This window comes from Uloborus diversus, chromosome 3 (assembly GCF_026930045.1).
Source record: "Uloborus diversus isolate 005 chromosome 3, Udiv.v.3.1, whole genome shotgun sequence".
In the NCBI taxonomy this organism is placed as follows: domain Eukaryota; kingdom Metazoa; phylum Arthropoda; class Arachnida; order Araneae; family Uloboridae; genus Uloborus; species Uloborus diversus.
In genome coordinates, this window is record NC_072733.1 from 98749593 (window position 1) to 99037950 (window position 288358).

At 32.6% G+C, this 288358-nt stretch overlaps 1 protein-coding gene across 1 annotated transcript; it reads right to left on the reverse strand.

Annotated features, from left to right (window-relative positions):
- Positions 1-31861: 31861 nt before the first annotated feature.
- On the reverse strand, positions 31862-223570 carry LOC129218867 (uncharacterized). Its single transcript, XM_054853188.1, has 21 exons — positions 223507-223570; positions 202111-202274; positions 177445-177647; positions 174376-174505; positions 162572-162688; positions 152547-152606; positions 151361-151429; positions 140436-140540; positions 135427-135541; positions 118824-119429; positions 117152-117321; positions 115238-115275; positions 113659-113746; positions 113542-113584; positions 100320-100480; positions 64556-64632; positions 53288-53356; positions 47514-47614; positions 38594-40900; positions 32061-32102; positions 31862-31986 (listed from the first exon to the last, which is right to left on the reverse strand). The coding sequence occupies exons 1-21, from the start codon at positions 223562-223564 to the stop codon at positions 31862-31864; spliced, it is 4848 nt and encodes a 1615-aa protein (XP_054709163.1). The 5' UTR covers positions 223565-223570.
- Positions 223571-288358: the final 64788 nt, after the last annotated feature.

Here is a 288358-nt window from a genome sequence, read left to right on the forward strand (position 1 = left end):
AATATAATGAGAAATGTTAATGCATGTTGTATATGAATTGTTAAATATTCCATGATATTGTTTAAAAACTCCATATTTATACCATCAATATCAGAAGCCAAAACAGGATAACCATAGGTTTCTCTTTTTTTGGCAAAAAGTAAGACAGCTTTTTCACCTTTTCACTGCTACAGTAGCTCATAGGCGGAGAGCGCTTTGAGTGAATCTTGCAACAGCAGATTTGGGACAGTGGAAGTCAAGCACAAGCAATGATAGTCACAATGCTCACTAATGAATATCTAAGTAGTGAAAAGGTTTAGCTGTTATGCTTGAAATACACTTTAAATAACCAATCAATCATGGATACAGAAGGAGGAGTCTTATACGAACTTCCCTACCTTCAGCATCCAAATACAGTCTAAAGCTGCATTTTGGGGACTCTCATTTGAAAAAATTCACCATTGACCCATTATTTGTGCCCAAAATTTGCACTTTGACTCCCTTTCCAATAATCAACCACTCTAGAACCAAAAGATCTGTAGTAACCAATTGAAAATTTCATATTATGACCCTGCTTCTCTTTGCTGAAAGAAGTATACACATATATTATCAAAATATATTTTACATTTTTACTAACAGTTCAAGCGATTGTCAAAAGTTCATATAAAAGATAAAAAGTTGCAAATATGATAGTCATTGTTTACAAATATATTCACTAATTACCTGGGGAAATTTCTCAGAAAATGTCTCAAAGTTTTATTAAAAAAAATACATTGAACATTCAATTTTGAACTTTATAAGCTCTTGGGAAAATCCCACTAATTTTTCTTATAATGAATTTTAAACAGTGAGGTTAACATAGGTTTAAAATTCATTTTTTATTGGACATTATTAGCATCATGGTGAGAAAGGCTTTCAATGAAAGAAACAGTTAGCAATTTAATAATCATATATATTTCATATGAGGCAGTGAGAAGCAAAGGGATGTATGTGGACATTTTCAAGTTTTGAATAAAACGCGTATAAAGATAACTAACTTCCTAGGTAGGCGTCCATTGATTTTTTTTTCTAAATCATGCTGTACAGTAGCACCTACCAGGGCTACTAGGACTATCTCTTGCCTCAAGACAGAGGAGAGGTTCACCTACCATTTGTATTGGTTATCTCTAAATGTTTAATGTTGCCACTAACATCCCTTTGCTCCTCACTGCCTCATATGACCATACCTTTCGATCAATAGAAGTAATGTTATGAATCAGTTTATAGAAAGAAATATAGATAGATTTTATAAATAATTTAAACTTTACAGTACATCCTGGAAACCATTACAAATACCAGTATTAAAGTGTATACAAATATGCAATAACTTAGCTCTTAGCTTATACTTTTTATAGCTTTATCTTAGTTTTGATAAAAAATACATTAAGACAATTCATAATCATAATGCATATTGATATTTTCTTCTCTGTACTTTGCTTATAAAATTTCCAAAAACACATTACAAAAAGAATGTATCATATGATATGATGAAATAATCTCAAACATTAAATATTAGATTAAGAACACTTTGGTGTTACACTGTTTCTTAATGTATTGTTTTCCTGATTAGAAGTTTAAAAATCAAGGGAAAAGGAACTCTATTTGGGATTCAACCCATCAATGAAAATTTTGTCACACAGTTGAGACTTCATTTTGATTGAAGATTTTCTTTTAATGTAACTGAATACTTAGAATCATGTATGTTAAAATGACTTTTAATGTAAGGTAGCTAAGCCATGCAGGATTAAAAATCATCAGTAAAATAAATTATCGTCCAATGATTGTACTTATTCTATAATTATTAACTGATTTCTTCGTATCTCAAAACAAATAATTAACCAAAAAAAAGTGACTTTAACATATTATTTAAACATGTGCATTAAAAGTTATTTCCACTTTACTTAAAGCTGTTTTAAAGATCAAGTAGATTCCCTCTCAACTGGTCTAATTTAGACTACGGCTGAGCAGGTTAAGGTGGAAAAATAGAGATAAAGAGGAGAACAAGTAAGACAGATTAAGTGTGTTTTTGTAAATTTTTTAAAATTTACACAAAAATGTATTAGATTAGTTATTTAAATGAGAAAGCATTATATTTACATTCCTTGAAGATTACATAAGTACACCATTGAGCAAATTAATGTGAGCAAGAGGGAAAGCTGATTTTTTTTTCTTTTTTTAGTTGGTAATGGCATAGCTTTTTGGCTTTTCTGTTGATTCTATTATCATTGTGCAGAATCTGTTGCTTGTGTTTCTTTCAGTGGCACAGCAGGGGGGGGGGGGGGTGAAAACACCACTCAGAGCCATTGGCTTTAACATAAGTGCAAATTCTAATACAAAAATTTTTGCATATAAAAAAGCTGTTTTGATCAAAAAAAAAAAAAAAAAACCCTTCAAAGAAGGTATTTTTAATCAAAAAATGAACTTCAGAAAGTATTTTTCATCAAAACAAATCCCTCCAAAAGGTATTTTTATGTAAAGAAAATTTCTCGAGGAGATATGTCATCAAAAAACCTCCCCCAGAAGGTATTTTTGATCAGAAACCCCCTCCAGAAGGTATTTTTGATCAAAATCCACCTCAAGGTATTTCTGGCTGCGCTAGTGATTTCTTCAATGCTACGAAGTTTTTCATCCTATGAGTGTTTGTTATTATTATGTTTAGTATATTAAACTTAACTGCTTGTTTTTGAGCAATTTTAAACAAGGATTTAAAACAAGAAGAGTGTACTCAGGCTGGTTTATAGATTTTTAACACTGAGTGGGTGTGATAGTGCCCCCAAGAGAGTTCAAGATTGTTTTCTTCATTCTGATATAAATTGATACATTTCTTGTGTCTCTAGTGCAAATAGTATCAAATAAGGAGGAGTGTTCATTTATTAATTTTAAAGATTTTGCCATCTATGCATCAGTATTTTTTTTTTTTTTTAAGTATAAGAACATTTCACTACATAGTATAACTGTAAATCACATTGAGCATAAAAAAGTAAAATAAAAAAATGATTGAAAAAATTATTTGCTTTACTTTTACAAACATATTGAAAGAGAGATTAACTCTTCAAATGCATGAATTATATTATTTATAGAGTACTAACAAAATGGCAGTTAAAAGATTTCTAAATTCATTTCTAGAAGCAGTTTCAGAGCTTTAATGAAATTGAGTAAAAAATACTTGAAAAATTAAAGAAAGCAAAAAGAAATTAACTTAAAAAGAAAAACTTGGTACTGGCATTCTTATTTCGTTTATCATAAATTTATTCAGTTCAGTTCATTATTTATGATGTTAAAACATGAAAGGTGAAAGCAAAATGCATCACACCTAGCAGTTCCATAGATTTTACATTTTAACAAAATAGGAATAATTGGCTTCAAAGCTACTGATAAAAAGAATGATGAAAACATACATCACTCAGAAGTAAAGAAACATAATTTGTACACTATTCTCAAATTGCAAAGAATCAAATTAAAAATATGTTAACTCATTAAGAAATAAACACTACAGCTAATAAAACAAAATACACATACTTAAGTTTTAAGAAATTTTATATATTATAAACTTTGATCAGGTAAAGTGTCACACTGACTTTAAACTATACTTTTTGCATCCAAAAAAATCGATGATTACTTTCAAACATTGTAATTTTTCCATTGTATGAATACAAGCAGTTTTGTATATAGATGCTCACATATGAAAGAGGTTCCAGTAACCCTCTTCCTTCTTAGCATAAAAAATATATCATTCTAAAAATAGAGATTTTAATGAGAGCTTTTTCCATTCATATAAATTATACAAATTCTAAATGACTTTGAATAAGAAAGCTTCATTACACAATTCCACACATGTTTCAAACTTAAAAAAATGTATTTTTTCTAAGAAACTAGTAAACAGACGACGTAGAAATGGCTGGATAAAAACACTTCTCACTTTCAGTCTACATTAAATTTTAAAAATCTACGTTCTGTCACATGCAATTCTCACTATCTGCTTCAGGATTCAGTTTTTAACTGTGGTAACAAAAGGAAAAGTTTGGGATTTGAAACATTCATGCAATTTATGAATCTAAACACTTTTAAAATAACTTGTGAAGAGAAAATTACAGATATTTTAATAATTGCTTTTTCTTACATGGCAATTTTTTACCTCAGTATCTCAGAAGGGTTTTATTATTATTATTATAATGGGATAGAATAGTATTACTGTTATTATTTAAATCTCTAGTTATAAATTATTTTTCATTCATTTATTTATTCATTTACTTATTGATAATATTATATTTATTTCTTATTACTGAGCTATATAACAACCTGCAGCACAATCAGTCTGATCTGTTTTCAGCTGCTACAACCATTTAACAGCCAGAGATGAAACTGCACTAAGTAAAGAATCCCATGTTTTTATTGTTTTAAGCCCTCTTACATGCATAAATTGAAACATTATGAAGATTAAAAAGCTTTTCATGCATATTTCTCATAGTACATTCATAGCTCAAATAGCAAGTTTTGAAGATTTTGACAGAAAAATAGAGATATTTAATTCAGTCATATAAAATGTTCTCCTTAAGAAATTGCAATTTGTTGACCTGTGATCCATAGTTTACACAACCACATTAACACTAGAACGACTGACATTTTCTGTATACCTAGAAAGACTGAAGGGGCCAGTGTGGCCCCTACCCGTTTTTAGATTGAATTCTTTTAAAAATTCTTCCCGAGGGAGTCCACATGCCTGATACACCTTCTTTCATGACTAAATAAAAACTTAGTACTTAATTATTTTTAGTTTTTCTCTCTATACTGGGCAAAAGGTTGAATTAGTTTTCCTTTCTAAGAGCAATGGCCACCGTTAGGATGGTAAGCAGTCGGTACTGTTTATAGCATTTGGATATCCAACCGGCTGCATAAAGAGGAAGTTACAGGTTAAACTAGAGTGAATGGCATTTTTTTATGCTACAACAATTAGGAGAAAGGAAAAAAATTAATTTTTTAATTGTCAAAATGCTTAGGGGACACTGTGGCCCCTCCCATCTTTCTAGGTATAAGGATCAATATTAACAGTACTATGAGACGAATGATTAAATGATTAAACAAGCATTCAAATAGTGTCATATAATGAAAAGTCAGAAAATTCCTTTAAGTTCCGTTAGATATTATCCGAGTTAATAAACAACAAACTACGCGAGGGGCCACATAGGCCCTTACGTCTTTCTAGTGTTAAGTTTCAACAAACAAAAATAACCATTTAATTTTACTTTAATTACAGCCAAGGAGAGGAGGGAACAATGTCTTTCTGACACAATCTGAATATAAAGTCTATGGTAGTATATAGCTCAGTGTTTCTTCTGCATGCTTGATGAAGGCACAATTTTATTTAGATTTTTAAGGATTTCTGAGTGTATTCTAATGGATAATTTTAGGAACTTTAATTTAATTTAGGAATTGCTGTTCTTTTGACAAAGAACCTTAATATTAATAGGAATTTCCAGCAACGTCATTACTACAATACAGATTTTTAAGGACTGTTATCTTTACTTACAGAAATTTTTAAGTACTGTTGAATTCATTTAGAAACTGTTGTACTTAATAATGTATGTGCATATAAATGTACAGTTAAACACCTGCTGTAGTGAACCCAGGACATAACTATCCCTCAGTTGCAGTGAACCTATTTAATAATCCCAACTGAAGTCTTATGTAAACGCATTTTCAAACTCTTGTAATGATCACCAAACGCCACAGAATCGGCTATAGAGTTCCCAAAATTTCAGCTTTTCAAAACACTTGTCCCAGCTACATTCCTTATCAATTTTAACGATTTCTAACATTATCTTCTGCACTATTTACCCCTTTTTTTACCAGATTACCACAGTGCAAACCACATTTCTCCCCTATTATTGTTCTTCTGATAATATTGTTAACCTAACAATGACCTTCGCTAAGTTAGGCGTTTTAAGTTTTTTATCTTTAGGCATTTCTTCTGGCAACATTTTTTTCTTTAGGGGATTAAGTTAACTTTATTCTGAAATTGAAACACAGAAAAGGCCTATTCTTAATTTGCAAGGAAGTTTTCTACCTTAAATTTATTGCAGCCACCATTATCTGGCAGAGCTGTAATTCTAAGGTAGCTGTCAGTGTTTTAACCAAATGTTTTACAACAGAAACTAGATAAACAAGTTGTAAATTTGTTTACAATAGTTGGTTGAAAAATGAAAAAAATGTACATAAAATGCAAAAGCTCATAACTAAAAATAACATCTTTCTTCCTATACCATGGATAAATAAAGTATACATTTCCATAGCTAGTATTACAATAATTAACACTAATAATTTACTTAACTTTATCCTAATCACTAATAGAAATATTGTGTAATAAAGACATTGTACAAGTATCTCAGCAAGTATGCACTTTATATGATGTAGCGAACACTTGGTTATAGCAATTTCCTAAGCCAGCTTGCTGAGGGTTCATTACAGCAGGGTCTGATCAGGGTCGGACTGTGTCCTCAAAAAGGCGCATACCCCAATTTTTCTGAAGGCGCATGCCAGTGGGGGTGGGGGGGTGGGATCGCGGAAAGGATATAGACGATCATTTTAGAGGAGCGATCAGTGGCGGATCCAGACGATCCTGTTGAGAGGGGCGATTGCTTAATTCATTAAGGGGGAGGGGAAGGGTGGACTAATGAAAATAAATTTTTTTAAAAAGTTAAAAATTTGTAGCATGTTTTTTTCCCCGAATAATGTGTAATGTGCTTCATTCAAAGAGTTTGAATGAAAGTTATAAGTGTTTCGAGTATCACACACAAGAATAAAAAAACTGAAAAAAGAGTTTCTACTAATATTTTGGATCTATTATCTAAATTAAACCCTATAACTTTTGATTCGTTTGAAAACTCGTGAAGTTTTTTCAGTTGTTCTTCAGGTCCTCAATTGTTTTTTTTTTTCCTTATAAAAGAAAGGTTGCAGCAACAAAATGGCATCTCTTTTCACCAGTTTACGTACCGAACATAATGAAATACTAAAATTGCATTTGTAAATAAAATTTGAAGATAGTTTTGGATTTGTTTGTTAAATGAGTTTTGTTTAATATTCGCGCAAAGGAAGGAGTGTTTGCAGGCTTTCTCCCGAAAATTTTTGTTCGGAACGCATTTTTAGACTATTTGGACATTTGGAGGTTAACAAGTAAAAGGGAGGTTTGGGGGTCCCGTTCCGGAATTTTTTTAAATTTAAGGGTATATTTTCGAAAACACAATTATTTGCTATCTTTGTGTTCTTGAAGGAAAAGATGAGAGACATGAGTTCTCCCCAGTTGTTTTATGATAGCTTCAAAAACGCAATTTTAGTGTTGCTAAAAACCAGGGGATTCGGGGACTTACCTCCGGAAATTTTTTTTGTAATTGAACCCTAAAAACGCAATTGTAGACCATCTTTGATGACCTAGCAGAAGACATGGGGTTCAGAACTTTTCAACAGAAACTTTTCGATGTTAGGAGTTCCAAAATCGCTGTTTTAGACAATCTTTGAATGATGAAAGATGAGGAAAGAAAGACATGGGGGCTATTCTCCGGAAATTTTTTGAAATTCAAGTCTCAAAAACGCAGTTTTAAGCCAATTTTTATGACGTAGGGGGAAGGAACGGGGTTTGGAACTTTCCATCGGAAATTGTTGGAAATTGGAGCTTTGAAATACGATGGTTAGCCATCTTTGGTAGCGTAAAGGGAAGGGATTGAGTCCGGAGTAAACCCTCAAATTTTCAATATTGAAACGTCAAAAACATAAGTTAGTGGGTCTTCATTCACGTTAAGAGAAGGACTCGAGATTGAGGGCTCTCGGGATGTTTTCGGAACTGAAGTTCTAAAAACGTAATTGAAAGCCCTCATTAACGACGATTTCGAAAAAGTTTTCGATTCCGGCAATTTTTTCGAAATTGAAGCTCCCAAAATTCAAAAGTTTTGACAATCTTCGATGGCATTGGAGAGAGGGGGTTGAGGAACTTTCCCCTGCAAAATTTTCGGAATTAAAGTCATAAAAATACAGTTGTAGATGATTTTTTGTGATGTGTTGGGGGGTGGAGAGAGAAAGAGAGTTTGGTGACCTTTTCCCGGAATTTTTTTAACTCAATTTTAGACGATTTTTGTTTATTTGGGAGAGGAGAGATTTTGCGGACTTCCCATTGAAATTGTAAAAACTTAACTGTAGGCCATCTTTGTTAACTTTTAGGGGAAAGCACGTTTCACTAGTTTTTTCAATCAAGTGCCAAAAACGGCAATTTAGAAAAAATAATGAATAAGTTCATTCCAAATTTCTGAAGTCGCCCAGTGGTTTGATTTCGCATCTTCTGAGAGAGATTTTTTTTTCACTAGGCGACATTGATGTCAAGTGGTCATTATGTTATAAAATGCACTGCTACATATCTGTACGAAATTCAACTTTTCCACTATGAAATTCCTTAAAACCAGTGGTTGGAAGTAGCGCACTACAAGCAGCGATGCTACTGTAGTAGCTACATTTTTTTAGTAGTTTGTAGTGTAGCGCACTACTTTTAAAAAAAAAGTAGAGTAGTGAGTAGTTCGCTGCAAAAAAAAGTAGTTTGTAGCGATTTCTAGAAACTACTTTTGAATAAAGTTAAAAAAAAAAAAAAAACGCGTTTTCAGACGAATTTCACTAGTGCAAGTCTTGCGCGAGTAAAACTTGCACCTATCAGATTCGCTAGACTGAAAAATACGAGCTGACCTCTGACATATTATTTTGACGCCATACGTTGTATCTGTTTGACGCCATTTGTTTGTTTGGCATAGAAACTTTCACATTTTCCCAAAATTCGCCTTGAATAGAGCATGGCTTAGAAAGAAAGAAAGGATTTTTTTCCGTTTCATGCAAACTTTGCCCGTTAAGCAAGAAGCTTTCGGTATCAATACTATTTGCACATGCAGTCGAACCTCAACTTACGCGAGGGATGCGTTTCAAACTTTAGATAAACATTATGTGAAGTTATATTTCATCAACTTCATATTTAGAAAGAAAAAAATTCGGAGCGGCGATTTGTACGTTAACAATCTGATGTTTCGACTAATACGGTGCGGGAAACTTTGGCTTTCAGTGATGCTAAAGGGGAATTCCATTCACGAAACTAATATTTAGTACCCAAGAAAGAAGATGATATAAGCCCTGCGCTTCCGCTCCGAAAATTTTCGTGTTGCGGGAGAGGAATTCGCGTCAGCTGCAGAATGCGTTTCTCGAGTAAAACTCGCTATATAGACATTTCGCGTCAGTCGAATTGCATTGTAGCCAGAGTCCACTGTTGTTAAAAATTGCACATTGAAGTAAAGTAAGCATTTTTAGTTATGTTTCATGTTTCGGATAATTAGTAGCACCGTTTGGGATATTTTTCCTTTTTTTTCTTTTTCACTGATCGAGTGTTGATATATTAACAACATATTAAAAGTCAATTATTAAATGTTGTGAGTTTTTAAGGTTATTTGTTAAAATTGAAAATGCTTTTATTTCATTTTATAATGGGCGTAAGAAAAGAGATGATGTCCAGGTCCGGAACCCTAGCTTGAAGCTCAAAAGCAATTAATTCCTACGAAATATAAGTTCCTTTAAAATTAACTCATATAATGAAAATTAAAGTTTTTCTCTTTTTTTTGAAAGATGCTTTTCATCATCTAAATCAATTTCATGCGTATGTATGTCTATGTAAAATTTAAACCAAATTATGACTAGATTTATCTCAATTTCAAGTAGCCGAGTTACACTTCTTGAATGAAATACTATTTACTGTCAGGAAAGGATTAAAAATTTGAAGGTTGAATTCCTTCCACTTTTAAACAGGGTTGGCCGGATTGGACCCAATTGGGTTGGACCTAATGGGTTTTTTTGAAAAAACCCATTATTTAACCCCCACTTTTGGGTTTTTTAAATTTTCTGAGAAGTATTTAAAAAAATAATTTAAATACATTCACAATTTAAACTTCTTTTTTATTTGTTCTTCACCACAGACAATGGACATAAAAAAATGAATTTTGAACTTTAATAGTATTTCTCAACTCTTAATGGCATTAAAAAATACTTCAAAGGTTTTATATAAATAAATAACACAAATTATCTTGAATAAGTCCTGTCACGTCTGATTTTCTCAATATTTGTAGATTGTACAGAGGAAACTACTCTAGCTAAAAGGCTTTCATTTGAATTATTTTCTGCAAACCAACACGTCACAAATCTCGAATAAACAAGGTAAAATTTTTAGAAATTAACACGTGTTACAAAAGGTCGGACAGAAAACAGAATAGGATGTACAGTATTTTTTTTCATTATCTTACAAAAAATTTTAATATTTCTTACTCTGTACACAGAAGTAGAAAAAGAGACAACATAAAATTCAAGGAAATGTCTTGATTAAGCTGGAATTCAGTAAAAAGGGTTTTAAACTACTTGAGGTTCTACAGTAGCTTGCATAACAAAATGAAATACAATTACGTAAAATTTAAAAAAAAATGTAGTAATTAAAAACGAACAAACAATAGATTTTATCGCTCGAAAAGTAACTTTGCCTTAACTGTTGATAATCATGGAAACTAAAAAATCTGAAACTTCACCATTCGTGGGTTTTGTCGTCTTTTATACTTTTCTTCAGAAAACGATGAATTTTACAGCTTTTTTACTCCAAGACATTTTTTGTGCTTTGTCCATATACTTACGCTCCAACATGCTACAAGTACCCACATTTTCCCTTAAAAAAGACAAAAAAAAAAAAAAAAAAACTACATTTCTTTTAAAAAACCCAGCTTTGGTTGGTTTTTTGGGGGTTTTATTTAAAAAAAAAACCTGGGTCCATGGGCTAAAAAAAAACCCCGGGTTTTTGCCATCCCTGCTTTTAAATCCTTTCTTGTAGGGAATATTCGTGCAAATGGTAAAAAAATGTTTGGATTGAAGAATCGTTTCAGTAAAGGAAAAAAAGAATAAATAATTTATAGCAATATTCCATGTTCAAGTGAGCCAATATATCAATCTGAACAATTTTTAAATTTTTTTCATTCAATCCTCAAATGGCGTGTATGTGTATGTTATTTATTTATTTATTTTTTAAAAAGTAGCGAAGTAGTGACTACATTTCAAAAGTAGTTTGTAGTTGCTACATTATGAAAAAAGTAGTTGTAGTTGTAGTTAACTACATTTGAGCTAAAGTAGTTGTAGTTGTAGTTCGCTACAAAAAAAAAAATGTAGTTTTTCCAACCACTGATTAAAACTAAGTGTAGAAAAACTCACTGACAAACGCCTAGACAACTGCATTCAAACGGCAACCCCTACCGACTCTACCAACAATAATAAACTTGTTCATGTAATTCAAAAATGCAGTTTCAGACTAACTTCGATGATGTTAGAAGATAAAGAGATAAAGTCTAGTGGCCTTATCTCCAGAAATTAAACGCTATTGCGGTCCATCTTTAATGACGTTAGGGAAAAAAATGCGATTCGAAACTTTCTTCCAGAACGTTTTCGAAATCGAAGTTCCAGAATAGACAGTCTTTTTGATTGAAGATTTGAAGGTCTCTCCCTTTTCTTTTTTTTGAAATAAGAGTCTTAAAAACGCTCTTGTTGGTCATCTTTGGAAAAATTACGGAAAGGGAGGGGAGATGGGATAGAAGGAACTTTTCCCGGCAATTTTTCGAAATTGAAACTCACAAGACGGAAAATTTTAGACGATAACATTAGGGAAACCGGGCTCGGAGGAAAATTTTCGAAACTTCGAAAATGAGGGGAAGGTATGGGAGCTTTCGAATCAATTAGAAAACTTCGTTCTGAATTTGCAAGACAAGTTTTTTTTTTTTCAGCGAAGGCGTTTGTATTGCATTTCATCTTAAAAAGTAGGAAGGGCGCACCTGCCCTCGGGCAGGTTGGCAGGCGGGCCAGTCCGAGCCTGGGTCTGATTGTATATATCTTTAAAATTTCCTTAAAATGGAAACAAAATGCAACTGCATTAGCATGTCATTAATGAATTTTTCAATACAAAGTTCTTGCAATAGCTGGAACTTTCTTCTATATATGATGGAATGGATTAAAAGATAAAATTACTAAGCAAACATACAAGCATTTAAAGTAGTTTAAAAAGTTTCTCCACATTTAAAAACACAGAAACTCACATCAGTAAGAAATAGACAGTTAAAAAGTTTAATTATTAATTATTTTTAAAAATTCACACTAAGTAATGACAAAAAAAAAAAAAAAAAACTAAAATACATAAAAAAAGGGGAAAAGGGGCACATGTATGAACACTTCTTTTCAATTCCTAATATCTCAAAAAATATCATCAATTTTTCAGAGCTAAAGCGTTTTCCAGATTAAATAGTGTTGTGCCCTGGATTTTTTTCAGATTTTTTAAAAAAATATATTGTTACTTTATGGAATTAAAAATATATATATATCCAATTGTTCACATATGTCCCTATTAGGGGACACATATGAACGAGCATGGGGCACATATGAACCCGATTGAAAAATACAGGACAGACATCATATTTCAACGAAAAAACTCTTTAATATGAAAGGTATATGTATATACCAATTACAATGAAGGGTTTGCAACCAAGTATCAGTTGTTTGTGTCAGTTTAAATTGTACAGTAACTGTCAATAAAAAAAAAATTTCTTCCAAATTATATAACTCTGCTTACTATCAAATTTTTAAAGTTTCGTAGCATGTTCTAATCACAGAATCGATAGGGAAAAAACTTATAAGACTAAACAATGCAAAGAATAATTTATTATGTAAAGTTCATTCTCATTATACAGCATGTTTAAGCTTCATACAGACTATGATGATGAGATTTAAAATTATTTTACAATTCAGTTTTTAGTTAAAGAAAAATGTTTTTTCTTTTTTTTTCTTGAATATATTATGTAACACTAAATTGTTGGCCAACTATTTAGGAACAAAGGAATTAAAAACATAATAAAATATTTAATTAATTAATAATAATGTAATAATAATTAACAATAAATTTAAAAACTGATTGTAGCAAAATAAAATTATAAATCTTTACACCATTTTTAACACTTATAACTCTACACTAATATTTATATTGTGCAGAGGATTAGGAAAGTGTTCACATGTGCCCCTACATGTTGTGTTCGCAGGTGCATCGTCTTCTACCTTAGAAATATTTTTTTTAAAATAAAAAATCTTAATTTAAGTTAAAATTTTAAACATTCTCATAAATTTACTTGAATGTTTGTATAATGGTTTGCGATAATTAAGGTTATCTTATTACTTTAAAATGATTTCACTTGAAGAAGACGGCAATAAAATTATATATAACACCAGCTAACACAAAGAAGTTGTCACACCAGAAACATAAACTGGCTCATTGCTCCATAAGTTTGGCCAAGAAGTAGAACTGGTACTGCCATTACTTGAGAATTTTTCAAGATATTTTGGCTTGACGTTATCCTAGTAAAACAATCCATGTTCCCATGTTCCCCCTTTCCCCCTATATTATGCTCTATGTACATGGTAAATTAGGAAAGCTCTAATCCATAGAAACTGTAAAATTAGGTCCTACTGACCAGATCCCAAAATGAACTGCCATATAATGTTAGAGATTTGCTTCACTGTAACGAGAAGGTTATGTAGCTGCTTAAAGATTATTGTGGATCCATTGCTAATAAATTACTTGTTATATACATAACTTGTTCGACACATAAATAATTCAAATTTTCTATTCCCACCATTACTGTACATGTCTTTATGCAATGTGCATTTTCTCACAACACAGCAAAATAAGCATAACTTCAGCTCTAAATTCAATCTTAAAGATTTTTGTAAGTTGTTTTAATAAAAATCAGAAACTTAGGGCTACTTAAACACTTGTAAATGCCTGTTGAATCTAATGGTTCAAACAAAAGAATAGCTGACTCGAATAAAAACAAAATTTAGTTTTAAAAATTACTAAAATACATATTGCATTCAAAACTATACAATATCACTGCATTTCTTGCTGTTCAATCACATTTTGAAAATGAAGAAAAGTAACAAGAGTAATAAATAAATGGATTTAACAAACTATATTGGCATTTTAAATAGTTCAGTAATTTTCTTAGTACAGTAAACTTCCAATTATCCGCAGCATTGGGTAGCACAAATGCTGCGGATAATAAAAATTGCAGATAAACCGCAAAAAGGCTAAAATGAGGGACAAATAAGGTAAACATTGTTCTTCCACAAAAACTTGGCTGTATTGAGGCATAATACTTTCTACAAACAGTAAAAATATATTCATAAAGTAAAATATTTTGTATTTTTGCACAACAGAGCTTAACATCTATAAAGAACAAGTGTAGGTACGATGAAAGAAGCACAAAAAATTAATTAAAAAGCAAAAAAATAATCTAAACAAAATAACAGAGTTTAAATTTACAATTTTTGAAAAGAAATAACCATTGTTTTGGTTTTTTTTTGCTGTGAAAATACATGTTCCTGATTGTGCATTGACTTGCAGATTATCCGCCCTGCCAATCATCAGGAGTTTACTGTATGTTGGATAAAAAAAGAATTTTTTACATAAAATGAGCAAAAAGATATTTTGTGTAACATATATTCTAGTTTTGCATCATTTACTTAATAAGTGTCAAGTGTACAAAAGCATCTTTATATAAAACTAAGTCTGACATTATTTCTCACCCCTAAGGTTTCATTTATGCTTCACAGAATATTATATCTCAACAAATGCCTTTCCCTTGTAATAGTTTTTTTACGATAGTACACATTGTAAGAAAAGTGGTTCCACAAATCTATTTTTATGTAACATATATATATATATATATATATTAGGGTGGTCCTTATTTATATGGGGAAAAAAAATCGGAATTCAACAAGTGACGCCCCCTAGTTTTGTGATACTATCATAAAAAGTAACGTGTGCAAAATTTGAACTCGATCAGTCAATAATAACACATGCCCCTAGGCTGTTAACTTTTAACATTTTTGATAATTTTCTCACAAATCTTCCGAGTTTTTATTTCAGATCCAGTATATCGTTTCTCCTAGGTTTGCAAAATATTTTTACAGTGAGATAGCACTAAAATTAATCTTTTTAATTACTTTATATCATCTAAAGATTTTACGTTGAATAAGGATGAAATAATGCTTTAGAAACTTTTCTTAATCGTACGTTTTTCTCAATGTATCTCGATAGTGTGTATTTTTTTCCGATAGCCTTGGACGGTCTGTAAAGTTAATTGTTTTTGTGACTCATATTTGGTAGATTAGTTGTGAAATTCTTCGATTAAGTATGCTCCTTTTTCAGTTGTATCATTCACAATTTTCAGTATTTTAACGATCTCTCTTCTCTTTAAATAACTTCCTTCATTTTGCTGTGAATCAGGATCAAATAGGAAAAAATCTTTTAGTATTTGTAACTTATCAAATAGTTTTATTGTCTCATGATTGATTCTATAAAGAGGAAGATCTTTACTAAGAAAGTATTCCAAAATATCTACTGTTCTCTGAAATTTCTTAAACAATCATCAGACATGTCTTCCTTATCACAAGCATTTTTTAGACTAGTTTTTTCCTATCTTCAAAGTTAATTCCTTCATCCAATACGGACAAAGAAACTAGTTTATCCCCTAAATACCATAAGTGATTTATGAATTTTCCAATAACTGCTTCTGCTGCATGTTTGTCGTCATTTTGTACGTTGCTAGATTTTCAGACATACTATATTATTCAAAGGAACCTCAATTGGGCTGCTGTGAAAAACCATATCTTCATACAGCATTTAATTGTAAAACAGCATTAAAGGGTTTTCTTTTCATGTAAGGTCAATTTAAATTTTTTCCTAAACATAAAATTTTCAAACCAAAATTCCTTTTGCCACCCATGTGGCTCAGGGATAAGCTCCAGGTTGCCAAAAACATATCCTTCTAGGAGGGGCTTCACCAGGAAATATTATTACAAGTTATGAGAATTCTCTGTAATCTTTCTCAATTCAGCTTTTTACAAACAATAATATGTCATCAACCTCGTTTTTTAGAATTTAAGTGGTATGTGTACTTGATTCAAATGTTATACGTTCTGAATGATAGAGATCTTTCCACAAAATTTTGAAGCATTTAAATAATTGAATATCTGATCTAGAACTAAGAAAGGCAAGAACTTCTTTAAGTACACACTCATTCATGATGATAGCAATCCAAATGTAAGATATCACGGTTCAGTTTTTGCTCTAAAAAAATGCATGCACAATTTATACGGTTGGTATTGCAAGTCGTTGTATCAAACACTACTGCTAGAACAGTTAGCAATAAAGAACTATCATCTAAGATATCATATACAACTGAAGAAATATCTAAGGAATTCCGAGTAGCTGTCCAATATTAGGATCTGAAGCTATCACGGTAATCCTGTCGGCGTTCTTTTTCCAGTTACATCTGGATATAGCTTTGTATCCGAGTGAATAACTACAAAATCTAAATTTAAATTCATGAAATTTAATTTTACCTCTCAAAGATTTTCTCTTGCTCTCTTAAGGGATGTACGATTGATCACAAGGTCATTTGGACTTAAATTTACTGTATCTACATAGTCTGTAAATAAATGAACAACATCTTTATCCTTAATATGGCATTTGTCTAACAATGATGAAAGGCGAGCAGATATCAATAATTGTCAAGTTTTTTTGCATTGTGGTAGACCAGCTGTAGAAAACAAAAGTTCAACAGGTTATTTCTAAGTCTTGTGAATCGCAAGAATTTGATGATAATAAAGGACTATGTACTGAAATAGAAGAAAATTAATTTAAAGTACAGATTTATACATTGTTCTGATCTGGATATTTTTTTAAATTTATATTTTAGCTATGGAAAATACAGTATATTTTTATGTTAAGGGTAATCGAGGATTTTTCAAAATTTATATTTTAAAAATTAAAAATTGCATAAGCATTTAGGTATGTTTATAACTAAAGTACAGCGAATTAAAATATAATTGCAATTACTTATACTTATAACATTGAAACCTTGCAACTATATTTGCCACACCTTTTACATGCACAGGGAATTTTGTAAATCAACACCCCCAAAGCCTGGAGGAGGCAATTTGTAGTTGCTAAAGATCATTCATTAATGGCCTAGGCCATTCATTAATGGCCTATAGAATCCCTTGTGTCCATCTTGGTGGGAAGAAACGTTTCCCTGCCGCTTGGTTGGAACAAGTGCAGAAGAGCGGTATGCTTGACCCAAGGCCACTGGTGTATATGTACCCTCTGTAACATGTTAAATTTTACAAAATGAAAGTGAGAGAATGGTCAGTCTGGAAGTAGCAGCACCTATTGAGGTTCAAAATTACTTTAAATATAAAACGTTAGAATATTTGTACATAAAAATGAGAAAATCCGCAATTTTTTCTTCGAAACTCAAAGAAGGGGGCCCTAGGGGTACGTGTTAATATTTATGGATTGACTTAAAATTTTTCAAGGATCATTTATTATTATTTGTATAATGGAATAAATTGAGGGGGCGTCGCGTAAAATATCTGCAACTTCAAAAATAAGGACCACCCATATATATATATATATATATATATATATATATATATAGTAGAGCCTGTAAAGTTGAATACTAGTCTAACTTAACTATTAAAGTACAACACCACAAGTAATCAGCTTATATATGTATACAATGCTAACAAAAAACTTTTAAGACCACTGAACTTTTAGAGAAATTCGATATATCTTAATCTGAAGATCAAAAAATCATTTGAGTTCCAATTATCCTCAAATACAAGTAAAAAAGAGAAAAAAAAATCATTTGTAAGTATTTCATTATCAGAAAATATTACAGATCAATATTTTAGCCTGAGTAAAATCTTAAAGGCAAACATAGAAAAAAGCACATGAAGGAAAAAAAGAAATATAAATAGAAGCTTGTGAAGGAGCCATTTCTTTGAATTATTTCAAATACTCTGGTTTTCATGGATGAAGGATGAAACAAGTTTTCGACAACGCTCGGGAACTGTTTTATACCATTGATCTTCAAATGTAGATTTCAGCTCAATTGATGAAATAAAATGTCTTCCAATTGCATGAATTTTTCTTGCTGAAACATCCCATAAGTTATTGTTTGATTTGACATCATCCATTTCAAAGTTTCAGCATTGTCGATTTGGAACCAACTTTTTTTTACTGATACTCGAATGAATAGGTGCATTGTCTTGCTGATATTTCCAATGTTTACTAGAGATAAATTCCGAAAGTAGTAAAAGATTACTTCAGAGGACATTTTGGAATGCTTGTCAATTCATTTTACCTGAAACAAACATAACTAGGCCCACACCATTGTAACTAGAGCACCCTCAAGTCATGACAGAGCCTCCACCTAATTTGTGCTCGGAGAATATTTTTTAATTTTTATAAATCATGCCAATAGTACTTTTATCCCTCTGGTCTATCCAAATTCCACTTCTTTTCATCAGAAAAAAAAATATTTGTATCCATTGGTTATTCCAGGTCTTGATTTCCCAGCTACAATTCAAATGCTCTATTTTGTTCCTATTTAGTAACTGAGGCGTAGACAATTTTGAGGCATAAATAAATCTTCCACAACTTCTAACTGTGTTATATATCGTTTTTCGAAAAACATTTAAACCTGTCATCTGAATAAATTTTTGGATGAGCACTTCCAGTTGATGTAAGTTTGCAATCTCTTCTTTCATGGCGCGAGGACAATGCTCTTTTTACTATAATTGTCTTTCAGTTTTTAAAAATTGTTGACTACAGACTTCTATCTTTCTATTTTATTTGCAATAGTATGGCTTTTCATCCTTGTTTAAGAAAAAGTTCTATTCTGCTCTCTTTTGTGATCAGTTAACTTCTTACTTTTCCAACATCTTTACAAAGAGTACCAAAACTTAGATGAAATTAATGACAAAACTGTATGCTAAAGGGTTTTCACAACTTATTAACTACAGTGGCATTTATTCCAGTATATGCACATTTAGTTTCTAAAAAATACTGGTCACTTCAAAGTTTTTACTCAGGCTGAAATACTCTATCTTTGAATATACCACTCACTTTTTTAAATTGCATACTTTATGAATCCTACCTGCTGTGTTATTTCTTAACAATGAATATTAATAATTAAAAATACATAATCACATTAAAATCTCTTTAATTCCATTTTCCTTTTTTCTCAAAACATTTTATTGGCTTTTAAGGCTTTTACTCAGGCTGTATAATGTTTTAAAAGCCTTTGTAAATACTTAAGGAGGTGCTATAAAAGCTCATACCCTATCTTTTCTTCAGTTCTTCTCAAGTTATTGGTGGGCAAGCAAAAAATGCCTAAATCTTTAAGAAGTCACTAGTCAAGCTATAATCCAGATTATCACTTCATTTATCCAAATCCTTCTACCACTCAGCTTGAATGGTCAAGCATTCCTCATATTTTTAGAAGAGAAGATTCAGTTATTGAAACATGTTTCATGACCATTAAAACTCATATGAGATACAAACAAGACAAAGCGTAGCAGTCACGTCTTGATGAATCCATACAAAATATCTGATCTATGAGGGCCCTATCGACTGTGAACAGTACCTTGTAGCAAATGCTGTTGTTACTGCCATTGTCTAAGAAATACTGGGTGTTTTGATAACGAGGAGGGAATTCTGTCATTTAGAATTGAAGTCAGCTGTAAAACAAAGGTCAGGGTCAAACTAAACTAAATAGCACTTGCAATGTTACAGGAGTTTGGAAAAATAAAGAATTTCATAATTTGTACTGCAAAAAAGGCTAGAGCCTGGGCGGTCATTCCAAGCTCGTTAGCTTGCGAGATCGAGATTTTCGCTCACACGATCGGTTGTGACGTAGAAATGTCAAAGTAATACTCTAATCTACTTGAACTTAGCTTGCGGCTAGGTTTGAGTAGATTAGAATGCTACTTTGTGACATTTCTACGTCACCACTGATCATGCGAGCGAGAATCTCGATCTCGCAGGCTGACGAGCTTGGAATGACCGCCCTGACTCCTTCCCATTATTTTAAGCATTATTTTTAATATTTGTACTCATGTGAGGGTAATACATAGATAATTCATAAACAGGAAAAATAACCACATTATAAAGTCATAAAGCTTCACTACAATCAGTTATTATTCAAGTCAATCAGTCAATAATTCAAACAATTATTATTAGAATTACCAAACAAACAACTAAAGGGGTCACATAGGCTTCTGTCTTTCTACTGTTTACTTGGATAATGAAAAAAAAAAAAACAAAGATGCTTAAATACACCAGAACCATTAATTGAAAACTGAAACTTGGAGAGCCACATTGTTTTGATATAATTACTAAATTTTTATAAACTACAAAAACTGAGCATTTCATTTTTAAATTATTAAATTCATATATTTCCCAGCCATAGAAGTCTGTTGAAATGTTTAAGCTTGAATGGTTTTTTGTTCAATATTTAAGTTAGTTAAAATTTATTAAGTGTAAAAGGAAACAAACTGCTTAATGTTTCAGTAATTCTTTCCTATGACATCATTTATAAGGTTCAACTAACAGAGCAAGAAGAACTGTTATCCATTACTCTACACACAATATAGTTTGTCATAATCCATAAAATTTTTGTGAATAATGAAGCATCAAATGTTCAAACAATTAATACTCTTATTAAAAAAGGGGGGATAGAACATGATGTTAACTATACAGCTTTTAAAACAATGACAGTAGTTTTTATTTTTTACTTTTATGAACAAGAATAGCAATGATTTTCCGCATCCTATTGTTGTATTTCATCTAAATCATCATTTTACATTTCATTTCAATCCTAATGCTAGATGTCATTTAAATAACGGAAAAGTGGAAAGCAACAAAATTTAACATAATATGCACAAAAAAGGAAGAAAAATAAAGTAATATGTACATCACACAAAACAGATAACATTTATCCAATAATATAAGCTCTTTTCACACACATTTATACACAAACATTCACCAGTACAATAACAATCTAGATAACAAGTCACTTATGAAAGCAAGTATGGATGTGTAGACAACCAGTCTTGTAGAATTTCATGAGTGATAACAGGCTCTTTCAATAGTTCATTCATTCCTTCAAGCTCAAGCTCTTTAATCTAGAAATAATGCAAATGCATATTAACTGTGTTGCACTTCATCCAAAAATAAGGTTAGAAATATTTGTGTAAAACTATAACGTAACAAATACATTAAAAACTCATATTATAAAAACATATGTGCATCAACTCAAAAAGTTAGTTACACTTCTATGTTAAAGCATTTTGTAAAATAATTACTTCTTGAAACTTACTGACGATATTTCAAGACTTTTGTTTGTAACATGTGCCACAGTGGCTGTGGCAAGGGAGCCTTAGTTTCCTTGCTAATCAGTCATGAACATGTTTCAGCAGCAACAGCAACCTCTAAAATTGGAAGTGCTTGCGTTCACGTTTAAGCTGACTAGGACAAGCATAGCTGGCCCTAGGCTGATGTTATCGTTTATATTTGTACAGTCAGATCCCGACTTACGTGAGGGATAAGTTCCAAAACTTCTCGCATAAGTCAAAATGTGGAAAAGGGTTATGTATTTGAATTTTTTATTAAAATACTCAATCATTTAACCGTTTAACCGCCGAACTATTGACGGAAGATCAAATTTGAGTACTTTTTTGAAATTATGTCTATTTATGTCTAGTAAATACAGAAATAAAATAAAATTTCTAGAAAAAAATTTTTTACTATGTTTTTCACTGTGTTCCATTTTTGGAACATTGGCGCTTTGCATGAAGTTTTTTTTTTCAGAGAATTTTTTTAAACTAAGAGGTTTTGAATGCGGTTTTTATCTTAGCATACTTTATTACGGAAAAAATATTTTAAATTGCATTTATGTACAAACCAGAATTCAGAAAATCCAATACAGAAATATCTAATGCCCATGATATGAAAGGAAGCATTGCTGGTGAAGTCGTTTGTTGCAATGAAAACATTTCTTAGTCGAATTTTTTTTGCACACCGCACAACGTCCTTGGGATGTAGATACAATATAATGTCCGTCAGACATTCTTGATTGTTTATGTAAATGACAACGAGGCCCTGGATGACTTTCCACTCGTACTTTTCTTCTTAGGAGGTGAGTTGTTATTTCTCTTTGAAACTCTAAATGCTTCATCTTGACTTCGTGTAACTCACAATGAAGTAACCAACTAGCTACAACTGAAATATTCAGAGCATTACTAAAAAGGTTCCACCACCATTTTTTACTTCTCAAATGAGGTCTGTAGCTCCCTAAAAGTTTATCCAAGACGTCCACATCCTCCATTCCTTCATTGTATCTTTTGATAAGATGAGGTTGTGGCACATCTTGCATTTCTGCTCATTTGAGTAACGTTTTACAGATGCAAGTGGCTCATGTGTATAACAATTAGATGCTGCTGTAACCACTGCATTATCATTCCAGCTGCACATGTTCACTGATACATCAGATCGATAGACAAAATTTCCTCGATCTTCTTTAGAAAGGGCTTTTGTAGATTTCAGTGGACAATGGCCAGATCGGTTTTCACGAATTGTTCCTGTTACTCGTACACCTTTTTTTGATAGCTGAGAAATTAAGTCATATGATGTAAAAAAAATTATCAAAGTATACTTCATGCTCAGATGTGTCAGTCAAAACTGATAATGGATCATTTACAACTCTGGATCCTAATTGCAGATCAGGGGATCCTTCTTTTTTGCCTGAATAAATCTCCATAGAATATGGGTATCCACTTGAAGAGCACAGCATCCAAATTTTGGAGCCGAATCTTATTGGTTTTCCTCTAATAAACATTTTACATGAATGCTGACCGTAGTAGGGAACCATAGATTCATCTATGCTCAATTTTTCATGAAATACACCAAATTGTTGAAGGTTTTTACACAATTCTTCGTAAATAGGGTAAACTTTTCCAAGTTTGTCATTTTGTTTTAATTCATGGTTGTCCATCAAATGAAAGTTGTGTTTTATTTTTCGAAAACGATTTCGAGGCATTACTGTTGGTACAATTGGCACAGATGTATCTTCTGCACTGCTCCAATACATATCTTCAGAAGGAACGGAATGGTACCCACTCAATAGCAGCAAACGAAAAAATTGTACGATTTCATCTCTGTCAACATCTATTGATTCTCCTTTCTGCAATGGATACAAGTTTGTCGTATTTGCTAAGTGTTCAACATACTGCAAAGGTAAAATTTAAAAAAATAAATCAATTGGAGATAAATCCACTATATTTGGAAATGCGTGTCGAAGAGGTTCAATACTTTCTGACGAAATCAATTTCTGAAAATTAGCTTTCTTCTCCCAAGTAAAATCCATTTTCATTCTTTTTCTACTTTTACTTCCTGATAATTCCAATTTTATCTTTTTTTCCATTTTCATTTGCTTTTAACTTTGATTATCTAATGATTTCAGACTTTGTTCTTTCTCAGATTTTTTTGTTAAATTTTCACGAGAGTTGGCGGAAAAAATGTCCACCTGTCCACATACATCAATTGGTATAATAGATTGTAACTCGTCTTCTAGAATGTCTTCTTCCTCAGTGATATTGCCTGGTTTATCAGGGGGGTAATTGGCATATATCTACATCTGACAAATCCGAATCTGACAATGTCTCTGAATAAGCCACAGCTTGTTCTACAGTAAGAAATCTTGTAGACATTTTTCAACATTTATGAACAGTTGGTATACGTCAAACAGAATTTTGTTTCGCTCGAAAACAAAGCTAGCGAATTATTGAACTGCATTTAAAATATGAAGAATAAAACGCTGAATAATATTATTTTTTATTATCACGTCACAATGTAGCTGTCCGAGCAGGTGTGGATTCGGAGCCATACAGTCCGTCAAACAGTAGACTGCTATTATTTTCTTTGCTAACGAAACGTCATATCCTTTCAAAATATAAACTTACTTGGTTTTGCCAACATCTACATCAGAGTACATTCAAAATGAGAAGAAAAAAGAAACATATATAACGAAAAATGAAATTTCCCCTTTGAAGTCGAACGATTTACTTCTTGGAAATTTGACTCCCTAAAAGCGCCAATGTTCCAAAATTGGAACATGCTATTTTTAAGGGGTACACCTTTTGGAAATATCATTGTACATTTCTACAAGCATTTTAAAATCATACATGGAAGTATTTTTCACAACTATAATAAATATCATCACATTTTCTGAAAAAGCCAATTTTTGGTAAATTTTATAAGAAAAAGTTGCAAAAAGCTAAAAAAACACGCATCTTTGAAAAATCACAATAAATAATTGAAAATATATAAACAATCAAGCAGGGAATCAAAAAATACTTTGAAATAAGACTAAACTGTGTTAAAAAAAACTTGTTTATTTTAACGTTATTTCTTGGGAAAATTTTCAGTTAAATATGATGTTCCATTTTTGGAACATTGGCGGGTAAACGGTTAAGACATTTTTCAACATCTTTTGAACTTTTTATTCAATTTTTGAACTATATATTACCATTTCTTACATAAAGAGCTGAATTTTTACCGTATTAAAAAAAAACTGCATTATTCAACATAAAATACTGTTACAATGAACAAAATCCATGCTCAATGTGAGAGAGAGAGACCTAAAGTATAAAACAGTATTGTAAGTATAGTATGTAGTAATAATAGAACACTGCTCTGTAATAGTACTATATTGCCAACCTAAGCACGAAAGTGGTATCTGCAGCTGAGTTCAAAATTTGAAATTGCTATTTAAAGCTTTGCGCCTCCATGTATTTGATCCAGATGAAACTTTTCCAAATTTTTTAAAAAATATTTCCCATTGACAAAGGACAATAAAACATTGTATTTAGGTAAAATATGTCACAAAGAACCACCTGGTGACCGTAATTCAATTTTGATAAAAAGTGCAGCCATCACTTTAGTGCTTAGCACAGCAGTATACAGTAGGTACAAGTTACAATTATAACTTAAAAATTGAAGATGATTTATGCTGTACAATCTCTAATTGTTATTCTAATATATTTTTATATACAGTAGTTTCGTATACATTTTTATAATGTTTCCATCTATGGTAACAAACGTCTCTCTTTCAGGATCTCTATAATTCACAATCAAACAGCAGATTCAATTTCATACTGTTTGCATTTTGCTTAAACACTACTCTGCAAGCTATTAAAACTAAGTTCTGACCTTATACAGATTCCCTTCTCTTGACTTTAATTGTGCATATGAAAGATTCACTGATACCTAATTGTCATGCTACCTTAGATCCATGGGCGGATTTATGGGGGGGCAGAAGGGGCAATGCCCCCCCCCCAGTTTTGGGAGGACTTTATGTAGTAACAACACATCTTCCAAAAACTAAAAAAAATATTTTTTTTCTTTTTTGAATATTTCAGAAGGTTATGGGTGGATTTATAAGGGAGGGGGGCATAGGGGAGAATTCCCCCCTATTTTGAGAGGACTTTATATAGTAACAACATATCTTCCAATATCTTAAAACAAAAAAATCATGACTTTTTCTTTTTTGAATAGTTTAATGAAAATGAAGAGAAAAGCGAATGTCCTTTTCTGATGGGAGAAAAGAAAAGGAAAAAAAAACGAACATTAAATACAAATAAAACAGCTCTCACTGGGGTGCTAAAAACGTGTCTAAATTCACCATTTTGGACTGAAAACCATTTGGGCAAGTATATGAATAAAAATATAGGCTAAATGAGCTTTACATTAAGCTGCAACACTTATAATATTTAACGATTATTTTGACAAATTAGAACCTAAAGCAAAGGGGGGAAACCTCCCCCCGCCCCCATTCTCGCTAACAGAACGATCTACTCGTTATGATTTGTGTCCACATTTCAAGTATATTTGTGCATAATATTTATGTTCTTAGTAGATTAATTGGCCCTTTAAGAAATTCTAAAAAGCATAGTTTTTTCCTTCTCTCTCTCTTCTTTGAGAGAGAGAATAAATAGTATCGCAAACTGAATAAATTTCAGTTATCTGAGTGTTCTGATTAAATGAATCTTTTTACTTGGACAATTTTACTTACTTTATAAATACTGTTTAAAAAGTAAAGTTAGTCATAATCATCTAAGTCTAAGTGAGTCAGTCCTTGCCATTATTGAAATCTAAATAATTGAGTCATCAAAAGTTTTGGAAAATTTTGCTGAAATTTTATAAAAGTCTATAAAAACCTAACCAAGATTGGTAAAATCGTAAAAATCCTTTAACCATAAAAACTGACAAATTTTCTTAAAAATTACAAAAAAACAAGCAAAAATTTGCAGGTAAGAGTGAATTACAAACAGGGCCAAATTTGCCTATAAGATAAACAAGCTATTGCTTAGGGCCCCTGCTTTGAAGTGGGTCCCTAACTCCCAAAAAAATTCATGATTCGTTCCTTAAAAATTAGAAATTGCTTGAAAAAACTAATTTCATTTTTAAGTGCTTGAAAACCTTGAATATTTCAAAACGTGTGACTACAAACCTTAAATTTTAAAATGTCTAACAAATGGTAGAGGGGGAGGAATGCCAAAATATGTCAAATTCAGCTCCTTTGCCACATTCTGTATTAAAAATGCAAAAATCATGGTTCTCACGTTTATAACATTATTTGAAATAAATTTTTGTGACTCATATGTTTCATATCTTGCTAGTTATTCAATCTCAAATGCAGTAATTTGGAAATTCTTTTGTATTGATTGCTTTTATCTTACTTCTTCTGCATATTCTCTAACTGTTTAGCACGGAAAAAAATACCAATACACTACTTCTATTTCTTTTCGTTTTCTGCCCCACTTGCAACTGAAGAAAAGTTGCTGTCATGAGAAATCTATGGTTACTTTTCTCTTTTAAATTTAAAATAGCTATTTCTCAAAGTTAGAACAGGACTGTAAAAATTTACAATCAAGTACTAAAACAGGGTGGCGACAGGAACTGAAAAAAAGGTTCCCTGACTTTTCCCTGATTCCCTTGATTAAGTTCACCAAATTTCCCTGATTTACGTTACCAATGATAATGGTTTTCTTTCTTTGCTCTAGTTGAAATCCATTTTATGTTAGTATAAAATACAATATTTTAAATGTTTTAAGTTGTGTAAAGTGGTAAAATAAAAGATATATTTTAAAAAGATGCTACTTTTTTTTAATAAAATGGTTAAAAAAAACATATCAAATCAGTTTTTTGGGAAAAAAACCCTATAAAACAGTATATTAAATTTTTCTACATGGAAAGAATATAGAAAATTAACAAAAAAAAAATACTTGACTTCCAGAAACCACTTACATAAGAATTTTAAGAAACTATTAAAATTACTCTTAAAAACATATGCGTATTTATGATAAAACTAAAAAGTAATTGAAATTATTTTGAACTAAGTTTTCAAACAGTATAATAATTGTTGCTAAAATAACAAGTAATAGTGAAAGAATGGAAGTAATGTAGTTATTCTTATATAACTAATTGACAAATTTATTCAAAACAGATGAAACCATTTGACATCTATTCATAGAGAGCTTTTCTCTAATCAAGAACATAGGTTTTTATGAATGAATACAGCATTTTAACAATAAAAAAATAAAGATATTTACTTAAGTACACAAGTTAACTCTATTTCAAATGATTTCAGTATGTAACAAAAAAAATCGTTGATTGCTTTTGTAACAAACAACTTTGAAATGCAAGGAAAAAAAAAATAAATAAAAGCAATTAGTTAATTTCAAAATATATAAAAGAAGAATATAACTTGGTTATAAAATTAAAGAATTAGTTAAGTCTGAAGAAAAGAAAACATTTATAATCTGCGGTGACAACAAATAGTATAACAGCAAAAAACAAAGTTTGTTTTATTGAAAGTTCAATTTTAGCAATTAAATTAAAAATGCGAGGAAGTAATAACTTTTAAGCTTTTATAGTATTAACTCAAAAATAAATTAAAAATGCGAAGAAGTAATAACTTTTAAGCTTTTATAGTATTAACTCAAAAATCAAAGATTTCTTGAAATCGTGATTACAGTACGCTAATTACTTCGAGACCATGGAATAAAGGCATAGGATCTAAGGCATTAATGAAGGCTTCCTGTTTGCCTGTATGGTTGTTTATTTTACCTAGCATTGAAAGCATAAAAGGAAATTTCAAGCTAGGTAAAATAAACAACCTAACAGACACAGAAGCAATCTTAGGAAGTTCATCCTGTGGTTAATAAGTAAGATACGATACTTTGACGTTGAGGAAAAAAGATGCACAAATATGTGGCAGTGTATAATTGCACCTCATTAATTATATTTTTTTTTGAACAGATAATTGGCAGAAAATGCGTAGGGAATTAGAGTACTTAATTTTGTAAAGCAAAAAAAAATTTTTTTTTCTTCATAAAATCAATTTTCCCTGATTTTTTGTTATTTTTTCAAAATTCCCTGATATTTCCCTGATTTTTCTCTGATTAATAAAGTTCCCTGACTTTTGGCTGATCTCCCTGATTTCCCTGATCTGTCCCCACCCTGTAAAATATCAGAGACTGGAAAGTACAAATGAAGTGCGTTAAATAATTTTATTTATTTCATTTATTCTAGAGTCCTTGAAAATAATTAGATAAAACTTTGAAAATCCTAAGCAAAATGGGCTCCAATTACTTCTACTGCATATTGTTTATCTTTTTAGCCAGGAAAAAAAATGATACACTACCTCTATTCCTTTTCGTTTTCTGCATTCTTCTTATAATTAAAAAAAGGTTGTTGTAATGAGAAATCTATAGTTTATTTTTTCTTTTAAACTTAAAATGGCTGTTTCTTACAAAGTTTGAACTAAACTGTACAACTGTATAATCTAGTTATCAATTTCTATGTCTATCCAATTAACCTCTATAAGGCTTCAAAATGCAGAAATTTATCTCCATTTTACAAAATTTCCTGCGGAGGAGAAACCCCCAGCCCCCTAAAATTGGAGATATTCTATTTCTCACTTAAAAGGGAGCCCTGCATCACTCTCTTGATACCAGCTCCCTCTCTTAAGGTCAATTCAAAAAGGACAGCATGAAAACACACATTAATCAAAATGACACACAAAAAAGTAAAGCATGGACTTATGCATCACAGGAAAAAGTCAAAAACATGAGAGTGGGGGGGGGGGGCAATAAAAATGTTGCTAAAAAAAATCCTGCCCCCCCCCCCCCCCAAGAACTCAGTCCTAAATCCGCCTATGCTTAGATCCACTTTCTTGGTTGCTCAAGCATATCAAGAATCTTCACCATTCCTTAAATTGTCAAACTTTCGGTTTTTGTTTCCATCTTAACAAACTTGAGATAAAACAGTGTGCCTAGGTGCCACAATATTTCGTCAAGTTTCATATTTAAAAAAAAAATGAAAAATGAGGAGTGGTTATATATAAAATAATAAATTATATATATATATTTATATCTAGTTTATTGTTTTAGCTTAGCAAGTGGTGCGTTTGCCCATTGTTACTCTATATTACATGTACTGGAGCTTAAACATTCTCTTCTAGTTTATAGTTAAAATTTTGGTCTTTTGACCATAATTAATGAATCCTCCACGGCTGATGAGCTCTGGATTCACTCTTTATCTATTCCTACTTAATAGCTGTTTGCATTTTTCCTTTCTATCATCTTTTGTTATTTATAATTTGTTTAATATTTGTAATTCTGTTTGCTTAATTTTTTTACTTCGCTTTTTAGTTTTGCTGCGTTGCGCATCTATGGGCTCTTGGTGTGGTCTTTTCAATATTTTTTTCACTTTTATTATATATATATATATATATATATATATATATATATATATATATATATATATATATATATATTAGGGTGTCCCAAAAAATGAAAGTTGTTTTTTTTAACACATAACCTGTTATGTTTTTCCTTTTGTATCAAAACCGTTGCAAAAAAAAAAGTTTCATGCAATTTGAAGCATGGTAACATGTGCTGACTTGCGCCTAAATGTGTAAATAGCACGTGTATTCCTATACAAGCAAATGCGGGTGACGCAATACTTTGCGAAGCTCAAAACAGCTACAAATGGTGCACAGAAAACAAACCAAAACAGAAAAACTTATGTTGGGGGCTTATTGGTGGCAATGTGCAAACCGTCAAATGTGTCAGTACAAATACACTCTGGTTAGCGAGCGCAGTATAGTTCTTTCACAGTGAACGAAACATGGAGTGGAATTGCGTAGTTTGAAAAAAAAAGATATTTTTAACAGCAGTCGTAAAACATTAACTTGCTCAAAACTTCCCTCTGACGGACAAGTTTTTGTTTTATAACATTCGAGAAATAAATTTAACCATCAGTGAAAGTGCAAATCTGGCTATTTGGGAATGTATCATCTTTTAGGAAAAGGCACGCGTTCCCACCGAATCGTTCCCAAATTGTGTGAATAAACTTAAAAACCTGTATAAATTTGGAGAGACTAACAAAACAATGCCAAGAAACTGCAAGAAGTATTCAGGCAACGCCAACAAGAATTAGTGAGTAGGGGAGAGGAGGGAGGATTGGGACACTTTTCACATAAATTATTCTTATTCATAATCCTCTACTTATTCATTTAATGCAAAAGCTCACCCAATAAACTTGCATATTATAACTGCATTTTAAAAATATACACAATGTTTAAACATTTTATTATTTTCACACTTGACTAATTACAAATTTCAAGAATTTTGTCCCATTCCTCCCTCCTGGGTGGGAGGAGTGGGACACATTTGAAAATTACAGAAAAATTAGCGAATGTCATAATTAGAAAGGTCCACATTAAAAGAAAAACAAGACTGTGCTCTACTAGTCCCACCAGCCAATTGTGGTGGCGGTAATTTCATAATGATATCTGTTTTATCTATAATGCTACAGTCATCTTGTTGAGGAAAATTAAAATTTCATGTCCTTTTCCATAAATTTTGCATTGTAGCTTTCAGTATCATAAATGCTCTCCACCCTTGCGGCATAGTTAGGGGGGGGGGGGGGTTAGCAATTTGCTTATTTTTGCTGACAACGGAAGGGGAGATGTTTGAGTGATGCTTACGTAAAACATTTTCAAAAATCTTAAATTGTAAAAAAAAAAAAAAAACTAGAAAAAAATTTCAAATGGCTTAGTGTTTTTAAAATTGTGATCTAAGAATTTTTCTTAAATAAGGAAATTAAACAAGCATTTTTTTTAAAAATTAAGTCTCAATTTTTTTAAATTGAATTTTTACTGTTAAGAAAAGTGGGGGGGGGGTTGCTATTAGCTTATGTTATTATTAAGGAGGGTTTGCAATTTGCATATTTCTACTGACAAGGGGGAGGAGAGGTCAAAAATTGATAAAAACATGCTTACGTAATATTTGAACAGCCCCTTTACAGAAGGGACATATTATGTGGCATGTCCCATTCCTCCCTCTTCGGAGTGTCCCATTCCTCCCTCTACACATTGCTTCTAAAAAATAACTTGTCACATAAACCATGCTGGTTTTTAGGCTTAATTAAATTGCAGATAAGCATACATTATATACTTAAGATTACAATGATAATATATTACGTTAGTTTTACAAATTACATAAATAATGAAATAAAACTAAAAATAGATTAGAAACTTACTTTGGAAGTGAGAAATTTAACTTTTTCCAACGATTAACTGAAACTTCCTGCTGGATAAAATGCAAGTATAAAACAAAAAGAAGCTATAAACAGGCCTTCTAGTGGTCAAACTGACAATAAAATAAAGTGATTTATTTTGCCATAATTTTAGCTGTCCCACTCCTCCTACTGTCCCACTCCTCCCTCCTCTCCCCTAATTTCAACAATATATTCGATACTGCACATGGCGATGCACTTCAGTTAATCAAAATGGAGGAAGATAGGATTTTCTTGCAACTGAAAAGAGACGCGGTCACTTAGGTCACTATATTTAGGTGGAGTGGATGAAAAACTGGCCGACAAAGAGGAAGGGGCTTGAATTCGAGCTGTCAAAGAAGAAAATAGGCGCATGAAATACGATTCCACTTCAACATATTCGGAATTGTATGAATCAGTGCACCTGGAACAAGCATATCAGAACCTGGAAGAAGTAAACCAGAACCTGAAACAAGTATATGGGTCATTCTTCAAAATGCGTAACTTTTCGGTCACACGCCTTTTGATACTTTTTATTTTAGTATATTTTTGGTTCACAACATGTGAATTCTCACCTCTGTGGCATGTCACACACCTTGTGTGACTGTTTATGTTGCTTAATAACATGTTTAATTAAAAGTACATACTTTTTTATTTATTATTCCTTTCACAAGTGTCTCAAATACTAATTCTTTAAGTATATTTTATTTTTTAATATTGGGTTTTAGTTCGTTTTGGTAGGACAAGTAGTCATGTCACACAAAAAATTCTCACCTAAGGTACCTAAACACAAAATGACATTCCTCATTAACACGTGGCAGTAATGACATCAAATTTTATTTTCCATGATACAAGGGAGCCCCCTTGTTTATTTTCAGCCATAGTTGAAGTTGTGAGATTTTGTCGAAAAACAGGAAGATATATTTTGCTTAAAATTTTGCAATAACAACGAGTTTATGCTTAGTTTTCACCAACTAAAGAAAACTGCTTTAACCATTATTTTTTGACTAATATCAATCACATGATCATTATTATCATTTTATAGTGAAAAAATTCACGTAGATCTGAAACTACTCAAGTTGTTGACTAAGATAAAACATAAGCTACCTGCTTTTTACGTGAAAAATTTAGGAAGATACTTTATTTTTTAAACAAATCATCAAAAACTACTCATTTGTTTAAAATTAAGTATTTCCGCAAAAATAAACGCCGTATTTCTTACATATTACCAGTTAAAAAAGCAAAATGAATGAGGTAAGGATTATCTGTGCTTTTTTATTTTCTGGATGCTGACGCATTGAAACTCAATTTAGAGCAGGTTCTACCAATAGAGACCATTCCGTAGTCTGTAAAGTTGTTTATTTTACATAGCTTCAATTTTCTTCTTACACGATTCAGGCTTTGTAAAATATGGCCATTTGCAACTGTTTGCTCCTTTGTCTTGAGCCTTTGTCTTTAAGTAATTAGCGTACTATATTCACGATTTCAAGAAGAAATCATTATTTTTCAGATTTATTTTGCACAAGAAAAAAGCAAAGAAGACAGGGCAAGAATGGCTGACAGGGAAATATTCGAAAGAAACAGAAATAAACTATGGGATTTTTATTATATTTCCCTTTTTTTGAAAATTATTGTTAGTAGTTTTAAAATATTTTCTGCAGAGACAAAACTTCTCCTTTAGTGCGTTTTTCTATTTTATGCAAGACTGGAGAGCAGCCCAGTAAGGTTACTTCACCAGACATTGTGTAAATTGCTTCTTACAGAGTCCAATTTTGAAAATTTTCAAAAGTAAATCACCAAAGTCATCCTCTTCTAACTTGCCCAAAGATAGCCCATAATTGTGTTTAAATTCAATTGAAGTGTATATAGATCTTAAAAATGTTTGCGATAAAGTATTAGTATTCTAACTTGTTCGGGAGAAGGATGAGAGACCACCGCTTGAAGAGAAAATTTTACATTGTTTAAACAGGGGTGTTTTTAACTTTAAAAGCAATGCTCCTCACCCCCCCCCCCCCAAGAATAAAAGTCCCCACAAAAACAAAGAAAAAGACCCTCTAAAACTAAAACAATAACTCCCCTCTTAAACCTAGGTCGCTAAGACTTGAGATCTGCCACCGCCAGCAATCAAGCCCACTAGATCTTTTGTTGCAACATTATCATAGGAGCGATGCTAATAATCCAGTTACAAGTCTATGAACTAAACTTTGAAAAAAAGTTAATTTTAACTAAGTTACAAAAGATCCCAATTGATATACACATCTTGTAAATGCTTACATTTGAGTTTTAAAATTTCCAAGTCATTCATACTGAAATGAATGCAGATTTTTATGATACTTTTTTAAAAACTTGTGTTAGCTACTTTTCCTCAACTGATCTCACTATAAGATATGAGATTATAGAAACATGAAATAAAAGTTTTGAGGCATCTTAATATATTTCACAATCGGTCTTTGCATTTAGATATGAAATTGGTGTTATGCCATAGGCAGCAAAAGGAAATAACTGTTCACAACTGTTTAAACATTCAGCTGCAAAAAATCGTATCTTAACAATAAACTAATAAAAAAAGTATATTGGTATCAGATAAACTTTTTAATTTTTACTTGAAATTTTAACAAAAAAAAGGGATGTATGCAGGGGTGGGCACGGGGGGGGGGGGAGAGAAGGGACACCAGTTGGCCCGGGCCCGAGCCTGAAGGTGCCCCAATATTTTTAAAACTAGGGGTGACATTTTGGGGCAAACAATATGGAGGGGGGTATGGAAAAGTCATTTGTGACAGACCCCAAAATTTCTGTGCAGGCCCCTGGATGTATGCATCATATTTTTTAAAAGAAATCTAAAGATTACAAAAAATCTAATTTTTTTTCACTACTGAATAACAAGCAAAATTTCACTATTAAACTGCATAGCTATCATGTAAAATTGTTATTGTACTGCACCTTTGAAAGGGAAAAAAATAAGCAAAGTTACATTTCACAGTTTAAGAAGCATTAATCAGCACTTACATGGAAGTTTTGTTCATATGCAGCAGAAATAGTCTCTTTAAATACCCAATATTATGAGAGGAGTTTAAAATTAAACGTTTTGGATTCCTCGCTAAAATGTTCTCAGAATGATGAGCTAATGAAACAATAATAGTTTTAAATTTCTTGCTTTAGAGGGAACATGAAACTGTAAGTGCATCAAAATCATTTAATAAATAAGTCATGTAATAAAATATATTTTTTTAAGTTGTACCATTAAAAACTCAATTTAAACCTCAATAAATCACAATGAACTAGCTAGTGCTTTGCTCACTAGTCTCCATATGCTAATAACAAGTACCTAACATCCACTAGCGACAATTTTGTTCTTAGCCAGAGATACTACAGCCCTTTGTAGAACTGGGTTCTACTTTGTTTCAGAAGGTGTCTAGTTTAGGAGGCTATGCTTTGAAACACATGTGTGTGAGTTTAACAAGAAGGAAAAGCCAGGATAGATGGTTCAAATGGATTACAATCTACCTTTTTTCCACCCCTACTCTCAGGGAAGTGAAGGAAAACCAGAATCAAAAAAGTATGTTCTTTCGCTTAAACACACAAAAATAAAATTTATGAGAAAAATATATATCTTAACAAAAACATTAAAAAAAAATGTACAAAAATAATGAAATAATTCATTAAGATATGGCTTCCAAAATTACATTTCTGTTAAAAGGTTTTTAATAAAGTTTTACTATTCAAAAAAAAAAAAAAACGTGAGGTGAAAAACTCCGAAAAAGTTCATTCTAATGTCAAAGTCATAATTAAGTTTTACAGGAAGCCTTTGATGTTTGAATTACCTTTAAAGTACGATTGAAAGCTTGCAAACTCATATACAAATGCATTCTTTCATTGTCTGGAGGTATAGATAATGACCTGGATCTTCTGGCAGCAAGATCAATTCCATCAAGAGAGACATCAGCACGACGAAGAGATTCCAAAACTTTCAACATTTCATCATCAGCTGTAAAATAAAAACATCAAACTTTTAAAGCGTTCCTCCTCTAAGAAAAACTTCAACTTTTAATCTGTGAAGCAGAAGGTAGTTACATTTTTACTACTTTGGTTTCAATGGACAAGAATAGGAAAATACAATTCCCTTACTTCCCTGAACACGTTCAACACATTTCCCTGACTTACATTACAATAGAAAGCAGCAGAAGAATAAAAATTTACCATCAGAACTTCTCTTTAAATAACGAGAAATCCCTAAACAACCTTTCTGAGATGGGTAGAAAGTTTAGCAATCAAGCGAAGAAAAAAAAATTGTAGAGTAGGGTGGTTCAAAAAAACTTTTTTTCAGCTAGAGTCGAGGACACCCCCCCCTTTTTTTACACTTACTAATAGTAGTATACTGTAAAAGTTTTAGCTTCTTACTCAAATTTTAAGACGGTGCTCAATGATCCCATTCATTTAACATTAGCTGCATCATAGAAAATGCCACAAATTGAGAAATATATAATTTCCTCAGCTGCTGTTTTTTTTTTTTTTTTTTGCAAATAATTGTGTTATTGCAATGTATATGCATATTTCTGGTGTATATTATAATATGCAGCATTCAGAAATATTTTTAACCCCCCCTCCCCATACTATTGAAGTCTGAGGGAGGGGTGGAGCACCCTCTTTCAGTTGAAATAGGAAGCTAAAATCCCTCCAGCATACTGCTATCCACAAGTCTAAAAATATTAAGGAGTGTCCTGGTATCTAGGATAAACTTCTTTTTACATGTATTTTTGAACCACCTTATTGTAGAGGCTATGACAGAAACATAAATGGGAAAATATAATGTGTACTTGTGCTACTTAGGAAAAATATTAATGTTTGAGCAAAGTTATCACATTTTGTTAAGACACACATTTGTAAAAATACTGGTTCAGAAGGTGTCAAATCATATACAATTCCCTGAAAGTTTTTGTAAATATACTTTCATTTAGTTATTTCTAATTTTAATAAATTTTAGTACTATTAATTGGAAATCAGTTATTTCAATCATCAAAGAATTTCAAATACTCAACAATTAATTATTAATGATTTAATATTTTTCAACTTTGCTTTCAAAAAGCCTAAAACACCTCATTTGTGCAATGCCACTAACCACATCAGAAAGAAATGGGCAACCAAGGGCGGATACAAGGGAGGGGCGATGGGGGCGATCGCCCCTCCTTGAGCCAAAAAACTAGTACTTTCTTCAAGTATATTTTCGACATTAAAATTTCAAAAACGCAATTTTACATAATCTTCGATGGTGTTAGAAGAAAGGGAGCTATTCCCTGAAATTCTTCCGGAATCGAAGTTTTGAAAACGCAATCGTAGCCCATCTCTTATTACTCTGGGGATAGGGACTAGAACTTTCAATAGGATTTTTTTTTGAAATTGAAGTTATAAAATCTCAATTTTAGACGATCTTAGATGGTAATTAGGGATAGGTTCAAAGGCTCACCCTGGATATGTTTTGAAAGAAACACAACTATAGGACGCCTTTGTTTACATAAGGGTAAGCGATGGGGTTCAGTACACTCTTTCGAAAGTTTAAAGAGATAAAAGTTCCAAAAAGTGAACAGTAAAAAAAAAATCGCCCCCCTCCTTGAACATTTTCTGGATCCGCCCTTGTGGGCAACTAACCGAAGGTTAAGTAAAAAACTGTTTGTCCAGATGCAACATGTCTCAATGTGAATGTAAAGCAGCTTACTGTTTCCTTTTCTTATTTTGTTCTCCAAGCTGAATTTTAAATTATGTGGGCAAATTGTTTCAAACTTTGAAAGACTATGTAATAATTTTTAACAACAGAAAATAGCACCGGCTTTTTTCTTTGATAGTGTCCCTTTAATAAAGTCCTTAAAAGTACAGTCTTGAGGATTCTTGTTAGAAGTGGCACTGATAGTCTTTCGCCAAACGAAGAACTTTTTTCATTCTAGTTTAGTCAAATATTCATACTAATCTTTATTAATTATATTTTATAACCATACTCTGCTAATATATTTTGTTAGCAGAGAAGGGAGTAAAAGTTCGCAGAAATTTACTCATGAATAACTGAGGGCATCTGCAGTTTCTTGACTTGAAACTTAGTTACAAAACCTTCTTAAATTAGAAAACAATTCTCTTCCACAATTTCCAGAGATCATTATAAATTAATTTTTAAATCAAGGGTTTTTAATTATTTTTAATTCATTTTTTAAATTCTTATTTAATGGAAAACATTGATGGACAAGGGTGTGTAATTTTATACCATAGGGTGATGTACTCAAAATAATTTTTTAATACATTGTTGTCTTATTAACGTGGGTGAAACCGTGGGGCACAGCTAAAAATAAATAAAAGAAAGTATAAATTAATATTATTACTGACCCCGGCAACACTGGGTATGTCTGCTAGTACGATATAAAGTGCTTACAGCACATACAGACTTTCAGTAGCAATGCAATGCTCCATAGTAGCAGAGCGGATGAAAGGCCATGTCAGCATAGTCGGTAACTAGGTACATGGTTTGGAAATGGAATAGTGTAATTTTTATCAGTTTTATGAGGAAAGGAGAACCGGGCAAACAAAATGATAATGGGGCTGCTTTGGCTCTCGGCGGCCCTGCATAGTAGGTAACCCACTGGAAGACATGCAGGTCTAATAAGAAGTCCACTGGTGGGTCCTGATGTTGCTGACTTGTTAACCAGAAGGAAAAAGGAAATAAAAATAAATAAAAAAATTTAATAAACAAAATATTTTAGGAAAATCAAAAACTTCTTGAGTGGAAGAGCCTAGATAACAAAATTTCTTATCAAGGGCTAACTCAACAATTAACACAATAGGAGCAGTTAATAAACTACAAAACAAACATAATACACAGAAATAGGTAACAAGAAATGTTTTTAAATAGAAACTTTGTTTTATGCTTGTATAAACCTAAATTTACATAATTGATTCATGATATCTAAAGGTACTTACTGTTGACATCAACAGAAACTTCTGAGCATATTTGTGCTGCTTCTTTAAGTGATCCATCATGAGAACTTTTTGAGGAAATGGATACAGAACTTTCACCACTTATGCTGGGAAGCCTTTTTTTGCTTAGCATAGCAACACCCATTGTAGGTTTTAATGGCGTACGTAGTGTTTCTCCTGGAGAAAATGTGTTTTCATTGCTTTTGTCTGACACCAAAGGAAGACTAATAGTTATCTGAGGCTTTATTCTTGTTTCTACATAATAATGTGAATTAGGAAATGATGGACTGTTCGAAACATTACTGTTAAGACTGCTATTGCTACTACTTTTTGATCCCAAATTACTTTGATTTTGAGATTCTACATAAGGGTTTAGAGTTTGACACAAATCTAAAGCATTAACAAAACTTTCATTGCGATTTAAATCATGAAACTTTTTCTTCTCTTCAGTGTGGGATAAAGCACCAGAAAGGTTATCAGTCTGAACTCCAGATGACACTGTGACTACCTTTTTTGGAGATTTTGGTGATCCAAATATAGCTCTTACTAATCTAGGAGAACCAAAAAACTTTTTCTCATTTTGAACAGATGTTAACTCCTTTTGTTCAGCTTTTTTGTTCTCTTTACCCTGCTTTTTACTCTTAAATATATTTCTCTTATCTAATTTTGGAGATGTAAGCTTTTTCATAAATTTAGGAGAACTAAAAAATTTGAAACTGGAATTCCTTGATGACCCTGATTCAGAAGATACAGCAGAGGGCAAGTTTAAATTGTGTAGACTAGATTGATCTGTAAAACTTGTACTTTCCAAACATTCAGCGCCTTTGTTCCCCAACTCTGAATTTGGAAAAGTAAGTGAAATTTCAGTTTCAATGCTACCAATGCTTCCATGATCAGTGAACGAGAATCCTATATTTTCTATCCCTGCTGATGATTCAAATGTTTTATCATGAAAAGATGAAGACCAATCAGCAGCAACATTTTGATTTGTAGAATGCACTTCATGTGAATGCAAGGGAAGGGGGCTAACATTAGTGTTTCCAGACTGACATTTAATATCAACTACTTCTTTAGGACTATTATACAGTAATTCAGAATTACAAGATCCTTTTTGGTGGTCTGAAGATCTATCAGAAGAAATATTAGTGCCACTATGATTTTGCAATGTTATCTTAGACCGAAGCACTTCACTGCAAGGAAAAAATTTCATTTCACGAATTTGCGAACCACAACTTTTATAAACAAGCTGAGACTGAGATTTCAACTGACACTGGGAAACTTTTTTTCCTTCAAATACTTTATTATATTCCTTATCAAGCAAGCTGACAAATCTCTTAGGCTGTGATTCAGTAGCTCTCTGTTTAGAATACGCTAAGGCACAGTTGGATGATAAATAGGAGGAATAATTCCCTGACTCTGTATTTAAATGCACTTTACCAAAGTGTTTTGACACTTGACTTTCAGATGCACTACGTTTACAAGCAGGATGCTGTTTTAGAGAAACAATTTCTTTTGCAGATAAAGCATGCTGAAATACTTTCTCCCTATTTTCAAGTCTCACAGGCTTGTCAGAAATTGTTTTTGCCATATGATCAAATGAATCAGATATTTTAGCAACATATCCAGGAGCTGGTATGCATTTTCTTGAATTACTTCTCTTTGAATAGCCTGGTTGTACTAAAGCATTTTTTTGGCTTAGATTGCTATATGAAACTGCCATCCGTGCAACAAGACCTGGAGTAATTTCCTTAGCAACAGCTTTCTGTTGTCTACCTAAAGATGATGTTAACATATCACACTCCTCATCAGCAGCATCCCATGTAATACTAATATTTGAGCTTTCAGTCATACTTGGCTGTTCACAAACAGGTTTAATATTGCTCCTAATTGAGCTTTCATGACTCATTTTCCTAATTAACTGATACTGATTGCTATATTTATTACTTGTGGATTCTGTGCAACTGAATGATCTATTGTATGTAACCCTGTGAGTATTTGCATTTAATTTTTTCCCAATTTTTGAATTAGAGTCTGGAGCATAATACACTTCAGATGCAAATTGATCTACTGTATCCCATCTGCTTTCACTTTTATCTGCAAAATAATCAGAACTTGTTTTACTGGATATTTTCTCTTTTTGAAGGGTGCAACTAGCAGTCAGAGTGGAGGATCTATTAGTTTCCTCATTGTTGTATACATTATGTTGGGCTTCAGAGTAAGATTTATTAGATATAATTTTCATATCAAGATTCCTCATTGCTGCTGGACTGCCGCCACAGTCACTGTCTTCACTTTCACTGTAAAAGTTACCTAAAAAGAGGAGATAAACATAAAATTCATAATAAAGCTTTAATTATATGATTCTCCATTAGACTGTATAACACTCATTTTTACTATTGGTTGTCAATAGTTCATAAACAATTTTGTATTGTCTTGAGTAGTTTTTAGTTTTCGGATTTTCTTAGGTTTTAGACATGAATCCAGGGAAAAGAAAGAAGATAGGCGGCCATTCTTACCTCAACTATTTGCCTGAACTTATGGAAAAGGTGATCCAAGAAATCAGGAGCAACCATGTGTTAACAAGGAAAGCAAAAATGATAAAATTTGGTGCTGGCCTCATTCCCCTGATGTCATTTGTTATAAAAAATATATATATATAGCGACAACAAAGAAAACTACCCAATTGGGACAGAATTTGTATCAAGCCATTGTAAAAAAATGATAAACAAAAATACCCTTGTAAAAAAAGTAAATAAACTCCAGGCGTAGGTACCTACCAATTACTTTTCATACTATCTAACGTTCATATTTATATATCTGAATAAAATATTGTATTTTTCACAATTGATTTTATTAAAAAAAACCTGAAATTGCCCCAAAAAGTAAAAATAAATTTATAAATCCGAAAAAGTAAGTGCAAACATTTATTTTTTTAATTTTTGCAGTGTACAGGATTGGAACAGATCCATCTATGCATGGTAACTTTAGACTGGAGCGGTTTAGTGCTGCATATCAAGGAAAATATGAGGTGGTATAATGGTGTCACCACCATTTGCAAACTTTATACCATTATTCAAAAAAATTCCCCTTCTCTTTGTGTGTAATTTAAATTTTTTTTCAAAGCGTCACTCTACAGCTGAGATTTATGGTAGTGTATGGTTAAATTCTCAACCTTTTTTGGCAAAGAATAATGAAAATATGAAGAAAAATACACATAAAGTGGTCTACAGTTGTACAGTTTTACGGTAGGTTTTGCTGTCAAAAGTTTCACAGCATTTTGAAGGACAAGAATGGCTGTATAAAAATGAAAAGAAGATTCTTGCTACCAAACATTGATAATCAAGGATACAAGGCTTGGAACAAATTTTTAGTTTGTCCCTAGGGAGAAAAAGGACCCAAATTCTTTTTCAAAAAGTACTGAAAGCAGATCGCGATCTTAACTCTTAAAGCCTAAAAGTAGGGATGCACTGATTTATCTGTCATAATCAGTAATGAGAAAACTTGAGTTCAAAATTTCAAAATTAAATTTGAGGACAACAGAATACTATGACTGCATTGAAAGGTTTTCTCAATAAATATCAGTAAGCCTTCAATCACTAAGTATTCTTCATCTGAAGAAACTGAAGAAACCAATTTTTTTTAGACCAGTTGTGAATGGAAATATAAACATACTGCAAGTTAGTAGGTACGAAAGAAAAGACTTTTTTCATTAGAGCAAAGTTGCAAAAGAAGTTGTAATGTTGAAATTAAAATCAAAGAAGGCTTTTATTACCAAAAAAGGCAAAACAGTGTAAATAAAACTCTGTTGGGAGGTTTAAGTGGAATTTTCTGTGCAGTCACTTCTTCTTTGGTAAGTTCTGGGCTGTTTAATGTTGGTTTTGAAGGAAAAGTAAAGAGAGAGTTTCACAGTTTTCACATAGCACAGTTCAAATTTTGCAATTTATTAACATTAAATAGTTAATTTATAGCACACGAAGCATCCAAAAAAATGCATTATATGTGACAACTATGATAATTTCAGGAAAATAGAGCAAAAACAATAATTTGAGGTTTTCACAAAATTTATTAAAAGCATTAAAAAAAAAAATAATAAAATTGCCAAATTTTGATGCATTTGTGGCAAAAGAAAGTGCATCACACTCCTGAAACTTTTAGTGGGAAAATAATGTCACCAATGGCACTTTTTCTGCACTATTCATCAGTTAGCAAAAAAAAACTTTTTATTGAATTAGCAAAACATCAAAACAACAATTTGGTGGAAAATAGTGCAACCAATGGCACCTATTCTGCACTACCCATCATCGAAAGCAAAAAAAAAAAAAAAAAAAAACTTTTTACTAAATTTGCTAAGTTATCCAAAAACAATTTGGTCGAAATTTCAACATAATTGTGGCAGATTAAGAAATAGTCCAAAAAGTTTCAAAGTAATTGTAAGCACTTAGCTTCACCAATGGCACCTTTTTACACTACCCATTATCAAAACTCAAAAAGAGATTTTTTTTCAGCCCACCCAAAAATAAAGTGGCAACTCAAAGAATGCCGACGGCCATTCATTATACTTGAGAAACACTGATCTTTTAAATTGCTCCAGAATTACAATAATAACATTAACTTAAATTTCCTTTATAAGGATGAACGAAATATTACTTAAATAAAAATTTTGCATTTTTATTCTGACATGGAGGTTCTATTCAGGTCATACATTGTTAATAATACGGGTTCCTTTTTACTCTACTGTTCATTCAGAATATATTAATCAAAAACTTCACTCAAACCTTATTTTCATTGATTTTTAAGTGACTAATTTGACTTTTTTTTTAAAAAAAAGCAAGTTTTACAGAACTTTGAGTGATTTCCATGGAACTCTGGTTTGTCAGAATACAATGTAAGGCATTCAAGCTAAGAACAAGAAAACATGTTAAATAAATTTATTACAACTACAAACGGTTTCGAATTCAAGCATTGTGCCCCCATTTGATTTAAAAGTTAAAATTTATCATGCTCTAGCTGTGAACAACACATTACCCTTTTTTTTAACTAATAAAATACAAATTTATAAAAATGGTTACCCAGAAAGATTAAAATGAAAATGAAATTTTTAAGGGAAAAGGCAAACTAGGGACGAGATTTGAGAAAAAACCGACTTTTAGGGACTAGAAACTAAAAAATTGGCCTGTTGGGAGCCCTGAGACTAAGCAGAATGGATAAATCTCAGTAAGGTCGACTAAGAGAACTAGAAAGAATAGAAATATTTTGGGAGCCTGAAAAGCAAGAATCCTCAAACATACAGTAGCCAATGATCGAGTAACGCTTCTGATGTCATCAACAATGAAACTCGCCCCACGGCATGATAATTTGATAATATGTTTTGGTGATGTTAAAAATGCAGGGAAAGTCTTTATTTTGACAAAGCTGATCTGGATCTGGTAACATAACTGCTTTACTGGTGTAAGACTCTTTTCAGGGGTATGATGAAACGAAAAAGTGGTCAACAATGAATGCTATCTACTGGAGTTTAGGGTTAATGCATTGGAGTTAGGGTTAAAATTTAAATTATCAGAATATCACCAAAAAGGCAATTGCTTCATTCAAATGTAGAGGCAATTTTCACCCATCATATCTTGAATGGTGATTTTCTAATAAAATTGTAAAAGAGAATCAAACAGAAAATCAGGAATACTTGTTACAGAGGATTAAAACAAGTGCAAATAAAAGGAATAACTTTTTAAACTAATAGAAAATTGAAACAGCATAAAATGTAAACCAGATCTCCTCAGTCTTGCAAGATGAATATGCATTGCAAGTATGAATACAGATAAAACTGAACAAAATATGAACTATAGAAATGTTGAGAGTATGAAATACATCCTGCAGGTGAAATGACTCTTTTTACAGTAAGACAACAATGAATCTTAGTTTTACAGTTAACAACAAATGACAATGTATGGAACTTAAGGGTATTTATAACTTTGGTAAGAATTCTGGGTTTAACCTATAATGATATACACATCAGGACAAACAATGTAATGTCAAAAATAATTGTCCCAAATGTCTTCCGAAGGAGATAGGCGCCATTCAAGTTTAGGGTCAAAATTTTCGAATGATCATAAAAAAACAGAAAAATTTGTTGATTTGTTTGCGGTTTTCACTAAGAGTCTTCTGTTTATCAGTATTTTCTTGAAAACGAATTTTGAAGATTTAGTTTGAAAAATGCCAATAGAGGTCGCTTTAGACTTTGGAGTAACGAACAACTTTTTTTACCACTATTATTGAATCTCATTAAATGCTTTCTATTGCTTAGAAATAAACTTATGTTTTGAGCTTAAAATCTGAATTGTTGGGAGTGATTAAGTCGCAAAAACTGAACTGTCTTCAAAGGCTGAAATGTACTTTGTCACAAAAAAAAGTATGTATCAAGAGTAAATTGAGCTGCAAAGAGGAATGTAGTTTGGTAAGAGATGATTTAAATTTCATCACTAGTCAGTAAAGGGTAAGCCCGCTATAAGCATACAAGATGCACAGATAGGTACGATTGAAAGTGGGAAAGCTTGTGTCAAAGGGCACTTCAAACGAAACTGTCGAGTTGTAATGACGCTATTGGTCTAGGACGACCTTTCAGAAGAGTATGAACAGTTATTAGACTTTTTAAAGAGACGTACAGTAAGTCTCTGAGAAACAGGTTGGTTGTACGAATTTATCTGCCGCCACCTCGGTTGGAGCGATATGGTAGTATCTTAGCGTAGGTGAAAATAAATGAATTACTCCATTGCCGTTGGTTTAAAGCATTATAGAAACAGAAATGAGCGCAAAGATCGTCCATCATAGAGCGGCCACTACCCTATCAACAAGGTCGCTAACATTAGTTCCATGCCTTTAACACCATCCAAGAAACTGACGGTATCAAGAAAACTAATCCCGAGTAGACTGGAAGAAGCTGGTATCTCGAACCGGCGTCCATTGTGATGGATTGGATTTTCCCTACATTTGATTAGTTGGGTTGTGACAGGCAGGAGGCATATTATCTTCAATGATAAATCCCGATTTAGTTTCTGTGGTCATAGGTAACCTATTTCAGTCTATACCATGTAGTATTTTGTCTTGTATAGCTGCTAGAGGAGGTAATACAACTTACGGTTCTTTTTAACCTTTATTGTGTCATAACTTCTTCATAAAACAATCTTTTGTTCTGAACTTGTAATCATTTCCTTATCTTCTCATAGGCCACATGCATTTTAAGTTTCATGAAGATCACTCATTTCCTTCTGGGTGAATACATTTCTTTTGTGACAGAGTGTATTTCAACTTTTGAACAAAATTCACTTTGTGCAACGTAATCACTCCCGATGATTCTGATTTTGTGCTGAAAATTTAAGTTTAAGTCCAAGCATTAGAAAACATTTGATGAGATTCGAAAATAGTGACAAAGAATAGTTGTTTGTTACTCTTAAGTCTAAAGCGCTTTCTATCAGCATTTTTTAAACTGCATGTTCAAAATTTATTTCCAACAAATAATACTGATAATAATACTGATAAATAATGATAAAAAGAATAATCTTATCAAAAATCGCAAATGAATTGACCAATTTTTACGTTTTTAATGATCATTTGAAATTTTGGACCCTAAACTTTAATGGCGCCTATCACCTTCGGAAGACGTATGGGACCCTTATTTTTGACATTATATTGTTTGTCCTGATGTGTACTATCACCCCTTAAAGTTGTGTCCAAGAGTTCAGAAACACCCTGTATATTAATTCAAATAATTAATGGTTTAACTTAAGGTAATCTAGGACTTTGTTGAGACTTCAGTGGGCTTTGATTGGCAGAATGTAGATTGGCAGAATGGTAGATGTCTCAAGAAAAAGCATGTGGCAATATCTAGCAATTCTAAAGATGAAAATAGATGAATTAGAAAGGTTATCATTGCTTAAAAACTGAACAGGAATTTTAATGCCTGAGTTGAAGAATGTAAGTCAGATGAATCAAGTGTCGGAAATTTAAGTTTTGATTTACAAACTAAAAGAGGAAACAGGCCAGTGAAATCATTAGAATGAGTTAAACTTTTTGTGACAAACTCTCTTTCTAAGAAGAAAACAGACTTTGATCAGAGGGATTGGTGAAGTAGAAAGTTCTTTGAGTAACAGAAAACTAGCTATTGAAAACATTGCTACTATAAATGCAATTTTTGTTAACTTCAATATAAGAAGGGACTGTGGGCTTTTAAAATGCAAATTATATCATTTAAGTACATTTAAGTAATCATTTAAGTACAGGGAAAACTTGTTCCATCATTACCTTTGAATGAACTTTGCAAAATAAAAGCCCACAGCCAAATTTCTATATCGATGTTTGTTATACATCTTGAATCAGAAACAGTTGAGTAATAAAAAAACAACAACAATATGCTGGGAACATCAGATTTAAAAAAAAAAAAAGTTTTTATTATCTATTTTGATGACCTTATTTAATGAAAACCATAGAATAAAATTATAATAATTGTGCAAAATAAAAAAAAACTTTAATTAAAAAAATGAACATAAATTAGATTTATTAGGACAACATACTTAAGACACAAATTTAGAGGGATTTTTTCCCCCGTTTCAATCCCCCCCTTGCCTGCGTCTAACATGAGCGAAAGTTAATGGCAAATTTGCACATGCCCATATCTGATGGAATGAAATTGTTTACACATTGTTTGTATTTTTCTTACTATAACTTTTACCCCCCCCCCCATCTGAAATTGTCAAAAATAACTTACACTATACTTATTTATATGTTCATTTTGTGTCAAAAAAAGTATCAGTTTTGACCAGTTTTTTTACTCATGCTTGGGGTTACTTGCACAGCACTAAACAGATAAAAAAAAAAACAAGTGTTGATAAACATATTTAATTAAATATTCTCAATGAGAAGATTTACTTACTGACAACTCCTAAAACTGATTTAGAATTTGATATTCCATTTCTAGAAACATTTAAAGATGCATCATATGCTATGGCAGCCAGCCCCATTTTATTCATCCACCTGACAAAAAAAGATTGAGTAATTACTTCCACATGATGCTACATAAAAGCCTAGTATGCATGAATAATGCTTTAAGTGCATAAGTGTGCATAATAACAATTTAAGAGAATGCCGTAGTTTTGTTCTGGTTAAGTAGCTTTACTTTACAGAATCAAAAATCATTCCTTTGAAAGGAATAAATAGTAGTGATAGGAAAATATTTATGATCCATTTTTTTGATTATTCAAAAAAAAAAAAAAAATAATACTGAAAATAACATATGACAAAAATGAAAAAAGCATGAATTAATTAAATATACAAGCAATACTGATTTCTTAAGCTCTCTCTTACCTCAAAGTATTTACAAACTACCATTCACATTATAAAAAAAATAAATAAATAAAAATAAAAAAACAGTTTAACAACATCTGCAATGCATATAAGTTACAAATATCATTCAAAAAACTGAACTGCAACTGGTGCATTTCAAACCATTAAATTAAGGATCAAGTAGATTTGAAGCAACAGTAAAAAAGAATTGCATTTTTTTGCAATTCTTTTTTACTCCACGATACAAATAATATTTTTGAGCTTTTTAAGAAACTGAACACATACAAAATCAGTTACATTCACAATTGAGGCAGTGAGAAGTAAAGGGATGAATGGCAAAATTAAAAATTTGGAGATAACCAGAACAAATAGTAAGGGAACCTCTCCTCTGTCTTGGGGAAAGCGATAGTACCAGTAGACCTGGTAGGTGCTGCTGTATAGCATGATTTAGAAAAAAAAAATGAATGAAAGCCTACCTAGGGTGTTATCTTTAAAGGCGTTTTAGTCAAAATTTGAAAATATCCACTTACATCACTTTGCTTCCCACTACCTCAATTGTTAAACTTAAAAATTGTTTTCAAAAGTAGTATACTCATGTTTTCAGTACAAATATAAAGCAACATATTTCACGGCATACGGTTGATGCTTTAATGTCAGATATGGGTACTGCTTCTGGCCATCTGGAAAAGCGGTCAATCACAGTGAGAATATATGTTTTACCGTCAGATGGTGGCAAGGGACTCACGATATCGAATGAATGTGCAAGAATCTGGCATCAGGAAGAGAAAATGTACCTAGAGGCATTTTGGAGTGTCTGTGTACTTTTGATTTTTGGCATGATTCACTGCACTGCACCCACTGCTTTATTTAGCACTTTATATTAAGCCATACATATCGTGCACAGATGAGCTTGGTTGAAGCTGCGATTCCTGGATGTGCCATGTTATGAAGATGAACAAATATTAGTTTCGAAAAGAAACAGGAACGAATGGACGTGGAACACCTGTTGAAGTATCACAAAGTAAATTGCAGTCCACAGTTTGGCATGGTTTGAGCTCTAAATTTTAAAGATGACGTATTGTCTTCGAGAAAGTTTGAGTTTCTGGATCAATTTTCTGTGCATTTCCAAATTCTTTAAAATTTAAATTTGCAGCTTTGGTAATCAACTCAACTTCGATTCGCAAGAGTGTATCTGCTACCACGTTTTCTGAGCCTTTCACTTGCCGAATGTCTGTGGAGTACTGCGAAATGAAATCTAAATGGCATAATTGCCTTGGGGAACATGTGTTTGGATTTTGTTTAAAAGCATGAGTAAGTGGCTTTTGATCCATATATATGGGAAAAATTCTGCCCTCTAACATGTGTTTGAATTTTTGAATAGCAGAGTAAATTGCAAACAATTCCCTATCATAGGTTGACCATTTTGTTGACTTTTGTTAAGTTTCATTGAGAAAAAGGCTATTGGTTCCCACGTAGAATTTGATTAGCACGACTTAGTCATAGAACATGAAACATCTTGCCAGACTTTGGCTCTTGCGTGGGCAGATTTTCGTGCTATTTTGCACCTCCGACAAAGCATGTTTTTCTCAATAATTTCTGAAGTGGTGGGGCAAAGTACTGCTAAAGCAATAGCTGCTCCAGCCCTGTCTGATACTTCGTATCTATCACATGTCCATGAGAGCAAATTAAAGTCCACTGTATTGCTTGTAGTAAATTTATCAATATAAGCATTTGGAGTTTGAAGCTTGTAAAGGTCCCTTGAATTCCAGGGGCGTAGCTAAGGGGGGGGGGGTTGGGGATAACCCCCCGAACGTTAGTCTCAAAAAAAAAAGAGAGAGAAAAAGAAAAAGAAAAAAAATCAAATGACTTTTTTCTGAGTAACAAAGGTCAAAAATTCACTTTGCTTCCTCCCCCCCTCAATGCCATTGAAAATCTGCTCCATGTGTAACCCTCAAGCATAAAGACGACTCCCTCTGCTGCGACAATTTTTTCATAATTGAGCGAAATTTAACACTTCACTTTAGAAATGAGATTGATTTGTTAAATTCACGTATATGCAGCCTTTCTTTGTCATAGATTCTGCAAATTGTTAAATATGTTTAATTTTATGAGCCGCGCTTGTGGGAATATTGCATACAATCGAATCTGTATATTTCGAATTTCACATTAAAGAAAAAAATCGAGATAAAGAGGTTTTGAGATACGGGGGCTTTAAGAAACTTTTTATAGAAATTTGAAATATGATGGTGAAAATTTGAAATCGATACTAAAGACAATATGAGCTCTTGATTAAAATTCCTCTTTATTAGTTTTGTTAGGTATTCATTCTATTATTACATTATTAAGTGCTTTATTGCAAGTTTAAGGAATTATTTGACAATAAAAGAAACTTTAAGCATATCTTTTTCAAGAAAAAGTCTTTTATTGCTTTTGGTCCCTGATTTTTTTTTTTTTTTTTGGATTCATTATTTATCCTTTTGAGGTTAGCAATTGCTGCAAATCTAACTTGGCCAGTATTCTACGGTTTTCCTTTTTTCATTATTTGAAAAAACTTACTTTCTTTTCACTCCTATCATTTCAGTTTTCTAAGGAATCACAATTTTAAGAAAGAGAGCAACCAAAGAACAGTACTAATCCAGATAACAGAGGGAAATGGCTTTTAACTTGAATGACCTTCAACCATGATCTTGAAATGTTCATCTTACATGTCAAGCCTGTGAATTTCACCCCTTTACTCTTCTTCCAAGAAAGTGCACGAAACAACTGTCCTTTGGTTAATCTTCCTGGAAAGCCTATTCAAGGAACACATTTCTCCCTTTTTTCCACTGCCTCCTCAACTCTTGAAGACAATTCCTCTGTTTCTGAGTTGAAGAAAATGTTTTTGTTTGCTGCTTTAAAGATCATTGGGCTTCGAATCCGAAAATGATAGCATAATCGGAATTCGAGACGATAGAGGTTTTTGTTGGTCTGGTCTCGTGTGTGTAATAGGTCATAGTCAAAACGACCTTTGCTAACCAGAGTATCCATTGCAATCACATTGATTTTTCAGCCAGTATTTACTGCATATTCTTTTGGGATTGTGCAGTCTGTTTAAAATAGTACATTCTAAGTGAAAGTTGTTGCATAATGAAGCGAGCAAAACCGATAACAAGCTTTTTTAACCCAAACAAAAAAATTAAAATGATGAAAAGGATAGCTCTAAAAGGAGAAAGTTAACGTCGTCTGAAGATAACGAAGAACAGTCTGCAAAGCAGCATTAGTCCCATCGGACCCTTCTGAAGGTAATTTTATTTTAATTCAAAAGAAAAACTGCATAGCATTACATGAATAAAATGTTTAAAAACGAAATGAATCTAGATTATTTCTGTTATCATGGTTTGCATTAAAAAGTAGAAAATAAAAAAGACTTCTGTTTATAATACTCGAAAATTGCTGTTGCTCTCTCAAATAGATATTTATGAAAATTCTAAAGCAGCTAATAAAATTAAAAATAAAGACTTGTGAGGAGAACAGATGGTATGCATTTGAGCAAATAACTTTCTACTACCTATATTTCTTCCCTAACTTTTTTTATTCAAATTTTATTAACTGCTTTAGAATTAGCATAAATATAAATACATAAAAAGGAACATATAAATATAACGATATGAAAAGCAATTTTATTTTTTGCGGGTTATAATTCAAGAAGTCTTTATTTTATTTCATACTTTTAGTGCAAACCAAGTTGGTAAAAATAGTCTTTATATTCTGACCACCGATGAGATTGAAAGTCAAACATCCAGTTTACAGGCGGAAATGGAAGTATCTATTAACTTTCAGGGATGCCAGCTTTTGTAGATGTGTGTTAGCCTCTAAATTAAGCAGTCACACTGAAATGAACGGAACACGCTCATCAGATATGTGATTTCCCCCTGATTTGGATAGACTGGTTTTGACAAGACGTTGCTAGAAAATTTCACTTTAAATTAAATGGAGGGAAAAGAAAAAAAGTTGATTTTTCCATAACATTAAAAAAAAAATTCTTTGCTTTTGTTTTGTTTGACTCGTTTGACTCGTCGTTTGTATCGGAATTGGGGCACCCAATTCCAAAGTATGTAAGATTCACCTCCCTCTATTTTTTTTTAATACAAAAAAAAATTTACACACACACACGTTCACACTCACACACACACATATATATATATATATATATATATATATATATATATATATATGTATACACATATATATATACACATATATATATATAAAAGAAGTCACCCCCCCCCCCCCCGAAAGTCGGGTCTAGCGACGCCTCTGTTGAATTCATCCTCACTGTCCGTATCCGATAGACGAGTTGCAATGAAGTAATGATACTAAAACTGCCTTCACTTTTTTCTTGAGGCTTGAAGCTACAATTTCTCTCCCTCTCTTATGGTTTTCTTTCCCCGGACAAAAGTAGTTGTTAATATCTTTGCATTTGAAAGATGAAGTGTCAAATAGCAATTTACTAGCTTGGTAAAATGATTCTGATTATTTACTTAATTATTTTCGGATAGGATTTCAAAAGATTGCTGCTGCATTTCAAGAGGTAGACTTTTAGCATTTCTCACTCATTTACATTGAACGGTAGGTAGGGAGCATTTGACCTAATTCACACATTTCAGCCAATTCTAATACCTAAAATGGAAAGTGTGAATTTAAACCAGGTGCAAATTGAAAGTTTCATCACTTGTTTCTGTAAACAAAGCAACATTTATTAAAAATTTATTAAAAATTTCCTGCCATTTTAGCAGGGTGGTGGAACCTTGGAACAGTTTACCAGAAGAGGTGGTAATGAGCAAAGGAGTGGATAGTTTTAAGAGGGCCATTGATCTTCACTGGGGATTGTAAATTGACTAGGACCAGTCTAGCTGGGCCCAGAGCCTGTTGCTGGTCGTCACTTTTGTATTTGTATATTGCAATCTTATATGGAACATATCCTATTTGGGTAAAGAAATCCAAACTTCAAACTCAATCTGGAGGCAAAAAGACTTATCAGAATGGAATAAAATTTCACACATGCTAGTTTGAGACCATTAATACACCTTTTTAATCCCCTGCCTCTTAAAATTTCAAAAAAAAAAAAAAAAAATTTTTTTTTGACTCACCCTAATGGTCATACAAGATCATGTAAAACACGAATTAAGTTACAATAGATTGCTTATTATGTTTACTTCAATAACTTAAAAGAAAAGATTAGAATTTATCTGGAAGAATATTGTTAATATCAATACAAAAATAAGTTTTATTTCCTGTTTCGCTCCGGGAAATGGGGCAGAATTGACCAAACAATAAAGGAAATGCCAATCAAAAATTAATAATTGTAAATATAAAAATACTTACTTCTTTAAATCCACAAGGGTTTCAGTGGCAAAATAAAAAGTGGTTTTCGGTTGGCATATCTTAAATGAGCTAGGAAAAATATTTATGCTATAATAAACTTTATAAATAATAAAAAATGAAAGCATAACATATTAGACAAAAATAATAATATAATTATTCATAAAATACATAGAAGTTCTATTTCAAACTAAATGAGTCTTATCTGACCCTATGCCAACATCGATTTTCTAACATGACATAAAGATTCACTCAACTGGCTTTGGATACAAATTATTTCAAATATAACTTCTTAAAATTTGAAAAAGAAGCACAATTTTTATGCAAATAATTTGGCAGCTTTTTGTATGAAAACTAATTAAATCTTTTCCAAAAGAAAACGTAGAATAAAAAAGAAATAACATTTAAAAAATAATTTATGCATTGAAAAAAGTTGGTAGTAGATTTTTTATTGATGAAAAAAATTTGCCTCCAATTTCATCTTTTTTTCATTGCAAAACATGAAAAAATAACAGTAAAACAAAGGAATGAAAGTATATATATATATATATATATATATATATATATATATATATATATATATATATATATATATATATATATATATATATATACACACAGGTATAGGACAAACACCCAGTTAAAATAGAGTCTTTTTTCGACCGCCTGATAAACGACCGAAACGTGTTGAAACAGTTTGCCACCAAGTGGCAGTGGTAGGGAATGTATCAACCAAGCATTTGGCAGTGTGAGGGTTGAATAGAAAAATTCTGTATGTAGCAAAGCGTGATTATGTCCGACCTCTCTGAGGTCCAAAAAGGCATGGTAATTGGATCTCACTTGAGTGTTAGTGTCCAGAACAGTCTTCTGGATGTTTCAACGACCATTTTATCAAGGGCTATGACAGCCTAAACAGATTTGGGGAAGATGACTTCTGCGAGGCACAACAGTGGGCAAAAGTCGAAGTTGAAAGATCGTGATCGACGAGTGTTGAAGAGGAGTGTCCCCCCCCCCCCCAAAACGCAAGACTACACTGCCGCAGATAACGTCTGAAATGAATACAAACATTCAGAGCCTCGTATCAATGAAAATTATTCAACATGTTTGCTGTCCATTTTCATGGCAGAGTAGCCATTTTAAAACCGTTAGCTTTGACGCAAAATGCTATGAAGAGACTACAGTGGTACAGAGATCACCTAAACTGGAGACAACTGCATTAGGAACAAGTCGTAGGGTCTGACGAGTCATCATTTACACTATTCTAAAATACCGGACGTGGGTTCCTCTGGGAACACCAGCAGAAGCATATCATACTGACAGCTTGCTTCCTACCGTGAAGCATGCATGGAAGGGGTTCTATGATGGTGTGAGGAGCAATATCTTCTATTGGGGTCTCTTGTTATCCTGAGGGGGAGAATCACATGTGAACATTATCGCATCATTCTTGCCGATTGTCTGCCCCCTATGCTTCAGACTCTTTTCGGAAGAACGTCTACCCTTACGAAAATGGTTGATAGAGCTTAATAGAATTCCGTAGAAAATTATATAGAAGTCTATAAGAAAGTTCCTATAGAAACTATTTCTATATAATTCTATAGATATCCATATAGAACTTGAGAATGAAGTTTCTATAGAGAATCTCATCTATAAAGTTCTATAGAAACTGCTATAGAATTTGTCCATAAGGTTTCTATAGATAATAAATTCTATAAAATTCTATAGAATTTGAACAGAAAACTTCCCTTACTGTAGAATTTTGTAAAAAGTAGAGAATTCATTCATTTTGTTTACAATTATAGTTTTCATTAGCGTTTATATAATACTTCTAGTTTGGAAAGGTTAAAAACCCCTAATTAATTAGGAAGTTTAATCCCTAAAATGAAATGGTTTAATTCCTAATTAATCTATTTAATTTTACGAATAATTATTTTAACAATTATTTGTTAAGGTCATATTTTTTATTACAATAGCGGATTGTAGTATGGCCTTTAATAATACTGTTGCATTTTGTCATAGTTCAATGAAAAAAAAAACTTAATTAAATAAAAAAAATATACTCATAAAAGATGAAAATTATTTATTATTTACAATGTTTAAGTTATTTTATAGTAAAAATAAAACTTCTAAACATTGAAATTAATTCTAAGTGTGTGAGAAATTGTACAAATCTTTGTCATTGTTTAGTAAATAAAATAATAAAAATTCCAAGATGCAACTCCGTATTTTGTCACAAGAGTTTGCCAGCAATATTTCTCTCAATCTCTTTGCGCATGCGCCAGTCTGTTTTCCTTTTCTGCCCCGAACGGCGATAATCGTCCATCTTGCACGTGCAATCGTCTATGCGTTGCGATGAAAATAGCTGAACCTTGCCGAATTCGTTAGAAAGTATGCATTATTTTTGTGTTGTTTTGTTATATTTATATTTTTATTGTTTTTTAAACAAATTGGGAATGAAAAAACTTATAAATAGTAATTATAAAACAAAACTTGAATTTTAAATCCAGAATGAACTTCATTATGCATCGGAAATAGCATTTGATTTTACTAAATAAATAAAGCTCATGACTGAGTAATGACATTAATTTACTAGTGATTTTTGCATTAAAAATTTATATGTAAGTAACAATAACTGAAAGTCTGGATGTGTTAACATTGTTTTTAATACTGATAGGGGTTTAAATATTTATTTAGCACCCCCAAATGGTACCACTGTCCAGTGTTATAAAGTGTCTTTATCTAACAATAATGTGTAATCGTTGTAATAAATTGCTGCACCTAATATTTTTAGGCATAATTTGGTTTTGTCAAACGTATATTAATTATGTAAAGCATTGTCATTGTGTTTTATGAGACTCTTAATAGGATCTAGAGGCTGTGTAGGAATTTCTATAGTGGCTCTATAAAAAGATCTATAGAAGTTCTATAAGAAGATCTATAGAGGTTCTATAAGAAATACCTGTATAGAGTTTTATAGAATTATGGCCCAATTTTCTATAGGACATTTCTATAGGATTCTACAAAAATAACCCTATAGAATTCTATAGAGCTAATTTTATAGAAACCTATAGAATTTTTCTCTATGGAATTCTATATAAAACGTCCAATAGAAAATTGGGCCATAATTCTATAAGACTCTATATAGGTATTTCTAAAGAATTTTCTTATAAAATTTTATAGACCATTTTCATAAGGGTGGTGTTCCAAGATGACAACACCCCAATTCACAAGCACCACTGTGCTTAAACATGGTTACATGAATATGACAATGAAGAAGACAAACAAGAACACCTAATGTGGCGTCCCCAGGTCCCTGATCTAAACATCATTGAGCCTTTGGGGGGTTTTTAGAGAACAAAGTCCATGCGTGGTTTCCTCCTTCACCCACTCTATCTGAACTCGAGGCGGTCTTCCATGAGAAATGGGTGTGAATTCTAATGAACTATATTCAAGACCTTTATTTGTTGTAACACAAGCTGTCATTCAGGAAAATGGTGGCCCAACCCCTTATTAATTAGAGATTTTAATTTTTTTCACAGGTGTTCCTATTATTTTGTCCTATACCTGTATATATACATTACTAGCCAGAATGGATGACTCACCACAACAAACTGTGATGTTTATGAATGCAAAAGAATAATAGCATTTAATTAAGTATTTATTTTATGGGCATTATTAATTTTAGTTATATAAGCACAGTACACAATAATTGAGAAAGGGTTCAATATTTGGTGTGGAAACCTTTTTTTATATATATACAGCTTGGATACGAGCAGTCATGGAAATGCCTAATTATTGCAATAGTCTGGTGTAATTTCTGTAATTCACACTTGTTTTATAGTTTCTCTTAAGTTCAAAAGTGAAATTGGGTTACGCTCAGCAACTTTGTGCTTTAAAATTACCCAACAGTTCTCGATTGTGTTTAGATCCGCGGAATTTCCGGGCCACTGCTCAAGGATCTGAAACCCCTTCCTTGCAATCCATGTCTTAACAGATTTAGTCTGGTGGCAAGGTGCTCCATCATGTTGGAAGTGTGTGCTCTGGTTTATACTTATAAACAATGGTAACTTCCCTTTTCCCACATCAAGATAAACAGTTCCATTGATTGATGTGCTTTCAGGCATGAATCACAATCCACATCTTCCTTTTGCTCAGATCATGAGCTTTACAGCATTCTTTATGGTAGAAATATTGTAGCGTTAACAGTCTCTTTTTTTTTTTTTGAGGTCGTATGTTTCTACAAAATACATAAAACTATGATACTTGAGTCTCATCTGACCATACCATATGTTTCCATTGCTCTGCAGTCCACCCCTGATACGTTTTACAAAATGTCAGTCGGTCAGCAATGTTTTTTGGGAGACAATTTAAGCTTGTGCTCTTCTGAAGACCTTTTGGCTTTGAATATCCATAATTTCCGGTTGTTTTAAAATTAATTACAGACCTGGAATATGTCTTTTGTGCTAATTGTAATCTGGCAGCAATTTCCCGAGTACTATAACCATCTTAGTTCAGAATCTTTATTTGTGCACGTATTTCGCATAAAATTCTTTTACCAGGCATTTGGATATTATTTCACCCTTCTGAAAAAATTTGTACATCAATACACGGCAAACACATTTAATTAATTAACCAAATACTAATCAAGAACACCTTCAATTTGGCAGACAGCTAAAACAAACATCTGGTGCTAACAGTGGCGGATCCAGCCGATTGTTTTGGGAGTGGCCATCCGAAATTTTTAAACAAACTCCCCAGAGCCAAATTTAGCTCCATGCCGCTCCTAAGGCAAATTTGAAATCTGCCGCCCCCTCCGGCCCTAAAAGAAGCAAAATATCCTCGACTCAAAAAAACGTAAAAAAGTGTTCCCCAGATTCAAACTGTCAAACGTATGAAGAAAGGATGGCGTTTCACATTCTGAGGCGCCCTGATGAAATGATCACAGTGATCTCCCAAAAAATTTTTTATTCAGCAAATTTTGCTGACGATTCGGCAAATACCATGATTGAAAAACATTTGACTTTCATAAGATGAGTGAAAGTAAACATTATTAAATTATAAGAAAAAATTGTCTCTGGAAAATGAAAGAATGCTAATATTTTACTTTCAAGAATAACAAGTTAATTCAAAAAATGTGTATTATAATAGCAAATTTGCCACCCCTTAAGGGTTCACCGCCCTAGGCAGCTGCCTACTCTGCCTATTGGGAAATTGGGCCCTGATAACTCCCCAGAAATTTTATTAAAATTAAGTTTTAAAAACTTGATTTTCGGGGTATCGAGATATTAGGTGAGGCGGTGGATTTAGAAATTTCCTTCAAAAGTGTTTCAAAATTTAAATTTCCGAGTAATTTTTGAAAATTAGGAAACTAAAAACGCATTTTGTCTATTTTTGATGTACGGAGAAAGGTCATTTTTCGGGCGCTGGCCCCAAAATACTTTTTGAAAATAAAGCTTAGAAACCAAAATATTCTGTCATTATACATTGAGAAGTTGGAAGAGGTAAAGTGCTCTTCTAGCTCTTCAGCTGTCCAGCCTAAAAATGCACCTTTAGGTAATGTTTGCTTGCATTAAAGGAAGTGTGAAGGTGCTTAGAATCCTTCCTTCCTGGAAATATTTTGCCTTTGAGGCTCTAAAAATTCGATTTTTAACAATATTTATACATATTTTAGAAAAGGATGGAAGAATCGTGAACTCTTCCAAAAAACCTCCTTTTAAAGCTATCATCACGATATAAACTAGGGAGGAAGGGGGTCCTACCAAAACTCGTTTGTGATTGAAGTCCTAAAAAAAATCATTTAAGTTGCTTTTAAGCAAGTTAAGTGATAAGAGCTGGATAAGTTAATTTCCGTTGACATTTTTTTCCAAATAAAAGACTTAAAATGCAATTTTTTGCTACATATCAAGGCATTTGTGAAAGGGCATGGGAAAAGGGGGTTCTCCTCCTAGTTCCAAAATTAAAGCCATAAAAACAAAAATTTAGGCTCTCTTTGGTCTTGCGAATAATAGGAGAACAACTCTGAGAACCGCAGCATTTAGAGATCGTCCAAGTGTCTGTAGTTGGAATCAAGAAATGATGTAAAAGATGGAGAAAAATTTTGGAAATAAAAGTTTTGTTTTGAGGATAGGGATATAATTTATCTCCTAATTAAGGCCTATACTTCTTTTTCAGTAAAATACATGTGTTAAATTTTGTTATGTTCTCATATTTTTTTTTCTTTTTTTTCCTTAAAAGAATTCCTACAATCACAAAACTTTGGGAGGGGCCATGGCCCCCATGGCCCCCCTCTAGATCCGCTCCTGGGTGCTAATACGTCATGTCACGATGATAGGAATAAACAAGTGAGTCATCCATTCTGGCCAGTACTGTACATGTGTATATATAAATATATATTAAACACATAAAAATATACAAAGAAACAAAAATATCAGAACTGAAGCTTAAATATGCTCAAAGGCAGCAATCAGTTAAGGCAGGTAAATAGCTTATGAAAGATTTTAAGGTTAAAATAAAATATGTTACATAGCACAATTTTTTTTTAAAGAACAGAAAATTAATAAATGGAACCAGTACTCGTCAGCCGAGGAAACTCCATCTAAGGTTGAAAAACCAAAAATATTTTAAAATAAGATAAGAGAGGAATGTATAAGCTCCAAGTATTTACAGAGCATCACAGTACTGGGCTACATGCACCACATGCTTGTATTGCGTATATATATATATATATATATATATATATATATATATATACATATGCTAACACATGCTAAACATGCACGTGCTAAACATGCACGTGTCATCAATGATTTATCCCATTGTCCAGAGTATCACTTGTCATTTACAAGAAAAGGGGTGGGAATCACCTTGTCGGAGGGTGTAAAAAACAGGTGGCTGGAGACCTCCTGGAGACAGATGGTCTAAACTCCTTTTCCCCCTTTTATCCCCGCGCTGTTTCCTAGAACCCAGATAAGAATACCCTCCCCCCACCCCTTTCTCTTCCTCACGGAATTTACCATGGTAGCTAAAAATAACCCGGCCACCTTTCAAAAACTGCATTGAAACTACATTTTGTTCTTTTCTAAAGGAAAAAAACTTCGAATTAAAGAAGTTGGACTTCGAAATAACCAAGATTTTGTAGCATTAATTTGAATACAAGTTTCAAGGGACCGACAAAAAAATTCGAATTATTCACGAATTCGAATTAAAGACGTTCGAATTATTCAAGTTCGACTGTACATATACATTCAGCATCGTTACAATTTTCTTGCATGTACAGAAAAATCTATGAGCTGTCACTTCTTTGTACTGTGACCAATGATCATCTTCAACAACTGCTAATTGTATAAAGTAACAATTGTTTCCCCGGTCGACTAGATTGTAGAAATCCTTTGGGAGAAACCAGGAAACCATTTGTTAGTGACTGGACTTATAATTTTATCTACTTTTTAACCGACTTCAAAAAGGAGGCGGTTATCAATTCATACCGTATGTATGTTTTTTTTTTTGTTTGTCCACTCATAGCGTCTCACCTAGTAAACCAATTTTGATGATTCTTTTTTTAATGGATAGGGGATGGCTCAACTTAGGTCCCATTACTTTGTTTGACCATATTTGTTCTTTAGAAAAAAAGTTATGGGCAGAAAACAGTAAATTTTATGCTATTTCCCTATTAAATGATTAAAATGATATTGTAGCGAAGTTCGCACTTTTCATCCGTGGATAACGGTCGCTCAGTGGTAGAATTCTCGCCTCTCACAGGAGCGACCCGGGTTCAAATCCCGACTAGGACAAAGTGAATTTTACTAAAATTTCGTTTCTACTGTTTCCCGTATTTTCTCGAATCTTATTTTAATTTCTGTATCTTTCCAAGTCTGGAAAGTTCCAGCACTTTCTCAAGTTGTATATAAGGAGATGTAACGTTCATTCGTGGTTCTGAATAAAGATCTCGAGTTGAGACTAACGAGTATTCGCTTCATTTGGCTTTCACATTGTCTTCGCTATCTTCATCTACGCGACAATATGAAACTCATTGTTATAAAAGTTTGGTGCCACATAACAGTAACATTAATTTTAATTGTAATAATAATTTTGAGTGAAGGCTTCTCTGAAGCAAGCATCAAATTTCTTCAAGGGATATTTCGATAATGGGGAATCTGGCGCTGTCGTCTCATTTTTGGCGTAAATAATTTTATTTTAGTAACCCTGCTGATTTATAGTAACCCTATGTGAATTATCAAAATCTTCCTTTCTTCATTGCTATGGCTCCATAGTAGGGGTAAACCTAACCTGGAAGCGAGGTGATGCAGTGATTAGGATCTGCTTAGCCTTCACAATGCTCCCATTAGGTTTGACTCAACTACTCTGTTAGTATTTTTATCGTTATCATCTATGCCGATAACAGATGATCGGGGCTAAGTAAGAAAATACAGGATTGCATCATGAGCAACTTAGATGCTGTGGAATGTACATTAGTTAGGAAAAACGTAATACTTAAATGGTTGTAATTAAATTGACTACGCATGATTTCCAGAGAGGAACAAAGATAAGTTTTTAGTGCCAATCGCTTAAAGTTTAACGCGTGTCAATAGTTTTTTTTTTTTTTTAGTATGGAGCATTTTTAAGAAAAAAATGTGAAGTTTCGTTGTGGTAACTTCTTATTATTTCTGAAATACCTACATTTACACTAAAAAGAATGAAATAAAAAAAATTTGAAAAAAAATAGAACCGACTTCAAAATTGCTCTAAAAAGTGAAAAATAATTTTATTCTTTAAACACCATCGATAATGCTTTTAAACATAATTTTTGAAGTTGGCGCAAAAACGATAGATAAAATCATTCACAGCCATAACTCAAATACAACTATAAATTTAACCAGGACCAGTTTCTTCACTATCACATACATTATGCATTGATGACAGCATATTTGAATAGCGATATAAATGTTTCGTTCGTAACTTTGGATGCTTTTCTGAAAAAAAATATGAACGAAGCATGGTTACACTGGATTTTACGTTTTGTTTTTGCGCCAACTTCAAAAATTATGTTTAAAAGCATTATCAATGGTGTTTAAAGAATAAAATTATTTATCACTTTTTAGAGCAATTTTGAAGTCGGTTCTATTTTTTTTCAAAATTTTTTCTTTTTACTTTTTTCCTATATGTATATTAACCAATGCAGTTCTTTTTTACAAATAAAGATTATGAATAGAACATTTTATGTCTTTCTGACAACGATAGGGTAAAAGAGAGAATAAAGTCATTCAGCAGATAACTTTTTGATCTTAGCCCATGACTCCTCACATACACACAAGTAAACTTAAATGTACATGAACTTCATCATGTCAATTTCAGAGAGTAGGAAAGACATTAATAAAGATGCCCTTTTTTTGGAATTAAAAAAGAAATTACTAAAACGGGTATGTTTGAGAGAATAGGAAGAGAAAAAAAAAAGAATCATGAATCTCGTCATACTTAAAAGAAGTTCAAGTAATTTTCTTTCTAAAATGCATAACTGTTCTTATAGACAAAGCACATTAACAATTTTTTTAAGTATTGTTCAATAATAATAGTAAAATAAATTAAGATGCTGAAGCAACACAAGAATTGACACTTTTCTGAGTGATTGCCTCTCGTAATGACCTTTTTTTCAGGAATATTGGGTGGTGTTTCACTGTATTTCACCTTAAAATAAATCTTTCAAATCAAATTCAGATAGTTAATGTATCCTTTAAATAACTATTTAGTCACTACAATGAATAAATAATTTATTCAGAATGGTTATTGCTAGATGAAGCAGCAAGTTGTAGTTGACTTTTTCACATTATAATAACTTTTGACACTTACATTCTTTTTTTTTTTAATGTGTTCCAGTGATTGGAAACAGCATGTAACAAAACTTAATGAAAACAAAAATTGAATGTAGCAAGCAAGTCAGCGTATAATTGTATGACATTTGAAAACTCGCAGTCAGTATTTCAATTTTATAGCTTGGGGTTTTCATGAAAATCAACATATTTTATTTACTATTCTTTGGATGAAGCTAAATAGGTATCGACAAGAAAAAAAAACTTTAATTTTCTTAATAAATGCAAAATGATACATATTGCTAAATGCAGACATCAGAAGGGCAAAAAAAAAAAAAAAAAAATGGTAACTATAAAAACTTTTTAAAGAAAAATTGCATTTAAATAAAGCAAAAACAGACAATATTATAAAATGAATACTGACATATTCATCACTTTAGTATAAATGAATATATTTATTTTATTTATTTATTAATTAATTTATTTTTTTGGGGGAGGGGAGAGGTATACAAATGTGAGATAATCATACTTAAGCAGAAAATTAAGAAACAGCCCAAAAAAAAAAAAAAAAACAGCCAAAAAAAGTGAGACGTTCTCCACATAACATATTAAAAATTAAAAACCTGGTATATTTTTAAAGTAAGTTAAATTCTTTTGTTTTTTTTTCAACTTTAAAAGTTTATTTTGATGACGACTTGAAGAAAATTTTTATAAGTTACAGCACATTTAGCTTTTAGAAATAATTTCACTATTCAAACTGTCTAAAGTATCACACAGGGGTGATTGTGACTCCATGAAAAAATACCTGAACTTTCCATTAGGCCATCTTGGTGAATAGCTACAGCAAGGATTTTCATGTGTTTGTGTCGGGGGGGGGGGGGGTCATGAGGCAGATTATACCACAGAAACTTTTGGAGAAATTAATTTAGAAGAATTTAAGTCTTTTTAATAGTGGATGGGGCGATTTTGGAGGGAAAAGGGGGCTTGGTAAAATTGAGGGGTGCCATCACAGTCGGGGGGACTGGGCAACCCTAGTTACATCATCTGCATATTAAGATATGCAACAGAGAAACGCTATTAGTCACCTTGAAAAGAAAATATTAAGGGGGAGTATCAAGTAACCCTCCTTCCTCTTCTTGTCTAGCCTTTATTCCATCTCCCACCCCAGCTGTTCTTCAATAATTACCATAGAGATTGCAAAACATGACAGTAGCTTACGCTTTATACCAAACGAAACGTCTTCAATTTGGACTTTCAGCGTTTCATTAAACATCAACCAAAATTTTACAAAAGTGGGTTTCGCTGAAAATATAGGAGTTCCGGTATTTTCGAAGATGAAGATACCGGAAATCAAGATGAAAATACCGGAAATCCGGTAAAATACCGGAACACAATCACCCCTGATCACATAAAAATAAAAATGTTAAAAGGAAGCATAAAAAATTTGAAACAAATTTTTAAAAAATATTACTATTTCTTTGTCTTGCATTCTAAAGCAGGAGAAACTGTAGATCCAGGCAAAGAAATGAGACATTCAGCTTTGTGATCCTATAAAGTAAAGAATTATTTGAATGCCAGAATTTAAATATTAATTACACTGGATAACAGTAAAATTGCTTCTGACACTATTGATACCCCTTGTGATATGTCAAACGTATGTTCTCGATCCGTGTGCAAGAAATACAATAATTAGAGATTGCAATTCCAGATCGAAACTGCAATGCCGGTATTTGGTATTTTTTGAAAAGATGATACCGGAATACCGGTATTAAGACTGCCGTTAGAAGGAATTTCTCAAATAATGATCAGGAAAATATTGTTTCATTGCCACATTTTTTAAGTTTTGTGAAAAATGGCATGATTAAAGAAAATTTGTTGTGAAGAAATATGAAGTGAAGATTCAAATGTTATAATAGAAAAACAAATCATAGTAAGAAACCTAATGCATCTTTTGAATTTTCAGTAAGCCTGGAATACACATTTTGTGCACAACTTTCTGCAGTTAAAAATACTTTCAGAATTCACACAGGTCGGTGGTACTCAGATTGCCTCAAAGTCCTTTATCTTCAAACTAGCAGTACCCACACGGCGATGCCCATGGTAAGAAGTTAAAGGAAGTCCGTTGAACAAAAAAAAATCCATGCCCCCCCCCCTCCCCGCCGCCTTTTGATGTTAAATGATCATTTTTCTTTAACTAAAATGCGTACACACCTTTTCAAAAGACCTATTAAAGTCTCTGTGGAAGTTAAAACTATTCGCCAAAACACATTAAAAAAATTAACAGTAGCTTTAAAACTCAAAATAATCATTCAACTACATAGTTCATTGCTGAACACGCCAAGCAAGAACGCTACCATAACCCTGCACTTTAGCGAGGGAAGAAGTTTTTTCCCTCCTGCATTTTAAAATGCTTTGTATTTCAGTCAATCTGGTTTTTAAAAAAAAGCCTAAAGCCTTCCTCAATAAATGGACTATTCAACACAAAAATAATTTTTCAATTCGTACCAGTAGTTCCTGAGATAAGCACGTTCAAATAAACTCTTCAGCTTTATAATATTAGTATAGAAATAAATTTTCCCGTTTACATAACATTTTTTATTGCTACTGCACTCTTATTAGTCATAGCGTGATGTTATATGGCTTATAGCCTTCCTCAATAAATGAACTATTCAACACAAAAGTAATTTTTCAATTCGAACCAGTAGTTCCTGAGATTAGCATGCTCAAACAAACTCTACTGCTTTATATTTTTAGTATATATAATTAAGTCTCTGGCCTGCTGGTTTTGGACATTTTTGTGTGTGTGTGTGTGTTTGTAAGTTACTTTTGTATTGTGTGTGGTATTAGCACGTAGCTACTTGTAATTTCTCTTCAAGAGACAACTCTTTTCCAGCATAAACATCATTTTCAACAATTTCCTCTTGATCAGACAATTGTGTGTTTGCCCTTTATTATTGCTATTAACCCTTTGGTATGAAATTTACTATGAAATTAAATCAACTTGATATTTTTTTTAGGTTCTTTTATTCATTTTCTTTTCTAACTTATTGACGTTTGGAAAAAAAATTTTCATAGCACAAATATATTCATAACTACACTTGAAATTAACTTTTACAAAAGGACAAGTGAGTGGTCAATGACTTTAATAAAAACGAGCTGATGTGTGCCTCACATGACTTCCTTTTACTCCAATTTAATGTCATTTCCCCATTACTGGCAATTTTAATGTGATTTAATAGTTTACTCTCTAAATATCACCAACAGTGGCCAAATTGAAATCAGATTTAAAAAAAAAACGCCAAATTTGTCGCCAAGTTGGCGAAAAAACTTGGCGACCAAAAGACTGCTGATATATTGCCAAGTGTCTGCCAAATTATAACACCATTTGAGTTTGCATTGAAATTAACATTTATTTCCCCTCAAAAAGGTGTAAAAGACCTCCTTTGGAACATCTGAATGCAACCAAAAAAAGGAGGTGTACAACTAGACCCCACTAGGAGTCTACGTACTAAATTTCAACTTTCTAGGACATACCATTCTTGAGTTATGCGACATACATACGCACATAAGCACATACATACGTACATACAGACGTCACGAGAATAGTCATTGTAATTAACTGGAGGAATGTCAAAATGGATATTTCGGGTGTCTATACGTTCTTAGGCACGTATCTGCGTGTGGTTGGGTTGAAAAAAAACTCAACATTAATTCAGGGGTGAGCAAAATGGAAATTAAGGCCGAATTTTGAGTGAAATTTTTTTCGCAAATACAATACTTTGTAATAATAATGGTAGTAATAATAATAGTGCTTATTTAAGGCATGAAAATGCACTTCATCACACTATCTAGTAGCAAAAATCATTTTGTAATCTTTCTGTTACTTTCATTCATTGATATTCTATTAATTCATACTTTTGTGAAGCAAAATTTACCAAAACAATAATTTGATTTTGGTACTGTCTCAGCAAAAAAATAGCATTAGCATTTAAAATAGCAGCACAGTCGAGTCCCGATTTACGTGAGGGATGCGTTCCAAGATCCCTCGCATAAGTCGAAATTTCGCGTTGTGGAAATGGTTGTGTATATGATATTTTTATTAACAAACCCGATAATTTTAGACAATTTAAAATTCGCTTCAAACTGTTTTAGACCATTTCTTAACTGTATATTACTGCTTCTTATGTAAAGAGCATAATTTTGACTATATTTTTTAAACAGTTGCATTATTCAACATAAAATACTGTTACGATGCACAAAATGAATGGGAGAAAGAGACATAAAATAAAACTGTGGTACTTACAGTATGTAGAAATAATAAAATATAAGAGTACTGTACATCATATGAAATAGTTATATTTAGTATAACTTAAAATTGAAGGTTATGATTTAAATGAAGGTTAATCAGATTGGTATTCTAATATGCTTCTAAAAGTTGTTTGGCCTTTATTTTTATAACTTTTAACAGGTAACACCCCTCTTCCAGTGTCTCTATAATCCACAATACAAGAGCAATTTCAAGAACAAGATCCAATTTCATATTGTTTGCGTTTTGTTTAGCCACCACTCTACGAGCTTCACTTTAAAACTAAGTACTGAACTTTAACGGATAGCATTTTAGTGACTTTTAATTTTACGTATGGAAGATGAACTCATATCTAATTGTTATGCTACCTTCGATGCACATTTTAGTTGTTCAAGCGCATCAAGAATCTTTACCTTTTCTTAAATTGGCAAAAACTTTCGCTTTTTCTTTCTCCCTTCACAAACTTTAAATGAAATAACATCCTATGATCCACAATACTTCATCATTTTTCATATTTAGACTTTCAAAAAGAAAATGAATAATGTGGAGTGATTATTTATACACACAAACAAAACAATGTTTAGAACAGTGCGGTGTGGGAACTTACGCAGTCAGTGGCGCTAAAAGGAAGAAAGTACATTCACAAAACCAATATTTAGTAGTCAATAACGCAGCCGACATTTTGTGCCATGATTCCTTTCGAAACATTTTCATGTTGCGGGCGAGGAATTCGCATTAGTTCAAAAATTCATTACTCGTGAAAAACTCGCGTTACAGCCATTTCGTGTAAGTCAAATCGCGTTGTAGAGGGAGTCGACTGTAGATATCTAATAAGTTAAATTGATAACATTTAAATTAAAAGATATTTAATATTTTCGGTTTATACCGAAAATACTAGTATTTTACATTTGCAAGTACTATTATTACAAAATTATAAACTAGCTCGAGATACCAGAATTCCCTACGCCTTTATGCAGATATTTTTATTCATCTCAATATCATCTTCAATGAAAATGCTTTCCAATAGTGGTACTTATTGATAGTGGCATTATTATTAAGAAATTGTGAGATTTTCGTTGAAAAACTAGAACATAAATTTTATTTTAAAAATCAAGTGTAGTTATTTGGAATTTTCACTCCGTGAACTTGAATTTCAGGTATGTAAATTGATGTAAAAAAAAAAGAAGTTTCGAGAAAAGGGGGCACATGTGAACAATATATTTAATTTCTTAATTTCTCAAGAAATATTATCAATTTTTCAGACCAAATGTGTCCTCATAATTGAACAGTCTTTACTTTGTGCCCTGGAATATTTTCAGATTTTTTTCTATAATTTCAGGAATTTTCAAAAAATGTCTTCAATTGTTTACCCTATGTACCCCTATAGGGAGGTACATGTGAAAAAGCCTGGGGCACATATGAACACGATTGAAAAATGCAGGACAAGCAATGAAAAACTCTTTAATATAAAACATAAAGGTATATACCATTAACATTGAAGGGTTGGTAACATAATGCTGCACCAGTTTAAATTGTACTGTTAATTGTTACTGTCAGTAAGAAAATATTTTTTCGAACTGTATAACCCTGCTCACTGTCAAACTGCAAAGTTTTGTAGCACGTTCCAATTACTGGATGGAAAACAAAAAACTTATTGTTTTATTATATAAATTTATTCTTGTTATAGACTGTGTTAAAGCTTCATACATAACATAATGATGAATTTTTTTAAAAATTTTAACTTCAGTTTTCAGTTAAAGGAAAATATTTTGTCTTTTTTCTCCTTTTAAATATTACATAATTTTAAATTGTTGTCCAACCATTGTTGGCCAGCAAAAGAATTTAAAACTTAAAAAGTAATAAAGTAAATAAATAAATAATGTAATAATAATTAACAATAAATTTATAACTTAGTGTAGCAAAATAATAATTATAAATCTATACACCTTCTTTTAGGACTTATAATAATCCTACACTAATATTTATATAACGGAGAGGACATGGGAACTGTTCACATGTGCCCCTACATCTTGTGTTCACAAGTGCCCCGCTATCTACCTAAGAACTAATTTTTAAAACTAAAGAATTCTTAATTTAATTTAAAAAATCAAACATTCTCATAAATTTACTTGAATGTTTGTATAATGGTTTGTAATAATTACGTTTGGATTAGTAGTTAAGTTTTAAAAATGTTTTTACGTGAAGAAGACAGTGCTAAAAATACAATCAGCACCTGTTAAAACAATGAAGCTGCTACCACAGGAGCATAAACTGGTTCCTTGCTCTAAAATTTTTTCCAAGAAGTAAGATTGGTTCTGCCATTATTTGAGAATTTTTGCTTAATGTTATCCTGGTAAAACATACCATGTTCACATCTGCCTGCCCCCCTTTCCCTACATGTTTTCATATGCTTCACATGTGCAGATTGTAACAAAGAATAGAAAAATTCTTTCCTTGAAAAATGCATATATTAGGCCTTTATTAATGGAAAATTCCTCACCTCCGTGATAGCCCTTGTTGATGTCATTATTTTGGAGGCGAGAACAAATGATGGAAGAGAAATACATCAATCTTAGACAGTCAGCCAAAATTATAAATTGTCAGTTTCTTCTCAAATTCGCTAATTCGGAAACATATTAATACTATATTGTTTTTTAAAACATATTTGAACTAAAAGGACAACTTAAATTTAAGCTGTACTTTAGTTAAGAGAGTTTGATATTATATTCACACTGATCATTAAAATAGCTCATTGTTTGCACAATTAACAAAATTACTTCTTTTGACATTAAATTGGGCTCTATTTTCAAACACTTAAAAGTTTTTTTTTTTCTTTTTTTTAAAACTTGTTCACTGAAATTTATTTATTTATGAGTAAAATAATTGGAATAAAGCTGGGCCATTGTTTATGGTTATTTCTAGTAGGTAAAACTTTCATGTAAGAATTAAAAAAAAAAAAAAAAAAAAAAAAGAGAACAAGGTTTTGATATTGAAGCATATTTTCGTTCAAAAGTTTAGAGAATGATCCTTATGGATGCAAGTGAGATTCATTACTTCAAAAGATTTTGTTGTTTACAACAGGTATTTGCATTAGTATTTGCTTTAGTGATCCAAGTTTTCCTATAACTTTTCCTTCAAATTTTACAATTTAAAATTTAATGCAATTTAAAAATTCTAGCTGCCGATTAAAAGAATTCAATGTACAATTTTTTTTTAATTTCAAAAATAATTCTATTTTTTAAAAATATTTGAGAATTCAAATGGAATTCTTAAGTTATTATTTAGTTTTTTCACTAACATTAATTTTATGTAGAACATAGAAATTCTAAAATTATCTTTTGTAACATATTTTGAATAATTAAAAAAAAGAAAGGGTGGAAAAAACTGGTGAAAAAATGAGAAATTCCATGGTTTGTTTTTAATTTCAAAGCATTTTTTTGTCTACAAAAGAAATGACAAGGAAATATCTGGAGACTGTTACATTTTAAAAGACAATATAGCTGAAGATGAAGGTTTTTTTTCCCTAATTATAGAAGTACTTTTTTGATCTATATTCAAATGTGTTCTTCAGATTATTCCACAATCAAATTGAGTAAAACAATAAAGTTATGATCATATTTTTGAACCTTTAGAACACCAATGTTTGTATGTAATTTGAAGTAGATTTTTTTTTGTAAGTAAGATGAGTTTGATTAACTATTACGAATCATTCAAATTATTGCTTCTTGCACAAGTTCACTGTAACTATTATTGCTGAATGAGTCATATTTATTCTAAGAATGTGCAATGAAAGAATTTATCAAAACTTGAAATTCTTTTATATAACTCTAATGTATGCTAAAAATGGTTTTATGACATTTAATTTATTGCATATCATAGGTACTGATAATTGAACATGCTAGTAACATTTTTATGTAGCTGGGAGAAAATAATTCTGCACCATGACACGAGAGCACCCAACTAACTCTGTTATGCATATGTGCAAAAGTAATTGAAATAGCCCCATTTGTTTCCACAATTTCCAGCAGTTGTTAGGGCCAGTATAAATCAAGTGTGGTCATGATTGGATGATACAATACGAGACCATAAATAAAGTCCTTTTCCGGACGTTGAGTGCTGCCATCTAGTGATATGTTAACAAGTTAACTTCTACTTTGTTATAGTTGACTGCAAAATTAACGAAAAATTATTGACCGAAATTTTGCTATAACTGTTTTTTGAACATGAAAATTGAGGAAGAAAGCCTTTTTTTTTTCAGAGAAGGGAGGAGGAACTTTGTTTAAATCAATACAATTTGCTAGCTGTACAAGTTATCCAAAAATCACTAAAAAATATGACATAAAATACAGTTATAAAGATCATTTTTCAAACCCGAAAGAGGTGTAAAAGATGAAATAAAGCTTTTGATCCAAATTGTGTTGTGTTCAGCGGAGGGGGGGGGGGATCAACGATATTGAAAAGTGATAAAAATGGAAAATAAAAATGAATGCAAATTTTTCACCTTTTTTTCCCTCCTTTTTACTAATTTTTATATTTAACAATTATAGAAATAAATCGTATGCGAAGAAAACACCTTATACATTAAATGAAAATAATGATATCTTAGATTGTTCATAAACTAGAATAAAAATAAGGACTCTGCGATGAAAAATATCAAACGTTGTAAATGATCAACAAAAATCCATAACAGAATAAGAATTTATTTCTTGATAACTCAAACATTTCTTACTGCGCTACTCAAAAATTGACATTAGTAACACCCCCTTTTTTTTTTTAGGAAAAGATGGTGGAAATATAAATGAATAAATCAGTTTTACTGAAAAGCATAACTTTTAGTAATGTTATGCTTTTATCATGAAAAATAAAAAGTTTGACATTTTTTCCTGAAAGCGAAAATGAATAAACAAATATAAAAAAGATATAAATTTGCAAAAGCTTGTACGGACGTATTTCGGGGTTACAAGGAACCCCATGTGAGCTTGCGGATTTTAAAACTCTACAGTAGAACCTCTCTTATCCGAACCTCTATTAACCGAAACTCTCCGTTAACCGAAGTCTGTTTCAATTCTCTTTTTTTTTTCCTATTATTATCTAAAATTTTCTCTAACCGAACATCCATTTTTAAATTTTTTCTCCCCACATTTCTTTTGCATGTCAGCCGTTTTTTCCAAACTACGAGTGCAGATAAATAGTTTGGAATTCCTTCTCACTAGCTCAATTCTTGGTATGAGTATACTCTCCCCTACTTTCAAGCGTTCCTGTTCTAAACAAAAACACATGTCATTTCGAAATTTGGAAGGTCATACTGCCGAGGCCCAGAACAATCAAATGTTATTGCACCGTCTGATTGTAAGCAAGTGCAAAGAATCACCTCTTTTGTAATCTCAAGAGCAGAGAAGTTTTCTTCGCAGCAGAATTTGAAAAGGGGGAGGTCACTCTGTGTCACTTATCCTTTGTGAACCTATTCCAGGAAAAGGGAAAAGAAGGAAAACCTGTTTGCTGTTCTCTGTCGCGTTGGGCTGGGCAGCTGGCCAGAATTCGAAATTTCCCGGAAATTTCGTGCTAATCTGTGGGTTCTCTTTTTCTGCTCCTACATTTTCGATCAGAATTTTTTTGAGTGCTATGAGTGAAGTTGGTAGTTTTGACCTGCCGGGGGATCTGATAGAACTAACGCATTGTTTTTCTTATTTTTGAAACTCATGTTTTCTTCTTTATGATGGCTTCCATTAAGAGAAAAAGAATCGTATTAACCATACAGGAAAAATATGATATTGTAACGAGACTAGAATCTGGTGAAGCTGTTACAAAACTTGCGAAAGAGTTTCACGTTGGCGTGTCAACCGTGAGCGAAATGAAAAGAAACTCGGAAAAAATTAAAAAGTGTTTTGCTGAGTTTGATATCACGAAAGGTGCTGTTGGTCGCTGGTAGTGGACTGTAAAACTTATTTTAAGAAATAGCTGAGGCTGACACAATTGTAGTTTTGCTTGGTTTTATTGAAGAACCATTATATTGTGTACATCATGCCACCGCAGTCTTACTGTTTCTGGCGCTCGTCCCAGAGACCGCAGTATAAAACTGCAATCCCAGAGGCGTTGCCACAGGAAAAGTATAAATATATAAATTTGCATATGCACAGTAAAATACATACTCCTGGCGTTGAAATTGATAGATTTCAAAAATATTTACCAATAAAATTATCAGTAAAATACCATAAAATGAACAGAAGTAAATTGAACAGATATAAAACTCAATTACAATTAAAACATGTAAACATTAAAATAGGTATAGTTAATTAAAATCACCCACTTTACACTGGAACAGGTAAAATTGCTAACTTAGTTATGGGACGTCTGAATGTACCGCCCTTAGTCTTTACCAAACAGACTCGAATGCATTTATCTCGGCCTTCGAAAACCTTTATTACACGTCCTAAGCTCCACGAAATTACAGGCATATTATCTTCTTTTATCAAAACCACTGCCCCAATGGCAATATTTTCCTTCAAAAAACACCATTTTGACCTTTGTTGTAAATGGCATAAATAGTCTCTCGACCAATTTTTCCATACTTGCTGAATTATTTTTGTTGTTTGCTGCCATCGTTTTAATCTGCTATCAGACAAATCTAACAACTCTGGCTCTACCACTGTGAACATTGTTCTGCCAATTAAAAAATGTGCCGGAGTCAAAACCTTTATTTCTTCTGCATCACTCGGAAGTGGTATTAAAGGCCTCGAATTTAAAATCCCTTCGATTTGATTTGAGATTGTTAAAAATTCTTCGTAAGTAAAAATCAATTTGCCCATTGCGCGTTTTAAATGAAATTTAAATGATTTGACACCACTTTCCCAAATGCCTCCAAAATGAGGAGATTTGGGTGGGATAAACCTCCATTTTATTCTTTCAATAGAAAGAAATTTTGATAAAATCTCATCTGGTTGATTCACTAACTTATGCAAGCGGTCGAGCTCTTTGTGAGCACCGATGTATGTTTTTGCGTCATCACTGAATAAAACAGCACATTTTCCACGACGGGATATAAACCTTTTCAATGATGCAATAAATGAATCAGACGTCAAATCCGACACAATTTCAAAATGAACAGCACGGGTTGATAAACATACAAATATTGCAATAAAGATTTTTTGTAATGCTCCTTTACGTTGATTTTTATTTTTAATATAAAATGGACCTGCGAAGTCAGTGCCAGTATTCAAAAAGGGAAATGTTTGTTGGCAGCGTTCAGGTGGAAGGTCTCCCATTTTCTGTTCTAAAAATCGTGGTTTGTATTTTGAACAAATCACACACTCATGTACAATTTTCCGGGCGAGATCTCTTCCATGAATTATCCAAAATTTTAATCTAGATGCATGCAATAGTGCTTGCGCACCAAGATGGCAATTTTTTAGATGTAAATCTAATAAAATGAGTTTTGATAACTTATGATTTTTAGGCAATGCTATTGGATGCTTTGCATCAAAGGATAATTCGGAATTTGATAAACGACCTCCAAGTCTTTTGATATTTAAATCTTTATCATGAAAAGGTAACAATTTTAATTTACCTGAGATTTTAACCGGGTTTCCCGATTTTAGCTGCTGAAATTCATTAATAAGACATTCATGCTGGACAAACGATAAAAGTTTCAATTCACTGGCAGTGACCTCATCTGCAGTAAAAGGTTCAACCTTCTTCATTTCATTCTTGCAGTTATAATTGAACTTAAGAATATAACTAAATACATTAATTAATTTTCGATAATTATTACTCAAATTCAAGAAATTTACCAAAGGCACATTTTTTGTAACAATTAAAACAGTTTCAAGAGTATCTTTCAGTTTACTGAAATATAACGATTGATTGAGATCATTCAGTTCAAAATAATGTTCACTTAATAGAGTTATTAAAATCTTTGGTCCTTCCCACCTCTCCTGATTTGACAAGAGAACACTTGCATCTTGTCCATGGGAGATAATATCCGCTATATTATCTTTAGAAGAGGTATGTTGATACTGGTAATTTCGATCCATAGGTTGACTTACCTTCATGCCATTGGATACAAACGGCTTCAACTTCTCGGGAGGGGTTTTAATCCAGGTGAGAACAATGGTCGAGCCACTATACAGGTGAATATGGTCCATTAGCAACTGCAACACAGGTAAAATCTTGGATGTAAGTCGCGCTAATAGAAGGAACGCTGACAACTCCAAACGAGAAATTGTTGAGGTCTCTAGAGGAGCTACAGCTAATTTACTGCACAAGAGACTCGTATTTGCGCATCCAAACGCATCTATCGAATTCAAGTAGACGACTGTTCTAAAGGCTTGTTTTGAAGCAACAGCGAATCCGCGTAACTGAATAGTAATTGCGATAGAAAGATGACTGTACCTTGGAATTTGCACTTGATTTATAACTGGATGTTGTTTCAAAAAACTCCACCACTCCTTAGGGGGATAAGGATCCGACCATTTGAGTAACAACACCCAAAGTCTCTGATGGAACATTTTATCCTTCGAAATGAATGGTTGTATTGGACCCTGGGGTTCGAAAATTCTAGAAATCGTAAAAGGAACTTCACCTTTCGTGTTATTTTCCTTGAGATTCACAGTCACCTTAAATGTAAAATAATCCGAACTTGAACGCAACATTTCCAATGTCTTTCCAGTCATTTCTTGAGGCGTTAACGAATGTTCACAGTTTGTGTGTAGTAAGTCGGGATGGTTAGACATCGATTTATTGAGTTCCATTTCTTCTTTATGCAAAACTTGAATGAGATCAGACTGTTGGAACTTTGCCTGATCCAAAATTTCCGAACCTGACAGAACGTCATTGACACAAACGTCCCCGCGTGCAACTTCACATGCATCGGGAAAATCTTGATGTCCTTCATCTATCAAAGTCCCTCGAGTACGAGTGGCAAGAAATGGCGAATATCTCTCTGCGACATCTCTGGAGCTTTTCAAATTGCTTAATGACCTACTCTTTTCCTCTATTGGAAGTTTTACTATATCTCTACCAGAAACATCGCGTTTAGCCGTTTTACTGAAATATTCCTCGCTATACAACTCTTGAATAGAAACATTCTGATTTACCCCACTATTTTCAGGTTTCTGACCTTGAAGCACACTGACGAGTGACGCTTCTTGTTTGTACGAAAATTCTTTTATCGCGGAAAACGAATTATTAACATTTACATTTGAAGGTACTGATTTACTGTCATTTTTGTCTTTTTCATAATGTAGCAATGTATTATGCCTTTTAAAGCATACCGAGCATTTGAATGTTGAACGACACTCAGACTTGTGTTGCCTTAAGCAATTTCTACACAATTTGTGATTCTTTACAAATTCTAAGCGCTGAGAAATATTTAAATTGTTGAATTGGTTACACTTAAATAAAGAATGTTGTTCATTACACATAAAGCAAAGTTTAATGTTCTTATCGGCATTAATAAATAAATTTCTGGGTTTTGACATAGGATTTTGAAACCCTTTTACATTTTTGTTAGAAATACTCGTATTTAATTGATCAAGCACATTAGATGTTATCTATAAATTGTAATAATTCATGTAATGACGGAATTTCTTTAGTAGCTACAGATAATTCGTATGCCTTTCTAGAATCTTTGTCTAGCTTTTGAAGAACAATGTTCGTTATTATCGCATTTGAAAGATCATTACATTCTAAATTAAGCGCTTTTAAGCCTCTTAAATTCTTTTTAACTTTATCAGATAAATTTCTCAATAATTTTGAGTTTTCGAAATTTATTTTTTCTAATCCTAATATTTCCTGAATATGGAGATCCACTATTGTACGTTTATTTTCGTACCTAGCCTCTAATGCACTAAACAAGGATTTAAACGTGTCCTCACTAGTTTCTACCATTTTTGCTTCACCTAGTAAGGCAGCTTTTAAATAGAATAATTTTTGAGTTTCTGAAATGTTTTCATTAGCAGAAATCATGGATTGAAACTGACCCTTAAAGTTAGCAAATTCTTCAATTCTACTGCTAAATTTAGGTAACGGGATAGTAGGCAATTTGGCAGCCAAATCAAACTTTAATGAATTGTTAGCGCTAAAGTCTTCAGTTTTAGACTTATTTATTTTATCAGTAAACCTAGTAAGGAAATATTTAATGTTTACCTCCAGAGTGTCGCAGATCAAATCCAATTCCATGAAGATTTCATCACACTCGAATTCTTCTTTTTCATCCAACTTTAACTCACCGTATAACTCGAAGAGCCTTTTCAATTCTTGTTTTAATTCCGAGATATCACGTAATTTACTTTCGCATTCAACTTTAGTCTTCTCACACAATTCTTTATCTTTCTCATCAAATTTAGTTATAATCGTGAGCTTTGCCTTTACGCGTCCCCTTAATCGGTTCAACTCAGCTTTATTATATGTTTTAGCCATTTTATTATCCGGCTCGACGGACCATATGTTGGTCGCTGGTAGTGGACTGTAAAACTTATTTTGAGAAATAGCTGAGGCTGACACAATTGTAGTTTTGCTTGGTTTTATTGAAGAACCATTATATTGTGTACATCATGCCGCCGCAGTCTTACTGTTTCTGGCACTCGTCCCAGAGACCGCAGTATAAAACTGCAATCCCAGAGGCGTTGCCACAGGAAAAGTATAAATATATAAATTTGCATATGCACAGTAAAATACAGGTGCTAAATTCCGAAAAACAATGAAATTAGCCGATCATACAGATTTAGATGTGACTTTGTACAAATGGTTTGTGCAGAAAAGATGTGAAGGAATACCCCTATCTGGACCAATGATTCAAGAAAAAGCTTTGATTCTCAACTCGAAGCTTGGTGGTTCTGATGACTTCAAAGCCAGTAGTGGCTGGTTAGAGAAATTCAAAATTCGCCATGGTATAAGGCAACTCAATATCGAGGGGGAAAAATTGTCTGGAAATTTCGCAGCAGTTGATTCATTTGTTGCAAAGATTGAAGATTTGATAAGAGATGAGAATTTATCCCCAGATCAAATTTACAACTGCGATGAAACCGGACTGTATTGGAAGGCCCTTCCTGAAAAAACTTTAGCTGCGGTAAATGAAACTTCTGCTCCCGGAAGGAAACGAATGAAAGATAGGGTCACTATTTTAGCCTGCTCCAACGCATCGGGTTCCCACAAGCTTGAACTAGCTGTTGTTGGGAAAAGTAAGAATCCGAGATGTTTTAAGAATGTAAACAGATCTGCTCTTCCTGTACACTATTTAAATCAAAAAAATGCTTGGATGGATTCCAATTTGTTTTCCACGTGGTTTTTTGATATTTTCGTGCCTGCAGTGAAATCTTGGCAAGAAAAAAAACATTTGAATGGAGCGCTTCTGTTATTCGACAACTGTCCAGCTCATCCGGAACATAACTCTTTAAAATCTGGTAACATCCGGTGTTTATTTTTGCCCCCCAATACAACATCTCTGCTGCAGCCTATGGATCAGGGAGTCTTAGAATCTTTAAAACGACGTTACCGAAAGCAGTTTATCAGAAAATTACTTCTTGAAGGAGATTCTGAATCTGGTGCAGTTTCAATAGTTGAGTTTTGGAAAACTATCAACATCAAAGACTGCATTTATATGATCAGTGACGCGTGGGAATCTTTGCCGCAATCGACACAAAGACGAAGTTGGAGAAAACTTTTGCCGAATTTTTCAAGTGGCACAGATGAAAATGCTACTGACATTGCGAAAGATATTGTAACTGAGTTTTCAAGCGTTTTCAGCACAATGAAAGGCTTTGAAAATTGTGGTGATAGAGAAATTACAGATTGGTTGAATTGTGACATGGAAGATGCAGGCTTCTAGTTGCTCAATGATGAGGACTTAATAGCAGAAGTCCGGAATTCTCCAAAAGAAGATGATGATGATGAAGATGAGAATGATTCTGGAACAAATAAGATAAGTAACAATGATGCATTTGAGAGTTTTGCAAAAGGTCTTGCTTGGTTGGTACAACAGGAACAGTGTGATTCCTCTGAACTCATGATTTTAAGAAAACTTCGGGATAGAGCTGCACAGCAAAGGACGGCGAAATTGCACCAGATGAAACTTCCATTTAAACCATTGTAAACTTTGTTCCAGAAATAAATTAATTTTCATTTATAATTCTAATTTCTTTAACAGTAAAAATAGCCATAACAGTTGAACGACGACTCTACATATTAAACTAGATGATTATAGATGAATTCTCGATTATCCGAAGTTTTCGATTATCCAAAGTAGGTTCGGTCCCAATTACTTCGGATAATCGAGGTTCTACTGTACATCAGTCGATTGTCTCCGCTCACATCTTTTCTGCAATGAAATAATAAAAAAAGTATTCCCCGTGAATTCAAAACGCGTGTCAGTGAGTTTTTGCAAATTTCTTCTTGAAAAAAAAAAGAAACAAACTTTTACATGTACACTTTAGTCCTTATTTTCCGCTTAACTATTAGTGAGCTGAAAGTGAATGAAAATGTCTCAGTATCAAAATAAATAATAGAAATAATAACGCATTGAAAAGAAGAAAAATATCTGAAATGTATCTAAACAAATAAATTTTGCTAAAATGCATAACTTTTAGTAATGTGTCATAAAAAATAAAAAGCTTGAAAAGTATAGCCTTAAGCAAAATCGAAAACAAATGAATAAATAAATACAAAATGACAAAACATTGAAAAAACTCATTGGTCATGTGTTTTGGGGTTACAAGGAACTCCTTTTTCCTTTCAAAACAGATGTGAGCTTGAGGATTTAAAAACTTCGCCCCAGTCGATTGTCTGTACATAAACAAGCTAACATCTTTTCTGCATTGAAAAAAGAGCTCCCTATGACTCCAAAACATGTGTCAGCATGATTTTGCAAATTTATACTTGGAAAAAAAACTTCGTACTTTTAAGTCCTTATTTTCCACTAAACTATTAGTGAGCTCAAAGAGAATGAAGGTAGTGCCACAGTATTGAAAATAAGTAAGAGAAATAATAACACACTGAAAAGAAAAAATGCCTGAAATAAAATTAAACAAATAAGTTTTGCTAAAAAGCATTACTTTTGGATATGCAAATATCATAACGAAGCAAAGTTTGAAAATTTTCTGAAAAGAAAAGCAATTAAGCAAAGTAAAAAAAAAAAAAAAAAACTACTAAAACTCTCGGACACGTGTTTCGGGGTGTTACGAGGAACCCCTTTATCCTTGCAAAATAGCTTCAAGTTCCCATCTTTCTTGCAATGAAAAAACGGCTGCTAACTCTAAAACACGGGTTCGATTTCTTTCCTCTTTTTTTTTTTTTTTGAAAACTTGCTTTTTTTTTAAAGTTTTGATTAAAATACTTTAGGTACTCTATTTACCTCCTTTTAATAAATATCTTTAGTTACTTTTTTAACATTAATACATATTTGTATAACATCGCATGTTGAAATTGGTTATGATATCAAACAGAAAACACAAAATGATCGTGCGCTTTTAACACTTGGAAAGATTCTAAAAAAAGAATGAAAAATGATCTGCTGGAGGGGGAAAAAACAGTGGTGGGAATTAGCGCCAATAATTTTACTGGGGATGGGCAAAGTATGAATGCTCCTCATACCTTGGTTCTACAGCGGGATCGGGCAGAATTTCTAGTTCAATGTCAAGTTTATCATCATATGTCGGTTTTGTCAAACTAATTTTTGTAATTTTTCTTTTCTTTTTTGTTGTGAAAAATTTTCTCTGTTTTGTGATGTTTTTGCACGCATGGGGGATTTTTGTTTTACAAGGGATTTGTTGACCCGCTTTTTCTATTTTCAGTAGGGAAACAGCATTATTGATGTGCTCCCTAACGGCAAGCAGTATTACTTTATCATGGCAATTTTTTACAGAATTTTCTAACGATAAGATTTTGGGGCATAAATTCGCTTTCAGTTCTCTCAAATCAGAGCTGCTGCTCTGTTACCATTTCTTTGAACAAAAAGTCGGTATTGCAATCATTCTCAAAGTTGTTTTTAGCAATGTTACTATTACAACCTCCTGGAAGGCTTTCAGGACTTGCATGAGCATCAGAAGAAAAACGTACAATTAAATGTACGTGTTTACAAATGAAAGTTTTCAAAACTGCGTTGGGGCAATTACAAGAATAGGAATGCACACAGATGTTGCAGTACGAGCATTTAATCTGACTGTTCTTCCTGCAATCAGGTTCTTTTGTGACTACATAAATAAGGCTGTCAGCTGCTGTAGTAGCTGAATGTATAGATTTTTCAGATATCACTTCCCACGATACTGAAGAAAGTTCTGTAACTAGTGTTAGTGGGAGTTTTAACGACGTCCTGAGGCGATTATTTATTTCAGTCACTTTCCGTGTAGTTTTGCCTTTTTCTAACTGGGTCAGTCTATCTTTGACAAGTCCCTTAGAGTACTTTAGTAAAATGTTCAAACACTGATCAACTCCTTTTCCTTGTTTTCCTTTCAGATATTTTTCTCCATACTTTAAATTCTTGTGAAATGCCTCCACATCCATGTTGGTATTTATTTCAGAACCAATCCGGTAGCATTTTGCCCATTCTTCTTTAACATTTACCCATTCTGACTGATTCAAAGTATTCTCCGAATCGTCAGGTTTTTCGTTTTCTTTCATTTTATAGAGGCATTTCATCAAAAGTTCATGGAACTCATTTTCTTCCTGTTTATTTAATAATGTACATAGCTCTTTATATAAAACGTCTGATGTTTCCTTGTCACACATTTTTTTCAAATTTGTGAGTCAATCATGGTGAACATGCCAAAGACACAAAAGTTTCTTTGGCTTATTTTGAAAGACATCAGTCCAAGCTCTGTAGTATTGGGGAGCTTTGTCAGACATTATAATTTTAGAATTTATTTCGCCAACTTTTCTTTTGATTAGAGAAAAAAATAAGTTTAATGCAACAGCTGTCTCTCAATTGCATATTAGCCACGCCACTTGAATACTTTCTCTGTACTCATCAATTACTAACACAGTTATGAGGTTAAAATCATTTGACGTGGTGCCATGTGTTGCATCTAAGCAGACTATGTCTGAACCAAATTCTTTCAACATGTTGCATTGAAATTCAGTCTTAGACCAAGTGCAAAATCTTGATTTTCCAGAGTACATCTTTCATCTTTTGGATGATACAATTCATTTTCTTCCTGCCTTTTACATAAAAAAATATTTTTTTCATTTTCAAGATCTTCTTCAAAATATACCTGCACACTAACAGGATCTTCAGGGTGTTTTTCCACTTTGGAAATTCCAAAAGCTTTGGATATGTTGCATAGATCTTGAATTGTTGTTAAATGCTGTCTACTAAGCTCCGTAGTATTGTGTGAAAAAAGATTGTTCATAACTTGGGACCGATCGATGCCCAAAGAAAGTTCTCTTGCAATGGAAAATCTGTCGTTTTTTGAAATTCTCAAAAATGCAAGTCTATTTTCATGTCCATAATGCATCTTATAGAATGTGACATGAACATCGATGACTCTTGATAAATCTTCGCTTTAATTAAAGCGGGACATTTCTTGCCAATTCTTGATAATTCCTGCAGGGCCGATCCTAGGGTGTCGGCCGCCCGCGTGCAAAGACCTGATTTGCCGCCCCTCAAGAGTAATTTGCGTATTTTGACTAATCTTTAACGTCTATATAAATCTTTCTTCAAATTTCTGTACCAAGTTCTAATTTAAATAAAAAATTATTAAATAAAAACAAAAAACCCGACTGCGTAAAAACCAAAAAAACTAAAAAGAAAAATGTATTAGCCCAGTATTCAGAATGTTATTAAGTACTACTGAATAACTACACCGTTGAAATAGTTTTATAACCGTACACAGATAAGACAAATCATAAATTCAAAAGCAAAATAGAAGGATCAACAGTCGGAACTGGGCTTATACATTTTTCTTTTTAGTTTTTTTGGTTTTTACGCAGTCGGGTTTTTTGTTTTATTTAATAATTTTTTATTTGACACTTTTTAGTTAATTTTCATTGACTTGGTAATTATGATTATGATACGGTACATTTCGTAATCTTGTCATTTTATTGAGAGTGTTTGTATCGTGTGGTCTATTAAGTAACTAGCGGTGGTCTAAACTACTGATAATTAGTCCCTCTAGGGACCTAACTCCACTTAAAGCTACATGTGCTTGGCCTTCGGCAAAAATGCGCGAACTTAAGTCAACCACAGCACAGCTATATAAATAGCCTGTATAACTCATGATGACGTGAAATCGGAAACGTCCTCCCCCCCCCCCCCCCCTCTGTCAGGCAAATCTTTCTCGTAAAACCAAAAAAGCCTATCGAGAAAGTACACGCCGCGAAACTCAGTCCCTTGAATCAAGGCAAAAAAAAATGCAACATGTTAGAGATGAAAATCGAATTAGTAGACTTTCTTTTGGTGCTTATTGCACGGGTTTATTTTGATGAGGACTACAATCTGAGTGTCTTGCCTTCGTTACGCATAATATACTTTTTATTACAGTACAGAATACAAATAAAGAACACATGACGGAATTCACATCAGAAAGAGGGGAAAGTACGTCCGGAGCGAGGGTGTTTTGACCCACCGCCTCAAGTGGGAGAAGCAATCGCTTAGACCACTCGGCCACTAAGATCCCAATTAGTAAACTTAGTAAACAAAAAAATTCAGGCAACGAAAACTACCTGCATTTGTCGCACGCAGGTAGCGTGCGACACAGTGTGCAACACCAAACGTGCGCCAATCCCGAACTGTCATATTTTGTCAACTGGCTGCGTATATGGGGAATTTTGATTACTGTCATGTGTTTAGTGACACTCCCAAGGTTAAGACAAATCGATTGACGTAAGAATTACCAAAATTGACCAAGGCATTTAGCCCCTAGAACGTCACGAAGAAACGGACATACATACATAGTAGAGGTGCGACATCGATGGCAAAACATCGATGTTTCAGAATATCGATGTTGGAAATTAAAACATCGATGGTATTGATACATCGACCAAAAAACATCGATGTTTCCGAACATCGATGTTTTAAAACATCAATCTTTTTGTCAATATTTAGCATACATTTTTTAATACACTACACTACAAACTTTCATAGAGGATAATCTCTAACAAATGTTTCTTAATGGATCAGGGAATTCTTTTGGCATTGTGTCTAATTTAAGCAATACAAAAGAATACGAACCCCACGAATATATTGAAACTACTAAACTGCAAATCATAAATACAATTTAATAGGAATAATTTCGAAACATCTGAAAAAGACAAAAAATGATAATAAGACATGCAACAATTAATACAAACAAGTTAAATCTGCGAAAAAATATATCATAGCACTTACAGTCAGTTGTATGAAGAAGAAAGAGTTGTGCAAATTATATTTAAAGTACAAAATTAATTCTGACAATTATTATTAAGAGTAAGAAATATGTTTTGTACTGTTAGTGCTATATAATTAAACATTAAACACAAATTGTGAGTAATTGAGGGTCGGTTTGTTGGGGGTAGACGCAGTGTTGGATACATGTGAGGGAGTCATAACACCCTCCCCCCCCCCAACCCGCAACAGTATTTGAATGTTTACTCGGAAAAATAAACTTGACCGAAACCATAAGAAGTGTATGCAAGGAGGAGGGGGGATCATGGGAGTCATGACCCCCTTCCCATTAAAAATCTGCGACAATACTCTGTAATCTGTTTCAAGGTTCATTGCATTTGAGTAGTGAAAATGACTGCTTGAAAAAAAAAAGAAAAAAAAGCCAGATCGAAACCATAATAAAAAACAGTAAATAGTTCTCGATTTTTTTCAGGGAGGGGGGGATTAATTGTCACTTTTCTATTTATAGCATATGTATTTAAAATATGTAGACAGTAAAAATAGCTTTTCTTGAGACAGTTAGTCTGTGGCGTTGGGTTCAGGAGCCAGTATAATGAAAAGTAACAAAGAAGTGTCTGACACCCGTTTGCTTTTTATAAGCAACAAATTTAATCAACGATAGTTTTTGTAAAACCATATCCAAAGCTTCAGGCATCGCCTCAATCGATAAAACATTTGAGTCCGGAAATGGTTTTCTTTTATGTAAAGTCTCTTTAGATTAGAATTTCTTTCTGTTGTAATTTTTAGATAGTTCAGTTTTTAGTCGTGCTGAATTTATTTTTAAATGTGCTGTAAATAGATTATTAGTTTAAATCAGAGTTTAGGATTTATTATTGTGCAAGAAATGTAAAAATTGAGTGTCGTATTAGCGCAAAACCTCATTATACATAGGTTCTCGCAGGAGTGCCCACCTGGGCAGCGGCGGATACAAGGGGAGGGTCATAGGGGTTATGATCCCCCCCCCCAAAACGTCTACAATATTATCCGTTCGCATTGTATTCAAACACTTTATGGATAAAATGTAAAAGATTTCAGTTTTTGAATTATTTTTAAAAATAAATACTTGAAATACTACTTCTTTTTAATTGTTTATAAAATTTATTCGTGAGGTTTTTGTCCTATTAGGTGCCATATTCCTGACCGATGTAGTATTTTTTAAACACCTAAGCAGTTTCAGAAATATTTCATACCAAAAACCATAAGTTTATTCATGGAGGAGGGGGGAGGGTCACTCTTTAGCATGAACCCCCTAAAATGTTGGTCTGTATCCTCCCCTGGGTAGACGATAAGTAACCCCCAATATTTGGTGTTTAAGCGCATTTTTCTTTTTGCTGACTATTCCACTAGGCAGAGAAAAAACTCTTTCCGATGAAACAAAAGTCGCCATCACTATTAAAGACTTCGACACAACTTTTAACAGTTCTGAATTTTTACAGTTATAATATTCACCGTAGTAATATATAGGATTCTCCTTTAGTTTAAGAATTGGGGCCGTAGAATCAACTGTAAGTTCTGGCAACACACTACCAGTGTCGAGTTCTTCCAATAGTTTTGACCTCTTCCTCACCTTCCAGTTATCTTCTACCATCTTGTAGTGATCCTCCCAAAAACCATCTTTTACACAGAATAATCAATCTTTTTAAATGTGCGCAAATAAATGAAAATTTTGGAGCAATTCCATAAGTAAACTTAATTACCTAGCGACAAAATTGGAGCAAATTAAACTATAACTTTCAATTATAATACAAAAACATCAACATCGAAAAAACATCGAAACCAAAACATCGATGTTCCGAAAACATCAAAATTAAAACATCGATGTTTCCAAAACATCAACATCGATATCGCACCCCTAATACATAGACTGATAAACTCATTACCCTCCTTTGCGTCGCGCACGCGCAGTCGGGAAAAAAGAAAGGGAAAAAAAAAACAGAAGAGTGATGAACGTATAAAAAGGAAGAAAAGTTTTATAATAAGAAACGCCTTAGGTACAATTTATATCTTTGAAGAAAGTAATAGATACCAAAATTTACTAGTCTTAAAAACGCATTTTAGTTTGTCTTAGGTCATCTGAGGAAGGTCGGAGGAGGGGGAAAAGGAAGGGGGGGATTGCTTCAAAAAAATTATCGAAATTGGCGTATGAAAAATAGTTTTAGTTAATCTTTGGTTAAGATTTGGTTGTGTTCAGTTGCAAGGAAAAAAGAGTCGGGTATATTCAGGATGCATGATTGCATGAAAGAAATTTTCGAAATTGACGTCAAATATCGCAATTTTAGGAACTTTTTCGAGACTTCAGGTAATAGTAATGTTGGAGTTATTTCCTAAAATTCTTTCAAAATTGAAATCAGTTTGAAGCTATTTTTGTGACCGTAGCATAGGAAGGATCGGCGCTCTTCCCGAAAATTTTACGAAACTGAAGTTTTAAACACGCAATTTTGGGTTACCTTTGTTGACGTTGCTAGAGGGAGGGAGATTCAATCGTCTCTCATCGAAAGTTTTCGGAATTGAAGTTCGCAAATTTAGGCTGTCTTTGGTGACGGTAGGGGATCTAGCGGCTTTCCTCCGGTAATTTCTCGGCACTATTGTTTCAAAAACCCATTTTTGGCTATATTTGAAAACAATAGGGGAAACGTGAAAATATTCGGAACCGAGATATTTTTCAGAACTAAAATCCATTATAGGCTATTTTTTAGAAGGAAGGGTTTTGGAGCTCCCAAGCGGATGTTTCTAAAAGCAAAATTTTATATACTATCTTTGGTGACGTTAACGAAACTGGGACGCTTCGGCGGATCTTAACGGATGTTTTTCGATATTAATATCGGAAAAATACAATGAGGTGGACTTTTGTCCACCTCACCTCGACGACTGATGGGTATGCCCTAGCGCGGTAGAAAGTTACATAAGCCAACCAGTTCTCCTCTGGAATTTTTTAGAAATTGAAGTCCCAAAAACGTGTTTTAGGCATTGTTTGATAACAATGGGACTAAGAGCAGGCGGGGGTTCGGTGTGCCCTCACGAACTGTTTTTTGAAACTGAATTCAATTTCAGGCTAGTTTAGGCAGGAAGGGTTCTGTGGCTTCACGGAACCGTCTAAAAATGAAATCTTGAGGTATAGTGATTGCATTGGAAAAAAGGGGGATCCGGGGTCCTTCCCCGAAATTTCTTGAAACTGGTGTTTGAAAAAAGCAATTTTAGATTGTTTTTCAATAAATTAATTGAGAGGGGTGGGATTAGGGGCCTCTCTAAAGACGCTTTGAGACTGTCTTTGGTAGTAATCGCAAAAAGTCCTTCGCAAAAATTTCGGAAAAAGAAATCCAAAAAATCTCATTATGCAATTTTTGATGACAGTAGGAAGGGCTGCCCTCTAAAAACATATTTTGGATTTTAAAGTCAACATTTTTAGGCTGTGTTTGATTAAGTTAAGGGGGAAGGGGTGAATCAAAGACTTAATTAATAATTTTAATAGTGAATCAGGGACTTCAGATCAGTGGTTCAACCAGCGAAATTTTCTGAAATTAAAGTCCTAAAAACGCAATTTTAAGCCCTTTTTAGTCTCGTCAAGGAGGTCATGGCATCCTTTTGGATCCTCCTACCTGATCTGAAACCGGGCAGTTCATTCGGGATTATAATAAGAAAAAATTGTCCTAAAATTTAAAAATTACAAAATTTTAGTTCGTAATTCATATGTTTGACTCGCAAAGTTGTCGCAATTTTCCACTCTCTTTCCACGCATCCACGATTGTTGAACACAGAATTTGTTGTTTGAAATGCTTGCGAGAGTATCTAATTAGTATAGCTTTTTTTTTATAAATAAAATATGCCTTCATTGTTTAAGTCTATAAAAGCTTGGGGGGTAAATATTAGTGGCCACCCTCGGTGCTCCTTTTAGAAGGCACCCTTTCATGCTTCAGGAAGGGGGCATTTCCCCTCCTCTGTATCCATGCCTGATTACCGGTTCAGTCTCAAATTTTGCAGCCAATTGAAGCATTTGTGTAAAGAGTAAATATTAATGGATAATGAACCAACACAATGTTCCCAAACATTCTATTTTTCTTAAACTATGCTATGCTGTTGGGAAATCGACACATACTTTGATAATTGAACATTTAAAATTCAGCATATTTATTCGACTTATTTTAAGTTATCTTGTGAGAAATTTTTCTTGCTTATAAGAACTACATGATGCGGCCCGCGACCGCCCCTTGCTTTGGCCGCCCTTGTGCGGTGCTCTGCACACCTGCTAGGATCGGCCCTGAATTCCTGTGACTTAGGGCAGCGTTTTCCTGTAGATTGGGACACATAACATCCTGATCAATTGCATTCAAAGTATTTAACCGTCGTTTTACCCCCACTATTTTTTTTTGTGGAATGAATAGTAAAATTTGCTTTTGTTTCTCTTTCTACTTCGTCTTTCCATTCTTCAAAATCTGAAGGAAAAAAAGAATGGATAAGTAAAAGAATTTCAATAAATTATGCAACAGTAGCAGGTGCGAATAGTGTTATAATTTCTTAGAAGAGTGTTGTGGTGTCTGCTTTCGAGGATATCGGAGTTTCCCGATCTCTGATAGAACTGCGTTCGAGAGACTAGAACGGGGACTCGGGGTAAACGAGACTAGAGGAGTGCAGCAGAGCGTGGATGGATTTGTAAATAGAATGTGTGTTTTTTGCCTAGCGTACATAGTAAGGATAAATAGTGATGTATCCATAATGATATTGTTTGTTGAGCACCCTAACATGAACTCACAACCAAAGCATATACACTACAGCTGGCGACGAGGATGTGTAAGCAGTTTTTTCACAGCTTTAAGTGCAAGTGCGTAACGGTAAAGCAAAACCGAAAGTGTGGATTAGGGGATTTCCCGAAGTCGGCTCAAGGTAAAGCTTATTTAATTTTTATTTTTAAAGGATGGAGAAGCTTGTAGAACAACTCATCAAGCAAAATGAAGCTTTGATGGCTGCATTGCAAGAGAAATCAGACCACAAACAAGATAGAATATTAGTGTCATTTGAGAAATTCGATGAAAACACTGAAAATTTTGATTCGTTCATAGAACGGTTTGAAGTTTTTTTGGACGTTCAAAATGTTCCAGAGGCAAAACGTGGGAAAGTTCTGATTTCTACCTTGAATGCGAGATTGTATAATTTATTAAAAAATTTGCTCTCTCCAGATAATCCTTCGGATAAAAATTTTACTGAACTTAAACAGGTTCTTAAAGATCATTTGAATCCAAAAGCTTTAATAATACCTAGTCGGCATATGTTTATTAATAGAAAACAACAGGAAGGGGAATCAATAAGTAATTACATTGTTCTATTACGCTCGTTAGCAATTCCGTGTGATTATAAGGAAAATATGTTAAACACGATGTTAAGAGATGTTTTTGTTAGCGGTCTATGAGATCGTAACATCTTAGATCGATTATTTCAGGAAGATGATATAGATTTAGAGAAAACATTAAAAATAGCCTTGTCAATGGAAAAAGCTGTTAAGGGTGCAAATGAGATTATTGGGACATCCGCAGAAATGAAAGTACTTAAAACTAGGAAAAAAGGGTTTAAAACGCAGAAACAAAACTTTGTAGCTAAAAATAATAAAAACAAAAATGAAACTTGCTCGCGTTGCCTGGGGACGGATCACAATAAAAATAATTGTAGATTTTCGTCTAGTGAATGCCTTTTTTGCAGAAAAATCGGACACATTGCAAAGGCGTGTTTCGCGGCAAAGAAAAATCGGCAGGTTCAGCAGAAAAAGTAGATGCAAATGTTGATCCTGAGTTACAAAATGTAGTTCCTATTTATGGATTTAGTTCTAAAAATAATGTGTTAAGTGAGGTAGAACCGAAAAGACCGCCAATAATGGTTCAAGTTAAAATTGAGAACAAAACTGTTAACATGGAACTTGACACGGAAGGAACAGTTTCTGTAATGTGCATTAAGGAATTTAGAAAAATTTCAAATAAAGAGATTCTGCCTACAAATTTAGTGTTTAAAACATATAGAGGTGATAAACTAGTACCTTTAGGTTACGTCACAGTCAAAGTGGAATACCAAAGCCAAAAATCGGATTTGAATTTATACATTGTGAAGGAAAATTTGGATACAATTTTCGGCCGGGAATGGCTCTATAAAATCAATCTTGATTGGAGTGCCATTAAAACGTTAAAAACTTCTAACGAATTGAGTTTTAAAAAATTGCTGGAAGAGTATAAGGAAATTTTTGACGGCAAATTAGGTGAAATAAATAATCATGAGGTAAAGCTGAATTTAAAACCTAATACTCAACCTATATTTTGTAGGTCAAGACCCGTACCTTTCGCGTTAAAAAATAGAGTTGAATCGGAAATCGATCGGCTTGAGAAGGAGGGTATCATTGAAAAGGTTGATACTTCAGAATGGGCAACACCAGTTGTACCCATTGTTAAAACAGATGGTTCCATTAGGCTTTGCGCCGACTACTCTGTAACACTTAACCCTAATTTGGAAGTACCACAACACCCGTTGCCAAAACTGGAAGAAATATTTACATGTCTTAATGGGGGTAAACATTTCTCGAAACTGGATTTTAGCCATGCATATTTGCAGATGAGGGTGCATCCGGAGAGCCAACATTTATTAACCCTAAATACCCATAAGGGGTTATACGTTTGGAAACGGTTGATGTATGGGCTAAATTCTGCCCCTGCCATTTGGCAACGTTATGTTGAGGGATTATTTCTTGGTATTGAGGGGATAAAAATATTCATGGACGATGCTAGAGTAACTGGTTTGGATGACCAGTCACATTTAAAAGCATTGGAAACATTCTTTAAGAAATGCAAACAACACGGTTTAAAATTGAACTTAGCTAAAAGCAAGTTTTTTCAAGATGAAATTAAATTCCTTGGCCACAAAATTGATGCCCAAGGACTGCATAAAACCGATGAAAAAATTTTGGCAATTACGAACGCCCCAACTCCAAAAAACGTCCAAGATGTTAAGAGTTTTTTGGGCTTGGTTAATTTTTATGGTAAATTTTGTCCAAATTTGGCAACATTGGCTCATCCCTTAAACAACTTGACAAAAAAGGAGGTCAAATGGAATTGGTCGAAAAATTGCCAAAATGCTTTTGAAAAAATTAAACAGGTAATATGTTCAAATAGAATATTAATGCATTATGATCCCACCTTGCCGTTAACTCTGGCTACAGATGCCTCTCCTGTGGGTCTTGGAGCGGTGCTCTCCCATGTTTTGTCTGATGGAACTGAAAGGCCAATAGCGTTCGCATCGATGACACTTACTGCCACGGAGCAGAAATATGCCCAGATTGACAAGGAAGCTCTCTCAATAGTTTGGGCAGTCAAAAAGTTTTATCTTTATCTAAAAGGAAGACGGTTCACCTTGGTGACAGACCATAAGCCCTTGGTGGCAATATTCAATTCAAAAAGTGGACTTCCTATCCTCACAGCTACTCGACTGTTGCATTATGTGCTGATATTACAGGCATATCAGTTCGATGTAAAGTATAGAAACACTAAAGAACACGGTAATGCCGACTGTCTTTCGCGTCTACCTCTTAAGTCCGAAGATTTGAAAATTATGGATGATGTAGACATCTTCCAACTCACTCAAATAGAAATGTTACCAATCACCGCTAAAGAGATAGCTAAAGAAACACGTGCGGATGAAGAATTAAGTACTCGTCTTTCGAAATTAAAATTGGGTGAAAGTCTAAAAGGTAGGGAAGCCGAATATACCTTACAAGATGACTGTATTCTAAATGGACAGAGGGTAGTTTTCCAAAGAAGTTCAGATCTAAGATTCTTGATGAGTTACATTAAGGCCATTTAGGAATCGTTAAAATGAAGGCCATCGCTAGATCCTATGTCTTTTGGAAGGGAATAGATGACGATATTGAAAACGTCACAAAAAACTGTCCCGATTGTATTAAATTTAAATCAGACCCAGTAAAGGCAAAGGTTCATCATTACGAATATACGAGTGCTCCATGGGAGCGCATTCATGTTGATTTTGCTGGCCCTATTTTTGAACGAATGTTCTTTATAATAGTAGACGCACATTCGAAATGGCTAGAGGTCTTTCCCTTGAAGCAGCAAACTCTTTCAAAACAATTGAATGCCTTAGAGACTTTTTCCAGATACGGCCTGCCTGTCGCTATGGTGAGTGACAATGGTCCTCAATTCACATCTAGCAAATTTGAAATATTTGCGAGGAACAATGGAATTAAGCACAGGACGTGCGCGCCATTTAAGCCTTCAAGTAACGGGCAAGCTGAGCGGTACGTTTATACTGTTAAACAAGCTCTAAGAGCCATGCAGAGTCATCCTGGAAACATTAATCAAAAACTTAGCACATTCCTAATGAATTATAGGAAAGCACCTAATTTGACAACCTTGCAAAGTCCAGCCATGCTTTTCCTAAAGAGAGAAATTAGAACCAGGATTGATCTATAAAGTAAGACAAAACAACGTTAGAAGAAGCACAATTTGTAATTTACAAATTTGTGCTTCTTCTAACGTTGTTTTGTCTTACTTTACTGTTCAGCACAAAGGTATTTATTTATTCTTAGGATTGATCTAGTTCGTCCCAATCTGAAGCAAAGAGTTGAAGATTGTATCCAAAAGGATTCATCCCATTTCAAGGACAGAAGTTTTGAGATAGGGGACAGAGTCGCTATTCGTGATTACCGATCGGCAAATCGCCGATGGAAAATTGGCACACTGATAAACAAGGACGGTGTGCTGCATTACACTATTGATGTGCAAGGAACATTGATACGCCGCCATATTGACCAAATGAGAGCAGTAGGGAGTGAGGTACAGTCTTCTCCAGTGATTTATGAACCGTATGTAGCAGCTACTTCGAAGGATGTGAATCCACAACCGCGGTCTGTGGTCAATGACTTTAGTAAAGAAACTGAAGTTTTGCCGACTACACCTGCTAGACCTGGAACGTTGGTGCTGTCCAGAAACACAATCCCAACACCACCGGTGAATCAGGACTTGGACTCACACCAACCTGAACTGAGGAGATCTACACGAATCCGCAAGACTCCCCAGAGATTAGATCTCTAAATAAGTGGGGAGGGATGTGGTGTCTGCTTTCGAGGATATCGGAGTTTCCCGATCTCTGATAGAACTGCGTTCGAGACTAGAACGGGGACTCGGGGTAAACGAGACTAGAGGAGAGCGGCAGAGCATGGATGGATTTGTAAATAGAATGTGCGTTTTTTGCCTAGTGTACATAGTAAGAATAAATAGTGATGTATCCATAATGATATTGTTTGTTGAGCACCCTAACATGAACCCACAACCAAAGCATATACACTACAAGTGTCTTTGAGACTTTCTAAGTTGGGGCAAAAAAGAATCTCCGAAATACACAAATAATTTTCAATGACTTTGCTGAAACTTAGCACTGCCGTTCAAAGTCGTAACAATTAAAGAAATAGAAAGCAAAGATAAAAACTCACGAAAACAGAAAATTTGGTTAATTTATTTCACGTAAAAGTTTTACTTAAAAATGCAATTAATCTCTTTAATATAAACTTTTCTGAACTAGTTATTTAAATTAGTTACACACAAAATTTTGTTAGAGCCTTACAATTGTTATCTATATACATAAATGGCTACTGCTGTATGTATGTCCGGGGTAAGCTTCAAAACTACTAAGCAAATTTTGACCATTTTTTCACCATAGATAACTGCATTATCAGGAAGCAACATAGGCTATAATTTATTACTAAAAAACTTAGTTCAAAAAAGTTATTATGGAAAACAGTAAATTTCCACACACACACACACTGAATAATATAATATAAAACCCACAAAAATTCGTTGCCTTACAACAGCAATATTAATAGTAAATATAATAAAAATTTTGAATCAAGGCTTCCCTGGACAAAGCATGAAATTTATTTGCTATCATTGCTTTCTTAGGATTTTTAGCATTATCTATGGCAATAATCAGTTACGGGGCTAAATAAAAATGCAATTTTTTTTGTCTCTCTCAGCTCTTGAACTCTCAGCAATAAAAACAGTGATTTTTTTTTTTTTTGCAAAGGCTACTTTTAGCCCACTACGGGGAACATATGAGATTGTTTTTTTTAAATCTTTGTTTTTGTTAGGGAATGGGTGGTTAGGTTAAAATAGAGATGAAATAGAATATTTTGAGACAGATCGTATAAGCAGATAGAAGTCGCCGCAGGCAGCATTCTTGGCATAAAAAGGTGAATGGCTCAAAACAGAACTGGAGATAGATAAAGAGAATATTTTTTTATATTCATGTTGATAAAGATAGATATAGATTGCTTAATACTGCAGCCAACTTTATTTAAACAGACGATAAAGGCCGCAATCTTGGAAAAAAAAGATGAATGACAAGTAAGTCGGTGGCTGCTTGCAATAAAGGGTAAAGGTGTACAAAGGCGAACCTGCTGTTCGCCGCAGGCGGCAAGTATTTGCATAAATTTGTTTGAATAGAGTTAAACTTCTTTACTAATAATAAAGCTGAAAGTCTCTCTGTCTGGATCTCTCTCTGTCTGGATATCTCTCTTTCTGGATATCTCTCTTTCTGGATATCTCTCTTTCTAGATCTCTCTCTTTCTAGACCTCTCTCTGTCTGGATATCTCTCTTTCTAGACCTCTCTCTGTCTGGATATTTTTTCTAGATCTCTCTGACGTGCATAGCGCGTAGACCATTCGGCCGATTTTTATGAAATTTGGCACAGAATTAGTTTGTAGCATAGGGGTATGCACCCCGAAGCGATTTTTCGAGAATTCGATTTTGTTCTTTTTCTGCTCCAATTTTAAGAACATTTTCCCAAGAAAAATTATCATAAGATGAATGAGTAAACTACCAAGTTATAACGTGGAATCGTAACATGGGCAAACCAATTGGCGAGAAATCCATCATCCATTATTTGTAAATATACAGCCGACCTTTAAATTTTCGACTACGGGCAAAGCCGTGCGGGTACCACTAGTTTAAAAATAAAAATGATTTGTCAATGTTTCAATTATAAATCGTTTTATTTATACGCTTCTGTCCATGTCACGACGCATAAACGATGCTTCACTTTATGCCGTACCTATAAAATAGTTAGATCAGGGAATTACTTTTGCGTGTACTTATTTCAAAAAGTTTCCAAGATCTGAAATTAGAGAGCAATACTAAAACTTGAAATTTTGAGAAAATCTGAGTTCTAAAGAGACAAAGATTTTTAAAAAATGTTAAATTTGTTGCTTAAAATTCCTAGAAATAAATAATGATTCCTTTAGAAAATTTCATCTAACACAAAATGTTTACTTACAAATTTTTCACAGCTTTTCAGTTTTTTTCCATCTTAGAAAATCTACGTAACCTGCGGACTTAACCAAAATATTCATGGCTTCCTTAAAAATAAAAGTTGAAAAGAAAAAAAAACACATCTTCAATTTGCTTTTTATTGAAAAAAATTGTAGACTTATCTCTAACCATCAATTTTTCAGATTATGTTTTTCTTGGACGATGAAGACTAATCAATGTGAAATTTGAAGTGATAAAATAAGACAAATGAGATTTTTAATAATGTATATAGAAACTTTTTTTTTTAAGAAGCGCTCTCTACACCTAATATATCAAAACTAATTTTATTGTGCTATTAAATACAATATGTTTTCAAGAGCATGAGAAAAAAAATCTTACCTGTAATGCTGGCAAATACTTTAACTTCTTCATGGCACTCTATATCATGAAGACTTTTCAAATGCGCTAAAAAACTCAGACGAAAACTAGTTTCATAGCTGCAGTTTTGGCACTCATAGAAACTATTAAATTTGCTATGATGTTTCGTTGAGCTTTGAAGATGCAGCAAACACTTTTTTTTATGCTTATAAAAAGCAGGCTTTCTGAGAGATGTCCCACAAGGACATTTGTACAATCTTGACCATGAATTCATCAAGAAGAGACAATCAACGAGAAGATAATGAGTGTAACTTAAAAAAGCTAAGTATAACTATAACCTAAAAACGCGGTGTGGAAAGTTTTTGAGCCAAAATATTCCCGCTAAAGTAAAGTTCAGCAGAAATGCACTGTGCTGATTGGTCAAAGGGCAATGCGTGCCACGAAACCATAAGGGAAAAAAATAGTGCAGATAAAACTAATAATGCAAAGAAAAAGAAAACATCGCAGGTGATTATTCATTTAAGAACAAAAATAGAAGAAAAAACGATTTTCAACAATAAACTTTAGGGAAAGGGGGTGGGTTTGGGATACATAGAAGGGAAAAAATATTTGCATTGAATGATCTCTTCAGGAATTTTTCAATGATTATGTAAGGTGATTGAAGAAAATTATTTAAATGAAAAGGGAAACCTTGAAACATGCGAAAAGAAAATTGTGTTTTTTGGTTTTTGCATGATGCACAGAGAAGGGAACCGGGAGGGGGAATCAGGCAAAAGGAACTTTAGCTAAACTTCTAATATAAAGGAAGGGGGGGAATCCCTTTTTGGCCATGAGTCTTTAAATTCATGGGCTCATATCTATTTTGCAAGGAAAAAGCGGCTCCTTGTAAACCCAAAACACGTGCCCGAGAGTTTTAGTAGATTTATGCTTTTTCTCTTACTTTGCTTAATTATTTTTACTTTTCAGAAAATTTTGAAACTTTGCTTCATTATGATATTTACATGTCTAAAAGTAATACTTATTAGCAAAACTTATTTGTTTAATTATGTTTCAGGCATTTTTTTCATTTCGGTGTGTTATAATTTCTATTATTTATTTTTGATACTGAGGCATTATTTTGTGCTCACTGATGGTTTAGTGGAAAATAAGAACTACTAAAATGTACCAACAAAAGATTTTTTTTTTCAAGTATAATTTGGTAAAAACTCGCTGACACATGTTTTGAAGTCACGGGGAACTCTTTTTTATTATTATTTTACTGCAGAAAAGACGTGAGCAGAGAAAATGGACTAAGGTAGAGTTTTTTAATCTGTAAGCTGACATTTTTCTTGAAAGGAAAAAGGAGTTACTTGTAACCCTGAAACACTTCCGTACGAGTTTAGCAAATTTGCTATTTTATATTTAATTCATCCATTTTCTGTTTTGCTTTCAGGAAAAATATCAAACTTTTTATTTTCTATGATATTTTCATTACTAAAAGTTATGCTTTTTAGTAAAACTTATTTGTTCATTTAAATTTTTGCCATATTTTCCTTATAGGGCTATAAATATTAATTTTTGGATCACTGTAGTGAGAAAATTTTGAATTATCATGAAATTAATTTTTGTTGTGCTATTGATTTTTTTTTTTTTTTTTTTGATCATTTTACAACGTTTGATATTTTTCATACCTGTGTCATTGTTTTAATTCTAGTCCAAGAACAATCTAAAATATAACTGTTTTCATTTTAATGATTTGTTTCAAAAATTTCTAATTGTAAAAGATAAGTGAAAAGGCTAAAAAAAAATTCCTTTATTTTCATTTTAGATTTCTTTTCAATCTTGTTAATCCACCCTCCCACCTCCGCTGAAAACAAAATAACTTGGATTGCAAGCTTTATTTTATCTATTACATCTTTTTAGGGCTCTTCAAATGATCTATACAACTGCATTAAATGTCATATTTTTTACATTACTTTTGTAATGACTTATAAAAATCTCTAACGAACTTGTGCAGTTAGCAAGTTTCATTGATTTAAACAGAATTAATCCTCTCTTCGCTGAAGAAAGGATAAAAAGTTTTCATCCTTAATTAACCACTTTCGTACTCGAAAAATAGTTTTAACAAAATTCCAGTCAATATTTTTTCCGCTAATTTTGCAATCAACTATAATAAATTAGAAGTTAACTTGTTCTATTACTAGATGGCAAAACAAGTATTTGTCGCGGAAATGGACTGCAATTATGGTATAGTGATACAATGAGTTTTGTAGAGTGTTGCCAACCCTTTTTACAAAATAAAAAGGAGAAAACCGATGTTATAAGCTTGCAACAGAGTGCAGCATTGGCTCTTTAAATGTTTATATTGAAGGCAAATATACTAAAAAATATGAAGTGGTACAACGTTAACCCACATGCATGAAACTTTCTCTAAATTACTTTAATGCATTAATTTAATGGACCGGTGTTTGAATGCTTGTCTGCTTGACTTTAAGTAACTATTAGATTAGAAAGAGGGATGAAAGCTGATGACTAAGCAATTTAATTTCACTACAGAAAGTAATATTCTAACATTTCGTAGTTGGCCTTAAAACCATGATTTGATATTAATTTGTTTCCCATAGAAATTTGACTGGGGAACAGAATTTGCAACAGGGAAAAAAAAAAGAAATATTAATTTGAATTTTGTCATCTTGAATTCAAATTATGTTTTTCACAATCACGTGTGTGTGTGTATGTAAGTGTGTGTGTTTGTGTGTGTGTGCAGGCATGAATGTGTGGGTAGTTGTGTGTATGTGTGTGTGTATGTTTTTGTATGTGTGTGTATGTGTTTGTGTATGTCTGTGTTTGTATGAGTTGGTGTATGTATGTGTAGAGGTATGTGTGTGTAGGTGTATGTGTGTATGTGTTTTTGTGTGTGTGTGTGTAGTTGTGTATGTATGCGCGTGTGTGTAGGAAAGGGATGCAACCTGGAGACTGCTTTCGCTATAGGAGCAGCATCATGAGGAGCCGGTCGACGGTGATGCTGCAGAGGGTGACGGTGGGAAAATAAAAGCAGTCAAATGAAAGCAATAAGCAATCGTGATTGCTCAAAAAAAAAAGATAACTACATAGATTATTACAATTGAATTTTGCAACAGATCAGCACCAGTGATGCTCAAAGCCTTTCTCATAGAATTGCATGTCTTCAATTATAATAATAATAATAATAATAACACTATATAAATGATCATTGGATATTCTGAATTCTATCAATAATTAATTGAAGAATTTTGGTTTGACACATATATATCTTATTAAATTATAGCAGCTGTATGTAGTTATCATAGACTGATGATTGCTTGAAAATTAAACCAGAGTGGAATGGAATTACTTTTCCCACAAAAAGATTACAATCAAATGTCTTTAAGGACTATTAGTTCACAGCAACTCTCCTGATATTTTCATTCAGCAGGTATGTTAAACAAAAGGAGTTTACTACCTGAGGAAGAGGGGATAGCTCAGACTCTGTTCCTATTACAATAGAAGAATCTAATCTTGTCTCACTTTCTTTTCACTTTTAGACTGATTACTAATATTTTTTATTTAAAATGGTTTCTTAAACAAATTATGTTAATGAAAATAATAGAAACAATCAAAGAGTGCATTTTCTGTACAATGGATTACCATTTGCAGTCTACAGTAAAGAATGAAACATTTTGTAGAAACTTTGAGGAAAACATAGTAATTGGAGTCTCTCTTAATTGAAAATCAAAAGCAGCATATTGTAACATTTGGTAAAAGCAAAAGAAAGCATCCATCCAGCTATGTAATAATTACATTGCTGATAAAAATGATGTTTGTGTTAAGCATATACAATATGAAAACTTTAAATACAGATTATAGTATATAAACTTTTAAAACAAAAACCAACAAAAGGAAAGAAAGAAAGCTTACATTTACATCTCGATATGAGTACAAGAAATTGTCTTTAAGAACAATCCATCGCTTTACCCACTGATAGCTTGAAGGGAAAAAGCCTCTTTTCTCCTTCTGTTTGTATAGAAAACCTTCACAATCACCTTTGCCTAAATCTTTGCAAGATATACGTCTGCTAGCTAAAGAAGAGAAAAAAATTGAATCACCATAAATATACATATCTTTACGGAATGCTACATCATTTCTTGAAGAATTCATTAATAATTTTTTGACAGACAAAAACTGAAATGTAAAGCAATTAGTCAAAAATCATAAATCCTACTGTAGCAACATGCATGCTACATTACTACTTTGGCATATCATTTAACTTCACACACACAAACAAGACTATGAAAGGGAAAAGGTTTAAACTTTTTTATTAAACTTTTATTTTAAGGAACTCATACATTTTCACTTTCTTGTGATACATGAACTAACAACTGCATCTGTTTAAAATATATGGAGATGCATTGAAACATAATATAACATGCATTGTATGATCTGTTTCATGAGCAATATGGATAGAAATTTTCAAGCATTTCTCAGGAACATCAAGTTTTTTTTCTCTGCATAAATAGGAAATTTATGCATAAACGGTAGCTTATAGCCATTTATTTATTTGTTTGTACTGTAGCAGGTGGTGCGTGTAGCCCAGTGCTGTGATGCTCTGCAAATATTCGGAACTTATACATTCCTCTTTTAGTTTATTTGAAAATATTTTTGGTTCTTTAACCATAGATGGAGTTTCCACTGCTGGTACCATTTTAGGGGGGGGGGGAGCATTGTTGAAGTTTTTTAAATTTCAAATTGAACCCCCCTCCCCCATCTCATTAGAAATGTTTTACTAATCACAAAAATAGTATTCTTTTTTCTGTATCATTAAAACTGAGTAAACTCTAGCTTTTTACTTATTTTGTACGGTATGCCATTACATTGGGCGACGAGCGAATGAAATCAATATTCCTTATTTTTCATTTTATAAATATTTTCTCCTCAAAAATATCTTTAACTGAAGAACCTAATTGGGACCATACAAAATTTATTTTACTTGCTTCAGTCATAAGTAGAAGCACAAAACTTCCTGTTTTAATCCTTTTGTTCTGTTCTGAAGTGCATCAGTTTGTTCAAATCAGTTTTAAAAAAACATCAGCTCTAGTAGTATTAAACATAACTAATCTTTTTAACTCAAACGTAATGAAGGCGTTCCTGATCAAGATTTATGGAGTGGTAGTTTTAAAAGTAAAAAACTGATTACAAAGAATTAAAAGATTGAGTGGAGTAGATAATTGTTTTCATTCAAAGCATTTATTTTGATAAATTTAAGTACTTTTATAGATGTAAACATACTTTCAATACAAATGGCAGTAGATATTAAAGATTTTTGTACACTTTTATAGAGGATATGATGTGTTAGAAAAATTATGTTAACAGCTCCTACCCCCGTACCCAGTAATACATGTAATGTATTTTCTGTTCATTTCACCCCATCTGAATTATTTGGAATATTTTTATCAACAAAGAGTAGAATGCCAATTCTTATAGTTTTCTCTATTTTATAGATAGAATTTCCAATAAATAAGCCTAATATTATATGATTGAAACAGGGGTGTTTATGATCCGAAAAGATTAATTGGGATGCCGTTTCTGAAAATTTTGAGCTGCTGACAACATATTCTAAGACTGAAAAATTATTAAAAAAAAAACTTTTAAAATAGTTTTTATTAATGATTTTTGTATGTATATTTGAAGAGTTTTTCTGGGGAAGGGAGGGGGATGGGGGTCAAACTTCTTCATAGTTTCCAAACTTTTCACTGTCTTCAGAAAATTTTGCTTGAGTCCTCTATCATCCCTGGATTGAAGTCTCAAACAATGCAAACTGAAGATGACGCATTTAGCTTAAATAAATCGCAGTGATCAACTAATGCAGAAGTTTTGCAGTGAGATATATCAAGAACTAAAAAGTGAAAAACTGATAAAATAAAATGCAACTAAGTAATAGAATTAATTGATGTTTGGAATGCCAGTGATTGCTTCCCATCTTCATACCTTACAATAAAAAAGAAATGCGACAAATTGTATAAACATGTGAACAAATGATGGAGAAGAAAAATAAAAACAAATGGCGGACTCTTGGCAAAAAACTTTTTAATATAGTAACACTCCCTCAATATAGAATACGAAATGTATTTGATGAAGAATTTTATATTGATCAAAAAACAAGAAAGTTATCCAAAGTAAATGCTGATCACATTAAGAACCTGGAAAAAGAAGAAAAAAAACAGATTACCAGTGATTCTGGAAGATATGGGTTTGTTGGGGTTTCAGAGAAACTAATAATTGCTTGTTCATATGACTTTGTGTTTCTTGATTAATCAATGGAGGAATAAAAAGTTGAAAAAAATAAAAGAGAAATAGAGAGGAACTTCAAATAATTTCGAACATCTCAAAAACAGTCTTTTAGTGTACACGACACAGACAATGACACCGTGCAGATAATATATAAAAACAAATCGCTTAGCACGAAAATAAATAAAGAATTAAATATGGGTTATTATTCCAACTATTTATGAAGAAATTGAGGAAATTATAAAGCAAATGACACATGATGGTGAACAAGGTCAAGTTCTGAAATTACTGGTAAAAATAGTGAAAAATCTAGCAAAATCTACATGAAACATTTCTCAATCGATTCATTCCGAACTTTCTCAGAGTGAGGTTTTACCTGTTGTACTATGCTGGATTAATTTAGTGCACTTTCTCTGTTTACTAACTATTTGATTCTCTAATCTATTTTTTCCCTGTTATGGATTGCATTGGGACTGGAACTGAGCTACAAAATTTACGTTTCTTAAATTGTAAAGTGAACTGTGCATTATCTGGCATGCCAGAAAACTCGAATTTCAGAGCATGCTAGTCAACCTCACTTATTTCCGGCAAGCTGGCTAATGCAGAGTAATACCGTGCAACCCTGCATACTAGGGAATCACCGATTAATTGGTCATAATTGCACACTTTGTCGATTATTTATAATTGACCAAGTTTTGCCGATTGATTGGAGGAAAAAATATTTTTCAAGAAAAAAATATTATGCATACCTTCAACAAGAAACTGATGAACACATTTATGAACAATAAATGAATGTAATTTGCTGCAAACGTTACTTTAGAACTGCAGTATTGAAGTGTACAGGGCAAAAACAAATAGTTTAGAAAGCGAATAAAACTGAATGAAATATTCAAAAATAATTCTCACAGCTGAAGTTCACACGATACTGCAAAAAATAATTAAATTACGGGACTTTTAAAATGGAATGCAAAAAATATTTATCCCCCTCCTTAGTCCCCCCCCCCCCCCATCTCCTACACTTTTCATATTATATGCCTTGCAGTTGCTTTTAAATTTTATGCTATTAATGTAATTTAAAATAGGCTGAAAGAATTTGCACAAAATTTTGAAATTATTTTTGAAAAATTTAGAAAGAGGAGAAAAATTGTCTCTCAGAAATAAAGTGCTAACTGTTCCTAAAGTCAAAAAAAAAAAGAAAGAAAGAAAAAAGTGACGGAGGTATTGATAGCATAAAAAATAATCATTATGATCATTAATCGACCAGAGCCGATTAATTGGCTGATTATCAACAGCCAATTAATCGGTAATCGGCCAATTTGCTTATTGGTGCACTTCTAGTGCATACATAAATATATACATACACACTAGATTGTCAGCTGCTTTCACTATTTATGCAACAGATATTATATTTTAATTGTCTGCACATTAGTTTCATTGTTGAAAATGTTTCATTGCAACTGCACATCTCCCTCTTTTTGATGTGACCATTTTTTACTATACAGTGCAAATAAAAAGTAAACAAAAAATATGCATGATTTTTTAAGTATTACATTAATAGCAGAGTCAATGAAGGTAAAAAAATAGGCTTTGTCGCAACTAATTTAGGGAAAACTGAATTTTTGCAGGATGTTAGTACATAAAGTATACACTAAAAAATCCCAAAGTCCCGACTCCTACCCCTCTTGCTTTCCCCCACCCCCTCCGAAACTTTGCAATATCAGTACTATGATTATACGCTTTTTCTGTCGCAACTAATTAGGGGAAAGCTAAATTTTGCCAAGATGTTAGTACATAAAGTATTCACTTTAAAAAAACCACAAAGTCCCGAACCCCCCACCTCTCCCCCCCCCCCCCACCTGCTCCGAAACGCTGCAAGAGCAGTGCTATGATTATACTTTTTTCATGTCGCAACTAATTAAGAGAAAGCTGAATTTTGGCAGAACATTAGTAAATAACGAAAACATTAAAAACACAAAAAGTCCAGACCCCTACCCCTCTTGCTTTCCTCCCCAACCTCTCCAAAACACTTAGACCATCAAGAGCAGTACTATGATTATACGCTTTTCTTTTAGCAACTAATTATTCGGATAAAGCTGAATTTTTGCACGATGTTAGTACATAAAGTGTACACTAAAACCTTGACAGTCCCGACCCTAACCTCTCTTGCAGCTCCCTCCCCCCTCCTTCCGAAACATTGCACACTGATCAGTTCAGTACTATGATTATACGCGTACAGCTTGAAAATTTATGATGTTACCGGAATGTTCCTTTTTTTATTTCACTCCTAACAATATTGTAAACCAGTGGTACCCAACCTAAGGCCCAGGTGCCGTATCTATTCCGCGAAGCTGATTCGTGTTGCCCATTCTTTTGTGAAATGTTACAACTCGAAGAGCACGATTAATGACAATGTTACAAATTGTTAGCCAAATATTTATAAATTGGTTTCTGAAAACATTGTTGGGGACCACTGTTATACACAAATTCTGAAACATACATTTTTTATGTAGATAGCTCAGTTTCACCATTTTACCAACATAATCATAAGCAGAAAACTCACAACAAAAACCAAAAAGTAACTTCAACAAATTAATAGCTTTTTATCATTACGTCTTGAAAAGAAATGTTTGAACAAAATTTATAGATAATAATATGATAACAATCATTTTCTTGAAATGGATCAACAATGTAATGATGTTCACTTAAAGTTTTTACTACCATAATGCAATTATTTGTTACAAAAGTTTATAATTTGTTTGCTTCGGCTATAGTCTACAAAATAATGTTAATGCTTGGCTAACTATTTAAGCTTTAAATAAATCAGGAACAATATATTTTAATGGAGATTATTTTCTCGCAGCGGATATTATTAACGTTTAATATTACTTTTGGCTATATTTTTAAGTCTTATATAAGGGGTCATCTTCTAATATTTTGTTGGTTTGGTCCGAAATATTGTTACAGTTTATTCCACTAGAGTGTCCACACATAGACGTGCAATCGAACCTAGCTTTACGAGTGATACAGTTTGAAACACATAATGTTTTCAATTGCAAGATATTAATTGGAGAAGTTCACTTGAAGCAGAGGTAATCTTCATGAACTCAGGAATCAGTCTGTTGCATGAAGTATAATGCCAACCCCACTATTCTGGGGGACGTTTAAAACCTAACCAAGTTTGAATCTGGTGTTGACCCTAAAAACTCTGGTGGAGACCTTAAAAAGATGTTGACGAGTGACATCTGAAGTTGGTGGAAGTTTTGATAAATCACACAACTTTTTTTCAAACTTGGTTAGGTTTAAAATTCCAGCAGAAAAATGGGTTTGGAAATATATTTCAAGCAACAGACTGATTCCTAAGATCATGACAATTACCTCTGCTCCAAGTGAAATTCTCCTACTCATGTCTTGCAAATGTAAAACATTGTGTTACTAACTGTAGCTGTGGTAAAACTGGGTTCGATTTTACGTCTATGTGTGAACACTGTAGTGGAATGCATTGTAACAATATTTCAGACCAAGCCAACACACTGTTAGATGACCCCTTATTAAAGAAAATGTAGTTATAAAAACTTGATGCTTTTTTCTTCTTTTTGAATGCAACCTGTTTTTTAGAAACCAGTTGCAACATAGTCCTCGAGTTGTAACATTTTGCAAAACAACGGTTAACGCTGATCAGTTTCATGGCCCGGATGTGACCCACAGGCCATAAGTTGGGCACCACTGGTTTATAATACTGTAAGAAGTAAAATAAAAAAAAAGGAATACTTCGGTATCATCATTAATTTTCGAGCTGTAAGCGTATAATCATAATGCTGCTTTTGCAATGTTTCGGACGTGGCGGGGGGGGGGAGCAATAGGGGTAGGGACTTAGTGTTTTTTTAGTGCATACTTTGTGTTACATCTCAACTCAAGAAGTAATGCGCATGTGGCGCCATCGCAGTTGTTAAAAGGCTCGCTCATTCTGCTTCGGCAGTCGTTACCTGAAGACTCCGGTGCAGGTACACCGAGATTTGTTTATACAGTATGTTTTAGTTACTTAATAAAAAATGTTCTACCTTCGTTTTATCAATTTACCTTTTTAAAAATACAGTCCACTATATTCAACCAGTGAACCTTACCAAAGTGGTCCGCCTAGCCGGACAGAAATACCGAAAATATGGTAACCGTCATAGAGAAAGTTCCAACTATGATAAACCGTCAAAGAGGAATTCTCAAAGGAAGAGTTACAAGAATTGAAAATTTCCTAAATACTGTTGATTTGGAAGAAGAAACTGAAGTTCAACTGACAGTCAAATTAGAAGCCCTGAAAGAAATTCTAAGAGATTTGAAGACCCTTCAAACAGAGGTACTTGGGCTATCGGATAGCGTTGACATAACGGAAAACCTTCAGGCATTTGAAGAAATTGAAATTTCGGTTGAGAATGCAGAGGTTAAGAATCCGAGCTCTCCTCTCTCAAATTCATAAAAACGCCAATTCTCAGATTAGTACTAATGTATCGGCTACGCAGAATGTACCTATCACTAAAACTAAATATAAACTGCCAGAAATTCCCTTACCCATTTTTACCGGCAAATATGAGGAATTTCAAAATTTCATTACGCAATTCAAAGCCTTAATCCATGAAAACGAGCAATTAAATGACACGCAAAAGCTATTTTACCTTAAATCTGCGTTAAAAGGTCAAGCTCAGTCTTTGCAAACCTCGGAAGACACTTACGATTCTTTAATGAATGCCTTAACTTCCCGTTTTGAAAATAAAAGACTTGTTGTCAATGCCCATATTCAAAATTTATTCAACCTAGAAAAAATAAACAATGAATCTCCAAAAGAATTACGAAATTTAATAGATAATTTCAAAAAAAATCTATGCGCTTTAAAGGTGCTAGAATTTGATCAAAATAACCTATCAGAAATACTTTTGTCTCATTTATTTTTACAAAAGGTTGATAAAGAATCTTCTAAACAGTATCAAATGTCTCTTAAAGGTAAAGATGTTGAAAGCTTCGATCAATTGCTAGACTTTTTTGAAACTAGGGTGTCAATATTAGAAACCGTGAGTAAAAATACACAAATTAAACAACCTCTTAAAAACCTTGGCCCTTCGTCGCAAAAAAGCAAAGCGTTTATAGTTCAAAATAAAAATAATAAACCGAGGGTATGTGTTTTGTGTAAAAACCACACATTGTTTTGGTGCGTTGGATTTCATGACATGAGTGCATCTGAAAAATTGAAATTTGTGGAGCAAAAAGGACTTTGCAAAAATTGCCTTAATGCTCATGTGGGGATCTGTAAATCAAAATATGTGTGCTCTGTTTGCAAAGGCAAACATAATACCTTGTTGCATGATTGTTTAGGTGAAGTTTATCATACCATAATTGTTTCTGACTCAGAAGGTCGCAATTTACGTAACCTTTCGGACTCCTCGCAAGGAAGTTCTACTGTTTCTGTAGGTCAGCAAAGTAAATTTGACAGCAAAACAAGTGCGACTTTAGTATCTCGCACACAACAAATAGGTAATTTGATGACAAAATTAAATGTGTTTGTTTTAGGAAAGGGCAACAGTTGCGTGGAAGTGACTTCGTTAAGTGATTCATGCTCTGATATAAATCTCATGACGTAAAAATTAGCATATTTCTTGGGACTTAAGAAATTGCTAGTCAAGAATTTGTCTTTAAGTGGAATTGGTGACCATTCTGTACCAATAAAGTACAAGGTCATTTGCTGCATTAGCAATGCAGATAGAACTTTTGAAAAACAGATCGAGTGTTTTCTTGTTCCGCAAATCGCGGCAAAAATTCCGCCTAAGTCTCTTACTATAAACGAATGTCAAATTCCTAGTCACATTGTGTTGGCTTGTCCAAATTTTTGTAAGAGTACGGATATAAAATTCTTGTTAAATAGTAGCTTGTTTTTTGAAATTTTGCGACCGGAAAAACTGTATTCTAAGGATAAGAAATTAATATTTCAGGACAGTGTTTTCGGGTACCTGTGTACTAACAGCACATTACAGGAAACAGATTTAATTAACTGTTATCTCACGCAAAATTCTAAGTTAGATATTTCTTTGGAAAATTTCTTTAAAATCAAGTCTTTTCCCGGAGATAATATTGAACCGACTAAAACGGAAGACGAAAAGTTTTGTGAGGAACATTTTGTTAGAACTCACTCTAGAGATAGCACAGGTAGATATATCGTAAAATATCCAATGAGGGAGAACGCGGAATCGTTATTAGGTTTTTCAAAAGTTACTGCAGAAAAACGATTGAATAGTATTTGGGCCAAATTGAATAAAAACCATACTATGGAAAATTTGTACCGTGATTTTTTGGCTGAATATTTATCGTTGGGTCATATGGAAGAAGTGGAGGATGTCGAAGCTGATGAAAAACCGGGTAGGGTATATTATATCCCACATCACCCAATATTTAAACCGGAAAATAAATCTACACCTCTGCGGGTAGTCTTTAATGCTTCCGAAAAAACCTCGTCAGGATATTCTTTGAATTCCATTCTTCTATTCGGGGGAACTATTCAGCAGGATTTGTTTTCGATTGTGCTAAGATTTCGTAAGCATAAAATTGCCTTTTGTGGGGATATTCGTAAAATGTACCGTCAGATACTAGTGCATGAGTCGCAAAGAGATTTGCAAAGAATTCTCTGGAAAGATAGCTGTCAGGCCCCTGTAAAAATATACAGGCTTACTACTGTATCCTACGGTATTTGCTCGGCCCCTTTTCTCGCGACCCGTGTGTTGCAGGCTTTAGCGGATGATGAAAAATCGGATTTTCCTATCACTTCAGATATTTTGCGTAATGACACATATGTTGACATCTTAACAGGTGCAGCGTCTGTAGATGCCACAAAACAGTCATTAATATCATTGCGTAATCTTTTAAACAGAGGAGGGTTCGAATTACATAAAATTATATCAAACTCTACAAGAATTATGGCTGATGAAGAAAATGCTAAATTATTGTTTGACTTTTCTCAACCTGTGAAAACTTTGGGAATGTTATGGAGACGTGATACCTACAACTTCACTTTTGACATCACGTATGAAATTAAGGACATGTTCACCAAACGAGAAGTCTTATCTACTATCTCTAAACTCTTTGATCCCCTTGGACTAGTAGGTCCAGTTCTCACCAAGGTGAAGCTTATAATGCAAAGTCTATGGACACTGAAGTTGAACTGGGATGAGTCGTTGCCGAAGGATGTGATGCAAGAATGGACTTCATTTCTCGCTCAGCTCCGGCAAGTTGATCAACTTAGTGTAAAAAGATCAGTGATTGCCGATAACACCGATGCTTTTGAAATTCATGCATTTTCGGATGCATCTCAACGTGCATATGGGGCAGTTATTTACTTGCGTTGTGCTGATACGTCTGGAAATTTCACAACCAGACTTTTGTGCAGCAAATCTAGAATATGCCCTTTAAAGATGTTAACCTTTCCCAGACTTGAACTTTGTGGAGCTCTGCTGCTGGCGCGACTGGTGAATAAGATTTCTCTTATTCTGGAGCTGCCAATATCAAAAACTTTTTGCTGAACGGATTCTAGTATTGTGTTATGGTGGATCAACACGCCCGTGACAAATCTCAAGACTTACGTCGCCAATCGGGTGGCGGAGATTGTGAACTTAACCGGTAATTACAGTTGGCGGTGGGTGAATTCGAAAAATAACCCGGCTGATTTGATCTCGAGAGGTACCACAGTCAAGGACCTCGTTTCGAATGAACTTTGGTGGAATGGTCCGGAGTTTTTACAAGGTGAACTGCCATCAACTGAGAATTGTGATTTTTCTTGTAATCCTGCTTATGAACTAGAACTTGAGAACTTTAACATTAATACATTTCTTATTTTAGAAAATGATGAATTTTTTGAATATTTGTTAAATGTAACTAATGATTATTTTAAATTATTGAGAATTTTAAGGTTTATTCTCGTATTTTATCGGAAATGTAGAAAGGAAGAAAGAAGTCATTCCACCCTCTCTTTGGATGACTTGCAAAGAGCTCGAGCCATTCTTGTTAATAAGGTGCAAGTAAGGCATTTTGGACCTGAACTTACGGCCTTAAAGAATGGAAAAGGTATTTTGGGCTCAAGTAAAATTTCGTCCCTAAATCCCTTTGTGGATTCAAATGATAATTTAAGAGTAGGAGGACGCCTTACTAAAGCTCAAATAGAGTTTAATGCCAAGCATCAGTTAATCCTTCCTCAACATAGCAAATTAACTTATTTAATTTTTGAAAGTTTTCATAAAAGGTACTTTCATATTGGTGCGCAGGGATTGCTTCATTTTGTGAGGCTGCAATTTTGGCCTATTAATGGCAAAAGCATTGCAAGAAAGATTGTGCATAACTGTAATGTTTGTTTCAAAAATAACCCAAGTTCGCCATTGCAATTAATGGGAGAATTGCCTTCTGAACGAGTAAACCCAGTTGCCCCCTTTGTCAATAGTGGTGTCGATTTTTGTGGACCATTTCAAATTCGCGTAAGTAACCTTTGAAAGGCAAAAATTGTTAATGTATACGTTTCTATTTTTATATGTCTTTCTACAAAGGCCATTCACTTGGAGATTGTTTCCGATTTAACCTCTGAGGCGTTTATTGCTTCTCTGAAGAGGTTTATCTCCAGGCGGGGAAAAATTTCAAGCATTATCAGTGATAACGCAACCAATTTTAAGGGCGCGAATTCTGAAATTAAGAAGTTACTGGCACAAGCAGACACGCCTACCTCAACCTTAAATAACTATTTATTGTCTGAAGAAATTGTTTGGAAAAATATTCCTCCTTGTTCTCCTCATTTTGGAGGGCTATGGGAATCAGGTGTGAAATCCTTTAAGCATCATTTAAAACGGACCGTAGGTAATAATAAATTAAGTTTCGAGGAATTTACCACTGTAATGGTTCAGATAGAAGCAATTCTGAATTCCCGTCCACTTACTCCTTTATCAACCGATGTGAACGAATATGAAGTTTTGACCCCTGGTCATTTTTTAATTGGCCGCCCACTACTTGCACTTCCAGAGCCAAATTTAAAGGACATTCCAGAAAGTAAATTGTCTAAGTGGCAAAAATTAACAAATTATGTTCAAGTAATTTGGAAACGATGGCAGACTGATTATTTGAATCACTTACAGCAGCATAACAAGTGGCCATTTGCTAAGGATAATGTTGAAGTTGGTACGATGGTACTTTTAAAGGAACCCAACGTACCCCCGTTACAGTGGCCACTTGGTCGTATTTTGGAAACTATAAAGGGTTCAGATAACAAAATAAGAGTTGTAAAAATTAGAACTTCTAATGGTATTTTCACTCGATCTATTTCTAAAATTTGCATTTTACCAACTCAGTAAAGGTTATTTTTGGGTATTAAAATTTGCTATTTACAATTTTTTAAACTGCTTTAAATGTTTACCTCTTATATATAATTTTGAAGTAGCTTTGTTATGTCACTATGTTCATATCCTGTGATAAATTTTGATTGTTTTTGAAATGTATGTTATGTATGATTGGTTTTTGAAAGTTGAACCTTTCAACGCGGGCGGCATGTTACATCTCAACTCAAGAAGTAATGCGCATGTGGCGCCATCCCAGTTGTTAAAAGGCTCGCACATTCTGCTTCGGCAGTCGTTACCTTAAGACTCCGGTGCAGGTACACCGAGATTTATTTATACAGTATGTTTTAGTTACTTAATAAAAAATGTTCTACCTACGTTTTATCAATTTACCTTTTTAAAAATACAATCCACTATATTCAACCAGTGAACCTTACCACTTTGTATACTAACATCTTCAAAAAAAAAATCAGCTTTCCCTATTTAGTTGGGACAAGAAAAGTGTATAATAATAGTACTGCTCTTGCAAGGTTTCGGAATGGGTGGGGGAGGGGGAAAGAGGGGGGAAGGAGGGAGAAAGAGGGGGAAGGGGGAGAAAGAGGGGGTCGGCACTTTGTCTTATTTTAGTGTATACGTTTTGTACTAACATCTAGAAAAACATCCACTTTCCCCAAATTAATTGCGACACGAAAAGCGCATAATCATAGTGCTGCTCTTGCAATGTTTCGAAGGGGTGGAGGGGAAGCAAGAGGGGTTCGAGACTTAGTACATTTTTAAAGATTACATTGTGTATTATTATCCTGCCAAAATTCAGCTTTCCCTTAATTAGTTGCGACAAGAAAAGCGTGCAATTATAGTACTGTTTTTGCAGTGCTTCGGAGGGGGTGAGGGGGGAGAAAGAGTGGTGGGGGTCGGGACTTTGTACTTTTTGAAAGAATACATTATGTACTAACATCCTGCCAAAACTCTCTTAAGTAGTTGCAACATGAAAAGCGTATAATCATAGTACTGTTCTTGAGGTGCTTCAGAGGGGGTGAGGGGGGAGAAAGAGTGGTGGGGGTCGGAACTTTGTACTTTTTTCAAGAATACATCATGTACTAACATCCTGCCAAAACCCTGCTTTCTCTTAAGTAGTTGCAACACGAAAAGCGTATAATCAGTACTGCTCTGGCAAAGTTTCGGAGGGGGTGGGGGGAAGCAAGAGGGGTGGGGGTCGGGACTTTGTACTTTTTTCAACAATACATTATGTACTAACATCCTGCCAAAACTCAGCTTTCTCTTAAGTAGTTGCAACAGGAAAAGCGTATAATCATAGTACTGCTCTGGCAATGTTTCGGAGGGGGTGGGGGAGAAAGCAAGAGGGATGGGGGTCGGGACTTTGTATTTTTTTAGTGTATACTTTATGTAATAACAACCAGCAAAAATTTAGCTTTCCCTAAATTAGTTGCGACACGAAATCTTTATTGACTGGGCTATAAGTATTAGATTAACATTAACAAAAAACAACTTACCAAGCTTTTTCCCTTGATTTTCTTTCTTTCTATTGGCATGCACCTAATTTTAAAGAAATTCCTTTAAAAATAAAATTCCAATGAACTCAAAAATATTTGAAATGCAATCACACTTACCATAACCTCTAGTCGTTTAGATTTGTCTCTTTTATCCTTATCAACATGACACATTTGAGGAACTCCTCCAACTACAACAACCTGGTAACTGCAATACAGGGTTAGCATAAAAAAGTATCCCAGTTTTAAAATTTTATATTTCATTAACTATTATACTTAGCACTATAAATGATACACAAAAATAGAGATAAGCATTTCAAGTTTCTTTTTACTCACAAATGTTCGATGTGTGAACCTTTTGTAATGTGTGACACACATCTAACCTGCATTCTAGTTTGTTATATATATTTTGGAGTGTTTCACTGTCAATTTTTCGTAATGCTACACATATGCAATCTTTCAGTTCTTGCAATGTTGCAGACAATGGCGGTGCATAAAGTCTTTGACAAAACCCCATAAAAAAATCACATGGGGTTAGGTCTGGGGATCTAGCTGGCCAATGCATAAAAGGTAAATCACCATCACCTGCACGGCCAATCCAGCATTGTGGAATGTGCACATTTAAGTAATCACATAAATTAAAAAAAAAAAACTTGGAATGTTTATTGTTATTTTTGTGTATCATTTATAGTGGTTAGTGTAATAGATTATGAAATATAAATTTTTAAAACTGAGACATTCTTTTATGCTAACCCTATATTTAAAATCAAATTTTTAATACCAAAATTATGTAAGTACATTTTATTATGCAAACATACTGCAAATGTAGTTCAAATTAGATAATAATAATAATAAAGAAACATTTTCTTGAGTGAAAACTACACTGCAGTGCTAAGCAAAAAAGTTGTATCTGCACCTTTTATAAAAACTGAGTTACAGTCATCAGGTGGTTATTTGTTACATATTTCACCTTAATACAATATTTTAAGGTATTTTGTTAATATGATGTATGTTTGAAAAATTCTGAAAAAGTTGCATCTGAATCAAATACATGGAGGGGCAAAACTTCAAACACTTATTTTTCATTTTGAACTCGGCTGCAGGTACGACTTTTGCACTTAGCATGGAAGTACACTGAGTTAAGAAGAAAAGTTAAGCTTAAAATTATTGTACTATTGACCGAAAAAGCAGAGACTAGTTTCTTAATTGATGGAGTAAACATGTTCTTCAAAAGTAAGTAATTGACAGTATTCAAAAATTATGCAAGAAAATCATGTATTTTGTTTTTAAATAAATCTCTGAGCAGGTAACACTCCTTCAAAGAAGTTAAAATTGTGTAACCTGAAGGATAACAGTAAAAAACTAGCCTACAGGCTAATGTCTATAACTGTCTCACCTATAGAACAGTACTGTTGGTAATGTGTAACCTACAAATATATTGATGTAATATTTAATTGGTAACTTTCTAAAAAACAGATTTCCTTTTAATGACTATACAATATATTCATGCATCATATCAGTTATAATTTTTAGAAAAAATGCTTTTAAATTAGAAACTTTTTACAATTAATCCTAGTTGACACTTAGTATTTTCATGTTTTGATGTTCTTTCTAAAGTAAAAAGTAATACAGACAAATTTTCTTCTTCATAATAATTTTCTTCATTAGCAAAAAAAAAACTTTACAAAAGTAAATTTACCTGCTCATTTCTTCAGTATCCTTCGCAGTTGGAAAACTCTAGAAAAAAAATTTAAATACAATTCAGTTATTAAAACGCAACACACGCACAACTGGTTGAGCAGTACACATTTTATGAAATATTTTTTAATTGAAATGTGATTGGTAAAATCTCTTTTACAGAACATTATGTACAACATTTACCATGTTTTACAACAAAACCTGAAATTTCTCAGTGGAAAACTTTATATATACACATACAGTATATTCTCTGGTCCTGTAAATTTTAGTCTTATTCCATAGCCATAAAATTAACATTTGTAAAATTGTCTTTTGAGTTAATTGCTAATGAATATTGTAAAGTATAATAACACTATGTACTTAAAATCAAAATTCTAACACATATTGCAGTGAGCCTGAATTGAACTAGCAAATATGCTGATTTGCTAACAAAATTAAACTCAGGATACTGTTCGCCAAGACACCCCAAGTTATAACACAGACTCTTATTCAACTGGTTTAAAACATCTATATTAATACTTAAGCTTACTTACATGACTTCAAAGTTTTTGAATGCAAAAAAAAGTTTACATGATTAAGATTTAAGATAAAACTACAAAAAAAAATCATCCCCATACATTTCTTAACTCATTTTGCCATGAGTCTTTCGTTCATATTTTGAAAATTACAACAGTATGCCAAGTGCCTAAATGCATCAAATTTTGGAGCAGATAAAATTTTTTTTTCTTTTTGTATCAGTCAAGGAGAAGGAAAAGAACTTTTTTATCACTCTTGAAGCACAAGAAAGTAACTTCTATATTGCCATAGAGCTGACTCTCTTTCTCTCTCTCTCACCCTGTACCATTTTCATATTTTTAAATCGAAAAAAAATGACATTAAAATATTCATATTTACATAGGTCATACCTAGGAGCAATTTAATATATTTTAAAAAGTAAAGCTCATTCTATATTGTCGGCTCAAGAGTAACAGTAAGACATCTGATCCAAGGAATATAAATAAGCTAGCCTACTGTTGCTTTGAGGCAACCATATAACTCTTTCCATATATTATGGTCATAAAAGACTTGTTCAAAAACTTTTCTCAGCAACCAGATTTTTAAAAAAGGCTTCTTTAAAGTGAAAAGTTGCAGTAGTTGTCAAAGGCTAAAAACTTCCTTGGATTTTATATTTTGTATGAAATTTCTCTTTCCATTTCATATTTTGTAGGGCACATGAAAAAATGGTTCATTTAGTAAAAAAATAAAACTAAAGACCTTGATTTTTAAAAGTAAAAATGGAATTAAATCCTAAAATGTACTTGGTGATATTGCTAAAATCATGATTTATTGTAGAATTTCAAAAGTTAAGCATTTTGTAACAAAATGTAGCAAAAGAATCATTTAGGCACAGTTTGGCTTAGACATAGATGCCCTATTTTTTAAAAAAATTCTAGATAATTTTCACTCCAACTGACCTCTAACCCCCCCCCCCCCATGAATAGTTTTTCAAAATTTAAAAGTTCTTTCTTAATAGTGCCCTGTATTTTGTTTTTAAACCTATCAAAATGACCATAATGAAACCACGAATACCTTTCACAAATTGTTGTAAAAATGAGAAACATTTCTTGATGCTTAGCACAAAACTCAAGAGAAAAAATTTCTTTAAATGACAGGTCAAAAGACTTAATGTAAAAACAAATTACATCTAACACTCAAATTTAGTTTGAACAATGTAGTAACCTTAAAAAGTTCTTTCAAAGAGAAAATTTGTCAAGGAAGTTGATACATACGACAGATCCATGAAAAACAAAATTACTAGCCATGCATCAACAAAGCGATGACGTAAAATAAATTTATAAGTAATATATTTTTATCAGCAAAATTATTCATATTATAAATTAGAAATATCCTTGACTTGAAAAACCATTAAGCTTACTTGTTTACTTGGAGAACTTTCTAACTTTGAAGCTTTTCTTAAGAAGACAGGAGTAATATCAGAAACTCTGATGCCAGCAACTTCATTAGCAATATCTTGTACACTTGGACGTCGGCCACAAAATTCAGTGTCTACGCCATCCCAATTGTACAGGACAGTAGTATGCTTATCTACAACAATGATAATAAAAATATTGCACTAAATTTTGTAAACAACTAAAAATAATAATAAAAATTCATTAACTGTTTCATTAATTTTAAATGCTGTTAGTTCAATAAGCAGGCATGATCCTGCTGAAAAGTGGAAAAAGTGGAAATTCAAGCCAGTTAGAAAACAGAATATATTTAACAGAATTTTCACAAAAAAGACCAAAGATTTAATTGTTTTGGAATCAAATATTGTTTGAAGAAAATAAGTTTTCTGTAGCTGGTGAAAAATAAGAAGTAGTATTCTATAGTATTTCTGTTTTCTCATACTCTTGTTCATAACTCTTCAAAAAGTATTTACCCATTTCTTTACGTGATATTTATAAATGTAAAAATGAAGGTTTTTTAGGGAAAGAGAAAATACCCTTGTTGAGAGCATTGTTTATGGTGTAGTTTGGAAGAAAAACTTTTTTACTTTTGTACCAAAATAAAGCAAGAAATAGATGTTGAAAATAGAAGAGAAAAACTGAAACACTAGAAAATCAAAAACTAATTATCCAAAAATAGTGAGGGAAAAAATAATACAAAAACTGGAGACTAAAAGAGACAAGTAAAAAATAAGGGTGGGGGGATAGGCAAAAAGTGATCAACTCGAAAGACATGTTTATATCCCATGTTTCCTTTTTTCTGGAATCCAGGTCAAATTCATTAAAAAATTTCTTTGAACATCAGCCCGCTATAAAACAAGAACAGCAGTTTCACACACAATAGAGAAAAAAGAAAAAAATGAAATAGAACTTTGGCAGCAATTTTCAATTAGATTTAGAGAAATTTGTTCCAAATTGCTTTGTGTAGTAATAGTAATACACAAAGAAGTATCAAATTATGAAAAAAACTTTTAAAAGTTCATGGATTGAGCTGGTTTTGATACTAAAGGCCTCAATTCAAGTATTTGCTTTAATTTCTCTTAAATGAAAATATTGCTTTTTAAAATCACTTTCATTACCTCCATGCAGGTAATGACTAGATTTCAATCAATTGACTTATTAAAAATATTTTTTATTTTTGTCGAGCAGGACAGTTATTTTTTCTTTTTTTGAAATAATTGACACAATCATTGAAAGCAAGTAAGAGTTGATTTGTGAGAACAAAGTTTTAAAAAATTGATGACGGAAAAAAATCTAAAAAAGTTATTCTTCAAACACATTTGCTAAAAACTTTCGTCTTACAAAGACTAGAACATATTCATCCAATAAACAGTTCAACTGATGCAATGTTTAAGAGGGTTTTGATGCAAGATGAGGTTTTATCTTTGAGGCAACATCTGATTTTGTAAGCAATACCATCTGCTCATCATACATTCTCTCTCTCTCTCCCCCCCCCCCTTTTTTCAACATCTATATTTAAGTTGCTGTGAACATCTACATTGGAATCATAACTAAATACAGCGTGACTTTTTTCTTCCACTCAAATATCCCACAAATTCAAAAAGTATATGTAATAAATTTAAAGTAATTCATATTTACCTGCAATCTGAGAATCAATGCTTGAACAATCTGATAAAGTATCATTTTTGGAGGAACTAGCAAACTCATCTGAAGTTTCTTTTCTTGAAATGCAACTCTCTTCTGTTTTACTTAAACTTTTATTTTCAAACATAGAGCATTCTTCTTCTTGCAGTGGAAGAGTTTCAAAAGCAGCAAGACCAATATCCCCAGAAAGCAAGTCATCTGCATTTGATGTAACAGGAACAAGCAATGCTTTGGCTGAATCTTTCTCTTCTACATTTATCTCAGCTTCATCTTTGCTTTTAAGGTTTTCAAGCTGGTCCTCAGATTTCAGGTTAGGAACGTTTAATTTGTGGCATGCAGGATCATGAGATATACTACGGCCAAAATTTTCACTAGTTTTTATACGAGGAACTCCATTTACAAGATCTTCAATATTTATTGGTGGCTTTAAAACTGTTGGAGAAGCCCCACTAACAGTAGCACGCCTTTGCACAGCAGCTGGAGACATGTATGGAAATAATCTACGATGCAAGGACATTTCAGGAGTTAAAATTAGATGACTTCCAGTAGCATCTGCTGGAAGAAATGCCGAATCGTCATCATCATCATCATTAAAGTCATCTCTGAAATTAAAAAAGATAAAATGAAAACAAACAATCCTTCAAAAGATAAAAATTATGTATCTATAAAATATCCATGAAATTAAAACAGTAATAGGAATAAATTGAAATATATATCGGCACAAAACATTAATTGAAGAGTATAATTATTAAAGTCTGTATTTCAATACATGACACAAAAACATGAAATATTTTCATACTGTGTGAGGAGGGAAAGGTACAGGGAATATACTACATGCCATTATTTATATCTCATATGCAGATTCATGTATAATTTTGGATACAACATTTTTTGTTCTAAAATTAAAACAAAACAAAATCACTCAAAAACAATGTACATAGAAAATAATTTCCAATTTTTCAGGATGTTTCAATGATGTAGCAGATTCTAGAAGAAACAATTCATTACAAAACTAAATTTTCATAACCCTTTTATAACGCAACTTAAATGGAAAAACATGTTTTGGGGATTTGTCTAAATCACATTACATGATAAATTAAATAATAGATAAACCTAAATACAGACAAATATTGTTTCATATATCATGAGTTTGACATTATATAATGTGCTGCAAAGTGTATTTGGCTGTTAACCTTTTTTTTTTTCTTTTTCAAAAACAGATGACATCAAGTCCTTCTTTGCAACTCTTAGAAGCTGGTGTGTTTTTATAAGAAAGAAAACATGAAGGGGTATTAAAAAGAGTGGATTAGAGAGATACTATTTCAGAATTTTCCGAGCCTTCTCAAACAGCAAATTCGGAAGTTTTCCCTCCAACTGTCGCGAAGGATTTTTAAAGTTGACAGGAGATAACTAGTATTTGACTGGATATAATCCTCCAATTTCCACTAGTCTGTAAGTATATTCAAAAATTCTTTTAAAATACTACAACGAAAACACAATTGTTTGATATGCTTTAACAATATATTTTGGATAAAAATCGAAGTATGCTTGTTGTAAAAGTTTAGACACTATTATGAGCTTCTGTGAATTTTTGTTGGCATAAGCAAATTTAAAAGAGATGACATCACAGACCTCTTGTACTTAAGGTCTGCCAATGATAACACTTGGTAGTCCAAATGTTGCTGGCTAAACAGATTCAAGCCGATGAGGTTACTAAGATTTGACAGTTCAAAGCTGAAATTAACCTTGTTCCTAAAATTTCGGCTAGTATTCATTGATCAAATAAATCTATTTATTGAGTTTTATCAAGTGACTGCAAATATAAAGCAAAAAGCAGATCTGGGAAGCCGCATGTGACGAATAAATGTGATGATCATCAGACCCAAAGGCAAGCAAGTACCCAACAAATCATTGTTTGTGAAGTTCACAGGTCCTCGAGACTTTTGGTATTAAAGGATATGATTTGTAGACGAATTTTGAAAACAGGAACAATGGCACTGTTGGCCCCGCTTAATCGAATATTGTCGGTTCCAAGAAATATTATTCTATTGTGCGGGGTATTTGATTAAGCAGGGAAACTTTCTTTCCCTTTCTAAATTGACAATATTTGTCTTAAAACGAGTAATATTAAAAAATCAATAGCTATATAAAGGAATTAATGTCATTGGTGAAAAGTTTTTGAAATAACCTAAGTAAACAACAAAATAATTTAATAAATAGTTTAATAATTAGTATATATATGTTATAAGTACGTATAAAAATTATTTCATTTAATTATCGTCTGTGCATTTCTTTTTTTTTTCTTTTGGAATGTCCATGACAAAAGAAACTGTATAGGATAGTGGAATCGTTTTGATGGAATATGAATCGTGTTTCTCTTGCACGTTGACAGCGAAAAATATTACTTTACATTTTACGTTAATAATTGTTCTTACCTCTTTCCTTCCAGTTATAGCCAAAATAGCCAAAAATATCTACTACTGTCCCTTCCCATAATAGCCCAAATCAGCCCTAATGCATTAGCTTTCCCAAGAAGAGTGAAATCGCTCCGACAGGTTTCAATGCCCCTCCCGTGAAAATGCTACCTGGCTCTTGTCAAAGGCCTGGTGTTACCTGTCAGCGCAGTGAAGAGGTTGGAATGTCTGAGAGGGGGAAAGCATTCGCACATGGATTTAGGCTATCTGCTAGGGAAGGAAAGGACAAATAAGAAAATTTTGCTTGGGAAGAAAAGAGTTAATTTATTCAAAAATTTTCTCAGCAAAAATATTTCCAAAAGCTTATCAATATTGTTCGATTATCCAGGGAAATTATTTGATTAAGCAGAGGGCTTTAACATTGCCTCTATGGGAAATATTTGGTTCCTGGAGGTTTTATTCCTATAAGCGGGAAATTCATTTATCTGTTACCCGATTAAGCAGGGCTGACAGTACGCTGTAAAATGAAGGAAAAAAAACAACTCTAAAGTCAAATCATAAGTCACAAATCCCAAAGCAGAATACTTGACGATGTTCTGCAACGTAAAATCATTTGACCAAAACTGTTCTACAAGCACTTCAAGCATTTTATACACAAGCAACCAATGTGACCTTTTCCACAAATCGGAAGCCCCAACTCAAAATCGTTTCACACAGGAGGGGGAGGCGTGTCAGTTTTTAAAACTTCACCGTTGCTATGTATTTCTATGGAACCTAAACCGATTGAGATTCTCCAAAAATAATTTATTCGCTTTCTTAAATGCATAGAAAGAGCAAAGATACAAAATTTTATAAAAATCCGAACAGAAGAGTCAGACCACTTTTTTTTTTTTTTGGTTAATTTTACATGGCATGAAGGAGCAATTAAAATAATGTTAATAAATAAATTAATAAAATAATAAATAAATGAGTCGAGTTGGGGTAATATAATAAAACACTTGAAAACTTTTGAAATAATTGAAATATTTTCAGGATGCAAAAGAATTGAAATCTCAAACAAGACGCACAATCTTCGGCAATGAATGTGTTTCAATGTCAGCATGTTTCCAAAAAATACGTTTATGGAGGAAATTGTAGCGGATGTAGATCGATTGGGAAAAATAAAGAAAAGGGGAACCAAAAACGCTAGAAAAATCATAACCTTTTCAGATTTAGAACATGATATTCCTGCAGAAACCTGCCAATTTTGCACAAAATCTGCAGACTTTTTTAAGTTTAAAATAAATCTGAAGTTTCTGCGGATGACTTATCAAATTCAACATTTTTCGGGAGTTTTCCTCTGAATTTTCGTAATTTCTGAGAATTTTAGCTTTTCTTCTATTTTAAAGAGACCTACAGAATTTGTGCAAAATTCTATCTTGAGTTGAAAGATGTTTGCAGAAAATCTGCAGTTTCTGCAGAAATTTCACAGAAAACTGGAATTTCTGTAGAAAATTTGAGCTTTCCTCTCACATTTGAACGGAATTGTTCTGCAGTTCAGGCATCTGTTCTGCAACGTATGTCGCAAATTTCGTAGTATTCTGCTTTGAGGGTCACAGAGAATGTTGTAGGCTTGAAACCATGCGTCATATGGACCAAAATGGTTATAAGTAATATTGGGAGATGAAACAAAAAAAGAGGAATCTGGAAGGTCCAGATAGCTGGATATCGTACTGGTATAATTTGGGGAAGAAACCCAGATGTTTTTTTTAGTCTCCAACAAGGTGGTGGCTCGGTGATGGTTTGGGCAGCCTTGTGCTACAATGGACAAGTGTCTTTCACCTTTACCAGTGGTCGCCAAATATCACAGTATCATACTAGGATATTGGAGGATAATCTCCTACCATTTGCTGAGCTTATAAACAACCCTCAGAGGGAATTTCAGCTAGGTAATGCTTCAATTGGCACAGCAAGCAGCACAAAATCCTGGTTAAATTCACATAATACAAAAGTTCTCAATTGGGCAGCATGTAGCCCAGATATCAACCCTATAGAGGATCTTTGGAACATCATGTGTTGCAAAGTTTACAGCAATGGTAGACAATACATTTCTTTACAGGAACTTAAGAGCTCTAGTGAGAAAGCATGGTACGAAATTGAGCCCTAAACCATACAAGCTTTAGTTCCTTTGATGCAAACTCATATTTATGAACTAATAAAGAATGGATGAATAAGCAGGTTTTAAAACTGTTTTATTTAAATTTTATTTTGCTTTTGCCTAAACTTTTGAGACAATGGTAATTTTTTGTTTCCATATAATAACTTACAAAATGCACAAGTCAACTTTTTATTGCTACAAATATTATATAGTATGCATAGCACATTAGACTGAAGAAGTCTTAGGAAAACTGATTAAATGTTTTTTTGAAACCTGTGAGAATTTCCTTGTTGTCTAAATTTTTGTGTTGCACTGTACAAGAGAAGTTATTGAAATATAAAAAACAAAAAAGTGGATTTATGTTTTAAGCTATAATGCAGACCTCTTGAGAACATTGAGATAGGAGCTATCTCCTTTTTGTAGCAATCCCTTCAATTATTATCTGCTGGCTGTTGGATATAGGTTAAGTACAACGAGAGAAAGTTGATTAAAGCATTTGTCCATAGAAATGAATTGAATGTTGAAAGTTAGAAAATTTGATCTTATTTAAAGGAGAAAATACATTATCAAAACCTAACTTTTTCAAAATGTTACCAACTTTATTACTGACTTTTGAGCAAAAAGACAAAACAATAGTACAAGCGAACTTAGAAACAGACATTACCAGAGTAATAGGGTTTAATTAACCTATTATAAATAGAATCAATAATCTTAATGAGCAATCATAATTCGAGAACACAGCTTGAAGGTAAAAATGCTCAGCATTTAAAGAAGTGTATTAGAATAAACTTTCAAAGCAGCAAACATGAATGCTTTAAATGAGGTTTTTGGTTTGCAGGATCAGAAGAGCATATGTGACGAAGTAGTGCAGCAGCAAAAGGTTTATGAAATATCAAAGTCATAATAAAGTTCTTGAAATTGAGTCCAAAATTAAGAAAGAATATCAGTTTCCATTTTAATAGCAAACTGAATGCAAGAATCAATCAAATTTAGACTAGCGAGTAAATGTTCAGTATGAACATGTATTTTTAGTCAAGTGCAATCATTAACACAACAGCTATAAGAAAATTAGTTATGATTTTGAATGGTTAAGCCTCAAAATGGTAAATATTAATGTCACTTAAAACAAGACTCAAATTATTACCCAGTGTTATAACCTCAGATATGCGAAAGAACACATCATTAAATACAAAAGTATTCTGCTAAAAACAAGTATAAATAAGAGAAATAAGTGCTTCAATGTCCAAACCATAAAAATTATGCTCCTGAAGTCTCACTTGGTTAATGGGCCAACATTCTAATGCCCTATTAACAAGCATGTAAGTAAAAAATGGGTTAGCAAAAAAATAGCAATTGCTAAGCTAAAAGGTTTAAAGTAAAATAACTTCTGAACAAAATCAATGGAATTTCCAACAGAGAAAGAATTGCTGCTCAAAAGAGGTAAAAAGTTACATACTAAATGCTGAGCAAAAGTTGGCAATAATATATTGGAGAGGTAGGTCAGGTTTAAGGACTTTTGGTAGAGCATAAAATCTGGCAAAACTTTGAACTGAAGGAATCCAAGACTATTTTAAAGACTAGCTGATAAAAGAAGACAATACAATATTTTAACTGTTTGCTTCTCTAGTGCTAGGGTCTTTGTGAATCATCATATAAAAACCAACCTCAATTAAAATGCATTTTTGATCCTTTTCCATTATAAGCTTAATAATTTTGAAAACACAAGAATTTGTTTTGTCTGCTATTTGCAACACACTACCCAAGCAGCACAAAGGAGTTCAAAGCTCGTTCTATAACACGTTCCGAGCACACCAACCAACACGCTCAAATTACGTTCTCCAAGAACGGTCTAAAAAGCGTCTATGTGTCTCGTCGATCGATGTCGTATAGCACGTCGAAATCTGGTGTTGTACCACCGCTTTTGCACCAATTTTGAACGTGGAATATTACGATATATTAAAGTGGTAGGATGACGTTTCATTTCAGTGTTAACAAAACAATACTGAATATTCTGCTTTCACAAAGAAAAAAATTTGAAAAAATGAAGGGTGTACCCCATAAGGGCGTTTTCCACTTACAAATTCAGTTTTCGCCAGATCTCTGCTGAATTTCGTACTGAAATCTTTCGATGATCGAAAATTCCTCACAGAAAGGCTCCCCCCCCCCCCTCCCTCTACGAACACCACAATGAGGATTTTTCTTTACAAAAAAATCCAGTTTATGTCGGACGTTTGACAAATTTGGCACACTCAATTTTGTCAAGTCATTTGATGATCAAGAAGTCTCGTAGGGGAGTGTTCGCCCCATTTCTATGGTGTGCAGATGCCCACATACAGGACTTTTCCTTTTACAAATTGAGTTTACCAAATCTGACTCGTAGATACTTTGATGCTCAAGAACTACCTTAGGGTTTTTGCCCCTGCCGATGGGGAACAATATATAGAGGATTTTTCCTTGTACACATTCAGTTTACGTCGGATCTTTGCCAAATTTGGTTCATAGGTCTTTTGATGCTCAATAATTCACATAGAGGGTTTTCCTTCTCACAAAAATCTAGTCTACACTGGACCTTTGACAGATTTTGCACATAGCTTTCTTTGATGCTGAAAAATCCACATAGGGGAGTTTTCGCCTCACTATGGAGGTGGAAATTTCCCCAAAGAAGATTTGCCCTTATGCAAAATTCAGTTTATGTTGGATCGTTTGAGAGGTCCTTTGATGTTCAGGAATTCACATAGGGGAATTTTCTTCCCACCCTGAGGGAGGAAAAACCCCATAGAGCGTTTTCCTTTTTACAAATCGAGTTTATGATATTTGCCAAATTTGGCACATAGTTCCTTTGATACGCAAAAATTTACAAAGGGGGAGCGGGAGTTTGACCTCCCGTCATAAAGGGGTTTTCCTCGGACAATTCTAGTTTACGACAGATCTTTTCCAAATTTAGTACAGAAGAGTTCTGATGTTCGAGAACTCAAGTAGAGGAGTTTTTGCTCTTCTAGTAAAATGCAAAAATATCTTATACAAAAATCTAGGAAAAAAAGCTTAGCCATATTTGGAAAATATAAATTAACGTTTTGCAAAATTTGGCATATTGAGAGGGGTCAAGGTCCTTCGACTCCTCCCGTAAATACTACCTTGAATTACAATGTTCAGATTTTGAGCACTTTTTCCTAAACGTAGTTTTTTTTCTAACCTTTTGTTTACAATATCTGTTAAACGTGTACAGTTTTTGTAAATTAGGGTTTTATATTTTCTGTTCTGCAGACTTAAATAATAACACAAAATTTACAAAAATATCGAATAATTTACAGATTTTGATGAAATGAACTCCCTAGAGCAGTTAATAGCAGTACGCCTTGCAGTCACACCACAATTTCAAAGTTCGACTCTTGGGCTTATTCAAGGTGTATTACAACATAACTTCAGAAGTAATTTCCCATGAATACATGAACAGGTTTTGAACAAAAACCGGAGTAATTTAAAAAACCTTAGCTACCCTGGATTTTCTTTTATCAAGTCCACATGCAATTTTAATTCCTGAAACTTAAGAAGTTGTTCAGAACGACAGATGCCAATTTTCGTATACTTGGTATTATTTATTTTAGATCTAATATGTAGTTTGTTTCTGAAATAAATGTTTCAATATGCCGCAAATTTTGAAAAAAAAAAAAATCGACTTTATCGACATAGTCTATTTTTTTCAAGTGGTTGTGTTAACAAACTCACGAGTTTTTTTTCCGTGCTGGGCCTGGTTTGACGAATCCTGTACATTAATAAATTAAAACAGTTTAATAAATAAAATACATATTTTAAGGGGAGTTAGTACCCCCTATACCGTCAATGTTAATTTGCACATGTTCATGTAGCTTTGTCTGAAAATCTATTAAAGATACAATTATGATTTTTTTCTGTACCTAAAGTAGACTTTTTTCTTTATACTAAAGAAAAATTTTACAGAAAGAAAGCTTTTTAAAAAAATTCAAATTAGATGTATGGAATTGGTGGCAAAAATTTCAAAGCCTAACTTAATTCAGGTTCTGAGAAAAAGAAGCATTTAGTTTCAAAAATACCACTTCTCGATATAACCATTTAAAGAAGAAAATTATACCTTATCAAAGTATGTTTACACTTTTTAAAAGTTTATTTTAACTTACTTCTCATATGAGCACGATCAAGAAGTTTGTATCATTAAAAAGGTACTGAAATGGAGAATCAAAATATATAGAAATAAAAAAAAATCGAATTTTTGAAAGTATTTAGGGTACTGACTCCCCTTAAAGTTCTTACAATTTTCAAATGATGCTCTGTAATGGCTAAGATGTGTCTACTACATATATGGAGAAATAAATTTAAAAATAAAATACAGCAACAGTAGTAAAACTATCACAAATGTAAAAATTTGCTAGGGATTTTTTTTTTTTTTCTTGAAGTGCCTGCTTCTTTTTAGTTGGTCTATGATGAATAATTTTTGGATGACAAAAAAAATTTACTTTAGTTGAATCATTTTATGATTCTACTTGAAAAGGGTCTCAAATTTTCCGTGGACTTCCCTAGTAAAGCCATTTTACGGCATTAACTTTTTGATTGATTAAAGAATTTTATGGTTAAAACCCAGAATTTCCTCTACTCTCCCTTTTCTCTCTCTCTCTAAAATGCAAGATGTTTCTTAGCCCTCAGAAAAACTCATGTAAATTATATTCTTATATTCTTTAGTTAATTGCAAAAAGAATCACGTAAGTCACACAAAGAATTAATGAAGTAACGCATACAAGTTAATAAAAAATTTAATTCCAAAATACCCTTCATTTTACATGATAAACTCTTACACATATTTTGATTTTAGGAACAACCAATAAGGAATTAAAAAGAAAGGCGTTGATCGTTTTGTCCCATTAATGACCTTGGCTGCCTGAAATGAAAATACAAATAAAAAGACAAAAATTGCACCTTATAATAAGATTAAGTGCGTAAAAAATTTGAAGTACAGTCAGAAATCATCACCTGACGTAAACATTCTTATTTTTTGAATGATACAAATTAAACTAAATAAGTTGGAAAAAAATGTAACCCGAAGTGTTCAAATCCAATAGTACAATACAACCATTGATCATACCTTGGGAGCCCAGTGGTTCATCATTTTTTAGAAATAGTCATAGAGAGGCAATACATTTTTTTAACATAAGAGACAATTTGACTTAGGATTTTCTTTAATGAAAAAATTACATAATGATGTATGTAAAAAAAAACATAAAATATGATTCTAGTTTTAATCACAGAAAAACCATGCTGCTTTTAAAGGAATTTCAAAATCCAACTCGAGTACCCATGTTTGTGACTTTTGTGCTATATATCGAGCAAGACTCTTAATTTCTCCAAGCGGGAAAAAAAATCACTAAGAAAGTTCTATGCGTTTTCTATGATAGTACTTTTTTTTCCTCCATTTCATACTACAAAAAACATATTTTCATTATTTTAAAAATAAATTGATACTCTTTATTTCTGCATTTATGCATCATTTTTGCGTGTTTATTTGTTGTTTGATATGGAACCTGAATTGGTTAGTATTTTTAGTCTAATTGGGTTATAATTTTAAGTGTCATAACTTGATTCTACTTCTACATAGGAAAACCAGTTTGTACACATATAAAACATGGCCTGCTGCTTTCAGGAGAAGATGCTAGTTGCATTACTGAAATTATATATTTTGTGCACATCTCAGAGTTAATAATAAAGAAAGGTAAGAATCAATGTACCACACATATATTCAGAGATATTACTAGAATTATTTTCAAGATATGAAAATATTCATTGATATTTTTTCAAAATCGCATTTATTAAGACTTATACCAAAGGATGAAATGGAAGTTGTCAGACAAAGAAGAGATGTGCACTAATTTGTTTTTTTCATTGTAAAAAAAAAGCTTGTTTTATTTGTTACTGCTTTAATTTGTTTGTGTTCTGTTTGGTATTGGGTCACTTACATGTTAAATCAACTAGGCACTCAACCAGATCATTTCAGACTAACATGACACTTTCAGAAACTTTGCTCTTTTATATCATTAAGATGCATATGGTTTTAAAAAAAAATTCTTTTATAATTCATCTTACATAATTAAAAACTGAGCGTATGTACCTATCTATCTATGCATTAATCTATCTATCTCTGTCCGAGTTACTTCTCCCGAACGCCAGTAAACTGAACATCTAACCAGGTATCGATGTATTCGTAATTTTCCCGTATTTATGTTTGGCTATTCAAAATACATTCCAGATAATAATTAGCGGAGATATCAACTGAAAACTACTAATTATAATACTTAGATTTTGACACAAAATCCCTATTTTTCGAGGGCTTTCCTCCAGTCAAATTATCAGTGCTTCATCAACTTTCTGTAACAATGCTTTTATTGAAATTTGTAACATGTAGAAAATCATTGAGAAAAAAGATCTGTTGCATTTTTTTTCTCAAACATGAACAAATAAAATTCTGAGTTTTGCTTTGAGGGTTTTCCGGTGATCGAGATACTTAAAATGTTCCCTTTTTGGTTATTTTCCCGGAATCTGCCGCAAAATGTTACTGATATTTTTAGTTTTTTTTGTTCAAGAGTGATTGCTGACAATGGTCACTTGACATAACTTTTATTTTCAAGGTAGACCGTGCAAAGCCAGGCGACGCATCTAATGAGTAATTGATGTTTGTTAATATGACTTCCTGCAGTGCTTTGAAATGATATCTCAAAGCTATGGGAGCATCAGGATTGTGTAATGGCTGACAATTACATGCACTTTAACTTGATCAGTTACTTAAACACTCTTCGAAAAAAAAATTTTCACATAACTCAATATTTAGGAAAAGAAATTCTTTTTTTTTTTTTTTTTTTGAGATAATGTCTTTTAGAGATTTTGAAAAAAAAAAAAAAACTTTCAGAGTGGAAACATTAAGGGATAGCAGCAGGGGTGATGGTGGACTCAAGTACTTTTTTTCTATAGACAGTGAAATCTATGGAAGTTGCCCCCTTTACATTTGAAATCATTTGAAAAGTACCATTTTAAATTTTTTTTAAAAATTCTTTTTAAGTTTTAGATTGCGTCAGCCCAAAATTTTCGGAAATTTGGGATCACAAACACCCCTGATTAGTACTAATTTTTTGAGATGAAAGACACTATTTCAAGTATTTTTGATATTTCATGAGAAACATAGGGTAAAGACCCCAGTAATTGGCACTTTAAGAGTTTGTCCTTAAACTTACCTCTGTTTTCAGTACTTAGAAAAAAATACTCTCTTGCAAATATTTTTGTATCAAAAAGTGCACATCTGTGCATCTATTTGGTTCACTAAAATCAAAAATATTTGAATCGATACTTTTATAAAAATATGCATATAAAAAGTTACCAAAATCACCAGTAATTGGCACCTGATACACCAGTGTATGACACCTTGTGATCCAGTAATTGGCACATGTTAATAGAACTGGAAAATCATTTTATTTTTCACTTTTAGATTACAAACAAATTTTATCATCATAAGAAACATGAGTAATGTTAATGTAAAGTAGGTAATCTTTACTAATAATAAAGCAAAGTCTCTCTGTCGGGATCTCTGTCTGTCAGGATCTCTGTCTCGCGCATAGCGCCTAGACCAATTGGCCGATTTTCATGAAAATTGGCACAAAGTTAGTTTGTAGCATGGGGGTGTGCACCTCGAAGCGATTTTTCAAAAATTCGATGAGGTTCCTTTTCCATTCCAATTTTAAGCCCATTTTTCAAATAAATTTGATAATATGGGGAAGAATGTGTTTTCTTTATCTTTACTAATAATAAACCTGGAAGTTTCTCTGTCTGGATCTCTCTCTGTCCGGATTTCTGTCTGTCTGTCAGTATCTCTATGACGAACATAGCGCCTAGACCGTTTGGGCGATTTTCATGAAATTTGGCACAGAATTAGTTTATAGCATGGGAATGTGCACCTCGAAGCAGTTTTTCGAAAATTCAATTTTGTTCTTCTATTCCAATTTTAAGCCCATTTTTCATATCAATTTGATAATATGGGGAAGAATTTGTTTTTTTTTTATCTTTATCTTTACTAATAATAAAGCTTAAAGTCTCTCCATCTGGATCTCTGTCTGTCTGTCTGGATCTCTGTGACGCGCATAGCGCCTAGACCGCTCCTTCGATTTTCATGAAATTTGGCACAAAATTAGTTTGTAGCATGGAATTGTGCACCTCAAAGCGATTTTTCGAAAATTCGATATAGTTCTTTTTCTATTCCAATTTTAAGAACAAAATTATCATAAGATGGACGAGTAAGTTACGAAATTATCATAACGTGGAACCGTAACATGGGCACAAGCCAATTGGAGAGAAAATTCGCCACACAGGCGAAACAAAAGACCTTTTAATTTTTCTATTACAGGCAAAGCCGTGCGGGAACCACTTGTTTTATATAAATTAATGCTAAATCACTCTTCTTCATGTTGGAAAAGTATTTTAGAGAAATAAAATATAAATTTGGAATGTTCCATGGAAAAGATATTGAAATTAATGCTGTTTCATCCTTCAGTTTACAGTTTTGATTTTACGAATGCTACCAAGTTAGGTTTGCAACAAGTATAGTTAAAAACTCATATAGCATACTTTTTTGCATAAGTTTTCCTCTTTTTTATTTATCAAATGCAACAAGTCGGTTTTCTTTCTCTTGAAAAACCACCCGCTGCAGGCGGCATTGATATACCGTAGGTGGCGAACGGGGGTTAGCGAGAGAATCGAGCAGAGGACGGAGCCCCCAGTGTAAAATTAATTACTGACTAACTTTCATTTGGATTTTTTTCTGGTGAAAGTCACTCCAATCGACAAAAAGCCGCAATTTCAAAAATTGATGATTTTGATGCTTTTTTTGACAATTACTGTACAAAAGCTACCGATTTCAATTTCCGCTGTATCATATTCGTAATCTACGCAAAAACCTGAAGTTAATGACACCTCACTCAGCTTTATCGCGGAAATGACGCTATTTCCCCAGTACTTGGCACACATGCCAATTACTGGGGACTAGCAAAATTGAAGCACCAGTAAATAGCACCCATCATTATTTTAAAATTTCAAATAGGGACGAAAATATACTTCTACACCATTAAAGTAACACCTTTCAACTAAACAAAACTTTTGACAACGAAAATTTAAAATATATTTTAAGTCAGATTTTAATGGATTTATGTGCATGCTTCCCTTAAGCCAGAGAAGAAGCTTTTGCAACAAAAATGGCTGATTTGACACAAGCCACAATTGTTTCTCTTTCCTACGTACTGCTGCCATTTAGTAACATGAATTGAAGTTATAATCTTTAAAATTAATGTACATTCAATTGGTATATAGCCTTCAATTTTAAAAAAATTAGATACGTGTCTTTTTTTAAGACTATATTGTTGGAAGTGCCAATCACTGGTGCCGTGCCAATTACTGGAGCTGTTACTATTTTCAAAAGGTTTTCAATTTACATATCGAATTAAAGATTACGTAATTGTGTTTCAAAAGGAGCTATTTTACAAGACTGAAGTTCTCATAGAAATGCAATTAAATATTTGAAAGCACTGTCGACCAGCAAATGCTTTTTAACGAATTTCAAAATCATAAGTTATGAATGATTTTTTTTTCCCAAAATTATTTACAAATTTAAGAAGTGGAAGAAAAGATTTTTAAAAGTTTCATGAAAATATGAAAAGGTCAGGTTGAGGATTTTTTTGCCCCTTGATTCGACATAAATTCGATCCTATTTAAAAATGGCACAAAACATACTCTACTCATAATTTAATACAATTTAATTCCACTTATAGTATGCCGATTGATGCAAGAGCAAGGCTGGTGTTTCGTCAAAAAGACATTAAAAATTAAAAAGCCGAATCTAAAACTCGAAATAAAGAATTTAAAAAAAAAAATCTATGTTCAAACAATTCGTTACAGGGAGAATATTTTTCTTAATACAAAAAACACTGGGAGATAATTTTAACTCCTTAAGACAACACTTCTATTTAATATTATTTTTCTTTCCCCATCCGTTTTCAATTCAATTAGTTGATTTTTGCCAGTCTTTTTTATTTGTTAAATCTGTGCAGGAATATTAAACGCAGAAAACTTTCAAGCACCAGGTGATGGTAATCAACAGTTGGTAGCAGCTCGCCATTTTGTTTTGCTGCAATAGAATAAACAAGCAATACGCATTTTATTTTTATAAACCGAAAACATAACCTAGCATTTATTTCAACTTGCTTCTGAAAAAAAATAAATGAATAAAAACAAAAAAGTATAGTCAGACATAATATCTTTAACAACAGGAAATATTGCTTTAGAATAGAACAAATTGAATGCGTTATACAACGAATCTTGTTTTTATAATCTTGACCATTTTCAACGCCATAATTTTTTTAGGTACTATTTTGATTGAGACCTTTTCTGCTGATAAAATTGATTCTTTATCATGAATATTTTAAATTGAAAAATTCTTTAAATAATTTAGACTCATTTTCTGTCTCAACATTCAAGAATACTAATTTTCTGATTTCTGTACAGTATGTACCACATTTTACAGCAGCAATACATTTTTCATAAAAATTTTGGAGGTTTATTTTTGCAATAATAGAATCATTATGTGAGCCGTCTACTTTCTTAAAAGTATAAAAACTTTAAAATAAAGCATTTTAAATACATCAAAAACTGAGATTCAGCAAGAACAAAATATATATGTATACTCTATTGCAACTTAAAATTCATAGTCGAAAACAAGAATAACTAAAACAACCACTTTAAGGAAAATAAATGTAGCAATCAATTCGAATTCAGATCAGAAATGAAAATTGTACAAAGAAACGTTAGCGAAAAATATATCCGTGAACTAGCCATTGATATTAAATTATACAAATGGAACAATTAAGTTTTGCAGAATGTTCGAAGCTAAGAAAAAAACCCCAATTAACTCAAAATTTAAATGAAATTCGATTTATAAACAAAATTAACATGTGAAAGATTTAAAAGTAATTATAATTAAATTAATCACTTACTTTTGATAAAAGAATAATCCTTTGCTCGGATTGTTTTTCAGCAGTTGCTCCGAAAGTGGTTGAAGTTGGCAAGCAAAGAAAGTTTCTGTAACTATTCCACGGTAAACAGATATAGAGGGCGTTCGGATGCGGTGACAGCTGAACGTCAAATATTACGTTATTTTAGCACGGGAATAACACCGTGTTATTAGAACGTTTTTTGAACGTCTAATATGACGTCCCCTCAGAACTAGACTGGCACCGTGATAATATGCCTGTTACGTCTAATTTTAAGTGCAAGTAACACTTAACCCCGTCATTCGACCAATAACACGATTTCTGTACCAGATTTGAACAATCTATTGCTACTGGGGTAGCAATTGAATCAGCACACTCACTTTTAATAAGTAAAAGTATATTACTTTTACACAATAAAACTTTAGTGAATTGCTTTAACAAGTGAAGAAAAGTAACTTCTTTTCTCAGCGTTATACTACAAAGAAAACACTTAATAATTCAGCAGACTGTTGATTAACTCAGACTAGATTATAAGGGTTGTGGATTATCCAGGGTGCCACTTCCCCCCCCCCCCCCCAAAAAAAAAGGAAAGCAGCATTCTAGCAGAATACAAGAAAGAAGGACTGTGTAGTGGTGAATCTAGATAGATAAAATTTCTCACTTTTTCTTATTACTCTTTCAAATTATTTAACGTCCTACTACAAAATACAAATGCCTAACTTTTCAAGAAATTTTCATCAAAATTTGCATAAATTGGATTATTTGGGATATTTGCTAATCCAACCAAGGCATTTACCAAGCATCATGATTATATGGGAGCCTACTGTATTACACTTTTATTGCCAAATAATTCAGAGAATCTTAAGAAATCACATTACTCACTTAAAACATTTTTGTACCAACCAGTATATACGAGTATACATTATTTTTATGATATCAAAATTACAAAAGTTAGCAGAAAACAAAAAAATTTAAATTTACTTACCTCATGCATTCACTTTCATTTGATGTTGAACATGTATCTTGTCCTCGTAAATGATTTTCTTCAGACCACTTATGACATTTATTTGCAGTCGTTTTAGAAGGAATACGATATGGTCTTAAAATGATAACCTAAAAACAAAATGGGATAAATCCACAAAGTTAAGACAATTTCTCTTTGCCAGCAGTATTAAAAGAAGTTCAAAAGCATACCAAGCAATTTTATGAAAAATTCACATGCTTATCTACATCTAGTTCCTCCTATAGCAGCCACATTAATCACTGCTTTTCTAGCTATGCCAACAACAACAAGCACAAAATATTGCTACAAAATGAGCAGCCATGTTTATCTACATGTATGCACTTTAAGGAAAAAGATTATTTATTTTAAGTTATTGAATTGCTCACTATAGTGGAAAAAAAATTCACATAAATGCAAATTTCTTTTCATTCGATCTAGTTTATTCCTTTTTGAAAATCTAGTAGCCAAAGAGAGGGGCAAATGTCACTCCTTAGATAGCATATTAGTTTATCTTGCTGTAGTTGTTTTCCCAAACTCAAAATTTCACTTCTGCTAGAAATGAATTTTCCTCATTTACTCAAGCCCTATTTTCCCAAACTTGCCTTATTTCAACATAGTTTGTGGCAAATAAATGGCAATACGAAAAAAAGAGAAAATATTTGGAAGCATGATTAACAACTTTATATTCTTCAAGTTGATAAAATGCTGTTAGGCTGAATAGAGTAGAAACATAGGAAAACCCAAAAGAAGGTAGGGTTGCATAAAAATATTACGCATATAAAATATTACGCATGAATGCATACTAAAAGTTTCTACATAACGTTATACCAGAGCGCGCAGAAAACTAAAAATCAGACAGCAGTTGCCCTCCCTAGCTTTCTTGCTATGCCCATGCCAGAAGTATAATGTTTTGCAATGCTATGTGACAGACCTTCAACTGATTGAAAAATAACTGCACACTATCTGCATATTTTATGAGTAACATGCTAAACATATAATAAAATGTGACATTATTTGGTGTAATCTTCAAATCAGTGATATTTATTCTATTACCTTTTTTCAAAGAAAGGAAGAAAAAGAGATTTCTTACTCGAACATATTTTTGAATTGATACTGATGTGTTTTGAGGCATTCCGAGTAATCTTCCACAGCAAATGTTTCAAGTTCTATCATGTACATTCCATTTTTCTTGCACATTTTGATGATAGAAACTCGTATTATTGCTGTATCAAGTGCATATCCAACTCAAAATGAAAGGGGAGGCAGGCATTTGGGTAATAAGGGGAGGGGGGATGGGTTTTGTTTGTTCAAAAGGAAAATAAGCAACTATAAAGATAATTTCATCTTTATGTTCATCATTCTTATAGATGAGCTTGACTGTGGCATTGCTACCATCTAAGTAGTTGATAAGATATAGAGCTTTAAACCTAGTGGTAGTAATAAAAGATTCCCTGGGTCTTGCACAAGTATGATCATCATGAGATTTATGATCACCGATACCTAATCCTAAGATTTTACTCCTCTCCTGCTTGTTCCAAGGTTCTTGAATAAGTGCAATGTCAATATCACCTATCACCATCTTCATAACTCAGAAGAGCAGAAGCAGTACAGTTATAGTGAAGACTGATTAGGGCTACTTCTTTTTTTTTAAATGTTTCTGTCCATAAAAAACAAGCACAAAAGTAAGAGGGTGGGAAAGACCCAAAACTGAGTAGAGTCAACCACCACCACTTCCATAGACTTAGACAGACCATCCTTCACCTACCCAACAGAGGGGAGGTAGCAAGAAGAGTCTAATCAGAGTTGAAGTCAATATCTGACCCACCAAGGAACAGTCACTTACATGAGAAGTTTCTTCTTCTTCACAGTAACATTGCTCTTGTGTAGTTGTAGGAGGATTTGCTTGGACTTCTTTGGTCCTGGTGTCAGAATCATTCAGGATTTTGAAGGTTCCTCAATCAAGGTCAGTGTAAGCTCCAAGACAGCATTTTTTATTGCCTCGGCAGCCTCTCAGTCAACCTCGAAGATTCATCTTCTGGTGCTTGGTTCTCCCACCTTGAGGTTAAACCGTTACTTCTCAGAGTTCAGGTCTGAGTTTAACTGGTTGATCTACCTCAGCAATAATATTCAATTGTTTTTGCCATGACATCCTTTGTCTTGAAGCTACCTTGATGAGTTTTGGTTAATTTTTAGCATTCAAAACTTTTAGTGCAGAGCCACCAATAACTTCATCATTACCATTTAATATTGCTTTTAGTCACTCTGGGGTTTCATCACTGGTACAGTAGAAAAGCAGTGTACCTGCATGTGGGGCATTCTTTTGAATTTTTGCATATGATTCCCAAAGGGATCATGTCTGTCCTCAAGATTTTCAGCTGAATATGTTTGATGTCATCAACAGATAACCATCTGTAGAGACACTCACCTCTTCCAGCAAAGTTGCTGGTTTCTTCCTTTGAGCCAGGATCCAGCTTCATAGGAGCTATTTCATAAGCTGGTTCAACAGAAAACCCAACCCTTCCAACCCAACTTAAATACCAATAATTCTTCATTTTCAATGAGCTCTCAAAAAGAGAATATAATATTTTTTCAAAATCCGCCTGAAGTTACTAGAGCCAAACCAATCAATAATTCTAGAAAGTGAAGTAAAGGTTAATTAATCAATCTCTTTTGAAATTTCTTGGTTTTATCTTTTCCTTTTGGTTTATTTTAATTTTTTTCTATTCCAGAAAAGGGGCAGATGCCCGCACTTGCCTCCCTCTGGATATGCTCATGTACTGTACTGCTATTTTCTCCACCAAAGATGGCTTATAACTTACTCTTAAAGCAATTTTACTTTAAACCACTCAGTTTTAAAAACTTTAATTTGTTTAGTTTTTGACAACAAAATTTACAGACAAAAATTTGAAATATAACATAAAATCTTAAACAACTAAGTCTTTAGCATTTTACCAACAGCTTAATAGCTAGGTTTTCCCACTATCACTTTTGTGTGTAGAACTTATGTTCTAACTCAAATTCTGATCAATAGGCTTATTAGTCTATGATTCGAAAAATTTTAACTTCTTTCAGATTTCAACCATAACACCAAAACTTGATAACTAAAGATCATCTTAAAAATTAACATTGCCAGTAATGCAAAGTAAGAAACCTCTCAACATTCTAAACTAGGGTATATCATGTGTTAGTGGGAGAAAAAAATTTTTAAACATGATCTTGTGTATTTGAGACATAATGTATTTGCACTCCAGAAATTCATATCTAGTATTAATAATGAAAATTAATATGTTTTACCCACAGGGAAATGAGTTTAAAAGTTAGAAAAACTGGTAAAAATGGTCAATTTCCAAAAAAATTTATGAAATACAAATATTTAAAATTCTTGTTCTGATACTATTCAAATGCTTCCTTTTAACACTCTTTTCACATGTCTTTAACTACATTCCTTTAGTTTTCAGTTCATGAATAAATGGTGACATTAACCAAAAACTGATTTTTTTACTATTTTTCATGTCTAGCAATATTTCTCTTTTAATAGTCCACAAATATTTCTTCCGCAATAAATGTGCACTATGCATTTATTTGTGGAAAATACAAATATATTTTATTGCCAAGAACCCACCACAAGGAGGTAGCTTCACTTTATGCTCCACTTTGCCCTTCTCTTCCACCCAACCAAGAAGGATAGTCATAACAGGACTTACATTTACACTTACTATAAAGATGGAGGTGGAAAAGAGTTTCCTAAGGAAGCGTTTGAATGGTGTTAAAACAAAAATTTATGCATTTTTATTTCTGTATATCTATTTGGACTTTTTCAAAGAAGACCCAGAATTATATGTAAATTGTATTTTCCTAAAAACTGAAATTGCCCTCGCAAACCTTTTTTTTTTTTTTTTTTTGTACCTATCAATACAAAATTGGTAAATACATAGGAAAATGGACGTTCCTAATAGATAATAAAACATGCATTTTTATGACATACCCTATTGGTCATAGCAGTGGACGAGAGTCAAAATATAAAGGAGTTGAATTAGAAAAAGGCATACGTGGCAAAAGATTAGGACCACGTAAGAAATAGATTTAAAAGAACAACTTTATACTAATGATCATAATGCCAAAACGGAGAAATAACTCCAACTTCAAACCCCGGTCCAAACATTGTAATTCGGTTAAAATCATATAGTGAGTGTAAATGAGTGGAGCATGACGTGCAGCCACCTCAGGAATAAAATATATTTGTATTTCATACAAAGAGATGAATAGTAATTATTTATTGCAGAAAAAAATATGTCCACTATAAAAGGTAAAATATTACAATGTACAAAAATGGTAAAAAAAATCGATTTTGAAAGTACGTTACACGAAAATGTACGGTTTATTTGTGAACAAAAAACTGTAAAGGGAGTTACATAGTGTTTTTATGATAGTTGATCATAAAAACATGTGAAAAGAGGAACATTTGAGGAACAAAAGGAAACGTTTGAATGGTATCAGAACAATAATTTTAAACATTTGTACATTCATAAACATTTAAAGAAATTGACCATTTTTTACCTTTCTTTTTCAAATTTTGAAGCTTGTTTTCCCAGAGGTAAACCTTAATTTTTTTCAAAAATAATACTGGAAATGAATTTTTAGGGTGCAAATACATTCTATCCCAAATGTAATAGAACAATGTTTAAAAAAAAAAGTATGACAGACCTTATTCTAGACTGATAGCTACATTCCACAAAACAAATACATACTCAGAGTCACACTATCACTGACCAATGTCAGTACCCAATTAGGAGATGAGTAAAGATTTAACAACCATATTATCCAACAAGCAAGCAAAATGAGTAAAATATTTATAAAATTTGAAGCTGCGAGAAAGTATCCCTTTTTATTTTTAAGAGTATTTTGAAAATGTTTCATACAAATATAGATGTGCTTTTACAGGAAATATGAAAATCCAAAATACATCTTATGAAATTGTATTAGTATTAAATAAAATGTTCATACTTCTCCAGATATATTTATATGTCTCGGTCTTTTCTTCAATGTTAAATGTAATTCAGTAGAGTGTTCTGTCATGGCAGTTACTAATTTCTTCTGCTGCCAGCCAATCTGAAAATTAAGTTACAATAGTTTAAAATTTGGAAAAACAAACAGCAAGACAGAAAGATACTATTAAAATTATAAACATTTAATATGTTTGAATATATACATACACCTAGTAAAAAAATTTATTTCAGCAGTCTAGGACATGGATAACAGTTACAAAATAGTATAAAAGATAAGCTGACATTACATTAACTGTAAAATCTAAATTGAGGCCAAGAAATATTAATACAAGTTCATGCTACCCAGTGGATTAAATCCAGAAAGTACCTTACAAATCTTCATTTACTGAAATCGAAAATTTTTCTTTCAAAATTTTAGGGTCTTTTTCTTCCATAATGAAGAAATAGTCTGCAGTCTTTCTCAAGAATCTGCAACATACACCATAATAAGTGCCGTAGCCAAGATTTCATTTTTGAGGTGGTCCAACTATATGTAAAGTTTTTAAAAAGAGAGAGAAACCAACCATCACAACAAGTGTCCTCAAATCCGATTCAGCTGAAAATCTAAAAGACTAATAAAATAGGTTTTAAAAATGCTTTACACCAACCCTCTTTTAAAAAAAGGACTCTTAGATCATGCTTTGGTTTTGAAGTTGTTTCTTACCAGGAACTACACTGTAAGTAAATTTTGTCAAAACATCCTTTTTTTTCTAAAATAATTATGTTTTTGGTTATGAAAAAAGGAAAAAAATAAGTTTTCTTTTTTTCTTTTTTTTTTTTTATGTAATTCAAGGAGCAGGAGACATACATAAAAGTATACATACTGAAATTTGAGTTTTCTTGTATTATACAAGCAGGAAAATTATGTGAAACATTTGAAATTTTAATTTTTGAATATTTTAAACTTATTTCATGGAGAGTCCAGGTGTTGGAAAACTAATATTCAAAGACTCACATCACGATTTGTTTATTTTATTTGCCAGAATTTGTTAGAATCATGACTTGTGAAATGCCTTTTCAGCTGTGTAACATATATACAGTCAAACCCTGTTAATATGAACTCGCTTAACACAAAATAAATGCCATTCCCTGTGAGAAAAGGTTAAAAATTAGAGTTAAATCAATTGTTTAAGGCGAAGATGACTTAGATGAAACCCTGCTGAAGATGATTAAAAAAGTTTTAAAGTCATTTAAAAAAAGAAAAAATTGAAAATGCACTGTCATAGAGAAATGGTTCAAAAAGCCATCAACTGTTTTTACAGTAAATGCGAATTCGCTGTCTTTCTGCTAGATACATTTAGCAGTACGAAATTGCTTTCATCATGGAGGGCTTGAAGGATAGAAGAGAAACTGTCAAAAAAGAGCTGGTTGAAAAAACAACTTCTTCAGTTATCAAAGAGGTCGCCTAGTTAGAAAAATCGGTAAAATAGATGGGGAAGCCTTCCTGTCGGATGACGATATAGTTATGGAATTCCAAAACAAGTATAAAAGTAAAATTGAAACAGATCATGAAGATGTTGATCCTGAAGACCAAACTTTAATCACTGTAAAAAAAAGGGGGGGGGATGGCATTACAAACTATGCAATGATTTTTAATGCAGCAGGAAAACGCCTCCTGGGTGTTAAATTGTTTAAAAGAGATAGATATTTTTGTAAACACATGTTACTTCTAAACATTGAAGCAAAACTAAAGATTTTTTTAATTAATGTACACAGGTAGTAAAATTTACTCTTATCTTTTGATAAATTATGTTTAACAAAAGTTTGACTTTAGAAAAGTTTCTTACTTAAACTATAAATGCTATAAATATAACTGCTTGTGTGTGTATTTTTGTAAGAATTGACTTTGGTTCCTCTATTTTCCGAGTATCAAAAATAAAATTTGTTGTGTTTAATCAAAATTTAGTAAATGCAGAAATCAATTGACACAAAAGATTTTGGCGTCCCCATTGAGTTTGTGTTAATTAGGTTTGACGTTATATAATATATAGAGAGAGAGGGAGAGCGAAAAATGTGTGTATAGAAGCCCGTTGGCTTTGTGGTAGCACTTTGATCTTCCGTGGCACAGATCCAAGTTGTACATGATTCCTTCCTTTCATTCCTTCAGTGGATGAAATGAGTACCAAGCGGACTTGGGAACTAAGCCTTGGAGATTTCCTGCTGACTAGCTAATACGGTCTTGCATCCCAGAGCCCATAGTCACAAGAACTGAGTAGGATATAATAGGCTGCAGACTCATGGGTTGTTGTGCCACTGAATTTAGTTTAGTTTCTATTATATATATATATATATATATATATATATATATATATATATATATATATATATATATATATATATATATAATGAAAAGGGACCCTTCACAAAATTCTGATAAACAAAAATGGATCTTTCACAAATTGTTTATTGAAAGAGCAAAATCTCAAATCAAAATAGCGCAGCATATTTCCGCAATTATGTTTGGAACCTTTTTTAAAGTTAAATTAGAGGGATCAACTTATGCAAAATCTGCTAATTTTGCAAAAATAAAATAAAATAAAGAAATCGGTACTCTTGTGATGCTCCTGCAAGCAATAAATAACTACAACAGCCATATAAATATAATGCTTGTTGTTGGTTTCTTTGAAAGAAATTAACAGCTGAAAGTCAGTTTGGTTTATAATTTGCTTGTTTGTTTTATGCAGTGGTGTTGTTGTGTAAGCCCTTTTCTTTAGCTTATGATTTAATAAACAATAATATACAGCGAAATGAACTTATAACTGCAAAGGATAGCAGGGGTGGGGAGAAAATGTGATCGCTTCAAATAGGATTACCAAATTCAAACTTATAGCCACTTAGCGTCTGGCGGTGCAATGTTTAACAGTTATATTGCGAGAAAATTATATGGGTTTTACTTTTCAATGCTGAAAAGGATAATTAACTTTAAATAATCTCTTTTATTTACCGTTTTTATTTATTTAGATGCCTACATTTTGAAAAACACAATATTTTTACATCCGATATAAGAATCATATATTATTCTTTTTTCAAGCTTACTTCGCTTTATTAGGACTTTATTTTTGTAGCAACGCTTATTTCAAGTTTTTAAAGTGGAATTTCATTTTTTTTTTATTATATCAAAAATTAAAATGCTGAATTGATGGTTTATTTTATTTATTTCTTTTTTCTTTGCTTCAACTGTGTCCAGATATTAATGATATGTTTATCATAAGACTCTAAAATGCAATTTTAAAATAATTTTATTAAAAAATTTATTTTACAAGCCATTTTTATACTTTTGATGCTTTCACTTTGAGGATTTTCATCTCTCTGCATCCGCTATGGGAATCTGATTTTTCGAATTTTGGATGTTTAGTACGCTTTTTTAAGATGTAAACAAATAAAATATTTTTATATTTTTGTAAAAATCACAGAGTTTATAAGTTTCCAACGAAATTCTGAGCTCTTTAACAGTGTGTTGGTTCAAAAAGTTAAATGCTGGACCCCTGCCTGAATTTCTTTTTTTGAGTTATTTTAAATACTATACATATAACATTTCTAGTATCATTTAACATAATGTAGAATGGTAAATGAATATTGATACTTGAGGGGTGCCCATCTCTCAGAGAGCGATGCCGTCTCCCCCCCCCCCCCCCCCCGAATACTCGAAAAACACTCAAGAATGATATTCTCAACAGAAAAGAAGGAAAACACTCAACTTTAAGTGTCAATAATGTAGTTTGTGCCACCTCAAAATCATAAAATTTCGTATCTACAATTTTTTTTTTTTTTGCAAAGTTATTTGATTTTTCACAAAATTAATTGATTTTTTACAAAATTATTTGATTTTTCACAAAAAATGGACCCTGTGAAAAATCTGGACAGACCCCTGATATATATGAGTGTAAAATCTACTTTTTCTCTGTATTATTCACTCATTTGTTTTGCGACATAAGTGAAACTAAGTCTAAATTTCTGCATATTGTATGAACTTCCAGGTTTGTTTGTGAAATTAAGAGGGGGTTTTTTGGAGAGGAGGTATTTGGAGGGGGGGTTTAGTATAAAAATTTTATACTAAATTTTATGCTTAAAACTTAAAAGCATAAAAGTTTTAGTCTTTCGACCATAGGATGAAGTTTCCACTGCTTAAGAGTAATGGCTTCTTCTCTGTCATTTATCTATGTTTTAACCTTGTCTGTTTTTTGTTCTATTGATGTTTATATATATATATATATATATATATATATATATATATATATATATATATATATATATATATATATATATATATATATATATATATGTATCAGAGGTGATTTGTTGCTAGAACATACCAGAATTTCATTCGGGTACATTTCTGGAATGAACCTGAAAAGCAGTTCTGGAACAATATTCTGGTACTCCTATTTAAGAAAAATAATTTTCATTTTAACCAGGGAGGGATCCAGAAAATACTCAAGGAGGGGGGCGATTGATTTCACATGATTAAACTTTTTATAAAGGTTATATAACCTTTTAGTCCCAAACCTCTGTCCCCCTTCTTCTAACATCATGGAGGATCATGTCAAATTTAGTTTTTTTTTTTGGGGGGGGGGCTTTTGAGGGGGGGAATTCAATCTACAAAAAAATCCAGAGGAGTGTTCTAATATAATCTAAGATCGTCCAAATTGAAGTTTGGGGAACTTCGAAAAACTTCTTGTACTAATTTCCGATCCCTATTGCTAAAGTATTAAGATATGAGTAAAATACCGCAACGTGGATACCAGTACAAATAAAAGAATTAAAAATTCAGCAAACAGCTGTTTTGATTCTGTCAAAAACAAACCTTTTCATCAGTGCTTAAAAGAAAGAATGGGTCACAAAGTCCGAACTAACGGTCAAGTGAGTTAAGAGATATGCTACAATTGCGTTTTCAAAACTACTACTCTGAAAAAACTTCGAAGGAGAGCTCTCTGTTTTGAAACATTAATGAAGATAGTCTAAAATGATGCTTTTTAACTTCAGTATCAAAAATATACTGAGGGAGAAATCTTGTATCAGGACTCAAGGAGGGGGCAATGGCCCTCATCGCGCCCCTCCCTTGTATTTGTCCTTGCCTTTATCATTAAAATTTCTGCGGCATATGGTGGAATGGTTGCTGCAGATAAGCAAATTCCACAGATAACTTGCAAAATATGTAAAAAAACAATGCTAGTGTATGCAATATATTTAAAAAAATTCATAACAATTGCATACATTAAAACTATCTAAACGAGCTGATGTGTGGACTTCCTTTTACTCCAATTTAATGTGATTTTCTCATTATTGGCAGTTTTAATATGATTCAATAGTTTACTCTCTAAATATTACAAACAGTGGCCAAATTAAAACCAGATTTCAAAAAAAAAAATTTTTTTTAATCGCCAAAACTTGGCGACCAAAAGACTGGTGATATGTCGCCAAGTGTCTGCCAAATTATAACACTACTTGAGTTTACATCGAAATTAACAATGATTTTACCCCAAAAAGATGTAAAAAACCCCTTTGGAACAACTAGATCCCACTAGGAGTCTACGTACCAAATTTCAACTTTCCAGGACATTCCGTTCTTGAGTTATGCGACATACATACACACATACGCACATACATACGTACATACAGACGTCACGAGAAAACTGGTTGTAATTAACTCGGGGATCATCAAAATGGATATTTCGGGTGTCTGTACATTCCTAGGCACATATCCATGTGTGGTCGGGTTGAAAAAAAACTCAACATTCATTTGGGGGGTGAGCAAAATGGAAATTAAGGCTGATTTTTGGGTGAAAATTTTTTCCAAATACAATACTTCCTTTTTTGTAAAAGGAAGTAAAAACGATGACAATGTGTAAAAATTAAACAAAGATTGTTCACTATTGCAAACAGATTACACACATACCCCAGCTGTAGCAAACAGATTAACTGAAACAGATCAAGCAAGGTTACACCAAAAATGGTATAGCGGAAGGGAGAGAACTTTTTCAAACAAAACTTGTCTGATATCTTGTTTATGCGCGCAAGTAGTGTAAATCTAAAAAGTAGAAATCAACTCGTCAGATTTGGCGCCCTTTGTAGGTTTTATGTCACTGGAAGGGGAATATGATTACCTGAAAACAGATTTTTTCTGGTTGAAACAGGTGCTTTTATCTTCATTAAGTTAATCATCGGCGATTTTTTTTAAACTTGAAAGATTGCGGAGAATCAAGAGTTAGTTGTATTTGTATTGATAGATATGCACAATTTATTTATGTACAGTACTGGGGGGGGGCCCTCTTACTCAGTATTAGTTTTTCTAACTATAAACTCAAAGTGCAAGTAACTTGTAAGGAACATCCAAATTTAGCTAGACTATTTCAGCTCTCTTTGTTAGCATAATCGATTGCAAAAATCAAAATTATTTTTTGTTGAGTGAAAATTGCAACATTTTGAAAGTATTCAACAAGAATATTAAATCACAAAAACCTTCAGAATGTTTTAAAGATATCTCAATATTAGTTTTAGTTACAATAGTCAAAAAGCCAGAGGAGATTGAAAGACCATTTGTGAAAAGAGAAGAACAAGTATTGAAGAACAGAAAACCAAAGAAAAAGAGCCTTTTTTCCTTACGGAAAGCTTTTTTACTTCCGCTAAAACATGATGCAAAAGAATTTTAAGCATCCAAATAATGTATTGATACATCAAAAAAGATACAACAATGGACAAAAGAATGTTTATCCAGAACAATTATATGTAAACAAAAGACTGGTAAAGGAATGCATTGAAAAGTACTTTAGCATGATCAAATGATTTTACTTTCTGACACTTCACACTATAGGGTCCCCCATACCTTCCACTATAAGTGGTTTAACTGGTTGGAGGGGGCCCTGAAGACAGTTTTGTTTTTATTTTTTCTTTGTCCAGACTAGAAGTCGAGCAATCTATGGTTCAGCACCCCCCGGAGGTATTTATCGATTTGGAAATGGATTGAGGCTTTTGTGACCATGACACATTTTAACATGCCCAGTCACCTTTAATGAACTTAGAGGATCTTTGATCGGCTGGCATCGAACTCAGACCCTCGGGTTATGAGTTTGATGCCTTATTGATCAGGCCACCTTGGCCTCACTGTCCGATACCAACAACACAGGATAACTTTAAAACTTACTTTTATGGTACAGAAATAAAAGAAATATGTGGTGGAAATGAAAGCAAAATGAGGATCAAAGTATTACTTGCAGTTATTTCTTCTGGAACAGACAAGTTAAAGCCCTTACAGTTCTAAAACTGGAATCAAAGAAATAACTCCAACTGAAACAATAAAATTTTTCTAATGCCTATTGAATTTTTGAAACACTTAAGAAGTATTTAATGTAGCATCATAAAAAGAGGGAATTATTTTTTCATTAGATAAAGAAGAGAAAGAACTTTTGAAAGTCAAGAATTAAAAAAAAAAATAACTAACTTCAGCTACCAAAGTGACTTTGAACAAGTAAATAACTTTCAATTTTCTGAGTTAAAGGATAAAAAGAGTTCTCATTTTCTATAGCGTTCAGAAGCTTTAAAAAGTTTTCAATATAAGGCTGTTAATAGTGATTTTTACAGGTACACCAGACTTAACAAAATAAGTTTTCAGGCCTGATGGACTTGCTAAACTAAAGTCTGTATTAAAGTCAATTGAAAATATATATAATAGTAAATGAGGATGCTATTATAAAACAATGTTTGGTAAGGATGCTGAACTAAATACAAAGTTCAGGTATACCTGAGAAAAAAAAATTTTTTTTTCCTCAGATTGATGGAAAAACACATAAAATTAAAGGTAATGAAAATGACAAACCACTTATGTGAAGTAAAGTATAAACAGCTTAATCAGGGTTCATACCCTTTAGGCAGAAAAAAAATTCAAGCACTTTTCAAGTACTTTTCAAGGTAAAAAATTTTGTTTTCAAGGCAATATCATAAATTTGTACTAAAATATTGTATGCAGATTTCATTTACTACAAACAACATAGAAATAAGACAATAATACAAAAAAGTATAGGAAAACAAAACTGTTTTTTTTCTACAACAAGAGACGCTTTGATGAAAGATCTACTGCGTTGATCTTTCTGAAAATGTTTGAAAAGTTCGGTCATAAAGAGAAGCAGATACCAAGAGGTTTAATTTTGAGGTTTTTCAAAGGTTGCAGCAGTCAGAGGTTTGTATATTTTCTAGAATCAGCAAATTAATACATAAAAAAAAACCCCTTTCATAAGTGCTTTTAACTTTAATGGGAAGAAACTAAAATACCCAAGTTCAATGGCATTGCCAGAGAAGAGTTTTTGATGTCACTCCTCCCCCCCCCCCCGGTTTCAACATTTATTTCCAGTACCATACAGTGGTTTATTGCAATATAAGGGTGGTTAGGACAAAAACACTACCCAGAAAGTTATTTCAGTTTGCACTATTAAGTTCTAAAAATATTAGGTTTGCAAATCATTTATAAGTATGCAAATCAATTATTCGTATGTATTTATTAGCTGTTCAGCCAATAAGGCATTTCAACTGTCCTCGAGTAAATTTAAAAATTAGGAAGTAAGAAAAGTTTATGAAAGTCCACAGTCCAGTCTCTACACCTCAAAATATACAAAAGCAGCTTAAGCAGTGATAAATACTCTGAATGCAAACTTGAGCCTATTCAGCTTTCATTGATTAACTTGCAAAAGACAATAAATGTGCAAGTTCAGATTTATAGAGCCATATTTCGAAATTGAAAAGATTCAAAAGAAATTGACATGTATGATGACAAAAGTAGTTTTATTTTGGGAAAAAATGGGTTATTGTTGAAATTAGAATTTAAATTTAGAAAGGCAATAATATTCAGGTGTAATTGTGATTTGTGAGTTCATAAAAAATTACCTGAAAGTTTCAAAGAGCAAAATGGGGCGGGGGGGGGGGGGGAATAATTTTTAAAACTAAGACCCCTATTACTTGAATATACATATGTACAACAATAACTTTTGCTATGCATACAATTCATAAAATAGTTTATTAAGTCAAAATATTCTGCATAGAAATACCATGCCCAGTGCCTGTTGATAACCAGCAACAGGCACTGGGCCTAGCTAGGCTGGTACTGGTCAATTTATTAGATCCAAATGAAGATGAAAGACCCTCCTTAAGCTATCTACCCTTTGCTGATTAAAGCCTCTTTCAGTAAGCTCCAAGTACCCACAACCTTAATAAAGTAGTAATTTTGAACATTTGAGGAAAAGGGGAAAATTGGAGATATAAGGAGGTAAAAGCATAAAAACGAACACTACTGGATTTCAAGTGAATAATCATAACACAACCACCCCTGTTATACACCTTATTTATTTTAGCAGACATAAAAAAATGATGTACTTATAAATAAAATTATATAAATCAACTTTATATTTAAAATACAAACTTTAAGTTAATTTGTTAGGTGCTCAACTGCTGAAATTTAAATTTAAAAAAAAAAAATCTGTTATGACCAAAAATTAGGTAAAGATAATCATTCAAAATTGCAAAAATAAATAAGCAAATAATTAAACAAGACCAAGGTAATAAATTCTTTAACTCTTTAGTTATTAAAATAAAAAAATAAAATAAGCTAATCTGATGTAGCAGTGTCAAAATAACTACTAATTGCCAAAAATATAAAAATATTTACAAAATGCAAAAGGATTGAAATCTCAAACAAGGGAAGCAAATTTTCGCGAATTAAGTTTAATGTTGTCATGTTTCCCATAAAATAAACTTATATTTTACTGAAATTAAACATAAAATATGCTAATCTACGGTAGCAAATATGAAAATAACATCCGATTAGTGAATATATTTAAATATTTGCAAGATGCAAAAAGATTGAAATTTCAAACACGAGAAGCAATTTTTCGCAAAGTCTGAGTTCGTTCGACGTGGCATGTTTCCCATGAAATAAATTTATTTGTTTTTCATTAAAATTAAACAAAAAATATACTAATCTAAGGTAGCATATGCGAAACTAACATTTGATTAGCCAAAATATTTAAATATTTGCAGGATGCAAAAAGATTGAAATTTCAAACACAAGAGCAATTTTCCGCGAAACCCGAGTAAGTTCAATGTTGTCATGGTTTTGAAATTAATTTCTTTGTTAATTAATGAAATTAAACAAAAAATAAACTAATCTAAGGTACCATATGTCAAAATATCTTTCGGTTGTAAAAAAGATCAAAATATTTACAAGATGCAAAAGGATTGAAATCCCAAACACGAAAGCAATTTTTCGCGATGTTGCATACTGAACACATGTTCAGAAAATTGCATTGGTGAAATACTTTTTTAAAACTTCTAAGCACAATTCGTTGATTTTTGAGAGAATTTAAGCACTAAGAAACTTTTTCAAGGTTTTAAAACTTTTTCAAGGTTTTCAAGCACTTGAAAATGAACTTTCTTTTTTCAAGCACTTTTCAAGGTTTTTCAAGGGCGTACGAACCCTGTTAATTAATTTATGCAAGCTCACATAAAATGTAGTAATGACTTAACCTCACTGATAACAGGACCAAATATCTTCACAACATTGTACAATTATCTTTTTCTTTAATACAGAGTGGATACAATTGAAGTTACCCTGTTGAGAGCTGACTAGAGCTTATTCTAATAACGGCAGATCAATGAAACTTGGTTTATGTGTTAGATAGAATAAGGGGGAAAAAATATGCAATAAGAAAACACTTGTTCAAATTTTTACTCCCAAATTAAAGCATCTTAAATAACTTGAAAAGCCAACATTTTTACATGGAACAAAATCAACAGAAATTTTCCTTTTTTTTTCCTCCATGCTTTATTTACTTTTTAGCTGTACACAAAACATAAACAAAAGTATGCAGGAAAAAAAATTGTGTGCATTTTTTTACTTACAATTGTTTGATAGTTGACTTGTATTATTTCGTCACCTTTTTCAACTTTGTTGCACCGTTTCGCCGGACTCTAAAAGATGCAGTCAATTTTTAAAAATCACTGTAGTTCAGTTTGAAAACTTATCTTTTCAATACATATGCTTCCAAAAGTGTATACTTATACATTAAATCAATTTTGAAAAAACATTCAAAGATCAAATTAAGTTTTTGGTAAAATACACTAATAAAAACAATTAATGGGAGAAAGGTTTAAAAAAGAAAGTAAAATAAAGAGCAAAACAAGTAACAATGGGAGAAAGGTTTAAAAAAGAAAGTAAAATAAAGAGCGAAACAAGCAACTTCCTGCACTCAAATACAGTATCAGATTATTGTGAAGCTTCTAGCAGATACATCTTGCCACGCAGTAGCCTCAGACATTGTAAAAAAAGGATTGGTGCTGTGATTGTGTTTGTGTAAAGGTGTCTTATTTGCTCGATAATGCTAGTAGCATAAACGAGTTTGGATACATCAAAAAGCCTTGACCATTCCCTGTTTTTTTTTTCTCCCTCTCTTTTTTGAATTTATTTTTTTACCATTGTTAGTATGGCTAGTTATCATCATTTAGATGATGCCACAAGATGGAAGATGGTTTGAAGACTTGAAGCAGGCCAGCCACAAGCTAACTGTTATAGGGACCTCTAGATTCCAAGAAATGTGAGGACCCTGGAACTGTCCCTGTGGAAACAGTTCACAGAGACAGGTACAGAGGTTCCCCAACCAGGCTTGCACAATTCTGTCATATGAGATTTCAGCAAGCAGCATTTATAACGCCTCTAAAAAACTGTTAGTTTGAAATAGTTTCTACCCATCTTTGATAAAAATGCATCTTATGTTTTTAAAAATTCTTCTAAGTAGTTATTCCAAAATAATATGCAATTAATATTATTCAATCAATAATATTTATACTTGTAAATTTGGAAATTACACTACAAAAAAATTTATTTAAAATTTGGAAAATACAGTTCAGATGAAATTTCTTATACTTAACATCAAAACAAAGATATGTCAGTAAAGTCTAAAAAAACTCATAATTTTTCATTACATTGACATTTAGTTATCAAAGATTTTGTTGCAGCTCCACGATTAATTTTTTAAAAAATAGCACATAAATCTTCCCAAAAAAAAAAAAAAAAGAGAAATATACGTACTTGATCTTTTATACCTCCAATAATATGCACACCAGAATAAGTTGACTTGATGTGTATACCCTAAATTTTTAAGCAATATAATACATTATTTTGAAACTGATTTAACAAAAATATACAACTTTGTGAACAAATTATATCAAATGTTCTAATTCTTATAAATGTTTATAACACTGAGAGATCTCTTCACTTATTACCAAACAGAAAATACTATAAATCTTATAAGACAACAAAATATGCATTTCCTCAAAACTTACAGAATGCAAGTTACCCTGAATATTATTTTTTGATTAGAAATGCACTAAGCAATATTTTTTTTTAATATATGCTAGTGATGTATCTAGAATTTGAATGGAGGGGAGGATGGGCTGATTTAAATGCTTTGTGCTGACTGATTATAAATTATGTAATGCTTGACTGGGGAATGAGGGCTATTAACAAGGTGAGTAACACTGTTATCGCATCTAAATTTACAGTGGGAAAAGGGATCAAAGAGGTGAGAGGGTGTCAAACATCAATTCCTCACCTCACGAAATTTATGAAGGCTAGAAGATGAGGTAAAATAAGACAGATATAATTTCTAATAATCAATATTAAAAGTATATACTATAAGTGATTTTGATAATAATAACTTTTAAGATTATAGCAAGAATTTTTTTTTTACTAATGGTAATAAAAGGAACAGGAGTAGAAGAACTATTATTTTGTGTAAGTATCTGTAAAGAAAGTGATAAAATGGCATGCTATAAAATGTTTATAAGAAATTATGAAAATTGCAGAATAATTGTGACTTTTAAATCACTTAACACAATTATATAACATTTATTGATCAAAATTTCTTATGCTGGTAAAATGTTCTTATTAACTTTAGAAAAATTAGGATAATAGTGTAATTAATATGCATAATTAACCGTTTACATGTCGAACTATTGATGGAAAATTAGATTTGAGTATTTTTTTGAAATTATGTCTGTGTATTTTCAGTAAGTTACCACCCTATAGCCAGGGCTAAGACAGAAATACATGAAATACACCACCAGCTCAGTCAATTCCAGCCGAGAACTGCAGTTTCATGCTTATTAGCATTCATCAGCCCAGCATAGCAAGTGAATGAGCTGGAGGTAGAAAACCTCTTAAGGGAGCCAAGAGTGCCAAACAAACTGGTAGCTAATATAGAATCAGCACAGACCAGAGGTTTTCCACCTCCAGCTCATTCACTTCCTATGCCGAGCTGATGAGTGCTAATGAGCATGAAACTGCAGTCCTCGGCTGGAATTGACTGAGCTGGCGGTGTATTTTCACGTATGTTTGTGTATGTCTAGTAAACACAAAATTAGCATTAAATTTCCCGAAAAAATTTCTTACTGTGTTCTATTTTTGGAACATTAAGGCTTTGCATGAAGTTTTATAAATAAATATTCTACATTCGGAAATGCATGCCGGACAGTTTCAAGTTTCTGACTGAATTAATTTGTGAAAATTAGCTTCTTTTCACCAACTAAAGTCAGTTTTCATTCCTAACGATCCTTACATCTTTTCAGTTTTTATTTGTTTATTATTTGTATTACCTAATGGTTCTATCTTTTGCTTTTACTCCGATTTTCTCAATAAATTTTAGAGTTTATTGAAAAAATATCTATTCATCCCCATTGTTGTAATCTGCTCTAGACAATTTTCTAAAATATCTTCTAAGTAATACTGACTGTTTTAGCAGGGTGTAATTGCCATATTCTGTGTTGTGTCTTATAAATCTGATTCTGATGATGTTTCTAAATATGACACAGCCTATGCTACTCCAAGAAATCTCTTTGACATAATTTAACATTTATGAACAGGGGCTGTCCATAAAGGATGTCACTTTTTTCCCTATTTTCGACCCCCCTACTCATGTGACAAAAAGTGTAATACTTCAGCTTACTCCTCCCCCCCCCCCCACGTGTAACGCAACTTTTCATAAATATATTCTTATAAAAATGAGTGATGTCACCCTCCTTGTTACTCCCTTACTCTCCATTATCACAAACTGTCAGTTTCTTAGAGCAGATGTGGATTCGGAGCCATTTCCTATGTCCAACTGTTATTGTTATTATTTTCTTTTTTATCGAAACCTTATACAATTTCATAACATAAACTTATTTGGTTTTGCAAACATCTACATGAGAGTACATTCAACACAAAAAGATGAAGTAATCATACATTATGAAACTTGAAACTTATCCCTTGGAGTCGAGTGATTCGCTTTCCGAAAGTTTGACACCCTGAAAGCGGCAATATTCCAAAATTGGAACATGCTATTTTGAAAGGGCATACCTTTTGAAAATAACATTATACATTTTCAGAAGCTTTTTTAAATCATACATTTAAGTATTTTTTACGAATAATAGTATCATCACATTTTCTGTAAAAGCCAATTTTTGGTAAAGTTTATGAGAAAAAGCAGCTGAAAACTAGAAAAACACTCATTTTTAAAAAATTGCAATAAAAAAAATTGTAAATAAATAAACAACCAAATAGCACTTCAAAAAATACTTCAAAACAAGCCTTAAAAGTGTTGATAAAACTTGCTCATTTAAATGTTATTTCTTTGGAAAATTTTTAGTTGAATATCATGTTCCATTTTTGGAACATTGGCAGGTAAACAGTAAAGTAGCTCAGTGTTGAAATAGTACAGCAGATATGGTGACAAGAATTTCCCGAAAAAATTTCTTACTGTGTTCTATTTTTGGAACATTAAGGCTTTGCATGAAGTTTTATAAATAAATATTCTACATTCGGAAATGCATGCCGGACAGTTTCAAGTTTCTGACTGAATTAATTTGTGAAAATTAGCTTCTTTTCACCAATTTTTGGAAAATTTTTAGTTGAATATCATGTTCCATTTTTGGAACATTGGCAGGTAAACAGTTAATAAAGTAGCTCAGTGTTGAAATAGTACAGCAGATATGGTGACAAGAACTCTTAATGCTTTGATTGAAGCATTTCTTATTTGTAAACCAGCTGCAATTCAAATGAGCTAAATAATTAATGAATAGAGAACAAAATGCATACCATATTTTTAAAAACAGAACTTAAGAATCCTATCTTGAGTGAGATTTTGCTTAATTTTAAACTGTGATTAGCTTTAATAACTTAGGATTAATTATTTCTGTAAATACAATTTATTCTTGATGTTCAGAACAAACCATTTTTGTTTGGCAAACAGCTCCAGAGCTGCAAGCACTTTCAGAGCCATTCAGATTGCTTCATGACCCAAGTTCTCACATACTGTATCACTAACAAGCTTTCCAGACAGTGAGCCCTCGGGGGTGATGTAGTCTAACAGGTATAACTTCAACAGTATGTTTGTATACTGTCTTAATTTGCAGGTGTGACTTCATCAGTATGCTTATGTATTGTCTTAATCGTTCTGGCCTTAGTACTCAGCTCACACTGCTGTACTAGTCGCCTCTTACTTTTCATTTACATTTTGCAGAAAAAGAAGCTTGTTCACTTTTCATAAATGAAATTTACTTCTTCAAACAAATAATCAAAGAAAACCATACCCAGTGGAATGGATGACATAATCACTAGTTAAGATTTAAGTTTCATCCAAATTATATTTTCACAAGCATAATTATCAGAATTTTTCTCTTTTGATAATTTTGTTGAACTATAAAACACACAAAAAGAACATTGAACACAAAACATTGATGCTAAAAAGACACTGAATTTAACACATTGAAGAAAAAATCTTTGATGTTTTTACAAAACATCAATACTTATGTTGTATCCTAAGGTTGTATGCAGTGTCAAATAAATACATCCAATTGCAGACTACTAATGTTCTTTTTAACCCTCGACACACAAAGGAAGGGGGTTATAAGTTTGACGTGCTGAGTATCTGTGAATTTGTGTGTATGTGTAGGGGAAAGTGGCCCAAAATGGCTAGGTCGCCAAAAGCGTGTAGGCCTTCGCATGCCCCCCCCCCCTCCCATGGGGTGTTAGCGACAATGCATACGTATGTCGTGTTTACATGAACATCCCTGAGTTATAATCAGTCCCAGCAAAGAAGCAGTGAAGCGACATGAAGCAACCAGGCTTAAAATTAAAAAAAGATACATTTCTAAGTTTTGTAACTTGTGATTAGTTGAAGACCAGCTTATTTTTTTAATTGTCAATGATATTACATTATTCTGACACCATCCACCTACAAACAACAACAGTCTTCTTTCGTTATTTCTTTTTTGAATTTAAGGTTATAATTATTGAAATAAAAAACGTGCCTTCAGGTAAAGCGGATGTAGGATTTAATCATATATTTAATTATAATTTCTTGACTCGTGAGATGACTTAGATTTTCTATTTCAATAGGATAAGTATAACTTCAAAAAGTTATTTTTTAGGATGGAATCAATTTGTCTGTAAATTTAATCAGTTATTTCTTTATGCTTTATAAACAAATATGCTGACTTTCATTTAGATAAGTAGACCTTTTTTATTTTTTTTTATAATGGCAAATAGCTAGTCAATATTTTAATAAATTATAACTTCATATTTGATGGCAAATGTACCAAATTACAATTAGTTAAGCTTACCCACTTTGGGCTCTCTGGTAGGGGAAAGCAGTTTTTTCAAATGTTTGTAAAGTTTGATAATAAATAAATATTGGATTTGAAATAATACAAAAATCACTTTTTATTTTGAAGTTCAAGAACCCTGCCAAGAAATAAAACCAAAATTGTTACAATAATAATCCAAAAGCTACAATTTTTGAGCGTTCTTCGAAAACCTATCCGCTTTGGGCCACTTTCCCCTATCTGTCTGTGGCACTCTAACACCTAAACGGATGGACTGATTTTGAAAAAAAAAATGTTCAAAAGGAGAGTTGATCGAGAGTATTCTTAGCTAAGTTGAGTCTTTGGATGGCTATAATTAATGAAGATATTAATTAAAAACCTCTAAAAGGTTTTTTGCGAATTTTGCAGTGAAAATATATTTAAAAGTTTTAAAATTTAGTACCAAAATAAAGAGTATTTTTCTGCTTCTGACAGAATGTGATTGGAACTTCCATGTTATATAGAATTCGAATTTAACGCTTTTTAAAGCAGATTTTAAATATGTCTAAGCCTTTTTTTCAGATTAGAAACCGAGTTCATTGTTGGCCGACAAGGAAATTAAAAGCAATGACTTAAAATTGTTATCTGTTGCCAGTTTCTATTTGTGAACAAATAAAATACTTGTAATTGATTTATAATAGTATAAGGCTTTTAAAAGGATATTCAATTTTCCCTCTTGATTTTTTTATTGGAATACTCCCAGTAGCAGAAACTTTCTAGCCAGTCTGCGACACTATTTTGGGCAGTTGAAAATAATCTGCAGCATTATTATTAGTTTTATTTTAAGTTTTCATAAAGTGCACTAGTCCCTTGAAAGGTCAAGATTCAGATATGTTCCAACTGGCCAGTGGCCACTAGACCCGAAAAACTTAGTGGCCTCCACCGTCGCCGAGTTTTAAAGTATAAAAAAGGGGGGGGGGAGGGTCACTACTTTCATAAAAATAAATAGAACTCTGCACACTATTGAAAACAATTATTCAATTCGTATTCATTTAAATGTGGAAAATGCAAGTTAAATGGGTTTTTGGATTTTTTTTCAAAAAATGAATAAATAAATAAATTAGTGAATGAGAAGTTGGAAGGAAACTGCATTTTAGATGAATGTTTTAGTTTATAGCAGAGCTTCCAAAGCAATGAGGATCAAACACAATTGTGCAGATAATTCATTTTTCATGAAAATAATTTTAAAAAAAATATGACTTATTGTACATTTTATGTTACTTTCAATAGTTTGTATTGAAGTAAACTGATCAAAACATGATCCAATTCTTTTTTGGGAACTTAGGCAAGTAATAGTCTCGTCTTTTTCCATCTTGCAAATTGCCAAACATGGCGTCTACGCGAAAAATTATATGATTATAAATAGATTTTTTAATTTGTAAAGTAGTAATAGAGAGAGATTCAAAATCCTTGAAATAATCAGTTTTTAGCACATTAGCCTCTAAAACAATGAATATAGGATAATATTGTAAAGATAAAGTTTTGCATTTTTCAAGACAATAATTAAGAATTATCTGAAAAAAATGGCACATTTTGCACAATTTTTAACAGCATGAATTGCAATAAACATCCAATTCCGTTTATGAAAACGTAGGCACTTAAAAAGTCTTGCGTACCAACATCTTGGGAATGACCAAACATGGCGACTATGCCAAAAATTAAGATCTTAATTTCTGAATTTTTTGCTAAAAAATAATTTAAAAATTAAAATACTCATGAGACTACACTTAAGTTGAAAAGTTTTTAGCGCTTTTGCGTCCAAAGCAATGAGGATAATGTGAAATTTTAAATATAAAATTTTTCATTTCTCAAGAAAACTATTTTAAAAAATCCGGAAAAAAAAAGAAAAAAAGCTGCACATTTGAAGTCATTTTTATTAGTTTGCAGTTAAATAAAACATCCAACTCTCCTTTGTTTCGGAAAATGGTAGCCACTAAAGCAACTTATCTACTTCGATCTTATGAATGACCAAATACGGCGACTATGTTTCTAGCTGAAATGCTGTAGCATCCATCGCTTTTCCGGTGAAAAAAACGAACTCCGAACGATCTTTTTGCCAAGTTGTATTTCTTTTTTTTATTAATTTTTTTTTCTTTCTTTTTGTTTTTTGGTAAAATTATCTGCAGGCCGCCGAAAAATCTGCGACGCATGTCTCGCATCTTGCAGTTTCTGCTACCCGGGGAATACTTTAATTGTTCCATGTTCAAACAATGCATCCTTGTATTGATTAACAATTGGTCAATTTTATACTGAAACAAAGTTTAACAATATGTAATAGAATGAGAGAAAATCTGAAGAAAAAATCAAACTAACATTTAATCTTGATTATAGATATGGCCGTATGTGGATGTTTTTATGTTCTTTATACCAATCTTTATGTTGGATCTTTGCCAAATTTGGCACAAAGGCAGGGTTCAATTTCCCAATAGGCAGAGTAGGCAGCTGACTAGGATGGTAAAATTTTCAGGGGTAGCCATTTTTGCTATAACTACTTTTTTTTTAATTATTACTCTTGAAGTCAACTTTATTTTCCATAGTGATATCCTTTTTTTTTGTAATTTAATAACGTTCACTTTCAATCATCTTATGAAAATGAAATATTTTTTAAGCATGGTAATAGATTGCGTTTGACCAGAAGCTCAAACAAGATTGGAGTTTGACTAAGATTTTAGTGTCACAATAAAGTTTATTCAATTACAGTTTCTTCAGTGATTGATGTGTATTTTCTCATGTACATTATTAATATTCAAAAAAATTTCTGTTAATAGTATTAATTCTGGGTAACAAATGAAAATGAGTGACAAGCGAAAAAGGCCGAATGATTTTAAATGAAAAAGACATGTTTAGTTAAAACCAATGAACAAATAGGAGTTTTTAAAAAGTGATACATACTTTTGAAACAGGCAGTTTTCAAAAGCAGAATTTTTGGACTTTTTGGAATGTAATCCAATAACATTTTACAGGTGAAATACCATTGAGCAATGAGGATTGGTAAGAAACGTAAGGTTTTTGAACATAATAACACAGAGGAAATTATTTAAATCGTTGATTCATAGATGAAAACAATTCTCAATTTGCTGAATGATAAAATATGAGCAAGCACGAATATCATACATTCACAAGATCTAATCAGAAGGAACGCTAAGCATCATTTTAAAAAAAATTTTAAAAAGAATCTCAATGTTGCAATTTTGTACCAAATAAGGAATTTTTTAGGAGATCACAGTGAACTCCCATCGGGGCACCCCTGAATAAAAAAAATGCCATTTCTTCATAAGCTTAACAGTTTAAATTTCAGGAACACCATTTTTTGCATGATTTTTTTTTTTTTTTTTTTTAATATAATTTTTAAATCAAGGATATTTTGCGTCTTTTTATTTCTTTTGAGGGATGGGGGCAGATTTCAGATCTGCCTAGGGGCGGCATGGAGCTAAACTCAGCTCTGAGGCAGGGCAGTCCAATTTTTTTTTCACCCCAGAAAAAAAACGCCAAGGACAAAATATTGTTTTGTCCATTTTTCTCGGTAAGTGTAAAAACTCTCGACAAAAAAAAAAAAACTTATCAATATTATTATAATGATTCTTCTCATTGAAAGAACATTTTTACATCAGATAATCACACACTCAGTTGAAAAAACAAAATAGGTGAAATATAGATTAGTTTATTTCAAAGCATATTTTCTTTTTTTATTTTTATTTGTTTTTTTTTATTTTCTTTCTTTTTTTTTTTATTGTTTTGCAATTGCACATTGATAAAACAGATTAATATTAACATTAAGTTTAATGCATTTAGTAGTAATCATAAAAAAAATATTTGTTTAAAAATTTTCAAAAAAATGTAAAATGTATGTGTCTCAAATATGAAATATCATCTAATGAAAAAAGAAATTGTCGTTAATAAACAAAATACTGTATTGAAATAAAATAATTATTTCTATGACATAAAATTAATTTATAGCTCAGCTTTTGGCAGAAAATTATCTGTGTGGTGACCGGAGCAGAATAGTCCCAACGTAGTCCATGCGTGTTGTAAAAGGCGACTAAAATGGATACCCAATCTAAGGTGTGAGGCACTGTGCTGATGGATGGATGGCATATGGGTTGTATGATGTCAAAACGATCCTCTCAAGGAACCAGGCGAAACCTTGTGATAATTTGCCTTGCACTCGTACAGGGTGGCTGTGCAGGTGTTGATTTTTTACCTCTGCCCAGTTCCCAGCTCCAAAGGAGCTGGATACTGGCGTGAAGGAGAGAACCAGCAACTTTACTGCTGGAGGAGGTGAGGGTGCAGGTCTGCAACCCACCAACAGGTGAGGAGGCATTTCTGCAACCCACCGACACTGCAGTAGGGGGGCAGGGGGTACTCATTTATGCACAAAAATGCAACAGGTGCAGGCAGGTGAGGGGAGGCTGTTACAGAAGGCAAAAGCCACTGGGCCAGCCATTCCTCAGAAGGTAGGAGAAACCAAACATCATCGATCGGAGGTTTCAAGTGATTCCCTTGTACAAACTGCTGCATCTTAAAGAGTAAGGACTGGTAAACCACAGTCCTATGCTCAAGCCGAGCGTATGTTTAAGATGGCTGTTGTGAAAGAAAACTTTCCTTCGTAGAGGTTTTCTCACGATGACATTGAACATATTCAGCTTGTCTTTCTAAGGAGGTCAGACCTGATTCTCTCTAAGGATCACATGTCAGAAATGCAATAGACTCCTTAACAAAATTAGTATTAGGAAGGCTTTTGATCTTCTTACTAGACTTTACACCTTAAAGCGGCACCTTGCTATAATGGGTGTCAGTAATGATTCAATTTGTAGAGGTTACCTCTTTAAGGAGGAAACTACTCACCCTGTATGATTGTGAAGTGTTTTCTGCCTATGTGTTTGAACACCTTGGTCTTCATTTGCTTGAACCATGCATGATTCATAATATTCCTATTAGATGTTTGCTAAATTCTGCTTCAGCTACTGGTCTGTCTTAAGACTTCTGTTTGGGGACTAGTACAATAGATCTCTGGTCGCAGTGCTTGGTTCGGTTGGCCCCCCTTTCATCCATTTCATTTCATTTGTTAGAAAATTCATGAAATGGAATGTTTACGGGTTCTAATAACAATGGCTGAATTTTTGGAATTTACTCTTTGGAATCCAAAGAGGTATAAATTTAAATTTTGAGTGAAAAAAAATGCTCTTTTCTTCATGTTGATAGGAAATTTTACACTATTTTATTTTCCTTTTATTTACACCTGATTGTTGAATATGTGTCCCTTTTAAAAATGTCCAACTTTTACTTTCGAGATAGACAGTGCAACGCCAGCCAAAGTAGCTAGTTATGTTGTAAAAATGAAGTCATACACTGTATCATGAGTTAATCTTAATGAAAAAAAAAATCTGCACAAAATATTAAAAATCATGCAAATGATATTCAATACATAATTACCAATTCTTCATCAGGTTTCTTTTTTATCATAGCAATGTCCAACGATGCAGGTTGGAGTATAAGAGAATCTTTTGAATCTTGAACAAATTTGTCACATAGTTCAGCAAGATGTAGTGACTAAAAATATAATTTACAGATATTAAAAAAAAAAAACCGTAAAAATTTTGATACAGTTAAACATGCATGAAATCATTGAAGTAAATTTCTAAAATTCAATAAAACAAATATAAGGAGTTAGCATAAACATAAAGGCTTGGAGAAAAATGTAAAGTAGCAAAAAATGTTAACAAAGGTATTTAAAAAATTAAATAAAAAAAACCTAATGTTGCACATTTTTGGAAATGAATTCAAAAGCATAAACATAAGGTTATGAGCAGTGGCGGATGTAGAACTCGAGCAAGGGGGGGGGGGGGCTAACCTTAACCTCAGTCCAAGTAGCAAGTCACTGTTTTAGGGGGTCTTTGTCATTTTTTAGGGTACTCTCAATCTTGGGGGGGGGGGAGGAACGGCCTGATTACTGAATAAGCTGACTAGGCCTTGGCATTGGGCCCCCACTTTTTAGAGGCCCTCAATCGACTTAAAAATTTTATCCAATGACCAAAATTATATGGTTTAGCTACAGGGGGCCTCCGAAAAACTGTTTAGCCTAGGGCACCCAATACCTTAATCGGCCCGGAGGAGGCATCATTCTTAGAGGGTCAGACACCCCTGTTTAAACAATATGAAATTTTCTCTACAAAGGATCCCTCTCCCAAAAAATTTAGGACTTTAAATATGGCTTTTTACTTGAAATAAATTTATATAGTATACTGAAGAATATATAAATAATTTCGCGAACATTTTTAAAGTCTGAACACACTATAAGCACCTCAGTTGGAAAAAGCTACAAAATACCGCCCCATGACAGAATTGCAAGCAAACACCAGAAAGGTCAGTAACAGCATCCAGAGATTGCAGCTGCGCTCTAGCTTTGAGCTCATGAGTCTGGAGTACCTAAAACCATGCGCAGGCAAAAAACCTCATATAAAGCTGAGTAGATTATCACATGGGTAGATAAAAATACAGTGAAGCACCGTTTATACGTTTCTGAAGGGACTGTATGAAAAAAACGTACAAACGAAAAAATGTATAATAGGTATAAGTTAATGTGTATTAGATTTTGCAGGGACCAATTTTAAAACTGTATAATTGATAAAAACGTATAAAAGAGAAACGTATAAACGGTGCTTCACTGTACTTTCACATAACAGAAAGAGGTGTGAAAACATGGTATGACTCCCTATAGGATAAGTGAAGATAAAAGCGAGAGAATAAACACTATACCCCAGCTATTGCAGGAGAAAGGCAGTAAATAGAAGCAGATGCGTGAAGGGGGACCCTCTCGAAGAAATTTGAAAAATTGATTACAAAGACGTAATTTTCGGAACGTTTTGGAGGTAAAGTTAGGTGAGATGGGGTTGAGGTTCCTTTCCAAGTATTTTTCCTTACTATAGTCAATTTCAAGCATTCACTGGCAATATTAGGGGATTGAATGCTCTTTCCAGAAAGTTGCACAAATAAAAGGTTAAAAACGCATTTTTATGCTATATGTGATAACGTTAAGGTGACGGGGAAGGTCCAGGCGCTCTCTCTGCAAAGTTTTTGCTGTAGAACTCCAGAAGCTCGATTATAGACTATCTTTGGGGAAGTTAGGAGAGGAATTCTTTGGTCATTTACTTTTAAAATTTTTCAAAATTGGAGTCATTGAGAACAGAGTAACAACAGGAACTGTGCAAAAAAAATCCCTGACTTTTCCCTGATTAAGTTCACCAAATTTCCCTGATTTACGCTACCAATGATAATGGTTTTCTTTCTTTGCTCTACTTGAAATCCATTGTATGTTTGTATAAAATGCAGTATTTCAAACGTTTTAATTTGTGTAAAGCTGTTGAACTAAAGATATATTTTAAAAAGATGCTACTTTTTTAATAAAATGGTTAAAAAAACATATCAAGTCAATTTTTTGGGGGGAAAAAACCCTACAAAATAGTATATTAAATTTTTCTACAATGGAAAGATTATATAAAATTAAAAAAAAAAAACTTTACTTCCGGAAACCACTTAGCATAAGAATTTTAAGAAACTATTAAAATCACACTTAAACACATATGCGATTTTATGATAGAACTAAAAAGAAATTGAAATTATTTTGAACTAAATTTTCAAACAGTATAATAATTGTTGCAAGAATAACAAGCAATAGTGAAAGAATGGAAGTAATGTAGTTATTCTTATATAACTAATTGACATATTTATGCAAAAAAGATGAAACCATTTGACATCCATTCATAGGGAGCTTTTCTCTAATCAAGAACATAGATTTTAATGAATAAATACAGCATTTTAACAATAATAAAATTAAGATATTTAAAGTACAGAAGTTAACTCTATTTCAAATGATTTCAGTATGTAACAAAAAAAAATCTTAGATTGCTTTTGTGACAAGCAACTTTGAAATGCAAGAAAAAAAAGAAATAAAAAAGCAATTAGTTAATTTCAAAATATATAAAAGAAGAATACAACTTGGTTATAAAATAAAAGAATTACTTAAGTCTGAAGAAAAAAAAACCTTTATAATCTGCGGTGACAACAAATAGTATAACGGTAAAAAACAAAGTTTTTTTAATTGAAAGTTCAATTTTAGCAATTAAATTAAAAACACGAAGAAGTAATAACTTTTGAGCATTTATAGTATTAATTCAAAAACCAAAGATTTCTTCTTGGAATTGTGATTACAGTATGCTAATTACTTTGAAACAATGGAATAAAGGAAAAGAAGCTAAGGTATTAATGAAAGCTTCTTCTTTGCCTGTATGGTTATTTATTTTACGTAGCATTGAAAGCATAAAAGGAAATTTTAAGCTAGGTAAAATAAACAACCTAACAGACACAAAAGCAATCTTAGGAAGTTTATCCTGTAGGGAATAAGTAAGATTCAATACTTTGACGTTGAGGAAAAAAGATGCACAAATATGCGGCAGTGTATAATCGCATCTCATTAATTTTACTTTTTTTTTTTTGAACAGATAATTGGCGGAAAATGCATAGGGAATTAGAGTACTTAATTTTGTAAAGCAAAAAAATAAAAATTTTTCTTCATAAAATCAATTTTCCCTGATTTTTTGTTATTTTTTCAAAATTCCCTGATATTTCCCTGATTAATAAAGTTCCCTGATTTCTCCCTGATCTGTTGCCACCCTGGAGAAGGAGCTTAACGCAACTTCTGGTGAAATCACGCAACACGGTGGCTCTCCTCCGGAAGTCTTTCGACATTGAACACTCCAATTTAGGCTGTAACTTGTAACCTTGGGTTCAGAGGCGCTTTCTGGAAAAGTTTTGGCAGTGAAGTCTGAAAGACGCAATTTTAGTCGATGCTTGGTTAAGTTTAGAAAATGAGAAGTTTTGGAGGTTTTTATGAAAATATTTTAACAACTAAGAAAGTTGAAATCTTAGAAGCACAAAAAATTTGTCAGTGTTTAAAGATCTTTAGCATGTAGAGAAGAATTTGGGTATCTTCTTTGGCTAAATTTGGAAATTGAAATTTTAAGGCACAATTTCTTCTATCTTTTATAGCAATATTAGGAAAAAAGTGAGTGTTCAGAGATCTTCTTCAGAACTTTTTCAAAATCTATGTTTTTGAAATGCATTTCAGGCTCCCTTGGACGATGCTAGAAGATGCGTTTGGGTTCGAGGCTGTCTTCTGAAATGTTTTGAAATTGAAGTTCTGAAAACATAATTTTGATTTATATTTTGATGGAATAGGTTGTCTCCAAAGGAAATGTTTCAAGCTTGAAGGCCTATAAATGAATCTTTTTTTAGGCACGTTAAGGGAACAGACAGAGTTAGAGGACTTTCCCTACAATATTTTGAAAATAAAGCTAGAAAAGCAATATTAAGCTTTTTTTATGGCGTTATTAGGGGAAGGATATTCGGGATCCTTCCGTCCTAAAAACATATTTTAAAGCTCACTTACGCGACGATAAATATAGATAGGTGTAGTTTCACACCAAAAGTAGTTTAAAAATTAAAACGACAAAATAAAATTTCATTCTATGTTTATCCAAATAAGGAGTGAAGATTATGTTAATTTGGAAAAAAAAAAGCTAGAAAATATTCTCCACAAATATTCGAAAAAAGTGTAATAAAAATGCAATGATAAGTAATCTTTGATGACATTAGGGGGAAGCAGGGGCTCACTCAACAAAATGTTACGAAATTAGAGGCCTAAAAAGTTTTAAGCTCTCTTTGTAAAAGTATTGCAGTATTTAAAATCTTCGAAAATTTGGTTTTATCCAGTGCGAGTTTTGACCACATATGGGGGGGGGGGCTATAGCCCCGTTAGCCTGAGAAAGAAGTAAAATATATGACTGTGTTAATTTGAAACTGATAACTTCACGTTAAAAAAACTTGTTAGCATCAGGACGAAGCTATTTCCTCCCAAGCCTTTCCATTCTATTGCAAATCACATTGTAATCTGTTGTAAGTATTGACCAAAATGGAAGAAGGAGCTACAGTTCCTTTAGCCCCCTCCCCTCCCACTCCACCATTAATAAGCTTCAGTGTATGTATTTATTTAAATATAATGCATATTTAAATTAGGAAAAGCATTGAAGTATTTGAAGTCTTTGAAATTTTGGTTTTGTTTAGAGGTATTTCCGACCTCATGGAAGGAGGGGGGGGGGCTTTAGCCCTCTTAAATAGAAATTAAATATATATGGCTTGTTTAATTTGAAAATTAACACTTTAAGATTTAAAAAAAGATTGCAGAACGAAACTGTTTCCTCCTAGTCTTTCCATTCCATTGCAGATCACAATTTAATCTGTTTTAAGTTTTGACCAAATGGAAGAATGGGAGGGGCTACAGTCTCCTAGCCCTCCCCACCCCCCACCCCACCATCCATTAATATGCCACTATATGTTGTAGTTATATTTAAATGTAATGCATATTTAAATTCGCATATGTATTGCAATATTAAAAGTCTTAAAAATTTCGATTTTATCTAGTGTAAGTTCGGACCTTAAGGGGGGGGGACTATAGCCCCCTTGGCCCCCCCTGGATCCACTACAGGTTATGAGCATTTGTAATATATAATCAAAGCATTAAATTCAATATTGATGTCATGATGGCACTTCGTCTTGCAAGTAAATAAAAGGTACAGGAGTGGCGAATGAAAATACAAGGTCAATATCCTACAACTTCAGTTTTCTGTTTTCTTCCAATAGCTTGTATCAGTTGATCAGTAATCATTGCAGCAAGTCAAGATAAATTTTCTTTTTTTCATTTTCACCCATGAATTCTTGATTGGACTCATGAGTTGCCTTTCTGATTTTTTTGCTGCTGCATGTCCTCAGAAACAGATTGCACAATCAAGTTGAAATTATTTTCAATTGAGTTCGAATCCAAATCTCAGATGCCCAATTAACACTAGAAAGACGGCGTTTTGCGTATACCTAGAAAGACTAGCAGCGGTCACTTTGACCGTCATACTTAAAAGATTAGAAATTTCCTCTTTTCGGGATTTTTAACCATAGGGGATTTATTTCAACATGTCCGAGTTTAATTTAACAATTTATTCGTAATATAGTCTGCAAATAAGTCTTAGATAGCTTTTTTTTTAATTTTATGTTCGATCAAGTGAAATACACATGCTTTATGCAATAGGCATTGAGAAAGAGCAAATTTGTACAAAAAAGAGGAAATTTTCTTAGCATGTAATAACTAACAAGTACTATAATCAACCATGCATGTTTTGGTTTAAAAAATATCTAAGTTTCGCAAGATACCGTGCATTACTCTCTTTTACAGTATTTCGAAATACTTATGTTATGTCACCTGTACATTAGCCATTAACAGTTTTTTTTTTTTTTTGGCAATCAGAACAAATGCCCGTAGAATTATTTTCGCATAGTTTAATTACACACTATTTTAATCTTTTTCCTAAGGTAGATACTTTTTTATATGCAGCAAAATTGATCAGTGGGGGTGACTTGGAGGAAATTGGAGAAATAAGAGTTCTGTTTTTGAAATTTTCCCCTTTTTCTTGCCGTCGGACCCTTTTCCCTTTTTCTTTTCCTGTTTTTTATATTTTGAACATCAGTTTTTTTTAGCGAGGTTTCTTCTGATTCTAACTCAGAAGAAGAATCCTTTTCTGCAAATCTAGGCTTCGAAAAATATTCGCAATAATCTCATGAAAGCCAACTATTATAATCGCTAGGAATATATTTCCCTTCAGATAAGTCAGACTGTTCATTCGAACCATAATCTGTTTTAGATAAATCTGCAACACTTTCAGGAATAATTGTTCCTAAAAGTTCTGCTTGTCAACGGTTCTTCTCGACATCATGAAGATAATTATGTGACTGAGCACTTCATTATCATCGAAGAAAATAAACGTCAATGCTTCAAGCAAAGCACCTGCTTTGGTGCACAAAAGAATACCAGCAAACATTTTTGGAATACACCTGTTTATATTTGCTTCTTTTTCGACCCAAAGTAATTTCACATGTCCAGTCACATGCTTTTCAAATTTACCTTTCTCAACTTTGCCTCCTGTGCAGATAGCAGAAAACTGAAACCATGCAACCAGCAGGTGTTTCGCATTTTCCTAACAGTTCAAAGAATTAAACCTGACCAGCAGGTACTACTCAAGCTCAAAAGAACATTACTCACCCTGACAACTAACAATAGTCCATAGTACACACAACTGATAAGAGAAAAAAGAAAACGGATGCATAAAGAAAGGTTTACTTAGCGGTCAAAATGACCGTAGTCAGTCTTTCTAGGAATAAACATTTATAGCGACTATAATAACAATCCTAGAGAAAAAAAATTTACTGTTGTAAGATCTTAATAAATAGTTAGGAAAAGTCAATGAAGGAAAAAGAGTTTGAAAATTAAACGCAACAAATATGAGCATTTGAAAATCGTTTGCGGTCAAAATGACCGCTTCCGTCTTTCTAGTGTTAAGTGGAAGAGCCTCATTTATTTTCCACCAAAATGTTGTTGAATTAGGAGAATGAATGCTAGCAGTATTGAGCTAAAATGTCCAAACCCCTGGTGTAACAGCCTGGTATTGTGAAAAAAATAGCATTTAGCATAACTTAATACTTTTCTACATTCATCTTGGTATCAATTACTGCAATTGATATATATAATGTGCCATTATTTCGCCTCATACGGAGCATTTTGTGTATCTTAAGCCCTATACACATTTGCATAAACATGCAAAGCTAACAACTTAGACTATGCTATTGAACATGATGCACCCATGATCGCTTTGCAGCCGAAAAAGCAGTCAGAGAATTTTGTGGTGCATGAGAGGAGACGGCGTTTGGACAAGAGCATGTATATTTTGAACTGGTTTCTCGGGGCATGCAAATGTGAACATGGCTGTAGCTTGCAGGGTTCCCCCTCCACTTGCAAATAAAATTCAAGTATTTTTCAAGGACTTTTTAAGGAAATTACAAAATTTCTCAAGGACTTCAACTCTAATGAAGGGTATGCAAAAAAAATCAAGATTCGCTTCAAGAATGAAGTTTATTATCAATGAACCTTTCAGATTTGATGAGCAATACATTTTGTAAGCTTAAAAATTGAAATTTTTTGAAATAAAGATAAAAGTTTTGCATTAGTATGAAAAAGAAAATTCTGGAAGAATGTATATTAGAGTGAAATGTTCAATATTTTGGCTTATTCAAACTTGAATTCAAAATAGTACTGTATAAGAAAACTGGATGGTTGGACTAGATTTTCATTAGAAAATATTGTACCATTGTAACAGAACCAAATCAAAATAGCTAAAAAGAAAATTTGCTGTCCATGGAAGGGACTTATCAATTTAAAAGTTTCATCAATGAAGTAATTAAATAATTTGTAGCCATTATTGATACACGATCAGGGGTGCATACAAGGGGAGGGTCATAACCCCACTAAATCATTCACACTAGTATAAGTCCATAATATAAACAATTCAGTAGCATTTTCAATTCATTAATCATTTTTAACCCCTTCAAAGACCTGGTGTCTGGTATACCGGACAACCACTTTAAACAGCTGCTAATCATTTAATGATTTAATTAGTTGATTTTTTTGTAGTCGACTCTTTACATTCTGCTCATTATAATCTGTGAAATAATTTTTCGTTTTGGGATTGACAACACTGACATATAAGGATTGAGAGATAGAGAGTGGCTCATTTTTCCAACCATGGATTTTCATCTGAACAGAAAGGTTTTTTACCTGATTTTTTTTTTAAACATATAATCTTTAATTAATCATTTCAAACGCTTATATTATGTTTTATAATTGTTTGTAGAACATTTTATAATGAAATTTGTTTGGTATTTTATCGTTTTTGTATATGAAATATTGATTTCAAAAATATAAGTTTGGAATATTGGACGTGCCATAACTCTTTTAATTTTTCTCTTACAAACTCAAAATTTAGATACCCTTTACCATAGTACACTGTGTGACAAATATCAACAGTTTTGGTCAAATATTTCATAATTCCGACTGAAGGGGTTAAAAATAAGTATCCCCCACCCCCGTTTTTTTTTTTTTTTTTTTTTGTAAATTATAATTAGTACAGAATCATTTTTTAAGAGTAAATTATGAACAACAAGATTTTATGAAATAATTGTAGGGCTTTTAGCACTAATTTCACATTCATGAAAAAAAAGGAAAAAAATAGAAATTTACAGATTGCATTTTAAAAGCTACAAAAAGGGAATTTTGAAAAACTTAAGTGAAGATAGGTTTTTATTTATTCATTTGCAAAATAAATAGATAAGCAAATAGATGAGAAGTCGGCAGTAAACTGCATTTTAGATGAAATAGTTTTAGTTAGTCGCAAAACCTCTGAAGTAGAAATGGCTTAAAATTGTGTTTTAGAAATTTTTATATAAAAAAATTCCAGAATAGCTCCTGAATTCTGACTATTCTTCTAACATCCTTAAAGATGTCCAGAAATGCGTTTTTAGGACTTCATTCTCAAAAAGCTTACAAAGAGAGCATCTCAATTTTCATTTCCTTAAGATCACAAATCACCAAAGATAGACTAAAATATTTTTTTTTTAACTGTAATTTGCAAGAGGAAAAGCCTTTGACAACACTGAAGACACCCTGGAGTTGATAACATTTTTGAAAAATAATTGAGGGAGTGAATCGCAACCCCTGTTTCCCTTCATTTTACTAAAATTGCCTAAAAATGCGAATTTTGAAGTGAATTTTGAAAATTTCTCTTTAGCTTAACATTGACTAAAACTGCATTTTTAAGATTTCAATTTGGAAAATGTTTTGTGCTATATTACTCTATCCACTGACCTTTTTCCCCTATCTGCTTCAAAGAGAGCTTAAAACTTGAACTTTCTACTTTTGGTATAGTTTTTGGTTTTTAACTTTTAGAATCTATTTTTCAGTATGAGGAGGCAGCTAAAAATTGCCATCTTTTGGGCCTTAGCTTGACACTCTCTAATGTGAATCCTGGCTGTGCTCATGCTATGAGCGCTTATTCAAAAACAAAAAAAGCTGTGGTGTGTAGGGGAGGAGGAGTTACTACTAACAAAAGCATTTAAACCACTGTTGTTGGATTATTGGTCCGCCTCACTTTAAAAAATTTACAATGTGGCCTTTGAGTATAAAAGGTTGGAGATCACTGTTTTATACAGCATGTTGAAAGCAGATATTTTGAGCATAACACCTTAGGAGCTGAATTTAATACAATAGGAATACTCTCTGCTCAAGAATATTAAAATTTGCTACTCTATATAGAAATTATGCTTTTTACACAGTAAACCTATGACCATTAAAAGACTAAAAGTAACACAATATGTCTTAATAAACGTACATTTTTGAAATAAACATAACTCTCAATCTTTTTTCTCACAAAAAATATAAACAAGCAGTACTTTCACTTAATGATGCACTCCTGAGTTCTTATTGTGTATAACTCACTGATAATTAATGTGAAATAATAGCATTTTTTAATGTTTTGGGTCAAACTTGAGAGTGAACGTATAGTTTAGTCAATAGTGTGTTAACCTTTAACCCAATGATTCAGGGGTGCGAGTCCGTGTGGTATGCCATCGGGTGATTACTAAATATATGTGCTCCTTTTAAGATTACGGTACCTTAAAAACTTCACTTAGGGTTACAGATTTACACTCCTCTCATGTTAACCATCATTAATGAAAGAATAATAGGAAGCTTTCATATTATTTATCGGTAAAACTTCTTAATATTAAAGAGTATACCTTGATATCTTTTTTTTCCTACTATTGTGTGCCTTATGTACATTAAAGTAAGATAATCAGAATCAAATTTTTGATCTTGGTAATGTAAACCTCAACATAAATAAAAGCAGAAGATAATACATAAAATTAACTAATTTTATGCAAATATTTTGGAAAAAGATTTGACTCTCAAAACATTATGTTTGCAATATAGTTGTCCCGAAGAATCATATATGTGGTTTTTTAAGGGTGCTTGGGCAAGCCAAAATTTCCTTAATACTTAAGCAAACATTTTAAGTAAGGCACCATTTTCAAAAAATTTCTTTTCATTGCTAAGAACAATGATAAACTAATAATTCTCATTTTGGCTGTTTTTTGAAAAACAGAACAAAGATGCCATCTAGGTAGGAGCAAAAATGGTAAAAATAATTTTGTTTCATGAAAGCTCATCAATTTTATGTTTATAGAAGTGTAGAATATGCAAATACGTTCACAAAATATAAAAACATTTATTGTATTTATTGAAGTGCTGCAGATATCTAAATACATTCATCAAATGAGATAGTGAGAAGCAAAGGGATGCAAGTAAAACAAAAAATTTGGAGATAACAGTACAAATGGTAGGTAATCCTCTCCTCTGTCTTGGAGCAAGAGATAGTACTAGTAGCCCTAGTAGGTGCTGCTGCACAGCACGATTTAGAAAAAAAAATTCAATGAAAGTCTACCTAGGACGTAATCTTTATACGCGTTTTACTCAAAACTTGAAAATGTCCACTTGCATCCCTTTGCTTCTCACTGCCTCAAATGTTAAAACTCTTATTGTACTTTTTTGTATTTTATGCTGTTTACCACATTTACATAATGATGCTTTGCGTTGGTTAACTAGTATTGCATTAATGCTACAGAGGGTTTTTTTTTTTTTGAAAACACTGCTAAAGGATTTGAAAGTCAATGAAGAAAGTTAGCGAGTCAGTAATAAAAAAGCTGTTAAAGATGAAAGATATATGTTCAAGAAAAAAAATCACGCCAAAAATGATTATACGTCCAAAAAATATTAATTGAATATTTTCAAGAATCCTACAGCTTACAAAACTACTTAAAAATAATACTGACTAAATGCTATGGCCAAGAAAAGAGAGGCCTGGAAGAAAACTCTTGAGAACGGCAGAGGCAACCTTGGTCTGTTGTGCCACTGAAGAAGAATTTAACTAAGGACTCAAAAAGAAAACAAGAACTTTAAATGCAATTCTCAAGCTCATTTTAAGATATGAAACAATAGTCTGGAAAAAAAATTGATTTCCAATTTGTTTCCTTCAGTTTCGATGTCATAACAAAGAAGATTAACTAAATCTAATGTTTACTAAATCAATAACTATAACAATCCCTATAGAAAATGTTTGGGCAGTGTAATTTATCAAATATGTATACAAAACAAATATTTTAGTTGTCCCTTCAAAGTTGGTTTAATCGAGTCTTAAGCAATCTTAGCTTTTTGGACAGTATTTAAATTGAATGAATGTGAGGAAACATACATTTCTTTTTATCAAGGAATGAGGACGTTCAGCAAATTGATCTCGTTGTGTTGTTGATGCAAGTTCTATGCTCAACTTCAGAACTGTTTTCTTCAATTTGATACATAAAGGATCCCTTTGAAATGGAAGTCTAAAAACACATCAATACAATTAAAACTACATAAAGATACATTCATATAAATCAATACAGCAGACCCTCATTTTATGCGGGTTTATTTTACTCTGTTTCGATTATACGCGGTTTAAGATTAGACACCTTTATTTTATTTTATGTGGATGAGTTTTGGTTTTACGGGGATGCAGCAATGCAAAACAGATAAAACTTTCCCGTCTTTCAAAATCCAAACTCCTAAAGATAGCAGATTACATGTAATAAACTGAATTTTGGCGTGATAAAAATCGAGCTTGGGCCACTGGAAACATTTTATGCGATTGGTTCTAGAGTTTTTTCCAGCAGTAAAGTTATAAAACTCACACAGTTAAGAACTCATTGGAAGAAGAGCTTTTAGGAGTGATAAAGGAGGCCAAAAATCCAACAAGGATACCAATGTCGGTGACGCACAACCAAAAACGTTCACACTGAAAATGTTGAGCCATTCCTAGACAATAGAAATGATCTTTCTGATTTGTTAGTGAAGGAAAATTCTATCATGGAAATGACGCAAGTGATCGTGGATGCGTTAATGCTCTGCAAAGAATTACAGAGAAAAATTCTTAATGACTGCCAAAAGACTATCATAGCCAGCTCCTCTTTATAAGCAGAACATGAAATTAATTTATGTTTTCTTTATGCATGTTGTGCATAAAAGTCGATATAAGTACACATTACTTATTATACAATTAGTCATCACTAGAATGAAGTATTGTTATCTACGGAACCAAACCCCTATTTTAACCAGGGGCGGCATTTCAGCATTTCGTTTGGGGGGTCGAGTTTCTTGAACATGAATTTCCTCAGAACGGTATAAAATACATATTGGTTAACAGGAACTGATAATTAAATGGTTTTAATGTTAAGAATAATTAGGTTTGTAAAGAACAATTAAAATTTTTTCGGCCGAAGCTTTAAATTTATTTTGTTATAAGTTATCTCACAAAATATCTCGGTACTAGTTTTTATTTTTTAGTAAAGTTTTAATCTGCTATTTTTGGAGTCAGGAAAAACAGAAAATTTTGTAACTATAGTTAATCAATGTCCAATGACTTAATTTATTGCCAGTATAGCTAAAGAGGAAGGTCTTGCTTTGCCTCATTGTGCTTCGAAGGCAATTCTCTAACCTCCTGAGACATGAAAGTCAAAATTGATTGACGTTCAGTTCTCCTACAACTTTCTGGTTGTGTGCGTAGTTTTTTACACCGATGAAGAGGCTCCATTATTGTAACCTTGAAATAGCTATATGCTGTATTTTCGAGTAAATTTGTGCTTTATTTACGTCGGTTTTTCAATTTAATCACAAAAGTCATCTTTCAAATGACTGACCTGATTAAAACAGTCAAAAAACAATGGAAGCAAGAAAGTTATGTCAAAAAAAGCACATTTCCTTTAGATTCCTCTCTTTAAAATAACCAAGAAAGCTTTTTAAATAGGCTAGTACTTATTTTGTGTCGTTAAAAAGTATAGTCACAATTCACAAAACAATTCCTCTTCCCTCATGCTATTACTTATAAGTGTAATATTTTCTTTTTCGCTTTCTATAACCGACCTACATAATATTGAAGTTAAGACCAATAATAAATATATCTCATTAAATCCTGTCTCAATTTCTTGAGAAACTGAATTGATCAGTTTATTCAAAATATTGATTTAATATTTTGACTAAAACTTCATCTGAGTTTTGTCACCTCTTCCACATTGGCATACATTAAAAACTGTTACGAAAAGTTCTGTCACAAAGTTCCACACCTGGTTCAAGTATGCATTAATGCGAAAATTACTAAGAGTTTCAATTGTCAATCCAAGAATTAAGATTAGCGAATTAAAATTTTTATGATAGAGTGTAGCATTTATCAAAAAAACGCTCCGCAGTATAAATAAAGTAAACAAAAAATTCAGACAAAGGCATACATATTAAAATGACATCAAATTTTTTATCAATGAAAAGGTCGCTTTCCAGTAATTCTTCCAGGGGGCTTTTATAACTCTTGAAGACCATCTTGTGTCACTCAGAGATTGTCAAGTAAAGAGCCTCAAGATACAGTTGTTGATGTGAAAGTATTTTTTGATGTGAGATGTTTTTCAAAAATAGCATATCTTTACAAAAAGTTTCCATGAAAGCATATGATACACCGAGTTGCTAAAATGTGTTTCTAGTACATGGCATCAATAAACACTTACTAGCTGAACATTAAGTTATAATATGAGCATAAAAATTTATGTAAAATGACATGGAATTTACGCGTAAAAATTGCACAGTCTCTATACTGTACGGGTATCTCATACAAGATGCACCATCATAACATAGATTACTCAATTTTGAAATATTTAACCCATATGAAGAGAATACTTCTTTAGTTAAGGCAAACACTTATCCTCCATCAGTTTTTTCTGTTCTGAAAATTCAGGCAAATGATTTTCTAAGTTATCTAAATTGAATTTTACCATTTTATATTATTCTTAGTGAAAAATTTGGGGGTGCAACCGCCCCGTCTCGCACCCCTTATTTGCCGCCCCTGATTTTAACACTAGTATTAGGTCTCAATTTAGGCGGTTTCGATTTACGCAGCATTTCCGTGGAACGTAACCCCACGTAAAACGAGGGTCTACTGTATTTAATCATCTTCAAAATAATATAAATAGAGACTATAAAAAAATAAAAATATAGTAATTGATAACAGCATAAGTTGAAATACATTAAAAAAGTCAGAGCATTACAAAAGAAAAACAAGTCATTTTTAGAATTTATTCTTACTTGAAGCAAAGGAAGAACTGACCATAAAACTAACTTTTAAAGTTAGAATGTTATTTAGTTCACTATTTCTTATAACAGTATTATTTTTTATTTCAAGTCACAAACAATCAAAATAATATTTAAGCATCACTGTAAATGTATAAGGAAATTCTATACTTGCCTATCTAACCATGACACTAAGGCTTTCACTGATGTCAATATCTCTGAGACAGCAGATAATACATTCGTAGACACTCTTTCTTGCCGCACATTTTCTACATGTTCTTGTGGACCATTGAGTTTAAGATCATTATACAGACTACGAGCTTTACATCCTAATTTCACAGCTAATGATTGTAAGGTTTCTGATGTAAGATTGTAATGCTGTAAAAATAATAACATAATTCAAATAAATAGGCACTTTTTCCTCAGAATAAAAACATGACATAATAACAGGTAAATAAATAGCTAGGAGGGAAATGCATTCAAAAAGCAGCTAATAATAATTAGTCAAAAATTATAACACCTTTTAAAGAACAAGAAATTAACATTAAAAATTATGTATTACATAACTGAATGTAATTTTGCTTCACTAAGCCTTAAGCCTAAAACCTACAAAACTTTTAAGCAACAAATTTATGAGCATTAATGAGTAATTATGGAACTCAGCCATCTCACAAATGCACATGCATTTTTCCTCTAGTAGCAAGAAACTTGTTTTTAAATGCCAGGCGGGTCATTTCACGTCAAATGGCCTAATGCCATGTGCCATCAAGTCTCCGATTTTGTCTATTATTTTTTTACGACTAAATGTCCATGAAATGAACCAAAATTAATTTTTTAAGATTTTTTGAAAGAAAATCATGCTTTAGAGAATTTTTTTAAAAATTCAATTTTTGATCATTTTTTGGAGTCATCCTATTGGCATGTGTGAATTTAGAAATATCTCTCTAATTCCACTATTTTAGAACCAATGAAGCTGAAATTGGTGTCAATTGCAAGCTAATAATTTTCTCCTTCAGTGTAAATAAGAGAAAGTATTCTGTGAATAGTTGGGTGCTGCCACTCCAAAGTCAGCTTTTATGCTTTTTGAATTGGAAGATTAAATAAGTCATATCTCCGGAGTACCTACTATGATCTGCATCAAATTTTTTTGTAGCTATATAAAAAAAAAGTTGAAGGATGTGTTTTGTTGTTTTGAAACAAAAAAAAAAGTTTGTTTTGCAGAAAATACAAGTTTGCTATTACTTTAAAGCACTTTTAAGCTTAAAAAAGCCTGTAAACTTTTCGGAACAATTAATATTGAACTGTCAAAGGATAAAAACTGATTTATGTCAATAGTTAATTGCTAAAAACTTCACAAAAAAAGGAATGAAAAAAAAACACTTTTGATTGAAAGTATACTAAATATTAAGAATAACAATTTGAAGAACAGAGCAAAAAAGAATTCTCTAATGGCATTATTTTGAATTTTTTTCGACGTTAAAAAAATTTAAAAAAAAAAATTACTATTGAAGAGTTTTTATAGCATAACTTGTTTGGATTACGTAACACTTGACAATGATCCTCCACACTTACAGTACTCATGCAGCACAACTCTACATTTCTCTGAAGAAGATTGTTTTTACTGATTGAAGTATATTTTGAGTTTTTCTTTGAAACTTATTAAAAAATTAATAAAAATTCTGATTTTTCTATCTTTTGATACAAAGGAAATGTGTTCCATCTGTGGATCTGTGTTTCCATCAAAGGATCTTTTTAAAGAGATTTAACAGAAGACATTGAAGTTTCAAAGAGATTTTAAAATATACTTGTATCAGCAAACAAAATTTTCTTCAGAGAAATATAGTGTTGTTCTGCATGAGTACCGTAAGTGTGGAGGATCATCGTCAGGTGTTACTTAATCCAAACAAGTTTATGTTATAAAAACTTTTCAATAGTAATTGATTTTTTTCTTTTTTATCTTTTATTGTCGAAAAAAATTCAAAATACAGTCGACTCCCGCTATAACGCGATTCGACTTACGCGAAATGGCTACAACGCGATTTTTTTCCGAGTAACGAATTTTAGAGCTAATGCGAAATTTTCATCCACAACACGAATTTTTTTGGAAGGAAGTATCTGCTTCGTTATTGGCTACAAAATATTTATTTCGTAAATGTTTTTACATCCCTTTAAGCATCACTGACAACAAAAGTTCTCACACCAAACTAATCTACGCATCGCGTTGTAAGTGCATCAAAAAACCACTCAGCATCTTTCATTTATTCATTTTTTTCATTCTAAATATTAAAGTGTATGAAATTTCTGGCACCTTTATCTAATGTTTGTGAAGATGGGAAGAAAAAGAAAGTTTCTGATTTAAAAAAAAAGCCTTAGATTCTCGATATGCTTGAACAACAAAACAACAACACCACCAACACAGCTTAACAAAACGTCGACGGTAGCACGACATTAATATGAGTGAATCTTACATACGTACAGTTAAAAGTCAAAACAAAAAGATATCAGTAAATGGTCAGAACTTAGTTTCAATATTGAAGCTTGCAGAGCAGTCTAGCAAAGTAAATATTATTAAAATAGAAGCTGCTCTTGTATTGTGGATTAAAGAGATAAGAAAGTGGGACTGTTGCCCCAAATTGAAACGTTATAAAAGAAAAGGCGAAGCAACCATATTTAAATATGCATAAGATGAGAATAACGATCTGATCATGGAGTATGAATCAACATTATCTTCATTTTTTAACTCATAAATATTATTACTGTATCTACTGTACAGTACTACAGCATTTTATTATTAATACATACTTTGCGTACCGTGTTGTTTTATTTTATTAACCAACTTCAAAAAGGAGGCGGTTATCAGTTCATACCGTATGTATGATTTTTTTTTTGTTTGTCCACTCATAGCGTCTCACCTAGTGAACCGATTTTGATGATTCTTTTTTTAATGGATAGGGGATGGCTCAACTTAGGTCCCATTACTTTGTTTGATTATATTTGTTCTTTAGAAAAAAAGTTATGGGCAAAAAACAGTAAATTTTATGCAATTAAAATGATATTGTAGCGAAGTTCGCACTTTTCATTCGTGGATAACGGTGGCTCAGTGGTAGAATTCTCGCCTCCCACACGAGCGCAGCGGGTTCAAATCCCGACTATGATAAAGTGAATTTTACTAAAATTTTGTTTCTACTGTTTCCCGTATTTTCTCGAATGTTCTATTAATTTCTGTATCTTTCCAAGTCTGGAAAGTTCCAGCACTTTCTCAAGTTGTATATAAGGAGATGTAACGTTCATTCGTGGTTCTGAATAAAGATCTCGAGTTGAGAATAACGAGTATTCGCTTCATTTGGCTTTCACATTGTCTTCGCCGAACTTCTTACTAGGTAACTTCTTACTTTTACTGAAATATCTACATTTACACTAAAAAGAATGAAATAAAAAATTTTTGAAAAAAAAAATAGAACCGACTTCAAAATTGCTCTAAAAAGTGAAAAATAATTTTATTCTTGATAAACATTAAGTTTATCCTAAGCACAATGTTATTATTTAATTATATGTATCTCATCATTTACAAACTAAAGCTATTTAATTGTAAACTTACTATGCATGTTAGCATGTTCGCGTTGTAATATCCTTTTCGCTTTGACAAGCGATTCTTCCCGCGTACTTCAACTTCAAATGAAAACGTAAACAATGAGTGAATCTGCTTTCGCTTCCCGGCGAATTGAAGGTCAGATGACGTCACTCGTTCTCAGACATTCTAGAAGCTTTTTGCACACGTCTTTTCCGCACGTGTCGAACTTGAGATGACGCGTTATGCTAATTGGGAAAGCAGTATTTATACGCTCGTGTGATATGACTCTTTTTCTTTTTCACTTCTCGCATCTACGATAGATGCTTTAGTTTGCCAACTTGCAGGTTGCAGTTGGGGGTTTTCGGCTCTTGGCTTTTCAGCCATCGAGATAGCCATTCACAGTGTTTGGAATGGATTAATAGGAAGTTAGTTTTCTGATCGGTAGTTAGATGTGATCTAATAGATACTACTAGAACCCGCCGAACTTAGTGTTCGTGATGCATTATTGAAATGTTAGTATTAGAGATCTATGAATAGAGATCATGAAAACATCTTCAATGGAACATTCGGTAATATTTAATAGAATTAGTAAATAGATATAATAGGTCTACAAAGTTCATGATTATACTTTAATTTTGCGTATGGCTTTGAGTTATTGATTCTTCAAGTTACTTTATTATTTTCTCATTTTATCTTTTACAATTGTTAATTGTTTAATAAATAGTTGATATTTTTAAAGAATGACTTTTCGTCACTTAATATAAGATTCTTCATGCAGCAGAAGATAAATTTCTATTTGATAGTTTGACTACTCCAATCGCGTATTACACTTTGCTAATTTAATAGCTTTGAATTATCATTATTCTTTGCAAAACTTGGGCTATTCTCTTTCTTGCTTTATGCTGGAGAATTATAGCCCATCAATGGTTATGGTAGCCCAGATTATAGAGTTGGTCAAATACGAGATGAAATATAATGCTGTTGTCTGAAGTCAGATTATCGAAAATTTAATTCCTTTTTCAAGTGTCAAGATTTAAAAGAAGATTAGGAAGAATTTTTCGCAAGATAATTGAACTTTTTATACAGGTTTATTCAAGATTTGATGAATTTTTCCAAATTTGAACTTTTTTTCAAGAGATTACCTTTCTTCAAGTTTTCTATGATAGTTAGTGACGGGGGGGGACCGTTCACTAATTTACAAAATGAATCGATGGATCCAAGAGTCGACATCTTTGACTATTCTAGTTAAAATTTAAGAAAAATTTGAAATTTTTTTTTTTGAAAATGGCAGGTCCTACTTACACCATAGAAAAATTGAATAGCAACAACTACACCGAATGGGCGGTAAATGTCAAATTCCTACTTATGGAAAAAGATTGCTGGGATATTGTCATTGGTTCCGAAGAACTTCCCGTAATTTCAAAAGACTCTGACGTCACTAAGCGAGATATCAAAGATTTTCTCTACCGCAAGAGACTTGCCCTATCGTTAATTTTTCTTAACATCGAACAAGAATTTAAAAAGATAATTGAAAATATAGAAGAACCTACCTTATCTTGGCGAAAGCTCAAAGATCACTTCTTCCCGGAAAACCGCTGCATTCAGATGCAACTGTACGCAGAGTTAAATAATTGCAAAATAGAATCGGGAGAAAAATTAAACCTATACGCAGCCCGCTTAAGACGCATTTACGAGAAGATAAAAATTGTACACAAAGATTTCCCTGAAGATTTTCTAATTTTTCAATTGTTACAAAACTTACCTATAGAATTTGACCATATAATACAAACGATATTAATCAGACCAGATGCTACTTTTAAATTTGAAGAAATTATAGTTGATCTAATAGTAGAAGAAGGACGTCTAGCACTTCGTGAAAATTTAAATACTAAATCAGAAGTTGCTCATGTTGAAACCAGGAAAAAGTTGTGTTACTATTGTAAGCAGCCTCGACACTTCAAAAGAGATTGTCCAAGACTATATCGGAATTCTTCAGCCCAGAACAGGAAAAGTCAAGGATCCCAGGACAGAACCAATAGAAGAGGACGGAGCCCATATAGGAGGAAACAACATTTTTCAAGGGAGAGGAATCGTTCACCTTCAAGCACCCGATGTGAGTACAAGAACTTTTTTATTTGTGAAGCTAACTTAAACCATGTAGAGGAAAAGCCCTCTGTATGGCTTTTTGATACTGCTGCCAGTGATCATTTTTCTGGAAACAGAGACTGGTTTAGAACTTTTACACCTTTAAAAAATAGCAAAATGGCTGTTGCCATCAAAAATCAGACCTTCCCGATTGAAGGGAAAGGAGATATTAAAGTAAGATTTGGAAAAAGGTCTGTAGTTCTAAAAGATGTTCTGTATTCCCCGCAATTAAGGCGGAATTTGTTATCTGGTACAAAATTCGACAAAGGAGGAGCTAAATTTAAAGGGGGGAATGGTTTTGTGGAAGTTTCTGACAAAGAAGGTCTAATTTTAAAAGCAAAACTTAAGAATGGTGTATATATTGTAAATTCTAAAAAGTCAAATCAAATTCCTTTAAATTCTAGTCATTTTAATTCTGAATCTAGTCATGTTGAAGATTTAGAAACTTGGCATAAGCGCTTGGCGCATGTCAATATTGATAGTATTAAGAAAACTAGTAAATTGCAGGGAGCAAGGGGTTTACCAAAGTTTAAAAATTCTAAAGTTCAGTGTGACGACTGTAAAATTGGTAAATTTAAAAGAGTCAGTTTCAAGCCGTTGACTGAAAAACGTAGTAAATACCCATTAGAGCTTTTACATGCTGATGTATGGGGCCCTTGCAATGTACCTGGTAAAAATGGTGAAAAATTTTACTTATCTATCATTGATGACTTTTCTCGACGCGCATCTTTGTATCCCATTAAATCAAAGGGTCAGGTCGCAGAAATTTTCAAAAAGCATATTACTAGAGCTGAAAGATTTTTAGATAAGAAAGTAAAAGCTATTAGGACAGATAATGGTAAGGAATTTGTTAATCATAATTTGGATAATTTTTGTGAAAAGCTTGGTATTAAACATGAACTTACTAATTATTACACGCCAGAACAAAATGGTTCCGCGGAGAATTATAACAGAATTGTCGCTGATTGTACCCGTGTCTTGTTAATAGAAAGTGGTTTGCCAAAAGAAATCTGGCCAGATGCAATGTTGTATTTTGCATACACTTGGAACAGGGTATGTCACTCCAATCAGGACAAAACTCCATTTGAACTATATGGCGGTAATAAACCATCTGTAAAACATCTTAAGCCTTTCGGCACAATTTCATTCGTGGGCACTCCACGACAACGTAGAAACAAATTGGATGCTAAAGCCCAAAAAGGCATTATGATTGGATATGCGTTTAGTACCAAAGGTTATCGTATCTGGATACCTGATACTAACGCGGTAATTGAATCCATTAATGTTTCTTTTAAAGAAGGTCATTTTTACAAAGACCATTTTCATTCTAAGTTGGATAATAATACTTTATCATGGCCTCTAACCTCTCGTCCACTCGATAATGATACGGATGTAGAAACTGAGGAGGAGCAGAGTCAATCTGACGTTGACGTGCCAGAAATCTCTAACAGAGAATCTAACATTCATAGTGATTCAGATTCAAATAGTGATTCAGATACTGAGGGGGATACGTCAGACGATGACAAGTCCAGGATCATGAGGAATCCAACATGGGTCCGAAAAATTGTTCCAAGACCCGATGGGTCAAGAAATGACATATATTATTTTGAAAAGGGTCAATCTAAAAGGTTAAGATCTGTTCATGATGTAAGAAAATATTGTGATAAATTAAATCTTGTTTTTGAACCATCCTTATTTAATTTTCAAGGGAAAGATACCTTTCAGGGGGAAATTGCAAGCCATAATTCTAGTTCAAGTATAACAGAATCTTGACTAGAAAATGATATTAAAATTCCACGCACTTATAAACAGACTCTTAAGTCAACAGAGCGGGAAAAATGGCATGATGCAATGAAGTCTGAGATCCAATGTATGCATGATAGAAATGTTTGGACTTTGGCCAAATTACCAGCAAATACCACTCCAGTTGGGAGTCGCTGGGTTTATTCACTTAAGAAAAACGAACAGGGGGATATTATAAGATTCAAAACACGGCTTTGTGCTCAGGGTTTTGCTCAAATTAAAGGATTAAATTTTGAAGATACCTTTTCCCCAGTAGTTCAATTCGGTATAATTCGGTTTTTCTTTACATTATTAGTAGTATGTTTAAAATGGTCAAATGTTCAATGTGATGTAAAAAATGCCTATCTGTATGCCCCAATTGACGAACAAATATATATGTGTCAACCCCCAGGTTTTGTTGAAAAAGGAAAGGAAAATTTATATTGCAAATTAAATAAGGCAATTTATGGATTACATCAAAGTGGACGTCTGTGGTACAATGAAATTTTCAATGTTTTGTCAAAATTAGGATTTAACAAATTTTCATGTTGCAATTGTGTATTTTATAATTCTAGTGTAATTTTGCTATTATATGTTGATGACATCGTTATTTTTGGTAAAAAGGACTGTGATATTAAAAATTGTTTAAAATTATTAAGTAAACATTTTGACTTAAAAGTATTGGGTAAGACGAGAAAACTACTAGGTGTAGAATTTGAAGAAGGCGAAAAAGGCTTTCACCTACATCAAACTAATTATATTGAAGAAGTATGTAAAAGATTTAGTAAATATAATTTTCCTATCTCGTCATTACCAATTAGTAAAGGTTGTGTCTACTCAACTAAAGATTGTCCGAAAAATGACGATGAAATCAAAGAAATGAGTAAATTACCATATAGAAATCTATTAGGATGCTTAAGTTTTATTGCAAATCGAACTAGACCGGATATATCTTATGCAATTAACATTTTCAGTCAATTTCAAAGCAATCCCGGTATTACCCATTGGAACGGATTATTAAGATTACTTGGTTATGTTTCTAACACAAAGAATTTAAAATTGAAATTAAATTGTAACAAAATCCAAATCATTGCTTATACTGATGCAGATTTCGCTTCAAATAGAGATGACCGAACATCTGTCGGAGGTCAACTTATCTTGCTTGATAATTCGCCCATAGAATGGCGCACTTTTAAAGAAAAATGTGTAAGTCTTTCAACTATGGAGGCAGAACTTGTCGCAATGACCGAAACTGTCAAAGAATTGATATGGTTTGATAGGATTTTGAATGAATGTATTGAAACTAAAACTGTAAAATCTAAAGTAAAATCCTCGCTATTTGTTGATAATCAAGCTGCTATTCAATTTGTAAAATCATCAGTTGAAAATCACAGAAGTAAACACATCGATGTTAAACTGTTTTTCATTAGAGATTTAATATATAAAGATGTTTTTAACATTAAATATGTCAGAAGTAAAGATAATTTATCGGACATATTTACAAAACCAATGACTCGCATTGAATTGTCTAAATTTATTGAAATTTTTTTTACAAGTCATAAATGTATAACTTAACGCATTGTTTTCACGTATTTAAGAAGTCAAAACATAAATTTTTTTTTTCAATGTGTTTATACAACTCAAAATTTATAAGTGCTTATACATCTTGTGCTGATTTGAACAGTTACTTGTTGTATGTTGTAACTATTTTCAGATTGAGTGTGTATCTATGGAAGGACTGTATTTTCTTAGGACATTTCACAGGACTGTCTACCCAATTTTTCAATCAATGATGAATGATGAAGAAAATTTTGTCTACAATTCTTGTGAAAATTTGAAGTTCGATGGGTTACTGTATTTATTCCCAATGAAAAATACTTTTCGTGTTTCTAATTTCTACTAATATTGTTGTAAAAGAATTTATATGTAAAACTTGAAGCCATATGAATTTATTTTTAATTTATTGAATTTATATTTAATTTGTAAGATAATGAGATGGGGGGGACATTGATAAACATTAAGTTTATCCTAAGCACAATGTTATTATTTAATTATATGTATCTCATCATTTACAAACTAAAGCTATTTAATTGTAAACTTACTATGCATGTTAGCATGTTCGCGTTGTAATATCCTTTTCGCTTTGACAAGCGATTCTTCCCGCGTACTTCAACTTCAAATGAAAACGTAAACAATGAGTGAATCTGCTTTCGCTTCCCGGCGAATTGAAGGTCAGATGACGTCACTCGTTCTCAGACATTCTAGAAGCTTTTTGCACACGTCTTTTCCGCACGTGTCGAACTTGAGATGACGCGTTATGCTAATTGGGAAAGCAGTATTTATACGCTCGTGTGATATGACTCTTTTTCTTTTTCACTTCTCGCATCTACGATAGATGCTTTAGTTTGCCAACTTGCAGGTTGCAGTTGGGGTTTTTCGGCTCTTGGCTTTTCAGCCATCGAGATAGCCATTCACAGTGTTTGGAATGGATTAATAGGAAGTTAGTTTTCTGATCGGTAGTTAGATGTGATCTAATAGATACTACTAGAACCCGCCGAACTTAGTGTTCGTGATGCATTATTGAAATGTTAGTATTAGAGATCTATGAATAGAGATCATGAAAACATCTTCAATGGAACATTCGGTAATATTTAATAGAATTAGTAAATAGATATAATAGGTCTACAAAGTTCATGATTATACTTTAATTTTGCGTATGGCTTTGAGTTATTGATTCTTCAAGTTACTTTATTATTTTCTCATTTTATCTTTTACAATTGTTAATTGTTTAATAAATAGTTGATATTTTTAAAGAATGACTTTTCGTCACTTAATATAAGATTCTTCATGCAGCAGAAGATAAATTTCTATTTGATAGTTTGACTACTCCAATCGCGTATTACACTTTGCTAATTTAATAGCTTTGAATTATCATTATTCTTTGCAAAACTTGGGCTATTCTCTTTCTTGCTTTATGCTGGAGAATTATAGCCCATCAATTCTTTAAACACCATCGATAATACTTTTAAACATAATTTTTGAAGTTGGCGCAAAAACAAAAAGTAAAATCCATTGTAACCATGCTTCGTTCATATTTTATCAAAAAATCATCCAAAGTTAGGAACGAAACAGTTATATCGTTACTCAAATATGCTGTCATCAATGCGTAATGCATGTGGTAGTGAAGAAACTGGACCTGGTAAAATTTATACTTGTAGTTGAGTTATGGCTGTGAATGATTTTATCGATCGTTTTTGCGCCAACTTCAAAAATTATGTTTAAAAGTATTATCGATGGTGTTTAAAGAATAAAATTATTTTTCACTTTTTAGAGCAATTTTGAAGTCAGTTCTATTTTTTTTTTTTTTTCAAAAATTTTTGTCTATATTTTCCATTCATTTTGAGCATTTAAAATAGTTCATGTTGAATAAAAGTTTTTTTTTATTTTTTAAATACGGCAAAAGTTCAGTTCTTTGTTTAAGAAATTGTAGTGTGTAGTTAAGGAATTTTTTTAAAGCAGTTTGAGGGGTGTTTATAAGTGTTTAAAAGAATTTGGTATGCTTTAAAAAAATGTTTTACATATATTTTTCCATAACGCGAAATTTCAACTTACGCGAGGAGTCTTGGAACGCATCCTTCGCGTAAGTCGGGACTCGACTGTATTGCTATTAGGAATATTTTTTATAATATTCTTCAAATTATTTATTCTTGATATTAAGTTATACTTTCAATCGAAAGTTGTCTTTTTTCTCTCTCTCTCTCTCTCTCTCTCTTTTTTTTTGTGAAGTCTGAAACGGAGATTTTTGCACAATTCTGTCCCGAAGTGAGCAACTTTTTAGCAATTAATTATTGATGCAAATCATTTTTTATCCTTTGAGAGTCCAATATCAATTGTACTGAAAAGTTAATGGGCTTTTTTAAGCTCGAAAAGGCTTTAAAGTAATAGAAAACTTGTATTTTCTGCAAAACAAACTTGATTTTTTATTTCAAAACAACAAAAAACATCCTTCAACTTTTTTTTTACATAGCTACAAAAAAATTTGATGCAGATCATAGGAGGTACTCCGGAGATATGACTTATTTAATCAGCCAATTGAAAAAGCTAAAAACTGACTTTAGATAAGGAGTGGTAGCACCCAACTATTCACAGAATACTTCTGTTATTTACACTGAAAGAGAAAACTATTAGCTTGAAATTGACACAAAATTCAGCTTAATTGGTTGAAAAAAAAAGAAATAGGGAGATTTATTCTAAATTTTTGCCAATACAATGACCCAAACAATGATCAAAAATCGAATTTTTAAAAAATTCTCCAAAGAGTAGTTTTTATTCAAAACATCTAAAAAAATTAATTTGGGCTAACCTGAAAGATATCTATGCGTAAAAAAAATAACAGACAAAAACGGAGACATGACAGCGCTGCCGACTAATTTAATTTAGGCACTTTGATGTGGAATGATCCAGGCAGCATTTGAAATTACCGATTGTCAGCTACTATCAAATATATTCTTTAATTTTAAAAAGCTTATTACACATAATAATCCAAGGGTCCCCAAAAAGCCGCAGGGAGAGGTGCGGCAAAATGTCCATGAAATGGATATGTTTTCATATGTAAAAGAGATAGAGAATGAAAAAATCCCAATTCGGCAAAGGGCAGTAGCGGATACAAGAGGGGGGTCAGGACCTTTCCCCCAAAACCTCGAAAGCATTTGAATGTATCCTTGATCAAAACTATAAGAAAAATATTTTTTTTACATTCAATATTTTTTGGGCATTACATGAATGAGTGGATATGGGGGGGAGGGGCATCATGTGGATCATTACCACTCCCCGCCCCCAGATCTGTGAAATTTCTCTATAATCGTTTGTGGGTTCATTGTATTTGAGTAGTGAAAAATGACTGCTTGGAAAAAAAAAAAAACCTGAACATAAGAAAAAGTACTAAATAATTTTTGAATTTCTTTCTTTTCTTTTTTGGCATTACATGTCATTTACTATTGATATATAACTTTGCTTGAGACTGTCGTTCTACGGCGCTGACTTGAGGTGCCAGTGAACTGAAAAGTAACAAAGAAGTGTCTGCCGCCCGATTGGTTTTTATGCAACAAATTTAATGGACGATAGTGATACTTCCCGAGCTGTTAGACATTGATTTGAGTGTGTAATTATTTTTTATGTTAAGTCTCTGTTGTGATTTTTAGACAGCTTCGTATTTAAGCTATCAATAAATACCTTTGTGTCAAGCGTCATTTTTGTTCCCGCTGAGTTTGTAAATGTGCAATGAACAGTTAATTACTTTAAATAATTTTTTTTTTTATTTTGTGTCGTGCAAGAAATGTAAAATTTTAGTTCCGTGTTAGTGCGAAACCTCGTTATACAAGGGTTCACGTAAACTAACCCCTTGTATTAGATGAAAACTGTGCTGAAAAAAGCCGCGCTTTGTTAGAAAAGGACTACCTATAACAAAAACAATGAAGTTTTCGGGTGACAAAACTTTGCTGTCTTTTTTGGCAAAGTTAAAAAAAAAAAGATGAACCCAAATCCGATGGAAAAATATCACGAGATCTTGTATCAGACAGAACCCGTTTGGAGTATGCTGTGCCGTTTTGATCGCCTCATCTGAGGAAAGATATTTGTGTATTGGAAAGGGTTCAAAGAAGGGAAACTAGACTAGTAAGGGGACATTCTTTTAAGCTATTCAAATCTCAGGTTAACCTGGAAATAAGGAAAAACTACTACTTTAGTAGGGTTGTGGGCACTTGGAACAGCTTACCGGAAGAGGTGGTAATGAGCAGGGGGGGGGGGGGGGTTAGCTTTAAGAGGGCCATTGATCTTCATTGAGGACTAATAAATTGATTAGGACCAGCCTAGCTGGGCCAAGAGCCTGTTGCTGGTCATCACATTTGTATTTGTAAGCCTTGGTTCAAAATTTTCATAATGATTATTGTATAAACATTACTGTTGCAAGGCAACAAAATTTGTAACAATGGGTTTTATTATTTAAACATTTACTGCAGAAATTACATTAAATTTGCTGTTTTCCATCCTACCCAAAATAATTTTATTTTAAAATTTTAATTTTTTTAGCGTTACGTTGTAGCTTAAGACTAAGCAAATCATTTAGTGAAATCCCAATCTCTAAGGGGTCTATTGCTGAGATACAAGCAAAAACAGGCGTCAGATTTTTCCGTGATTATCAGGCCAAGTATAATAAAAGTGCTTGAGAAGAGCAGTGACCATTGTAAGAAGCTATTATCTTAACGTTTATTTTATTACATTTAATATGCAATACCTTTTTATTTATGTCAGTTAGTTAATACTTAATCACAATTTTTATGGTAAACAATCCTTCACTTCAAGCCCAGATCTATAACTTTCGGGTTTCACTACAAATATCGAGAAACCTTATACGTTTTTCAACTCTTATCTGAGATCCCAAGGTCGCTATGTAAATTTGAACAGGATTAAAATTTTACTCAGAGCCTCAGAAAATTTTACTTGAGTCCATTATCACCCCCCCCCTGGCCATGACCCCCCTCCCCCCTAAAATGAAATCCTGAATCCGCCCCTGGCAAAGGGTACCATGAATTAGATTATATTTAGCTTGGGAACCCATTATAATCAAAAACAGGGTGTCAATAATTTAAATCACATTAAAATCAGTGATTTTAATCAATTGATTTTTTTAAAAAGCTCTTTCTTTTAACCAATTGATTTAAAACCTTTTGTATTCTAAACAACAGAAATTCTCTTGAAAATTCTAAATTTTTCACAATCTGGCTTTTTCATGGTAAATTCCTTGGAAAATGGACCTAGACATTTTTTAAATTTAAACTAAATCAATTTTTTTTCTTTGCCTAGTTCATAAAAAATAGGTTAAATTTTAAGAAAAGAACAAAGTATAAAATAATTGCATAAATAATTATTTAGAACTAATTACTTCAAGACTTACTTAGAAACTGAAAATCTCTTATTTTAACCTCTAGTTTCATATACCTTGATGCATATAAATACAATACAGATTTTTTTAACAAGCATATTTATTTGCAAAATTCGGTTCATTTTCTTCTTCAAAATGCTATCCCCCCCCCCCCCAAACTTGGTATGTCTTCATGTCATGTCTGTCAAAGAAAATATAGATTTGTTTTGTTTTAAACAAAATGTACTTGATAAAAATCAATAATACTTTATTTTCTCTTTCTAAATGCCAAAAGAAACAATTCATAAAAAATTGAAAAATAAATTTGAGATTTGAGCGAAATCTAGAACATTAAACTTTGTCATGTCTGTCACGCCAGTAATGTCTGTTACAATAAGTTTTTCAAGCAACTTTGTCTTAATGCTTTGCTTTTAAAGTTACTATTATTATTATTCAGCTTTGTATTGGTTGTAGAGCTGTATTTTTTACTACTAAACTGAATAAAAAAGCTTTTGAGAATACATGGGATAGACAGCAGATCCTATGTGTGACTGCAACCAAGGGACAGTACCCTAACTGGGCCGTTTTGACCAAGTTTGTTTTAACTGCTTATACACCTGCTTTACTAATAAGAAGGTAGATGATGTTACACCATAAATGAATAGTTATATTTTTAAGCTATGTGAGTTAAACTTTGCTGCTGTAGCAGTTATATGGGCAAAGTTGAATTAGTTTTCAAACTTCGACAAAATATGATTTTATGTATTTGTATTCAGTCTCTGCATCTTCAAACTGTAGCTCCGACAGCTTCCGAAGAATGCAGCTGTTCTGACAGCTGTGGAGGCTCAGAATGTCAGCGCTGCTTTCTTGTGGTTAGTTAAATATAATATAAATAATGAAAAAAGAAAAGAATGAAGAAATCGAAGCTGCTACAGGGGCTGTCCATGGGTGCAAGTTTGGTGATGTGTTCAAGACGGAAAATATTTTGAGCCCCCCCCCCCCTCCTCCCCCCACATGCGTGCTTAAGGAAAATTTTATGAGCATAAATGTTTGTAGATTTTGATACAGGCAGTTTTAAAATCTGTGTTTACTTTGAAATTTTTGCTTTTGACTTTTTCTAACAACATGGACCTAAGATAAATAAATACCTTTGTGCTGAACAGTAAAGTAAAAAAAAAATTAAACGTCAAAAAAGCACAAATTGCAGTGTAACAACTAAACACGTGTCTGCTGTAATCTGCAATTTGTGCTTTTTTGACGTTTTTCCTTACTTGACATGGACCTATTAAAATTGTAATACACAACCGTAGTTTTTAAAAAATAACCTAAAAACCAGCAACGGGGAGTCTGGGGCCTCTCCCTCAGAAATTTTTTCAATTGAAGTTCACAAACGCAATGATAGGCCATTTTGGTAAAGTTCAAGGAAAAGAGGGGTTCAGGGACTGTAATATTCCTATGATAATATCCCTGTTATCCTTTCCTCCACGGTTTATAACCTCGATCCAGGCGTCGAAAGAATAGAACTCTAATGCTCTTAGTTCGAGGCTATCTAGTTAGTGTTGGTTTCGATTTCGATCTCACAGTTCGATGATGTAGCTTTATGTGTACGTTAGTGTGATTGTGTTGTCCGTAGTAAATAAATAACTATGTGTAAATAACATCTCTCTACTCCTCACTAGCAAAATACACTACAGTAATTGGCGACGAGGATTAAAACATTATGGATGCTCAGCAATTTGTGGAATTATTAAAAGTTCTAACCGCTAGTAATGATAGAATCGTGGAACTCATCTTGAAAAAAGACGAAAACAAAGATGTTCCTGAGCATAACGAAAAAGGTACGATTACATTTTTATCAAATTTCGAATGTTTTAATGCATCCGCAGAGACATTTTTACAGTATAAACAGAGATTTGAAAATTATTTTCAAATCAAGAACGTTTTCGAAGATAAACAGTTATGTGTGAAAATATTACTCAATTGCATTGGATCTGAACATTATAATTTATTATGCTCGTTAATCGCTCCTCAACTTCCAAACGAATTGTCATATGATGAAATAATAACTGTTCTTGAAAAACATTTGTGTCCTAAACCTAATATTATTATCAAACAGCACAGATTTCTATGCCGTTTCCAAAACGAAAATGAAACTGTATCTGATTATGTAGCGGCACTACGCAAATTTACTTCGACTTGTGAATTTAATTGTGACTGTAAAATTTCAATTGCTAATTTGTTTTTGCATGCACAATTTATTAGAGGGTTGAGAGATGATGTGATTCGAGAAAAACTGTTAATGGTTCCAGATTTAACTTTCGATGTAGCTGTAGAACAAGCGTTAGCTTTAGAAGCTTCGAAAATAGACAACCGGGAATTATCGAAACACAATTCAACTGCAAAATCAGAAGAAGTTCACAAAATTTCGAGATCACGAAATCAGTCTAAATCGAATCGCTCAAATAGTAAACAGAGAAGTTACTCTGAAAATCGAAATAGATCAAACTCTAGGCGTAGGTTTTCTTCAAATTAAAATTTTCGTGAACTTGGAATACATAATACATGAATACGATGTGGACGTTCAAATCACCTTTCCCGTGAATGTCGTGCTGATGTTTCAAAATTATTTTGCAAACTTTTTCAAAAAAGAGGGCACGTCCAAAAAGTTTGTTTATCAACACTTTTGAAAAATAAAAAAGCAAATGAAGTTCAATGTGTAGACAATGATGAATATGTTACAGATGTAGCTACAGTAAGCAATTTTTCAAGTAATACCCAAATTGTTGATGTTTTTAAATCTAACCTATCGTGCGATTCAGAAAAATTTTGGTGTTAACGTACAGATAGAAGGGAAAATGCAAAAATTTGAAGTCGATTCAGGTGCAGGACTTACACTTTTGACTAAACAAGCTTTCGATTTATTAAATTTAACAAATGAGTTGCAGCCTACAGAGGTGAAATTTCGATCTTACACTCATGGTATTTTTGAACCATTGGGTCTTGTAAAAGTTAGTGTGAAATATAAAAATATCACTAGTATAGAAACTTTGTACATAGTTCCAGATATGTTTACACCAGTCTTAGAAAGAACATGGATTCGACATTTGAAGATAAATTTATCCGATATTGATAAAAGTAATAAAATTGAAGAAATTCCTGTTAATGTGATTGATGTTTCAAATGTAGTAAATAGCATCATAAATCAATTTCCTACAGTGTTTGAACAAAAAATTGGGAAAATTCCAGACTTTACTTGCTCGTTAAAACTTCGAGAAAATTCAAAACCTGTATTTTTAAAAGCCCGCGATGTCCCTTTTGCCTTACGCGAGAAAGTTAACGAGGAACTTAAAAATCTAGAATACGATCACATAATAACGAAAGTGGATTGTAGCGATTGGGGTTCACCACTTGTTGTTATACCCAAGTCCGACGGTGGTGTTCGCTTGTGTGTGGACTATAAAGTGGCCGTAAATCCTCAGTTGAAAGATGCACATTATCCAATACCAAAAATAGAAGAAATAATCAGTAGTCTCAGAAACTCTAAATTTTTTTGTACACTCGATCTCTTCAAAGCTTATTTGCATGTAGCCGTTGACGATCAAGTCTCCAAGTGAATTTCATAGAATTTTGGACCAAATGTTGATGGGTCTTCAGGGAATTGCAACATATTTCGATGATATAATAATCCACGGAGAAACTCTCTCCGAGTGTCGCGATCGGTTGATTGCATGCTTAGAACGTTTACAAAAGTACAATTTACATGTAAATAGCTCAAAATGTCATTTTTTCAAAAATAAGATTTCATATTTAGGATATGTGATCGAGCAAAACAAAATCTCGAAGTGTCCCCTGAAAACTGAAGCAATAATTCACGCACCTCGACCGAAAAATGTGGAAGAATTGAAACGCTTTTTAGGTATGGTTACCTACTATTCCAAATTTTTGCTAAATGCATCATCTATTACTTATCCGCTAAGACATTTACTAAAGAAAAATGTAAAATTCCACTAGTCTGCTAATTGTGACGCAGCGTTCATCAAATTGAAAAATGAAATATCAAGTGACAGAGTTTTAATGCCATACCACCCAAATTTGCCTATCACGGTCGCATGCGATGCAAGTCCAACCGGCATAGCTGGAGTTTTATCGCACATCAACAAATCAAAGTACTTATCACCTCCCATACCAGACCACAGAAACTTAAGCGTGGGAGATCGCGTACAATCACGGTCTTATGCCAACAATAAGCTGTCATGGAGATTTGGAAGCGTTAAACAACGACTTGGTAAACTGCACTACCTGATACAACTCGATGAAGGCCAGATTATAAAAAGACACATCAACCAATTGAGAAAGTGCGAAGTTTCCAGAATTCCAAAAGTAACATTTTCTCCAACTCAAGAAGTAATTTATCCAAGGAGTTCCAGCTCAAGTGGAAATCATTTCGACCCCTTGCCATCAGAAATTCGGATCGAGACGAAACCTCCTGATCCAGTTTCTACTGATTCAAACGGTGCCAGAACTTTCCAAAATCTTCCTATTCGAAGATCAGGAAGAATACGTCAACCACCACCATATCTTGCAGACTATGTAATTTAAGCGTGGGAGATTGTAATATTCCCATGATAATATCCCTGTTATCCTTTCCTCCATGGTTTATAACCTTGATCCAGGTGTCGAAAGAATAGAACTCTAATGCTCTTAGTTCGAGGCTATCTAGTTAGTGTTGGTTTCGATTTTGATCTCACAGTTCGATGATGTAGCTTTATGTGTACGTTAGTGTGATTGTGTTGTCCGTAGTAAATAAATAACTATGTGTAAATAACATCTCTCTACTCCTCACTAGTAAAATACACTACAGGGACTCTCTTATATCAATTTTTTCAAACTGTCCCAAAATCACAATATTGGGCGATCTTCAAAAATATTATAGAAAGAGGGGGGGGGGCGCTGGTTCTCCCCGAAATTGAAGCTTTGGAGATTTTGAAATTGAAGCTTTAAAAATAAAATTGTTTCATTACATTTATACATTTTTTGAATGCATTATCGAAAGGATGGAGTTCAAGAACTCTCTTTCGGTAATATTTCGAAATTGAAGTTCCAAAAACGCAATTTTAGATGATGTTGGATGATGTCAGGGGTAAAAGCATTCAGGGCTCCAAGCTTTTTTGCCGATTGTAAACCGTTTTATTGCAGCAATAAAATCGCTTGGGACATAAGATTTTCACTTTTACAACATAAATCAGCTCTGATCGGAAAGTCTACCCAAGATAACGCGAACAAACCAGAAAAGAAAGAAAGGTGGGGGAAGGGTATGGACGATTAATGAACTGGCAACATTCCCCCCTCCCCTCCTTAGTCTTGATTTGTAAAAAAATTCTTTTATACGATAGCAGGTGGTAAAGTTAGTAATAAAAAAAACAGCTTCAGTGAAGTAGATATATTTTTTAAAAGAGGAACACTGTCCAATATTCATTAATTTAAAAAAAGCAATAGGGGAACTGAATCCTCACTCAAGGGAGGGCCCCCGAATCATGTCCCTCAAATAGGCACTCAAATACAGCCTAAAGTAGCGTTTTAAATATTTCAGGCTGTAAATTTCTCTTCTGAAAAATTTTCGGAAGAGAACTCCCGAACCCCTTCTTCTAAGTTCACTACCAATGTCCTTAATTTGAGTTTTTAAGGCTTCAGTTTCTAAATTTTTCTCAATTAAAAGTACCCCCTTTACCTATATACATGACTTATGAACACCTAAAAGTTTTAATGTACTTTAATTTCAGAAAATTTTTGACAGAAGCTTCCGACTCCCTTTCCATTTAAGTTATCCAAAGATAGCCCAAAACAGAGTTCTTAAAACTTCAGAAACAAAAAATTTTCGGGCTGGCCATCGGAATACCCCCCCCCCCTCTTGTGTGAAGCAGACACACTAAAGGCAGTATAAGTTTGTGTTTAAGATTTATTTTTCCATTGAAAGAGCAACTTCCCTCCACACATCGCCAAAGACAATCCAAAGTTTTAAGACTTCAGTTTCGAAAATGTTTCGAGAAAGACCTTGAATTCCCAGTCTTGACTCACTCAAAAATAGCCAAAATAGCATTTCACTACTTCAGAATAGGGAAATTTTTGGGGGAGAGAGACCTCCCCCCCCCCCCGAACTCCTTTCCCTAAGTTCACTAAATTTGATTTAAATTTGTGTGTTTCCCCTTTTTCACCACCGAAGTTTTGAAAATTTAATTTCAAAAATTTATCGAGAGAGAGCCTTCGAAATCCCTCTTCTTAAGTCCCTCAAAGATTACCTAAAGCAGAGTTCTGAATACTACAGCTTCGAAGGAGGAAAGGGACCCCGAACCCCACCCTCTATGCTCATTAAAGATGGTCTAAAATTGCGCTTTTAAGACTCCAGTTTCGGAATTTCGCCTAAAGAGACCCCCCCCCCCCCCTCTTGACATTGCCAAAGACAGCCTAAAAGCTTTAAGACTTCAATTACAAACTTTTTTCGAGAGAGCGTCCCAAATACACTTTCTCTTAAGTCATTTTAGTATAGCCTCAAACAGTTATTAATGCATCAGCCACAAAACATTCTTAGGTTAGAACACTGAAACCATCTCTCATAAATTCACCAAAGATTGCCTAAATTAGTGTTTTTAAGACTGTAGTTTCCGAATTTTTTTTAAACCTCACTCTCCCCATTTTTACATCATTAAAGACAGTCTAAACATTTTTGACCTTTTTTGTTTAGTTTGCAAAGGAGAAATCCCAAACCACTTCAAAGCTTCAAAAAAGGCTTAAAATTAAGATTTTCGATTTTTTTATTCTGGAGCCCTTGAGTAGCCCCCCCCCCCTCTTAGATTCTCCAAAATATGAATGTGTTAAGACTTCAGTATTGTGGGTTAATTTGTGGACTTACCCTCTTTGCAAGAGCAGCATTTTTTCGCAAACTCGTGCTGCAGCTATTTTTCTCGTTTCCTCCCCCCCCCCCTATTTCCAGTCCAGCGAGTGTTAGATTGAAAGTCATTGTAATTTAGTGATTCTTCAAGTCTTAGAATATTTTACCAGAAACATTTCAAAAATGTAGGAACAGTTGCCCATCAGTGTTTCAAACCAGCTTGAAATTTGCCTCCGATTTTTTCCAGAATTCCCATTCTCATTAAAATCTTCAAAATCGCTGATAATTCCCGTTTTACTTGGTATGTGGACGCAGGGGCGGATACAGACTACCATTTTAGGAGGGGTCACGCAAAATAATGACCCCTCCCGCGCAGTTCCACGACCAAACCTACGGTTTTGGGTTAAAAAAATTCTGAAACTGCTTGGGTGTCATTAAAAGCACCAAATCGGCTAGGAATAAGGCACTTAATAGAGCATAAACATTACTAATTAATTTCATAAGCAATTGAAAGAAGTAATATTTAAATTTTTTACTTTTAAAAATAATTAATAAAATGAAAAGGTAACTGAAATTGTTTACATTTTATTCATTAAGTGTTTGAACACAATGTGAAAGATACTATTGTCGTCGGTTTAGGGGGGGTCATGACCCCCATGACCCTCCCCTTGTATCTGCCACTGTGTGGACGCCCTTTGATGTGGCGTAAACATTTCATCCCGTCAGCAATAACACTCAACCGGTGATTCGGATTCAACTCAAAGACAATTTAAGAGTGCACATAATTTTCATTTACGCGTGTAAAGTTCGCAAAGAAACAAAAACGCAAATGAGAAAAAAAACGAAAGGATGATCGAAAATAGCAAGTGAAAAGTAAAGACGAAAGGCAATCAATTCGAAAAATTAGCTGGCATTGCCAAAGAGGAGTTTTTGAAGTCAACACCCCCACCCCCCACCCCCAGGGTTTCAACATTTATTTCCAATATTAATATGGTGGTTTATTACAATACAATGGTGGTAAGGACAAAAACAAAACCCGGAAAGTAATTTCAGGTTGTACTATTAAGTTCTAAAATATTAGAGGTTCGCAAATCATTCATAAGTACCATGCAAATCAATTATTCGTATGTATGTAATAGCTCTTCAGCAAATAAGGCATTTCAACTGTCCTCGAGTAAATTTAAAAATTAGTAAATAAGAAAAGTGAATGAAAGTCCACAGTTCAGTCTCAACGCCTCAAAATACACAAAAACTGCTTAAGAAGTGATAAATACTTGTAAACTTGAGCCTATTCAGCTTTCACTGAATAACTTGTAATAGTCACTAAATGTGCAAGTTCAGTATCATAGAGCCACATTTTGAAATCGAACGAATGCACAAGAAGTTAACATATATTATGACAGAAGTAATTTTATTTTGGGAACAAATGGGTTATTGTTGAAATTAGAATTTAAATTTAGAAAGGCAATAATATTCAGGTGTGATTGATTTGCGAGTTCATAAAAAATTACCTGGAAGTTTCAAAAAGCAAATCGGGAGGGGGGGAGTAATTTTTAAAACTAAGACCCCTATTATTTGAATATATATATGTACAACAATAACTTTTGATATGCATACAATTCATTTCTTATGATAAAATAGTTTATTAAGTCAAAATATTCTGCATAGAAATGCCGGGCCAAGTGCCTGTTGCTGGTTATCAACACGCACTGGGCCTAGCTAGGCTGGTCCTAGTCAATTTATTAGATCCAAATGAAGATCAATGACCCTCCTTAAGCTATCTACCCCTTTGCTGATTACAGCCTCTTACGGGAAGCTGTTCTAAGTACCCACAACCTTACTAAAATAGCAATTTTGAACATTTGAGATCAAGGGGAAAATTGGAGATGTAGGGAGGTAAAAGCATAAAACGAACACTACTGGATTTCCAGTGAATAATTATAACATAAACACCTTTGTTACACACCTTAATTATTTTATTAGACATAGAGAAAATGTGATGTACTTATAAATTCAACTTTATAAAATTATATAATTAAAATTTTTATTTAAAATAAAAACTTTAAGTTAATTTGTTAGGTGCTCAATTGCATAAATTTAATTTTTTTTTTCAAAAAATCTGTTATGACCGAAAATTAGCTAAAGGTAATTAAATTCAAAATTGCAAAAATAAATAAGCATATAATTAAACAAGACTAAAGCGATTAATTCTTTAATTCTTTAGTTATTAAAATGAAAAATAAAATAAGCTAATCTAATGTAGCATGTGTCAAAATAACTTCTATTTGTCAAAAATATAAAAATATTTACAAGATGCAAAAGGATTGAAATCTTAAACAAGGGAAGCAAATTTTCGCGAATTAAGTTCATTCCCACAAAACAAATGTATATTTTACTAAAATAAAACATAAAATATGCTAATCTAAGGTAGCATATATGAAAATAACATCCGATTTGTCAATATATTTAAATATTTCCAAGATGCAAAAAGATAGAAATTTCAAACACAAGAAGCAATTTTTCGCGAAGTCTGAGTTCGTTCAGCGTTGGCATGTTTCCCATCGAAAAATTTTATTTGTTTTTCCATTAAAATTGAACAAAAAAAAACTAATCTAAGGTAGCATATGCGAAAATAACATCTGATTAGCCAAAACATTTAAATATTTGCAGGATGCAAAAAGATTGAAATTTCAAACACAAGAACAATTTTACGTGAAATCCAAGTAAGTTCAATGTTGTCATGATTTCCAAATTAATTCCTTTGTTAATTAATGAAATTAAACAAAACATAAACTAATCTAAGGTACCATACGTGAAAATATCTTTTGGTTGTAAAAAAACATCAAAATATTTACAAGATGCAAAAGGATTGAAATCCCAAACACGGAAGCAATTTTTTGGAAAGTTGCATATTGAACACATGTTCAGAAACTTGCATTGGTGAAATACTTTTTTAAAACTTTTAAACACAATCCGATGATTTTTGAGACAATTTAAGCACAAAGAAACTTTTTCAAGGTTTTAAAACGTTTTTAAGGCTTTCAAGCACTTGAAAATGAACTTTTTTTTTCAAGCACTTTTCAAGGTTTTTCAAGGGCGTACGAATCCTGATAAAGATCATATAGTAATATTAACATTTTGTTGTCATACGTCGACATTAAGGCAGTGTCAGGCCATATCAGGCAGTGCCTGACACGCATCTCAGTTGCTACATATTTTCTGAGGACTTTAAATGTTGTCTCGAAACTCAATCTTAGGATACTTGTGTGACAATCTCTTTGGTCTCACCAGGAAGGGTTTTTTTTAATGTATCTTAAAGGGTTAAAGATGGATTTTTTATTAAATCACGCTCTAACAAAAATGAAAAAATATTTTTGAAAAATATTATTTTCCGTTTAAAAAAAATAATATTTTTGTTCACAAGAAAACAATGAATAGAGAAGTTAAATTTAAAAATAAAAAAAAAATTAATCAAGCATATTTTCATCTAAAAATTTTAACGTAGAACTGCGAACTAAATAAAAACATTTTTGCTTACCAACTGCTTTAACAGCTCCACTGCTTCCAATATTAACTGCTGATGCCCAACTTTAAAAATATGAAGATCTTCTAAATCATCAGCCGTCAGATTTAAAAGATGACACCCATTTATTTCATTGTTTAAAAAAAAATGAACATATGGTAGTAGTGAATATTCTAAACCTGAAAGACGACGAAATTGTAATTATTCACAGTATGGAACAAATTTTTTTAATAATGCAGTAAAATTTGAATTCAAACAAATAATCTTTAGCGTCTTTTTTTATCTTGAATGTAAGCAAAATATTGTCCAACCAAAATTTCCCATCTCAGATTCTTTTCATAACCAGCTTCAGTAACAAAAATCTACACAAGTAATAGCAAGTAGAGACGTACTGAGTACTCGGTACTCGGCCAAATTTTGATCAGATACTCGGCCAATACTGAGTAGTTGCAAAAAATTGAATATCGTTCAAGAAAGATTTTAAATTTATAAAAAGTGCGAGCATATAATATACTGCAATCATTTGCAATTGTTATATTCATAAAATAAGACTGTATTCTATGTATAAGTTGAAAAAAAAAACACACACATACACACACATAAAATTTAATCATAGTAAAAGTTAAGTACTTTTTCTGTATCACATATTAGTGTAGGACAACTTACCTTTGGTCAGGAACATTCTAAGTGATCCTTAAGATGAATATTTATAAACTCGTAACAAAAAACCCTTTCAATCATATTGCAATGCATTCCTAATCACTTGAAAACTTAGATTGTGAATTTTTAAAACCTTGGTTTTACAGATTCAAATTTTACCATAATTATAACAATGCAGAGAAGTAAAATTAAGTAATTTTTTTAATAGTAAGAAAAAGGTTGTGACTTTGGGTAAAGAAATACTTATGGGGGGAATGCTATTAAAATATTTTAACAATCGGAATTATTGCACAAAATGTGAGATCAAGGATTTAAAGACATCCAACGAAAGTCGGATTTTTTTGTTGAATTTCTTTAAATTCATGAGCTCACATTTTATGCACTGAAAAAGACATTCCTTGTAATGCAGAAACATGTGACTGCAGTGTTCCTGCATATTTGTACTTTTAACGTTGTTTTATTAGCTTTAAAAACATGTAAGCCTGTAGATGTTGTTTACATTGATTTTCAAAAAGCTTTCGATAAGGTACCGCATGTTGCTCTACTAAGCAAATTAGCTGATATAGGAATAGGAGGGAAAACTTTCATTTGGGTAAAAAATTGGCTTACCGGAAGGAAACAAAGAGTAGTTGTAAGGGGAAATTATTCTAATTGGAGTGAGGTCTTAAGCGGGGTTCCTCAAGGATCAGTGTTAGGGCCTGTTTTGTTCATTGTCTTTATGAACGATATTCACAAAAATATTTCTGGGAACATGAATTGTTTTGCTGATGATGTCAAAGTTATGGGGACTGTAGAAAATGAAGAACAAGCAAATCAGCTGCAAGAGGATCTAGATCATATTACGGAGTGGGCTAATAAATGGGGTATGGCTGTTAATGTTGGGAAATGTCAAGTGCTACATTTAGGGCATGGAAATAAGTGTACAAGTTATTATTTGCAAGGTTCAGTCATTAGTCAGGCAGACAAAGTTACTGATCTGGGGGTCCTAATAAGTCAGGATTTAAAGTTTAGCCAACAGTGCAGCATTGCTAGCAACAAAGCCAATAAGATGCTTGGGTTTATCAATAGATCTATTTCAAATAAATCTAAAGAAGTTCTTCTGCCCTTATATAGAAGTTTGGTAAGACCCCATTTGGAGTATGCTGTTCAGTTTTGGTCTCCTTATCTTAAGAAAGACATTAATGTATTGGAAAGGGTTCAAAGGCGGGCTACAAGGCTAATAAGTGGACTTTCCCACTTAGATTATGATTTCAGGTTTAGAAGGCTAAAAATGTACAGTCTTGAGCAAAGAAGAGACCGAGGGGACATGATTCAGCTGTTTAAATTTATTAAAACGAAAGATGTTACGGGGCTAAAGTTTAGCACTGAAAACAGGACAAGGGGTCATTGTTTTAAGCTATTTAAATCTCAGGCTAACATGGATATTAGGAAAAATTATTATTTTAGCAGGGTAGTGGAACCTTGGAACAGCTTACCGGAAGAGGTGGTAATGAGCAAAGGAGTAGACAGTTTTAAGAGGGCCATTGATCTTCACTGGGGATTGTAAATTGACTAGGACCAGTCTAGCTGGGCCCAGAGCCTGTTGCTGGTCGTCACTTTTGTATTTGTATTTGTATAAAATTATTTATGTTTATAGGACTAGAACTATCAGGGTTCCCACTCCTTTTTCAAAATAAAAACTAAGGACTTTCTAAGCACTTTCTAAGGACTTTTTCAAAAAAATTAAGGACCTAAAAAATGCTAATTAAAATCAATCAACGCAAAATGCTATAGCAGTGTGGATGGTAAGACTGTAATTTAAAGCAATTTTAAAGCACAAAATTCTTTTAACAGGGAAAAATATCTTTCCTCTCAATTTTATGTTAAATGTTTTTTTTAATTGCATACATATAACGAATATATAAACCCCCTTCAGTTTGAAAAATCCCCCCCCCCCCAAAAAAAATAACACTTTAACTAGTCATCATTAGATTACAGAACCAGACCCAAAAATATTTATTACTTTTTAACTAAACCAAACAGGTTTTCAAAACTAATAAAATTTGTGATCTGAACTTTTTTTTCCTTTGTCAATTCCTAACTGGCAGCAATTTTATGTTGAACACTGAATGTTTTTATATTAGAGTACAATATGCAGCAGATTTTTTTAGGCAACAACTTGCAGAAAAAAAAGCACATTATACAGCCCATACATTAATGATATGCAAGAACAAAACAGGTCAATTCATAATCTTGCGTAAAAAAATGCTTACATGGATTTCACTAAATGACAAAGAGTACCAAAATGATTAAATAAAAAGCAATTAATTAGCTCTTAGTATGTACAAAACATTCAATAACTTTTGCATTTATGATAAACATTTTAATATTTACTTTTTAAAAAAAAATGTTTAATCAAAATAATTTATTTTATGCTATTGACTTTTCTTTTCTTTAACTCTTATTTACTTACTTTTTGGTACTTAATATGTTACGGTACTTATTTTTAAAAATTCATATTGGAGATCTTTAACATTGCGTCTATGGGGAAATATTCGGTTCCAGGAGATTTTATTCATATAAGCGAATATTCGTTCATCCGATACCCGATTAAGTGGGGCTGACAGTATATAATGGAAGTATTGCGTGATGCACAGTTAGAGTTGCGTCACAATGGTCTTTTTTATTGCATAGTATCATTAGTTAAAGACTTGTTTTTTTCAACCTACAGAATGAGATTAGGACCCCAAATCAGCTTCAAAACAAATCATAACAGCATTTAATTATAATTATTATTTTACTTCTCTGTTTTCTCTCAAGACAAACAGTTAAGATAAAATAAACCAAGTTAAAGCTCTGAAATATGTTTTATATTTTGAAATATAAACATACAAAATTAGTCATTACTGCTTAAATCGATTGAACACTAGAATAGTATGGCATCCAATCAGGCTCGGACTGGCCCGCCTGCCAACCTGCCCGAGGGCAGGTGCGCCCTTCCAACTTTTTAAGATGAAATGCAATGCAAACGCCTTCGCTGAAAAACAAAAATAAAAACTTGTCTTGCAAATTCAGAACGAAAGTTTCCTAATTGATTCGAAAGCTCTTATACCTTCCCCTCATTTTGAAGTTTCGAAAATTTTCCTCCAAGCCCGCTTTCCCTAATGTTATCGTCTAAAACTTTTCCGTCTTTTGAATTTCAATTTCGAAAAATTGCCGGGAAAAGTTCCTTCTATCCCCTCCCCTCCCTTCCCGTAATGTTTCCAAAGATGACCAACAAGAGCGTTTTTAAGACTCTTATTTCAAAAAAAAAAAGAAAAGGGAGAGACCTACGAATCTTCAATCAAAAAGACTGCCTATTCTAGAACCTCGATTTCGAAAACGTTCTGGAAGAAAGTTTCGAATCACATTTTTTCCCTTAACGTCATTAAAGACGGACGGCAATAGCGTTTTAGGATTAAAATTGAAAAAAATTTCTGGAGGTGGAGGCCACTAGACCTTCTCTCTTTATCTTCTAGCATCATCGAAGTTAGTCTAAAACTGCATTTTTGAATTACATGAACAAGTTTATTATTATTGGTAGAGTCGGTACTGGTTGCCGTTTGAATACAGTTGTCTAGGCGTTTGTCAGTGAGTTTTTCTACTCTTATTTTTAATGAATTTCATAGTGGAAAAGTTGAATTTCGTATAGAAATGGAGCAGTGCGCTTTTTATAACATAATGATCACTTGACATCAATGTCGCCTAGTGGAAAAAATATCACTCAGAAGATGCGAAATCAAATCACTGGGCGAGTTCCGAAATTCCGAATGTACTTATTCATTATTTCTTGTAAATTGCCGTTTTTGGCACGTGATTGAAAAAACTAGTGGAACGTGCCTTCCCCTAAAAGTTAACAAAGATGGCCTACAGTCAAGATTTTGCAATTTCAATGGGAAGTCCACAAAATCTCTCCTCTCCCAAATAAACAAAAATTGTCTAAAATTGTGTTAAAAAAATTCCAGGAAAAGGTCCACCAAACTCTCCCCCCCCCACCCCCAACACATCACAAAAAATCGTCTACAACTGTGTTTTTATGACTTTAATTCCAAAAATTTTGCAGGGGAGAGTCCCGCAACCCCCTCTCTCCAATGCCATCGAAGATTATCAAAACTTTTGAATTTTTGGAGTAATTTCGAAAAAAATCGCCGGAATCGAAATTTTTTTCGAAAATGTCGTTAATCGACATCGTTTCGAAAATGTCGTCGGCTTTCAATTACGTTTTTAACTTTAATTCCGAAAAAATTCCGGGGGACAGCCCTCGATCTCGAGTCCTTCTCCTAACGTTAATGAAGACCCACTAACATTATGTTTTTGAAGTTTCAATATTGAAAATTTGCCGGTTTACTCCTGACTCCATCCCTTCCCTTTACGCTACCAAAGATGGCTGACCATTGTATTTCAAAGCTCCAATTTCCAAAAATTTCCAATGGAAAGTTACAAACCCCGTTTCTTCCCCCTACGTCATAAAAGATGGCTTACAACTGCGTTTTTGAGACTTCAATTTCAAAAAATTTCCGGAGAGGAGCCCCCATGTCTTTTTTTCCTCATCTTTCAACATCATTCAAAGATCGTCTAAAACAGCGTTTTTGGAACTCCTACATCGAAAAGTTTCTGTTGAAAAGTTCTGAACCCCATGTCTTCTGCTACTTCATCAAAGATGGCCTACAATTGCGTTTTTAGGACTTCAATTCCAAAATTTTTTCCGGGGGAAACCCCCCCCAATACTAAAAACCTTTTTAGCAATACTTGCGTTTTTGAAGTTATCATAAAAGGACTGGGGTGAACACATGTCTCTCATCTTTCCCTTCAAGAACACAAAGATAGCAAATTATTGTGTTTTCAAAATATACCCTTAAATTTCAAAAAAAAATCCGGAACGGGACCCCCAAACCTCCCTTTCACTTGTTAACCTCCAAATAGTCTAAAAATGCGTTCCGAACAAAACTTTTCGGGAGAAAACCTGCAAACACTCCTTCCTTTGGGCGAATATTAAACAAAACTCAATCAACAAATAAATTCAAAACAATCTTCAAATTTTACTTACAAATTCAATTTTAGTATTTCATTATGTTCGGTACGTAAACTGTTAAAAAGAGATGCCATTTTGGTGCTGCAACCTTTCTTTTATAAGGAAAAAAGTACAGTTGAGGACCTGAATAACAACTGAAAAAACTTCACAAGTTTTCAAACGAATCAAAAGTTAAAGGGTGTAATTTAGATAATAGATCTAGAATATTAGTAAAAATTCTTTTTTCAATTTTTTATTCTTGTGTGTGTAATACTCGAAACACTTATAACTTTCATTCAAACTCTTTGAACGAAGCACCTTATTCGAAAAAAAAAAAAAAAACATGCTTCAGTTCTTAAACTTTTTAAAAAATTTATTCATTAGTCCCCCTCCCCCCCTTAATAAATTACTCAATCGCACCTCTCAAAGGATCTTCTGGATCCGCCACTGATTGCTCCCCTAAAATGATCGTCTATATCCTTTCCGTGACCCCCCCCCCCCCCATTGGCATGCGCCTTCAGAAAAATTGGGGTATGCGCCTTTTTGAGGACCCAGTCCGACCCTGCATCCAATATATATATTTCATTTTACTGAAAAAAATAAATAATTACATGCTTTAAACATGAGGCAACATTAAAAATAGTACCGGAAATTTACAGTAGAAAATTCATAACACATCTCGATCATCATTTGATGTTAAGTTGCCAGAGCAGTTCACACTGGAACTTGTCTGATGATTTGGGTACCCCCCGCGTCTAATGAGGTTTTATGAAGTGGGTGCTTATCGGTCGCGTCGTGTGTTTACTCCGAGTGTACAAAGGCCCTAAAGGGATCCCCAGCATAATCCGCGATAATAGTTTCATTGAACTTGAGACAAAACAATCTGTTATACAGTGAAATCCCGTTACAACGAACTTTAAGGGACTGCAAATTTTATTCGTTGTAACGGGAATTTCGTTGTAATGGAATTCAAATAATGTAGTAGTAGTTATATAGGGACTGAAAATATAGTTCGTTGAAACGGAAATTTCGTTGTATTGGTATTCGTTGTAACGGAATTTCACTGTACTTCCTGGGTATAGAATGAGAAAACAGAGATAAGGTGGCGAACTACCAAACAGCCATTGCCATCCGTTATAGTCAACACATCTCAACTGCTAATCCAAATCCAAACCTAGTATTTCCCCTTTACGATCCAAAAGCACGGTGTTGACTGGATTGCTACCAAATTCCCAGTCTAACAAGAGTGGAAATGAAGATACTGTCCCCCCCCCCCCCTACACGTTCTTCGTCTACACTCAGAAACTCTCGAAGAAGAGGGTCCCAATGTAGGCGAAAGGAAGAGGTGTGAGGAAAGAAGAACTTTATCATCACTGACAATTAAAAATTTTTAAATTGCGAACAGTAGTGGAAACTAAGGACCTGGAAAGAGAACTAAGGACCTTTAACCAAAAATAAGGACTTTTAAGGGCCCTTATTTTTCAAAATCAAAACTAAGGAGTTTCTAAGGACTTTTAAGGACCGTGGGAACCCTGACTATAATAGATTGATACAATTTATTTTAATTCCAATTTGATTAATCTTACCTTTTACTTATTTGTTTATTGTTAATTTTGAAAATAACTTTTTTGTAAAGTTTTTGACACAAACTAAATTTTTTAAATAATGTCAGGGGTCTGGCCAGAGGATATTTGGGTCCGTTAACGGACCCTTCACAAAATCCCAATCAACCAAAACGGACCTTTCACAAAATCCCGATCAACCAAAACGGACCTTTCACAAAATCCCGATCAACCAAAACGGACCCTTCACAAAATTCTGATAAACAAGATCGGATCTTTCACAAATTGTTTATTAAAAGAGCAAATGTGAAAGCAAAATAACGCATATTTCTGTGTATAAACCGATAATTTTTGGAACCTTTTCTGAAGTCAAATTAGAGGGATCAGCTTATACAAAATCGTCTAATTTTGCAAAAGAAAAAAAAACAAAAAAACGGCACTCTTGTGATGCTCCTGCAAACGATAAATAATTGATACTGCCAAATAAATATAATGCTTGTTGTTTGTTTTATCACAGCTAATTAGCAGCGGTGTTGTTGTAAACTTTTCTGAAAAGGTGTTGGTAAGCACTTTTCTCCCCGCTCATGATTTAATAAACAATAATAATATATATCTGCGAAATGAGCTTAAAACTGCAAAAGGATAGTAAGGGTGGGGGGAAAATATGATCGCTTCAGATAGGGTTACCAACTTCAAAATTATCACCACTTAGAGTCTGGCGTTGAACCTTTATATTGACTTGATTAGAAAAAATTCTCATCATTTTATCAGCTTGTCAATATTTGCGTTTTTAAGGTGCGGTGCGATGTTTAACTGTTATTTTCGGAGAAAATTATATGGGTTTTGATTTTTCGATGCTAACAAAGATGATTAACTTTAAATAAACTCTTTTAAATACCGTTTTTTTTTTTTAATTTTATTTATTTTTATTTTTTTGTTTTTTTGTTTTTGAGATGATGCACTTTGAAAAATGCAATCTTTTAACATCCGATATGAGAATCATATTTTGTTCTTTTTTCAAACTAACTTCGCTTTATTAGGATGCAAATAAGTCTTTTTATTTTTGTTAGAACTCTCATTTCAAGTTTTTAAAGCAAAATTCAATTTTCTTTTATGATGATAGATATAGATGGTTTAATTTTTTTTTTTTTTTTTGCTTCAACTGTGTCCACAGATATTAAGGAAATGTTTATCATAGGACTCTAAAATGCAATTTTAAAATAATTTTATCAAAAATATTTCTCTTACAAGCCGTTTTTTATACTTTTGATGCCTTCACTTTGAGAATTGCGATCTCTTTGAATCCGCTATGGGAATCCGATTTTTCGAATTTTTGATGTTTATTACGCTTTGTTAAGAGGTAAACAATTAAAATATCTTTTTATTTTTGTTAAAATCACGGAATTTATAAGTTTTAAACGAAATTCTGTGCTTTTTAAGAGTCTTGTCTCTTGGGCCAAAAAGTTAAAAATGCTGAACCCTTGTCTGAATTTTATTTTATTTATTTTTTTGTTTTGTTACAAATATTTTAAATACTGTACGGAAATGTTTATAGTATAATTTAACATAATGTAGAATGGTAGATAAATGTTGATACTTGAGAGAGCGATGTCCCCCCCCCCCTCACTAAATGTCCAGAACGATATAAAAAACACTCCAGAATAATATTCTCGACATAGAGGAAAACACTTAACTTTAAGTTTAATTGATGCAGTTTGTGCCATCTCTAAATTCTAAAATTTCGTTTTAACATTTTTTTTTTTTTTTTTTTTTTTTGCGAAATAATTTGATTTTTCACAAAATTATTTGATTTTTCACAAAAAACGGACCCTGTGAAAAATCCTGGACAGACCCCTGAATGTGTCATTAAATTTCACCTGGAATTTTGTTTTAAATTCTATTACATGGCCATGAAGGTCTATACTACTACTCCAATAAGTTCAAAATTCATCATGTGTGTGTCGTTGGTTCTTCTTAAAACACTCTGTAACTCGGTACTCGGCCGAGTAGTGAAAGGTCGAGTACTCGGTACTCGGCCAAAGAAATACTTGGTGCGCCTCTAATAGCAAGGGTGCAGAATATATTCAAACACCTGAATTAAGATCAGGAGAAACTTTTGAACAATGAGAAAAAATGTTGATGCTGATTATGTACAGAAAGAATTTGGACTTAGTTGGTAACTTTTTGAACAGTTCAAAAAAATGTATAACATTGATAGGACACAGGATTTTAAATATCAGTTTTGAAATCAAATTTTAAAAAACGATGCAAAATGATACCAGAATCACATAATTTCTAGACCATTGTTGACTTTTTGAGCAGCTTATTTTTCAGGGATTAAAAATTTTTTCTCTTAAGCTCTAGCCACTGATCCTATGACAGCCATTTTCAACACCAGAGCAACTTTTCTAACTCATATTACACAAACAATATTTTTTGCTTATCTTATTTATTTCCCATAGTTTTTTCAGTACTTCGGAAAGAGCAATGCACATACATAGAACTTGATTTTCCCAAACATAAAAAAATGTCAAAATTATGAAAGAATTATATTTTAGTGACAGCACTATGATCCATTTCCCAAAAAACTTTGAAGCAATTAGAAAAAGGGCTCATAGCAAGTGGGAAAAAATATATAGGAGTTTAAAAGAAAAAATATAGGAGTTTGATAGCAAAATATATAGGAGTATGATAGCAAAATATATAGGAGTTTAAAAGGAAAAATATATAGGAGTTTGGTAGAAAATATATAGGAATTTTGAAAAAGTATAGCATTTAGTGTTTGGAGCACTGTACAATACAAATCAGAGAACCAGTATCAATACTACATTTCTATTATGCATGATGTCATAGCGATGTGAAGAGTCGCAGATGTGAGAGCAAATGAATTTTTGTACCTCGTCACTCATATGAGTCATGTTTGTTTAAAACAATTTTGATTCAATAAGGAAAAATTCTGTGAGCATGTTTCTTTTTTCTTTTTTATTTTAAACATGGAATTCTACAAACAATATCAGAGAACTTTATTAAATTTTTGGTCAAACGAGATATCATTAGAAGTATACCGCATACTAAAAATATCAATTCTCCGATTATTTTAAGAATTTTATCACAAAACGGCATGAAAAAGCAATTACAAAATTCAAATTTTACCTTACGTGCTTTGAAAAATGCATCTATTGATTGCTAAAACTAGGTAATAATTAATTTGGACATTCTTTTTTTGATGTCATAAATCTACCCATAATCCTTGATATTGGTACTTCATTGCTAACAGTGACAATGAAAAGTCCCGTCGACTCCATGTCTCTCGTCTCACTGGTTTTGTTGGACGTACCATGAGAAAATTATTACAAAAAGTGTGCAACACTCTGCCTCCCCTTGTTTCATTATTTACAGAAAAAAACTGATTTTACTAAACAAAGGCAAAGAAAAAAAAAAGACTGCACTAATGGATCACGTTTGTGGGAAAAGGTCAGTGTCATAGGCTTGATTCATTTAAGCAGCAAGTCTGATTCATATATTCTCCTATTTTTTAATGTTAAAACTGGATTTTGTTTAGTTTTTGAGAAATTGTTACATTATAGTGGCTAGACGAAAGGGGGTGTTAGAAGAGCCCAAATGGAAGAACCATCCATTATTCTCCCCAATTTGTAACCATAACAGAGTAGATAGAAAAAAATGAGTCAAAAAAACTTTTCTGAGATGAAGACCAATTTCTGAAATTATTGGAAAATCTACACACAAAATAAGTACATATTTGAAAAAAAAAAGAAAAAATCCTGTAAAATGACTTTTTTCATTGAGATAGTTACATTTTTCAGCGAGCTACAAGTTTTGAAACATTTGAAGTACTCAAAGTTGAATTGGTACCAAAATCTGCACAAGGCATTTTCAAATATAATCATTTGAGCTACAACCGGTCATTTGAACTACATGTAAGAAAATTAAAAGCTTTCAAAATCTTTACAGCAGTAGGCTTAAAGACTATTAAAATTACAAAGTAAACTCATTAAAATAATAATTGAAAACAAGTTGAAAGTTGCAAGTTCATATATTTCATAAAAATAATCAAACAGAAGTTTAACCCATTAACGCCCACTGTCCTCGTTTGAGGACAGCCAATAAATAATTATTTAAAAGCTTTATAACTAACTTAAAACTGTAATTTCATTTTTCTGAGGGTAGATGACAGCACTATAGATATTCTATACCAGTTCCACATTTTTGAGGTTATTTTTTAGTGTTGTTATTTGGATCGCCATTTTTCGATTTTTCTAATGCTACATGTGCCTGCTCTTTTTGAATTTTTACACCGAAAATTATCAAGGTAAGTTTTAATATTATTTATATAGTTGCCTTCCTTTAGAGTTGTATTGAACATATAAAATATAATTAAATCTTTTCCCACTCATTTTTTGTTTTATATATTACATAACATATTGCTGTCCTCAATTGAGGACGCTGGGCGTTGAAGGCAAAATCAAAAGAATTTTTCCGACGCTAATTATTTGGAGGTTTTAAGCACATATTTGCATTCTGTTTAGATTCAAAACACCTTAGACATCAAAAATAAGTTTTCTTTTTATTTTAAGATTGTTACTCGCGAATATTATACGCAAGTATTATAAAATAGTATGCCTCGTAAATTTCTTACAATTGAAGAAGCTCACGAATATTTGTTCTCAGAACAAATTGAAGCAGACATAATTTCAATTCCCTCTGAAGTTGATGAGCTCACAGATGAAGAGGATATTGATGATGAAGGCACAAATTTACCGGAAATATCTGATATCACAAGTACTGTGGAGATTGAAATTACAGATAAAGACGACAGTGATGTAGAAGAGAACTATGGTATGCCTCCACCAACCAAAAAAAATGCAGGGAAAAGAAGAAAAAAGTTAATTGGATAAAAAGTCAACCACAGTACACAAAATTGAAAGAAGAAATAAAAGCAAATGAATTTTTAGGGGACGACACAGACATATGGCAACTAAGTTAGAAACATTTGAAAAAAATTTTACTCCAGAAGTTTATGACCTCATTCTAAGGGAAACCCTTATGTATGCTGCTGAAATAAAAAATATTCTCCAGACTATGCTCTATCTAAAAATGATTTGATGATACTTATAGGATTTTTAATATTTTCTGGATACCACGTACTGCCTAGTGAGAGAGACTACTGGTCCGACTATGAGGACTTGGGGATTGACTTAGTAAAAAAAAGCATGAGCCGTAATTCTTACACCCTTCAAAAAGAAATAGTGTCTGTCCCTCAACCAAAGATAATACGAGAATACAACACGTTTATGAGAGGTGTTGATCAGCATGACTGGTACTTGGAAAAACACATAATATCCATAAAGGGAAAGAAATGGCATTGGTGTTTGTTTACCCGAATGATTGACATGGCAGTTGTAAATGCTTATATTTTGTATAAGACTCTGCACAAAAATGACACTAAGAAACAAATGCCGATCAAGGACTTTCGACGTGAAAATGCTGTGGCTTATCTGAAAAAGGGTCAAAGCAATCGTGTAGAAAGAGGTCGACCAGCTAAAATTCTTCGTCATCTGGTGCAGTTTTTGAGGATGTAAGATATGATCCTATAGGGCACAATATCTCAAAAAGGGCGATGTCAGACGGATGAATGTAATTCGAAACCACGCACATTTTGTAATAAGTGTAATGTTACTTTATGCATACCCTGTTTCCCAAGATTCCATTCTAAATGAAGCAAATATTGGGTTTTTTATTACCCAATTTAAAATTTTAACTTCTTTATATTGCATTTTTAAAAATATTTTATACTTATATGCTCTAAGTATTTTTATTGTATTAAAACATATTTACGTGTACATATATATATATATATATATATATATATATATATCAGGGGTCTGGCCAGAGGATATTTGGGTCCGTTAATGGACCCTTCACAAAAATCCGATCAACCAAAACGGACCTTTCACAAAATCCCGATCAAACAAAACGGACCCTTCACAAAATTCTGATAAACAAGATCGGTTCTTTCACAAATTGTTTATTGAAAGAACAAATCTGAAAGCAAAATAACGCATATTTCTGTGTATAAACCGATAATTTTTGGATTTTTTTAAAAGTCAAATTAGGGGGATCAGCTTATACAAAATCGGCTAATTTTGAAAAAAAAAAGAAAATCGGCACTCTTGCGATGTTTCTGCAAGCGATAAATAATTGCTAAAGCCAAATAAATATAATGGTGGTTTGTTTTATCACACCTAATTAGCAGTGGTGTTGCTGTAAACTTTTTTGAAAAGGCATTGGTAAGCACTTTTCTCCGCTCATGATTTAATAAACAATAATAATATATATCTGCGAAATGAACTTAGAACTGCAAAGTGATAGTAAGGGGGGAGGGGAATATGATCGCCTCAGGTAGGGTTACCAACTTTAAAATTATCACCACTTAGCATCTGGCATTGAACCTTTATAATGACTTGATTAGAAAATATTCTCATCATTTTACCAGATGGTCAATATTTGCGTTTTTACGGTGCGGTGTGGTGCAATGTTTAATTGTTATTTTGCGAGAAAATTATATGGGTTTTGATTTTTCGATACTAACAAGGATGATTAACTTTAAATAAACTCTTTTAATTACCGTTTTTTTACTTCCTTTTACAAAAAAGGAAGTATTGTATTCGCGAAAAAATTTTCACTCAAAAATCGCCCTTAATTTCCATTTTGCTCACCCCCAAATGAATGTTGAGTTTTTTTTTCGATTCGACCACATGCGGAAAAGTGCCTAAGAATGTATAGACACGCGAAATATCCATTTTGACCATCACCGAGGTAATTACAACGACTTTTCTCATGACGTCTGTATGTATGTGCGTATGTATCTCGCATAACTCAAAAATGGTATGTCCTAGAAAGTTGAAATTTGGTACATAGACTCGTAGTGGGGTCTAGTTGTGCACCTCCCCTTTTGGTTGCTTTCGGATGTTCCTAAGGGGGTCTTTTGCACCTTTTTGGGGGGAAATCATTGTTAATATCAATGCAAACTTAAGTGGTGTTACAATTTGGCGGACACTTGGCGATATATCGCCAGTCTTTTGGTCGCCAAGTTTTGTCGCCAACTTGGCGGAAAATTTGGCGATTTTTTTTTATCTGCTTTTAATTTGGCCATCGTTTTTAATATTTAGAGATTAAACTATTGAATCACATTAAAATTGCCAATAATGGGAAAATGACATTAAAATGGAGTAAAAGGAAGTCATGTGAGGCACACATCAGCTCGTTTTCTTTAGATGTCTACATTTTGAAAAATGCAATCTTTAAACGTCCGATATAAGAATCATATTTTGTTCTTTTTCCAAGCAAATTTCGCTTTATTAGGATGCAATTAAATGAAAAGTCTCTTTATTTCTGTTAGAACTCTCATTTCAAGTTTTTAAAGCAAAATTCCATTTTCTGTTATGAGTCAAAAATTAAAATGCTGAATAGATGGTTTATGTTATTTATTTTTTTGCGTCAACTGTGTCCACAGATATTAATGTCCACAGATATTAATGAAATTTTTATCATAGGACTCTAAAATGCAATTTAAAAATAATTTTATCAAAAATATTTCTTTTACAAGCCGTTTTTATACTTTTGATGCCTTCACTTTGAGAATTGCGATCTCTTTGCATCCGCTATGGGAATCTGATTTTTCGAATTTTTGATGATATTTACGCTTTGTTAAGAGGTAAACAATTAAAACACCTTTTTACTTTTGTTAAAATCACGGAATTTATAAGTTTTAAACAAAATTCTGTGCTTTTTAAGAGTGTCTTGGGTCAAAAAGTTAAATGCTAAACCCCCTATTCTGAATTTTATTTTATTTATTTATTTTTTTGTTACAATTATTTTAAATACTGTACAGAAATATTTCTAGTATAACATATTTCTGTACAGTATTTAAAGTAATTGTAACAAAAAAATTTTAGATAAATATTGATACTTGAGAGAGCGATGCCCCTCCCCCCCGCCAAATATCAGAAAAACACTCCAGAATGATTTTCTCGAAATAGAAGAGGAAAACACTCAACTTTAAGTTTAATTGATGCAGTTTGTGCCATCTCTAAATTCCAAAATTTCGTTTTAACAAAAAAAATTTTTTTTTGCGAAATTTTTTGATTTTTCACAAAATTAATTCATTTTTCACAAAATTATTTGATTTTTCACAAAAAACGGACCTTGTGAAAAATCCTGGACAGACCCCTGTATATATATATATATATATATATATATATATATACTATACATACATAAAAGTAAATACAAATGAAAGCATTTTTTACTTATTTGTAGTCAATAGTCATTATTTTCATATTGTTACTTGTACATTTTAATAGTTTGAATTAATTTTGCAATTTATAATTTTTATTTAGAGTGCATGTTGTATAGCTATTTAAATATAATTTTAAGAAATTCTTTTAAAAAACTTAAAATGAGATGCAAATCGCACATTTTTACATGTTAAAACAAAGTTCATTTACTTCTTCTACAAAGAAGATTTCGTATCCCTGAGCGCCCAGCATCCTCAAATGAGGACAGGCTGTAATTTTAAAATAAATTTAAAATATGTTTTAATTTCAGGTTATATACTCTCAAGAGACAATAATAAGTCAAATTTATTAGATTCGTTAAAATATATTCGGCAGAAATAATTTGGGCGTTAATGAGTTAACACATATGCTAAAATTAAAGATCTAAGAGTGCACAGTGCAGGGGAGAAAGAAGAATGGATCAAAGAATTTTGCATTTTTGGGTAGCATTTAACATCCGACGAAAAAAATACAGGAGTTAGTGAGAAAATATAGGAAATATAGGAGAATATCTGACAAATTGTGAAAATAAAGGAGATATAGGAGAACTATGAGCACTATAAGAAATTACATTTACCTAGTTACGTCAATAAAGAAGATTTGAAGCTGAAAACTAATTTAAGCTTGATTTTTTGAATACTATTTCAAAATCTTCATATTGCATTTTGCTCATTAAAATTTAGAAATGTAAAAACACACGCAATTTGTGCATGTTTTTAGGTTTTTTTATTTTTTTTCATACTGTAGTCACATCCCCTAATATTTGAGCACATACGTTTGAAGAGATCCAGAGGCGTAGGAACTTGGTAAAAGTAGGGGGAGCTGGGGCTCACAGTAGGAAATGTACGGATCCAATGGGTAGAAGCTGTGGCGCAGCCAGAAAATAATTTGGGTTGCAGTCTTTTTTTTTTTTTTTTTCATATGAAATTAGCATCGATGCTACCATCTCTCTATCTCTCTTTCCCAGCATTTTTTTCAATGATATTTAATATCATTGCCCATGTGGGTTCGGTGATAAAACTTCTGGTTTTGAAAAGGGGACTCTCAGTACTCGATGAGCACGTAAAAATTGAGGGGGTCCAGGGGTTTTCCCCCGGAATTTTTTGAAATTCTAGTTCTGAAATTGTAGTTTTATGCAATGTTTGGTGATGCTGAGGGGAAAAAATGTTTGTCCCTGAAAATTTTTTTAAGTTGATGTCTTAAAACTACGATTATATATCTACCATACTAGCAGTACCTGCACGGCGATGCCTGTGCTAAGAATTTAAAAGAAGTCCGTTGAATAAAAAAAATCTATGCCCCCCCCCCATACTGATGTGAAACTATCATTTTTCTTCAATTAAAACACACCTTTTCAAAAAACCTATTGAAGTCTCTTTGGAATTTAAAAATATACGCCAAAACACATAAAATGATTAACAGTAGCTTTAAAACTCAAAATAATCCTTCAACTGTATAGTTCATCACTTAACGCATCAAGCAACCACGCTACCGTAACCCTGCCCTTTAGCGAGTGAAGCGGGTTTTCTGCTAGTTAAAATGTTTCTCCAAAAAACAATACTTTACTAAAAACGTCATAAAGAACAATATTGAATAATACAGCAAATCAAATTGTTTACTTAGATAAGTAACTATCTTCAACTATAAGAACAAAAACAAACGAAGAAATAAGGAAAACAAAACCCAATAGAAAAAATCGTACAAAATCAAATTATGTACTTGAATATCGAAAAAAAATCTCAAATTTCAAAAATCAGTTCGCTGACCACAGCAGTCCAGCAATAGCGTAGCGTCTGAGCCGCACGGCATGGTTCCTCGCAGCTAGTGACACTGTGAGCCAGCGCCCTCTTGATGAGTTAACTTATCCCGCCATCTATTAGGAATTCACAGAACTAAACAATTAAACATTTAATTTGCAATTACAAATATTTCGGTCACTCTGATTTAAAAAAAAAAAAAGTAGCTTATAGCCTTGCTCAATAAATGAACTATTCAACACAAAAATAATTTTTCAATTCGAACCAGCAGTTCCTGATATTAGCGCGTTTAAACAAATAAACTCTTCAGCCTTATATTATTAGTATAGATAGATCTGTTGACTTTAGTGAAAATGATGTAACACATTGATTGTCCTCGATCGATTTTTCGAATCGATTTACATCGCCCTCCAAATATTTCAAATTTGAAGTTCCAAAAAACGCAATTGTAGACAATATCCAATTAGGGGAAAAAAGGGTATAGTGTTTGTTCTTCTGTGGGAAAACTTTCAAAACTGAAGTCTTAGAGAGCGTTCTTCAATCATGTTATCAGAAGAGGTTCCTTCCTCTTAAATTTTTCAAAATTGTAATTGTAAAAACTCCATTTCGTCGTTTTTTTTGTTTTCTTTTCTTTTTTACTTCAATATCAGAGAGAAGGGTTTCGACAGCCGCGCTCCAGTAATTTTTCGAAATTGTAGTCCAAAAAATAGACTGTAGCTTTTATTTGTTAGTAAAATTAGGGGCCCAGCAAGTTTTTGAAATTGAAGCCCCAAAAACGGAACATTATATGATATCATATGTTGTTGGAGGGCCAGGTATTAAGGGACTCTCTGCCGGAAATTTTCAGGAAATCGGAGTCCTGAAAACAAAATTTGAGATACTCTGTAAATAGTTTTGGTGGGAAAGGAGGGCTTTAGCTGCGTAGCATTTATAAGACATTGTGATTTTCAGAGAACTAGAAAAAGGGAATAAATGAAAGAGGAGGGCGGAAAAACAGTATGTTTGAAATGTGGTAAAAGGAAATGTTCATTATGTATTAAATTGTTCAGATACTTTTTAGTAAAAATACTTAATAGAAACTATAAAATATTATTAGAGCTTTTTTCTGAAATAATAAATGAAAAGTAACAATTTTAACATGAAAATATATCTGTAAGCGACAAAAAATCTTAATTTTGAGAAAGCGAAAAACAAGAATAAAAAAAAAAAAAAAAAAAAAAAATTCTTCTTAAATTATAATCTGTTTAAAATTTTTCATTTCAATAAACTTGCACCGTTTAAACTGTGTTTTACATTGTAACTGTTTTTACAATTATGGAGGTTTTTTTGAATAGTCTAATGAAGATTTAACCGATTTTTATTAGTGTGAATTTTTGTTCTTGTAGTACCTTTAGTATTCTTTGAATGATATTTATCTTTGCAGTTTTATAACTTCAAAAAAATATCTATCCCTGACGGTTTACAATAGGTCAAAATAACTGGCACAAAGTTTTTTTTTTTAATTTTCACCTGGGATGGTTCTAGAAATTGCGTTTCTTTATCACGGCAATGATATGTGCCGCGAAAAGTAATTTCTAGGTATGCCACTGATTTAGGTTGTTTCTCTTGACAATATTTCCCACCCAAAACAATAAATTTAAGTTTTAAAGAAATTTAAAAATTTGTTCGAATGATATATATGGGGAGGAAAAGGGTGAAAGCGAACTCAAATGCACTGATCACTCCATCTGTCATCTGCTTTTGTTGCTTGTTGTTTTTGGCGTGGAAATGCCTAGAAAAAGCAGATAACGTTTTTGAAATCAGGTTTGAGGCAAACTGTACGGCAAAAAGCTGTAGTACGAGAATTTTTCCGGGGGAGCTGAGCCTGTCTGAAATATTCCAGGGGAAGCCCAAGCTCCCCCAGCTCCTATGCCTATGAAGAGAACAGGTACAATACTATAATAAATACAAACAGATTTCGAAAATAAAACAAAAAAGGTTTGTTTTTTACATAAATTTAAAAAAAAAAGTTCACATGCGCCCCCTCTCCCAAGGTTCGCGTTTACGCGCTATAGCGAGTTTTTTACGCAAATTCGCGGGAAAGGGACCCGACTTCCGCGAAAAATCGGGTCCCAGGGACCCAGAAAACCCAAAAGATAAGAACTAGAAAAAAATTGGAGAAAATGTTAAAAGATTTATTTAGTAAATGCTTTTAATCCTCAGTGACCAGGAGAATCAACAGAGAGGGATCTAAATGATCCTATCTCTTTATCAGCTATTCAAACACTCCCCAATTGTTGACCAGTCAATGGAATTTTAGTGATAGGACTGGAGCCTACAGTGACCTCCTGGGCATAGCTCAGGGAGCAAAATATTGCAAGTTCATAAATAGCCCGTTGTACTGTATTCTAAGAATAAGCTCTCCCTCAACTTTTATCTTGAGAAAATTCCTAAAAACAGTAATAAAGACTAAAAGTAAAGTGGTTTCAATGCAATCTTCAGGATTAAAATAAGACAATTGTACAGTAAAAATGTAGCTATTTTGCATTCATATAACCAGAATTACTTTTGAAAATCATTATTTTGCATCCCCAACAAAAGGAGGGAAGAAAAAAAATGACAAACATTTTCCAGATCGCGCTAAACACAAAGTTCTGAACTTCAAATTTTTCTTGTTAAATTGCTTATGAATAGTTGAATTATATACAAAAGCATTTTAACTTGCAAAAGCATTTTAACTTTTTCTTGTAATTCATCTTTTTCTGATGAGCTATTTTTATTTGGACTTGCAAAAGTCGGGTATTAATCGATCGCGCCATTTTGAAACTGGCGCGATTTTAAAAATAGCACAAAAGCCAAAACAGGTATTTTGAACGAGTCAAAATCAAGTCAAATATATTGATTTAAGATTGCAAATGAGCAATTTTCACAATCATAGGAGAAAATGTTTCGTTTTTGCGATCGCGATTTTTGCGTTGGGTTCATTTGCTTACGATTTATTTTTTAACTATTTTTTTTATTATTATGTAATTGCCAATGATAATTGTCGGGCTGTTCGTTTTTTTCACTAAGAAAAAATTTCCAGGAAAACAAAGATTAAGGGAGTGCTTTTTGCTTGATTAATCAGAGGCACTCGTTTTTTATTTTACGAAGGTAAATTTAGAGTTAATCTCATTGTGTAACTGAGACCAAATAGTTTCTCACGTAACTAAGTCTTGCAAGTGTATTATTTCAAAATAATTTTACAATGATAATTACATAAAATTAGAACAAAATTAACCAATTTATTTTATTTCATGCCTTTTTTTCCCCCAAGTATAAATATTTTTACATTTTTAATTTATACGCTAAGATTTTCTGTTTAAAATTTAAGGGACTCATTTTTTCCACCTAAGGACCCAAATTTATTTCATTAATGGGTCCCTGGGACCCAGGTTACGGATAGTTGAGCACGAACACTGCTCTCCCCTGTAGTTCAATCATGGGCGCCCATATGCAAAATTTTAAGGAGGGGGGGGGGACTCAAATATTTTAACAATGGTTTAGCAGGATATTTTCCCCATGGAAACCGATTTCAGGACAGATTAGAGTCATTAATATTTGACATTTTTAATAACTTATTCATTAATGGCTGGAGAAGAAATGTTTTTACATTTTTGCAAAGAAAAAAGTACTACTAAAAGCAAGGAAGTTCTAATTTCTAGGGGGAGGGGTTCGAGCCCCCCCCCCCCTATATGGGCGCTCTTGAGTTCAATCACTCACTATAATTTACTACATGGTGCGAAAATTTACGAAATCATTTAATCAAACTGAGCCAATATACTCCGCAGTTCCACAAAAATAAACAGTATACACACGCAAGCTGCCACTTCAAACTTACTATACCCCACCCCTTTTTGGAAATAAAACATTACTTTCCAAAGAAATTAAAACAATAAAGCGCATCAATATTACTCAAAAAGGTTTTAAGCGTTTACGAACTTGGAGGCATTTAATACTATTTTTTTCTTTTTTCAGAAATACAATGTAGAACCCAAAGTTTACATGCGAGAGCTCTTCAAACATACCTTTTAACCATTCGGCAACATGTTCCGGGGACCATTCAGCAACATTAACATAAGCCATTTCTGTTTGTAATCTTCATAATATAGCTTGATCTGTAGTTTCATTAAACACATCTGTCCAAAATACCTTGACACACAAAAAAACGGATCATAACACTTTTATACTAAACCAACACTAACGCGATTGTCATCAGTCATCATCAAAACACAACCACAATAACCGATTTAATAATGTCCGTCACAGCTACAGTTAGAGAAGGAACTTCATTCACTAATCGACGAGCACGACCGGGAGCGACCGGTTAGTTAATCACGTGACAACTAATGATCACGTGCTCCAATCAACCAATCAACTGCTTAGAATAATAACCACTGCAGTAACCGGTTGATCATAGAACAACGCGGTTAGTAACTGGTTACTTACCGGTAGACCGGTGAGGTTCGTCGAACGCAACCAGGAAGAATAGTTTCTGGTAACAATACCATTCTTCACAGGGATTCAAGGGCGCGTTTCTAAACTCGAGACCGGTCGCGACCGAGGGACCGATCGAGACCAGGAGTGTTTATAAACTCTCTTCGGGGACTCCGAACGAAACCCACTCGTGTTTACAAACTCCGATCGTGATCATTTCGGTCGCGACCAGAGCGACCGCGCTTTTTCGCCGGGTGAATTCGTCACGTGACCGGTCGAATACTGTTTTTGCACAAAAAGGCCGCGAAACTACTCTTATTTACATTTTGTTGGCTGCCGCGCAGATTGAGAGCATTAGAACAAAATAGAAAAAGTACATTTTAGTCTAAAATTCTAAATCATTTTAATTTTTTTAACTACTGACAACCTGATCCACTGAATGTTTGGGGGATTCCAACTCTTATTTTGTCTGTTCTTTTAGAGGAACACATTTACATTGCATGTTGAAGCTAGAAATTCATTCGTACAGCGGTCCTTAAACGTGGGGATAGAAAATAAATTTAAATTTTTACGCTCGAATGATGCATATGTAGGGTAGAATTTAAAGTTGAAATAATGGTAAATTTTTGTATTTAGCTTGAAACAATGATTGAAAGCTTCGTTATCATATTTAATGCATGATTGTTGGCCCTAATATGCTGTTACAGTGGATATTTTTGTCAACCTAAAATTTGCAACTTTAGATCTGCATTTAAGATTATTTTGATATAGTATTTTCAGTGTATTGGTTTTAATGAACAAAATTCAGTTTTATTTGCTTCAAGCTAAATGGAAATTTCATATGTCAACACTAATTCTTTTTAAATTCTATTGTACATGTTAACAGGATATTCTGTTTCTTTTTTTCTGAACAAGAGTTTCATCAAATATTACAATATACTTCCAGTTTCAAAACTTCAACTGAATAAGTTCTTTCTTTAAAGTAAAGCAGCTGCATTTATTCCATGTTGACAAAATATGATAGTTCTAGCTGTATTACGGAATAGTACTTTTAATTTCCATTTTTTAATTTTAAATGGTTATCTCTTCTGAATATTCTCTTAATTTACCAAAAAACACAAAAAAGGATATATCTTAAAAAATCTCTACAAAGGTACTGATAGAAAAGTGGACTGCCAGCTGAATATTACTTAGCACTAATTTTACATGTTAAGCTTTTGTTAACTTATGTATACAAGATAGCAAAAAACAATAAGTTCTCAATTTGTACCAGGATACGTGTACAAAATATATTGCAGATTGCACAAGTAGGATGAAAGTGGCATTTTTTGAATTTGATTACCATTTAGTGTGAATGCTCCAATGCTTTTCTAGTACACAACAGCTTCTTTGAAAATATACAGGGCCTAATTAACGCACGGTCCGGTGGGTCCGCGGACCTGGGCACCACAAATTTAGGGGCACTAAAACAGACTAAATTAACTTCCTTTTTTTCTGTTCCAGTGAACGTTCCTTTTCAGCTTTTAAAAGAATCAAAAATCATTTGAGAAGCTGCGTTTCTCAGGATAATTTAAGCGTTTTCCCTTATTGACCATTGAAAATTCTGTGACATCAAAATTAGATTTCGATGATTTGATCGACACATTTGCCTCTGTTTACCCCAGAAAGGAGCCTTTTTAAAGCTTGATGTCAGAATTAGATTTTTTTTTTTGCTATTTTTGCAGTGTTAAATTGTTTTTTAACTCATTTTCATCTTAAGGTAAAGCAATTTTAACTATGATTAATATGGTGACTATCAAGTGTTTGATATTCAAATCCTAGGTTTCTGTCATAATGTGTAGGTCTCTAGTATATTAGATTTATGGTATAAAACATTGACTTTAAAATTGTGCTGATTTTCTCATGGGGGGCACCATCTTCTTCTCAGGACCTGGGCACCAGTTTGTCTTGATCGGGCCCTGAAAATATACAGATTTTCTCATGGATGGGGACACCACTTTTTACCAGAGCTTGAGCATCACTTTCGGTTGATCGGGCACTGCGTGTTCAATCATATTGGGGAAGGGGGTATCATTATCTGTTCTAGCTTTTATTAAAATAGACCAGACTAGCATTTTTAGAAAAAGTTGACTTTTTTGAGTAATATACCTTACTATTCACATTTAACGCATCAAAGAAGAAATTAATATTTGTGCAAAACAAAACTTTTGATGAAATTTCCAAAAAAAATCATATTCTGATTTTTGTTACAGCATTTAATTGATGTAGTCCTGAAAGAAAAGGTGGGGGATAATGCTTACAGATGAATCAGTGGTATGTTCAATGAACACTGGTTTGGGAAATTAAAGAGTTGGAGAACATCATGCCCTCTTGACTACACACCTGAAATACTTGAAGAACTGCCAGATCTAGGGGGAGCAAGCCGGAGCTTTTGTCAGAGGGTAAAAATCTACAGTATAACTTCGATTTAACGATACCTGATTTAATGATTTTCTGAATTTAAGGATACATTTCACTGGTCTGGATTTGACTGCATTGAATGTCTATGCTCCTCGATTTAACGATATCCTTGACTTAATATCTTTTTCCATTCCCTTGACAATTGTTAAATCGGGGTTAAACTGTATTTGTCTTTTTTTTTTAAGTCGATGTACAAACTCAAAGAAAAATTAGTGAAGGCATCAGTTGTCAGGATTAATGAAGGTTTACTGCATTACACATTTCCGTGACATAAAAAGCATTTGAGTGTTTTAGACTAACGCTTCTCAACCTTTTGTGACCCGCAGACTGGCAAAAGCTGTTGAAAAAAGTTCACAGACCATTTAAATTTCTTTAAAAAAATATATAAAAAAAACTTATATTCGAAGACTATATTAAAAACATGCAACACTTTTTTTTTTGAGGCTGTGGTTTTTCCTCTATTTATGGATTTATTTTAGAAAAAAAAAACTTCCGACTCGGGGAACGATAAAACTCCGTAAAAGATTGTGTTGACAGCAAAGTTTTAAAAAAAAATTGTTGCACAGTAATAAAAATAAATGAATAAATAAATAAAGAAAGGAAACTTAACAGGAATTTTTTTTAAAAACGTGAATGAAGAAAAAGTGTTTGAGGACTGGTCATGATTTTTTCCTGCTAACCAGTACCGGTCTGCCGGACCACTGGTTGAGAATCGCTCTGCTAGACTATAAAAAATTTTAACTTGAAAAATTTTATTTTTGAATACGGTAAACATGAACTGAAGGGACTAATTTTTTTTTTGTTTAAAAAATTGAATTAAATTACACAATACTTTGTCCGGACTATTATATCATTGCGTGTTAACCATATATCATGTTAAACTATTTTCACTGTATATCCATGGATGCAAGTTAGGAGACGAGCCCTGGATTGAAAGTATCTTGAATATGTGCCAGCATCCTACAGAGCTTATTTAGCAAAAAAATCAGATAATGGCATTTAGCCCAGTTATTCTCCTGGTCAATTTCTTTTTTTTTCATTTTACCATTACCTGAACCACGAAGGTTCAGGTAATGGGAATGTTCAGGGTGTGGAAGGTCCACCTACCACATAATTTAATTACCCTGGCAAAAGTTTTGTAGTCCTGCCAACATCTTCGGACATTTTCAAAAACCATATTCAGGGGTGGACTGGATCCCGCAAGAGGGCGTCAACCTTGGCCTCCAAAGGGCGCAAAAAAAAAGGTAAAAAAATGCAACAAAAAGATGAGAAAAAGGAAGAAAGGGAAAAAAACAATGGTACACAGGTTTACGAGTTAAAAGAAAAGAAACAGAAAAGGGAAGTCGCACAGGTTTGTGAGCGCAAAAAAAAAGGAAATTGCACTTAAATGTTTTTTTTTTTTTAAATTAATTAAAAGAAACCTTTTTTTTTAAAGGTGTTTAGGCTTGAGGGCACATTGGCCCGCGGGCCAGTCTGCCCCTGGCCATATTTAAATCACTTAGATGGAGACTGAACACTAAGCACCCTTAAATATTTTTTAGTGTAATGTCCATAAAATGAAAGATACAATAAACCAAGTTTTACTGTAAAACTATACCACCTTTGCATTTTTAAATATTAAACTGAAAACGAGTCATTTTGAAAGATCTTCTCTATTTTAATTCTTTGAAACTTTACTGGTAATTAGAAATACGCATTACATAAAATGTTTAATACAAGAATATACTTTATTTAGAACAACAATAAACTTCTAAATTACAGTAAAACTACAGTTACCCAAATCAACCAGACCCCATTCGTATTATTAGATTTTTCCGAAAGTACATGTTAATCTACTGTCCGCCCCATTTACAAATATTGTTAGTTCCATGAAATATTTGAATAAGTGGGGATTTTTAACATTGCATCTACGGCATGGTAAATATTCGGTCCGGGATATTTTATTTATAAGCGGGGTATTCGTTTATCCGTTATGCGATTAAGCAGAGGCGACGGTATTTACTGTATGAATGTTGAAATTCAGAAAAACTATTTTTAAAGAGAAAGAAAGAGCTATCAATTGGTCAAGTAGAAAAGCTAACGCTTTTCATGCTAAGTGTACTAACAAGTGCTGCTGCGGAGAGAAGGATAATAGCATGCGCCGACAGAATAATAATTTTGCAAATTGCCTTTATTTTTTGCTCAAATTCTGAAAGCGATTCAGATAGTTGTTGTAGAGTCATACTGTATATGTTAATGTATGGTATAACAATAAGAAATGCTTCGAATTTTCAAAAACTATTTTATTAGTTAAATTTTTCAATAGTACTTTTGTCATTTACTAATCATAAAACCAGACACATGTTTGCATATATATATATTTAAATGGAGTCTCGAAAGTTAGAAGTTCCACTCAATTTGAGGTGTTTAATTTATATTATCAGTTATACAGTTTAGTTCTGAAAAATTTATTTTTATTAAAATCTAAAAATAAATACGTACAGCGTACAGACCTCGTGAGAAAAAAAAAGTTGATTAGAGGTAATTAAAAGCAAAATGTATGCTGAAATATCTGTGATAATTTTTCATGAAGACAATACTTCCTTTTCTTTGCACAAAGAAAAGAGGCTCCTCCATGCATTCTCTAAAAAGGGTGCAAATTTAATCTGGAAGAATTTTCCGGATAATCCGAGTTTTCATCGATACGAGCCCCCAATTACCTTGAATTTTCGAGTTTCTACTCTGTACCCATATGGTAGTTTCCGCTTAATGAGATTACTTGGACAATAATTTTGATGCCTACTAAATTTGCAGAAAGTTTTTCAGGGGTCCATCCAGTTTTTATTTTTTGGGACCCCATTTTGTGAAAAAGCTAAATATTTTTGTGAATTTTCTTTAGTTTTGAAAAGTAAATCATTTTGAATTGCCAGGTTATATTTCAATTTGATAGCTATGAACGTGGCAAAATGATGCTTGTGCAACCATTTAATTAAGTGTAAGAAGGAAATTATTAATGTCCAAGCTATAGAATCACAAAAAGTTTTTATTGCGGGTCACCACTTTTTCAAGCTGTAGTGTCCCATGGTGAGGGGCAACTCTGAATCTTGACTTTTATTTCATGATGCAAATTTTTGTGAATGAGCTGCATTTACAATGTGAAATTTTGTGAAGTAGCCGCAAAGTGGACCCAATTCAGGTCTGGGTCCTGTTCTTATCTTTTTTCAAACAATTCTGTATAATTAGATATATATTTTGGCGAGCTCTGGGCCACAGAGAGCCAAGGAGGGCCCCTTGTCCGTTTGGTCGATGGGTGTATCTCGCTTCCTATAAAACTTATAACATTTCCTGACATGGCATATGGTCGGCTCTGGGTGAGCAACAAAGGTTGTTCACAAATTTTGAGGTACTCCCAATGTTGAAAAAGCAACAAGAATAACTGAAAAAATATGCTGGTATCATTGTGGAACTCGACTATGGACATTTTTGCTGTTGTTATAATATGGCACTCAAGACTCGGGAGAAGTACAGCGTTTTTTTTTTGCAGAAATTTTTTAAGAGATAATTTGAATCACAGACAGTTTTAAATCTTATCAAGATTCTGGTTGAGGTTTTATTGTGTACTTGAATTTGTTATTTTTGATTTCAATGAAATCCTATCAACTTGAAACAGCAAAACATGCGGGAAAAATCAAGTAATTTTGTTTGTTAATTGAGCTTTTTACCAAAACAATATTATCAATGTATCATGATTATTACATTGTGCAAGCAAATGAGACAGAACGAACATCAAAACACCATTAAAATAACATTGGACAAGAACTATTCCTACTTCCCTAGTAGCACAAAAAACCGAACGACGTAGAAAAACTTTCAAAAACAATATAGAACTATATTTTCCCCGACGTCGAACTACTTAAAAACTTGCCACTTCCGTTACGTTCACGAATATCGGCCATGAACATTCAGGAATAACGGTCCTGAATATTCAGAAATAACGGTTCTAAAACCGATCGACGTAGAAAAATTTTCAAAAACTACATAGAACTATATTTTAACCGACGTCGAACTACGTAAAAACTTGCCACTTCCGTTACGTTCACGAATATCGGCCCTGAACATACAGGAATAACGGTCCTGAATATTCAGAAATAACAGTTCTAAAAACCGATCGACGTAGAAAAAGTTTCAAAAACTACATAGAACTATATTTTCACCGACGTCGAACTACGTAAAAACTTGCCACTTCCGTTACGTTCACGAATATCGGCCCTGAACATTCAGTAGTAACGGTTCTATATCGTCGCCCTAATTGATGACGATATGAGGATTGCTATGAGGCGACAATATGTCATTTTTTTTTAGATACAATAATTTATAAATAGTTTTTACACTTCTTTCAAAACATATTCATCATAATTGCGGTTGATGTTATTAAGTAAGAAGGTTTTGTACTATTGCTCGGCACAAGCATGCAATTTCATACATCAGATGCATTTGTGTTCAAGATACATGAAGCTCAAGCATTTTCCCGATTTCATTCATGTGAAACAGTGCTTTCTATTTACGTACTTAAAGTACAATGAAATATTAAGAAAAAGCCCTTTAAAAAAGGAGAAAATAAACTTTTTAACCCAATACTGAAAGAAAATTGGCCTTTTTCTAAAATTCTTAAATGAAAAAAAAATTAAGTAAATAATTAAAATTTAATAAATAATAATAAATAAAATAGGATTAAATAAGACGGTTAAAATCTTTCACGTATTGTAAATATGATGGCTTTTTGCAGCACAAATTTCAGAAATAATTTCTGCCCAACATATTTTTTTGTCAGAAAATAAAAAAATAGTAAAAATAAAGCTTTCTTACAGTAAAAAAAGTCAACCTCAAATTCCAATAAATACAAAATAATCATTAAATATATTTTACTAATTATACATAAATCACCATAATATACCTATAAATGACATCTTCAATAAAACAATAACCACATCAGTAAAAACAGTAGAAATAACAGAAAAATAAGAGTATACTTAAGTTTTTCTAAGCATGAGCCTACAACCTTAAAACTGAAATTGTACTTTTTCAGCAATGCCTTTTAGTAGCAATTTTTAAAAGCATTAACAAAGGAATGCAGGTTAAGGCTCTTAGATTTTCTTTCATGCAAGGCATGAAATTACTTAGTAGTTTCTCAGCTTTTGGGGATCAAATTGTTATTCAAGAGTCAGACTACTCGTAGCAAAATACAATATCTTGCCTAAATAAAGAGTAGAAGCAAAACTATTTCTTAAAATATTTATTAAAAACAAATTAAACAGAACTGGTTTACATAGTATATACAGGAAACACTGCATCAGCTGTAAATATATGAAGTCAATTAAACACACTCAGGTAAAGACCAGAGCAACAAAATCTAATCATCCATTCACCATAGAGCATTGGGATTGTTCGCAGCACTCAATCCTTTCCACACATGATTTTCACGTATTGAAATAGCATAGGGAGCACAAGCTGAAAAACATAAGAATTAAAAACATTAAACATTTTTTTACTGTACAAAATAATAAAAAATCAATTTTTGACTGTATACCGAGTAAGAACAATCTGTTTTTAGATAGTCACAGGGGAGAATTGAATTAGTCATGTTGATTGTACCAGTAATGTAATGTTAAAATTGCAAAAAATGCACTTTACTTTGAAATAGTATGAATGGCTCAGCCAAGGGGTTTTGGAGTCAAACCTCCCGAATAGAACTCGCAATTTCAACACATATTGCAGGGTTTAGTTTTTACCACGACATGGGGAAAACTAGGTTTTTTGCAGGTAGAAACTGTGGTGAAAAACCTAGAAAATATTGTCAGCCTGCTTAATCAGGCAACGGTTGAATGAATACCCTGTTTATATGAATAAAACCTCTAAACCTTTTGGTACCGAATATTTCTCCACAGAAGCAATGTTAAAGATCCCCACTTAATCGAATAATTTCCCCCAATAATCAAATAATATTGATCAGCTTTTGTTAATATTTTTGTTGAGAAAAATTTTGAATCGACTAGATATAAGCTAAGAACAGCTATTGATGTAAAAATGTAAAATAATATTTTTCGCTATCAACAGGAGAGGAAGCATTCATTTTCCATCAAAACAACTCTTCTGATCCATCTAATTTCTTTTGTCGTTGCTATTACAAAAAAAAAAAGCGCAGCTGAAAAATTTAATAACAAAAAGAAATATACACATTTCAGAGTAATAAATTGATAAATACAGTACGCTCTTAATGTCACGAAATCGAAGGAACAGTAAATATATATAGGTAGTTTTCGACATAACAAGGTCATAACCATAATAAAATAATATTATTCTAAAAATCAGTCACGATCACTAAAAATAAGTGGAAATATGTATTGAAAAAAAAGTCTTAAAAGAATAACAATTGAAATTTTTTAAATGAGTCAAAATTAGAGAAAAAAAGAATGCTCTAGTGAAGTAGCAAAACGTAATAATTATCACGACTAAACTTGGCAAAGATTTCGATTACCAAATTGCAGAATGGTTTCAAATGAGATTCGAACGCCCCAATACAAAAGAAGTTGCACAAAAGATTGCACCATTCCTTGTGTCCTCTAAAGGGGGTTCCCGTTCATCTCCCCTTTTTATGGAGGTGAAAATCGAGTCAAAAGGTTCAACCGAATGGTGTGAAAAGTTTTAAGTACGTTTTTTAGGCTTCTCAGCAGGCTTGGCAAGGTTTTGGACAACAGTAAAAACCCTGGTTTTTACCATCCTGTCCAAAACTATATTTATAGAAAAATTGTAGTTTGTGACAAAACATCAAAAACAAAATAAAATGTATCAAAGTAATGTTATATATTGAACATTAATTCAATGTGAACATTCAACTTATTTATGCAGCTGATTTTAATCTAGTTACATAGAAATTGAATTCTTGATCAAAATTTTAATTTGTATGCATTCGTTTATTTTTTTTGATAAAGTAATCAAATTTCCCTAGTTGATACATGTGCAAAAGAAAGTGGGGTTGGCAAGGTTTATAATGCCCTGTTCAAAACCCTAGTGTCCAAAATTATTTTCTGAGAAACTATATTTTGTGAGAAAATATGACAGAAAAAAAATGTGTCAAAATTGTTTTTTTTTTTTTTCGACTATTTAATATATTTATTCAACGTGAACATTTAAGTATAAATATATATGTATTTATACAGCTGATTTTAATCTAATTACGTAGAAATTCAATTCTTCATTAAAAATTTCAATTTGTATGCATGTTTTTTTCCTAGCCATAAACCAAATTTTTTGACATTTATGCATGTGTACAAAAGAAAATGTTCAAAATATTAGTGCAATAATCGACTTAAATGCAAAAATTTTTTTGTAGTTACAGGATGTATTATACATCAAAAGTATGAACTAAAAAAAGAATATTCACAAGTTTTGAAATGTAAATGTTTAATCATTAATTTATTAATCTTTTATCCATGATTTAAAAAAAAAAACAGAAAAAATTAAGCTTTTTTGGCACCTAAATATGTCACATTTAATAACATTCCTTTGAGTTACAAATGGAACTAAATTTAGTTGTCTTCGTAGCATTGTTAATTTCCTTTTATAATTCTACCAACTGTTACATAAGGAAATTTTTATGTAATAGAGTTATTGACAATTTTTTAAAAGTATTTTTAAAAACAAACATTTGAGAAAAATATTATCAAATACTCATTAATTAACCTCATTAATATCTATATTTATGCATAACAAATATTGCAGTAAATACAAATTGATTAAATTAGACCCAACTTTGGCTTTTGCATACTTTTGGACAGCTTAAAACAATTTCTGACAGTTCTGGACGGTATAAAGCACCGGTTCTGTCCTAAACCAGTTTTGGACAGTCCAAAACTCAACTCTGTTTCTCAGGACTTACATTTTCTGATGCTGCTATGCTCTAGAATGAAAACAACAGTAGATAGGCTTCACGGAATCATTCCTCCTCCCCCCCCCCCCAAAAAAAAATAATGAAGGGTGTGATAAATTTTTGGAAACATTTCTCTAGTTGCTTCGAGACAAAAAACTGTGGTTTCCTGGAAAAATTATAAATGGGTTTGAAAAATATTCAACATTACAAGGTTTTGATTAAAAAGTCTTCGACATAATAAAAAATAACCTCAGGTAAATACGCAAAATCGAGGGGGAAAATAATTTTGTCACATCAAGGTCTTTGAGATATCGAAGATCAAGACATCGAGAGTATACTGTATTGAGTGGAAAACAAAGCGAACAAGGAGGTAAAAAAGGGAGTTCAGAAAAGTGATCCCAAAGACCTCAAGCAAGGAATCCAATATCACAGAATTTTTCAAAATATGGTGTACTGAAAAAAGATGCCAAAACATAAATTTCATATTTCTCAAGTTACCTTTTAATAATTTTAATACGTACTTATAATATATTTTTCTAATTATGAAACTATTTTGTTGCTTACTTAGCTTATTTCAAAAGCTTTTTACCAAATGACATTATTTCCTATATATAGTTGATTAATTATTATTACATTGTCAATTTAGAAAGGTAAGGAAATTTTCCCTACTTAATGGAAAATATTTCTTGGAACCGACAATATTTGATTAAGCAAGAGCCGACAGTACTATTAACCCCATTTCATTTTCAGGGATAGAAGTGACATTTGCCAACAAAAATATAGGAAAATATAGGAATTTTCGGAAAAAAATATAGGAATTCGATGGAAAATATAGGAGTTTTCTGAAAACAATATAGGAATTTTTCGAAATAATATAGGAACATTTTGAAAAAAAAAAGGATATACAGGAATTTTTATAACAAGGCTAGCCAGTATGACATTTTTTTTTTTCAAAATGCAACATTACTATTCGATTAAAAACATGTAATAACACTCCTACCTGACATAAGTGCAATACATATGCATAAATATGTCTAAAAATACACACAAAATCAATTTTACAAAAAGAAAAAGGGCGTAAAACTTTAATTTGTACTAAATAACATATTAAGGCATTCTTCTTTAAAAATAAAAAAAAATTAGACGACATTTTTTGAAGGTATACACAAATCTTTCTTAAAATAATTGTATTACTAATATAATTCTTGACTGTCTGTTGTGGTGTCTATAATCACTCTATACGTTAGTTGCTCACTGAAGATTCTTTCTAGTTTTACAAGTTCAAAATAATTTTAAAAAAAAACATAAATGAATGGTTTCTTTTGAAAACAGCAGCAACAGTAACAATACTTAAAATGTGCAATGAATTAAGTTTCAACAAAAAGACTACTACAAATGCCTTCTACTTTCAAATGCCTTTATTATAAAATCAGTTTATTTGAATCCAAATTAAGAACCTTCACATAATCAAGTTTGGAATTTTAAAACATATTTTCACAAGTAAAACACATGTTACATTGAAGTTAGAGCCTTTTGCGCAATTAAATTTTTGCATTGCATTTTGTACATGACTATTCTAGGGTTCCCACTCTCATTCAAGAAAAGAATTCAAATACTTATTTACTATGCTGTAAATCTTGTGACAGCTCTTGAGCAGTGTTCCCTGCTAAGCAGTTTATGATAGCAGTTGTTTCCGTCCGAGCACAACCGTACTTTCTTTGCTACCTAGCACCTACAAGCCCGGGAACATATTTTTAATGAAAGTTTTGCATGATACGATACTGCCATGGGAAAGCTGCGCTCCAGAATGAAATTTGAGAATAAAAGTTCTGTTTTAATTATGTTATTACTTGACGATGCAGTAAAAGCCGAACTTAAAGTTTTATAAGTTGTTAAAACATGCAATTTATCTTTCCATGTGCTATGCTGAAATCAAAGTTACATGTCACACAGTAATATCAGGGGTCAATCCAGGTTTTATTTTTTGAGTCCCCATTTTGTGAAAAAACAAAATATTTCTGAATTTTCTTTATTTTTGTGAAAAAGAAATTATTGTGAATTTCCTTTTCTTTTCCGGAAAAAACATTTTTAGGTAAAAATTAAAATTACTTGATGATTTGTAAGTTAAATTTTAAACGTATACAATTCTTTTTCTCAGAAAAATCTCTGATATGATACTTTTTGAGCATTTTTTTTTTTCTGAAAATCCTGACTTTTCAACACCAAATTCGATCATAGTTGAAATCCACGATTTCCCATGACTTTCAAGGGCACCCAAAAAAATATATATTTGATTTAGAAGTATTTGGTCACAGGGTTCACATACCCTTTAGGGAGAAAAAAAATTCAAGCACTTCTAAAAATATTGCATGCAGGTTTCCCTTAATGCAAACATATAAATAGGTAATAATATAAAAAAAGTAAAGGAAAACAAAATATCCTTTTCTACAACAAGAGACCTTTGATAAGAAAAAGATCTACTGTGTCGAAGGGTTTTCTGCAAATGTCTGAAAAGCTCGGTCATAAAGAGGAGCAGTTCCCATGAGGTTTAATTTTGCAATCTTCACATTCAAAGAAGTATAATTTATAAAATCTGCAAGTCAAAAATTTAAAAAGAAAAAAAAAACACCTTTTATGAATGCTTTTAACTTTTCTGGGAAGAAACCAATACACCTAAATTCAATGGAACAGCTAGACAGGAGATTGTTTCCAACATTGATAGTGGTTTATACACATATAAGGGCGATTAGGATAAAAAAAAACCACCCAGAAGGTAATTTCCGGTGGTACTATTAAGTTCAAAAGTACAATATGTCCGTTAATTATTTATAAGTATTCAAAGTATAAATCAATTATTCGTATGCATGTATTAGTTGTTCAGGCGTTAAAGCATTTCAACTGTCCTCAAGTAACTTTAAAAATTAGTCAGAAAGAAAACATTTAATGAAAGACTCCAATCCAGTCTCCGTACCTCAAAATTCGCAAAAGCTGCTTAAGAAGTGATAAATATTCTGAATGTAATCTTGAGCCTGCTTTTACTGAAAACTTGTAATAGTCAATAAATATACAAGTTCAGATTCACAGAGCCATATTTCCTAACTGAAAAGATTCACAAGAAGTTGACATACATAATGACAAAAAGTTTTTTTTATGAATTATTGTTGAAATTAGAATTTAAATTTAAAGAAGGGATATTATTCAGGTATGATTGCAATTTCATAAACAAATAACCTGTAAGTTTCAAAGAGCTAATCCGGAGGGGGGATACTTTTTAAAACTAAGACGCCTTTTACTTAAATATACATGTGTACAACAATTACTTTTGATTTACATACAATTTATTTCTTATGTTAAAATAATTTATGAAGTCAAAATATTATACAGATAAATACCAGGCCCAGTGCCTGTTGATAACCAGCAACAGGCAGCTAGGCTAGTCAATTTATTGGACCCCAATGAAGATCAATGACCCTCCTTAAGCTATCTACCCCTTTACTGATTACAGCCTATTCTGGTAAGCTCTTCTAAGTGTCCACAACCCAACAAAAGTAGTAATTTTGAACATTTGAGGTAAAGAGGGAAAATTGGAAGTAGGTAGATGAAAGCATAACAAACACTACTGGATTGCCAGTGAAAAATCAAAACACAATTACCCCTGTTATGTACCTTAATTATTTTAACAGACATAAAGAAAATGATGTTCTTATAAATTCAGCTTTACAAAATTGTATAGCTCAACTTTATCTTTAAAATACAAACTTTAAGTTAAAATGTTAGGTGCTCAGTGCATTAAATTTAAAATTTTTTCAAAAAATCTGTAATAACCAAGAATTAGCTAATGATAAATAAAAATTAAAATTGCAAAATTAAATAAGTATATATGTAATTAAACAAAACAAAAGTAATTAGTTTTTTAGTTATTAAAAAAATAGTATAAAACAAGCTAATCTGATGTAACATGTGTCAAAATAATTTTTAACTGCAAAAATAAAATATTTACAAGATGCTGAAGGGTTGAAACCTCAAACAAGGGAAGCGAATTTTTGTGAATTAAGTTCAATTTTGGCATGTTTCTCATAAAATAAATTCATTTATTTTTTACTAAAATTAAACATAAAATATGCTAATCTAAGGTAGCATATATATGAAAATTACATCTGATTAGCCAAAATGTTTAAATATTTGCAAGATGCAAAAAGATTTTAAATTTCAAACATGAGAAGCAATTTTCTGTAAATTCTGAGTAAGTTCAATGTTGGCATGTTTTCCATAAAATAAATTTATTAATTTTTTACTAAAAATAAACATAAAATATGCTAATCTGAGGTAGCATATGCGAAAATAACATTCGATTCGCCAAAATATTTAAATATTAGCAGGAGGCAAAAAGCATTGAAATTTCAAAAAAAAAAAAAAAAAAACCTCAAAATCCGGGTAAGTTCAATGTTGTTATGGTTTCCAAAATAATTCCTGTTTTAGACATCGAAATAAATTAAAAAACAAACTAACCTGAGGTATCATATGTCAAAATAGCATCCAATTGGAAAAAAAATCAAAATATTTACAAGATGCAAAAGGATTGAAATCCCAAACACAGAAGCAATTTTTCGCGATGTTGCAAATAGAACGCATATTCAAAAAATTGCACTAGTAAAATACTTTCTTAAAAGTTTTAAGCACAATCAAATGATTTTTGAAAGAATTTAAGCACTAAGAAACTTTTTCGAAGTTTTAAAGCTTTTTTAAAGTTTTCAAGTAAATAAAAAAATGAACTTTTTTTTTCAAGCACTTGCAGCTGAAATATTAGTGACTAATTCCACCTTGGTATAAAATAAACCAGACCTAAAAATCTTAGTAGCCACCACTGTCACCAAGTTTTTAAGTACAAAAAGTGAAAGAAGGGGGGGGGGGGGAGTCAATTTTTACTACTTTCAGAAAAAATAAATAAATAGAACCTTGCACTTGTTTACAAAAAACATGCTTTTTGGAAAATGTAAGTTTCAATAGGTTTTTGAATTATTTCAAAATAAATAAATGAGAAGTCGGCAAGAAACTGCATTTTAGATGAAATAGTTTTTTTAAGTTCACAGCAAAATCTCCAAAACAATGAGGATCAAATGCAATTGTGCAAATAAAATTTCACTTTTCAAAAAACTAATTAATTAAAAGAAAAAAAACATGATTTATGACACCACTATGTTATTTTCAATAGTTTGCTTTGAGATAAGCATCTAAAATTCTGTTTATGGAAATTTAGGCATTTAATAGTCTTGTATACTTCGATCTTGAGAATGACCAAACATGGCGACTACGCGAAAAATTTACGGTAATAGATTTTTGAATTTGATGCATAAAAGTAATTGTAAGTAATTAAAAATTGCAATTCAAATGAAATAGTCATTTTTCAGCACATTTGGGTCTAAAGCGATGAAGATAAAATAATATTCTGAAGGTAAAATTTTAAAGATAAAAATTTGGATTTTTCAAGAAAACAATTGTTATCCATAAAAGTAAAAGAAATTCTGGCACATTTAGCAGTATTTTCAATAGTTTTCATAGCAATTAACTTCCAATTCCGTTTTTGAAAACTTAGGCACTTAAAAGTCTCGTCTACTTCCATCTAGGGAATGACCAAAAATGGCGACTATACCGATCCAGATTTTAACTAGTAGTATATAAAAAAATTTAAAAAAATCCTCATAAAACAACAATTTAGTGGAAATGCTATAGTTTTAGGCACATTAGGGACCAAAGCAATGAGGATAAGATGAAATTTTAAATATTAAGTTTTTCATTTCTCTAGAAAACATTAAAAAAATAATTTAAAAAAAAAAGATTTGCAGCACATTTTGCGTTATTTTCATTAGTTTGCAGTAAATAAATATCCAATTGTGCTTTGTTCTTATAAACTTAGACACTTCAGCATCTTGTCTGACTCCATCTCGTGAATGACCAAATATGGCGACTAAGTTTCACTGGTCCGGAGGTACGGTTTGCTTTCCGGTTGAACAAAAAATGATCGTTCCAGATTGACCCTGTTTCTTGTTTCGTATATTTATATTATGATGTGAAATTTTGTGAATGAGCTGCTTTTGAGATGTAGAAATTTGGGAATGGGGCCGCTTTTACGATGGGGAATTCTGTGAAGGGGCCGCAAAGCGTACCCAATTTGGGTCTGGATTGACCCCTAAGTATGCATGTTTTTTTGACTTCCTCGATTCCTTTAAAATCGGGAACAGCTTTGAGTATTCTTTTTCGAAAACAAACTTGGTTGTGCGGTCTCTTCGGAGGCATTATTATTGCAACGAACGTTTAGTTAACACACGAACCTACATTCCGCACAATCGAAACCAAAACAATCGAAATTGAGCTTACTCCACGAAGTTTCGTTAAAAAAAAAAAGAAAAGAAAAATGGCGCGTGTGGAGACTTGAAACGGTATAGTATATTCCAATCTAAGTTGGCACTGAAGGGAAAGGTACGAGATGTGTTACTCCGCGATGAGAAGTAGTTCTAGTAAATTTGGAGGTTTAAACGGGTGTAAATTCCCAAATGATGTAAAAAAAAATAGAGAATGTATGTGGTTGAGACATATAGTTGAAGTTGTTGTGTGTTAAATATACTTAATTTATAAGAATTTGATTACGAAAGGAAAATCAAAGCGCCGTAACTCGACTTTGTCTTGGCGAAGACTTGAGTTTTCAAGGTTAACCTTGGCGGGCTTCCTGTGGAACGGCAAACCCCCCAGAACTCGTTTCTCCCCACTTCGCATCGCCCAAGGAAAAACATCTGATTGTCATTATCACTCTTGAATGAACTCTCCTTATCGTGGTCAAAGCATTTCTGCCTGGTCTTTTTTCTCATTTATGCTTTCCATCGTTATTTCCAAGCAATTGAATACATTTTTAAAAACAGTTTTCGTGAGTAAGAAATAAAAAATGAAATGATAATATTAATTTTCAATTATTTACTTGCTGCAATTACAAATACAATGGGATTTTTTTTCTTTGAATTCGAGATTTATTTTACTTGGTAGTTTTAAATAGCTTTCGTTTCTTACATAATGAGCCCAAACTTCAAGAAAATTATTGTGAAAAAATGAAAGAAACCCGAATTTTGTTTGAATGTAACGAATACTTGTTGTGTACAAATCCTTGCTACGGCAAAAGTCGTTTTTTTCTTCTTTTCTTTTTTGGATCGTTTGAAAAGTTTATGGAGGAAAAAAATATAATGCTCTTACACACGTATGTACAGATTCACTATTACAAATTTACACCGATGAACTGCTGGATGAAGAAGTTTTACTTTTTCACTTTAAATTTGAAACATACACATCTCCCTTGAAATACGAAATTAATTCGCCCCACCCTCCCCAGGTTTAGAACCCCTGCCTTAAATTAATTTTTTATATTAAGTAAATTTACTCACTCCCAAAATAAACCTATAAAGTAGGCTACATTAACTACGCTAAGGGTTAGTAAAATAATTTTTAATTAACTGAGTTTCGGGGTTAATCATATACTTTCAGTCACGCAAAATTGAGAGCCATAACTTTTCTATTTGCACAAACCTCAATGCATTTTCGTTTATTATTTTTAACTTTTTTCATAAATAAGTTGAGCTTAAAATCGACCTTTTTTTTTTTTGAAAAATTCAAAATTAATATCTTCTCTGAGCTCCGAAATGCAGTAATAGCTAATTGTTCCCATGAAGTTTCTAAATTTTTTTATTTGAATAAATTTTTTTAGAAAGGGCAATCTTTTTTTTTTTCGAAAACTGGTTATTTAATCTTGGATCTTCACCGTTATTACTAGAGTATAAAAGGAAAACGCGTGTACAGGGTTGAAATATGTTATTTTAGATAATAAAACAACGCTGAGTTACACAAATTTGCCGAGAATTGCAGACAGGTGTTTCGGGGTTTCAAGGAACACCCAGTTTTAATGCAGAAAAGTGAGCACGATCTTTTTTTTTTCTCGATGAAAAATGGGATCCTTGAAACCTCAAAACAGGTGTCTGTAACGAATTATCATTGTTACATTTTCTTTTACTTTTCTGCACAAAGGTACTTCTTTGATTTATATACATATGTATAAAAAGACACAATGGCACCTTTTCCGAATTCCGAAGAAATGGTTGGCATTGGCACAGTTGGATTTTTAAATCAGAGGGATTATGGAAAATAATCTATAAACATTAAGAGTTCCTTTTTTGTTGCAAAGATTTAAACGAACTTAGGATGCATTTCTCAACTCCAGAGAGCAAGTCGAGTGCATGTGAAAAATTAAAGAGAAGTTATTCAAAACAGAGGTAAAGAATATGGGGGGTAACAAAGGTTGCAGAGTATTTCAAATATGCAATCAATTTTGTCCTGAAAGCTAAGTTTTATTTTTAAATGGCAATTTCAGTTTAATTTAGTCATTTTTTCTGAAAGCACAAGTTGTAAAGAAGCTATAGATTTATATATACATAAGATATGGATAAGAGGAGGCACATATGGAATACCATTTCCATGTCAGAGGCAGGGTAAAAGATCCACTTCTTAACAAACTAATAAAATTGCAGGCAAGGACTGAAAATTAACATTTTTTTTTTTTTTTTCGCTAAAGGCTTGTTGATGAACAGCCTTTAGCGAATTCTGAGGATCTGCAATAGAAAAACGAAGATGCGCTTTGGAGAACATGCATGATAGTTTTTCATTTGTTATACTTCTGAAAAGAACGTGGTTCTTTTCTATGCCTTTGGTACCCATTATTACTATGGATAAATGTTCACAGCTGTGTGCTAACGTTCTCCTTACATATATCAACTTCGGTCGTCTTATTTTTCCTTTTGAAATAGATGATATATACATACTGGATGGTCCGTATTTTGACGAGAGGGCACATGCTTTTTATCAGCAAACGAAGAAATCACCAGAGACAGAGTATGCGTCTTTCAGAGCATATTCTCTTCTTTTAATTATTACTTTTTATTTGTTTTCCTGCTAATTTTTTAATCATTCAGAATTATTTGTTAATTACTTTGTGACCGATAGCTCTCCGCCGCTGTAAAATGAAATCCCATTCACAGCCTTGCATTTGTGATAAAAATATGATGAAATATATTTGAGACAAATGTAATTTCTTTGAAAACTTCAAGGATAGTTGTTTCGTTCTAGGTATTTTATATTTTATTTTTCCCTCGCCAAATTCGGCAAGTCGCGCCGCTGACTGGCACGCGCCCTACGCAGAGTAACCTCGTTTCCTTGACAACGGCTGCAATTCGGCTCGCCTAGCTTTCCCTTCAGTGCCAACTTACTGTGAAACGAAGTATAGTTAGCCGGCGAGTCCTTCCTAGAACGATGTCGTCAAAATCTACACAGCGCATGCGCTCATCACGATCGCACAAGTTTAACGAAGACTCGGGACTTGCGCAAGGGCTGAATGTGCGCAGAATTGAACTGCGCAGTCGAAAGTTTCGCGCTCCGCTCGGGAAGAAACACGGAAGGAAAGATAAAATGGCGCCTGCGCGGGGCTCGCGGAAAAGGCTGTAGCTAACAGTTGGGGGAAAAGGAAAAGGAAAAAAAAAATAGGAAGCGGAAACTGAAAATATAGGAAAATATAGGAATTATAGGAACTTTTTCAGAAATATAGGAAAATATAGGAATATAGGAACGCTGCGATGCCTGCATTTTCTTGAAGGCAGTGACTTATTATTCTTACTAAGCAGGGTTGGCTTTCTGCTGCCAGAAACGGGTTATAACTGTAAAAACAAAAAATGTCTATTTAATAGTTCAAGTAATTACTTAATCATCATATTTGTTTAAGTAAACTAAAAAATGCAACCCTTAAGTAAACTAAAACTTGCCAGCCCTGCCCCTTATATTTATATTTCTACATTACGAAGATTGAAGTAAATATGAACTGATTCGATAACACTCTGTTTGCGTAAACATACTTTAGGACAGTTTAAGACACTTTTGGATGGTAAAAACCACCTGTCCTGTCCTAAACCAGTTTTGGACAGTCCAAAACCCAAACCTAGTTTGGTCCCTTGCAATTGCTACATGTTAAATCCTCTACTTGGTATCATTCAGCTGCTTCAAAGTTCCCTTCATTTAAAGAAAAAAAATTTGCATTTATAAGTTGCGAGGGAGGGGGTCACACTAATAGCCACACCTTTTTCCTCAAAAAATCATGCACTGAAGTTTCCACTAAATTTATTTTATTGAATTACTAGTTACAGTATATGTAAAAACGACATAACGTGCATAAAGTATTAAAAAAGAGTTTAAATTCTTTCTTTTTTACTCTACTTTTTAATTACTCTTTAACACTTTATTTGTATTTTATACACGTTCTGTCGTTTTCACTCATTAAGTTTTTCGACAGCTCTTTTACAACTAGTTACAGTAATCTTTGCCTTATGGGTCAGTATGGGAAATAATGATTTTGATAAAAAAAAACGATTGATAACAATAACATAAATCAACTCTGGTTTTTCTTTTAACTCCAAATTTTGTGGAAAAAAAAAGGTCTTATTTTATACATTGTTTCGCTGTTCCAAATCCAATCTGAAATCCCTTTAGCCTGAAGGACTTTGCTAAAAATGACTAGGAAGCAAGAGGTGTTTTAACTTTTTCTTTCTTTTTTTTTTTGCTTTCAGTTGAATTGATTGAGCATAAAAGTGATGAAAGCGCTGCTTCTATCACGGCTATAAAAATCTTTAAAATTTTACATGCCTTGCCGGGCATGTTTGTGTAAAAAATACATGCCCGGTTTTCCTTATTGTATATCAGTAAAAGCATTTGAATTTGTCGTACAGCATTAATCAGACGAATTATTTTTATATAAATTAATTTTAAAAAATGGTTTCAATAAATAGTACTTAATAAGCCGTCGTTAAATTTAACAAAATTTAAATTATATAAAGGGAAGGATCACTTCCACGCAAACCAGAAACAGCAGACTTAAAATTAATTTTGAGCTCCAAGTAAGGATACGGTAATTTTTCAATCAAATACGAAATAATAAAGTTAAGGAAAAAATATGTGATCAAAAATTACATGCCAGGCCAGGCATGTAAGAAGAGTAAAAGATTTATGCCCCATCGGAATTTTTAAATGCCTTGTGCATGTCAGGCAATATAATTTGAGCCCTGGTTCCTACATAAGAAATATTATGAAATGTCTAACTTTAGGGTATACATTTTGTTTAAACCTGTTTTTGCGAGACAAAATTTTTTGAAGGGCCGCAAAGCAGACCAAATTTGTGTTTTGAGTCAACCACTGAAAAAGCGAATCAGGAAATTATAAATTTATCAATTTATGCCAGATATTATTTTGAAATGAAATTAATTTAAAAGAAACCTAACAAATGTTCCGAAAAGGTACTATCATATCAAATGACTTAAGACAACCTCAAGTGCGCATATCTCTACAAATTGCTGGAATTGTGTCATTGTCTACTCTTTGGTACATTCCTCCTTTCCTTAGACTAAATAGGGAGTAGAGAGGTACCGAGTACTCTGTAACTACTCGGCACTCAGCCAAATTTTGCTCAGATACTCAGCTAATACTGAGTAGTTGTAAAAAAAATCGAAAATTGGTTCAAGATAGAGTTGACAATTAATAAAAAAAAGTGCAAACAGATAATATAGTGCAATCATTTACAATTCAAATTTACAACTCAAATTTAAATTTTGAGAATAATGAGGTTTGTTATGCTTCAATAAAGTAAATCTTTATTTTAATGTCACCAAAGTTAATAAAACTTATTTATTAAAAATGAGACACAAAAAAGGCAAGTATAGAAAATATGAAAATACTTTTCGTTTAAAAATAAAAGCAAATAAATCATTTTTTTAAGCAAATAAAACATTAAAAGCAGAAATGTGCAGGAATACTGTAGACGTGTGTTTTGGCATTACAAGGAATGCCTTTTAATCCACAAAATGCGAGTTTATGTGTTAAAAATATCCGACAAAAGTCGGATATTTTTGTAGGATGTCTTTACATTCATTAGCTCACACTTTATGCACTGAAAAAGACGTTCCTTGCAACACAGAAGCACGGGTCTGCAGGATTTCTGCACATTTGTACTTTTAACACTTTATTTGCTTTAAAAAATTATTTACGTTTGGCAACTAGAACTATTATAGGTTGATATAATTTGTTTTAATTCCAACTTGATTAATCATACCTTTTATTTATTTGCTTTCTTCTAATTTTAAAAATAACATTTTTGTAAAATTTTTGACACAAGCAAAAGTTTTTAAATGATGCATAATTAAATTTCAGATGAAGTTTTGTTTTAAAAACTGTTATATGGACATGGAGGTCTATACTACAGTTCCAATGAGTTCAAAATTCATCATGTGTTTGTCTGTGATTCTTCTTAAAGTATATTTGATACTCAGCCAAGTAGTGACAGGTTGAGTACTCGGCACAAGTGCTACTCGGTACGTCTCTAATAGGGAGAATTCTCAGAAATACAAACACTGGCGCACTTAAATACAAGACGATTCTTTTAAGTAGTTCATTGATAGTTAAGAATCGAATTTGAAAACTGATAACATTAAAAAATGTCATGATAACAAAAAGAGATTTTAACATGCAAATGAATAGAGAAAATTGGGACTGAGGGATTCTGATACTAGCAATAAAGGATTGATAACATTAACCCCAATCATATAAGGCAGAGACTATTGTACATTTTCTATAATATGAGTTCTTACCATTTTTGTCCGGGTCTGCAGCAACATTATTGCTTGTTGAGTATATCCCAATAACTTTCCTGCAGATTTTCCAAGCACTAACTAAGTAACAAATCTGTAACAGATAAAAAAAAATGTATGCAAATAACAGAACTATCCATAAACTAAACACACACACACACACACACACAAAGGGGGGTAGGTACTTTACATAAATGAGACAAACATCAAAGTTAGAAATCAGCAAAAAATCCTACTGGTCCTTCGGGCTAGTCAACAGCAACATTATTGGTCCGCTTTAAATTTAACCAATAAATATGTCTGTACGTAAAATTATTTATGCTTTATGATTGCATTTATTAAGTAATCTTTACTAATAATGAAGCTGAAAGTCTGTATCTGAATCTCTGTCTATTACGCGCATAGCGCCTAGACAGTTTGGCCAATTTCCATGAAATTCGGCGAACGCCTCAAAGTGATTTTTTCAAAATTCGATTTTGTTCTTTTTCTATTCCAATTTTAAGAACATTTTACCAAGCAAATTATAATAACGTGGACAAACAAATGCTAACAATGTGTGCCAAGTGTCAAGCAATTAACGAGGAATTAATCATCCATCATTTGAAATATACAGGCGAACCAAATGACCTTTTAATTTTCTACGACTGGCATAGCCATCCGGGTACCACTAGTTTTAAATATAACTTTCTTTATTTTTAGCTAATTGATTTAACATTAAATAAAGCACTATATTCAAAATTTGTTTGGCAATAAACATTTAATTTTTAAACAGTCAAGTTTAAACAGTCGGAAAACTAATTTCATTAATCAACCCTTAAAATGGGCTACCAAAAATTTGATAATTTAATTTTGCTATTTTTACTTAGTTTCAAATGCTGAATAAAATGTGGATGATTCATATAAATTATGTACAGCGGTTTGAAAAAAAAAAGTCAATGAATGGTTTAGCTAATAATTAGTTCAGGCATCAACTAGGCTTATGCTTTTGAATTTTTTTTAGCAAAGTGTGAGCATAAATTACCAAGGGACCACCGATTTTTTTTTTTTTTTTGTCCCTTTTTGTAGTCTGAGGCAGGTTTCACTGGTCCGGGACCAGTGAACCAGCCGTAATTTTGAACGCTGAACAATATGCACTATTATCAACAAAATGAACTAATTTTACACAAAATAAGTGAAACTAGAAAATTATGAAAACATTTTTTAATGTTCATAACCTAAAAGACCTTGCACTGAAATACAAAAGCAAAATTTTGAGCAGCAAAGGTAAACACACTTTCAATCTTTTATTTATTTATTTATTTTTTTCAATAATAGTGAAATCCTTTTCCTCATTTAGTAAAAAAATTATTTCATCCACCCCATATCAATATAAAATGCATTGGATTAAGATGAAATTGAGAAACTAATTCCTAATCCTAAGTAGAAAGGAGAGTCTGCAAAACTTATTTGCATCTTAAAACGCTAATCAAGAAAATGCATTTGAGCAAAGTACTTCAAAAATACTTACAGGACCAAAATAGTTTGAACATAAAACCATCTTAGATGCATAGGAAATAATATTATTTTGGGGGGGGGGGGGGAATGCTACCTCAATTTTTAAAAGCTGGAAAATAAAAATAACATGGAATAAGATCAACTAAAGAAAAACACACAATTCCAAATACTCAACTCACAATAGGAAGAAATAGCGTTGTAAATAATACAAAATCAGCCGAAAACTACAGAATCATAACATTTTATATTTTGTAACTTTGCTTGTAATGTTACTTACTTAAATTGTAGTTCATTATGATGTTTCAATACGTTCGGTTAGGGACCGAAAGATTCTGAAAGCGTCAGGGTGAAATAGTGCAATATTTTCGCTTTTCTACTTGATTTTCTTATCGTTCATGCTGCCATCTAGTGAACAGATGTATGAGTAAAGAATAAATACCTTTGTGCTGAAAAATTAAAATGTCAGTAATCCAACGTTATTAAGCACAAAACTTGCAAATGATTGCAGACACGTGTTTCGGTGTTACAAGGAACACCTTTTTCAATGCAAAGAAGTGTGAGCTTTTGGATGAAAAGTCATCCGAGAAAAGCAACACGGTGGAACAGGAGGTAGTATAAATATCAAAAAATAGAAATTAAACAAAACAAAAAAGATAAAATGACACATGGAGACAAAATTTATTATATAATTCCATCAGGAAAAAACCGTTAAGTAATAAATTTTAAAAGAAAACCCATAAACAATGCAAAAAGTCCAAAAATGAAACCACTCTGAATAAATTAGCAATAAATTTACCAGCGGGAAAAACTATGTATGGAAGCAATGTATCAAATGGAGAAATGCAGGAAAAAAAAAAAAAAAAAAAAAGTGAAAGATAAACATATTGGAATTAGTTAATCACAAAACGAAATAAGAAAGCAAAAAATGAAAAAATGAAAGTAAGAAATGTACGACGTTTACATAAAAATAATAGAAAATCTAAACCAATTTTAACAAAGGAGTCCACACAGAGGAAAAATAGGGAATTGCAGTAAGATCGTTAACTAAATTAGGACGGTTCCTCAGTATGTGAAAAGATTCCCAAAAATCAAGATCCAACGAATTGGGGCATTTTTGGATAATTTGATAAGAGTTAAAATCAAAAGAGTGATTCGATTCCCAACAGTGTTGAGCAATACTGGATTTATTCAGCTGTTGTTTTCTCACATAGCTTTGATGTTCTTTTAACCGAAATTTCAAAGAACGGCGGGTCTGTCCGATGTATCCGAGTCCGCAATTGCAAACAATTTTATAGATCCCACAGCAATTAAGAGGGTGAATAGAATCTTTAAGAGAAGAGAAAGAAAGTTTATTAATAGGAGAAAATACCACTTGGAATTGGAATCGCTTCAGAATCTTAGCAACCTGAAAACTGATACCAGGGAAGAAAGGCAGAACAACTAAATTCTTAGTGTTAAAAGTTCTATTAAGAACAACATTTTGAGATTTTTTGCAAAGTTTTTTATAAATGGAATCAACTAAGGTGGGCGGATAGTCTCTATCAACAGCCACAGCTCTTATATAGTTAAGTTCCGCATTAAGAAGCTCAGGAAAATTTTCAGCTTTCAACACATATGTTTATCGTGCAATGAATATTTGTTCTTCACCTGAGCTTCTTAATGCGGAACTTAACTATATAAGAGCTGTGGCTGTTGATAGAGACTATCCGCCCACCTTAGTTGATTCCATTTATAAAAAACTTTGCAAAAAATCTCAAAATGTTGTTCTTAATAGAACTTTTAACACTAAGAATTTAGTTGTTCTGCCTTTCTTCCCTGGTATCAGTTTTCAGGTTGCTAAGATTCTGAAGCGATTCCAATTCCAAGTGGTATTTTCTCCTATTAATAAACTTTCTTTCTCTTCTCTTAAAGATTCTATTCACCCTCTTAATTGCTGTGGGATCTATAAAATTGTTTGCAATTGCGGACTCGGATACATCGGACAGACCCGCCGTTCTTTGAAATTTCGGTTAAAAGAACATCAAAGCTATGTGAGAAAACAACAGCTGAATAAATCCAGTATTGCTCAACACTGTTGGGAATCGAATCACTCTTTTGATTTTAACTCTTATCAAATTATCCAAAAATGCCCCAATTCGTTGGATCTTGATTTTTGGGAATCTTTTCACATACTGAGGAACCGTCCTAATTTAGTTAACGATCTTACTGCAATTCCCTATTTTTCCTCTGTGTGGACTCCTTTGTTAAAATTGGTTTAGATTTTCTATTATTTTTATGTAAACGTCGTACATTTCTTACTTTCATTTTTTCATTTTTTGCTTTCTTATTTCGTTTTGTGATTAACTAATTCCAATATGTTTATCTTTCACTTTTTTTTTTTTTTTTTTTTTTTCCTGCATTTCTCCATTTGATACATTGCTTCCATACATAGTTTTTCCCGCTGGTAAATTTATTGCTAATTTATTCAGAGTGGTTTCATTTTTGGACTTTTTGCATTGTTTATGGGTTTTCTTTTAAAATTTATTACTTAACGGTTTTTTCCTGATGGAATTATATAATAAATTTTGTCTCCATGTGTCATTTTATCTTTTTTGTTTTGTTTAATTTCTATTTTTTGATATTTATACTACCTCCTGTTCCACCGTGTTGCTTTTCTCGGATGACTTTTCATCCAAAAGCTCACACTTCTTTGCATTGAAAAAGGTGTTCCTTGTAACACCGAAACACGTGTCTGCAATCATTTGCAAGTTTTGTGCTTAATAACGTTGGATTACTGACATTTTAAGATGTATGAGTATCAATCAATATTAATTATAATATAAGGTTGCAAAGCCCTTACAGTTGTTTTTTTTTTTGTTCCGTATTCATTTATTCTTTATAATTCGCCAAAATATAAATATTTGAAGAATTTAAAAGGTTACATTTAGCGTTTATGATGAAATAAAGAAAATGAAAAATAGACTTTTTCATTTACATACATAATTATTTACTTTAGTGTAATCTTATAAAGAAAAAAAAAGAAGAATGTATTATTTTTGGTTACACTTGGTGTAAATGGGTTAATAAAGAAATTTTAAAATTTATTAATATATAAATATGATAAAACTCAAATTGCCTATAATTGTTAGCAATAATAAAATTATTCAAAGGGACAGGAATAAAGTAGTATTATTAAACGTTTTTTCATTTGGGTTATTCTGAATAAATACATTGTGTATTTGCATGAAATAGACTTAGGATATGTAAGAGCTACGATTCATAAAAAAGACTAATTTAAAATTGGACGACAATCATTGGACGTTCTTGGGAATTGGTATTTGTTACATTTGGAGGATGTAAAATTAATCCTCTGAACAAAAAAAATTAATTTAACCTCAACTGATGAAAGTACTCAATAAACTTCGGTAAAAAGATATTTTAGAAATGAATGAAAAAAGTATTGATGGAATTATTTTCTTCCCATTCATTTACTTTTTACACTTAGTATTAATTAATGCCAGGTGAAAAATAACTATGTACAATAGAATAAAAGTTATTAAACTAGTTTGTTGATAATCATATCTTTAAAAAGTGAAAAGGGTGCTGAAAAAATGTCAGTTAATTAAAAGTGAGCAACGAAAATTTTTAATTGGAAAAAAAATTCAAATTTGTTTACAACAAATTTAATGATGAACTTATCAGTTTAAAATATGAGTTTCAGTTTTACATCAAATACAAAAAAAAAGCCCTCAAACATTTTAGTCTGCAAGACGCTCAAATATGAAACATTTTCTATGCTAAAATTCAATATGAAAAAAAAAATTATTGTAATAATGATAAATGTTATTAGAAATGACTACTTAACATCAGGGTTCGTGATTTTTTAATTTTCTTTTTGAATCAAAAAACTCGAATTTTTTCATTCAGATTCCTTTGAATCTTGAAACATTTGTAGATTACGGTTGGTTGGGGGACGTGGGTCACCCCACTAAAACTGAAATAGGGATAAACAACTCTTCAAACTCTTTTGCACAAATCATGTTAAATTTCATCACAGTAATTGGTTTAGCACATATTTGGGATTCGTGAAATTTTTCTAAGTCATAGCACTTAGTCAAAAAAAGAAGAAAAAAAAAAAAAAAAACCTGGAAAAATATTTTTGCGAGTTCAAGCAACATTTTTCAAAGAAGTGTTTCCAGATTGATTTTTATTATTTTTATGATAATTAATTTTTCACGCATAGTATAACTTAAAGTTCATACATTAACAAGAATTTTTGGAATAAATATTATTAATAAGTGTTTAAGAGGAGGGGTCCCACTTACCCCGTACATTTTTGCTATACGTGGTAAATGGGGAACGAATAGAAATAGTGGCACTTTTTATTGGCATTGTGCAGAAGATGTTGGGAAAATTACTGAGGATGAAACGATAATAGTTCTTTTTTACAAAGACGCAGTCATTTAGTGTTTCCAATTATTTGTTTTAACTTATAATTTTGGCACATTTACTCAAATTGATCTTAATCAACTGTATTACGTTCATTAAACACACCTTTATATGTAAAAGTAAAATATATGTCCCTATAGACTTTCAATAAGTTTTACAAATAAAATTGCTTTGTTTTTCGTTTTAATATTTTCCGTGATACAGATTTAAAAGACAGTAAATATCTTATAAATATCAAAAAAAAAAAAAAAAAAAATAATAATAAATAAATAAATAAATAAATAAATAATAATTCACACTAAATATGTACCGCACCGCATTTTTAGATATGCTTTATTTAAATTTAAAATAAAGGGGGTAACCCACCTACCCCTTACTCACGCCCGGCTCCTGGGGTAGGCGGCCGCCTAGGGTGGAAGATTTTAAGGGCGGCAAGTTTCGAAGTATGAAAATCTGTTCCAGCGCCATAAGATTCACGGCTTCAAGTTCAAGGGTAAAAGTACAAATAATTTAGAGTGTGTATCACTGCTTGGACATGCAAAGCATAGTTCGGAATATAACTAAAAATTCAATTTAGTTTTAGAGGCAGCAAATTGCATGGTTTAAAAGTCTTTTAAAAATATTAACATCCGTTTCAATGAAAAAGACAACTTAAAGTGTGTACAACAGCTTGGAAATGCAAACCCATATTATTATTTTATATTATGATTAATATTATTCAATGGGGGTAATTGGGGTGCGGCACTAGTCAATGTCGCCTAGGGCGACAGAACTACTAGAGCCGGCCCTGCCCTTACTATAGGGTAAGTGGAAGCCCCATCCGATTTTTTTTTTAAATATAATCGTTAAGAATATTTAAAGCATTATTTTAGAAAATAATGAAGAACTTTTGTTTATTAATAATATATAAGATAAAATAAGACAATAATTTTAAAATTTTTTGCTTCAAAACTTATGCATAAGGTTTTAAAAACGAACTATTCTTAAAAGGGGTCCCACTTACCCCATCCAATTCTACTTTACATTTAAAAACATAATATATTTCCCACACAATAGATGAAACAGCAACTTTTTAGCTATTTTCATTTCATGGCAGTAGCTATGTTTGAATAATAGGTATAAGTAGACCAGTTTTAACACAAATAATATATGATTCAAAATAAATTTAGCGTTTAAAATTTAAAGAAAGGTTCATAGAATTTTTATTTTGATCTTTTGGTGCAAGTCTAGAGGCATAGTCCATAATAAATTTTTATCACAAAATGTCTGTACATGTACATTGTGCACAGTAATCTGCAATTCCCCCCCCCCCCCAGTCTCTTCTCCCCCTTTTTCCAAGCAGTTTTCAAATATAATTTTCTCTTTTTTTAAACTGAAAACTGTCACACATGATGATAGAAGTTTTACAATGACAATTAGAAATCCTTCAGAAAAAAATTTGACTATCAACCACTAGGTTTCAAATCTAGCTGCTCTGCCCTCCCCCCCCCCTTCCGCCAGCTACTACCACCAATCCTTCAACTATATACTTTTAGGAAACAGTCGTACCCCTATTTCCTATCATTATATGTTTCATATTTTTTAGAAGAAAAAAATCTTAAAATTTGGCAGTTTTCTATATTTATCAGCTTAGAGTCGACAAAAGTTCTGAAATAGATTTAAATGGGGTGAATAAGGCAATTGTTAAAACTTGATTATAAACCAGTCTGAACTGATGATATTAAATTTTAAGAATTTATCTTGGAAAAAGTATAAAAAATTATAATTCTAGGAAATATAGTAGCACCAATGTTTCCTAGAAGTATAAATGAATGATTGGGGGTAGTAGCTGGGGAAGGGGAGGGGGCAGACCAGCTAGAGTTTGAACCTAGTAGTAACGAAATTTGTAGGAAGATTTCTATTTGTCATTGTAAAACTTCTATTATCAAGTGTGACAGTTTTCTCTTAATAAAAAGAGAAAATTCTGTTTGAAAACTGCGTGAAAAGGAGAGAAGGGGGAAAAAATTCTAGATTGCTATGCACAATGTACAAACATTTTATGATAAAAATTTACTAAGAGCTATGCCTCTGGACTTGCACTAAAAGATCAATAGTGATAATTAATATCTACAAATGATTCAAGACTAAAAAAAATCTAAATAAAAAAATCCGAATTTTTTGATTTAAAAAAAATTAAACCTTTATCATTATCACAAACTATTTGCATATAGAAATGTGTTTCACATATGAGAGTCTTGCACAGTAAAATATTTGAGTGCTTTTGTCTGTACATGGTGCAAAACTGAAACTCATATTTTAACTGATATGTTTATCATTAAATTTGCTGTAAACGAATTTGAATTTTTTTTTTTTTTTTTTTTTCATTCAAAAATTTTCGTTTTTCACTTTTAATTAACAGAAATTTTTCCGCACCATTTTCATTTTTTAAAAATATGATTATCAACAAACTAATTTAATCATTTTTAAATTCTATTGTAAGAAGTTATTTTTCACCTGGCCTTAATTCATATGAATGCTAATTGTAAAAAGTAAATGAAAAGAAATAAAATAATTCTATTAATGTTTTTTTTTTCATTTCTAAAATACTTTTTAGCGAAGTTGATTGAATACTTTCATCAGTTGAGGTTACATGAACTTTTTTGTTCAGAGGATTAATTTTACATCCTCCAAATGTAAGAAATACCAATTCCCAAGAACGTTCAATGTTTGCAAATTTTTCATTCAATTTTAAATCATTGTTTTCATGAATCGTAGCTCTTACATACATTAAGTCTATTTCATGTGAATGCGCAATTTACTTATTCAGAATAACGCAAATGAAAAAAAAAAACCTTTAATAATGTTCTACCTTATTCTTGTCTCTTTGAATAATTTTACTATTATTAACAACTGCAGGTGATTTGAATTTTATCATGTTAAAATATTACTGAATTTGAAAATGTATTTTTCCACCCATTTATACCAAGAGTAGCCCAAAATAATGCATTCTTCTTCTTTCTTTATAAGATTGCACTTTATCTAATGTAAATAATCATACATGTAAATTAAAAAGTATTTTTTCATTTTTTTCCACCGTAAACAAAATTATTAGCCTTTTTAATTATTCAAATATTTATCTTTTTGCTAATTATAAGGAATAAATGAATACTAAAAAAAGAAAGCAGGAGAACCTCCATTAATAGAGCTTGGCAACCTTATATTTATAATAATTATTGATTGATACACATACATCTGTTCACTAGATGGCAGCATGAACGATAAGAAAAGCATGTATACAGAAAAGCGAAGATATTGCACTATTTCACCCTGACGCTTTCAGAATCTTTCGGTCTCTAAAGCGCTTATCACACGATGCAACTTTTCACCCGATTCCCTCCAATACCGGACTAGTCCAATATACCTCAGATGCTTCGGCCAAGTGAGACGTCATCATTTCTATTGTCCGCCTTTAGTCCAAGATTATAGCTTCCGAGCAATAAAGTTGGGTAGAGTTGGTCTTTCGACCAATAGGAAAGCATCTGAGTGCACGGGCAAATCCAACATGGCTGACTGCTTGAATCCGAAGTAGAAGACTAAGAAATTTATTAAATAATGGACTTTATTAGCGATAAAAAATGTCTATGGGATGTTAAAAGTCCCTTGTACTGCATGAAGATTTATAGGATATGGTTAATGAGGGAGTATTTTCAAGGAATTGATTAATCAGCGATTGCCGAAAGCATGCATACTCCTTACATACGGTAAAGATATCCTTTTCGATGTTTATTTATATGCTTGATATAGTGCGTGAAAGAAAAATCTTAAATGCTGTGATACCTTTAGTTTTATTGTTGTTCGTGCTGAAATTTCGCCTGTAAATTTGGCTAATTCTTACATTAATTCGTAGTTTTGGTTAAAGGTACATTGGCGACAGTACCGGTACATATCGACGCCAAATGATTGTTTACATTTTACTGAATCCTTGTCAAATTACTGGAAAAAATAACAATAATCTTAATTTGATTATTTGCCGTATTATTTCTCATAGTGCGTATGTGCGAAATGTAAAACTGTTTACATAAAACAGTATCATATAAAAAGTAGGCTGATGCTTGATACATAATTTTTATATTAAATGTTTGTAAAATAGTTTTTGAGGTGTTCTAGAATAATGAGAAATTCTTAATTTCATAAGATTCAAAAACAACTTTTCATTTTGCAGTTCTAATAAATCAGTATTAATCCTGCTTGCAAATAATTATCATTTTGTCTTGCTTTTAGTGTTAAAAAAAATTAAAATTAATCTATGTTATTGCTTTATCATGATTTAAAAGTGAGTTTCTGAATCATTATGTAAGAGAGCTGTACATAATTTTTGCTTCTCAGTTACAAGGATACCTTTCAGCCATTCATCTGTGCAAATGAATGAAGAAGGATATGAGAAAGACTTTTTAGTGAAATCTTACCATTAAACGCTAGCTGGTTTGTCGATATTGACAAGTTAAATAAATTAAATTATCTGTCATATTGGTTAACTTGCTGGTTAATCTTTTCATCCTTTGAGTTCCGGTGCCAAAGTAATTGAAGAAAACCACAAGTCACTGAGGCATTTACAATTGTAATAGTTCAGTTGGTGATGGCTATGTTTTGATTCAAGGAAAAAAAAAAAACAAGTTTTTCCTATTTGAAGAGAATTCATTGCATTTAGCCAAGAAGAAATGAAGATTTGAACCCAAGCATCATTACTTTGAAAAACCTAGAAATGTATTCCCTCTACCAATTTTTATTACGATTTCATAGTATTTTTTTATTCTGCTCTTTTATTACAGTTTATGCTATTTTTTTAACGAATAGTTCTTTACCTGAGTAAAGCATGATTTGAACATTTGCTATAGTTTTTATATTTAAAATAAACATTGTTATTCAATTTGGTGTACTTGCTGTTCATGTCATTACTTTGCGAATATGTTAACAATGTTGCACCAATTATTTGGGAACTATTCGGTTTCCGGCTATTTTTTTTTTAACAATCCGGTATCTGATCCAGCCAGCCCACACCGTACGGGATATCTGACAGATTTTTGCAGGACATCCAGCAGTTAATCTGATATTAATATGGGGGTTATCCGGTATATATGTGGGGATTATCCGGTATATATGTAGGGATTATCCGGTATGAAGTGGGGTTTGATGGAAAATTTTCAATTAAATGGGATGATGTAATAACTTTTCATGTTTCCTTCATCAAGTTTTGCCTTTAGTAGTTAATGATAATAATTTGAATTTTTTAAGACTCTACCTGAATTTTTTGAACACAGTAAGATTTCTTAAAATTGATTTTTTAATTATGAATTTATTAATTTCTTTTTTAAAAAATAAACATTTTTAGCACAACTCTTAATGATGTATTTTAGATGTTAATTTGCATTTTTTATGACTATGTAGGGGAAAAAGGAGCACATTTGAACACGGGTCACATGTGTACATGGCATGTTTTACTAAGATAACCTCAAGCAAAAAATATTTAAAATTCTCAAAATATGACAGTACCAGTCCTACCTCTTGGTGACATAATCTTTGTTTTAGTGGGTGTTGTATATAATTTTACCAATATGTCCTTTCCTTGTAAAAACATATTTTAAACCAATTATGGAGCTAAACTTAGCTGTTGCAAACCATTATATGAACATGCAAGTGAATTTATGACATAACTTTTTAAATTGAATCAACTTCTTTTGAAAGTCAGCTGTAAGGTAAATAAGATGGGGTACTTGTGAATATAACATCTTCCTGCATATATGAACACTTTCCATACCTCTTCCATAATACCTGTACCTCAGAGCCAGACGGATGTAAGTCCAAAAATTGTGATTTTCAATTTGTCCTATTCATTCCGCCTCGAGCCATGTAAATGCAATTCTAAAAAAAAATTATATTAATTTGAATTTTTGGCATCTTGAATTCAAATTATGTTTTTCGCAATCGCGAGCGTGTGTGTGTATGAATGTGCGTGTGTGTTTGTGTAGGCGCATGTATGTGGGTGCGTGTATATGTGTATGTATGTGTATGCAGTGCTGTGTGTGTAGGAGTTCGTGTGTGTGTATGTAGGCATTTGTGTTTGTGTTGAGCGCATGTTCAATCTTTTGCATGCGGCAGACAAAAGTTTTTCCTCTCGCCTCTAAAGTTACAATTATATGACTTACGTTGTTCTGACCTGAGGTACAGATATTAATATTAGGGTAGTATTAGGGTTGAAAACACTACGTACTTGTGTCGGAGTACAACTAGTTTTGGGATACAGGAGTCAGAGGACCTAAAATGTTTTCAAAAAATTCTGTGTACAAGCATGGAGAAAGAAAATCATTGAATTAGTAATTTAAACTTTTTCATTTTGTAAAATTTTTGACCTGAGTAGGGAAAAAATAATCTTTTACTAATAATAAAGATGAAAGTCTGTGTCTGTCTCTGGATCTCTGTACGTCTGTTACGCGCATAGCGCCTAGACCGCTCGGCTGATTTTTATGAAATTTGGCGCAGAATTAGTTTGTAGCATAGGAGTGAGCACCTCGAAGAAATTTTTCGAAAATTCCATTTTGTTCTTTTACTATTCCAATGTTAAGAATATTTTATCAAGGAAATTATCATAACCTGGACAAATAAATTTCCAATTTATCATAACATAGAACCATAACATTTGAGAGAACACAGCAAATTGGCAAGAAATTCATCATCCATTATTTGTAAATATACAGGCAAACCAAACCACCTTTTATTTTTCTACTACTGGCAAAGTCGTGCCAGTACCGGTACTCAATAAAGTAAGACAAAAGGGATGAAAATAAGGAATTTCTGCCGAAGCTGCAGAGTGGGAGTACGGGTAATTTTGGGGGTGCAGGAGTCGGAGTTGGAGGCCCTAAAATTTTCTCTAGCATTTCTTTGTACATGCATGGAGAAAGAAAATCATAGAACTAAATTATTCAAACAATTTTTCATAATGTACATTTTTAATCTGAATAGGGAAAATATAATAAATTAACTTATGAAGTAAAAAAAAAAGGAAGTAATGAATTTCTGCAACAGCTGGGGAGTCGGATTACGACTAATTGTATGGTACAGGAGTCAGAATTGGTAGCTAGGCATTTCCCTTCAATTCCGCAGCATTAGTAAAACCATTTGCGTTTCATATTCCTTTCATTTTGGTTCAGTCATGTTTATCTCTTGTGTCAATATTCAGGTCTACGAGATATGGCATTTCAATTTTAGTGATAGCTTTTTTATCTATTCCTTGATACCAAAAATTGAGAATGTATTCAAAATCTGCACAAATCACCTCCCCCCTTAATTTTTTTTAGGTGATAAAAAATGTTTTCTGTCATTCTAAATGTTAAAAAATTTTCAGTTGTTCAAAAAATACTTTTAAAATAGTTAAATTGGCAAATACCTTTTCTGTATACATGTTCATCACCAAGAACTTTTTCCAACTGTTTGTTTGAAGCAAATTCACCTTTAAGTTAGGGATTTATCTTTGCCTTAAATTTTCCCTTAGAGGCTAATGTTACATTCCTTTGATGCGTAAAAAATGGAACAAAATATATTTCAAATCAAAAAGTAAAATCTAGAAATGAGGTGTGCTCGCTGAAATTTTTCAAACGGAAAGTTTGTTCAAATCTGACTATTCACTCAAAAGTTATGTGTGTTTGTGGGGGGGGGGGGGGGCAGCAGATTTCTAAATGTATTCTGTGGGAAAAAAAGCCTTTTTGTTATTATGAAATTGATATAAAATTAATTTACTTCAGCTGTTAGTCTTTAGTTAATTAAACCTACATTAATAGCACTTTTTTAGGAAAATTTTAAATTCAATAAATTTCTTCTGCATTTCTGCGCACAAACGAGGTGAAAAAAAAATCATGGAACTAAATTATAAAAGCCATTTTTCATAAGGCATTATTTTGAATCTGCATAGGGAAAAATTAATAACCAAACAAATGAAGACAAAAAAGACAATTTTTATGCAGTTAAAATTTAGCACCTTTTTTTTTACTTGAAAGTGAACAATGACAAGATTTTTATTGAAAAAAGGAAGGAAGTAAAAAAATAGCATACGGAACAAAAAAAATGTATCAAAAAATAAAGTCCTTTTTTTCAAACATTATTTACTAAAACTATCGGCGATGAAACAAGTAAAAAAAAAGCCCGCATGAAGAGATAAAAACTTATTTTAGCAAACCAAGTATTTGTTTTGAGAGCAGACGATCCGAACTTTTACGGCAACCCACAATAGTAACGATGACGTCATGGTTTAGAAACAAGTCTGAGCTCTGCCAGTGTTGGCTGGTATAGAGGATAGCTCGAACTTCAGCGTTGGTTGGACTTGTCTCACGTTGGATCGTGTGATAAGCGCTTAACCGAACGTGTTTCAATATGCTGAATCCAATTTATCAATGGCGATGTTTCTTTCCCAAAGTTGCCATGCCGTGATGCCGTTTGCCGCCATACAAATACAAAGGTTGCGTTCGATGAGCACGACCGAGAGCGACCGGTTAGTTAATCACGTGACAACTAATGATCACGTGCTCCAATCAACCAATCAACTGCTTAGAATGGTAGCCAGTGAGGTAACCGGTTGATCATAGAACGCTGCGGTAAGTAACCGGTTACTTACTGGTTAACCGGTGAGGTTCGTCGAACGCACCCAAAATGGAAGTAGCGACAAGTCATCATGATCACGTGACATCCGGTTCCGGAATTGGTCTTGTTATACAGAAGTTATACAGATTCACGTCGAAATTGGTCAAAAAACGTTTTTCGATGTTTGCAATTTTTTCTATTTACTACTGATTTCTATACAAATAAGAATGTAGCTATATTTTCGTATAATAAAATGACACATTGATTTCTTAATGACATTGATGAAAATAAGCAGTAAAAACTTCGAGGTATTTCTTTTAAAGATTGTTTCGATATCTGCAGCTTCAGAGTTTTTTTTTTCTTTTAATAATCTGCCAATGAAAATATGCCAAAGAAAAAGTATATTTATTTTCCTCATTTGATTTAAAACAGCTTAAATATGAAATTTTAAAAAATGTCGAAAAAATACATATTTTGGCACAGATCTATGTTTAGAAAACCATATGGGGATTTTTTTATAGATTGACGTCGAAGTATGTCGGTGTCACAATATTTTCTTTCGACATTAAACGACTTTTTTCGACGTTCGCGAAATTTTTCTATTTTTCTCCTAAATTGCATATTTATAAGAAAAATTACGAAATAAACGCTTTTAATTATGGCTAACTATTTTTAAAAAATCGAAACAAGAAGTAAAAACCACTTTTTATATAAAGCCAGTGAAAAAAATATACTTCGACATAGTTCTATATTTTAAAAACTGTATCCGTTATGAATCGGGATTCAAAACGTCGATCTGTGTCGGTCCTATGTCGTTCTATATTTTTGTGCTACTAGGGTTACCTGTCAAAATCCAAAAAAGGGAAGCATATAGAACAAAAAAGGTCAACAACAGAGTATGTTAGATTTTAAAGTATACTAGCACTCTCTTTTGCTGCCCATTTTGTTATCGATATTTTCATAATAAAGCTCGTTTGATGCAGTAGCGTAGTATTGACTAACTTTATATTTAAAAAAAAAACTATGTTCCGTTGAAAACAAAATTAAAACTGAAACAAAACGTTTTTTGAAAAAACCTTCTTTGATTCTTACGGCTATAATGCATACTCAACAAAATTAGTAATGAGAGCTCAATATCAATCAAATTCAAATAAGAGCTAATGAATAAGCTGTGCTTGCAGCCTTGTTTTTTTTTTTTTTTTTTTTTTCAAAGCTTCCGTGATTATAAATTGACGATTAAATAAGTCATCTTCTCAGAAACATTCAGAGAAAGCGACAGAATATTTAAAATTCATCCGATTGACTTTTTACATGCCTCTTCTTTAGACTAGCACGAAAACAACAAAAGGATATTATTAATTCTGAATTTTAAAAGCGAATTTTCACAGTACTGACTTTTAAAACGTAAACTCCATTGCGCAAATAAGCGAAATCGACCGGAACGACCGCGCGTTTGTTTATAAACTCCTTCGATTCAGTTGATGACCGTGACGTCAGAGCCACGACCGGTCGAGAACGGAGCAACCGAAGATCAATAGTTTATAAACGCGCCCCAAGTGAAACACGGCCGATCGCGATGCACCGCTGCGATCGCTATTTCTCCAATTTAAATTCAAGTGTAACATTGCGATTGTCTTCAGTCCCGATTCCCTCGCAATATTTGCAATTGCTCTCGAGCTCTTGTAGGTCTGGAAAATCTCTCGCAAGTGCAGAAAAACATCAATGGCGTCTGTTTTGAATGCAAAGTGGATTTTAGAATTAATGGAATGTTATTGTTGAAAATTTTCAATTCTAAATTGGCAACTCAATGCAAGACTCGTTTTTGTTTACCGTAGCATTTTTGCAGTAGCCTTCATTTTACATTGGAAGTAAAATTGGTTTTATTTACTTAAAATATGCGATACTTCTTCAATTTAACATTGTTTTCATCCACAAATGCAGTACTTATTTTAATTATGACTTAATACTTGATGGCATAATATTCTGCATAGTCATTATACTACTTCGTCGTTTTGAAGAAATCAACGGAATTTTTTTCCGGCTGAACAACAATACAAGTTGAATTACGACTGTGATGAGAAATTATAATTAAATTCTCTTCATTGTTGTAATTTTACTAGTTAGTACTATACTAGTTGAGAAAGAAAAAGAAAAGGGATTGTTGAAAGTGAGTAAATTTGTTTAACGTTCACTATCTTACTAATATAAAATCTCAATTCTAGGCTAGTATTTTTCAATTATTTGCTAAAATTGCATTTACTTGCGCATTATGGTACAATAACAAAATGCATCAAACTTAGCTACATGGCCCCGGCATAAGTTCCTACTATGACATGCATTGTACTCCCAGTAAAAGGTAAATTGTGAAAGTCTGAAATCTGGTAAATGTCGACACTAGTCAGTGCATATCAACATACACATACCAAAGGCATCGGTGATATACTTAATATTTCTGGTGAATCGTTAGTAAAAGTCGACATTCTTTAATTTTGGTGTTTTGCAGTAACATATATGTACTGCATATCCATGATTTAAAAAAAAGTAATTGGCAGAAACATTTCGCTGTAAAAATCCCATTGTTTTTTTTTTTCCAATGAGGAAAAAAATAATGGCAGTACTTCACAAAGGTGCATATGCAAAACGTAGTCAGACAAGGGGGGCAAATTTCGAATTCAGTCGTTTAATACTGGTTTGGGAGGGGGTGATAGTGAAAAGCGAGCAGTGCTAGATGTTTAATTTTTCTGTTATTTTTATATGTCTGTGGCAAATGTTGAAACTGATGCCCTCACAAGTGATGGGCATTATCGAGACCTTTTGATAATCAATATCTTTCCAAATCGAGAACTTGAGTGATTGATAATCCAGATCTTTTGAAATCAAGAACTCCAGCTGAGTCAATCAATAACCAAGAATTCGTGACAATAAGAGTTCTCGAGTGATTCGATTATGCCCATCACTAGTCCTTACCCGTCTACCTTCAAGGTTTTATATCAAGTTTGAACAAATTTGAAGAAAATAATTATGGTGAATTTTGCCGCCTTTCAGAAGTTGCCGCCTGTAGCAAGGGCTTGCTCCCATATATGTAGTACAGTCCAACTCACTAATAACAAGCGCAAAGAGACTGCAGCATTTGCTTGTTATATATACCAGAGTGCTCGTAAAAAAAAGGGTTTGTGGAAAAAATCATGAAAATTTATACATACTGAGTTATTTTTATATTTCAATATAACACCAAAGTTAACTATTTTCTTTGAACTGTCTTATTTCTCTCTTTCTTGTTATTTTTTCAAGGATTTCGTGATATGAAGAACATCGCCAATGGCATCTGCGGCTTAAAATAGTTTGAATTTTTTCTGCACTTTAGAAACTATTGAATACTGTAAGCCCCGCTTAATCGGGTAACGGATAAACGAATAACCCGTTTATACGAATAAAACCTCCTGGAACCGAATATTTCCCCATAGATGCAATACTAAAGATCCCCGCTTAATCGAATAATTTCCCCGGATAATCGAAAAATATTAATCAGCTTTCACAAACAATTTTGATGAGAAACATTTTGAATTCATTAGAAAAAAATTAAGTAAGAACACTTATTGTTTGCATTCGACGAACCTCACCGGTCGACCAGTGAGTAACGGGTTACTTACCGTAACGTTCTATCATCTTTCGGTTACCATTTTAAGCTGTTGATTGGTTGATTAAAGCACGTGATCGGTTAACTGGTTGCAAGCAAGCATCGAGTTAAACTATAAAGTAATATTTATTGCAAACTATCTTTACATTAAGAAAAATAGCGCAGTCGATAACCTGATTAAATAACACAAATAAATATTGTACACAATTTAGACGATGATAAATTGACAAATATTTAATGTAAGATACGGTAGACAAGGAGGGGGGAAAGGGTGTCAGAAAGTGTTCCCGAAAGATCTTGAGCGAGCAATCGCCTATTATGGAATTTTTCAAAAAACAATGTTGTTCTGAAAAAAAAAAAGTGCCAAAAATAAAGATTTCATTACTGAAGTTGTAAGCTATTTTTTATAATTTTCATACGTGCTTGTAATATACTTGTTTATATAAGAAATTATTTTTTTGTTTATTTAGCTTATTTCTAAAACTTAAGAAATAACACTAATTATTTCCCTTAAAAACTTGTTTTTTATTATTATGTTTTAAGACATGTTGTAAATTTAAAAAGATAAATAAAATTTCCCCGCTTAATCAAATAATATTTCTTGGAACCGACGATATTCGATTAAGCCGTTCTGACAGTATGTCCAAGGCTTAAGGCTTAGAGCTACAATATCCTTGGAAGTATATCTCGGAAATGATTTAACATTCGCTTCAACAAATATAATTTCTAAATCCTCCTAAACTCCACAAATTTTTTTAAAAATGGCTGTGTCACTTTTTCTCAGGATTTATGTCATTTTTTTTAAGTTTAAAATGTTAATGAAATTTTTGGAGAAATAGAATAATGTTTTCTGCAGTGGAAATTGACAGAAATTTTATGACTGACAAAAATATTGCTCTCTTGAAGCGGGGTTTGCTCGATAAGGTGAGTTACGCTCTTATAGGCTTAACATTGTACCAGCCAAAGCTTTTTGATTCCCTCGCTAAATCCAAGTTCTCGTTAAAACAGGGCTCGTCATAAGCAAATTCGACTGTATTAACCAGATACACTACAAGAAATGGTTCCGTAGGTAATTTAGACCTTTTAGTAAATAGACAAGTGCTCAAACAAGATCAAGATGTGCAGAAACAACTTCTGCCGTAGCGTCTGATAGGATGGAAACAGCATTGTATCCTCGATGGCTATGTTTTTGCCCATTTACTTCAAAATTTGCACAGTCGGTGGCTGCAGCTGAGTTTTGCATCTGGGTATATTACAACATGCTTCCTTCGCCCTGGATCCGGCACTTGATGTACGAGAGAATAACCTTCAATTGTACCAGACAGTCTGTTTATCACATCCAAAGACTGCAGTTTGGTTCTTATTAGAACTCATCAGTCTGGAATAGTGTTAACAACCGAGCTGGAGGCAGATATCAACTCATTGGAGCTGAGAATGCCAACAAACTGGTAGACAAAGTAAATTTATCTCACCAGTGAGTGTCCGCAGCATGGTGCGGTTCGACTTGTGGCGGGTTATACAGCACGTAGCTCTGTAATACTACATGAAGTACATGGCTGGTTTAAGGCCAATGTATGCCTTTACGTGCGGCAGTGATGGGAAAATTGTATTACAGCAATGCATTTGAATTTTTAAATCTCAGACTTGTTTACGCAGGGCCAACGAGAGACCATTGCAGCCTAGTCGAAAACTAGGGGTCACAGCTCAGAGTTTTATGAGGAGAGTGGGGGCTGGGGACCAAACTAACAACAGGTTCGCCTTGGCTCTCAGCTGCCCTGCTTTTACCCCAAAAGTAAACCAATTTCCACTATTACTCCGCATCCCTGAAACAGCTATAGTCTAGAGGGAAAAAGATTCCAAATTCCTAGAATTTCAAAGCTTCCAACTTGTATCTCCTAACCTAAAATTGGCCTGACACTGCAGCCCCGGTTATAAGTAAACCTTCACCTCCATATAAAAAATTTCTCGTTATGCTACAATGCCCAAAAACACCCCTTTGTGTCCATTTCCAGGGCTAGCAGGCCCCTTGTGAGCCAGCTTCAAAGTTTTTGCCTGGCACATGGCTGTCCAAAGAGAAGGATGAGCAGGGCATCCCCCGCCGGGAGGGAGTGAAGACATGACAGCGAGCTCTAAACTGAGCTTTAGCTGCATTAAAATGTATTCTTTTTACTTTTATTCAGTACTAGTGGTACCCACACGGCTTTGCCCATAGTAGAAAATTAAAAGGTCATTTGGTTCGCCTTTATATTTAAATAATGTATGGTGAATTTCTCGCCAATTCGCTTGCCCATGTTACAGTTCCGCGTTATGATGGTTTCGTAATTTACTATTCCACATTGTGATAATTTGTTCGGAGAAATTTTCTGAAAATTGGAATAGAAAAAGAACTAAATTGAATTTTTTAAAAATCGCTTCGAGGTGCACACCCTCATGCTACAAACTTTGCTAAATTTCATGAAAATTGGCCAAATGGTCTAGGTGCAATGCGAGTCACAGAGATCCAGACAGAGAGACTTTCAGCTTTATTATTAGTACAGATTTAATTTAAAATACTATCACATTCCTATCTTTTTTAATAAAAGGAAAGATAACATGGTCAGTCTCTTTGGACGGCCCTGCCCCTGCTTTCCCCTCTGTGCGGCCTTGGTCAGGCCCGGATCTACATACTCGCAGACCCTGCAGTGTGTGTGGGGAGGGGGGCATGCCACTGAAAGTGCCCCCCGACCCATAGTTACATAGAAATTTAGTAGGCAGTTAGCCGCCGTGCTGATTTTTGACAGGGGGCCTCAAAATTGATAGATTCGGGCCCGGCCCTGGTCATACTGTGTTCTTTCATTGTTCGTATTACAGTACATGTAGGTGTAATTAGTTTTATAATTTTGTATTTGAATAAAATTTCTTTTTTGAAGCTACACTTATTTCAGGGTAACAAGAAATTAGTTTACATTTTACTGATGAAAAAACAACTGACTTCCCTTAATAACAAAGAAGATATACTGCAATCACACCTGTTTAAACGAAATCAAAGAGACCTATTATGATCTAGATGAACTAAAATAAGTAAAATACAGTAAAAATGTGTTTAGTTGAAGTAAAAAGAACTTATCTCTGTGTATCAGCATTTCAAAACTAGATGTATCTTATCAATGTGATTATTTGTAACTATTCTAGAAATTGGCTCCAACTTTTGAATTTAAACTTGTACATAACCCAAACTATTAACAAAAACTCTCATTTTGCTTCATAAGTAAAGATATTTTTACTTATTACTTGTGCAAATGTATTCAACGTAGGGAAAAAAAACATGTTCAAATCAAACAGATATTACAATAGGCAGTTTAAATTCAAAATTCTCTAAGTATTATTCAATTGTCGTTGTGAGAAAATTATTTGAAAATCTTTGATCCTCATTAGATTCATTCTCATCGGATGATTATCAAATCGTAATTTTCCTTTAAACATCATGCGTGTTATTCAAAACAAATACAATGTGCATGTGGAACATATAGAGCATTTCTTAAACGGCAACATTTTTTATCCAGATTGCTTTCTTTTCCAACTGTAGAACTGAAAGTTGAAAAAAAAATAGCACGGAATATATCCATTACGCGAGCGAACATGAATTCAACATCAAAACAAATATTGCATCACGATATTAACCATCTCAAACCCAGGGAGCTCAAATCTAATTCTCTCATTGGTTGACATCAGTTAATCGCTCCAAGTACATGCGATTATCATCGACCAGTAGCTCCTACCCCGACTTCTCACTTGCGATTGTCCAAATTGTTTCACTTGAATTCGACTGCCAACAGCGATTGCAAATCTCGTCGATTGCGATTGTCTTTTTTTGCGATTGTGTAGTGTTTCACTTGAATCCGGCCCCTTAACTTATTCCATTAATACCTATATAAATTTTAAAAAATCAACTTGTTAAGCAAAGTTCTATAAAAATCTATTAAAACGTTATTTAAAAATAGGCTTTTTCAGGTCAAAAACGTGTAATAGATGGATCTTTCGAAAAAAAATTGGTTTAATTTTCTAGGTTTAAAGTTTTTCTGCCTATAAATCTTGTTTAAAACTGTTTTGTTCAAATTGCTTACCGTCCTTTCTCACACAACAACTTCACTTATTCATAAAACGAAAATACTCATTCCTTCAGTGCGTTAGGGAGTCGAACAAAAAATATAAAATGTGTCCAACAAATATGCAAAAGTTCGCGTAGTTCAAATCATTTGAATGAAAATACTTAATACTTCCATCCAACCACTTTTGTTCATAATATTCTCAGTGTTCCCTTCTGTGACTTTAGAAAACGGAATATCTCAGCATCCCGCAACTATATATGCTCTCAGGGGCGCCCCCCCTACTAGCAAAATTTCTTGCATCAATCTTGACAGATCTTGATATCATACTGACGGCGTCAATATTGACGTGTTTCATACTGCATAAAGCTTGCATAAAGATTAAAAAGCAATATTACAATAACAACACGTATGCAACATTGCATTCATCTTAAAATATCAATATTGGTATTACCTTACTATAACAACATTGCATACATGTTGACGCCGTCAAGATGTATTGATTTCATGCTGTCGCCGTCAAGGTAATTAGTACACAATAGAACAGGTGGACATTCGTTAATACTTGCGCATGCGCACAGTTCTTTCTACCCACCGTCGCGTCGCTTGCATTGCTGGCACATCTTCCTCCTTCGACCTACGATTCAGTCGGTTCAGAGGAGCTGCACGTGGCGGCGTTGCGTTCTTTAGGCTTCGTTAAGTTGGTTGCTTAGTTATTAGTGTGGAATAGTATTGTTTCGCATTAGCTACCGCTGATCCGGGTTAAAAATACTCTAGAACCAGTTTTTAAGTGAGAAAACTGACTGGTATAGAGAGTATTCTAAAGTTTGTTTTGGTTTTGCTTCTTGAAGTTTGCTGCTTAATATGATGCACTCGCTTAATTTGAGAAGTGTTAATTCTTTGGGCAAAAACGACAGTTCGTGGAGTATAATGTCTGATGAAGAGTGGGCGAAGAATTTTCGCATCGGGAAAAACTTTGTGCTTCCCTGTGCGAAAAACTTATGTTTATTGGCCGCCAGGATACAAATTTTAAATACTGCATACCAGTTGAAAAAAAGATTGCGTTATACTCTATTATTTTTCCCAATAAAGATGTGGAGTTAAGGAGTGAACATTTAAGGCTTTAAAAAATAGAAATGTAACAGTTTTTTACACATACACTGAATATACACTTTCTGTTTTCCTAACACCGGTAAGATATTTTAATATGGACCTGAAACAGTGTGATCATCAAGAATTGCATTCATTTAAAATCAATACAAAAGACTTTAAAAATTTATGTGCACTACAGAAAAAATGAAAATAAATTCCTCATTTTCATGTTATTTCTTTTTTTTCATTGATAGTAAAAAACTAGTTCGAATAAGCGTTTTTGTGTTATGCACGAACAAAAACAAAGAAGTAAATAATTAGTAGCCCAATTCTTAGCGAAAAATAATAAAAAATAACTAAATGCAAAAGTAAGATTTCCATACATGTTTCTTCGTTTTAAATGTGCAAAATAAAGTAGTGTAATTGGTAGCCTAAATTTAAAAAAAAGTTTGCATACACAGAAGTTTATTTTTCCTCAGTTACGCATGATGGATTATTTGCATCGCACGAAAGAGAGAAAAAAAACAAAAATCACAGTCATGTTATAATGATTTATTAATACATGTGATTTAATAAATTAACACGTAAGAAACACAGATAAAAAAAACAAATATTGACACAAACCTGTAGAGTTTCATCAAGTTTTCAATTTTTGTTTTGATTTCCTCCGCACTGCGGATGATAACAAACAGCGACATTTCTTTTCTAATTTTTTCAAAAATCAACCGATTTCTTTTTGACTTATTCAAATCGGTTAAGTTTTCTTTCCACATTTGGATCAGGAGCTTTGTCCATTAACAAATGAAACTACTTGATTTTTTGTTGCATGCTTTGCTGTTTAAAGTTGATAGAATTTGTTGAAATCAGAAATAACAGTAGGACTGCCAGGCTCTTGATAAAATTTAAAACTGTCTAGCAATTCAAACTATCTTTTAAAAACGTTCTGCAAAACCCCGCTGCACGTCTCCCAAGTCTCATATCATGGCCAACAGCAAAAATGTCAGTGAGTTAGTACCACAATGGTACTAGCATGTTTGTAAAATTATATTTGTTCCTTTTTCAACATTATTAGTTGGGAGAATCTCAAAATTTGTGAACAACGTTTGTTGCTCGACCAGAGGCTATATCCGCCTAGTCGGGAACTAGGGCCCCAGTTTGGAATCTGAGAAATTATTGAAGTTTTATTGGGAACTGGCGACCAAACTGACAAGAGCCCGCTTTAGCTCTCTGCGGCCATGCACTTGCCAAAAAAAGTAGTTATACAGAATTATTTTCAATAATGGGGCATTCCACGGTATTTTTAACATTATGTAGAGTGCGTAACTTTTTAATTTACCGTTTGATTTGCAAAGTATTTTAATTTGAGCTGGTGTGTTGGTAGGAAAAGATCAAAATAAAATAATATGCTAATCAAACAGTAAATTAAAAAGTTATGGCAAAAAAGGTCACGTTACGGACTCTACATAAATGTTAAAAATACCGTGGAATGCCCCTAATGTAAAACATTTTGCAAATTTAGAAAATTTCCTGTGAATGGCATTTGCCTCTTCGTATGTATTATCCAGAGCTGGCTAATTTCGCTCTTTTCTAACCAAGTCCATTTTCCTTGAATTTTACTTCCTAGTTAATGTTTAGCTTAAATTACTTAATTTTGCATACATTAAGATAATGCAGCATCAATCGTTAAATATTCAATATTTCAGTTCCTGTATTCTATCTTAGAGGCATATTCAACTAGATTGTGCTCGAATTGATCAAATTCTGTCGACCAGTAGTAGCCAGAATTTTTTTTTTTATGTGGGGAAAAATAAATTTCTGGCTGTGCTATTGGTAAGTACAATTGATCGTATTTGATTCCATCTAATTCTGTTACAGTTAAGTATGCCCCTTAATCTAACATTTGAAAAATCGTTATCGATTTCGTTCATTGTGCCTTGTTTCGTTAGACATTAAGGATAATAAGACCCCCCTATAGCAAAAAAAAAAAGATTAAGAGGACTGAGACAGCACTGAATTAATTCTGAAATAAAATGTAAAAAAGCTTTTCTAGCTGGTCCAGTAAATGCATCAGTAAGAGTCTAAAGCTGCTTTTCCCCCCTTATTCAGCAACAATGTATCGCTGTCCCATTTCTGCCCTTCAGAAAAAAGATATTGGAGAATATTCTCAAGTCAATAAGTGATTAAAAATAAGTTGATACATAATGGTTTCCAACAAGTAACAAATGGTACTTTTTCATTAAGAATCACTAATGATGACTAATTGAGGCAATTGCACTTGTTGCGATTTGCAAAGTAACGATTCTGTCTCGACAACCCTGCTATTATCCTTCCCTCTGCAACATCACCACTGTTAGTACTTAGCAGGAAAAGCTTTATCTTTCTACTTCTTTACTAATAATAAAGCTGAAAGTTTCTCTGTCCGGAGGATGTCTGGATCTCTGTGACGCGCCTAGACCGTTCGGCCGATTTTCATGAAATTTGGCACAAAGTTAGTTTGTAGCATTAGAATGTGCACCTCGAAGCGATTTTTCGAAATTATCATAACGCGGAACCGTAACGCGGGCACAAGCCAATTGGAGAGATACGAAATTATCATAATGTGGAACCGTAACATGGGTACAAGCCAACTGGCGAGAAAATTCACCATACATTATTTGTAAATATACAGGCGAACCAAAAGACCTTTTAATTTTTCTATTACGGGCAAAGCCGTGCGGGTACCACTAGTGATTAAATAAAAGCTCTTTCTTTAAAAGTAGTTTTTCTGATTTTCAATAATGATACAGTAAGTGGATTAAAATACATCCCTTTTCAAAAAAATCTCACAATCCGAACGGGGTGCGGTTGATTCGAATAATTGTAGTTCTACTGTAATTTACAAATTTTTTGATCTTCTAAATGAAGTATATGTTCTTAAATTCTGGTATTAAACATTTTGTGTGATCCATATTTCTAATTCTTAATTACCGTCAGGGCCGTCGTTTGGGTGAGGATACCGGAGCTATAGTGCCGGGGCCCGGAGCTTTGAGGGGCTCGCATGTCATAAAGCTGTTTTTCAAATAATAATGTTAATAATTCCATCAAAAAAGCTATGCTATTTTCTATATATAAAAAAAAACTTGCATTACATTACCATTTCTCGATAGTATAAATATAAATGAAATACTCTTGGGCAACGAAAAAATAGCAAAAGTTTTTGAGTACGATGGGGGCATAATTTCTTAAAACTAGAGTCGCATATGGTATTCTGCTTAGAATTGATCAAAGCGAAAACCAACCTGATAAACCTAAACCGCCAGAAGCGAATACAAAGGTGGTGGTGGGTAGAAAAAGACAAATGTAATATGTATGTGTGATAATAATTTCAACACTTCACTCAATGATATTTCGATTTATCTTACAAGTGCCTGAATCATGTTTTACTTTAATTTTTACAAAAAGAACTTTTTATTTCGAAATCAGATCTTTTTCCTTGGTCCGTCCAACTTCGCCTTACTGAAAATTCATAGTTACTTTGCTTACCTCAGACATGACAAATTATCCAATTTTTACACAATAAAGGTACACTATTTGTAAATATATTTTTAAGCTAACTTTAAATTACAATTTTAAAATTTACATTAAAATTTAAATACTCAGTTATAAGCAAGTAAACAATGCAACGTCATATATGAATGCAATTTTAAAGTGTGTGGGGGAGATTAAATTAAGCAGACGGGCATAAAATTATGCATTGGGTTATAGGGGCTCATGGGGGGTTGGGTAGAATTAAAATTGGCATTGGGCCGCATTTCTAGTAGCGGCAGCCCTGATTACCATCAAAGAGTCAAAAGAGAGAATTTTTTTTACCGAAAATGACTTGTTTTCAATTTAATACTGGAAAATGCAAAGGTGGTATGATTTTGCAGTAAAACTTGGTTTGCTGCATCTTGCAGATTACGGAAAAGGTTATTCCGCTGATGGGTGTCCTTCATTACACTAAAAAATATTTAAGGGTCCTAGCATTCAGTCTCCGTCTAAAGCGATAAAAATCTGTCTTTTGAAATTGTCCGACGGTGGCATATAATCAAGATACTTTGAATCTGGAATCATCCCCCAACTTGTATCTATGGATATACGGTGAGAAAGTTTAACATGATAATTCTTAACAGAAAATATGGTTAACACGAAATGATATTGTAGTCTGGACAGAGTACTGTGTAATTTAATTCAATTCTTTTAACACGAAAATATATTTTGGTCCCTTCTCAGTTTGTTAAACTTTTTCACCGTGTTTCAAAATCTCATTCCCCCCCCCCCCCCCCGCCAGAAATTTTTATAGTCTAGCACGTCCAACTACTTTTTCATGTCACAGGAAAATGTAGTAAAGCATAAATCCAGATCCTATTAAACTGAACTTCGTGTAATCAGAACAGTCATTTAGATGTACATACTGTATAAAAAAAAAGGGAAAAATGTGCTATGTATTTTGTAGGCCTTTATTATGGTGTCAATAACAGCAAGTTGGGGGTGATTGTAATTTTCACTGTGTACAGTATAGGTATCTGGTCTCAATTTATAGTTCATTTTGTTTAACTATTACTATCATTAATTCGGACAGCCTGTATCCTTTATTAGTCCAGATTAATGAGATTCTACTGTATATGCGGTACTAAAGTCCTAAAAAAAATGATGGCAAGTAATGTCAGCGTTTTGGCAGAAGTTATTACGTGCATTAAAAATAATTGGCGAATTATTGGAATAAATACATGTTTAACAGTTGTCAATAAGAAATTGGGGATTTGTAAAATGATTTTCGCTACTTTTAAAACTCGAAGAATATTGTAATATTTGATGAAACTTTTCTTCAGAAAAAAAACGAACAGAATTTTCTGTCAATATGTACAAGGAATGGAATTCAAAAAGAAATAAATGACACATGAAATTTCCATTCAGCTTGAAGCAAATAAAAATGAATCGTGTTCACTAACACCAACACACTAAAATACTTTTTCAACAATCTTAAATGCCGATCTGAAATGTGAAATTTCAAGTAGACATTTTATCAGTAGTTGAAAAAAAATTAAAATGATTTAAAATTTAAGACTGAAAATACACTTTTCCCATATTGTTCTAATGGCGCTTGGCGCGGCGGCCATGCAAAATGTAAACAAGTTTCGCGGCAGCTCGAGATCACGTGATCCGATTTAACTAAGATCAGAGGCTTGACTCTGTTTGCCAAAGTGGGTTAAGTTAACTCACTTTCCGACGAGGGTTAAACGAAATCGTTGCCAAAGATAACTCACTAAACTTCTTAACCTGGGTTAACTTGTCAGTGCGAACAGGGTATAAGACTTTGAAACAAAAGGACAAGAAGCCCAGAATTTCGTATTATAACTTCAATCTCATGAGTAAGATTAATTTTATTCAATGGTTATTTATGTTATTCTTTAAGATAAATTCATGTGTTTTGTCCGTGGGATATTTTCATTGCTGACATCCATTTGGAAATGTACTTTATTGTATTTATTTACTTATTTATTATTTTGCTTTCTTTACTCTTAAATGTGTTACAAAAATTTCCGCAATTATTCCTAACTAGGCATTTTATGTCTTTATAATACAATTAGAAGCATGAATTTAAAAAATAAATCAAGTATTACGCAAAACGAAGAATCTTTCATTTTTTAAATTAAATTGCGAGTACAATTAATACCTTTATATGAATTTCCGATCAGATGTCAGCTTTAAGGAAATATTCTTAGGCTAGAAAACTAAATTGAAGAATAACAGAAATAATTAAAGAATGAAATTTAATTCTGGACTTTAAAGTGAAAATAATACAAAAAATAAAATATTAAATAAAATAAAAATTAATAATTATAAAATGGAAAATTCTATAAAAATTAGAGAACATACAGGAGTGATCAATCATTCAATTTCTCAAAGCTAGTTTTAAAAAATAATTATTTTAAGAATATAAACTATGCGTTTGTTAAGGGAAACGGAAGAACAGTAACGGAAGAACAAGGAGTCCAAAGCAATTAAACTTGGTCAATTTCAACTTAAAAACATTTATTCAGCTGATACAGCAGTCTGAATCAATGATATCTAATGTCTAAGCCTGAGCCATCTGTCACAATTCTGAATTCTTTAAATACTCAATAATTTTATCAGAATCCATAGAACATTTATATTCTTTCTCAGGAAACACAAAGATCATTCCCATACTATTATGCATTCTCAAACAAGCTATTTGTACTACTTTATCTTCTATATGAAGTACCTGTCCAAAATATTGCTCTTTGTTAATTTCTTTCCTTTCCATCCAGCTAACAAAACTTGTCCAAACGTTAATAAATCATTTGGCATATTCTTTTATGATTTGGTGTTTTTGATTCAGCTGTATCTTCATCAGAGCCCGATCATTCTAATATTGGACACGGGGAACATTTCTGTTTCAGTCCCCCCCCCCTTCCCCCGCGGAGGGGCCCAAAATATTTGAAGACACTGGCACACAAAATTAATTCTGTGCCCCCCCCCCCAATATATTCCCCCTTATGCTATTAAAGAAGCAATAAAATATTTCGCTACTTGCGTATTAACACAGTTGTGCTAAATTTGGTGGTACCTCATATCACAATATATTATTATACATTTAAAAAGTAGAAGAGATAATACATTATAATTATATAAGATGTAGTTAAAATTTGCCCGTAACCGTAAACTGTAAACATAAAAATTATCTATGATATAACTTTTAATAGTAAAAAAAGACTAAACTGGGAATGGGTTTTGCAAAAGATATCAAATTTTTAAGGGGAAATTTTATCAACTAATAAGAGATTTTTTCCTCGTCTTGGCATTTGCAAAAATATCAATGATGTCATTGTACTCTAGATTCTGAGTGAAATTATCATTTATTTTTAATTACTATGATAAATCAAGGGGATTTTGGGCCCCCTGAAATCTAAGAGGAGGGGCCTGTGCCCCACGTGCCCCTGCGGTAATCAGGCTCTGCTTACGCGCATGTCGAGTAAGAAAACGTCGAGCACATGAGTCTGAAAACAACTAAGAATGAGCACGATAGAAAAAGAAATAGATATCAGCGTCTCGGAGACTTCCGACGACTGTGAAGAAAGGCTTTTTCAAATGCGCAACTATGTACAAAAAAATTTTTTTGTCTTCATTATTATTTCGACTTTATCAAAGTTTGCTTTCCGAAAGCAAATGCACGAGTCACTAAAAAAACAACAAAAATCGCTTTAAGTTTAAAATTGTAAATTTTAAAATTGAAAATTGTAAATTATGTTTCGAAAAAAAAAAAAAAAATACGTATCCCACAACCCTTGATAAAGCTGTCATAGATTTAGGAAAATACTTTGAGGAAGGACGAATATACGTAGCTCTCTCAGCATAGTCAAGGCTTGAAGTAATAGCTTGATCTGATTTAGAACTCTTATTATTTAAGTTAACCTCACGATTCTTTTAGTCACTTATAAACACCCCTCAAACTACTTTAAAAAAATTCCTTAACTACACACCACAATTTCTTAAATAAAGAACTAAACTTTTACCGTATTTAAAAATAAAAAAACCTTTTTTGAACATGAAATATTTTAAATGCTCAAAATGAATGGAGATATAGACATAAAATAAAACAACACTGTACGCTAAGTATGTACTAGTCGACCCGTGCGGAACTCCGCACTGTACTTCGAATCGTTTCATAAGGCATTTCGCTCTTTAAAAATTTCAAAGAAAGAATATTATGAAGAAAAACCGAAAAAAGTAAACGGAAAAAAAGTAAGCGCACAAGAGAAGGCATGTAATTTGAAGACATCAGTAACAAAACCTCGTTAAATACAACGTTGTGATAATTTGATCATCGCTCCCCTTTTGGTTGTACGTATTTTCAATGCAAATATAAATATAATTCAAAGTGTGACTGAGTGACACGTGAAAAAATCGGTAGTAATTGTGCATGTGAAAAACACAGGTCGTGGCAAATACAGTCCTGCCGATGTGAGCATTTGACAGAAAAAAAAGAAACATTAAAGACATATTTATTGGCTCGGATTCGAACTGGCGCCATTCTGATTAACAGTACGACGCTCCAACAAACCTAGCAACTGTGCCTTCCTTTTCGAATGCTATTCATTGAAGGAATGCGTAATAAAACACAGTCAAAAAGTTTTTCGCCGAAAAAAATATAATAAGATCATGCGTCTATGTTTTGTCATTAACCAGCATGATACGATTTAAAATTATTCGTAAAACATGGAAATTGATTAAAGAATGAGGAAGATCTCACGTAGCGATTGAAACAAACATTCTAGAGAAGTAATCAATTCGGTTGAAAAAATAAGTGTTTTTATTTTTGAATATTCAACAATTTCCCATAGCAGGCTTCTTTACCCTGTACGGCTTAAAAGCCCGCACTTGTTTTTCTTTTAATCGAACACTTAAAATTCAAAACCAAAACCAGTTGAACTGAGTCCGTTTTTTAAGTGTACCCATTCATCTTTGAGTATTATGTCCTGTAATTGCTTGGGTAATGGTGGTCTTGTTTCGGCTCGAGCTCTATACATTGGACCTTCCGCTGTTTTTCTGTTTGGCAGACATGCAGCACTTTCAACAGATACAGCAAACTTTACTAATTCTTCTCTGAAACATTAAATGAGTTTAAATAAATTGAAATATTTAAAACGTCTTTTATTGAGATTTTCAATAGAGATGGCATGGAGCACAGCTTGACCAAAGCGTCGAATACTGAAGCTTTTAAAAGATATTTTAAAAGATGCTCCTTATTTTAGTTAAATTATGTACTGAGAAATATTATAGGAAATCTAAAATAAATACTTTACTTACAGTAACTAGTTAACATAATAATTCTAAGAAATTATTAAAACCATCTTAAAACCATATCTAATCATGATAAAACTGCAAAGTTTTTATGGAAATAATTTTAACTGAATTTTCAAGCAGTGTAATTGTTGCTGCGAGAATAACAAGTTAGGGAAAACATAGAAAAAATGTAGTTTTACCTACCTAAATAATAGACATACATAAAACAAATTTAAACCTTTTTTTAAAATCAAAACTTAAGATCTCATCAAAAGTAAATTTGCAAAGAATGGGCATGCTACTCATATTTTGCTTGATAAAAAATGAATAAATATTCAGCTTCAATGTCATTTTTGTTAATTCTCAGAATGATTTAGGACTTAACCATCTGGATCAATCTCTACAAAATGACTTAAATTTTGTCAACATAATAAATTTAACAAAAACTGAAATTTTAAATCTATAATTGAGTTAAATAAAATATGACTTCAAAAGATATTCTTGGCCTGGTAGATGGTAAACACTGGCTTTTTAAGTTTCAACACTAGAAATGTTAAAAGGAAACTACTGGCTGTGCTATCTTCATATTAAAGCTACAAAAGTTGTTAATATAATTATTCCCTTAACATAACTTAATGTAACTCATTTTATAAGAACTTTTAAGTTAAATAGAATACACTGTTAATTATTAAATAGTTTCTGGTTTCATGGGTTCTATATACACAATAATTTTAATTAAACATAATTTACTCTGTGCTAATTGTGTATAACTTAAAGGAAGACATTTTATGTGATTTTTATTGTAAAAAATATGATCACAACATTATTATAGGTCTAGCTTCATTCCATTTCTAGTTTGAATAAATAGTTCTAATTGAACGTTATTAGTAATATGTCTATCTATTCACTTATCCATTTTGAATTTTAATTTTTCATTGAAAATAAAACATACATATTATTGGACTTACCTGTATATTTTGTTTATTGGCAAAGTTGGCTCCGCTTACGCTTCTGTTCTTTAGCTTGGAGTAAAACATCTTTCTTGTTTTTTTTTGCCGTGTCTGGCTAGTGGCTATGGACATCGCGATAATTTTCAATGCCATTTTCATTTAGAGCAATTCGAGATTTGCACTGTGGGTCTGTACACATCCAATATGATTTTGCATTACTTCTGTAATGTATCCTGAATACATAATCTTCGAAAATCAACAATTTCCCTCCGCGTTTTGAGGAAATAAAAGAGAAATCCATTTTGCAATTGAAAGAGCTAAAAAAACGGTCAACCAAGAGAGAGATTCCCTACACGTGTTGTTCAGAGGGAAAAGAAAAATCCCTATTCTATCCTTTTCTTGCGGTGAGGTTCCAACTGGCCCAAACTGTCAAACACATCAAGATAAGCTTGTCACGAGGCGAACACCTCCCTCCTAATAAAGAGATCTGAAAGTCTGAGCCACTCCATCGCCATCTTTGCCCACTGTCTAAAATAAACTTTTTTGGCGATCCCTAAATATCGATAAATGCCATTACATAGTGGAAGGATTGCTTGCTAGGGAGGTAGGAATACAGGGGGGAACATGCCGTGTTATCTACTCCTATTGTCCAGTTAGAAGTACACTATGAGTGAGTGGAGGCCATGTTGAGTGGTGAGAATGGGGGAAAAGACTCGTATTACTATGGCGAAAATTTCGCGTGTTTTACTTTTCTCGCTAAAATTGATAATGAAAGTATTTATTGTCTACATAGGAAATAAAAAAAAAAGGAAAACACAATTTTATTTTAAGTTTTAAATTTCCAAATAATAAACTAATTGCATAATTAATGCCTTAAGTGAATTAAAATTATTTTAGTGACAAATTAATGATCAACTGATTATAAATGCTATTTTTTTTCAATAAATCACACTGATTTTCCCATAGAGAAGGTTACAAAATTATCAAAATTTTGCAGTTTATGTCCAGACTATAAAATTATATTACAGCAGAATGAAAAAAAGCAGCTAGAAATCAACAAGGTTAAATAAAGGAAAAACATAAACGAAAAACTTATTTTGATAAAGTTACAAGAATGAGGTTAAAAATAAAAGAAAAGTAACAAACTTTAGATTAGTTTTTAAAAAAGCAATCCCGTGTAAATAAATGTTAACTAGCATAAAATTCTAAACTACTTCTTGAAAAACTATGCACCCAGTTCTTTGAATTTTAATGATTCATTCTTTCTTTCTTCCTCGCGGGAGTTGAAATTTCGCGTTCTGGAAAAGTATATGAAAAACATTTTTTTTAAGCATACCAAATTCTTTTAGTCACTTATAAACACCCCTCAAACTGCTTTAAAAAAATTCCTTAACTACACACCACAATTTCTTAAATAAAGAACTAAACTTTTACCGTATTTAAAAATAAAAAAACCTTTTTTGAACATGAAATATTTTAAATGCTCAAAATGAATGGAGATATAGACATAAAATAAAACAACACTGTACGCTAAGTATGTACTAGTCGACCCGTGCGGAACTCCGCACTGTACTTCGAATCGTTTCATAAGGCATTTCGCTCTTTAAAAATTTCAAAGAAAGAATATTATGAAGAAAAACCGAAAAAAGTAAACGGAAAAAAAGTAAGCGCACAAGAGAAGGCATGTAATTTGAAGACATCAGTAACAAAACCTCGTTAAATACAACGTTGTGATAATTTGATCATCGCTCCCCTTTTGGTTGTACGTATTTTCAATGCAAATATAAATATAATTCAAAGTGTGACTGAGTGACACGTGAAAAAATCGGTAGTAATTGTGCATGTGAAAAACACAGGTCGTGGCAAATACAGTCCTGCCGATGTGAGCATTTGACAGAAAAAAAAAGAAACATTAAAGACATATTTATTGGCTCGGATTCGAACTGGCGCCATTCTGATTAACAGTACGACGCTCCAACAAACCTAGCAACTGTGCCTTCCTTTTCGAATGCTATTCATTGAAGGAATGCGTAATAAAACACAGTCAAAAAGTTTTTCGCCGAAAAAAATATAATAAGATCATGCGTCTATGTTTTGTCATTAGCCAGCATGATACGATTTAAAATTATTCGTAAAACATGGAAATTGATTAAAGAATGAGGAAGATCTCACGTAGCGATTGAAACAAACATTCTAGAGAAGTAATCAATTCGGTTGAAAAAATAAGTGTTTTTATTTTTGAATATTCAACAATTTCCCATAGCAGGCTTCTTTACCCTGTACGGCTTAAAAGCCCGCACTTGTTTTTCTTTTAATCGAACACTTAAAATTCAAAACCAAAACCAGTTGAACTGAGTCCGTTTTTTAAGTGTACCCATTCATCTTTGAGTATTATGTCCTGTAATTGCTTGGGTAATGGTGGTCTTGTTTCGGCTCGAGCTCTATACATTGGACCTTCCGCTGTTTTTCTGTTTGGCAGACATGCAGCACTTTCAACAGATACAGCAAACTTTACTAATTCTTCTCTGAAACATTAAATGAGTTTAAATAAATTGAAATATTTAAAACGTCTTTTATTGAGATTTTCAATAGAGATGGCATGGAGCACAGCTTGACCAAAGCGTCGAATACTGAAGCTTTTAAAAGATATTTTAAAAGATGCTCCTTATTTTAGTTAAATTATGTACTGAGAAATATTATAGGAAATCTAAAATAAATACTTTACTTACAGTAACTAGTTAACATAATAATTCTAAGAAATTATTAAAACCATCTTAAAACCATATCTAATCATGATAAAACTGCAAAGTTTTTATGGAAATAATTTTAACTGAATTTTCAAGCAGTGTAATTGTTGCTGCGAGAATAACAAGTTAGGGAAAACATAGAAAAAATGTAGTTTTACCTACCTAAATAATAGACATACATAAAACAAATTTAAACCTTTTTTTAAAATCAAAACTTAAGATCTCATCAAAAGTAAATTTGCAAAGAATGGGCATGCTACTCATATTTTGCTTGATAAAAAATGAATAAATATTCAGCTTCAATGTCATTTTTGTTAATTCTCAGAATGATTTAGGACTTAACCATCTGGATCAATCTCTACAAAATGACTTAAATTTTGTCAACATAATAAATTTAACAAAAACTGAAATTTTAAATCTATAATTGAGTTAAATAAAATATGACTTCAAAAGATATTCTTGGCCTGGTAGATGGTAAACACTGGCTTTTTAAGTTTCAACACTAGAAATGTTAAAAGGAAACTACTGGCTGTGCTATCTTCATATTAAAGCTACAAAAGTTGTTAATATAATTATTCCCTTAACATAACTTAATGTAACTCATTTTATAAGAACTTTTAAGTTAAATAGAATACACTGTTAATTATTAAATAGTTTCTGGTTTCATGGGTTCTATATACACAATAATTTTAATTAAACATAATTTACTCTGTGCTAATTGTGTATAACTTAAAGGAAGACATTTTATGTGATTTTTATTGTAAAAAATATGATCACAACATTATTATAGGTCTAGCTTCATTCCATTTCTAGTTTGAATAAATAGTTCTAATTGAACGTTATTAGTAATATGTCTATCTATTCACTTATCCATTTTGAATTTTAATTTTTCATTGAAAATAAAACATACATATTATTGGACTTACCTGTATATTTTGTTTATTGGCAAAGTTGGCTCCGCTTACGCTTCTGTTCTTTAGCTTGGAGTAAAACATCTTTCTTGTTTTTTTTGCCGTGTCTGGCTAGTGGCTATGGACATCGCGATAATTTTCAATGCCATTTTCATTTAGAGCAATTCGAGATTTGCACTGTGGGTCTGTACACATCCAATATGATTTTGCATTACTTCTGTAATGTATCCTGAATACATAATCTTCGAAAATCAACAATTTCCCTCCGCGTTTTGAGGAAATAAAAGAGAAATCCATTTTGCAATTGAAAGAGCTAAAAAAACGGTCAACCAAGAGAGAGATTCCCTACACGTGTTGTTCAGAGGGAAAAGAAAAATCCCTATTCTATCCTTTTCTTGCGGTGAGGTTCCAACTGGCCCAAACTGTCAAACACATCAAGATAAGCTTGTCACGAGGCGAACACCTCCCTCCTAATAAAGAGATCTGAAAGTCTGAGCCACTCCATCGCCATCTTTGCCCACTGTCTAAAATAAACTTTTTTGGCGATCCCTAAATATCGATAAATGCCATTACATAGTGGAAGGATTGCTTGCTAGGGAGGTAGGAATACAGGGGGGAACATGCCGTGTTATCTACTCCTATTGTCCAGTTAGAAGTACACTATGAGTGAGTGGAGGCCATGTTGAGTGGTGAGAATGGGGGAAAAGACTCGTATTACTATGGCGAAAATTTCGCGTGTTTTACTTTTCTCGCTAAAATTGATAATGAAAGTATTTATTGTCTACATAGGAAATAAAAAAAAAAGGAAAACACAATTTTATTTTAAGTTTTAAATTTCCAAATAATAAACTAATTGCATAATTAATGCCTTAAGTGAATTAAAATTATTTTAGTGACAAATTAATGATCAACTGATTATAAATGCTATTTTTTTTCAATAAATCACACTGATTTTCCCATAGAGAAGGTTACAAAATTATCAAAATTTTGCAGTTTATGTCCAGACTATAAAATTATATTACAGCAGAATGAAAAAAAGCAGCTAGAAATCAACAAGGTTAAATAAAGGAAAAACATAAACGAAAAACTTATTTTGATAAAGTTACAAGAATGAGGTTAAAAATAAAAGAAAAGTAACAAACTTTAGATTAGTTTTTAAAAAAGCAATCCCGTGTAAATAAATGTTAACTAGCATAAAATTCTAAACTACTTCTTGAAAAACTATGCACCCAGTTCTTTGAATTTTAATGATTCATTCTTTCTTTCTTCCTCGCGGGAGTTGAAATTTCGCGTTCTGGAAAAGTATATAAAAAACATTTTTTTTAAGCATACCAAATTCTTTTAGTCACTTATAAACACCCCTCAAACTGCTTTAAAAAAATTCCTTAACTACACACCACAATTTCTTAAATAAAGAACTAAACTTTTACCGTATTTAAAAATAAAAAACCTTTCTTCAACATGAAATATTTTAAATGCTCAAAATGAATGGAGATATAGACATAAAATAAAACAACACTGTACGCTAAGTATGTACTAGTCGACCCGTGCGGAACTCCGCACTGTACTTCGAATCGTTTCATAAGGCATTTCGCTCTTTAAAAATTTCAAAGAAAGAATATTATGAAGAAAAATCGAAAAAAGTAAACGGAAAAAAAGTAAGCGCACAAGAGAAGGCATGTAATTTGAAGACATCAGTAACAAAACCTCGTTAAATACAACGTTGTGATAATTTGATCATCGCTCCCCTTTTGGTTGTACGTATTTTCAATGCAAATATAAATATCATTCAAAGTGTGACTGAGTGACACGTGAAAAATTCAGTAGTAATTGTGCATGTGAAAAACACAGGTCGTGGCAAATACAGTCCTGCCGATGTGAGCATTTGACAGAAAAAAAAGAAACATTAAAGACATATTTATTGGCTCGGATTCGAACTGGCGCCATTCTGATTAACAGTACGACGCTCCAACAAACCTAGCAACTGTGCCTTCCTTTTCGAATGCTATTCTTTGAAGGAATGCGTAATAAAACACAGTAGAAAAGTTTTTCGCCGAAAAAAATATAATAAGATCATGCGTCTATGTTTTGTCATTAGCCAGCATGATACGATTTAAAATTATTCGTAAAACATGGAAATTGATTAAAGAATGAGGAGCATTCCCACTGCATTTATTTTATTACGTGTGTTATCTGTTGTATGTTATGAGTACATGCAATGCGTAATATTACTGTAAATTTGCTATTATGTCGGACAGCCCGAATTGGCCCGAAGTTCAGAAAGTTTATAGCCAAACGCTCTACCAAAAAAAAAAAAAACCGACAGCTAATTTTAAATTTTTTTCTTGCCGAGAAGTGTTTTTATTTTTAAAAATTTTTACAATTTGTTATCGCAGGCTGTTTGAACCGACTTAGATGGCAGCACGTGTTCATCATTTAACAGCACGGTTAAAATACAAAATAATTTGAACTAAGTTCTTTAAGTGTAGCTTTTCAAATGTAGTAAAAATGTGATACGCTATTTGTTTTTTTTTTTTTTTTTTTTTTTTTTTTGCAAAAAGAAGAAAAATATATATTACCCTTTAAATTGAGGTAGTATTTTTTTTATTTGTACAAAGAGTCAAAAACTTATTAGAAGAATCTATATTTCAACATACGATTTATTATATTTTACTGAACAAAAAACAATTCCAGTGTAGTCTGAAATCTTAAACCTGGTACTTATATTTTCGCTAACATTATGCTTTAATTTTCTTCCCGGAGCTAAAGTTTAAAAAAAAAAAGAACCTTACAATTGAGTAATAATTTAGCTCCGTGTTGCATCAAGTTTTCATAACAGCTAAGAGCGTTTCTACCTCATGTGTTCCCTAATATTTGTTAATCATTGTTCATGTAATGCGCCATGTTTTTCTAATTTTTGATGCAGATTGGCCGGACGTGGGCCCGAACACGCATTCTCCTGGTTACCAGTCGAACGCTCTGCCAATCAAGCTATTCAGCTCTGTCGGTAACAGTGCAAGTTAAAGTAATAAATTTAACCAAAAACCTCATTCTGGTTCTTTAAAACAGGTTTTTTTGCCCGAAAAAAACAATTTTTAGACCGTGGGTCTATTTTTCGTCAGTAGCCTGCACGATAAGCTTTAAAATAAGGTGTAAAGCAAAGAAATCGATCAAGAATTGAGGAAAATCTCGCGTAGAAACCAAAAACAGGCTACAGAAATAATATATAAGGATTGTAAAATTGTAAATTATAAAGTGTAACATTGTAAATTAATAAATTTTAAATTGTAATTTATGTTTCACAAGAATACGTGTCATATAACTCGTGATGAAAGTCGCATGGTTCATCAAATGCCCCCATTATAGATAAAGATAAAAAATTCCACTAGAATGAATTTTATGTTTGCTTCAGAGAATCCTTGATTCAAAATTTTCATTATTATTACTCTTAATAATAATGTTTTTTAGTTCTTTCTTTAACTATGGGTAAAGAAAACACATACCTTTGTTTTATGGCATTTTTTTTAACAATGGTTTTTATATTTAATCGTTCGTGACGGAAATTACATGAAATTTATTGTTTTTACCCATAACTTTTCTCTAAAGAGCAAATAGGGTAAATCAAAGATTTGGAACCTTAGAGTAATGTTTGACCACCCCCTATCCACTGAACAATATATATATATATATATATATATATATATATATATATATATATATATATATATATATATATATATATATATATATATATATATATATATAAACCGGTTCACTAGTGAGGCGATATACAAAGTTACTAAAGTACAAATCGCTTTAAATCTGAGTATTATATTTAAAGAGTTTCCTCAATTTCATCAAATCCGAACTTGATTACATTTAGACCGTCGGGGAAGTATACCGTTTCAAACAAAAAAAAAAAAAAGAATTTTCCTAATCGGTACAGGCACGGGCGTGCACAGAAATTTTGGGGCAGGTCACAAGTGACTTTTCCGAGCCTCTCTCCATATTGTTTACCCCTTCACCGCTAGTTTTAAAAATATTGGGTCTCCTTCATTCTCAATCCCAGAATAACAGGTGTTCTTCCTCCCCCTGTACACGCCCCTAAATACAGGTGTCTTCGAGTATTGTCCGTTTTTCAGCAGTTGAGACTTGGCCACGCCCCCAACACGTGATATCGAAAGATTCTATATGCGTCTTTTGGGGATGAGCCTTCAGACCAACACTTAGAAAGTTTGCCAGCTGACCATCGTTATCGCGCTGGAAGAAGACAAGTGTTCTATAATTTTCTAAGAAATCACCTCCCACCTTCTCTTTTGAAAAAAAGGTGTGCTACAAAGACAATTGTTCGACTTAAGAGTATTTTAAGATTGGCAGTGCATTTCTATACGTTTCGGGTTAATTTATCATTGAATTTGAAAAGGAAATTCTAAACTTTATGTTTTTCACACTAACTAAACATTTTCTGCAAACACGGTGAACAGTTACAGGTGAAATTGAACGAAAATGTTTCATTCTATTCCGCTGAAACTTTCCCAGAACTCAAACGTGGGTTTTTCACGCATTTTCTAATTATAAATCTCT

Excerpts from the sequence above, each read along its gene's own strand:
- LOC129218867 (XM_054853188.1), bottom strand. The coding sequence starts at position 223,564 with ATGGCTTATGTTAATGTTGCTGAATGGTCCCCGGAACATGTTGCCGAA. Across the intron at positions 115,276-117,151 it reads AAAGTTCTCCAAGTAAACAA|AGTTTTCCAACTGCGAAGGA; the intron begins GTAAGCTTAATG and ends TTTTTTTTCTAG. Across the intron at positions 32,103-38,593 it reads AGTTTCTGTTGATGTCAACA|GTTCTGGTTTACTTCTTCCA; the intron begins GTAAGTACCTTT and ends TACTTGTTTCAG.